This window comes from Catharus ustulatus, chromosome 8, assembly GCF_009819885.2.
Source record: "Catharus ustulatus isolate bCatUst1 chromosome 8, bCatUst1.pri.v2, whole genome shotgun sequence".
Classification (NCBI taxonomy): domain Eukaryota; kingdom Metazoa; phylum Chordata; class Aves; order Passeriformes; family Turdidae; genus Catharus; species Catharus ustulatus.
In genome coordinates, this window is record NC_046228.1 from 23,251,699 (window position 1) to 23,540,056 (window position 288,358).

The 288,358-nt window shown below is 39.6% G+C and overlaps 4 protein-coding genes across 11 annotated transcripts; 1 reads left to right on the forward strand and 3 right to left on the reverse strand.

Annotated features, from left to right (window-relative positions):
• Positions 1-235: 235 nt before the first annotated feature.
• DLG5 (discs large MAGUK scaffold protein 5) lies at positions 236-103,426 on the reverse strand. 5 transcript variants are annotated; one of them, XM_033065657.1, is made up of 34 exons: positions 103,088-103,426; positions 66,601-66,669; positions 54,194-54,359; positions 47,737-47,880; positions 46,094-46,277; positions 42,901-43,160; positions 41,520-41,832; positions 37,437-37,667; positions 36,212-36,396; positions 35,482-35,607; positions 34,725-34,857; positions 31,816-31,943; positions 30,016-30,191; positions 29,393-29,496; positions 28,666-28,758; positions 26,778-27,797; positions 23,622-23,760; positions 20,887-21,031; positions 20,273-20,394; positions 18,842-18,931; positions 17,495-17,663; positions 13,537-13,614; positions 12,716-12,878; positions 11,690-11,823; positions 10,956-11,120; positions 10,398-10,581; positions 9,331-9,479; positions 8,869-9,039; positions 8,348-8,544; positions 7,506-7,649; positions 7,191-7,318; positions 6,331-6,440; positions 4,453-4,562; positions 236-2,077 (listed from the first exon to the last, which is right to left on the reverse strand). In XM_033065657.1, the coding sequence occupies exons 1-34, from the start codon at positions 103,386-103,388 to the stop codon at positions 1,974-1,976; spliced, it is 6,135 nt and encodes a 2,044-aa protein (XP_032921548.1). In that variant the 5' UTR covers positions 103,389-103,426; the 3' UTR covers positions 236-1,973. The 5 variants fall into 5 exon arrangements, with proteins under 5 accessions (XP_032921548.1, XP_032921547.1, XP_032921550.1 ...); XM_033065656.1 differs by having other exon boundaries at positions 20,887-21,034; XM_033065659.1 differs by lacking the exon at positions 13,537-13,614.
• A 7,521-nt stretch (positions 103,427-110,947) lies between these two features.
• Positions 110,948-148,197, reverse strand: POLR3A (RNA polymerase III subunit A). Its single transcript, XM_033066814.2, has 32 exons — positions 148,090-148,197; positions 147,108-147,243; positions 146,444-146,581; positions 145,770-145,941; positions 144,350-144,504; positions 143,166-143,405; positions 142,090-142,252; positions 141,763-141,899; positions 141,126-141,229; positions 140,279-140,420; positions 139,642-139,782; positions 138,415-138,484; positions 137,612-137,739; positions 136,995-137,133; positions 135,631-135,795; positions 135,186-135,358; positions 134,472-134,583; positions 133,038-133,156; positions 131,605-131,742; positions 129,973-130,143; positions 129,084-129,197; positions 125,279-125,365; positions 125,122-125,204; positions 123,571-123,741; positions 122,911-123,004; positions 122,709-122,801; positions 122,132-122,296; positions 121,283-121,447; positions 120,812-120,943; positions 119,495-119,627; positions 117,295-117,480; positions 110,948-111,235 (listed from the first exon to the last, which is right to left on the reverse strand). The coding sequence occupies exons 1-31, from the start codon at positions 148,131-148,133 to the stop codon at positions 117,332-117,334; spliced, it is 4,173 nt and encodes a 1,390-aa protein (XP_032922705.1). The 5' UTR covers positions 148,134-148,197; the 3' UTR covers positions 110,948-111,235; positions 117,295-117,331.
• A 659-nt stretch (positions 148,198-148,856) lies between these two features.
• RPS24 (ribosomal protein S24) lies at positions 148,857-155,482 on the forward strand. Of its 4 annotated transcripts, XM_033066816.2 has the most exons (8): positions 148,857-148,908; positions 150,228-150,293; positions 150,842-151,051; positions 151,509-151,619; positions 151,741-151,743; positions 152,457-152,473; positions 154,493-154,529; positions 155,385-155,482. In XM_033066816.2, the coding sequence occupies exons 1-6, from the start codon at positions 148,906-148,908 to the stop codon at positions 152,460-152,462; spliced, it is 399 nt and encodes a 132-aa protein (XP_032922707.1). In that variant the 5' UTR covers positions 148,857-148,905; the 3' UTR covers positions 152,463-152,473; positions 154,493-154,529; positions 155,385-155,482. The 4 variants fall into 4 exon arrangements, with proteins under 4 accessions (XP_032922707.1, XP_032922709.1, XP_032922710.1 ...); XM_033066818.2 differs by lacking the exon at positions 152,457-152,473; XM_033066817.2 differs by lacking the exon at positions 151,741-151,743 and having other exon boundaries at positions 148,858-148,908.
• Positions 155,483-167,594: 12,112 nt separating this feature from the next.
• Positions 167,595-171,134, reverse strand: LOC116999793. The gene is made up of 2 exons (XM_033066769.1): positions 168,443-171,134; positions 167,595-167,964 (listed from the first exon to the last, which is right to left on the reverse strand). The coding sequence occupies exon 1, from the start codon at positions 170,967-170,969 to the stop codon at positions 169,713-169,715; it is 1,257 nt and encodes a 418-aa protein (XP_032922660.1). The 5' UTR covers positions 170,970-171,134; the 3' UTR covers positions 167,595-167,964; positions 168,443-169,712.
• Positions 171,135-288,358: the final 117,224 nt, after the last annotated feature.

Genomic DNA, 288,358 nt, shown 5'->3' on the forward strand with positions numbered 1-288,358 from the left:
TTAAAAATGTTAACACAAACCAACACCTAACTTTGTGCCCTGCAGCTTTTGAACATCTCTGGTATTTACACATCCAAGGATAGGCAAGAGCACAAAACCAACCTGTTCTTCTCAAGGTGGGTGTTTGAAACCAGCAGGTGGATACACCAATTTTAGTCAGAAATTCAAACCTTATATGAGGACTCAATTAGAGTCAAGAAGAGCATGAGCTTTATGCACCCATTACACACAAATTAAGTTACAGAAATTGACCTTTATTTAGTAATCAGTTTCTTTAACTTTTTTTTTTGATACAAAGTGACATTTTCATTTAGTACAGAAAAATCCATGTCAGAACAGTACCTGTCTGTTTCAGTTGTACCACTGGAGTCTACTCTGATCTCAAACTTTAAAAAACAAACAAAACAAACAAAAATTGAGATAAACAAAAAACAACTTCTGTCCCTCACCATGAGAAGAACTTTGACTACTAATTAGTCCATACCATTTTGTATTTATTAATTTATATATACAGTATTATAATAGTATGGTACAATACTATATAAAATACTATATATATTTTAGATTTTTTTATAGTTCAGAATACTGTATATAGTGTGCAACTACAGAAATACTATAAAAAGTATTTTGAACTATAAAATAGCAACTGTAAAACAGAATTTAAATTTAGGAACAGATCTTTCTTGAAGAACTGTGCAAGAAGAATCCCTTTTAATTATAAAAGCTGCAAACAGAGGCAAAATTCCAGCTTGTAGTGTAAAACTAGAAACCCTACATAATGAAATGTTAGAAACAGTGATTGAGAAGAAGGTCTACACAAATAATATTTTAAAAACAATTAAAATACAGTACCCAGGAAACATGGCACAAGAGACAGAAGAAACAGGTACAAAACCTGTGTTAGGAACACAGAGTCAGAAGTGCAAAAAACCAAAAAAGGGAACCGATATAATAGAGTTCAGTACAACAGGTAAATAAGTATTAAAACCAAAACTAAACGATCACTTATTTTTTGACAGTGAAAACACTAACAATTTAGTACCTTTCTAAAGGCTTTTAATCAAAGCCCTAAAACTGTGTCTGCTCTTAAATAAAAACAGTCTATGTGAATGCTACACACTGAAGTACAAAGCTTAAGAATTACCCTGCAAAATTGCACCAACATAAGCTTTCCATATTTACAGTATCTAAAAGTGACAGAACACAGCATGCTAGGCCTAGTTTATGACTACCCCACCAGTACTTAATCCAGGCCCAACAACCAAAAATTATTATTTTTCAACATGTTAAGTTTGGATTGCTTAGATACATTATGACATTTAAATATTAGCTTCATGCATAAAACAAGAAACGATATCTTTGACAGACAAGCATTGAAAGGATACAAACAGTGGTCTGCCCTGTGTAGGAGTGTACTTCCTTTTGAGCTTACTCCCAAGACGTACCGATTAGATCCCACATTATAATCAGGTTGTCAAGTCAGCAATGTGCTTAGAAATGGCCAAAATTGTAACTAAGAGCCACATTGCCCATAAACTGTCAGCTCATACTGAGTATTTCACCCCATTTTGGAGAGTTACCTCATTAAGTGAAAGGACACAGAGTTTAAAAAAGAACAAAACAAAACAAAAAGACATTCAAGTAAACAGCAAGAACCAAATACTTTGAAAAGGTTTTTGTAAACGTGTCGTTCTACAGGGTTTTGCAGCATTGTTAAATTCATTACTCATGGACAAGTACACACAGCTTTTGTGACAACTGTCATGTGTACACGTGTGATGTACGAGACAAGCTCAGTGATCTACCCCTTCCCACATGCCTCATCAGGTCCTCGTGTGCTCAGTGTTTTCATTCCCCTTCATGAAACAGAAATCACTTATGGGTATCTTTGTAAAGACAAATGAACAGAGTCCGTTGGATAGAAAGTTAGTTGGTTATTTACATCTGGAAAGTAGTTTCACAGCAAAAGAAATCTACAGTGGGCCAGCTGGGATCCACAGGACCTTGTTTTGCTCTTGGTCGACGGTTGTCATAATCTGAGTGCAAATGCTTGAAAGGGCTCCTCCCTGGACAATGCCTGAAGAAGAAGAAACCCCCCACACAAATGAGACTGGAACAAATAGTTATGAGCAATTAGCAAGAGCAGTCCTCTGCATTTATCTGCAAAGTGTTTATCAACAGATCAGAATTAAGCAACTCAGTATCTGAGAGATGCATGTCTCTGTAAAAAAAAATAAACAGGGCGAAGAGGTCAAGCACTCGATACACAGTTTATTCTCCTAGCTCCTAAAACAATCCAGGGAAGTCAAGGAACTGATGGCTATAATCAACCAAGACAACTGTTTTGTAAGTGGCCTCCATGTACTATTTTCAGAGGCATCAGGTGGCAAAGTTTAAGTCTAAAGATGGTCAGAACCTGCTATAATAAACCTTCTCTGTTCAACATGTGGTGTTAAGAGTTTTATATTTACAGGGTAATATACATAGAGACTATAGCTGTAGCAACTACACTATTTACAAATATTAGAAGTAAATTATGAGCAGCTCACAGATTGCTGAGCTAAATAAAACAGCAGCGGTTGCTACTCCAATTCTTATCGTCATCTACATTCAAGGAACAAAAAGCCAACAGCAAGCAACTCCCTGAAAATCAATTCACAAGATAAATGAATACCTTTTATTCTACCCTTGCTAAACATAAAAAGTAAAATGCCACCACTGACACATGAGAGGAGAACATATTGTCTTCAATACTTAAAAACTGAGGAACTTCATGACTTGAGAAATATGTCAGCCAGCAAAGCCTCTGGCTACAGCTACCACTGACGTTGAAAAAATATGGAGTCTTACACAGCTTAAGGCATAACTTTTCTTTTCGAAAAGAGAAAATATGATGTCAAATAAATATATAACATTTGGCTCTGCAATATATACTACAGTTAATGATGTCAGGTGACTGAATACGGAACACAGTAACTGAAAAGATTCATGAAAACTGAGAAATGGCAGGGAAGAAGTGATTCAGATTACACACTGTGTTCACAACTTGGTAGAGGAAACAAAGCCAACTAGAAAGTCATTAGTCAAAAGTGAATTCCATGAAGTAGTTAAAGGGCTCAGTAGTTAAGAGTGACCTCTAGCTCTATGACTAACCCACCAGGCACAACATGTTTGTATCTATCTACATGTTATCTACAGGTTTGTTTTATGTACAGTATTTTAACTTCAACAAGCTTCAATGTCTGTGCAATTTGAACACCACCCCTCTCTGCCAGCATCTGGAAGTGCTGGTGACAGCTGGAGCCCACTGCACACTGGCACCAACAGAAGGAGGCCGTTCCCACGGGGCACAGCAGAAATACACATAAGACTCTTGTGGACTGGGTGTCCCTTCCACTGCCAGGGTGACACTAAAATGCCACAAATGCCTTAATGAGAAGCAGATGATAACATGTGGCGATACACTCTGGCCCTGTGCATGTCAAGTTCTCTGTAGGTTTAGTGTGTACCACGTAAAAAACATTTGTATGGCTATTACATAACATTTTGTTGGGAACACATGGTTTCTCTCAGGATGCACCGAGAGAGCTCTAAACTAAACACATCCTTTTGTCTCTCTGCACTTGGCAGTTATGCCTCAATATATTTCTGTAAGCATCCCATTGTTCAGGGGATGAAAAGTTAGATTTTGGTTAGTTTAGGGTGTTTGTTCTTTTATTTAAATTTTATTGCCATGCACATGAAGATACATTCAAAAGACTGGGGATAAAATTCTAGGTATGTGGAACACATAGAAATATACTCTGAAATGCACAGACACAGTCTGTTCTGGGGTTTTTTTGTAGTATTTTTGTAGTAAAAATACTACAATCAAAGATTGTTTTCATAATTTAATGAAATTAAAAAGGCTTCTAAAGCTGAATTTAATTATTTCAAATTACAATGCCTGCTTAAGAACCCTTGTTCAAGTTTTTCTCCAGTGTTGAAAAATTTAAAGTATGTCTCACAAATCACAAAATCACACAGAATTACAGAAGGGTTGGAATGGACCTCTGGAAATAATCATTTGCTAGTTTAAACTACAAGGGGTTTCTGTTGTTTTGTTTGATTTCCACAATTAAAAAAACCCTTGTACTCTTTACAAGGTATAACACTGACAACCCTATGTCAAATCATCACATCTTGATCACACTTTCTATACTACTAGCTAGTAATAAAATTTTTCAGAACCTCTTTAAATCATAAGATTATAACATTCAGAACAAAGGAGATTTCTATCTTGACATTTCCTCAGTTGGTAAAATAAAATAACAGAATGGGAGTTTGTCAAAAGCGAAGGGAGAGTGAAAAAAACCCAAGGTGCTTATAGAAGGAACATTGATGTTTTGAATTAAAATGTAAATAGATTAAATTACCACTGTGTTCCTACTGCAAGTTTGATTAAATACTTACCTGTAAAGTACTTGCTATACTCTTGCTCTATTTTTTGAGCTGTCTCAAATTGTTCTTTGGAATGCTTTTGCGTAACTTTGTCCCTCAGGAAGATTGGGTCTTTTTGCTCTCTGGAAAAAAAAAATAAAAAACAAAAGAGGAAAAAAAAAAGAAACACCTTGTATAAGAGTAATTTTTTAATGGACTTGAAAAGAGTGCCTCTAGTTGGGTGAATAGAAAGGCTAATTCACATGCAAGCAGACTTCTAGGCCCAGAGTGCCATCTGCTGTGCTTCAGCAGTATCAGCAGAGTCATCAGCATCATTTCAGTGCTAACAAATTTATTTGCTCTCAGACCAAGAGAGTGGTTTTTTAAAGGTTCAGACACTGGGAGACAGTTGATGAAGAAAGAATTTTTTTTTTTTTCCAGTTCATATGAATTGATCATCATCTCATATACATGCCAGTACTCCTTACACAAAGCTGGGCACAAGTACCCCTCCTCTAAGGCCTTATAAAGTATCAAGCATCAAGCAAATACAGTATTTCCATGTTATCATATCTATGACACATTTCTAAGATGCCTCTTTTTCTATTATTCAAGTTCTTGAAAATAAAATATGAAAAAAAACAGATAAATACAAATGTTAAAATAATTATTGAAAAACATAATTACTAAACTAACCTATCATTTCTGTGGAGCATTTCAGAGAATGCCAACAGAACTTGTTCTATATCAGAAAGGGTGTTTGGACAAACTTTTGGTGCACACAAAAGGCAGACATAATGTGCTACTGCAACTTATACTGATGACTGCCAGAAATCCTTGCTTGTTTAGTTTGACCTTTGTCACTTTCCAAAAAAAAAAAAAAAAAAAAGAAAAAGCTGTAATGGTCACCATTTCATTTCCAAAGGGGGTCAAGATATGACAGCTCCATTTATCATTTAAGTGCACAATCCTATAGTGGTAATGAAGTACACCTCATTCCTCTATGTCCTGTTTCTACTTTAAAGTAGTGACACCTATCTTTTTTATTTAATAGATAGTAATCAAATTTACCTACAGATCAAGAATATAAGAAGTCTTCAACTTTAAATACAAAGATAGAACAAGACCTCTTAGCAAAAGTGTTTCTCAATATTCATGTTTGGACATTATGTGCCTTCCTGCCAAATCAATCTATCAAAATGTGTGAAGGCTTTCTCAAACATCAGGAGAGGGACTGGCATTTACATGACCAGTGTTCTGTTCCTGGCTATATTCAAACAGGAATTTCACAATTACTGGAAGAACACAGTCTGGGAAGACCACATGATATGCACTGTGTGGCAAAAGGGGACTTCCCTTGCTTTGTTTACCGGAGAATGAAGGTGGGAAAGCTGAGGGTATGAATCAATTGGCACTGCATCTATATCCTTGGCCCTTCTAAGAAGATGAAGAACAGCTCTCTGTCACGGTCAATGCTTAATCCTGCATGGATCTCACCCATATCAGTCTTAGAATGTACCACAAAGGCTAGCAGGAAAGATCCTCCTGGAGGACATTCAGTTAGTTCTCCATGGATTTCTTTTAAAGACTCACTTAATTGTCATGCGACCCAAATGAAGTTAAGACCATACACCTCACAGTGGTTTTATGAGGGTTAATTTGCCCATTTTACAGCATCACAGAATGTTCTGAGTTGGAAGGATCATTGAGTCCAGCTCTTCAATGAGTGGAGCACATAGAGATAGAACCCACACCCTTGGTGTTATTAGCACCAGGCTCTGACCAGTTGAGCCAATGTCAGTGGCTGTTTTAAGAGATTTAAGATAACTAGGATGAAATAAACAGTAAAGGTAAAACAGACTTATTTTAAACTAGAATAAACATCCTGAACTATACCCCTCACAGACTTACTTGATTTGTTTAGCATTTTTGTAGCGAATAAAAATTACAATAGGGTAGATATGAACACTGTGGAGCCGTTCGATGGCATGAGGAGCGATGTCAAGCAGACAATGACAATCCTAAGATCAAATGTAAATGCAAAATACTCATTCAGTTAAAGAGCACAAGCACACATGCAAATCCCCCATTTTTCCCCCTACTTAAATCATAGCAACCCAACAGAATTTTGCCATACATGTAGCATTTTGGGACTACTGAGCAATTTGTACCCAAAGGATTTATAACAAAAGACAAAAGATGAAAAACTGCAAGAAATTGCATTCATAGTACCAAAAGCATGCATTGATAGAAAAAAAAGTATTTGAAGAACTAATGAAATGAAAACTCAGATTGAAATATATGCAATACATTTTTTTCAAAGTTTAACTCTTCCTATTAATTTCTCTTCAGAAGTCATAAGCAAACACAAGTGTTAATAGGATTTTCCATGTGGTTTGATTGAAAAGTGTAAGCAATGAACAGGCTTTAGGTAACATCTGACTCCAGGATTATGATGATGTTTATATTCTATATGAATGCATTAAATGGAATAGGGAAAAAAAATCCTTTCATGGAGGGGGTAGAGGATAGAATTTAAGAAAATTTTTTCTAGCTTTGTTTAGTAATACTGCAGAAGAATATTAACATTTCTAGTTTCATTAAAGGTGAGTTCATTTTAAATAGTCACATCCAAAAATAAGGTAAAGTTTATTTTATTTAGCATTCTGGGGAACAGACTGTCTTAAAGGATGATACTGCTAACATAATTTTCATCCCCCAACATAGGTATATAAACTGTACAGAGAACTAAAGCATTAAAATTGACTGACCTTTTCTGTTATCTCTTTTATTGAAGCTACAGTTGTCACATCGAAATGTCCACTCCTCCGTTTGTAATCGATGAACAGACAATCCTTCACACCCCGCTCAATGGCTTGCTGGGAAGCTTTCATAACCTCTGTTGCACAGAAGAGATCCCCTTTCATTACTATCCCTTAGGCACAGAACAAGGCTAAGAAGACAGTATCTGCAAATTCAGATTCTTGGGGTGTTATCCATGTTTGTGTTGTCATTTAGTTAATTTATACAGATGTTACTATTATGTATTCTAAGCATTAATAAATTAGCTGTATTTGCACACTTACCAAGAGGACATCTGCAAAATTTTCCAGGGGATTCTTTGACCAGCATGTCTTTCACAGCATCAAGTAAAGGTCCTAGAATAAGGACAGGCCTAGGGGAGGTACAGTCCACTTTCTGGACACGCTGATAAGCCAAACTTGCAGAATCTACACACACAGAAGATACTGATTTGTATAAGCATGCATTTCCTGGCATTTCTCAAATAAGCAGAAGCATTTTTACAGGATTTATGAGAAGACCTCCTCTGCAAGGGCAAAGGGTCCTTGATAAATACAAAATATGGTCAATCACTATTGCAATTTTTCCACTTGACAGCTGCAACTAGTCATTTTTTCTAATTTAACCTATTGTTCAATTTAAAAAATTGAACTCCTCACCTTCCCCAATCATCCTTAAAAGATAAAAACCAATACACAATATTTGATATATCTCTGGTTTGATTTGTTGAGCTATTACAAGGAAGTAAGCATTGTAAACAACATGATTTTTCTAAAGGAGTGAAGAAATAAAAGTGAAGATTTCCAGTGGTGCACAGCATTTTTCTCTATACTAAGCAACCTGGACAGAAATTAAACAGTTGAAAAGAAGATCATCCATGCAACAAAAAGAATCTCCCTCTCCAAATCAAATAGTGATGCTAATAGGTCTAGGAAGAAATTATGAAAATATTATTTTGAAACACACTGGCTTGCAATTTAACACCAAAAAAAAATTGTTATTAGAGATAAAGATCACCATTTGTATTCAGAGCAATTAGAAATTAACATTATTTGTTGCACTGTGCTGATTCAAAATGAGAGAGAAGTAAAGGCAAAGCCCTCCCAAGTGTATCAAAGGTACTTGCCATCCAAGAAAGGAATTGAGTCTGTACTGATTGTATCTAGAGCCAATAAATCTTTTCCATCTTTGGAACCACTTCGCTTATGTTTATGCTTTCTTCTGAAGAACGACCTCCTTGCTGCTGCTGACAACGTCTTAGATGAACTGTTTTCATCTTTAGCCTCAGACATGCTATGTCTCCTGTAGAATTCCTGATCCATCCTAAAATAAACAGACAAAATGTCTGGTATTTAAAGTTACATTTTTTTAAATTTTTGACAGTATCACAGGTGGTGATGTTGTGCCTGATGCACCCCAGGACATTGTCATTTCTAGTTTACTATTTAGTAGCATTAAAACCAACTTGACAGAGCAATATATTTAATTCAATGTGTATTAAAATATGCCATCCCTAAAATGACATATCTAAGAATTACTATCTCCCAGAAAGAACAGAAGTAAACAAGTATTTTGTACTATGTCTCACTAGTCAGACTTTTAAAGACAAATATTTTTTAAAGATATACTGTAACTGAGGTCACTTACATATATTTACTGGGAATCTGTCCTCTTTCCAGCTTCTGAGCATTCTCATCTAGCTGCCAAGCCATCCAACAACCAAAATTTCCCTGTGGTAGAGTGTCATCCACATATAAAATATCATCTTTCTTAAAGCTTAAATCCTGTTCCATCTCTGCCACACGGTCATAAAGTGCTCTGGAAAGGAAGACAAACAGGGTCTGCAAGTGGGCTCCATTAACTCAAGGGAAGAACACATCTTTTCTGAACAAAGTTAACAGATTAGCGGCATTCTCTACACCTCAAGAATACAGGAATGAAAAGACTTGCTATACTAGACTATCAGAATATCAGACTGTCAGAATAGCTGGATAAATCAGTAAATTTCAAATTTAAAAAAACATGGCAAAATTCATGCTCTCTCTCATATGACGGTCAGCATTTTATCCTAACAGCCTTACACTGTCATTACCAGTCATGCTCAAATACCTGATGTAGAATCCATCTCCAGGAAGCTCCTTTATCTTATTAAACTCTTCTATTCTGTATTGAGTCTTTATTTTGATGTTTTCTCCAGGCTTCAACATTTCAAGATAAGCTTCCTCAGCTGTTTTATTTCGCATGTCAATAGACCCATACTGCAAAACACAAAAATAAACCTGTAGATGTGAAATTGTATTTTAACAAGCAATAGAACTAGGTGAGGTTGTAAAACATGCAAATGAGTTTGTTTTTCTCACTTGCAGTTCTATATATATCTTGTCATTTAACTCCAGTACAGTTTGCACCTTAAAATGTCTAGCAGGAAACCGAGACATTATAGTGGAAAACAAAACCCACAAGTGCAAACAGCAGACAGGTACTGTGAGAGAGAACTTCTTGAAAAAGTTTTCCAAGTGTAAGCTGAGAATCATAAAATTCACACTGAAAAAAAATTAATATTTTTAGGGATAGCAAGCAGTCTGAAGGAAGTCAAACATTATTACAAAGCAAAATCTGCATTCCAGAAGTTCAATGGGACAGTCTCAGGACTCACTTGTATCTGAAAATCTCACCAAGATGTGTGTTTATCACCCTAACAGTCTTGACAAGTAGATAAATATTCCGATTTCAGGTACAGAAAACAGAGTCAAAGACACAATATATGGTTTTCCCTAGGGTCTCTTTAGAATTTCATAGTGGTAAGATTAACATTGTTCTCTGTTTTACAATATCGTTCATATCCTTTCTCCTACACACAGTAACTGGATTTAAAGCTTCCCCTTTAGATGAAGGGAGCAGGTGTTAGTAATTACAGGTAGACATATGTGGGTCCTTCAAATTTTGGGACATCTTTTGCTATCAACAGTGATGGTTCTCAGGTTCACATCATCCAGCTCTCATGTGCTGCAGCCAAAATGCAAGTTTGCTTTCTGACAATTCTAACCTGGGTTTTGTGGCAGAAACAACACTCACAGAACATTGCACACTGTGGGACAGGACAGCACTTTGTACCTCCCTCTTTATGCCATCCCAACCATTTGTCAGTACACTGCAGACATTTCTAAAGTGCTTACCTCAAGTATCATGTCACCCAAGACTAGTCCATCAGGTCCTTTTGCTGGGCTGTCATCATCTACATCTGAGACAAATATCCCATACAGGTTTCCACCACATATCTGGATCCCAAGATCGACTTGGGATTTTTTAACAACAACAATTCTAGGTTCAGGGGTCCTTTTGTTTGTGTCCACAGGGCCCCTTTTGACAGAAAGAAATAACACACATACTAGAATAGAAAAACTTGCCATGTATAAAATCAACTTGCCATCTGAAGAATATATATTTATATAAATATTATTCAGAATAGGTCACCTACAGACAGAGTCTGAAAGGACAAACATCACCTTTCCAACTAAACCTACCTTGCAGAAAACTTTCTTTACTCCTTGCAGACCTCATGCTTCAAAAACAGTCTGAAAACATGTACATTTATATCCGGGGACCCACTCAACTTGTGTGCTGACTTATTTCAACCAGACACAACATTGACAGAAGTACACTTCCTTTTTTAATACCCTTCATATCCACCCTGACCATTTATTTCCCTTTAAGACAGAAGTTTCACTCTCTACCTTAAGGAATTCCGGGGACTTGTGGTTGGAGTGGTTTGTTTGGATGGGGGTGTCATTGTTCCTTCGTCCTGCTCGCTCACAGTGTCAATTACGGAATGATTGTCAGGCGTTGCAGCTCCGCTGCCTTGAGGGGTGGAATGATTACTCACAGGTTCTAAGCGAGAACTGGGACAGGGAAAAAAACAGAACAAAAGACTCATGGGTTAACGCCAAATATTTTCCACTCAAGATTTTTAATTTGGTTGTAAGTTAATTTTAAATAACGGAGATAAAACCCAAACCCTACAATTCAAATGAGCATGCCAAAAAACATATGTTCACTATAAGTCTAAGAGAAAGATAAAGTTCTGCTTTGAAGTGTGATCATGCATCAAAATAGGATGGACAATTTCACCAGGTCATATGCCTTCTCTAATTAATATTGGAAATTCAGATTATGGAAAAAGAAGTAAAAATTATTTGAAGTATTAAAATGTCATAATCCTAGGAACAAGTCATCTTGGATCTTGGTTTAGTAGATTTAGAGATTATGCCCAAAGAGAAAATATATTTACATGCATCAAGCATTATTCTTTTGACAAATACATATTCACATATTACTTTTCAAAGCAATCACATTTATCAGCACACATGTGCTCATGTTTGCAAATATATTAAGTGTACAGAAGTTAGCTACTAGCTAAATAATTGTGTGGACAGGACAGCTGTCTTCTTCCAGGTCTAGCCAGCCTTACCTTGACCTTGAGTGATTGCCAAGCTGATACATGTGTGGGTTATACTGAGCCAGAATAGTGATGGTGTCACACTGCTGCCCAATGATGAGTCGAGCCTGTTGCTCTGTAGCATTTCTCAAATTTATTCCATTAAACTACGGAAAAATTGCAGAAACCAGAATGTCAAGTTTTCAAATGGAAACTAGCAAGCTCATTCTTTCAGTGTCCTAATTAGTGTAATGTCTAAATATTCAATTATTCCCACTGGAGAAAACAGGAGAATGAAAATGTTGCTATACAGTGATTTCTAGGGTTTACTCCTTGGAAGCAATCATCACAACTTTCAAACGTTTTGAAACCTGACAAGGAGTTTAAGAATATTTTCACTGTTTAAAGACATATGTATTCTGAGCTGTGCTGATTTGATATCACTGATCAAATCCAAGTTGGTTCAGATCACCAATACAAGTAAATTCAGAATTAAAGATAAATTCAGATCTATTCAGGTCTATTTTAGTATCAGAAACACACTGTGAAACAGAAGGTGCTTTAACATGATGTTACAATTACAAAGCAGCTCTGCACTTTACAAAATGCTACTCCATGTGTTTATCTAACACAGCAGGCAGAAACACCATGGAGCCTACGTGAGTAATTTTTTAACCATCTTAGCTAAGAATATGGCACAACAACATCATGAAACTTGGTAAAAGTCAGCTGCTTGAAAATGTACCCCCTCACCAGGCAGAATATGGGATTGGGACTATTTTGTTTCAAGTACTGAAACTAAACTAGCTTAAAATTTAATTATATCTATGTAAGACAGGATGCAGATATACCATCAAAAGACTTTATTTTTATGGTATTTTTATGATAAAGTCTGAAAATGTCACCAACAATCATAATTATGGAATATTACAATAGAGAATACTCTGCTACATCTCAGTGCACAAGGTTTCACAGCATAGTCTTTTTGGGGAAGGCAGTTCTGGTTGCAGTCATACAAACTGGTTTATTAAATCTTAGCAATAGTAAGCAAACAATTACCTCCAGTAACTGATCACCATATTCAAGGCCAGCTTGATGGGCAATGCTCCCACCTGTTACTTTAGAAACAAATATTCCACCATTTTCTCCGCTCACAATGGAAATCCCAAGTGGCTCTGAGCCCTTCTGCACTTTAACATGGCGTGGCTCTTCCATGTAGGGCCTTTTAAGGAGATAGTTAAAACTGAGTTGGAAAAAATTGCACTTGAACCTCCACAATATCTAAGTTACATGCAATATTTATGCCTGTCCAAACAGTAACAATAAAATAGCTTTGAACAGTTACTTAAAAAACCCCACTAATTGTCAATGGTCTTAAATGCATTCCTTTAACACCATGCAATGTACAGTGGCAGAAGTAAATGTACACCAGGTACATGACTGCCCCAAAAATGATGGTAAATATGAATTAGAAATAGAATGGTCATGAAGTTGATAGGAAAGAAGCTTCCAGATGCATATTATATGAAAGGAATCGAATCACTGTATATAATATGTCATTGTCAAACCATATTCCAGAAGGGTATGTTACAAATACAAATGCTGGGAGTCTTCTCTGCCAGTGAAAATAAACATAATGAATACTAAGGTGGTAAACCAAAGGACAATAAAGCACAAATATAATATTTCATATTTGTTTGCTGGGAAACACAAATTAGTAATGAAAATTAAGCAGTTGCAAACTCAAGCCATTAAGACAGCAGTTTGCATGGTAGCATTACAATTACCATGCAAATTCTCCTCAGGGCAATTATCCAAACGTAAAAAAAGCACAAAGTGCGCAATACTGCTCGAGAAGGACAACCTTAGATCAGGCCAACCTCAAACTCCTTAGTGATGAGAACCTAGGCCTAGGAGCCACAGGGATTCTCAGAAAAGACCTATTACGGAACAGATATCTGAAAGATGTAGAAGATTTGAGAAGACAAGAACACTTAGAACAGGACAAACAGTAGTAAGACACTAGTAAGTATAACAAGAAAAAGGCTTATACAAAAAAAACCCCTGATACATTCCCCTTTCCTCCCCCCTTATTTGGGATGTATCCACCTGTACACACGGGGCTGGTCCATTCACGATGTGTATGAACAAACAGTAGCCTTCTAAATAGTCCTGTTTTTCACTACTATAAACTTAAGAATGTCTACACAGCAAGAAGCATCACCAGGCTTTAACAGTTGAGCTCACCATGAATGAAACAGCTTGGGTACCAGGTGTGGTGTATTTTTTATTTTAATGCCATTATACTGCATTTGACATGCATTAATTTAAATGTTTTCTTTCCTAACATTTCATTATACCATATAGATGTTCTCTAAACCACACCAACTCCTCAAACTATTTTATTGTGCTGTCCAGAGACCAGAAGGGTTAAATAGACTTCACTCACTACCACTGAAGTGAGCGAGGCTGAGGAAGTGCATTTTTTGCAAAAGTAGGATTTGGGAAGGGGACATTGTTTCATAACTATGCATATTGCCAGCCTTTGAAGGGATCCTTTTGGTAGCCTTCTGCAGCAGAGGCATAATAGTTTGACAGCTTATTAGTGCATATGAGAGAAAAACTGTCGGTTGCTGACATGAATGCAAGTCTGGAACTCAGTCACCTTACATCACTGCTGGAAGTAATGCCCTCAGCAATTGCTTACTAATGTAGTGAACTTATTACTGATGCTCATAATTTTTGCATGTGACCTACATTAACTAAATTCTGATAACTTGCAGAAAACTGATTTTTTTTTCATTAACTTAAGAGCATGTAAACAATACTATAGGAAGTTTCTTCATGTCACAAAATTTATCAAGGCATATTTCTTCACTGAAAATTAAAACTGCATTTTTCAGAGCTTTGTTTATTGTATCTTTCTGCTTTTTCATCTATCACACCCGTTTTTAATTTGTTTCAGATTGGAGTAAGGAAGACTCAAACTAGACAAAGCATACAGGATCCTATCTGAGAATTCTAGTAAGTACAGAATGACAGATGCCTGTATAGCAAATCAGTAATAAACTAAAAAAATTATAACATTAAAAAGGTGTTTTACTTGATAAGCAGTTTTATCAAGAGCAAGTGAAACACTTTTCTAAAATATTCAGACTGCCTGCCAGAATCACTAGACATGGAGTAGAGAAAAAGTCTTAATTGATAATACCTTTTCATTTTCATTTAAATTAAAAGCAACAGAACAAACAGTAACATTGAATTTTTTTTCATCTATATAATTATTAATTTTATCTGGGGAAAGACCAAGTGAATTATTTGTATTTTGTGGGAAATAGAAAGTTTACGGAACCCTCCAAAATTCAAACATTTCTTAGGATAGATTAAGTAGCTACTTTCCTAAACAGAGAACTGTTTAATAGCTTGTTTTGTTTTACAAACCCACCACCAAACCTTAGAATTATAGTCCTTTTAGAAAGTGAATTCAGACTATGATTCATACATAAGCACAGCAAGAGCAATGGGGCTGGAACCTGGATGTACTTCAATAATATGATCAACATTAACAAAAATTGTTATTTCCCAGAGATCAGAACATGTATCTTGTGCTCAAAGATACAAAGATACAGACTGCCAAAACGCCAGCTTGTTCAAATGAACACTCACATCATTAGTCATGGAAAGAGAAAAGACACTCTGACTTGGAATTTGCAAGTGACAATCAGAGGAACATTTATATGAGAACACAAGTTGAGTACATGTAGTACAAGTGTCACACTGAAGTAAGAGAGAATGTAAATTCACAAAAACCTCTTTACATTTCCTTTCAAAACAACACTGTTCTTTGTGTACAAGCCATTCTATAATTGCTACAATAACAGTCACAATTTCTTCAAACAGGACAAAAGTTTCATGTAACATTTTATGAATAATTTTTATTACTACTAGGAAAGTTAGAATACAGAATATCCTCATAATTTTATCATCCACATTTTTTATGGTCATTCTTTTTACATAAATTAAGCAAACAAAGGGGTCTTGAAGTCAACACAAATGTAATTACAGTAATTTCACGAATACAAGCCGCACCAATTTGACTAAGATTTTGCTCCTAAACCGGAAATGCGGCTAATAATCAGGAGCGGCTAATACAACCTCAGAAGTGCCTGCCAGAGTGCTGAGCCGAGCAGCTGCAAAGTCGGCATTTTGCGATTGTTACAAATCGCTACTTTGTTGCACCGCGGGTGGAGCCTGGCTCCCTGTAGGCAGCACGGGGGGCGGGGAGAGAGGCGGGAGAGCTCTCTTTCCTCCTCTGCCACAGCCCAGGGGAGAGATGGGGGGGGGCCCGGCGCCGCCATTGCCGCAGCCCGGGGAGGAGAGGGGGGACCCGGGCCGCCCCTACCGCGGCCCAGGGAGGGGGGGGGAAGCCCGCGCCGCCATTGCTGCGGCTCCGGGAGCCGACAGGAGCCCCGCGCAGCCATTGCCGCGGCTCGGGGAGCCGACGGGGTGCTTTGTCCCCGCCCGCCGCCGCCGCGGCGGCAGGAGCGGGGAAACTCCGTCCCTGCCCGCCGCCGGCGCCACGGGCGCGGGAAAGCTCCGTCCCCGCCCGCTGCCGCTGCCGTAGGAGCGGGGGAAGCTCCGTCCCTGCCTGCCACCGCGGGGCAGCGCCGACCCGGGGTGACCGAGCCCAGTGGCAGCGGCGGCCGGCCCCGAGCTGCAGCACCGTGCTGGCCCACCTGGCCCCGTCAGCGGCCCCTAGCGGGCTGAGCCTGCACAGCCTTAGCTCAGCCAGTAAACCCCGCCCTGCCACGGTTCTGTTACTAATTGCACGCAGGTCCTCGCTGCGAACGACAAAGCGGCTTATAGTCGGGTGCGGTTTATCTATGGACAAAAACCGAAACGTTTGCCAACACCCAGAGATGCGGCTTATACTCAGTGCGGCTTGTATTCGTGAATTTACTGTAATTTCAACATATCAGGGCTCCTTTACACTGCCAGAATGGCACTTAGCTGCCTTATTGGAAATAAAAGCGTGATTCAAATTTGTGTCTTACTGTTCTGTGCTTTGAATTTGTGTAAACCTTTTCATATATTCAGTCTAGTCAGATTATGATAAAATGAAAACAGATGTCCAAGACTGATACTATAAGCAGTGCATCTTTGAAATATTAATCAGCTATAAACTCATTAAACATGAAGCACATGTTTTTAAGAAAGATATCACGTTAGATTCAAATTTTCCAAGCAGTTACACATACAATGAATGTTATTACTAGCAGTGGTCCAGGTATAGCCAAAGGGGTCAGTCAGAGCAGTAAAATTGTATCTGTACATGTTCGGTACTGTTTGCAGTAAAATTGTATCTGCACTGCTCTTCCACAGTTATGTGCTTAATTTTTCTGGTTATCTGGTCATATGGAATAAAAGCTCAGTGGTTGGAGCACATATTCTGCAATGCTAAGGCACCTGATATTTAGCTATCAGATGTTACTAGGTCTTAATTTTGTTTAGATTTCCAGGCTATCATAAATAAGCATGTGAGGTAGTTGAGCTGAAAGGGTATATTCCAATTTACACTGTTCTTACTTGGTGTGACCATTAGTCTAACATGAAGAAACAAAACCTTTATGAAATCACTTATTCTTAAAATCCACAAAAAGATCTCTTACATACTTTCTAAAGAAAGAAACCATTCAATAACAGGACCTGAGATGCACCTCTGCACCTACATATTTTTCATTTAAATAAAATGTTCACATTCCTTCAGCTTAATGAAAAAAACACACAAAATTTCCTCAGACACATTTGATTTAAAAACAAAACATGTGGGGACCTTACCTATCTTTTCTACGTTCTCCGACAGATACGGGACTAATGGAAATCCTGGGTAATGTAGAGAGGGAGTTCTGAGACTGGCTGCTGGTGAAGGAAGACGTTTCCAAGTTAAGAGGTGACTGGGGAGGAGTTATCAAGCTGGGACTGCTACATTCTGAGTGTGACAAGGAGCCTAGGAAAAGCCAACAGTTGAGTTTTAGTATCCTGCATCTGTCATAGTTGGATCCACCCAGATACAGTGAAAGACACTACACACATCTGAGAAGAAAGAGGACTGACTGCTCACTATCTATAGGCCTGTAAGGGGCTTAGGAAGAGCAGGTAACTCATTTCAGACAGTGCAAACTTACTGTCCTTAATGACTGTTAAATCAATCCTCTCTAAGTGTGTAAACAACTACTGCCATTTTCAACAGGAGATAAGCTACACCATGAGCATGTCTGAAAAGCATGTTAAAGAAAAATAAAAGACAGGAAAGAAGCAGAATAAAAATCTAATATGTAGGTTTGTTTTCAAATAAAATATTTATGTGCAGCCCCTCCCTTTACATAGGAGGTATACCATGTAACACAGAAGCCAAGCATGAATCCTACACAGAGACAGGAAAGCCCTGAAATTTTAAACAAGCTTGACATGACTTAGTTTGAATCTTTACCCTGGTTGCACCCTTCCTAAGTAATCTACAGAACAGATGCCCTGACACAGTTTGCTCCTTTTGAAAAGCTAGAGAAAATAAACCTCAAATTATCAATCACAAATAAAACTATTTTTCAGAACTGTATTTGCCCAGTTAGGAAAAGCACTGCACACAAGACATTAAGGTTGCAGAACATTTGAGCGATGATGGCAGTGAAGATTTGCTGATTGCTGTCAGCAAACTCCCGATTCCACAGCACTCTAACTACTGTTGCTCTTTAAACATCTTCCACAAAGCCATTTTGAGTAAAGTACTGAAATATTTTTATGGCATTTCAAAGTATAATTTACAATCAGAGATACAACAGTAAGCAAATAATATACTCAAAGAATTAAAAGAAACGCATGTCAGCTCTCTGTTAAAATTTTCAAGGCATCATTCTAGAAGAAACAACTATAAAGCAGCAATGTTTAATCTTAGTTTTGTCTGCACTTTTACTCAGTGCACCAGTACTTAAATCAGGTATCTGAAAAATCAACTTTCACTACAAAGTTTATTTTCTTTTTAACATTTCTCTGGCAAAATGCAGATTTTGTAACCTTAAAAAAATTGTCCTGCTTAGACTGTGGCACAACCTGATTTAACAACTGCAAGGGCTTTGTTTTGGTAATCCCGGAAACAGTATGACTAAAATTACTTATTAAATAATTCACCTCTGTCAGAGCCCATCATGGACCGTGGATATCTGGGTGTTAAAGGAATCTTAATTCGCTCTGCTCTGTATTGCAAGTTACTTGAAGAACCTATTTTTAAAAAAAGTAAAAATTAAAAAGACAGAAGTAAAAGCAATTACAATTAACAAAAAAGTACATTTAGATTGTACTTCTTCAATGAGCATTAAGTGGCCTCTAAATGATCAAGGCAAAAGCTTTGATGACTATCCTCATAATAGTGAATACCATAATTACAGTAAATTATCTTGATTACGGAGTCAGTTTACAGAACACAGAACACAGTAGTATATATACACTGTTCATTCTTGTATGAAAATATATTTTCAGTATTTTCCTACGAAATTAAACTTTACTCCAAGTCAAGCAAGGATCTAACATCTCTGTTCATTAAGACTCCATGGGACTTTACAAAGGACATTTAAAACACTTTGATTACATCACCACTGATACTGGTTCCAAATTCTTATGCCCCTATAAAGCTACCATGCTTTGTTGTAACCCTGTACCCAAGATGTATTAAGAATGGTATGTCCCTTAATTCTTGTGACCCCTATAAATCTATGGACTGTCCCTGTATGCTCTCTGTTATCCTATTGGCAGGAAGCCAAGTTTCCTCTCCCCTTTTCCTGACCCTAGAAAAAACCTCAGATTTCGGGAAACTTCCTCTTTGCTGCCTGGAAGCCATGAAGAAATAAACCGAAGAAAACCCTGAAAGAAAGAACTTCTTTGTATCTTTTATCCTGTTCATGTTATCCATCCCAGGCTTGCCTTGCTACAGAATTGCTAGTGAGCAGGGGAGCCTCAAATTGAAGTAACAATGCTTTACTCAATTTTTGACAGAACACAGGAACACAACACATATAAAACCCCCACTTATCACATAATTTAAAATTTAAATAAATCTAAAATGTTAACATGTCACTGCTACAAAACATGCATTTGCTTTGGTATCATTAAGCTTGGCATATAAAAATATTTACATGTCAATCAACTAAATGGAAGTATAATTGATTTTCCAAGAATACAATTTACATTTGGCCATTAGTCATCCTTCGACTTTTTGTTCAGGGGGCTCTCTTCTTTTCTTTCTTTTCACCACCTCATTGAACCTCAACTTTGGCCCTACATCCCATCTCTCTAAGGATACTCTTAAAGAGTAACAGGCATGGAAAGGAGAATCCCTCACACAGAGACCATTTCAAAGAGACTGCAAAGAACAAATCAAACACAGCAACTTCCAGGGAACACCTTTAGTCCTAAACCACAAAAAAATGAAGCAAAAGAAGACCAGAAGCCTTTAGCTTTGCCTACCATGACAATCCTCTAACATGGGGACTTAAGGAGTTTCTAATTTATATTTTTCTCCAATATAGAGGAGGCCTCAGGAAATAAATCAGAAAAGCTGGTTACCAAGTCTGGCACTAGATGGCAAGGAATTTGAACCATGAGATGCTCTTGTACGTGAATTTTCAGAGTAGTCATTGGAGTGTTTATGACTTAGGTCCAAACTCAGGCGACCTTGATGCTGGGAACTATATCAAAAAAAAGTAGAATAAGGCAACAGTTAGAACTGGACAAATAATCTCAACAGAGACTGGCCAACAAAAAATTCTGGTTAGCCCATGTCCTGAATAAAATGAATGCTTCTCTCATTTCCACGTCCACATGGTCCCATCATTTAAGGAATTATATTAGAAGCCAGAAGAACAAAAGCTTTGAAGTATTACAAAAAATGAGAAAGCTTTGTTTTGGCAATGACAAGAAAAATATTAGAAATCAGTTAATTAAAAAAATTAATTTCTTTGTCAATATCAGTCAGTGGGGCAGAGTAAAACCTAATCAATTAGTTGCTGAAAGACGTGAAAGCAAGTGGCACATCATTTATATGCAATAATGGTTTTGAGACCCCAGAATCAAAATAACACACAACAGCAGTGTGTGTCACTCTGCACTCTACCAAACTACTAGAAGCAATTTTATCCTAATGAAAAGAAAATTTTAGAGAGATATAAGTTTTAAAACACCTGGGATGCAGATGCTGATGACATATTTGGCTGGCAACTGATGGGCAATTGCTGGTGTGAACTCTATGGCTCCAGGCAGTATAGATTGGATTTCTCATGACAGCAGTGACTGCAGGACATGGTGCTAAGCTTCTTGGTACTGTACCTGCTTCAAATGAGAAAAGCGTATTCTTATCAATATTATTAGCATATGAAGTCCAGATTTAACATATACATTAATATTTTATAATTAAGTATTTTAACATTTGCATGTATGATAAATAAAAATATGAGCATACAAATACATTATTAAGCACAATACAACACCTTTCTGATAATACATGCCTGTTGAAAGTCTTGTTTATAATTCTGTAATGAATCAGTAATAAAGTGGATTACATTACCAAAAATTAATCCATTCACAGCATACGATTTTAATGTAAGCAAGTAAATAAAAACTTTTGTCTTTTCAAGTACAGAAATTTTTTAACCAGGAATGAAAATTCTACATTTAGTCATTCAACCAGCATGCAAGATTTTATATGGCACTTAAACAGACTGCAGCTGTAATTATTCCGGTTCCTCTCTTTTGTTGTCTCAGAGTCTCACTTCTAGTGTGACTTTAAATTCTAATATTTGTTTCTGAAACTTATGACTCAAGCTGCTTTTGTAAATATATTAATCCTTCAGTACTAAACCAAAGTCTATCTTAATTTCCTCTTAAATGAGTTGGTAGCATAGAACACAGTAGCAAAAACTTGTTCTCATTTCAAGACACAGACTCACATTGTCCAATATTGTCTAAAGTACAGTAATTTCACGAATACAAGCCGCACGGACTATAAGCCGCATCTCTGGGTGTTGGCAAACATTTAGTTCTTTGTCCATAAATAAGCCGCACCTGAGTATAAGCCGCTCTATCATTCGCAGTAAGGACCCACGTGCAACAAAGTTGCCAAAGAGTAACAGAACCGCGGCAGGGCGGGGTTTACTGGCTCGACTCGGGTTGTGCAGGCTCGGCCCGCTAGGGGCTGCCGACGGGGTCAGGGGGCCCAGCTCGGTGGGGCCGCTCAGCGGGGCTGCTGGGGGCCAGCCGCCGCTGCCACTGGGCTCGCTCGCCCCGGCCCAGCACTGCCCCGTGGTGGCAGGCAGGGATGGAGCCCGCCGGCACCCGCGGTAGCGGGCGGGGACAGAGCCTGCCTGCTCCTGTCGTGGCAGGCGGGGGCAGGAGCCCCCCGTTTACCCCACGGGCCGCGGGGATGGCAGCATGGGCCCCCACCGTCTCTCCCCCGGGCTGCAGCAGAGGAGGGAAGGAGAGAGCTCTCCCGCCTCTCTCCCCGCCCCCCGTGCTGCCTGCAGGGAGCCAGGCTCCACCCACAGCGCAACAGAGTAACAATTTGTAACAATCGCAAAATGCCGGCTTTTACTGGCAGGTTGCTTGACTCAGCACCTCGGTTTCCACTTCTGGGGTTGGAAATGTCAGAAAATTATTCACATATTGGCCGCTCCTGAGTGTTAGCTGCATTTCCAGTGTGGGAGCAAAATTTTAGTCAAAATGGTGCGGCTTGTATTCGTGAAATTACTGTAGGTTTACTTGACTCGGTTATAGTGCAGGAGTATCATACTAAGATAAAAAAGTTAACTCCAAGGTTAGAAATAATACTTTTAATACTTTTTCTACTGCCATTAAGAGAGAAAGTGAGAAAAGAGTAAAAGAAATCAAAGAAGAACAAAAGCCTCTTGGTGTGAGCTGCTCTTGAGCGTGTCTTGTCAATTGATTGGGGCACCATTGCTTGAAGCTGCCCATTGCTCCAGATAGACAGATTTTACCTTAATTTTCTCCAATAAGAATAAAATCTTCCATAACTTCCAGAACTTACAGGAATTTGAGGTTTTTCAAGAAGAGAGGATAAACTCATAAAAATCAATATCATCTGATTCAAAATTTAATTTAATTGATATACAACTGCTGAAAACTGAAATCTAAAACTAGACACTAAGGACTGAGCAATCTGACAACACATTTAACCAAATGCTTCTTGACTATTTCAAAATATCTAGCATGCTATATCCTAATTACCTTAGGTCAATTTAGTCCAATTAGTGCCAACTCAAAACCTGCTAATATGAACTTCAATACCAAAAACTGTTCGATCAAATGAGACAAAATGCAGTTTTCTGTTCCACCTGACTATACTGATATATATTGAGCTTCTTGTGAGTCCTCTCTTCAGTATATTAATATCTAAAACACACTCATATTTAACCTGCCACTTAGATTAAGACCACAGATAGTTTGGGCACTCAGTGTCAGATACCCCAAATTTTTCCAACAGGTAGAATTTAATATGTTTCACTTTTTGGATATGAGACTTTTTCCCTTGGAAGAATTTCAGAAATGAAGCAGCTAAAGCCTGGGATACCTGCATTTACTTTCAGAAATACTGAAAATCTTACTTTTCCTCCTAAAGGACAGGCTACATCTTGTTCTGCACTAATGTATTGAGAACTTATCTGCACAGAAATTCATGAAATACAAATCCTTCAGCCAGAAGTTGCTCAGCTTCCTTAGAGATTCTTAAACAGGCTTCACTTCTTTACAGTCCAAAAGCTGAGCACACCATGTTCAGACTACAACAGACCATGGAAATAGGTTTTGTGAGTCATGTTTCTTCCATACTTAACACGACTAATCCCCCATGTGGACAAGGGCCTTGGGGCATTCCTAGAAAGCAGCTTGGAGTTCTGTCACTCACCTGCTGACATGTTGCCAGGGTATAAGGCAGCAGCCACAAAGCCATCACTGTGCCTAGCAGAACGTTTTGGGGAATATGGTGCCCATTCCTGAAGCTCTGGAGACAGATGCTCCTCACTAGCTGGAGCATATTTCTGCACCTACAGGAACACAGAATTTTGATTACAGGAAGTCGGAGATTCAAAAGAATAGAACAGCCAAACTGTGGAACAAAAAGCAACATCAAACTTTCAAGTATCTTTTCCAGAATGTGCCACCACAGTGCTTCTTATACATTTGTCTTTCAATTATGTCCTTCTATTCATTTTTCCTTCATCCTACTTTGTTACTATATTTTATTATTTTGTAATCTTCTTAAGTCAATATTTGAAATTTAACTGATACCTTTTGCATCAATGAAACACTCAGCATATAGTTACATTTCTCCTTTAAAACAACTCTTTCACAGGATATTTCAGCAGCTATTGTTGCAAGTGTTTGCTACAGAAAATCTGGCCAAAAAGCCAGAAAGCATTTTCCTCTAAGCCTGCATTTCCAGATACATGTGGAATAACCTCTCTTCAACAAGCAACTCAGGTTTTAGAACCTCTCAACTTCTGTTCTGTATATAACAAGTGTACACGGCTGAGTTAAGAACATATGAAAATAGCTCAGACATTGACAGTGATGCAGGAGAGCTATAAATGCAGGGCTCAACACATGGCATTTACACATTTGAAATGTACAACACAAAATACGCATGCAAAAAGTGAAAAAATAATTATTGAAAATGTATTTACAGTTTTTATGATAGCAGTGTTTTAATTAAACGAAGAGTTACTGAGAGCACAAAGACTCTAAAAGGCAGAGGTTGCCTTCTTAGAACCAGTACTTCATAATTTTCATGTCTGCACTATAATTGCTCCACCTGCTATTCAGGAATCAAGCACACCTAAATTTATCAGCTTATCAAAGTACACGAAATTAACTGTGTATATACACACAGCTAAATTAAATTACAACAGCCAATACAGATACAAATTAAACTACACTGTATTTTGTTATTACAAATACTACTTCAGGAGTGAATGCATGCAGACTGGGCACTACTGTCACAACAGCCTGATGTAGTTCCAACTGACAAGGGTAATTCCACCAGTAAAAAACAATTCAGAGTGACTATGCCCACATTTTGAGGCATAGTATCACTTCTGTCCTGCCAACAACTTCAGAGCTACAAAGCTCTGCCTATCTTCTGGGTGGACAGGAGAATGAAGAAAAATAAAAAAGAATAATAGAACCTAGTTTTAATGTAATCCTAGAAACAAAGAAAAAAACCTAAGACATAAAGCAACCTTAAAAAACAAGCAAAAAATCATTGTAATTCTATTCTATAATTTTCTTCTTTATCTGAAACCAACACCTACTTGCCACCTGCAACACAGCTTGGGCAGCACATTGACGCAACCACAATATGTCCCCATACATCCCTGGGTCACCAAAACCACCCACTCTGTTCCAGCTAAATAATCTCCTGGGCTAAGTCCCCGCCTACACATGTCCTTGTCACAGCTGGCAGCACTTTACTCACTCATTCCTCAGTATAGAAATATTACTACAATTATAACCAGGGCGGTGCATGTACTCATTGACAATGCACTACAACAAAGTATGGGACTATCAGTGCTAATGGAGCAACTTGACATTCTATATAAAGCAAACACCCCCTATTGAAATGTGTTCAGTATCTTGATCTTGTTCTGTTGTTACATACGTGCTAAAATAGGACATGGGAATATGCCTCTTTCACTTCTTGCAGGGCAGTTCTTGTGACCCTTCCCTTAGCCATACTGCTCCTCAGATCAAATCTGCTGCTTACAGTTACAAAATTAAACTCTTATTTTCTGTCATTTGTTGTGCTAGTTTTGGCTGGAACAGAGTTAAGGTTCTTCATAGTAGCTAGTATGGGCTATGGGTTTTTTATTTTATTGCACTGGAAGCACTGCTGATAACAACAGATGTGTTTTCATTTCATTAGGCACTGCTTACACAGAGGTCTAAAGCTTTCCATAACTATTTTTCCCTAAAAATGTTTGGGAATGCATAAGGAATGGAAGCAGACAAAACCAAATGGAAGCAGACCCAAAAAAAAGACATAAAAACCTGTCAATTGTTGTCTTACAACAGTATTTTTGCAGAATATGGCTCCAAGCCTGCACTGCTTCCAACTCAGTTCTCCCATCTGTATTGCTTCTAAAATTCTGTGAACAGGGTGGGATTACCCAGATATAAACAAGTAAGGGAAAAGAATATTAAATTCTAAATCATTATGATGTAAATTAAAAAAAAACAAAACCAAAACTACTCTTCTATAAACTTTGGCTTTCAGTTAAAAAATTAAAAAAAAAATCACTTATCTGCCAGATGAGCAATTCTGAGGCAGTGGACTTGAAATAATATTATTGATTATGTCACTTTATATAATGCATTCATCTAAATAGGTCCTTCACAGACCACAAAAAACTTTTCTTCCATCCACTCTATCAAGACACGACCCACCATCTTCTCAGCAGGGTTACTTATTCTAACAACTTATATGCTGATTTTGAACTTGCATCATATTCTAATAAATAGCTCACCTTTATAGTGTAATGGGTCTAACACCCTTTGAATTTCACATAAGATGTACAAAATTATTTTGACACATAGAAAGACTTACAAAAAACCCAACACTATAGGTAGTACACTTTCTTCCATTAAATTTTAGTTTTTTACAATTTTACAGACAACCAATCTGACTTTTTTAAAAGTTCAGAGACCCTATTTTCAGTTCTATAGCTGATGCTTTGTGTTCTTATTTATGTCTTTTCAGGCTGTCAAAAACACAGAAGAGCCCAGATGTTCCAACAAACAGCATGAAAACCTCAGGTATGGCAGCTAAGCAGAACACTAGCTTTCTGTTTGGTGGCCACCACTGCCTGTTAAATACTGGAACTCCACATACTGGTTTTGTATTCTGTGATAATGCCAAGTGCCACCTGAGCCTGAGTTCAGAGGACCTGAATTCTGAGGATGGGTTATGCTTCTCCTGCTCTGGTACAAAACTGGGCACCCAAAACCACACTGCTAACACACTTCAAGGTTTCTAGTTTTGCGCTTCAATATACCAAGCTTCTACCTGAAGTGCAGGATTAGGAATGGGCACAGGGGTCATTTTATGCCTCAGAGCAGGAGCCGATTTTGGCCGCGGTCTTTTAATCTCTGGCTCTTCAACTCTTTGAAAGCCAATGTCATCTTCACAGGACTTCCTTGAAGATAGGTGAGTGCAGTCCATTCCCTCCTCCCGATAATAATGCCCAGCATTCCTGCTGCGCCCCTTGAGAGTAGCAGAGTCCTGTTTAAGTGCCAAGGAAACTGGAGCCTGGGCAGTGGCTGGGCTGGTGGGTGGTGATCCTGTTGTTACCGTAGACTCTGATGCAGAGCTTGCCTGCTGTTTATGTTTAAATTTGATGGAGTCACTTCTCTTAGGAGGAGTTGGAGGAGTTGAAGCCACTTCAGCTTTTGATGGCTGAGGTGAATGGCCTGTCACCTGATTAGGGGAAAGGTACTCCAGTTTGGGAGGAGTTGGGGGCCTTTTGAACGTATCAGGGTCAAAGATAGATTTCCTTTGTTTTGGCTTTTTATACACAGAGAACTTTTCTGTTTCTGTTGCTGAGATATTAACCATGACTTTGGGCCAGGTACCACCACTATGCTTAGCTCCATGTCCTTTGTCAAATGCTGTCTCAACCATCATACAGCCAGCTCCTGTGGGTTCATAAGGCAGCCTTCTGTTGTCCAAGTCAACAGCTCCATAGCCTTGGTCCCCATATGTCTCTGGGTTGAAGGAGCTGAGACTGTGTTCTGAATTACTATGGCAGCTGTGCACTGTGTTCCTACGAGAGTCTACTCGCAATGTGTTACTTGGGAAAGGTTTGTGATCGCAAAATGAAGTGCTGCCCTGATCCCCCTGGTCCTTCTTGCCATCCATGATGTCTGGATTGAAAATGTCAGTCTGGGTTGAGCTGTTGAGTTTCAGATTTCTTTTATTTTGTGCTTGAATCTCTGATGCATGAACTCTACAGTTTGATATTTTTTCTGAATCCTTCAAATTCTCAAAAATATTTTGACCACTCCAAGATGAACTCTGAGGAAAAACCTAAAACAAAAACCACATGTGATCACCTTATTATTGTGGCTGATTTCTGTTTAGTATAAGTCATATCCCTAGCCTCCTTAATTTATCTATATCTGAATATACATTTAATAGTATCTTACAATTCAAAGCACAGAACATCAGATGAAATGAAGCTAGAAAATTTTTTGTAATAGTTTCAGAACAATTCCCAAAGGACAACTCGACATGGTGGTAAAAGTACTCAGCTGCAAGTAAAGAGACCTGCATTGTACTTCTGCCTCTGGTAAGTGATGCCAATAAGATAACTTTCATTGCCCATTTCCCTTCAAACATTTCATCTTCTTACCTTCTTAAAACCTAAAGCTCTCTAGATCTGAAATTATGACTCAAAATCCATGTGACAGGCCCAGAATAATGGGATTCTAAACTCAAAAAACCAAAACAGAATAAATATTTTGCAGAAATAAGCCTGAAGAACAAAGCCTTGTACTTAATCTTCATGATAGTAAGAGTTCAGTTTTCTGTACAGCTCCCTTCTGACTAAAAGCTAGCTTTCTTTAGACAGCAGCCAGTTTATCTTTCATGTACAAAAGTGCTGCACTCCGACGCAAAACCCAAGAAATCGCAAGAAATTGTAGTACTACTCATTTAATGTGACCAGCAAACAAATGGGAAAGAAGACAGTAAGTTAATCTCATTTCTAAATGGCACAAGAGCCTTACTTCGGAAATAACTGTTGAGGAAGTGTACCACCAGAGAAATGCATCCAGATGGTTGTCTTTTTCCCATTTTGATATACTAATTTTTTTCCACAGACTCTTCTTTGAGCAACTAGAATAATTCTGCATCAGTTCAACAGAATTCTGCAAGTTTAGCTTCTGCTACTCACCTTCATGAGTGATAGAGTAAGGGAATCCCTACAGTTTCGTAGCAGAGCTTCACATTCAGTAAGCGACTTGTTATCTAGTGCAATGCCATTGATCTGCAGACAAAAAAACCACAACAGACATCTGTAAATCAAAGGTAATAGGCAGAGAGGAGTTAAGGTGGAGTATCTCTGAGACAGGGAAAACACTAGTTTACACATGTATATGTAACTGAAGTCTGGTTGATGTTTGTGCATTTTCAAGAGTGGAGAATGGACAACTCCTGAGTCCAATCTGCTATTCCTGCAGAGACACAGGGTATCTCCACCAGCTCCTATGGTACCAGCATTTACAAGACAAGGAACCTCTCATTCAATGAAGGGATGCCTTTTTGGAACTGACCTTTCTTAGTCAATATAAGAATCACAGATATCATTACACACACATACACACACACACACATATAATATATCTGTAAAAAGATATATAAAAATCCAAGTGTGAAGAAGAAGCTAATGCTTCTGACAAAAATTCTCATATGAACTCAGGAAATAAGCTGCACATTGCATTCATCACTCAGCATACAAAAACATTAATTTAGAATAAATATTCAGTGAATTTACAGAAAGGACTTAATATTGCAAAAGTAAAATATTAATTGGAATATTTGGTATCCTAAAGAGTGGCATCAATGATAACACTTCAAAATAAATAAGAATTCTAAAAGGCAAATGCATTTTTAAGACTTACAGCAATTATTCTATCTCCCACAGCAAGGGAACCCTCTTTGGCAGCTGGGCTTCCGGGCACAACAGCAGCAACAAATACTCCATTTTCTAGACTGACCCCACTATCTGAAATACATTAAAAATAATTTGATTCTGCAATTCAAATATATTGCTCAAATGGCATGTCTGACCTGCCTGTGTAAGAAAGAAAATGACTAGCAATCCAGATGAATTTAAATTTCTGTAAACCTTTTCAAAGGAATAACAAGACACGGAAAACAAAGATTTTGAATATCCCAAACATTAATATAGTCGCACAAAAATGGGGTAACTGGGTTTAACAGACTTATTTACACTCCCATGAACATTCCAAACAGGGAGCTAACTAGAGACAAGTATTTTAAAAAAGAAGCAACTAAAACCCACCCAAGGACAAAACCAAAACTTGTACTTACAAAATGAAGCTATTGTCAATAACAGTATTCTTGGTTTGCTTTAAAAAAATTCATGAAAACTCCTCTCTAGGAGGTCATTTAGCATGGAAATGTGATTTAAGCAAAGGCTCAGAGAACATGTACCTTTATGTCAAGCCTTATTTGGCTGAACAAACATGTTCCATTTACATCCATCCTTTATAGTCATTACCTTTATGTCCAGAAACATTGATGTGAAGAGGTGTTATCACTCGCCCACCTAAAGACTTCCTTCTTCGAACCACCATATTAATAACACCTCCTCCATTTAGAACAGCTTTTATAACTTGTTTTTTATCCTTATTGGTAAGATCCACATCATTTATCTTCAGCAGCCAATCATTCACTCTGGTAGATATACAGAATTAGGCAGGTCAGTTATAAGCACACTTTGCTGGACAGAGCACATGAATAACGTTCCAGGAAAAGGCATGCAACAGAGCTGATCTCAATAAACTCATCCTTCATTATCTGGAGTTATCCATTCCTGAAAAAGCATTAAATAGCAGCTAAATGAAAACCAGGACTGCTAGTCTGCTCTTCACTATAGGAGGAGTATACCCTCAAATCACTAATGACTACTTCTTGTTTAAAATTAATGCTTTTAGAGAAGAGTTACTAAAAAGCTTCTATCCACATCAAGAATAGCAGATGGTTCCAAATGATCCCTTACTCTATTCTCCTGCTCTCTTGCCCTCCCTCAATAACTTACCCTCATGTCTTTACCAGAATTTAAATACAGTAAATTCACGAATACAAGCCGCACTGACTGTAAGCCGCATCTCTGGGTGTTGGCAAATATTTCGGTTTTTGTCCATAGATAAGCCGCACCCGAATATAAGCCGCTCTGTCGTTCGCAGCGAGGACCCGCGTGCAATTAGTAACAGAACCGCGGGAGGGCGGAGTTTACTGGCTGAGCTAAGGCTGTGCAGGCTCGGCCCGCTAGGGGCCGCTGACGGGGCCAGGTGGTCCAGCACGGTGCTGCCGCTCGGGGCCGGCTGCCGCTGCCCCTGGGCTCGGTCACCCCGGGTTGGCGCTGCCCTGCGGTGGCAGGCAGGGACGGAGCTTCCCCCGCTCCTGCCGCGGCGGCAGCGGGCGGGGACAAAGCACCCCGTCGGCTGCCCGAGCCGCGGCAATGGCTGCGCGGGGCTCCCGTCGGCTCCCTGGGCCACAGCAATGGCGGCGCGGGTTTCCCCCCCCTCCCCGGGCCGCAGCAATGGCGGCGCGGGCTTCCACCCCCCCTCCCCGGGCCGCAGCAATGGCTGCGCGGGGCTCCTGTCAGCTCCCCGGGCCGCAGCAATGGTGGTGCGGGCTTCCCCCCCCCTCCCCGGGCCGCGGTAGGGGCGGCCTGGGTCCCCCCTCTCCTCCCCGGGCCGCGGCAATGGCGGCGCCGGGCCCCCCCCCGTCTCTCCCCTGGGCTGTGGCAGAGGAGGAAAGAGAGTTCTCCCGCCTCTCTCCCCGCCCCCCGTGCTGCCTGCAGGGAGCCAGGCTCCACCCGCGGTGCAACAAAGTAGCGATTTGTAACAATCGCAAAATGCCGACTTTGCAGCTGCTCGGCTCAGCACTCTGGCAGGCACTTCTGAGGTTGTATTAGCCGCTCCTGATTATTAGCCGCATTTCCGGTTTAGGAGCAAAATCTTAGTCAAATTGGTGCGGCTTGTATTCGTGAAATTACTGTAAATATATCTAGGTTTGAGAAGATGATAATAACGGAGTAAAAAGGGCACAGTACAACAAAAGAACATTTCAAATTGTTTTGAGTTTTAAGTGCTGAGTCAAACAGTGTTTAATTCCTGTAATGCTTCTAGGCCTCAGTGTGATTTCCCAACCAACATTAATAATACACACACGGTAAATGATAAAGAAAAACGAAGTTCAAAATATGAAAATCATGAAGACAATTTGCAATATGCTCATATTTAGTTTATTGTGATCAAAAAACCAACAGGTGTTTTCCAAAGTTAGGTCCTACCTTAACCGACCATCAGCAATACTTCCTTTGTCAACTTTGGTAACGAAGATCCCGCAGTCTCCAGGGAGGTATGGCTCATTCACACCTTCTGCCACATCAAAACCAAGTGCTTTCAAGTCCATGTCATCCTAGTAAATATTAATGACAAGTGATTCCACTGCACTGACAGACAGTCTGTTACCAAGAGGCAATACTGCATGTTTGCACTATGCACTTATATTTCCAGGGTTCCTGCATCAGGTAAGTTTTTATTTTTTTGTTTGTAAATATATAACCTCCCATTTCCATTAGAATGATCCTCCTCTCTCAGATTAAGGTTTAAATAATACAAATGGGGAACTTCAACAAAGAGGAGCAGAAAAGCAGCTGAACATGTGAAAAAGTCCATTCAGACCCATATAACCTGTTTTAAGGTACAATGTAGGCTGTGTAATTACAAAACAAGGACATGTTTCCCAAGAATGGGAGAAAAAACAATTGCCAAGGTAAGGAAACAGCATTGTGTGTTAGTGGTGAAGTCAGGTAGACTTCTGCTGTGCTATGACTGGAGACCAGAAGCAAACAGGAAAAATGGCTCTAGCATTATGGGAGACCTTTTCTAAATACAGATTTAGAGGTGGTATTCTACCAAGACTGACCCAAACCAGATCATTCTTGATGTGAAAAGTGACAAAACATGGAAATTTTAATGTAGTGCTTGCTTTGGTAGATGATAAGGTCGCTGTAAGGAAAAAATTGATCCAAAAAAATAGTAAATTGGTATCAACTAACCACAAACTGATTTATTATTGCTATTTTCACTGTTCAATAACACATTTCTAAAAGTTAGAGAACTCTACTTGAAGCTGTGTGCTGGATCAACCATCTCAGCATACTGAAGGGTGATGATACTTGAAATTTAAAATCTAACATGAAAAAAAAAGTAGAGTCTAAAGCAGATGTGTAAATGTGGTTCAAGTCATCCCCTCAAAATCAGAAGGGCAAAATGTCTTCAGGGAGTACAAAAGATGTCTGATAAAAGCTGAAGATAAAGCATGCAAAAAGATTTACCAGAAAAGAAATTGAGCTAAAGCTGACAAAAATATATTAAAATCCTTAAGATTCTTCCAAATGTTCTATGTAAGACAAAAATTTCATAGGGAAGAACATGATGCTGCCATAAAATAAGGATCAAGTAGAGATAACAGTATCATTACACAGCATCAGAGTTGAACAGTGAGTATTATTTCTCTCAGATTTGCACTGAGTGATTGTGTATAACACAAGTTTAATCAGACAGGTGAAGTTTAAGCAAAAAAAAAGGGATTGAAATGTATTCAACTCTATAATCTCCATCCTGGAATTCAAATGCTGGTAGGTCAGCAAAGATTTTTATCCCTACATTTGATCAAGGTTGGCATGGTATTATTACTATAATTTGATAACAGCAAGTGTAATCCCTATGTTTAGAAAAGGGAAACACATTCAAATGACAAAGTGCAGATATTTGATCTCTGTGATGCAAACATGTAGAGTAATCTTTGAAGAGTAACTAAATAACTGTACATGAATGGAAAATTCATCAGGTTGCAATGTAAATCACAGGCACATCACATACTATAATTGCTAATTAATTTAACAGACAATGGAAAGGCAAAATTATTAGGTATCAGTTAAAACAGAGGAGATGACAAGGAACAAAACCAATGGAGCTAATCAGAAGTGCTGAAAAAGATTGATGAAAGGAAAATTATTACCCCAGAAAGAATTTACAGATGGTGATTCTGATGGATCAACACTGATATTCAGCTCATCTTATCTTTTCAATATGTATTTCAAAATATAACAATAATAAATAATATTTTTGTGTCAAAAAAGAAACATATTAGTGATTTTGTAGAGATGCACTGTCAGAACACAGCCAGATTTGAAGAGCATAAAAAATGACCCCTGAATATTGCAGTAAAATAGAAGGGATTTAATTTGACAGTATTTAATCACTAAAGTTTGTCATTCAGGAATGACAAAGAAATTCTGGTCTATACAGAAGCTGTTACAAATTAATCACAATCTGGAAGACTACCTGTGTATTTTATGTGTTCAAAAAAGTTACCATTAACAATGGGGTGTACCAACCAAACATTTCACATAGAAAAGCACACAAGAATTCCATACATTGCAGCAAATTAAAAGTTTTAGACTACAATGAAAAAAAGTGAAATTATAGGGAGAAAAATACTAGTAGGATAATGAGAGGAAGTAAGGTTATCTGAATTGCTAAAATTAAATACTTTACTTAATATGCCAAAATAGAAAAGGGATTTAATTTTCTCTTCAGAGAAGCAAGACATTAGCATCTCCTTTCATCCCAGATTTTCAAACTGGACAGTAATGTTGCCCTAAAATACACGTTCACCATGAATAAGTACTTTTAATACTTTAAAATTTCTAACCGCAGATCTGAGCAAAAGTAAGAGAAATAGTTCAGTGTAAAACATTAACTATTTTATGCATAGATTTTAAGTGTTATTGCCAGTAGAAGATTGGCCTCTAGTATCACCGTCTCCTTCACATCTAAAGTTTTGGCTGCCTTAGCACTGCCATGTTTGCAATGAATCACAAACTTAAACATCACTATCCTACATGAACCTGGGTACCCTGCAACTTTAGATGTGGGAACTATTTTTATTTATAACGCATATGAAGAAAATTACAAAGTTTGCATATAACAGCTTGGTTTTATCAACTACTTTTCTGTAGCTGTAACTGCACTTGCTGCCTCCATGTGCACCTATACAGTTTCCTTGCAAAACAATCAAGAACTAAAAAGACCAAAATCTTATTTTTAACCTTACCTAGTACTTAGAAGATTATAACTGGCTTCACAGCTATTTAGTACACAAGACAATGTAGTATATGATTTTACTTACTCTGTCTTTTTCAAATTCTACCACTTCTGTTTCCCATTCCAGAGAATCTGTATCTATGGCTGAATCATGGGAACTATGGGCCATCAATTGACGAAATCTGGCCTCCTTTTCCAATTGATTTTCCATCTTTTCCCTAGGCAAAGAAAATTATTACTTGCAGACACAAACAACATCATTTTAAATAAACTGAAAAATAATGTTGTGATAGATATTATATTTGATTTTCTAAATCAAAAATCCAAGCAGTGTCAAAAATTTCCTTCCGCTTCTGTCTTTCCAATATTCTTGGTCTGCTATCAAATTGACATTTCTCCATATTGTCTTAACGTACTCTTACATTTTTTGCAATTTTACATGACTATTCTCTCACATGTTCCAAAATGCATCTAATTTACTCTCAGATGAGCTCTATCAGTATGTAGGACATGATACACACCAGTGGCAAAACCTCTCCCACAAACCAGTGAGCAAACAGGTGAGAGTAACTAAGCTGCAATTAATATGACTTCAGTGAAAGGAACCCAACATTGTTTAAGTGTATCTCCACAGCATAAAGCTTACACTATCAGTTTCATTAATAAGATAAAACTGACACTGTCCTGCATAATAACTAAAAATATAGGTAATGCTTCCACACACAATAACATGAATGTCTGCTGCCTACAGCTGTAACAACATATGGTTCCGCTTAAGAGCAGATCTAACAAAAAGTTTTCATCACAAACTTTGATGCAGTTTGGTCATTTCTCTAACATACTTCAGTTCCTTCAGTTCACGAACAGCATCATTTTTCTGCTTTCTCATGTCATCCAGATTGCGAAGAGCTTCAGCCAAGTCACTCACAGCTCGGTCTCTCTCCCTCCTTAAGTTGTCACACAAAGTTCTTCAAAAGAAAAAGATTGCAATCTAGTTACTTAAAATCCTATTAAAGTAAACTGGTTTTACCACATTGTATAGTTAATGTAAAATTTCAAAATATCTGCAAAATAAAAAAGGACAAGGAAGAAAAAAATGACATATGCTAGGTCTTAATTCTTCATCCCTTCATCCTTTTCAAAACCTTATTTTTACTTATCTTCTTTAAACTAGCAAATAGAACCCTCACTTAAGTATTTCTCTTAGTTCCTTAGATATATTTAATAGCAAATATGTTGGATACTTTTTGTGCATGTCCCCACAAGCAAAGAATTATGTGCAGGACTAGAGCTCCAGCAGGATTATTAGTATAGCACGCCTAAAAGATTGCACGACTGGCTGTTCCCACACAGCAGTGCTGTTAGACTCAAGGGTATTTACTAGAGACATTTTGGTTATGAAAGCACAGAAAACAAAGATCTTTCAAGGTGCCCTCAACATATTTTTAAAAAACCACCATGTGACAGCTAAGGCAGAGGAAGTGCTGGCAAAACCCAGCCCAGAACTGGTGTGCTTCAGCTGCACACCAGGTGTTACAGAGATCACTCAGGTATCATCTAGCAGGTGTTTACCGTATGCTTTCCCTTTCTGCAACAATCTTATCCCGCTCTTGAAAGGCCCAATCCCTCCTACACTTGGCTACTTCTGCTTCCTGGACAGCTTCCTTTAGTTCTTGTGACATAGCCTCATATTGCTTCCGAAGCATTTCAATTTCTTTGTTTGCTCTTTCTATGTCTAGGGTAGCAGAATCTTGTATCTAGGAATTAAGAAACACAGGTAAGTATTTTAGGCACAATTTTTAGGTACATAAGCACAAACAGCTTTTACTATCTGTATGTTGCCTGATGCATTCAATTCTTATGATTTCAAGAAAAATACTCATTTATTTTAGCAGCAGCTTTGGGGAGAGGGTGGGAGAAAAGATAAAACCTGCTGTAATACATTTCATCCAGTAGCACACAAATTTATACAACTACGTGATGAAGAATCCTCACTTCAAAATAACACCAGTGAATGTTTCATATTTCAGAGATGACATTCTGTGCTTCAATCTTGTGCTGCTTAGCAGACAGAAAAAACCTGTGAGTATACTTAAAAATCAGATACACTACTATATGCAACTGCATATAGTATTTATAGTATATATATAAACTATATATAAACAACACATCTTTCCTGCAATAACACCTGTTATTTACCCTGAGACAACAATCCCACGACTTGGGATTCATACAGGTCCCTGAATTCCAAAGCAATGAAATTGAAGAGCAGTGGAATTGAAATAAAGTTTTCATTTAATGCTTCTTGGTTTAGATAAGAATTACTTCATTCTCAAGTTAACTTGTCCCTCCAAAATTCCCTATTTTGAACAAGAGAGATGGTGACAACAGTAAGACAAATACACAAAGAAAACTCCAAGCTTGCAGCACAATAACACAAGCCAACTACAACAGTACAGCCCACCAGAAGCTGTGGGCTTGCAAACAACCGCGTGTGGTTAATTTCAAGAATATAAATGAAACAAATGAATCTAGATTTATTGACTTACAATTTGGTTAAAATGCAAACTTTTTCTAGTTATATTTATAAATAGAATTTTAATATAAAGCACAACTGTGTTTCTTCCAAACAAGAATTTCTGTCAGTACATCTTGACGAACATACGTGCACATGTTTGTATTTTAGAATGACTTGAGGAAAAGAGGGAAGACTCCCAATGTGCCCAAACCTTTCATCTCTTGCAAGTTACTGACTTAACTAAGCTAAGAAAAAGGCATTAGTAAAAACTTTTAATACCTGACGGGCTTGATAATATTCCCTTAGCAGATGGTCTCTCTGGATGATAGCTTCTGTTCTCTCTTTCCTGGCAACATCTCTTTCTTCCTTCACTGTCTCTATATCCTTGCAAGCTTGATCAAGTTCCTTCTGGGCCTCAGCTTTGTCCTTCACTTCATGACAGTATTTTTCCAGTAACTCATTCCTCTCACAAATTGCTCGATCTCTTTCCACTAGAGCAGAGTTTAGTTCCTAAAACAAGACCCATTGTTTGCAGTCGGTTAAGTTCAGAAGGAAATAGTTCATCTTTCCAATTGAATACATGTCATGACACCTTAGAAGCCTAGAGAGTTCAACACTAATATTCTGAAAAATGGAGGCAGATCACATTACATACAAGTAAGTACTAGCAAAGAATATTAAATGTGGTATTAAAAAATATCACACCATCACATGAGCACACTGCTTCATGAAAAGTAAGTAAGATTCTGGGAGCACTGATAGCTTTGAGGAACCTAAATGAGAAAAGGTTATTAGCCAGATAGAATTGGTGTTTTTTTAAAAAAAAGTTGTTAAATGTGGCAAAGGGTAAGAATATATTGCAAACATTTTTAAACAACTGCTTCAATTTTACAGGACTGAAATAATGTAGACAACCCTGCTACATAAGCATCTTACAGTTCTCCATAAGTATTAAAGGAACATTAAAGTTATATGCCATTAAGATACCAATGTGCTACAGAATGTTGAAGATAAAACTACAGTATTCTATAAAGCAGAATGACAGTACATCTTAAGTGTGGAATTCAACTGAATTGTAATAAAAAAGGTACAGCAAATGCAGAAGTGTTCTAAAATAAAATCTGCCCTTCTAGAATTATTTAAATTAGACTTCCCATTAAAAGAATGGGTCACTGAAACAATCCAATTTCATGTCACTACATTTTCAGATGGCTCAGGTCTCTAGAAGCATTTAGCCAACGTCAACAGAGAAGTCCTCTTACACATAGGCACTCCTAGCTGGAAACTACTGATGTTTTGATTTCTAAAAGCTCACCAAAGACTGCTGACATCTCAAAAGCAAAAGAAAGAAAGAAAGGGTTGAAGTGTTTAAAGACAGAAACACATCATGTAATAAACTGATTTTCATTCTATTTACCTCTACAGTTTGCAAAGAATAAAACGGAGTATTTAAAGCACAGATGACAATTGCACTTTGCTGTACTAACAGAATTGTTTTTGAGATGTGCATCTAATTAGGGCTAGTCAGACTATTAACAGTAACATTAAGAGTGCCATTTTTGCTGTAGAGTAGCAGAGAAGTACTGAATTAATGACTCATTCTGTAAGTGAATCTCTATTACCATAACACCCAAGTGCTTTCAACACCACTAAGTCCTTCCTTGCTCAGTAACTCTGAAGATAGAAAAATCCCTGAACTGTCTGTTGGTGTAGACAAGTTTTAGTACTGAAAGCACCATTTTGCACAGTTTAACTACAGTTTGTAAAAAATGTGCATTCAAAAGTGTGTGTAAAACTTACACAAAAATATGAAGTCTTTTCCCTCAAGCAGCTGAGATGAAAGTCACCAGGGCAGAGGGAAAGTTCTCAGCAAGGCCTTCACTAAGCAAGAATTTACAGTCCTTTAAAGTGATTGGAAAAAATACACACTACACAGTTTAATCCAGCATACTCAACATAAACCATCTGAGTAAGAGTAGCCATTGCCTCCAGTGTCCAGTGGTAAAATGTCACCTCTTTTTCCTATGACATTTGCATAAATTACAACTACACAGCACAGGGGAATGCACCATTTGGCACTGACTAGAACAGCTTCTGTTTGAAAACAGTAGAGCAGTTGGAGTTGAATGATTCTGAATTTGTGAATTACTTTTATGTTTTAAGGAAGTTCACACATCTGAATATAACATAAGGACAAAATATAACAGATCTGTTAAACTGAGGGGAAAACCGACTATCACTGACACGAAACATAACATGATGAAACGTAAGTATTTGTCAGAGTAAGAGATCATGGGAAACAAAAAAACACCATTGGAAAAAGGAGAGAGGGAAATCTCTAACATCCAATCCCTTTGAGTGGGTGAGTTCATGAGAACTTAATCCAAAATTGTCCATTAGTGCACCAATAACAAGATTTCTTCTATCATTTACAAATTTCAGAAAATTAGTACATTTTAGATGTCTATTGAACCAATAAGTTTGGGTACGTGTGACTAAAAAAAGCTTAAATGTTTAACTTGGAAATTAATGTCTGACCTCATCAGTAGTTGCTTAGATATAATGCTTTAAAAAATTTTGGTTGCTTTACAATTTCTCCAGGATACCAAAGGCATACTAGCAAACACAAGCTTCAGGGAAGAAGCTACATTTAAAATTACCTAAATGGGTTAAAAAAATCAATGAGCAGTACATATTAGGGCACTTAAAGGTGCCATATATCACAAGAAAAGTGAAAACCACTAAGTTGCCTTTCCAGACAGAGCCAGAAAAATTACGCACTGAGAGGATAATACCATTTACAGAGGACATATTTCAGGATGCTGTTTCAAGTGAATTGATACATTGATCATACACGTTTTAAATGTTTCAAACATTTTCCTTACTCGATCTACAAAATCCCTTATGCAACAAGCTGCATATGCAGCTGCAGCAAGCCAGTACTATGTGCACAAGAACATACCTCTTTACAAGCAGAAAAGTCATAGCTACAGGAAAGAAAAAAAGGAACAAAAAGACAACTCAAGTATGGCTATTTTATGCCTTTTAGAACACCACAGCAGCAGTTATTTCTGCTTTCTGAAGGGCCAGTTCTGGGCATGAAGAAAAGCATGTGTCTGCCCTGCCAGCACCACTCCCCAGTCCTAGGCACTTGCTGATTCCTGTTCAAACACCACTTTAAGTCAATACCCATGTATTTAAAATTTTAATTCCCTGCCCCTTAAGGCACTTCGGCAAATTACTCATAGCGCCACAATGACAGATATAACAAACTGGAGCAGAATGACTAATTGTGGCTATTTCCATGAGCTTTCTTAACCTGATCCCGCTGAAATCAATAGACATTTTGATTGGCTTAAATACTTTGATGAACGTAGATGAGTTATGAAACATATTAAAACCTCACTCACTGTAGAGCTGAATTACTGAGCTGACAAATATTCAGGGTTGGACAATACGACTTCTTAAAACCAGAATTTAGTCATACTTAGAAGCTCTGATGCCATGTGTTACAGTACACATAAGTTCCTCTAAAATTGATGTTATTTATTTAAAAGAAAGCTCCACACTTATTTTTTTGCAGGAATATTTTGTTCAGAGGTAATGCTGCGAAAAGAATAAAATGAGATTTATAGGCAATGGAATATGTTTGCTTGTATCTATTTCATGCTGAATTAAGTATTTGTAAACCAAATAGTCAAGTGAATGCATGTCAGCGGAAATGAAAATGAGCAGCCAACTGTGTTCTACAAATCATACCAGCTTCATTCTGACATGGCTGTAATATAAGCATTTCAAGAACATATTGCTGAAAAATAGGAAGTTCTGGTTTCACATACTTTAAGGCATGCCTGAATTCTAAAGAAAAAAAATCTTCAAAATATCCTCTTTAACTTAGAGGCAGTAGAAGGGCAAATGAGTAAGAACATGCATATCAGCACAGGCTTTGCATAAGTATTTGAGATTACTTGATCATGTACTGTCTTAAGCCACTGCAGATAGTCTACCCCTATATAGCTATACTATATATAAACCACCACAGAGGTTAAAAGTTTAAAATCATGAATATTTAGAGTTATATTGTTATAGACAGCATTACTTAAGACGACATAAAAGACTTAAAGACTATAAAAGACAGAAAAGGAAAGGATTTATAATATTTAGGACAGAATTAACTACAGAGCAAATTTCAACTGGCAGGTACTCTGCTCAAACAGAAATTGACAGCAAAAAGGAAAAAGTCAGAACACAACTTCCTTTTCGCAGTGGATTCCTATTTACATTAATCAGTCACGCATTCCTGATTCCAGCATCAACAACATATACTCATTTTCCTTCCCCACTAAAACAATAGCTTAGTACCTGTCTTAAAGCTTCCATCTCTTCACTGGCCACTCGCTTCTCAGAAGAAGTGTTCTTCAGCTTGGACTCTGCAAGCTCCAGCTCTGTTTGGAGCTTATCCACCTCTTTGATTACTTGATCTCTCTCACTCATAATGAGGCGGTACTCATTGAAAACTGAATCCCTTTCTTCCTTGTACTTTTCTGCATCCTTGGTTGCTTTCAGCTGCATTGTTTTGAACCTTGTCACCTCTGACTGTAATCGCTCCATCTCTCTCTGCAACTCTTTGTTTTGTGCTGTGGCGTTGCTTAGTTCCTGCTGTACTGATTCAAACCTGAAAACAAGCAGAAACACTAGTAAGACACTTGTTACTCATCTTCATACATTAAGGATTTGGCTGGGTAACCAAATGTATCCATTGGTAAAACATAACCACTTGTTAGAAAATGTATTCTCTGTGCTGCAAATAACCATTGCTTCAGGAATGTTAGTGAACCTTAAGGAATATTGCAGAACTTCTTTAACCATAACTATAAGGAACCATTTATGAATGTGGAGAAAACCATTTTTTGGCTTTGTTCTGTGAGAGTTGTGTATCACCTCTAACAGTCAATGAAAACATTCTTAACACACCCATGGATGCTCTCTGCAGACCTTGTGCATGCTGATGTCCTTCCCACCTCGTATGTTTAACTGCATAGGTTTGGTAGGAGCAGAGAGGGGCTAAGTGTGCTGTGAGTGTCTGAGTCCTTCTATTTTAACACATGCAGCACTTGTAGCACCTTCTCAGTGAAGCAAGGCTTCACTGCAGCCAGAGAACTCTGCCACTAGCCCAAAGTCCTGCCTCATAGTCCCACACAGTCTGCAATTCTGATACCATGAAAAGTTAACTTAGGCTTGAGATGACCTTCATTTGGAAAACACCTTTAGAAATTATATTCTCTTATGGGTTTACTTTTAGTATTTAAATAAGGAGATATATACACAGGTTCACCATGAGTTAAAGAATTTGTTTGGAACAAAGTCTGAGGTTTAACAAAATTCTGGTTACATTTGACTCCTGTATCTACAACTAAAACATAGATTGAAAAGCAGAGTATCCCTTTCTCACACAAGCTAAACAATGGTAAAAAATTCCTCATACAATTCCAAAACCGTAAATGAGAAACCCTTTTCTAAAGAAAATGCTCCATTTCTCCAAATTAGTGTCCCCATCACACAATCTAGAACCTTCCAGAAAATTTTAGATAAATTCACATTCTTACTCATCACAGCAAAATTATATAACACTAGAGGAAAATTCTACAAAAAAATATTAGAAAGGTATTTGTGATTCTAGCACAATGGAAATAAGATGCTACATTAGAACTGGCAAATCAAAGGTACTAAAATTGGGCTATACCTCCTAAGAGAGGATGAATATTGCTGCTGGAAATGAATTGCTGTGTCCCTTTGCTTCATTAGCATGTCAATCTGCTTCTGAAGACGTCTGTTCTCCTCCTCAGCCTGCTCCAGGCGGCTCAGGTCTGTGTTGTGACTCGCGATCTTCTCATTGTACCGTTTCCTCAGGGCGTCGTAGTCCTTCTTCACACCCTCCAGCTTGTCCATGGCTGTGTCATAAAGCTTATTGAGTATCTCTGATGATCCATTTTGCTTCATAACCTTAAGAAAATGCCAGAAACTCTATCATTAACCTTTCCGGTAATCAGTTAAAGAAATTGGATTTAAAATACATACATAAGAAACAAAATTAGGATAAAAACATATTAACCAATTTTAGTAATCATTCTTTTTAATGACTAAGGAAAGACTGAACCTCTTTTAAGTGCCACTGTTACTCTAAGCATTATTTCATCTGCTTTCTGTTGAGTTAAAAGTCTGCTTTATCACAAGGGCACAAGTGTATGAAAATTTCTCTCTAATGGCAATTGTTATGAGCACCTATTAAACCCATGTGGTTTTTGAAGTACTTGCAGTATCAACAAGAGGTAATCACTACTTGATGACCAAGATGATAGTGGTAATTTAGGAGATGCCCACGAGGTGGCATTCACGATAGTTTGCCTGTATCCTCTGAATGAATTAAATAATTAAAAACGTTATGAGAATAAAATCTACCCGCAATATGCTATACATTCAGGCATATTATTTTAATATTCATACAATATTTCATCTGAGAACTTCCCACAGAGGTTTGTGTTTCAAAAAGCATACATAAAAGATGAACAGGAAGAGAAAAATCCATTTAAACATGAATAAAGCCTGACCTGAATGTTAGCTTCAAATTTACATCAACGTAGTAATCTTGCTGTAAATTGCAACACTGATGATATATGACCAGCAACAACATAAGAAAGCCCTAATGAGTGTCAGCCATTCTAGCTCTTGTTCATTCTCAAAAAGCAAAAACTGTGCCTAAAATAAAGCCTCTAAAGTATTTTTTCTATTTTTTTTTTTAATTCTATGCTCCTTTTTTTCTGGTTTTGTCTTTTAAATTGAAATCTGGCCCTGATGGAGCAGTGGGAAGAGACAGCACCTCTCTATATAGAGGTGTTGTTAATTTTATAACACTAGCATTAGTCTACAGAGGTGTGTCTCTAACTATCTGAAAACAAAAAGTATTAAAGAACTAGAAGGAAAACAGAAGAAAACACGAGCTCTATAAAAATCTGAAACTCAACATGCAGCAGCTACCCTGCACAAATTGGCTCCTCATTTTTGTATCTTATATCCAAGCAAGGACCAGTTCCTGAACATGGAGGAACCTGGATGCCTGTAGACCAGAACGGAAGGGGAGAGCAAGAGGCTTCCCACTCTTCATTGTCACTCAAGAAAGCCATTTTCCTGTAGACTACTTCCCACATGAGGTTATGAACAGGGTTGAGAATAAATTATTTAGGAATTCAAACAGAAATACCACTTTTCACTGTCTAAAGCATATATGCAATGTATTTATGTTGAAAACACACGAAATAATTAAAGAAAAGAAGGACTAATACACAAGAATTTGGATGGAATTCAGCATAAACTAGTTAAGACAGATTTGCCAGAGGAAGATGGACACACCAGTGCATTAAACGTCTCACATTCAAAATCCCAATGAAAGAAAGTAAATAGTCCCAGCTGGCCCAAGGAACACAGCCATGGCAACATGAAACTCCGTATGTGAGCAGCAGAAACTTAAGCTGGTCAGCTGCTACACAGCAAATCCATGACAATCCCACACAAAGGGTAATTTGATCAAAAGCTTTTGCTCTCTGAGGCCACCAAGACGTATTTTGTTATGGCCTGACAACGGAACACCACGTCAGAGGGATCAGCACAGAGTTAGACTAATTCATACGAGAAATTACAGGGACAAGATAAGACTTTTGGCACCCCTTCAAGACACCATGAATCACTCTGACAAGCTGAGAAATGGAGTTACACAATTTTCCCACTAAGTCACATACATCATTTTCTTTAAAGGTTTAATCATGATGTTGACATGAGACTGGATTTCTTTAAATCAATCCTTACAACGATGCTTCAGCCTCTTCTGTGCTTCCAGATAATTCCAAGTTTCAGGACAGAAGGGCAAAATGGAATAGCCTTCTCTCAGAGGTTTTGCATCCCTGCTTTGCAGACTGGGAAACTGAGGCACAGACCAATTAAGCTATTTGCCCAGGCTGACACAGCAAACCATTTCTGCTGTTTTCTGAACCAAGCCACTAAACAGTTTCACAGCAGAACTCATAAGGTAGAAAAATGGATAAAAAGGAAGAACAAATCTTCACTCTTCTTTGCATTATCTTCAAGCACCTCTTAAAGTACTCTTCAGCACAACCAGCTTGCTTTGACCTTTGCCCCTTCTACCCTAGCAAATAATTATTTTGGCTTGCATAGATTTTGCTTCTGAAGCCTAATGTTTGACTTGCAAGTTTGCCATGAGAATCAGCCTACACACAGTGAACCCAGATATTCTGTTTAACCATTCTACATGTCACTGTAACAATTCTAACTAAATGAACAGACAAGAGGTGAACAGCGGACCTGATGCAATCCGTTGCTCCTTAGCATTACTCTTTTCTGAATTTTCAGAATATGTGAATACCACTGACCAGGAGACAGCCTGTGATACAAAGTTCTGAAATTCCAGTCCTGAAAATTTTGTCTCTTTTTGTTTCAAGTTCAAAAACATTAATCATAATCAACCTTTTGTGATTCCTCCCAAAAATCAACAACAAACATATCATGCAAGTTTAAAGTAAGCCCTGTCCCATAAAATAGCCTAGGAAAACAGTCATCTTTTTAATCACTTTGCAATTTTAAGTTAGATTTCTGATGTCTTTCCATCCATTTTTTAAAAAATCATGCAAATACCATCTTCATGTACACTATTTCATCTCTACATTTAAATACTCCTTATTCTTTTTTTTCCAACTAGACAAAGAAAAGCAATTAGCAATCAAGATGTCATTGTCTTCCCTAATAGTGTACAAAGTAAGGAGGCTGTTTGGGACCCAGCAAGGCACTAAAGGCAGCACATTCAGATTTCTCCACAAAAGGAAGTAGCCCCGATGTGTTCCAGCACACACACTGCAGGCTGTGCTCACCTGCTGCTGCTGGCTGCGCAGGTCTGTTATCTCCTTCTGATCCTCATCGTGCAGCCTCTTCATCTCCTCGCAGGACTGCTGCAGGTGGTTGTGCTCCCTCACCAGCTGCGTGTTCTTCCTCTTCAGGGTGTCCATGTCCTCCTTCAGCTGTGACTGGTCGCTCAGCAGCCGGCTGTGCAACGTGCTGTCATGGCACACAAAAAACGTTCTTAGAGGCCAGCAAGGACAAAGTCCTGGAGTAATTCACTTCAAGTATGAGTTTCCTATCAAGGAAGCAGGCCAAACTAACTCAATTCTGTGCATTTGTGTATTCCAAGCAACAGGAAAACGAACAAAACCAGAAACAAACAAGGATGTAAGTATGAAAACACACGGACGTACACAGCACTCTTAAACCTGATGAGAAGAGATGATGGATTTACACCACCTGTCAATGCCATTTCACAGCCATTGAAAGCAGGAAAACACAAATAGCATCATATGATGATTCTTGAGATAAAAGGAATTATCCCACCAATCATTTCTACTTTCTCTTGAGCTTGTCAGCCAAGCAGCAGTTAAACAAAACACAGATGAAAATGACAAAAATCCCCTTGTGTGCTACTGCTTAAAAAAAAAAAAAAACTATCAAACTATCAAAAAAACTCCACAAACAACAAAAACACACTTTGAATGTTTCAATTACAGTCAAGATAAAAATTTCCTCCAAATGTCATTATGCCAGCTATAATTATTGAAAGAAATACACTGTCACTTAAACAACTGAGAGCCCAGGAGGAGGTTATAATTCAGAATAAAATTCAAACTGTAAGCCTAAAACTAGACTAAACTAATGCTGGAAAAGAGCAGATAAGTCAACTGAATGTGTTTTACTAGTGCAGATCAAAAAAGTAACTTTTGGATACTGCCAAGCATTTATACTGTTGAAACAGAACAATTCTACTTCAACTCTCATACTTGTTGGTAAATACTTAAATATATATTTAGAATGTAAATTCTTTTATACATGAGATATATTGTATTTCTCTCTTATGAAGTGAAATACCAACGTTTCATGTAAAGAATGACCAAAGCATTAAAAAAGTTTCCTTAAAATTAGAACAATCTGTTAAAAAGCATTTTCAGAAATTATATTCCCACAATTAAGCATATGCAATCCTTACATGTAGGTTATTAACCTGCTGTTATTCAGATTTCAGTGCAAATGATAAATTCTTTAGAAGGCCAACTTTTTTTTAAAAAAAGAACAAAGGGTTTTAATAACTACTGCAGGAGAAAGTAACAGTTGAATTAAACCAGAGTTAAATATATTAAAAGAGAGTAAGAAATTCCATTCTCTTGTATCATATTCTGCTCTCTAGTCTGACAATAAACTGTTAGATGGCAACTTCCAATCAGTCATCAGGCTTGTTTTTTGACCCCATGAAGACATTGGGGATTTCTAGCTCAAATTCCTACAAGTAAAACAGGCAGTCCTTGATCATTTCAAATGGGCCAGAAACGTTTTATCTGATGCAAGCATCAATCTTGCAATTTAATTGGAAAAACAGCATTAAAAAATTACTTGATTACCATATTCTAATACTTTTTGATCTAGTTCCGACTGGTAAACTCTTACCTTGTACAGCTTTACTAATACTTACTGATAAAAATCTGCCTCTTTTGCTGCTTCTTCACACCTTTTCAGTGTCTTGGTGTGTTGATTCTGCAGAGACTGTAGGTCTGACATGGCCTTCATACACTGAATCTTCAGCCTTTCATAATCATGATTTGGTTTTGGACTAGGCCTTGCATGGAAAAAGAATATGAGGTCAAACATCAGGTACTAAAGTACAGTAATTTCACGAATACAAGCCGCACCAATTTGACCAAAATTTTGGTGGAAACCCGGAAGTGCGGCTAATATTCCGGGGCGGCTAATCTATTAACAAAATTCTAAAAGCTGCCAACACGGAAGTGAGAGCCCGCGGCAGCCCCAAGCCAAGCTGGAGCCCGGCCGGCCCCGGCAGAGGTGGGAAAGCCTGGCAGAGGCGGGGCCAGCAGTGCGGGGGGCGGGCGGCAGAGCCTGAGCCAGCAGGGCGGGGCAGGGAGGGCGGCAGAGCCTGAGCCAGCATGGCGGGGGAGCCCGGGAGAACTGGGGCTAGCAGTGCAGGGGAGCGTGGCAGAAGCAGGAAGGCCGGCGGGTGGGGCTGCCTGGCAGCGGGGGAAGCCCAGCAGAATCGGGGCCAGCAGCGTGGGGGAGCCCGGCGGTGCGGGGGCCTGCAGTGCCGGCCAGGGCGAGGAAACGCGGCGGCGGTGCAGACGGGAGGGGGCGGCCGGCGAGCCTGGTGGCGGCGGCGGCAGCCCTGCTGGCGGGGCGAGCGAAAGCGGCGCTCGCGAAGCGCCGCCGCCGCTCGCGGAAGCGCCGCCGCTCGCGAAAGCGCCGCCGCCGCTGCTCGCGAAGCGCCGCCGCCGCTCGCGGAAGCGCCGCCGCTCGCGAAAGTGCCGCCGCCGCTGCTCGCGAAGCGCCGCCGCCGCTCGCGAAAGCGCCGCCGCTCGCGAAAGCGCCGCGGGGCGGGCGCGGCGCTCGCGAGGCGCGGCGCTCGCGAGGCGCGGCGCAGGGTGAGCGAACGCGGCGCGGGGCGAGCGAAAGCAGCAGCGGGGCGGGCGGCGAGCCCGGCGGCGGCAGCCCTGCCAGCCGGGCGAGCGAACGCGGCAGCGGGGCGGTGCTGACGGGAGAGGGGGGCCAGCGAGCCCGGTGGCGGCGGCAGCACCACCTGGCCAGCCCCGCCGAGCCGTGGCGCTGAGCTGGGCCACCCGGCCCCGTCGGCAACCATGAGCGGGCCGAGCCTTCCTGGCCCCGCCCCGAGCCAGTAAAGCCCGCTATGCCGCGATCCTGTTACTAATTGGCCAATTTGTGAAAACTGCGCACGGATTCTCGCGACGAACGAAAGTGCGGCTAATATTCGGGGTGCGGCTTATCTATTGACAAAGACAGCAACATTGTCGAGGCACCGGGGGTGCGGCTTATAATCCGTGCGGCTTGTATTCGTGAAACTACGGTAAATGAAAAGCCTGGGAAATTATCCAACAAAAAAAATGCCATCACACAACTGCATTAATTCAAATACTTGCCAGTTCCCATTAAGATGCAGCCACTAACAAGAAGTCACTGACTTGAACTTATGTCAGTTTTATATTGCAATGTAACATCTAATAATGGGATTATTTGGTCCAATTATCACTAACATGGCCAAAAACAGTACTGAAGCTGCATGTCCCTCTCTTGTGAGCAGCAGCACTACCACAGAACAGAAGTTCACTGATACAAGAATGAGTCCATCACAGCACACTCGAGTTGCCTGCGCCACCACACAGAACTTGCAGTGACAAAGGTCAGACCTGCAGGGAGGGCAGGGCTGGAAGAGGCTGCCCAAGCCAGCTGGGCATGCATGGAGACGTGGGCTGAACAAAGCTTCTCACAGGCAGCAGCTGGAGGACCTTGTCCGTAACTCCCTAAGAAAACAGGCTTAAGAGAAAGACTTCCAATGGGACATCCAACACACATCTGTGCTGGCAGAGTTTGACCTGTTAGACCAAGACATTGTGCTGAATTACACACCTGATTGTGCGCTACCATATTCTTTTAAGCTACTATAAATAATGAGAAAACATGTCAGAATCTACCTTGCATTTCCATTAGCTAATTATTTGAACAAAATTTGGGTTATTAGAAATCTCCAAAGCAATATAATCTCCAACAAGCATTTTGCAGTAAACTGAACAAAACAAAAGCCAAAATAAGTCAAAATACTTTTGTACTTAAATTTCTTTTGGATGATTGGTAGAAAAGTATTCTAAAATAATCTACATGGTCAAGAAATTCATCAGCATATATTATGTCCAGAATGTATGGTACTTGTACATGTATTTTTATTTGCAGATTAGAATTAATTAGATTTGTATATCATGGTAGAAACTAAATTAGCAGGATTATATTTTCTTGCTTTGTAGCACTAAGCTTCTAAAAGAGATTCTGAATTGAACTGTTCCTCCTCTCTACAGTCACAGGATTTTTGCACCATTGAATTTTCTAGTTTCAAAATGAAGCTTCTGACATCTGTCCCTGTATCATCTCCTGGGTCTCTTATAACCCCAGAGGCAAAAAGAAAAAAACCAAGCAAACCACCAAAAGAGAAAACTAATGCCTCCAAAAGAAAACAATTGCTTTCTAATTTAACTCTGCTTGTTCTCATATCAGACTTGCTCCATTGCTGCACAAATGACTCTTCTTCCCCCAAACCTTGAACTGCCCCAAATGGCTTCCCCGTAAGCACAGCCTGAAAAGCAATCAGAATTTTCTTTGCTTCATTAAAAAAATAGCAACATGGATTCTGGGACTGAAATGCAGCTGGAGATAGAATCAAAATGAAAATGGTTTTGCACTACTGCAGTGGTAGGAGTTGTTAAAAAATAGTAAAAAAACAAAACTTAAAAAAAAATGCCAGCCACATCTGGTTCACAGATTTTCAGGGGGTGTGTGTATGATATAAGGTACTTTTGGTAACTCATTTGCATCTGGGCTGCTGAATAGTGAGGCCTTCAACTGCAATTCCTCCTTTTCTCCTTTCTCAAGGGAAGTGCTTCTGGGGAAAAACAAAACAAAAACCCCCTTCCTTCATTAATAAACTTAATCAAAAATTAAGATCCAAAATCATGTAAAGTAACCAAATATTCAAGTCATGTCTACAGGGTGTCTTTTATGGTATTTTAAAACTCATTCTTTAGGGGTAGTAAACACAGTGTGTTACTCACACAGTATTATGGACTTCACCACAGCTAGTGAAGGGATTACTCTTTTAAAATACAGACATAGTTAGCATAAATTAAACTTGATTTTAAATGTTTACACCCTTGACAGAATCACTAAAACCCAAGTCATTGATTTAAATTAGACCTTAGGGTGAAATTATTGAAAGTAGATACCATCTGTCCACCACAGTCTTTAATGACAGCATTAATTGGAGTACAGTTTAATTCTCAGCTGTAACATTAAGCTTACTGAGACCTATTAACAGATGTTCACATTAAACTATTAGACCACTCTGAAAGCTATGGTCAAACTTGTTCTACAAGTCTAACATCCATCACATGTGTTTCATATATTGCTGAACTAACAAAAAAAAACAAACAAAAAACCACAAACAAAATCAACCAAGCAATCAAAACCCAAACCAACATTAAAAAAACCCAACCAACCACCTATAAACATATGGAGACCATGTAGGTAACTACACAAGTTAAACAACCTACAGAGTGAGGAAGGACCAACAATGCCACCAATACCATTCTGCTTTCTACCTCTTCTACATGAAATAAAAGCCACATGGATATCAAAGGCCACATGTTGCACACTACTGTTCCAAAGTTTTATGTCTCAGCAAGAAAAACAGGAATAAGAGAAGAAGGAATACTGGTCAGAAGCCAAAAATCAAAACTGCTGCAAGACAATAGTCCATTCAACTGCATATAGTGGCTGACTTTTGTTTAAGCAAGACCACCACAGTTTTATGCTAAAATGCCCCAGAAAATGCCAAAAATTATGATTTCAGTAAAGGAGAAATATCAGTTACTACTTTGGAAGCACTAGTTCAAATATTAATAAAATTTTAAATGCTAGTGTCAAAGGACCAACTGTTTTTCTGGTATTTGTATAAGAAGTTCAAAAATCCTTCATGGTAAAGTGGAATTACCCTGGCCATAAAACAAGGCCACAGCGAGACTGACATTTACATGTATCTGATGCTCACATAAAAGCTAATGCCAACCACAGGTCAAATTTTGTGGGCAATCCTATCCACCAGCTTCAAGGAGTTATTATTTACTATTGCAATTGCAACAACAATTATAGATTACACATGAAACAGTCTCTTATGAGAGACAATTTTCAGGGGGTTTATTTGTGTTGTGGTTCTCTTCTACTATTACTACAATGCGAGTAATAATAGCAGGTTTAAGTCTATAAAGTGCAATTTGAGCATGCTAGATTATTTGGTCAAATCTTCACTTAATCTCCAGCACACATGCACACATACAGTCACTGTCAATCCACAGGCACAGCATGAGCAATCCCACTCCTGTCCAGCAGGATGGCACATGCTGATCTGATTCAGCACATCACAACCCACGGCTGTGGCTCCTCTGCCACTGCTCTAGACTTAGTCAACATTTGCTTTGGAAAACAGCTCTCTGTTTTGCAACCTCCTTAGCCAGCACAGCCCAGACTGCAAATGTGCTGTGAGCTGTTGTGAAGCATCCAAGGTAATGTGTCAAGGTCTGCCTCTGCACCACCTGTGTTTGGTACAGCCACAGCTAGAGCAGCACACACAGCCAGGAAAATAAAGCCAGGGAGAGTACAAGTCACCATCCATATCATCACCCCCTCAGCTTTCACACTTCAGTATTAACAGTTTACCACGTCTGGGCTTTGACTTCTGGAAGGACAAAGATTAGCTTTATACGAGGAAAGAATTCAAAAAGTAAAACAAATACCAGTAAGATTTCAAAAACCATAAATGTGTATGCAGATGGGAGCAGTAGTTGCTTTTACACTGAAGGAAAAGAATGCCAATGAAAAATCTCCATTCATTTTCCACTCCTCAGATATTTGATTGTTTGGAAGCCAGCACTCTCCATCTAATATGTACTGCCCAGGGACTGCCCAAATAAAAGGTTTATTTTGGTGGGTTGTTCTTGAAGCTGTAAACATTCATGTTTTATACAACATAAAAATCCTACACTGAAAGCAAAGGATTGATTTGACAAAGAGAAAACTAGGACAGTCTAGAGGACAACTCATCAGAACTTTATTAATAGTATCCTGGATTATGCAGAAGATTATTGTGAGCTATAAAATCCTCTATGCCTAAGCTCTAGTAACTTCAAAGAAGAAATCCTTCTATTCAACTAAGTAACTGGAAGCTGTGCAAAAGATGTTGACATTTGACAATCTTTTCCTTTCCCATTCCCACACTGCTTTGAGACTACCACAGAGAACATGAAGCTCCTAAAGGAGCCCTCAGAACTCAAGGAGGGAGGAAGGGGGCATTAAGATGAGAAGCTACTTAGTTTATAAAATCTTCACATTCTCTCAATGCCAGCTCACTGGTTGAAATCTTAACCTTCTCATACAGACAAAAACTTTAATTAACCACCTGACCATATACAGACACAGCTGATTAAGTAACAAACAACAACAACAACAAAACATTACAGTTCAGAAAAGGTACACATGATGGCAACACCTCCCAGAAAATCTGTTCTTTGCTCTTATTTCAGATTCAGTGACACACAATTTTTTTCCAAGGTTCTATACATGTACAGGCAAAAAGTGTTCAGTGTACCCAGACACCTTTAAACATCAGCAGATCTTTAACACTTCAAAATATATAAAATAAATAATAAATAATTCTATTGCCTACCCTTATTTACAATTAAGTCATACTTGGAGTACTGTCATTCTCATAACAGCCCCCAAATTAGAATGAGCTAGACAAGCCTGCTGAGTGTTAAATGATTTAAAAAGCTTGTTTAGTGGAGGAGAATTCCTTATTCTTAACATATTTCTGCTACAAGTTCCCCAACATATGTATACCAGAAAGCTGATCTTCTAAAAAACACTCTACTCAGCAGAAATCCACACCTCTCTCTCCTTGCAGAAGCATAGGAATAGCTGAGATTTTTTTCCTCTCCTCATTTCTGTTCTCTAGCCAAGTATTCAGAGCTATTTCCCTTTCTTCTCTCTTATTTTCAAAACACCAAATACTTCATGCACTGTCTTCTTTCTCTTGCTACAACAAAGCCCAGGAAGCCTAAGCAACTTCTTAGCTTTCTTTTCTCAACACAGAGATGAAACCTTCTCCCCTCAGTCCCACAGAAAAATTGCTGGACAAAGTCGGGAAGCTCTGAAACATGGATGTGGCCACTTCAACAGGATGCAAGCAGATTACAAGCAACATATACATCTTGCAAGCTCCTTAATGCTTTCCAGGCAATCAGGTGTCGATACCTGAAAGCACTACTGAAGACCAAATGAAAATGCAACATTTCCTCTCTGTTTACCTGCAGTCATCGAAGGTTGAGCCAGGAGATGAAAGCGCGAGTTGCTTGCGCAGCTCATCCCTCTCTCGAGTCACCTGCCGGAGCTGATACAGAATCGTCTCCAGCTTCTCACTCATTTGTCTCGTGTCTATCACGGGTGGGGGAGATGATGCTTTGCCAGTCGTACCTGATGAAGAGATAAATACTTGGCAATGAGAGAATGCTTCAAAAGAACAATACAACTTCACCAAAGAAGTTAAGATTTATTTTGAAAACTCCTGTATTTCCGCCTGCAGAATCCTAATCAAAAATGAAGCAAATTCATGCACATTTTCATCAGTGAGTTGAAAGAAGACTACCTCCAGTCAGATCCCATGCCAGCAGAAAGGCCCTGTGTAGCAATGGGTAGGTCCCTTGCTTACTCAGGAACTTAGAAGCAGCATAAAAGGCAAGGCAAATCAGCAGTAACAATTGCAAAGACCTCAGACACTGACATACTGACAGAAGTCACAGGTAAAAAAAGTTTTTTTCAAATAAAGAACAATGTCCACACTTTTTTTTAAAAACAAAAAACAAGTAAAATTCACCCACATCAACTTATTTCAATGATAGTGAAGAAACTGCTACTGCACTGGGGTTCTTTTCCTTTTTCTGGCAGCACAGAAATACCATTCTGCCAAGGGCTACAGATAACATTTACTTCGAATGCAATTCTGTGCTTTCACATGTCACAATTTTTCAGTCTAGTATGTGAAGTTAAAGATTTCACTTAGCAACAAATCATGAAAACTGGGCTTCATGTTTAACAACACTGAATAACATAAGCACATTACAATCACTGCAACTGGACTACACATCAAATTTCCTCTAAGGGGCAGTCATACATTAAAGTAGTTTTGGGGACTTTTTAATTCTCAGCTTTCCTAACACCAGAGCTGAACAATGATGGCTACTATCCTCTCAGACACCTGTGAGAGCACAACAATATCTTCTTCCCAAGAGAAGAGAGTCTGGTATATCACTTCCTAACAACTGCTGACAAGCAATTCAACTCTAGTTTTAGTTCTACTCACTTAAAATTAAGTTGCAAATGCAGTTTTGCTCACGTGTCTCTCAGACACATGAGAGTACAGTAATTTCACGAATACAAGCCGCACCAATTTGACCAAAATTTTGGTGGAAACCCGGAAGTGCGGCTAATATTCCGGGGCAGCTAATCTATTAACAAAATTCTAAAAGCTGCCAACACGGAAGTGAGAGCCCGCGGCAGCCCCAAGCCAAGCTGGAGCCCGGCCGGCCCCGGCTGAGGTGGGAAAGCCTGGCAGAGGCGGGGCCTGCAGTGTGGGGGCGGGCGACAGAGCCTGAGCCAGCAGGGCGGGGCAGGGAGGGCGGCAGAGCCTGAGCCAGCATGGCGGGGGAGCCCGGGAGAACTGGGGCTAGCAGTGCAGGGGAGCATGGCATAAGCAGGAAGGCCGGCGGGTGGGGCTGCCTGGCAGCGGGGGAAGCCCAGCATAATCGGGGCCAGCAGCGTGGGAGAGCCCGGCGGTGCGGGGGCCTGCAGTGCCGGCCAGGGCGAGGAAACGCGGCGGCGGTGCAGACGGGAGGGGGCGGCCGGCGAGCCTGGTGGCGGCGGCGGCAGCCCTGCCGGCGGGGCGAGCGAAAGCGGCGCTCGCCAAAGCGCCGCCGCTCGCCAAAGCGCCGCCGCTCGCCGAGCCAAAGCGCCGCCGCTCGCCGCCAAAGCGCCGCCGCTCGCCGAGCGAAAGCGCCGCCGCTCGCCAAAGCGCCGCCGCTCGCCGCAAAAGCGCCGCCGCTCGCCAAAGCGCCGCCGCTCGCCGAGCGAAAGCGCCGCCGCTCGCCAAAGCGCCGCCGCTCGCCGAGCCAAAGCGCCGCCGCTCGCCAAAGCGCCGCCGCTCGCCGAGCCGAAGCGACGCCGCTCGCCAAAGCGCCGCCGCTCGCCGCGAAAGCGCCGCCGCTCGTCGCGAAAGCGCCGCGGGGCGGGGTGGGCGCGGCGCTCGAGAGGCGCGGCGCAGGGCGAGCGAAAGCGGCAGCAGGGTGAGCGAAAGCGGCAGCGGGGCGGGCGGCGAGCCCGGCGGCGGCAGCCCTGCCAGCCGGGCGAGCGAACGCGGCAGCGGGGCGGTGCTGACGGGAGAGGGGGGCCAGCGAGCCCAGCGGCGGCGGCAGCACCACCCGGCCAGCCCCGCCGAGCCGTGGCGCTGAGCTGGGCCACCCGGCCCCGTCGGCAACCATGAGCGGGCCGAGCCTTCCTGGCCCCGCCCCGAGCCAGTAAGCCCGCTATGCCGCGATCCTGTTACTAATTGGCCAATTTGTGAAAGCTGCGCACGGATTCTCGCGACGAACGAAAGTGCGGCTAATATTCGGGGTGCGGCTTATCTATTGACAAAGACAGCAACATTGTCGAGGCACCGGGGGTGCGGCTTATAATCCGTGCGGCTTGTATTCGTGAAACTACTGTAAACTAAAAGATATAGGTAAAGGTGTGAAAGTTAAAGGGTTAAATGTATACAGGTGATAATTTTCTACCCAAATGAGAAATTTTAGAAATAGTTTGCAAAATTATACAACTGAAACAAGTTGCTGACATAGGTATTAACTTGTTAGAATGTACCTTTATTAGGCCTTTTTTTAGTTAATTAAGCAACAAAATAATAGAAAAATAATGTTCTCCACTCATTGTCTTTTCAAAGAAAGAAACTTGAAATTATTCCACTGGATCAAATGCTAAAGAATTGCAAGGATTGTCTTTTTATCCCTAAACCCCATTCATGGAGGCATTGCAGAATGGAAAAAACCCCTCCAACTTTTCAGCAAAACTATTTGTGCTGTGAAGTTCCCACACCAAAATAATTGCAGTGTAAGGACTATCTTACGTACAGCATCTACAATAATAGGATCCCTGGTTTTATACCTTCCAGCTGCCACTGTAATGAGAATTTATGAGCATAGACTGTTCTTTTTAATCTAATTATTGCCTAATAATGTATGCAAATACTCTAATAGCAAACTGAAGAAATAAAAAAATCGCAGGAAGAATGGACATTCTGGAAAAAGACACAAACTCACTCTGAAGAATTCTCAATGGAGGCTGCTTTTCCTACTACTTTGTTTCACTCCTGCATCCAGACAAAGCCCCTTTATCCATAAGGACTAAGTATTTCATAGTTCCAAAATGGAGTGATCCTTTCTTTTAGATGAGAAATATTCCACATATTTTTACAGCAAGAAACCAGTAATATTACACATGATACAGGAGATATTGAGAATAAATGAAGGAAATTACTAAATAGATACAAAAAGAATATGTATTAATTTGAAAGAGCTTGGAGACATCAATGGAAAAGGAATTTCATAAACAAACTGAAAGGTAGAGACAGACAAATCAAATTCAGGTTCTGAGAAGTTGTATGGTCTTTGATAAATTCAGTGGCAACCTGCACATCATCCCATTTGAGCTGACACATCAGAGGATGTGTAACGTGGAAAAAATCCCCTTCTCATCCTTTCAGAGAGGTTCAAAAGCTTATGTCATCCTGGGGCTGCTTGCAAGCAAAACAGATGAACAGGATGCAAGAGGTCAAGAGGAAGGAGGAAATGAATCAGGAAGCCTGCTGTGCCTTAGAGGGAGGAAAGGGATGAACAGTGCCCATCACTACCACCACTGCTAACCCAGCAGAGTCCCACAGACAAGGTCTGCATCACAAGAGCTAGACAGGCACCCAACAGCTGCCCTGGGGATGATCTTTAAGCACAAGCCAGAGATCTACTCCTCTCTCTGCTCCTCAGCCTCCCCTGACAGCTTTAACAGCATCCAAGTGACAATCTTCTTCAGGCAAGAACATTTGTGTACAGTCTCAAAATTGTGCCAAGAAAGAAAAGTCTGCTTTAAATAAAAACAGGCTAATTAGCCTTAGGAAAGAAGTTTTTTCATGATTGTGAAACCATTTGTCTTAGTACCAAAAGGGGTTATTTTTTATTAACTTGTCAATTTTTACAAGTACATCAACACACACTTTCATCTCTAATGCAATGATATTTATGACACATAATATCAGTCACGAGATGTACACCTGTTAAGTGCTATCAATATAATCCAGTTCTTCCCACTCCTATCCTTAGAAGAAGATTGAAAATTTATGTCTGTTTGATTTCCTAACAGGTTTCGATTTTCAACAGTTGTGCAAAAGGTCTTATAAAGCTTAAATCAGATTTCTGAATGCTTAAAAAATAAGCACACACATTCAGTAAAATCCTTTTTCACCAGAAAGATTCCAGTCTTGGTTTCTTTTAAAGGAGCTTTTATAGCTGACTGCTAAAATCCTTTCATTGCATCTGACATCTTGATGCAGCAGAAGGAAAATGACCTGTGCTTCAAGCTTCATATTCTTTTTCCATCTGACTGCATATATTACACAAAAGTACTTCCTTTTTGTACTTCAACCAGTCAAACTGATCTTAAAATGCACAAGCCTGAAGGCTAAACCTCCATTATCCAAATTATGCCACCTTTCAGTAACTCACCTTCTTTCTCAGACAACCCAGATTTCTGAAAAGGCATTTACACTTGGCACCTCCTGCCAAGTATAACTCATTCATCTGCTTTGATAAGCCTCACAACTCATTTCTGATGTGAGTTGCACTTGGACTCTGAGGATTTGACCTCCTGGAAGTCCCTCCCTGGCCAGTGCCCAGGTGAGCAGCACTCACTGAGTCCTGGAGCAGCCGACAGCAGCGATGTGTTGTGTGGAGAGAACACACTTCACCTGAAATGCAGCACAGCCCCTAAGTCCTGAGTCTGCACTGACTTAAGCCAAAGGGAGATTTTGCAGGATTTCCATCACTAATGGTATAAAAGAACAGCTTTAAAAACAGAAGCTGGAGCAATGGTATCTTCCCTATTATAGCCCCAAATGCTGGACTTCACAGAAACCACAAAGATCCATTACTGTAGCACATACTGAATATCATTTCTGATGATTACTCTAATCAACAATGACTGAAGAGATAATATGTCCACACAGAAACTATGGCTTCAGGAGTTAACTTCAAATATGGGGAAGGGGTAGCATATTTTTTGAAGAATAACAGAACATTTTAACAGAAACAGGGCTGGAAAACTTATTAACCTCTCCAAAATGTACCATAATGCCAAATTAATATAATGGTGAGATAAGAAATTGAGTACCAATGCATAAATGGCCAATTTTATGAAATATCATTAATATATTTTGAGTTATAATAAACTCCTTGGTTTTTGAGAAATACAGTTGTATGATAGACTCAACTAATTCAGAAGGCACACTGTCACAAGCTAACAGAATGCCTTAATTTTACAATGATTTTTCTTAAACTCATAAATTTGTGCTCCTTCCTGCTTGAAAACAAACAGGAGACTACTCATTGTACATAGTAAAAAGCCTTTTCCATTGCTTTTTTTTCCTAAAAAAGAAAATCAAAAGACATATTCAGGACATTATTTCTTCATGGCCTCATAAATCATGACAGAAAATGTTAAAAAATACTTGCAAGATGTGTTGCAAAGCATGATCAACAGGGTTTTTCCCCAAGCTAGGGAAAGTGTGGAAAGTAAAGACTTATGCCTGGTGTAGGAAAATGCATTCTAAAATATTTACTTTCTTTCAATGATTTATGAAGAGGGTAACATTCTAAATTACATTCTAGTTATCATTTAGATACATTTCTTCAGATGTATTTTTTTAAGTGATCATGAAACAGCAGAGAGCACAGAACAGAATTGCATGCAGGTGAAATAAAACATTAAAAAAACCAAGCAGCAGTACACTGAGGAGAGAAAAGTGAAAGGTAGAATAATGAACAGTAGAAACAGTTTCATTTGACAGACAGAAAACCTTATACATTATGGAGGCGTGACAACCATGTAAGGACAAAAGAATGGATAGCATTTCAGTATATTGTTTTAATTCAGAATATAAAAACCTAATCAAAGCCAGCAACATCTAAAATAAACTTTCAACTTCAGTGTTTAAGGCTATAGAAAGAATTGAACAGTAGTTCTGGAAAGGTCAATGTGAAAAAAAATCTACAACCTTTTACTAAAAAACAGAGGAGATGGGGGGCAGCAGGGGAAAGGAAGCTCTTTCTCCATTTGAGAAGTCCTTGCAGAATTTTGATGAGCTGAAATACAACTGAGAGTAAAATCTGTTACCATGACCAAGGCATGTACAGCTGAAGCTTCTAGGTTTGAATTTACAGAAGTTCCCTGGCTCAAATCCTACCTTTATCAGGCTAAAACTGAATATATACATATATATACTGAAAACATAACCACATTGAAGTGTCTACACTGAATCCAAAGGGGACAGTGACTATGGTCACCAGCTGCACACCAACCAAGGGCATGAGGCTCCTCCAGCTCTCCATCCTCCACATCTTCTCCTGTAGCACTTGTGAGCAGACTCACCACATCAATTTCATAGCTCCAAAGAAAACCACTATCACCAAAAGGATTTCCTAAATGCCCAGACTGATAAAGGGTCTCAACGAGCCGTGACAGACACCATGCTCCAGAGGTGCTGTCTGGAGTGCAGGAGATGGGTATTCACATACACTACTTCCATTCAAATCCTTGCAGACCAAACAAACCTTCAGAAATTCATACATGGAGCTGCCAAATGCTAAGAAGATACTATAACAAGTAAAATACCATGAAGTGGTCAGCTCTTTTATTAGTGGTTCTCTGACCACAAAAACCCCACTGTCCCTTCTCCAAGACTGCATCATTATAAGTGAGCAAAGTTAACTTTTTTATTGTTATGTTGCTTTTTTTTGAAACAGGGCATGAGTTTACTCCAAACTTTCAAGTACCTTTGAAGAGAAAGAGGTTCAGAGAACCCTGAGCATGACTAACGTCAAACCATAGCTGCCTGAAAATAGACACCAAAGAAGACAGCAATAGCACACTAAAGCTATTCAGAAAGCTTAATACTTAAGAGATGTTTATTAACAGACTCACTGAAAATCACCAAGAGATTCAGGATCAATCCTAGAGACAATTACATCATTCACAGAGTAAAATCAGAGAGCAAAGGTTACCTTAAGTGTGTGAAAGAACATGTATTTCAAAGTTAAAAGTCTTGTTTTCAGCAAACTAAATGGGTAGTTTACTACGTAGGGGAAAAAAAATCTATATGAAGAGTTTTAATTCAATCGTTGAGACCAAATTCTACAAGAAAACTACTTCTGAATAGAAAAAGTGATTGGAGAGAAGGCAGAACATCGAAGGTAATTTCTGCTGTACAGAAAAGGACTGTGTTGTGGTATACTGGTGGTGTTCCTAGTACCCTCCCTTATTCATCCATGGCCTTTCAACAAGTGTAATATTGCCACTTTCTCCTTGGTGTTAACTTTTGAGGTGTCTTTAGCAAATATTAACTTTTTGTGTCAGTAAAAACAACAACAAAAAAAAAGGCAAGAAATACAATGAGAGACTGCTATAGGCTGTCAGGAAAAATAAATAACTCTTTCAGACAAGGATAGAGTATTTATTTTTTATTGAAAGACCATCATAAGCCACACCTGCAACTGAACAGCTCCTGTGAATAGTGAAAACAATTACTTTGTTACATCCAGCTGTAAAAAGTATGAAGCAATAAAGTGAAATCAAAACATGAAAGGACACTTGTGAAAATGGTCGACATGAAAATGAGGAGTGAAAGATTAATATTGTTGGGAAGGAATTGGATGGGAGGGTGGGAATGTTTGCTTTGGAATAAGAATTAAGGCTCTCAGATTAAGCAACTTGAAATGCAATTAGTGAGAAACTATCTGTAAACAGCCTGTCAGGCTGATAAGCTAAAAAAAGTTAAGCAAGGAAACAGCGTCAGTTGAAGTCAAAGTTGGACAAGTTGGTGGAGACAGATCTATGGCCACCTGATGGCTGCAAGGAAAGGCATAAAACTGTAGAGCCAGTGGTGGTGCTCATTACAGATTGCTGTCCATGGCATGGGGCTTCACAGATGATCTTTAATGTCCCTTCCAACCCAAACCAATCTATGATTCTATGTAAGATCCCACAGCAAAATGTAGCACAGTGATATGAGAGAAAAGAGTAAGAAGAAAACACTTTTGATGAAAAAGTGATACCATTTGCAAAGAACTGAACGGCTGGAAAAGTAAAAGTCTGTTAAAAGAGAAAGGTGCTGATATGCAATGTGGAATGAAGAGGCTACAAGCCTGACAGCTGTAACCAAAACAATGCAAAGAGGCCTGGCTGTGGAAAGAAATTTATACATGAAAAGATGGAAGGTCTTATCTATTCCAAAATTCATCTATTTAGGAACTCAGTATACTTTAAAAGAATGGAAGAGTATGCAATGCCTTTCTGTTAAAAACTCATAACAGAAACTATTATGGAGGATCTTTTCAGAGTCACAGCCTGCTGCCTGCATGTAACTTGCTGTGTTCCATTAAAAAACATTTCCTAAAACCAAACCCAACATCTGAACATCAAGGAGGGCAGGAAAAAACATTTTTTGAGCACTAAATAAAAACTCTGAAGTTTCATTATGAATAGGTTTTAAAATGGCTTGATTGTAAAAACTATAATCCTGTCATGGCATCAAATGTCAAATTATCAAGTGCACTATACAAACTGACATTTTTTAAAATAATTTTTAGAAAAGGGGTCTTGATTCTGTGTTCTATTCCTCTCTATTATCATGACTGGTCAAGTGGGAGACTTGCCAGGGACTGTCACATATAGCTGTGTTACTGGTTTCTATCCAATTCCTCAGTGACACTGTTCTGTGCTTGGCACAACAGGCACTGAATCTCCATAAATAATTGTTCTGGTATCAGACACAGGACTGTAGTTCTGTTCAGAGAGTTTGCTGGGCACAGAGAGCGGGCAGATGAAGGATGCTTTTATTTACACACAAAAGTCGTTGTCATTGGCCAACGGCAAAGAGAAAGGAAATACAGATAAAGACCTTGACAATTTAATGAGGATTTGTTCCTTTGAGGGGACAAAGCTGGGGCTGACAGATAGTGGTGGTATTTACACCATCATAGCAGTTTATATTGTACCTCGTTTGGAAATAAATTGTGAATATTTGCTCTTCATACCATCAAAACTACCTGTTATACATGCATAGTATGAATTTTATTATTAGATCAGAAAGAAATGGAGGCAAGTAAACAAGAGAAAAAAATTGCCATCTAAATTAATTTTGAGCAATGAGGAAAACACACAAGTAAAAGCTGGTGTCACTCTGCATTTTTATTTACATACAGATACAAATGAATAAAAAGGCAGAGTTTCTCCTCTAAGACTCCTAACTTGCCGTTATACAGGAAGGAAACTGGCTTCCACTCAATGCTTATGCTATCACATGCACATGAGGATGGAAGTTCATTCTTGCATCCCTCATGCTCTGCAAGCCCCAAGAGGCAGGGAAAGAAAAAAAGCTTGGATGACAGCACAGTACTCGGAATAGACTAGCCCTAAGCTCATCTCTGAGTCACATTATGCAAATTGCATCACTCCTTGCTCTGCTCTTATATTGACATCACTGAAGACTGAGAGAAGCCCAGAATATCCATTTGCTCCCCATACAGAAGCTGCTGCTTCATCTATGCTGCTGTTCTCCATGCTTGCTGCACTCTTGGCTTTCAGTGAGAGAATCAGAAATGTAAATACATCCAAGACTTGGGTACACCTTGGGTTTATATAATGATCAAATGATGTCCTATCTTTCTCTCTTCCTTTCAAAACCCTGACACTATGCTTTATTTATTAGACTGCGACTGAGCCCATGCTTTCTCAGAACTATCTTTTAACAACAATCTTAGTTCTATATAAGATTAGTTCCTATATCAGAGTATTTTTCTGGAGAACAAGCCTATTGTTATATACCTTAGCTTAACCAATTAACCCAAACCCAGGATAGCTGTAAAATGTATAGCAGCCTCTCCATTTCACAACTTCCTGACTTGGAAGTAGTTCAGAAAAAGATTATTTAATTAAAAATGCTGGCAGCAGAAACTATCTCTAACAATAGCTAGGGTAATTAAGGTTTGGGAAGAAAAGATGAAGCACATGGACACACGAGTCTCTATTTACATTTACGAACTGTGGAGTCTTAAGACCACATATGAAAGATGGCATAATCTCTCCTAATTAAATGATCCTAAGCCTAACTATCTGATGATTTATCTGGGCGTAATTAGTAGCCCCAAAACCTTTTGCATTTCCCCTAAAAAGTCAAATGTGCCAATCAGTTTCTGAGCTACTCAATACACAGAATCAAGGTATTAATTGTAAACCAGTGTTTTGAACACAGCTGTAATAAAATAGATCCTTTATCTTCCCTGTGAGGAAGGTCTATGTGAGCGGAGAAGTGAAAATACTCCTTTATATACATGTGTGTACACATATAACTATCAATGTCAAACTGAACATATTCAAAAGCTTGCACTGTCTCCAAACTAGAATTTATTTACCTTTTTTCACTGATGCATTCATTTCATAGGTTAAACTTACCATTTCTCCTGCACAGAATTACCCTTGTGAAAGTTATTTCAGTAAGATAGGAGAGTGGGGGGAAGATGCATATAAAATTCCTCAAATGCTACAGCACCTCAGTATTTGTTAGGATTCCATTCAAACAAGTCATATGAAGCCTTAAGGGAGCTGGTATGCAGGCAGATTTAGTTATGATGGTTTGCCATTCAATAAATCAGTCAGTATTAGAATAATCTTTGAAGCGACTTGCAAAGATGTCTATGAGTATATGTCAGTTATTAAGTAATTTTTCTATTGATATTAGATTACAAAAATACTGTCTCTTCTAGAACAAGGCGTGAGGGTGAGAAAACAGTTGGAGCAAAAATCAGACTCGTTAATAACAAGTCTATAATCACACCATAAAATAAACATGCCAGCTTCAAACAAGAATTCCCCTGGCTGTTAATCTCTTAAATATTAAATACTAAGCTCAAATGAATAATTTGAGTAAAACAAAATTATGGAGATATCAGATCAATATTTTTGTTTAATAGCAGGGTACTTAATTTTCAGGTCACAACTTTGATTACTGCGAACTCCAAAGATATAAATCAATTTTGATTTCAGCTTCTTATGTCAAGCGCACAAATTCAGTATGAACTTCAGCATTGTAAAATACGGAGAAAACATAGTTTGTGGGAAGGAATGTAAAAAAAAATTAAACAAAATTAAGATTTAAGTGTGCCACTCCTTTTAAAAATGAGGAATATAGAACTAGAAAAGACCATCTGCAATTCTCCTATCTCAGCCATTTCTTCATCCAATTATCCTACAAACTTACTGGATTTCATTTTAGAATAATTACCTTCTTTAGAAGGTGCCTTTCTGAGTCTGGTTGCCCTAAAAATTTGGGAACTATTTTCTTTCTATTTCCAGTCCCCAGTTTATTCGCAGCAAATTTAATCTACCCTTCCTTCAGGTAGCAGTATACAAGTGTGGTCTTGATTAAAATCAAACTAACATGTCACAGCTTCCAGTATTTCCAGTAAATAGTTCATTCAGGCCTAAAATCTTGTTCCAGCTTGCTGGAGTTAAAAGTTCAACTCAGTGACTGCAACAGATGTCTACCCACATCCTTAAAAAGACAACTGACTTGCCTGCTGCTGTCAGGGAAGTCTACAGATGCCTGACACAACACTGGAACTTTAAATATGCAAGAGCCTGCATTCCCTATCCAGGGCAAATGACTTTTACACGGATTTCACAATAGAAGGTATTTGTAAAAGTGAAGATGAGGAAAACTGACAGCTAATAGAACTGCTCCAAGATGGTCTTGTGGACAAAACACCTCTAATAATGTTTCTTCTAGCTCAATTTTTTTTCTAAGTATTTTGCCTTTCCCAATGATTTTAAAACAGAGAAAATGAAGCAATTAATAGAACACAGGAAAAAATACTAAAGCTTGCAGCCACCGTTTAAGGTTTAGAAGGCTATGGCCTTGGCTAACATTTGTAACTTCTATGATGCTTTTGACTCTGACCACAATTTCCACATCTACATAAATACATTCATACATATATACACAAGCTTATATATATTTTCATATGCCCAGAATTGTGTAAACACAATGTTGCCATTTTTATATCATTCTACTAAGTAACACGAAGTATAGTTACATCATTTAATATATCCAAATGTAACAGATTTTACATGCAGCAACTGCAGCCAGCCATGGAAAGGCTTAGCTTGCACTGCACAAAAGCACACTCATTCCTGATGAAGATGGATGGTTACATCTTATAGTTCAACTTCTTTGATTTTACAATCAGGATCCCTCTATCTTTTTCCCAGAGGCAACCTTAAAAACTTGCTCTCCCAGTTCCCAAAAGACAAACTCACCAAGTTGCAATATTAATACTTTACTCACCAATGCTGCTCAGAGAACTGCTGCTTTCAGAATCAGAAGGCATTATGGACAACACACTGTAAGTAGACCCTAGAATCAGGAAAATAAAAACAGTATTACTTTTTCTCCTCCTTTTCCTTTACCCAGATAAAGCTATGATTAATTTCCTTCATACTGTAGATGACAAATAAATTTACTAAAATTATTTAAATTACTAAATAAGACAGAACACACATCACTGAAACATAAAAATCTAACAGGCAAAGTATAATTTGTAAATGAACATTGCACCGTGCACTGGGTAGAAAACCATTTTGCATAACATGGCAAAAATGAGTTCAGCAAAATATTAAAGACACAATTTACTTCAGACAGACTGAAAATACAGAGATTTATGTCTATAATAGGAAGATCAGGAGTGATACCTGTGACAATAGTGGCAATCTATTTTGGTTGCTCACATCTTTACGTGTACCAACTCCTCATTCATTGTGTAACTGATTTGTGTTCTTATTCTCAAACTTCATTCAAACTTAGAAAATTCATTTACAGTAATTTTACGACTATAAGGCGCACCCTTTTGACTAAAATTTGGGTCTGAACCCAGAAGTGCGCCTTACAGTCCGGTGCGCCTTATATAATGTACAAAGTTGCGACATTTGCCAACTCCCGGAGGTGTACCTTATAATCCAGTGCACCTTATGGCCGTGAAATTACTGTAAATTTGTAAAGAAAATTTGCTTATCTCCATTTGCAACTTTGAGCATCTACTCTTAAAAGCAAGGACCCACAAAGCAGCAAATTTTCTCATGCATTAATAGATCAATAGACAGTGAAGCCTTTCATTTTAGCTATTTTAGAAGTATGCTAGATTTCATTTACCAGAAGAACTAGAAGGACAGGTCCTACTTCAAAACATGAACTAAACAGCTCCACCATCCCTCACAGACAGGTAAACACACCACATAAACAACAGGGAATGAGTATGTACAAAAGCCTAGACTATTTTCAGTACCCTCCAGAATGCAAGAGCTGTGCTCACAACAGCCAAGCTCTAAGACAGTTTCAATACTTTTAGGAGCTCGCTTTCCTATAGTCCCTCTTTCTTATCTTCCAATATTTCTTTCTTCTAGTTTCTTTAAGAAATAAAAGCTGAGAAGCAGCAGGAGTAACTGTACAGAATAGACTGAAGGAAGAACAGACTAGAAAATAAGAAATTCGTTTATGCTCATCTCCTCTGCTTCTTACTAGAGAAAAGCATGACATCTGTAACTACTATGGTGTTAGATGAATGAAAGGCAAGATGTGATAAAATAATTCTAATAACACAAGTAATAACAGAAAAATTAATTTAAAAAAAGAAAAAAAGAACTGGAAACAAGTGAGAAGAATTGCATCTTGAAGTAGACTTTCCTCTGACAAATCTCTATGAAAAACGATTTTAAATACATTGGTTGTAAATAATCCTATTCAATTGTAGGGGATGGAATTTTTTTGTTTTGTTCAAATTTTTAAACAAAACAATGAATATGTTATTGACACACTGTCACTGTCTGGTTTCAGAAAAAATCTGATGCACATTTTTGCTTCTATTTCAGACATTTTTAAATAATTTAAGTTCTATTCTTATTTAATTAAAGCTTACTAAAAGCAAAATAATTTCCACAGTAGTTATATTTAACCTCCTTGCATATTCTAAACTCATATGACTTGCAGTATTTCTCTCAGTCTGGACCTAGACTGATTAGAATCATAAGGAATGCTAAAAAAAACAAATCAATATATTAAAGAGAGTAGGACATCTTTATGACAGACAATGTGTACTGAGCCTGTATCAAAACTGTGTGGGACTCAGACACAACAAAATCTTCTGCCAGGAAGCGACACTTAATTATGCTCAGCAATTAAAGGCAAAATCACCCAGTTCCTCTAAAAGATTCCATACCTAAAGAAAATTTTAATGATTATTAGCTGCTTTTTGCTTTTAGAGTGAAGAAATAAAAGACTCAAAATCTCATAATCTTAACTGATCTTCATTTTATTTAACTTCAAGACACTGATCCTCTCTGTCTTCTTGTCCTGCATTACAAGCCAAAGACAAGACTTAAAATGACTTAAATTCTGCTCTCTGGGATGGACAGAAAGGTTTTGTGAACCGACTTCATCAATGGAGAAACATGACTCTCCAAAGCAATGTTCTTAAAACATTAGCTCATATTTGTAGACGCCAGATCCGGTATGCATGGCATGCTATCAAGAAAATCTACAATTGTGAAGAGGGGAGGAATCATCTGACCACTTCATGATTCCTCACTTCTAACAACAACAACAATCTAGTAATATTGTCTGGTGTGGTTTGGTTTTCAAAGCACACAGGGTACAAGTTCTTATCTGTAACAAGTGCAGTATTGCAGTATTCATCAGAAGCAGTATTGGTAAACATCAGAAACAACAACCAGAGGTTTCTACACAGCTGTCACAAAATTAAAATTCATCTTTAGATACTGTACTGACACATATCCTTGTATTAAATCCAGGCTAAAGTAGCATTGTGCTTGGCATATTTTGATTGATCAAACTAGCAATACATCATTGGTACCTACAAATGCTCCAAGAAATATTTCCCCATTCATTAAGACGCCTCCTCATATAAAAGAAACACTCAAAATCATCCCAACAGCAATTCAGATAGGGGTAGGAAAAAAAATACAAAAAACAAACAATCCAGAAAAGGCACAGGTCACTTCCTTTCTACAACCAAAGGCACTAGAACACCCTGTTTATTTATGAGTTGCACACCCATGTATTCTAATAATTTTTTTGAAAAAATACCCTCCCATAGAAGAATTTTCCACTTTATTTCCTATTCTTAATATTTTCTGGCTGTCCATCTTGTCAAATTGCACAAAAAGAGTCAGAACACTAAACTCAATAAGAAGCCATAAATACTTTCTTAGATAAATGTTGAAAGTGCATCACACTTTGTTCACATGCCTTTCACCACACTTTTCCAAATAGTTGACTTTAATATTTTTCTGCCAGTATTTACTTTTCATACTGAAATCTCCCAGTGGTAAAACTTGCTACATTTGATTTCAATTCACCAATTTATAACAATTGCTGACATGTTCCCAAAGTTCAAAATTACACCTTGAAATTACAGGATTCTGAGAAACACAGTAGAACCTACACCTACTTAAAAATAAAAATAAGAAAAAAAACCCAAACCCAACAACTACATGAACAAAAAACCCAAGCCAATCAAACAAGAAAAAAAAAAAAAAAAAAAGTACAAGCAAACCAAAAGCCAAACATATCTTTTACAGATACACATTCATACAGACAGGGAAAATACATAACCATCCTGACTTTACATGGCAGACTTGCTTTCTCTTTCGCTCATCCAGACATAAGCTTTGGATCAGTCCCCAGCTGCATTAAACAGCTTTGGCAGAGCACAAGGATTTAGAAACTGCTACAGTATATACTTGAGAACCTTAAGAATCTCATTTCCTTTTATTTTCAACAACTAGAGCAAGTCAAATTTCTTTAAGTTATTACTGTCTTCATTAATCAGATTATAGAAAGGCCACTTAAGAATTTGCAAATTAAGGAAAGGAACTTGTTTAAGTGTGGAAGTGACTTCCAGGGACAACAAAGAACTGTGTTCCAGTTTACCTTCATCTTTCACACAACTGCCACACAGAAAGAGTGACATGTATTTTCCTTGCTAAGGAAGACAATGGTGGAGGAAAGAGGGGAAAAAACCAAGAGTTACATGTCCTAGGAAGACAGGAACTGTCTAAACCAGCAATACCCTCACCAGCAGTACCAAATCAAGACTGGCAGAATTTAAAAAGTCACACAAAATTAAATCTCTTTTTCTCTCTTCTGTCTTTCTAACTTCTGAATTGTGAAACACCACAAAACACTGGACATCACCTGTTCTGCAAGGAGAAACTAAAAAAAGCCTAGTCAGCTAACCTCCAAACAATGTCTCTGAAACAAGCTTGCACTTGGCACCTTCTGTAAGGAAGTAGTACAAAGGACCAAATATGATATCTTCTGGGATATTATTGAATGATTTGTGAGAAAAAATACAGTGTTCAGATTAAGAGAGATAAGCTGTCAACTGCCAGTACTACACAGCAACTTCTCATCCTCCTCCATACAAATACAAATATGCAGGTTCTGCTCATAGCTCTAAAGCACAGTGTATCCAAGAGGGCTGGAGTGGCAAAAGAGATAGGGATCCACCTTCTCAAAATTCATTACACATATGCTTTCAATCCTCTAACTCTTTCTCCCCCCTCTTATCTATAATTCAACTCAAAGAAGGTTATTTCATCTTCCAAACTTCATTATATGAACTAAACTGTGTCACAATAGTTCCTCTCTCAGATAAACACTCTCAGCATAGGGCCAAAGAGACAAGTATACTGAACCTGCTCCAGTGCGTGAAAAACAAGGGGTTTATTCAAGGACCATGAGGTGTTTTACCCCACAAGATGGGGAGTGCTCAGATCTTGGCTGCACAGCTCTTGGTAGCTCATCCATCTTTAGGGACTGCATTTATATCTGCAGTATGGCTGACTCCTAAATTAAGCATGTTTTCTAACTAGGAACACTTAGCTTATTGTAGGACTGAGACTGGAAGGAGCCTTTGCCTGTGCAAATTTCTTTTGCTACCTCTCCGTGTTTAAGGATGAGGTTAAACAACCCTCTGTGCTCCTCAGCTGTAAATTTCCATTGTTAATTAAATTTTGCTCTTCCTCCCACCTCCCTTTGCAGTGCAGGGACCGCCAGCTGATTCAACTTATTGTCAGCAAATGATTTTTCTGATGGAAATCCAATGTACTGGATGAGAGGGCAGCATGACAAACATTGCTTTATCCACATCTCCATGCACCAAACCAAACTGATGTTGGCAGGAGTCCTACATGCTGGAGGGGAGCAGTTGTTTGACTACAACTGGAAACAACCCAAAATTCAATGTTCCCTTTGCCTTTATAACAACAAAACTGCCCAAGGAGCTCAAGACCACTTGGATCTGCCATGCTCTGTCTCTGAAGATACTCTTTCCATGGCAGCCTGTGCAGCCAGGTTTGTCACAAACCACAAGACATGGTCACTGCTTGTAAGTTGTGTGACATTCAGAAACTAAATTCTCATCTCACACAAAACTTTAAATTGTGTATTTGCTTCCATCTGTGTCACACTTATCACAGATGTTTCACAGTCATTTACCTTGAAGAACGTGAGCAACTCCAAGAACAAAGGTACAAACTCTTAAGGTCTAATAGAAGTAGATGCCATCTTGCCAAAAGTTTGCTATTTCTTCCCCATCTGCTTTTAAACACAGTTTAGTTATTTATTCTGTATATTTATTTTTAGGACACCAAGAAAACTAAATGAACATGAAATGGCTTTTAAAATAATTAAGCTGCTAAAAAAACCACACTTTTTCATGTCCCAGATAGCTCAGTCTCTAACAGTTTTACAGAAATAGTGAGGTCAAAAAGTTTATTTTCCTTTTCAATAGAAAAAAATTTTTATAACAAGCTACTAATGAAATATTTAGATATTAATATTAAAAGTGCCATTTTGGAAAATATAGATGCTTTATTGTTTAAGTCAATCTTGAATTCTAAGTGATTAAAAATACACTCTTTTTAAGGACAGAACACTCTACACATGAAAAAGGACTGGGGTACCTTTCTCTGAAACATTTATTAAAATGAATCTAAAATCAGATTTAAGTAATAATTACGATTTAATATGATAATTTATGTTAAGGCCTAGATTCAAAAAATTAAGTAACCTGCCAGAGGCCAGAGACATCAGTAAAGATGTCCTGAATTCATTCAGTTCCTAGTTGTCAGTTATTACAGCATTGCATCTTCAGTTATTAAAAACAATGCCAGACAAATACCCATAAAATTCCTATTTTCTTAGCAACATCTAACAAGAGAAATATTTACTTTTATAGGTTCATGTGCAATAGGCAGAGAAAAGAATAACTGATTATGGATTCTTCAACCTCAGTATTTAGTACAGATTGCATTTTAAAAAAAATGCATTTAAAATCAAGTTTTAGAAAAAATGCAGTGCAGGTAGGTGAAACACTGTCCCATATTTCAGCTCATGTGGATTGCACAGGTTACACAGCTCATTATCAAGGCAGTAGTGCCGTCTTCTGTTCTAAAACATGATATGTCATTACAGCTATCTTATCCAACAACTACAGATATTTTTATGAATTATTTTTAACACAGATGCTTTAGTAATTCCCAATAATGTATTCCAAGGAACCCATTCCACTTCACTGGTAAAAAAGCAAAGGTATCCATTTTTTCTTCCTTCTAGCTATCAGGAACATTTCAATTGTTTGCTGGACTATGTATGATAAGTCAAAGATAAAAAACAAAGAAAAAATGATAAAACATAATTTTAAAAAGGTTTTTTTTTGTCCTCTCTTGATACTATCTACCCTTTCTAAACTCACCTGAGTACCATTTACCTCTATAAAGCTATCTATCTTCTCTAAATACCCTGATATCTACAACCCTAGCACACTGACATGGGCCAAGCTGCTTTTCCTAACAAGAACCAGAACAAAGCAGTTGGAATGTTCCTCTCAGAAAGCAGCCCACTACAGCTGAGGAACCAAGACAGCAACTGATTGAAGAGGTTACTTACACAACAGCTCCTCATAGGAGCCTGCTGTTTCTAGTCTGGAATCCTCATCTTGCTACAAGTCACAAACCAGTTCACATCTACCACTCTCAGGACTGCAGATGTATCAACACAACCAGCCAAATCTGGACTATGTGGGAGTCGCTACTGAACGTGTCTCCTTTGAAATTAGAGTGATGTTGGGAGATTTGACTTTTCCAAATCATGCCTATCTCAAAAAAGTGGTTCATGTTCCTTGGTGTGAAATCTGGCATAATGCTCAAGAAACTTCCTTGCAACCTTGAAAGGAGAAATATACTCCCCAACTAAACCCTAAAGAAATGAACTCTCCTTATACTGCTCTTCACAGCATGCTTCAATATTAAACCCTCACTCAGAAAAAAACAAGGGGACAAAAATGTCCCAAGATGGTTTCATTAAAGTATGTTACAGAAGGTTTTTAAACTCAACTTTTTTGTGTCATTACAATGGAAAAAACACACTTTCATACAGAAGAGCATTCATACCCAAGCTCCTTTTGTCTCTGCAGCAGTTCTAACTTAAAATGGTAAGAGAAAATATATATCTAAGCTCAATAATTTAATTTAAATCTTCTTGTCACCTTGGCAAGTTAATTTTATTCTTCAACATTCGACTTCATTTAAGATAGCAAAAGTAAGGAAGAACAAAAAACTGCTGCTTTTCCCCCTCCTAGTGCTGTAGATCAAGAAAACCTACTGCCAGCAGCAATTCCATATTAAATACATATATATTTCTTCTGTAGAAACAGAGTACAAGATTCTGTTCAGTAAAAGAGATGTCAGTCCTTGCTACCCACAGACTTCAGGCCCATATCCTTTTCAGGACATCTGCTATTACAGGAAGGTCATCAGAACTGTGTGAATGCTACTTGCACACACCAAGCACCACAGACAAAGGAGATGTTGAATCCATGGCTAAGTGACCAAGACCCCTATCCAAACCCAGATTAAACAGATTGGAGCAATCATTCTGTTTGCATCTGTACAGGATCTTTCCAGAAATGTATCAGTTTTCACAAAGCTAACAGCTTAACCAGACAACTCTTGCAAGTTCCAAGCACTGCTATGACCTCAGAAGAAGGGGCAGAGAAAGCAACAAAATCAATTAAGAATATATTTGATCCAAAATACAGATACAGAAAAGAAACTGCACCTATGGTCTCATTCAAACAACACAATGAAGTATGTCCTTAATTGCTCTGCTGTACTGAGTGATTATTACAGGAGTCTATTACCTATGAACTATTTACAAAAATAGTTTGTTGCAGAAATCCCCCGGTGTGAATGTCATGCATCTTCTGGTTCCAGCTGCAGCACCCACAAGAACTTGTCACCCCTCACCAGAGGTAACCTGAGGCTGTGATGGGGCAGTAACAGCCCCATAACCTCATCCACTGGCACAGGCACCACCAGCTTGTGTGTGAGCAGAGCTCTCCCTGACACACACAGGGAATACACAGGAAAATAGTGCTTAAGCTTCCTAAAGGCAAAAGTAACACATGTAACTAAATAGAACAAAAAGTCATCTTCCCCCAAGTACCAGACCGCTCATGCATACAAATGCTCACTCTACCTGGGAGCTAAGAGCTGAGAGTGCTGGAAAAAAGGGAACTCATCTGGAAGAAATGATAGCTCAAATTCCCACTTTTTGCCTCTTCTCTGGAGGACACGAGGGCTGCTACTTTTCCTTCTCTCTCGGTCATGGTAGGACAGGAGGAGGCAATGTTCCCAGCCTCTGCTCTGGCTTGATAGAGCAGGGAGGAGCCACCCAGTGCTTTGTAAAGCCGACGGAGTTTCCTTGCTTAGACACAGAAATTCCTAGTGGCTTCTTCTTCTGGCTTCTTAATCACAAGGCCCTGTTTGGAGACTAAATCCATTTGAGTGTCTAGAGAGGATTTTTCCTACATAGCAGGGGTATCATCGTGCTAGATGGGCCTTTTAGCTTTTTTGCAGTTATTATTTTGGGAAGAAGCAACTGCCGCAAGTGTAGCAAGTCACCTAGTGGCCAATGACTTACTCAGGACCTTTTAAACCAACAGCTCCGGGTTACTAAGCAAGCAGTTGCAGAGCGCTTATAAGGAATAGGTGGGAACTTACAGGGAGTCCTAGTGACAGGCAGGAAGATCTTACTAAGGGGAGGATTTTTAGAATCCAAATTTTCACCATAAGAGCAACTGTAAGGGCACAGAGGGGAAAGGATGGGGCAATGTCTGCAATACAGGAAATATCAATTCTGCAAAAAGTTCTAAAGCTTAATGCACTGACAGTGTACTGATAAAAGCCTGAAATCACACTCTGATAGGAAGCAGTAGCATTAGCATTACATGACAGTACACACTGAGCTACGTGGAGTGCAGCTGACTTCTTGGAGTCTGTGGAAGAGACACAGGCTAAAAATTCAGCAAATGCACTTGATGTACAGCACTCTACTCCAAAGGCAAATATAATGCCCTAATTCACTAAGACAGTGACATAAGAGAAAAAGAAAGAAAGAAAACTGGACTACAACACAGAGGTAGAACATGGTGTATCGGACAGCAGAAGTCAGAGCTCTTGAGCGGAGAAAGAGTGGCCTCTCAGCCAAGAGGGGTGACTAAGACAATAAACAAGTCAAGGCCTGTGCTGACTGGGAAGTCACCTGCCTGTCAGAAAGGTCTGGTTTCTCCTTAACCATCTCTCATTTTCATTTTGGAGCAAAGGCGCGAATGAAGATGCTGCCTCCCCATCAGCACCACTTGTCAGGCATGCAGATTGAGTGGGGACAGTTTTAACATTCAGGTTCACCTGACACAGCACAAACATGTTCTAAATAAACACGCCAGATGGTTGGGCGTAGCAGACTGCAACACTTTGCAACCTTTTCATTTAACCAAACAAACATCCACATTTCACTGATTCCACAGCAGCAACAGTAGAGGCAGTAAATACTGTGTGTCCAAATGTAGCCATGAACAGGCTTTGCCATGCAGGCTTCATGGCTGGCTTCCACACCTCTTCTCTTCAGAATACTGGCTTGCTTCACATCTTTTTTCCTTGATCAAGTTCTGCAGATATTGGGGATTTTCCTAAAAGAGATGGTGTCAATAAAACCAGCTGCCATCAGGCTCAAGTGTTCCATTGTGCTTCCCATTTCAACAATAGCTATGAGAACAGTGATGTCAAGGGTGTGCAGACAAGAGAAAAAACATGAGGAGAATGGTAATGGGTTTAAGGAAAAAGAGGTAAACATCTATTGCATCCATTGTTTTTCCTCACATACAGTTTCCATCATGAAACACTGACATACAGTTAACCACTGAATAAATTATAATAAAAACCAAGTCCTATAAACTAAGAAAAGCTTTCCCCCTAAAAAAAAAAACCATCAAAAGCCTGAAGTGGGATGAATTACAGTGCTACTGCACTCATAACCACCAAATATTTCAAAGACATTACAATAAGGACCAAATTCAACTACTCTGTAACATGAAAAACTGCTTAGGAAATTACAATGAAGACAGGTTGAGAAAGATCACTGTTTACCACAGCATTAAAATCTCCCATCATGAATTACAACCATTTTTGATACTGCAACTCTTTTCTACAAGACATTTTCACCACGTTTTTCTTTATTCTCTCATAGTAGTGCTGCTGTAACAGAGATAGCCTTATTCTACATTGCCAATACATAAGTCAAGAATTTTCAAGATATTTAAATTACAAACAAGTAGATTACATTCAGTCACAATTTTTCCACGTCCATCTATTCTTAAGTTGATGCATGATTTTGTTGTTAAGAATACAAAGTAGGAAAAAAAAAAGGAAGTCTAATCGTGAAACTGAAGTATGTAAAAGCTAATAGATGACTGGAGCTCAGCTCAACACCTCCATCTTTCCTAAGAGTGCTATAAACCACAAATTCCTCATGGGAAATATTACATTTTCTCTCTGCTTGGATAATATCTTCCAAAAATCGACATTTTGAGTACATTAGAAGATATATCAAAAACAACTGCGAATATTAGTTTGGATCCATTAGAAAGTAGTCCACATTTCCAACTCCACAATGCAACAAATCCCAAGAGAGTTTTAATTTGTACAAAAGCATATAACTATCTCTTTTCTTTCACAAATAGCATCACAGGAAAACTTCAAAGAAAATTTAAATTCTTCAACCGAAAAGAGGATTAATAACATGCAGCTCTTTAAATAATTGCTTTCCCTTCCTGTGCTACCCTTTATCCTGATGGGAAAATAAATCCTGCAACTTTTCACTTAAGGGCTAAATTTGCTTTTTAATTAGAGATGCCTGCGCTGATTCTGTTTTATTTAAAATATAGAGATCCTTCCAGAAATACTTAATAAATCAGTGTTTTTAAAAAATTCGCAGAATTAAGATAATTTAAATAAATGAGGGAAAAGAAATCCAAGCCCCTGCAGAGATCCTGAAAGTAAAAAAAAAAAAAACCAAAAAACAAAAAACAAAACAAAAAAAGCCAAACACCCAACAACTTGTTTCCAGTCAGAGGAAACATTTAAACATTTACAACTTCAGACTTTCACAGAGATCCAGACTTTTTTGATAAAGAACAAATTCAAATTACCTACATGCTACTATCTTCAGTATGAGGACCATGAGATGAACAAGAAAGATTTACAGTAAATTCACGAATACAAGCCGCACGGAATATAAGCCGCACTGCTGGTGTGTTGGCAACATTGTTGCCTTTGTTAATAGATAAGCCGCACCCAGAACATTAGCCGCACTTTAGTTCCCAGCGAACTTTCACAAAATCGTCATTTAGTAACACAATCGCGGGATCGCTGGGGCTTACTGGCTTACTGCCGACCTCGGAAACATTGTTTCCAAGTGAAAAAAGACACACCCTTTATTTACAAGCCGAAAAAGACAGGAACAATAGTGTGGTCATTTTGCGAGCATTCCCAATGGATCCGCGTTGCCTTTAAACAGTTGCTCAGCTGCGCGGGCAGGCAGCTGAGCTCCGAGCGGAGCCACATCTCCGTGCTGGCACAGGAGCGGCCGTTTTAGCCCCCGCGGCCCGCGGGGGGAGCGCCGCTCTGGCCCTCGCAGCCCGCGGGGGAAGCGGCCCCGTTTTAGCCCCCGCGGCCCGCGGGGGGAGCGCCGCTCTGGCCCTCGCAGCCCCGCAGGGGCAGCGGCCCCGTTGTAGCCGTTGCGACTGCGGGGGGAGCGGCCGTTGTAGCCCTCTCCCTGCGGGCTGAGCAGCTCCCCCAGCCCTCTCCCTGCGAGCCGATTGCCTGCTTCATCCCTCTCCCTGCGGGGAGAGAGGCTCCCCCAGCCCTCTCCCTGCGAGCCCAGCCAGCCCCGCAGCCGCACAAGACTGAAAACACTTTAAAAAGTACAGAGAAATATCACACACTTTTATCGAACTGCCGAGGTAACTCACCCCGATAACAACCCCCGCCCCTCAGTAACGCCGCCATCCACAGGCAGGCAATAAGCTGTTCTCTGATTGGTTCATCGTCGGAACAACGGGAAACCATGGATTTCAGACTGTTTTGGCTCGGGACTGGACCAGCATGATACTAGGTAAGGGCAGATATCACATTTTTGTCCATAGATTAGCCGCACCGGAATATTGGCCGCATTTTCGGGTTTCCACCAAAATTTTAGTCTTCTTGCTGCGGCTTGTATTCGTGAAATTACTGTAATCCCAAGAGCATTCTTATTTTTTTGGCATGTTCTCTGTATGTATCCAGTTATGTAGCCTGACAGGTGAGAGTTTGAGGTTGGTTATATTTATTTATCTTTCAGCTTCATAAAGCATGCTTTTCTCCATTCTCTAGAAAGATTACTAGAGGGAAGGGTCTCAATGCACAAATGTACATTAACACTTGCCAAAACAAACAAATAAAACCCCACACAAACCCTCTTCACCCACCCAAATGGAGCTCCTGTCTCAGTCCCTGCACTATTAACGAGTCCAAGCATCTGAGTCCTAAGTGTAATAAGCAATACAATGAAGTTGTTATCTTCAGGTAGGCTAATAGGAAAAAAAATAAAGCTGGAGACTTGCCACCAGCTCCACATACACAAAACCTAGGAGCTGATCAATATTTGCAAGACACACTAGGCTGAAATACCCTTCCAGGCATACAAGGAAAGCTTTACAATACAAACCGAGCTCATTCAGTATGTAAGAACACCTGGAACCTGTTCATTCTACATCCAGAAGTTTGCCCGTCAAAAAGTACAACTTTGAGTGCTTTTTGGTGATGCCATCAGACAGCAATTATGACATGTAGAGAGAAGCCATCAGGAAAATTTTGAAAAATTAAACCCTGAATACCTGAGCTACCACGGCCCTTTGAAGAGATAAGAAACACCCCTTTACTAAAAACCTGTATCAGGGAAGTATATTGTTTTGAACAAGTCAGAACAAGCCCTGCCTGGTTACAGAACTTAACTCCCTCCTGCCACTTTTAGGCTGAACCCCTGTAATCATTCCTAGAAGTGCAAATACTAACCACTGCTATTAATCACTTGACATTTGGGCACAGTAGAACAGCATCATCTGGTTTTCAAGGCAGGATGATTCTAGTCACAACTTAAGTGTTTTTAAAATGTCACCTCCCCGGTTCCTCAGCTCAAGCACAAAAGGACAAGCATTTGCACAGAATAAGCGATCACTCACTGATTCATGCCTGCACGGCAAGTAGTGCTCTCTGGCCAGAATTCATCAAAAACAAAGTGTTGGTGGATTGGGAATTGGGATGCTTTGTCACATACAGAAACATAAATGCACATTTATCACCTACACAGATTAAGAGAAGATACAAATAAAAGCAATATCCAGCAAATAAATAGCAGTGATAATGGACAGCTAAAGAGAACACAAAATGATTCAAAGAAATTGTGGACATACACATTCAAACTGAAAGACTATACACACAACAACCATTATGTCTTACTGACACATCTGGTCAGGCACTGGAATTTGCTTTGTGTTTTCAAAAGTACAGTGGATCTTCCAAAGCATTCCCCTTCCATTGGATGGGGGGCAAAAAACAACTACTAGAACGAGTACAAACAGGATAAGGAAATAAATCCACACGGGCACCAGCAAAGTTATTCTTGATCCATTAAAGCAAAAACCACACTCCATGCTCTCCTTACTAGTAGAAATCAGAGCCCTAAGGAACCTGCTGACCCCTGTACTATTTTCATCCCTCCAAAGTGAAGCTGTATTGTCTCTCCTCCTTACATCTCACTGCAGAAACAGATACAGATCTCTCCTAGCTCTTCATCATCATTTTCAATGGCTTTCTGAGACACTGTTTATCTTCTTACTGAAGCTAACCTCTATAATTTTCCTGCTTTTAATTTTCAGCTTGTCTTAGCACAAAAAAAGTAAGAATTTTCATTATTATGGGGAGGGGAAGCTCTTATGATTTGTATTTTCGGAGAAGAGAAAGAAAAGCTGCATTTTGAAAGCAAACAGACAAACTTTTATAGGACTAGAAACACCCTGCCATGGCCTTGGCTCCAAACATACATAGAATCTTTGAAAACACCCAGCACTTCATCAATATTCCTGTTTCCTACACAGAAATCTGGTATTCTATTTTCAAAATATAAACCATGCCCATACCGTCTACTTTTCAAGAAATGAGGTAAGGTAAACACTTGCACACTTTTGTTTTGTTTAAAATATATAATATTGTATCTGGGAGATGTATGTTCATTAAGTAGAAAAACTGAAGTCTTAACTGGCAACAACAGGCAGCACAAAGACAGGTGGACTGCATATTTAATTCAATTTACCAAGGTAGTTTTTCTGTGTTATGAATTAAACAAACAGATGTCACTTGGAACAAATGACAACAATTTTCTGTTGCAAGCCCTGGCACTGAACCGTAAGGTGGTTTGATTAATTTATTTTAAACTAAATTTAAAAAATCATTGAGTGTCACTGTCACACTGAGTAAGATAAGCACTGGGTAATAAGCAAGATTATTTATGTTTGGGCTTACCCTCCCAAAATTATGAACTGTCAAAAAAAATGCCAACCTCTGTACCTGAGGTCAAGATCAACAATACCTTATGCCAATGCTGTGGCCTACATTTATAAGAGCATGAACACAAATCTAGTGATAACTGAAAGCATTATTACTAGTTTTAAAATTTCAGATTAGAATTTGTAAAAACACACTATGGTCATACACTACACATGCATTGTTCTTCCCACAAACAATGAAAAAAAAGAAGAAAGATAACAGATGGGTTTCGACAGCCAGAAGTTTTTAAGCAGCAATAATTCAACATGAAAAGAAGTCAACCTTAGCAACTGTTATATTACTTTGTATTTTCTCCAAAATTAATGAGAAGAAAGTTTTCTGAGAAACAAAATCACTCACATTAGCCCAGTCTGTTCTCTAGTGGCTATTCATAAACCACTGCATTTTAGTGAGTGACACAAGCACAGAAAAAGAGGATAAAAAAGAACAGGGAATAGGATGTTTGCAATACTACATGCTAATTAACAGCAGGAATAGGTCTGGAGAAAGTGCTGTGGTGTGAAAGGAAATGTTCACCTTTTGGGGAGTAATACCAGTGTTAACACATTCTTTAGTGTTTCACTCCCTATGCCAAACTTCCAGGGCATTGAAGGAACCTCCTGTGTCCCTGTGAACAGAAGGTCTGAGCACAGATGGCATGAAGTGAAAATAATGCAAAGAACAAGGGCAGGAGGGATAAGTAGGGAAGTTTACTCAACTGCACTCTGAACTGTGTTCTGGCACAAGAGCTCTCCTGCCACTGTCACCACTGATCTCATTGAGACAGCTCAGCCTGAAACACAACTCCCAACTTCACACATCCACAAGAAGCAGGTATAGCATAAGAAAAATCCAGAAATAAAATCACAGTCATGTAAGGAATGATAAACCTTTTTCATGTAGTTTGGTATTAAGCTAAATTATGTTAACACCTAGACAATAAAACACCAATTTGAAAACCAAAAATTAATGTTAGCACATCGACTTTTTTCTACTAAAAAACTTCCAGCAAGCTGAAAGCAAAAAATATCCTGGATAGAACAGCCTACAGTTGCAATGTAGCATGCATCTATAGCATGTTCTCTATAGGTCTAGTCAAGTAACATTAAAGCTCTTACAGCATGTTTTGAGAGAAGTAAGATTCGTGACCCAGAAGCCCTAAAGAACAAACCACAACTTTTGTTTTAAAAAGTCCTGTTGCCTCTGTGTTTAGTTGTTAACAGCAGAAAATGGCTTGTACACATAAAGAATGATACAACCCACTCTTGTTACCAAGACAGAAGCTCCAGTATGGCAGTATTGTGGTGGTTAAAAAGGCAGGTCAATAAAATTCTGCTTATTGTCTGAATTGAAATACTACAGAGGAATGCTGTAAATTTTATTAAGAAGGATATTTAAGAGTGCTTTTAAATTGCTGGACAAAGGGACGAAGTCAAAAACCTGGAGAAACCTGATCTCCAACTGGAGCCAATGTTCATTTCTCTCAATATTCCTGCTTCTGCTCAAACAACAAATGTTGTAATGTGAAAGATAGCAAAAGTAAAGTTTACTTCCCATATAAATTGTATGTCTCATGTAAATTAAGTTATATGTCAGTGAAGCAGACAGTAAAGGCACATTATCCCTGTCCTTGCATTTCCCTGCAGACTGAAAAAGTTGCTGACCTCAAATCTCAGTCTTCACACAAAGTGACAGAGATCCCCATTCTGTTTATTTTTCATCAAAACAGACAGAAGATCTATTTATAACTTCCAGGAGACACAGGCTCCTCAGAAGCTGAGCCTCAGCACAGCTCCAGCAGAAGACAACTGGACAACTGCTGAGCACTATCTAATACTTATTTTCATCCTTAGTGACCTTTTTTTGGTGTGGAATAAGAAGCTAATATGCAGGATGAAATGCTATTTCATGTTTCCAAAACTTTGAACCTTGTTAATTTATTGCAATTTGCTCATTTTGAAATCTGTTCTCACTACTGAAATACTACAGTAATTATTGCACCAGTTAAAGAACTGAGAACAGGTATTATTTTGGTTTCATACATCCACTAAAAGCATAATCTCCTTTATCTGAATGCCTCGCAGTGGTGTACATTACAGATGTGTATAGAAACCTGTGTCTGTATATACAGGTACAAAAAACCCTGGAAAATGTTTCAACATCAATTACACATCTCACATTTCTCATTTAAAGTATTCTTTTAAGTAAGTACAATTATGAATTAGAGTTTCATTAAAAAGCAACAGCTCTGAACTGCAGCCCCACTTACACCTTCAATACACCAGGTCTTCTAGAAGAGCCTGGCAAGCTTCAGAATTGATGATTTCAGCCATGCCCCACTTAACACACACTGTGTGTCAATTTATTGTGCCAATAAATTAATTTCCACAGCAAAGGCTATGCCACTCACTTCAGCCAAAATACAGGCTGTAGCATGTCCAAAACACAGCAACTTCCACCTGATTCTGCAGCTGCAAGCTCAAGACTTCCTTATACACCCTGCCAATACAAACTCTCTCACGGGATTTCAAGGAAAAGTTCCACAAGATTTTAAAACAAAGAATAAAATAACTGAGGGTGTGGGAATGATGATACAGAAATGGAAACACCATGTTTGAGGATAGTGACTTGTAAAAGCTCTGTTTACTTAGAAGTCACTGGCAGAAAACCCTGATGTCAATGCTTTAATTTTCCAGCCTCATCTGCTGCCCCTATACATGATTATAAATGGAGGAAGGCATAAACATAGATCACACTTGCACACTTGACTTCAGCATCACACTTAGAAGGATTCTTCCTTTCTATCAAATTCTATATGACACATATGCTGGCCAATGACATGCTTGAAATTTTTTTGACATGCCACTTTAGGTTATTGGCAACCTGTTACCAGAAATCACTTAGTTTCTCTCTAGAAAAGCTGACTGCCTGGGAACCCACCTAAGACCTGAAAAGCTATCCAACTGCTACAGATTCTATACAAAACTAAAAAGGCAATGTGGTTCAAGAAGAAATTACTTCACAGCACATATATGGCTACAGAACATATACTATGGGTTGGGATGGATACAAAAAAAACACAAATACTTGTCTTGGAAGGGAAAAAAAAGAATTCTCTTCCCCCACATTTTGCTTTTAATCAGTCTCCACACAAACACAGGAAGCCCAGGTTGGGACTTGAGCTGGAGAGTTTCTTATGCTGCTGAACACTGAAAGAGGGAAGTAGGTTATGGTATTACTACAATCAAACCACTACAAAACTCTGATTTTGGCCACAGAATGTTTCACTTCCTCATTCTGCACAATTCTTAGTATGAACTTTATAAAGTAAAGGCTGGATTGAACACTTGACTTTGATTTGCCAGTCAAAATGTTTTTACTTCTTTAAAGGAGCTTTGGTAATTTATTTCCATTAGTTTCTGACTGTAAACAGCAATTTGGTATATATTACAGCCAACTCAGTGCAAAGTATGGCTGAAATAAATCTCTCCACTGTTCATCTAACTGCAGATCAATGCTATGAAAAATCAAAACTCTCAGAAAAGGAGAAGAGTAACATAAAGGAATTACAAAAGAAAAAAAAGAAACAGTACTCCAAATTTTCCACAACCTTTAACCATTTCCTTTCCAAAACCAGGTAGAAAACCAGAGAACATTAACAAAGAACCTATAAATCAACACCAATGCAACCACTCAACTTTCCAATACCTTTCAGTGAAGCTTTACAGTAATCCATTTCTGCTTCAGCTCTCTTCCAACTCATCTTCTTTCTCAACTCTAAAGATTACAGGTTGATTGTACAGACAGTATCTCATATATGCTGCTCCCAAATCCTCCCAACCTGGCTAAGCTTTGTCATTATCACGTTGTTATTGTCTTCCTCATCAAGTCCGTGTTCCACAAACAGGCCTCTGATTAAAGACAGACAAGTTTGCTTAATAACCATAGTCATTATCACCTGGTTTCAGGTGCTGCCTGCATAACACTTCATTTTCCTTATTTCTACTATGTTATAGCTATAATTGTGTTTGTTGCCCTCTTCAGCATTGCTTTCGGGATGAATGAGATCAGCAAGCAAGTTCATAACAAGAAATAAGCCTTAAGCTGAAGTTAATGCAAGCTTGAAAACAAGCTGGAATAAGAAACTATCAAAAAAAGCACACAGGAAGTGTTATTACAAGCAACCATATTACTTTTGCCAAGCACTGTATATGTATCAACATATATTCTATGACTATGATCAAACAATTGAGCTCAGTCCCTGTGATTTAAAAATATAAGCTAATGCTGTGGTGTGGAGGGGCTAAAGAAATTATAGTTCTGTATGCTCAACAATCAGGTATTACTGGAACACTGCTACTCAAGCTGCAGAATGAACTTATATTAAAGTGGTAAGAAGTCATAAAATCAGCACTGACAATCCTAAGAGCAGTGTCTGAATAAATGAAACACAAATTCATGTCTTGCATACCAATCAGTTTACATACAGGTTCAAAATACTTCATGGGCTTCCTGGCATGGCAAAATTCCTCTAAAGCAACATCTCTGTAACCACCCAGATTTTTGGTTTCCAAATACTTGGAATCATAAGATGGAGTGCATTATCAACGTTTTTCTGTTTAAAATTTTATTTTCGATAACAGAACACTTATCAACACAGGTCTGGAGAAGAGATTCCAGTATCAGTTTCAACTATAAATGAGTAGAAGTCTTCGTCCAAGAATGGCTGAAGCAGTGAAAAAAAAACAAAACAAGACCAAAAAAAATTACAAACAAAAAACCCGCACAAAACCCTCTAAAGAAACAAACAAACAACAAACCCTCACCCGAACTAACCAACCAGACAAACCCAAAGCACTTCGTAGTAAGCGTTTACAAGAACCACCGCTGGTACAAACGCCAGCATAAGCTGATTTCCCGCAGTAACGCGGACTAAACTCGGCTGTGTCCCCAGCAGTGCTGCCATGTTTCAGGCCCCACAGAGCAGGAGCAGCCGCGCTCCCAGCCCGCGGCGCTGCCCGGACTTTGTGCCCTGCTGCGAAAGCGCCGCGCACGGCACGGCCCGGGCACAACAAAGGGCTCTTGTTCCGCGGCGGCAGCAGGCGGCAGCTGAACCAGTTGGCCCAGTACCCCACCGTGGTCTGTGGGACATCAAAGGCTGCCTGTGACCTAAGCAGACAATTAGGATGTGTGGGTGTAGAGTTACAGAGTTCCGAGAGGTCACTCACGGATGAATTTTAGCGCTGCAGTACAACCCCTACACAAAGCAGCATTACTGGCTTTGCGCAACCAGCCTTCGGGCTGACCCCGGATCCGGGCAAGTGACTGCAACTCTGCTTTAGTGCTTTTTCTGTAGGAAGTTTACAGCGAAATTAAAGTGCAAATCCTGAGATGAGCTCAGTAACTTAAACATATGTGTAACAATTTTACCTTGCAAAGGATAGATACTGAGTTACCTTCTCTCCAAGAACCATGTAACCACGTTTACCCAAGACGCAGACGAGGGGAGGAGGGAACAGCTGGAGAATAATTAGCAAGGACAACAATCACACCCTGTTGCCAGACACTCAAGCCACAGCAGTAAGGCACAACACACCAGCACAAAGCAAGGCTTGTCAGTTCCGTACATATGGTGTAAACAATTCAAAAGACACCTCCTTACAAAGAAGCCCAGCTGTGTTTTGTCCTCTGTTGAGAACACCTCCAACATCAACACCACACTGCACTGCCCTTCTCACCCGCTCAGTCCCAAGGTGCTGTCACAGGACTATTCCCTCTCTCAGTTCTGCTGCTGCCTGAGATACAACTCTCCTCATTCACCCACAGTTCCAAATATGCACGCCAAACTAATAAAGACAGACCTGAAGTAAGAAAAAATTGGGCCAAGATGACAACACCTCTATACCATACCAGTCATTTAATCACATAAAGATTAAAAGTTCTTAGATGATGCAGTAATAAAAATATCAGATTTTCTTTCTTCTTCACTCTTAGTATGGCCCTAGCAGTATGGCTAAAGATCACTTGCTAATCAGAGATTAGTTTGAGTCAGGTTGTCTGAACAGTTACACAGCCTTGTGGCAGACCTCCATGCAATCCTGTACTTGGGGATTCACGGGAGAACAAGCAGTATACAAATCTGCAGATTTTCATATTTTCAAAATGCATTATGTCTGGGGTAAAAAGCAATTAATTTTCCCAATTTTTAAAAGGATCTTAAAAAATTTTATCCCATGATTCAGATGCTTAACTAAAGTTTAAAATAAAAACACTGAAATCCTGAGGTTTGAAAAAATGTCTTCATGTTTTTGCTTCAGTTCAGCATCATTTAGGATGACTCCCCTGCAAGATATTCAACAGCAGCAAGGAATCACCAAGCCAGGGCATTTAAACTTCCCAATGCTGCCAAACTGGAATGCAACTGACACTATGAGAAAGCAAATTTTGTTTGCAAATTATCGTATCAGGAACTCAGGCACTGGTTTAACAACATTAGGGTCATACTTAATCATCTTAACTCATGCAAGCAGCAGTATCTGAATAGAACCCAGGAGACCAAGTGCTCTCTTGCTAAAGAGGAGCATATGTTTATGCACCTCGTTAAACTGAACAGAATCTTTCAAGTGATGCTGCTTGAGGAAGGTCTTTAGGACTTCTTCATTTTTTTCTTTTCCCCCCCTCTTTTTTTTTTTAAGACCGAAGAGGTTATCTTATTGAAATTCACTTCAGCTGAAGAAAAGTATCTAGGGACCAAACCACCGTTTTTACAAGTAGAAAAAAAAGCAAATAAAACAAACAAAGAAAAAAAATCCAACACCAAAGATACATTGTACCACTTGACATGAAATTCATCAAAATGAAACATAAGTATTTTTCTCCTTTTTCTCTTCTTACACAACTCATTGAAACAGACACAATTTCCTCTATCTGTTTTCACCAAAATTCATCCTGAGAGCTCCCAGAATGCTGTAATTGTTAATTTGTATACATTTAATAAAATACTTCCAAACCACAACTTTTAGGAACAGATCTATTTCAGTCAGGAACATCAGAGTTAAATGTAATAACCTTACCATGGATAGTTCAATTTCCATATGGTAGTTCAAAGACTGAACCATATATTTCTGAAAAACATTCTATTTAACAGAATAAAACTTAATTAATTTAACTAATTGGAATATTATACACCCAACTCAAAGGGATTTAGTATGTTCATGTCAGAGTTATGTTCAGCAGCAGTAAATCTCAAAACATAGAACACTATTTCTCATAGCATTCCATAACCTTTGAAATGTTACTGTGATCACAAAAGTAATTTCTACTGCTTTTAGCTTTAATTAAAAAGCCAAAGAGCAATAAGCAAGATGACAGAAGCCAAGAGTAAGATGAGAGAAATAAACCAGATGGCATGAGAATATATTTATATATACTTAAGTTATTCACAAATTATGAAAAAAAGAAATATCACAATCCTTTCATTTGCTCTATAATCAGCGTTCTTTTCTAAAAGAGTTTTCAGATATTTTTATGTAAAGAGGATTGTGAATTCTAATTAAGATATAGCTGTCAGCCAGGATCCTCCATCATACAATTAACCTTAAATCCAGCCTCTATCCGAGCAGGGGACAGATGGAGATAGACAGATGTAATTAAAAAGTCCATCCAGCACTAAGCCACTGGGAAAGGTTGCAGGCTTTCCTGTATTTCTACTTTGTATATGGTGGTAGGCTATTTTTATCAAAATACACCAGGAAGACACAGCTACTGGGATACAGTCACAACACTTTTATATGAGCTTGAGCTTGCACCTTATACTTTAAGGCACTAATTTTGAAAAAAAAACTACAGCTGCATTCTCATTTCTGCAGGCTGCCTCAGAGTACTGGAGTAGATATTGCATTCCCAGCTTCATTTCTGTCCTTCAGAATCAACTCCCCCCTTCTCTGCTTCAAACCTCTCCAACAGTACAACTCTATTTTACCACCATTCTGAACCTGTAAAATGAGATTAATTATTGAAAAAACATAATTTTGAACCTAAATTCTTAAAAAAAAAAAAAAGTTGAAGTTGTACCTTGGCACATAATTTCTGCTTTTGTAATAATGTTTGTAATGTTCTGCTCTGCCATGGTGTTTGCATGCATATCTTAGTTTCCTCCAAATGATGGAAACCTCTCCACAAGTTCTCAACTCATTAATGTCACTAAAAACCATGCATGCATGGAAATTCACAATTTTTGTCAATTTTGAGATAAGAGACAGTAATATCATGATCCACCTAAGAATCAACTTTTCTCATGAATTTTGTAATCCTACATCTAAACATGGTATAGCAACCAGAACTCAACTATCCTTCTATAATTTCTCATAGCAAGAGTATTGAAGAGGAATATCCAAAGCAAGGCATAAGACGTAGTTTGGCATTTTCCACTAACCACAAACCTAAGAACAGTTTCTGCTTAGTGTCTGAAAACAGTACTAAGATTGCACATTTTAAATGTTATTAAGTTTCCATTTAAGATCTGCAAGTAGCATTTAAGCATAGTAAAAAAAGAATATTTTATCTTCATATAATGCAGTCAATTCACATCCCACCATCATACATGAACCATTTGCTTATCTGAAAGCAGCAGCAAAGATTAAATTTGCATGAATCATTTTACCACAGTTATCCCATCCAAGCTGGGGAAATCAGCTACACCTCCCATGCACTGCAAAGGGCTTTCTTTATGGGTTTTACACAGGAACCGAGAAAGGAATCGTAAAATAGATGGATGTAATGGTAAAATGGTCAGACCCAAGCTCTTAACTCTAGGGTCATGAAGTGACAAATTTAAGAACAGAAAAATTAAGAGTACTCATGCACATTTTTGATTATGGATTACTGAGTATCAGACCATGCCGAAGACCTGGACCGCAAACATCCTGATCTTTATGTTCAAAATGGTATGTCAAAACCAGATGTACTTTAATACAGTACAGGGTAAGTAAAAAGCTTTTTTTAAACATTTGTTATGTGTGGTAAGTAATTCTTCGTGCAATCTCTAACTTTTAGGAAAATCTCAGCTATTTTAACTGACTTGGTATCAAAGCACCCAGGAAAAGCTCACAGCCACCATGGCAGAGGAAGTTCAACAAGTTTGCTCTCACTTCTCTCAGCCACCTTCTCCACATTTCAGCCCCACATCTCTGGAAAGATCACCACCACTCCACCCGTGCCACAAAGCTGAGAGACCCCGAGCCCAGGCTGGCTGGTGTGCTCTACTCTGACCGGAGCTCACAGAACACCCGATTTGCAAGGCAAGCTCAAAACACTTAAATCCCACCCCAGTCTGAGCCCCAGAAAGGTCACTTAGGTCTGCCAATGAATTTAGGGCTTAAGCACATATCATTTCCCATGATATATTTTTCCCTTAGAGAACTCCACCTGATTTTCATACAAAGGCAGTCCTTTCAATCAGTTGCCTCATACTCATTAACAATGCATTGTTCACACCCTGCTCTGAATACACACCTTTTCCTTCTTCTCCACGGCAGAGAAGCCCTTCAGAGATGATCATTCCATAAACAACATTCTCACACTTACCTCCATTATGTTTATTCCTTACTTTTGCACTAGGAGACTAAGGCAGAGCAATTACCATCAGCAATGCTGGATGTTCAGCTTAGACATCCATAAAATGGCTGAAAAAAAAACATCAGAAGGCAGCTGGCAAAGAAAGCTTCTCTCTGAAGTGCCATTTTCAAAGAGCATTGCTTGAAGCTGAAATTGGTTTTTATACTTATATGAAATGAGCATTTTTAGCTTAAGCATTAGCAGGTTCACTCTTAATGAAGCTCTTAATGAACACAGACCTAGAGCTGTTTGGAAGACTCAGAATGGCATAATTTCCCCATTTAGCCACTTCCAGACAAAAATGCAGATACACACTCCTTCTTGTAGAGTGTACAGAATGAAACTTCTTAAGACTCCGTGTTATTTTATTTAAATCCTAATCTTGATCTGAAAAAAATTTACAGGGAGAATTGTATATATTTCATTGTTTTCATTATGATAATTAGTCTGTGCTTACTGAAAACTAGTCTTCAGAATTCCTGTTTAGGAAGGCGTCTGTAAATTTCTCCAGGCTGATATAAATTTAAGACAAAAAAGCACCACAAAGCATTTTCTTTGAAGTGTTTTAAAAAAGAAGGAAAAAAAACCCTGTATGTTCAGCAAGATCTGTGATAGGAGTAAACACTTAGGCAAACCCAAATTTTACATTGAGAATGCTGCAGACATATATATTTAAGATGCACTTATTAAAATACCCATACAACACAAAAAACTGCTGGAGCAGAAAGACTAACTCCCATAATTCACTTCTGTTCTATAATAAGAGAACTCAAAGAGATTTTATTTCTTCAAGGAATTTCAAAAAACCTTTCAGGAAATTCCTAGCCCCTTGTGTACCCTGCAGTCCAGTCATCAGAGACAGGTTTTTTTTCTTCCTCTTCCCAACATTCCACTACCATTTATTACATTTATAAATGTTCAGAACAACTTCGTTAACCAAAAAAAGTTTGTAATATGAATATCAGAAATTTGTGTTTTATGTAATTTTCACAGATGAAAATTTATGTAATTTACAGAAAATTATAACTTCTGAGTCTCACTGAAGAAGCTGGGCTTCACATTATGATCTCTCTAATACAGTTATTTGTCCCATTAGGCTTTTTCTTACATGTTTATCTTCTACAAAGCATAAAGGTAACAGAGATAACAGGTCCTCTGCCACAACCATCATGAACAGACACCAAGTACTCAGTGGGAAAGCCAAGAAGCTGTCTTCACAATACACCACATGTGAACTGAAAAACACGAGTACAGCAGAAAATGAAGAACAGAGATTAGCCAGCCAAATGAGACTCCACTCCATGGGCTAACAATGTTCTGTTGAAATCAAACAAATGAAGCATACTTTTGGCTATTTTCTCAAACAGATCACATAAAATGCAGATACTATCTACATTAGACATTACTTAGAATTAAATCAAAGGCCTTGTGATCTAATCCATAAGGTCAGAAATCCTATAGCCTCAGTGACCCAAATTCACCTCCTCTCACTGTTGTAAGACCAGGGAATTATTCTGAACATTAATGATCTCTCAAAAGCCATTATTTCACCACAATGTGCAATAAAATGGTTTTAGCTATTGATGTGCATTTGCATGTTCCACAAATGTATGCAACCTTACTTCAGCAAAGCCTTAATTTAGGGTTTCACTGTAGGAACAAGTAAAAATATTTTGATAGGGGCAAAAACTAGTCTTTAAAAGTCCTATCTACTTTCAATATATACATTTTAAGTATTTCTCATTAAAAACAAAGCATGCATTAAAATTTTCCTGCCCAAATGTACATACACAATGCAATTGACGAGATGAATTCATAGAACTTTTAATGTAGATTTCCTCCATCAGCTGCTACAACCCTCAGATACGATCTGGCTCATGTGCCCATGAGAAAGTTAAACAGATACAGGACAAAACCAATAAACCTCACACTGTATTGTTACAATGAAGAGATGCAGAAGAAGAAAAAGAACTTTCCAGACATGCTGAGCAACGCGTGGTGTAGCACCCTGAAATTCCTTACAAGACAGCACAGTGCAACCAAGTGCTCACCACTGTAGCCAGGCAACAGCCACTGCAATCCTTCCAGTTCCACCACTCTGCCTTTACCTTCTGCTCATCGCTGGAACAGAAGAAATCATGGGCCTCAAAAGACAAGCTCAGTATCAAAACCATATTAACAAACCTGGCATTTTGCAGCACTTAAGAAATTTGCTATAGTTGGCTCTAAAATTAAATTGAGATTTGACATTCTAGACAATATAATGAGGTACTCCCTGACAAATGAAATTTTATGCAAGTCATGTATGCACAGCGTATCACTGAAGATCAACTCAGCCAGAGATAGAAAAACAGCTCAGCATTTACACTGCCTTTTCTTCCAGTCCAGCACACACTACACCCAGGTTTCAGCCAAACAGTGCTGTACAGAACAGGACTGCCACCAGCCTTGACAGACAAGTTTTTCTTGTATGTTTTTACTGATTTTCATATTAATAAAAATGCTCCTGACATCCTACCAAATCCTAAAATCCCAAGGCAGAAAGTAGCTCTGACCTCAGTATCTGAAACTACTACTCTGTGTTATCAAGGAATGTTCTGCTCAGCCAAAACACTGCTCTGACACTTGTAGCAGTGCAGCCCTCGAAATACTCCTGATTACCACAAAAAATAGGAAAATAGGACAGGTTCATGAACCACGATAACAAAGGAATATATCTGAAATACAGCATATCTTAAAGTGCTGGCCTACACATTTCCAAGGTCAGCAATTTAGAAAAATATCTCACTATATATATCTACCAAAGTTCATGTCTGCAGTCTATACCTAAGTCGGCCTTGGGTTGCTCAATAGGGAGGGAGGCAGTGTTAACCCATGGAGGCAAACTAATCAGACCCTTAACCAAAAGTAGTCAATTCATCTTATAAAAAGTGCTCTTTCCCAATACGCCCTATAGGCCTCAAAACTTTACATCTCCCCATCAAAAAACAAGTACTGTTAATGCACTGTCAGAGCAGCAAAGGAAAGCAGTGACAGCATATATAAATAGAGGGAAGGAAAACAAGCAGCCTGAGCACCCTAAGGTTGACTATTGCCACAGAAAGCAGAAAAGGGATTGAACAAGTTAGATTTGTAATACACCCCTCATTAAAAGAGAGGGGGAAAATACCAATACCTCAAGGTGAAAATAATAAAATTGAAAGTGAATGCCCTCTTGATAATACCTCTTTTATGATCTTGAGAGGGTTTAGTACTGCTTTTTGTGCTTTCATTATTACTAAAATTCAGGTACACCTACAGAGTTTGTTCAGAGTCCAGCCCCACATCAGAAGTGTATGACAGAACAATAACAAAACAGTTTATCAATTACAAAAGAAAGCCTACTCTTAAGACTTTTTGTTTGTTGGGGAGTTTTTTGTTTGCTTTGTTTTTCTTTAAGACCTTAGCATTTTATACTCTTTTTTAACCACACCTACTCAAGTCAAATGGCCTTTAAACTGAAAGAGCAAAAACACACCCTACATTCAATTAAAGCTTAAGCAAGCTCTCAAATAACATTGCTCTCTCTCATAAAAGTGTTCAGAAAAGAAAAACCAGACTGGAAATTCATGACTACTTTAAATATTGAGAAGTGAAGTTAATAACTGGGTATTTTTGTTGTGCTGATGCATTTAGCCTCAAATAAAACTTTTAGATAATCTGATTTCACCATTATTACACACACTTGCTCACCACCTGAAAAACATATCATCATAACCTAAATGCAAATTAGACCTTCTTAAAAATCACTGTAAGTGTTCACAAGATTATGCATGAAGTGTTTAAAAAAAGTTTAAAACTGAATATCAAGATTTCCTGAAAGAAGTCATTAAAACATCTGTCAATCTTCTGTCAACTTCTACTTGAAGAACTCCCAACAACACAATCAACCCTTCTTTTTGCAAGAGGATCATAACTGTGGAAGGCAAACTCAGATTATATAAGTGCTCCAAAAAGAACTAGATCATATAGCTACCCAAACCTCAAAATTCCCCCTACAGTGATTTTTCCACAAAACCATGCAACAGAAGAAAGCTATCCACAAGAAAACCAAATACAAACAAGGAACAGAAACTATGAAGATAAGTATAGTTTTATGCTTTTTTAAAAAATCCCATGAACATCTATGTAATAATTTAGGCAGTTTGGTAATTTTGATAAGGATATGTTCTATACCAGTTTCATTTCCTCAACCCAAAGTTCTGATTCTTCTACAGAAAACCATACTTACACTTGTCAGCTGGTCTGCCTCAGAAAAAGAGAACATAGTTGAAAAGGGATTTTGGTGCACCAACATCAAAAGAGCACAGTTCATTACACCAAAAGTGAGCTCTCAATTTCCACTACATTTTACATCCATCCTCAAAGAAAGTACCTTTCTTCCTACACCACATCTCTCTTCCCACACAAACTCCATTTTGAGCACTACTGAGCAGCAAACAACCATCACCCTCACTTTCTGAAGTACAAGAGGTACATTATTGATGACATTGTTCAACCCAGAGAGCTTAGTATGCAAGGCCTGGATTCTGCCAACATTTGCACAGGCCCAGTCTGACACATATAAATGGGGATTACTCACATGCTGGAAAGTAAGCACATGAATAATAAACATGATCGTGAATCAACAATTATGTGCAGGTAAAATAAAAAGCCAAAGTAAAAGGAGATTTTTAGGAAAATTAATTTTGAAGTAAGTTTAAAGAACATTGGCTTCGAAGGTTTGGAGCTGGGGAAGAAGAGTGTTTTGGTTTATCATCCAATAGATAATAAATTGTCAACTACATAAAAAGTTTGCAAAAAAAACCAACCCCTCAACTCTCCAGTTGACACAATGGTGTTACATTCTCATTTGCTTCTTCTCTCCAGCTGCAGGTCAGCAAATCTTAATCAGGGTGTTACAGCCTATTTAAAATACAATGCCTTCATCAGACAACTAGAAAAATAATTATGATTTTCTAAAATACAAAGAGCAGCTCTCCAGAATAAACATATTAATGCTGTGAACAAGCAAACTGCTGAGCAGCTCAACCCATGAACTGTGAAATTAGAGGTTTTGGAAGCTGGGAGGAAGACTAAGCTGGTGTTATAGATATGAAATAGGCTGCCTTTAACTTCCTCTGACACCAGTTAGGGTAAGAAGGGCCAAAGAAGAAAGAAAAAGCTGTAGTATGTTACTCTGTACTGCCCAACAATCATCCATTGTCAAGAAAAATATTGTTCAGTGTTCACCCCAAGTGGCCAAGTGCTTCCATCAGTTCTCGCTATCATCAGCTTCTGAAGTCTGGAAAGGATGCCCCATGGAGATCAGAGTCTCTTGCACAACGCTGATGACAGGAGTTCCCAGAGTTTACCTTATTTGTTAGCTACAACAGGAGCTAACATCATCACCAACACACCTCTAGTGCACCACAACCTGTGACAAGCATATATTGCACATCACACATTGTGCTCTGGCTATCTTGAATTGGTTTCTAAGTAATAGCACTATGGACCTCCTTCAATATCTTAGTGATTCTGTCTTCCATTGACAAGAATTATTATATCAGAGTATCAGCAAGAACTCCCAAAAATGGCCCTATTGGAAGAGCCAGATTCCAACATCTGACACAGACTAACACCGGTCTCTTGAGAGGACAGCATCCTTCTTGTCTGCCTCTATTAGAAAAGCATTGTTAGCCTCAAGCCAAAGCTCAGTCACTGCAAACTTGCCAGCTCCTACATCAGGATGATTCAGTTCTAAATTGCCACTGTTCACAAAAAAGCAGCCAACAATTTGCATCTTGAAGGTCACAAATAATGTTTCACCACAAACTATTCAATATAATTTGGTAGCCTAGATGTCTCAACTACATGACTACAGCTCTTGTCACAAAAAGTTATATCCACTAACATGTTTTTCTGTCTCCATCAATACTGTGAACAGTTTACATAAAGAAATGTTTTAGCATTACTATATGTACAACATTTTACAGTTCTTCTTACGAAAAGAACCCACAAGAGGAACTTATTGCTCCACACTAACACCCAATATGTGCTAGTGACTTATCATGGTTTAACCCCAGCCAGAACCAGGACAGCACTGAACAGATCTAAAAAACGCCTCTGTCCTTAGGGTTTTACAGCATAAAGAATCAGTACAAGCCAATTATCAAACTTACTGATATCTTTCTAATTACTGTAGTTTTGAATAAGGAATTTTAATGCTAGAAAATAATAATTAAAGGTACAATTAACAGGAGCAAGGAAAAGTAAGAAGTAAAAATAAAGAAATGAAAGTAAAAAAAACCTCAGAAAGTGGCAAATGCAAGTAGTAAATGGGAAAAAAAGAAAAAAGAAAGAATACTTGGCTCATATTACAGACTGCTGAGAGAACTGGAAAGCCCAAAGTCACTACCCATGTGGTGGCTTGGTTTTCACTACCTAGACAAGGGGTCCAAAAAAATCTGACAAACCAGGACTGGTTACAGCTGCAAGAGAACAGCGAGATTGAGAAGGGGAGTTAAAACAAGCTAAAGACCTCTGAGACAGGCAATCTTTAAGACCTAACAAGTAAGTAGCAAGTTACAAAAAGCTGTTGGTTTTCCTTAGTGATCATGTCTAATTTTGTAAGACACCAAGTCCTGCATGCATCCAAAGCAACTTGATAGCTGGATGCACCAACACCACAAAAATGGTGATTATTCCCTTTATTCTGGTGAAAACAATGGCCCCGGGAGCTTACTGTGGCTAGCTTTCTTTCCAGTCCCTCCCTGAGCACAGTAAAAATATAATTGAGAACTACCACCCTTGGGATTTATGAACTACTAAAACATGCATTTCCTTCTTAGGAATTGAGAGCCTACTTCCATGAACTTACTACTATTAGACATTTCATTGGGAATACCCATCCGGACACTTGCCAGGATCTTCCTGCATTTTTTCAGCCTGGCAATTCCACAGGATACCAAAAATCTGAGATCATCAGAAGACACAGGTACTGCCAAACTACCGCTGGGTATTTTATCAGTTTAATTACTGCTCAGTGCTGCTGAGGAGCTGCACTCCTCCAAAGATGACTTCTGAACGCTGCCTGCTTTTTCATCAACACCATTTAAGAAATCCTGCAACACGATTTGCGTAGCTACCCTGGGAACTAATAACAGGTCTGGAAAAACCCAAACACACTGCTCTACTTCTCCCACTCTTCAATTTTCAGTGACAGAAGGGAGTATAAATTGTACTTAATTGCAAAATTGTCAGTTCAGTCCTCGAGTCAGTAAATCATGTTTTTACAATTTCTCCTCATTCTCTCCTCTCTCCTTTCCCAGGGAACACACACTTACAGCACTAATTCTCATCTCCTTGGGAAGGGTGTCTTCCCCCCTTACCCCACCTCAGAGCCTCCTGAGCTCCCCTTTCTTCCCCCTTGCTCCTACAGGAGAGCACATCCTGCCTCCCCATCTCACACCCTTGCTCCAGAGTCTCTCAGCTCCTCACTAGCACAAATTCTCATTCCAGCTCCTTTAGCCAGCCACTGGCCAACGCTTTGTGGGGATCAGTCAAGACTTTGTGAGAGATGGGAAACAAGAAACAAAATATGGAGGTCCCAGTACCAGGTCCAAGCAGTCATGATTTCAGCTCTCCAAGGTCAACCCTGGAATTACTGCATTTTCTGTGGGTCTCCTGTGACACTGGCATAGAAGTGGGTCCCAGCTGCCTATCTCCTAAATTCATCTTTGTAGAGCTTGCCTTTTTTATTTGGTTTTAAATATGCTGAAAGACTTTCAAATATTTAAAGCTTTGTGATTTTAAATCCCGTATTGTCTGAAACAACTTGGTTCATTTTTTTTATATACAAAGCAGAGAGAGGAAGTTGAGACAATCTGTCTAAAAAGAGGAAAAACCTAGAGGTTTTTTCCCTACTCTTAAACATGCCCACATTTACTTTTTGACTGGGAATTAACACTTTATGTCTGAGTAAACACAGTTAGAAAAAATAAGTCTTAATAAATAATAGAAGAAAAATTTTCAAAGTCAGTCTACCATCTTCTTTCTTTTCTGCCCCTTTAAAGACCTTTTTAAACATGCAATCCATTTTGAGTTCTAAAACTTAAATTGTGATCTTGAAACTGGTAAAGAAAACACCTTTAGAGCCTAACAGATGCTCACTGACTACAGCTGGAGGGGCACAGAAGACCAACTACTAATACAAAAGGAAACTGTGAACCTAAAATTTTATTAAATGTGCAAGCTGTAATGAAGCCTTTCAGTTCAACCATCTACACAGTTTCAAGATAAAGTGCACCCCTGTAGCCCCACAAGTTCATCTCAAAAACAAATCCCAAGCTCAACAACAAAACCTGCCTTTTTCCCAGTTCTGTAGTATCACAAAAATGTAAGTACAAAGCTCTATGTTATCTGCAGCAATCTGAAGACTACATAGGTTCCTCAGACTTCTGTTCTGATCTTTTAGCTACATGTAAAGAAAATATTCATGTAAAGGAAAATATATATGTAAGGAATACATGTATAGGAAATATACATGTAATATACATGTAATATACATGTAATATATATGTAATATACATGTAAAGGAAATCTTCATAGCACTTGTCACAATGGAGTACCTTCTGCTGCATTATTGTCATGGACACTTTTTATGACACAAAATTCACACCTGAATGCTCAGAAGCAATTTATTTTCATATTAGAAAGGATACATAATCCCATCAGGATAAGGATTTCCCAGAGCATGATGGAGGTCATTTGCAAAAATCAAGTACTTAATGATAATATATAAGTTCACCCCCAAGTAAATAAACAAAAACACTTAGCACACTATTTAAAGAATTCATCCATGTGCAAAATACCAGCCAAGCAACGACTCTCACATGGGCAGAGTCAATTTCTCTCAAATATTTACAAAGAAGTGCAATGCAGCAATCAAAGGTTTTACTCAAGGAAGAACTAAGTCTCCAAACATGATTAAACGAAATAGAAAATCCCACTTGGTTTTATCTTCTGCTTTACAGAAGGTAATTTTCTGTTTGATTTTCCACTCTTTAACACTGTTGGGAACACCATGCTTTATTTCTAATTTGAGAAAACTTTAAAAACATACATTTTAGTGGAGAAAGTATACAGTTCTGGGTTTAGAATCAGCAATCAGAAGGCCCTATAGAAGACAAATGTATTTAAATGGTGACTGAACAGTGGGAAATCTTTTTATCTATATAGATAAAAAAGCTCTTTGTAAAGTAGAGACAGAGGGAAAAAATCTTTCAGCAGCTACCAGGACCCCAGTTATTTCCCTTGAGCAGTCTGCCCAGCTGTTTACTTCCCTCTGTGTGGCACAGATAAATACTTATAAAAGTGTCAGTTCTACATTGTCCAGCCAGTCACAAGAACTGCTGGTATAAATAACAACCTGAGTCCCCATCAGAGTTCACACATCGCCTTTCAAGCACAAAAGGAGGCAATATTTAAACTGAGAAGGAAGAAAGCACAAAGTAATGGTACATTTTGCATACACTAAAATGGATGAAGAAACACTCATCCTACTGTAGTGAGTGGTCTGTATGCTGATTTCTGAAACTTTGAACAAAATTATGTTGCTAAATTACCTTCTCATTTCCCTCACAACAGCAGCATATTGGAAAAAAAGAAATTAGTAAACATCACTACAAGACATTATTGATTATAAATAATTTTCCTCTCCAACGAAGCATCCAGGTGACATGCATTTTATTAGCCTCCTCTTCCAAACAGTATTATAATTATGTGTACCCTGTAAGCTATCATTTTTACAGACACTAATGGTAATATAAAAAACTTATTCCACTCTATAGGTTCAATCAAAGGGATGTTTAAGATATATATTTTTGCTTTTAAGAATAAAAGCATTTTACATAACATGGACTGTTTCACTTTGGTATTTTAAATATATAATCCAACACTTCTCACTGCCACATGCACGTCTTGCTTCTTGCCAAAAAACAAAAAGTGACTTGACTCATCCACCTACGGTATCTCCAGTGAAAAGGAGTAAAACTCCCAAATGGCACAAGAAGAGCAGAGGGTTGGTCAAACTTCCTACAGTGAGACACTAGAATAAAACAGTTTACAATATAATAGCCGAATACACGTTCAAACAAGAACCTTTCTATCACAGTTACCCTCAAACATCAACTCTTTGTAAAACACACTCAGGACAAACTCACACAAAGACCAGGAATTACCAGAGATTTTCAGTGGACACACAAGCAGTCCCATGACTAATTACCACAACACTTCTTCAAGGGGGTGTTGGAATATATACAACAGTATCTGAAGGCTCAGGTCCACTACCTTTCTATGGTTTGCTATTAATTAAGCCTGGTGCCAGCAATCTCCTGTGAACTAGTTTTTAAAAATGTTTATCACAAGGAAAACAAACCCATAACTCTCAAAGTTACCTATTACCACTGATAAATGAAAGCAATAACATTTTAAAACTCATTACATCAGAGAAACACCCTTCCTTTTCCATATAGATGTTAGTTTAACTCAGATTAAACCCCTTGAACACAGTCAAGTCAGAGGATACAGCTCACTTGGACAAACTACTTTTCCCTCAAAAACTGAGTGTTGTAAGACATTCTTCAATTCCAACTTGCATTTTAAAAATGAAGACTATTACTATGTCCAACATACACTTCTTTTTTTGCACCTTTCTTGTTCTACGCCTTTGATTTTAAGCCTGGGGAGCCCAGCACCATTAATCCATCTCCTGAACAAGACAAGAATAAGCTTTACTCTAACCATACAAAGCCATCGTGGGTGCCATTCTGGAAGGCTGTGAGTGCCCTCATCTCCCATTGATGTCAGACCACAATGTTTCAAGTATTGAGGTCTATTGTTCAGTCCATTTCTCCCCCATCTTGTGAGGTCCTGCCATACATTCATTAGAAAAGGCCATACACTACACTACACTGAAATAAAACAAAACCTAAGACCCCTAAGCATTTGTGTTTATGGAACTCTTACCATCCACAGCATAATTCAAGTAAGGCAGAGTACACAGTGCAACCACACATGTAAAGACTATTTTCCAGACTGAAGCAGTTCTTAGATGGCTTTATTTTCTGAAAGAAATGGTATAGCTTGTAAGAGTCAGGAAGCCATCCCAATGCATTTCCTTATGTAAATGCTGCCACTGTAAATCCTGAATCCAGTAACAACACCAAAGAATGACCCCACATTTCCAAATCAGTCAACATGGTTGCACTAGATAGCACCTACACATCACTATAATACAGAATTAGCATTTACTCCAATTTCTCATTTAGAAACAAAGTTGCACTTGCAAGGCCTTGTGTACTGTCACCTATTATTGTTTTAAAGCTTCGGTTTGTACACATATAAGTTAGCTGTGACTTATTTTGGAGGGAGGAGAATAGAGAAAGACCTGAGGACCAAAGCCCAACTTACTTAAGGAAGTGTTTTACACACAAAATCTTCTCATCTGGATTTGCAGTTAAATCAAGGTTCTAACGTGTTCTACTCAATGTTTTCCCCTGTTCTAACCACCAAGAAGACTTTCAACAGTATAGTCTCAAACAAACACAGGGCTGTCCCGAGGACAAGAGTTACAACATTTACTCAAAGGCACATCTGCTGGAGTCCTGCCAGCCGGCCAGCTCCGGCACAGCGGCTGCACGGGGAGTTTCAGTTTTGCCCGGCCGAGAAGCGGCTGTGTAACACGGCTGCAGTTGGTGCTCAAGGGAGAAAAGTCCCTTCGGGTTCGGTTTTCCCGAATCCCCAGGCGACACCTGACTTCGGGGAACGGCAGCAGCCGCAAGAGCCAGGCTAGGCTGGCCTCTCCAAAAGGCAAGGCGCAGCATCCGCGGCACCTCTCGGGGACCAGCACCAGCGCTCCCGCCAGGAGAGAAAGCGAAAGGGTCGGAAGCAGAAAACAATCATCGAGAGCCCAAAAGCAAACACGGGAGAGTTTTATTCTCCACCGGAAAAGGAGGACCCCCGCCCGCTGCCTTCCCACCTCGGGGCGGGGGGCCCGCGGGCCCGCGCTGCCCCGGCGGGGGTGGGCGGGGGCAGCCGCTGCCCTCCTCCTGCTCCCGCCCCGCGGCCCCGGCCCCACTCACCGGCCGTCTCGGCCGCGGCCGGCGTCCCCGCCACGCCGTTCAGGTAGAGGATGGAGAGCAGGTGGGGCTGCGTCTTCTCCAGGGCCACCCGCAGGTCCTGGAAGTGGTCCCGTTCCTTGCCCAGCAGCAGGGCGATGAGCAGCTCGGCCTTCCCGCCTCCCGCAGCCTCCAGGTCGCGCAGGTCGCGGGGGCCGAGGGCGCCGGCGGCCTCCAGCAGCTCCACCACCTTGTCCACCTCGGTCATGGCCTGCGCCAGGCTCTGCCGGCACTGGGCGAGCAGCTCCTTGTGCTTCGGCTCCATGGCCGCTGCAGGGCCGCCGCCGGCCAAACTTCGCCCGCCCCCGGCCCCGCCGCTCCGCCACCGCCGCCCCCGGGGAGGCGCGGGCCGAGGCGGGGCGGGCGCCGCCGGCCGCCCTCCTCCGGCACCCGGCGCCCCCGCAGCGGCCCCCGGCGAAACTTCGTCCGGAGAGCAGGAGCGGAGCTGGGACAGGAGCTGGGCCGAGGGCGGCTTTGCCTTCTCCTCTTCCTCCTCCTCCTCCAGCAGGCGGGGGGCGAGCCGCCGTCAGGGGCTGCTGCTCCTCTTCCTCCTCCGTCTGGCGCCCCGCTCGCCTCCTTTCCGCCGCCCCGGGCGGCGAAACAACTTCTCCTCCTCCTCCTCCTCTCGCCTGCCCGCGGGAGCGGACTGCCGGGAGCAGGAGCCGCGGGGAGCGCCGCCGCTTCCCGGCACCCCGCACCCCCGCGGGGCAGTCGGGATAACTTCTCTCAGCCGCTGGCCGCGGCCACACGGCCGGGAGGGGGTGCGGGGAGACGGGCTCAGCTCCAGGCGCCTCCTTTCATCGGCGGGCGCACGCAGCCATATTGGCTACACAAAGCTGCCGCCTGCGCCGAGACGGGGCTGCGGCATCGCACCGCCCGCCCCGCTCCGCGCCGCCCGCCCGCCGCAGCGGCCGCCGCTCCCCCGGCCCGCTCTGGCCCGGCCCGGCCCGGCCGCCGCCCGCCCCCCGGCCGTCAGTCAGCGGCGCCCGCCGGCCCCCGTGCGGCGCGGAGCGGGGCGGGCCGGGGGAAGGACCCGCGGCGCGGCCTGCGGGAGGTGCAGCCGCTCCTCCCTCCGGGGTCCGCCGGGCCAGGACGGGGTGCCCAGCCCGGGTGTCTCGGCGGCGAGACAAAGGCGGCGCTGCCGCGCTGGTGACGGGCCGGGCCCGCGCCGTGCGCTGCCTCTCCCGAAGGCGGGAGCCGCCGCCTGTTGAGGCTGCCGGCGTCTGCACCGGGCGGCAGCTTCAGGCGTCAAGATTTATTTCGTCCTAAACCGGGAAAAGCTAAACATCAAAAACGCTTACGGGCTTTGTCCATTAGAATTTGCAAAAACAAAAGTTTGCAAAGGAGAGCTAAACACTAGTAACAGCTGTTGGTTCATGTTCCTGTGAATTTCTTGAGCGTTTCACCAATGACTAGAGACCAGGTAATTTGCAAATAGATTTCAGATGTGTCCGTGCTCAGCCGCAGCAGGAGGACGCAACTGTTTAGCAAAGAAATAGGAGAGTAACAACTTTTCTGCCTGCAAGTACGTGGCCTGCCAACACCACTGGCACCAAATGTTACCTTAATTTGCAGACAGCAAGGCAAACAGACTGCAGAATGACCACAAGTAGTTCTCATCTTAAATTCACGTTTCACACTTCTCAATTACGCTGGAAGGGTTTTACTGGTAGTGGTGTTAACCCAATTACATCAAGAGGGAACTTCAATTATCTGACAGTCTCTGGTCCAACCAACCCCGTGGTTTATTTAGTGTCGAGAGACCTGGACTCTGAGGTAGAAGGGAAAGCCCTTTCTTCCCTACATTTTCCTTTTAACACATCCATTGGGAGAATTCAGGTCCTGAACTGAGTTTCAAGCCACTTTATGTAGCCCAGAAGATAATGGTTTCTCTCATGTGAAAATACTTTGGGTTGCATGCATAATTGTGCTATGCATTCAACTTCTGGTGAAGGCAAATAGAGAATAAGGGGAGTTAGGGATTATTCTCAACCTTAAGTTATTATTTACTACAATACTTGAAACAATGAAGTGATTTTGAAACAAGTATTTTCACATTTGGTCCATTTTTATTTAATGCTCTTATAGACTAACTTCTACCAATTTTGCATTCATGTTTTTTTCAACAACCTTTTTTGCTATACAAAATACACATAGATTACCTTTGTTGTTTAATGACTAATGTTAGAAATTCCTGCAGAGTATGTTAGTTCTGGTCTATTTGAATTTATCAGAAAGTCTGCCTCTTTCTCTCTAGTAAGTTGGGCAGTTTAGCTGGTCAAGTAACTGTACATTCCACAAGTACCAGTTAACCACTGTGCATTAATTGTTGGCGTCACAGCACAGGTAAGAAGTGAGAGGTGCCTGGTGTCACCTGCTGGAGCAGAGCTCCCTTGGTCAGTGCCAAGGCAGATCCCTCTGTGCCTGCCACAGGACACCAAGCTATGGAAAGCTTTTGGAAAGCACATGCACAGAAGACTGAAGAAAGATTGCACATTATTCAAATATGCCCTTTTTAAAAAGGCTTTCTAATCTCAGCTAATCTCCTTTAACAACATTGTTTTATTGTGTATGTGCTTAAATGGTTTCCTGTAAAGGAAAGGAAACATGCCATCAAATTTCATTACGAGGCATTATGTTAAGAGCTCAGCTTTAGGTCGATGCAGCAGTTCTCTGCTACTTGAAATAATAAAGACAATCTTCTGCCTGATTGGGCACTGAAGTGTACCTTTTACCAGGGGTCACACAGGAATGGCATCGTTCAGGCAGGGCAGAACTTGGCTGTCTTGAATCTCATTTCAAAATCTAGAGGGAAGTGTTGGCTCTGGGTACTGCTACTCCTGCCTTTCCCAGAAGTGTGTGTTAGTCCTTCGCCTTTTCTTCAAAATAAAATATTCATCTTCTTATCATGCCTTGCCTGCCCCACCTTCTCAGGCAAATCCCTGTTGTACCAAGTTTCTTTTTTCTTTCTGGCAATGCATTTTCTACCTTTTTGTCATATCTGAGTCTCTAACACTCCATTTGTCTTGCAAATGGCAAGTCTGCTCTCAGAAAAACTCAGATAAATTTCTTATTGCACAAAAGTCTCTTCCATGGGTGCAGCTGTAAGACCCTTGCCTGTCTAAGAGAGGGATCTTGCTGTTACCTTGGTTACTTAACTCACTGTAGACCTTCTCTAGCAAGTGCAGGGAAAGTCTTCATAAGACATAAATATACTTTAAAGGCTCAGATGCTGAAATGGATGCAAATTTATTATAGCAAAAGTTTATATAATGACCCAAATTCAGATCACTAGAGTACCCAGAATGTTGGTATTTTCTGATAAAACTAGGCTTTAAAACAGGCTCCTTATACCCATTTTAATGGAACTTTTCATTGGACAATAGTCTTCTGTGCAAAATTAGTTGTCACTCCTCAAATATTTGCTCCTCTACACCTGCCTGCTTACTGCTGCCCATGTCTCAGCAGCAGTTCTGCTGCTGTAGGGCTCCTGGTAAATCCCTCGTCAAAATCCTCAGTTTGTACCAATCACAGATTCTAATGGCCAAAAGTACAGAGTTCTTTTTTAAGATTAGAAGATTTAAAATTAATTTTAAATACATGGGAGACATTTCATTTGCAATTTGGTATTGGAGCCCTTAGTATTCAGGTCTTCAGGCAGTCAAGTATCCTAGAAATGGCTTTGTAACAAAAACTACACTTCTCGTGTAACCATATGATTCAAACAACCATGGTTTAGAGAAAAATATTGAGAGATTTACCATAAATTAATGGAAGGAAGGTTATGCAGTCTCCAAGACAGGCATATGAAAAATACAAGTAATCACCAAGTTAAGATTAGAGCTCTTTAGGTACAACGTAAACACCACAGAGACTTTGTCATGGGTGTAACACAAAACACTAGCAGCTCAGCAGTTCTCAACAGCAGCTTATTTTTTCACATTAATGTAACTGATAGATAATTAATTAGCACTGTGAAGATAGTAAGGTGCTGGTTTAATGTGCCAGCAGATGAAAGGACCTCATTTAGCCATTAAAAAAACCCCAAACCATAATGTGAGCAGTCTGGGCAGTGCCCAGGGAAGATATTTCACTTAGCAATATCATTTCCAGGAATGGGCTATGCCCATAAATTCTGAGATTCTCACAGCTCCTGCTGAAGCTGCAGACTGAGGGAGCTGCTGTTGGACACTCACAGAAGCACAAGGATCATTTATCTTCCTGAAAATGTGCAACTGTGAACTTCAGGAAATGGTTTAGCTCTTTCTTCACTGAAATTCTGTGACATGCCATATGAGGGAAAGCAGACCAGATATTGCCACTTTTTCCCCTTTTTATGGCTACCAGGAAAAAAAAACAAAAACAGCAAACAAACAAAAAAAAAAACCCCAAAAAAACCTGCAGTAGGCAGTTTTCAGATAAAAATTATTGTGGTTGTTTCCCACTCTGGGCAACTTAAAATGAAGAAGATGAGACAGTTACTTCAGTCAGCTTCAACAGAGAGAAAAGACTCTCTGCCCAAGTTTTTAGAATTTTCCCTGGCCTGTTCAAAAAGCAAATAAAAAGCTTGTTTTATTTAATCAACTTGTTAAAAGAGAAAGAAAAGGCATTCCTCAAGTGCAGAATAGCTGGCCAGAAGGGTGTTTGTTTGTTTGGGGTGAGGAGGGGGAGAAGAAATGGCTAGGTAAATCATCTCCTCCTGGAGCTGCAAATATAGAAAATCACTTATGTTTTTCAGTCAACTGCTTCTAAAAACAGGCAGCAAAAGAAAACCAGAAACCCTATGGAGGCACATTGGTGGCTATCCTGCAGGGGTGTAATAATTTCAGCTTTTGTAGGGAAGATACTCTGCCAGCAAATCCCAAGTACCCATCTTGGGTACAGACCCAAGAACAGACCAGGGGCATGATTTAATTTTCTTTGGGAGACTGGGCTGGCTTGTGATGTGGTTAACTTCTATAAGCAAGCAGATGTTAAACAGCCCCTTTCAAAGCTTTTGCCTGCAGTATGTTATTGGTTTAGTTTCTAGATCACTTTTCAAGTCAAGACAAGAGATTATTTATACCAATCATTTGCTTTTACTTCTTTTAGTACTAAAAGGGAGATAAAAGCAAAAGGGTGCCCTAAACATCCACGGGCAACTTCTATAAACAAGCCATGCACAAACTGGGAGCTTGTAAGAAGAAAACCCACATTGCAGTTGAAGGAGATAGTCAAATATAATAGTAAAGAGTCCAGAGAATACCACACCACATTTTCATCATTTTCATTGGTTTTCTTTCAGCAATGAGTATTTTCAACCTGCATTTGAAACTAAAGGCTCTTGAAGAAGCAAAGGTATTTCTTTATGTTCCATCTCTCAGCTCTGCTAAGAATGACATTTGTACTTTTAACAGCAAGCACTGACACGCAAGGGTTTAAGAGTTGAATCCATGCCAATACAAGGTAAGTTTTCCAGGGACTCCAGGGAGTTCTTTGATTGTGGCACAACTGAACTCAAACCAAATGGCTCCAGGAAAGTCAATATTCCTCGAAAATTCCAAGGTAGTCCAATTATCTCTAGTCCAAACCCAAAGAACTCCCTAAGGAAATCTGTGCAACACCTGTCTTTCCACACATGCCTGAAGAGCTCATCCATAGCTCATCTATTTTTCAATGCTTAAGCACTGGGATAAGCAATGGGATAACAGAGGCAGCTCATTTCCTAAAAAAGACCCAGAACCCAGCAGGATCCACATTTGAGAACAGACCAGTACTCAGATGTGGTTGGACTGCAAAAGCTTCTCATGAGTGGAAAAAGATAAAGAGGATTGTAGGGAGCTGGAGGGGATTATTATTTTCATAATAAATGCTCTAGCATTCTGAATTCATCTGGTTTATAATAGCATTTCTAGTGTACTTTCATAAATTTTGCAGTTTTACAAATGCCTGCAAAAATCAGACAAAGATAGATGGTCAAAACATTGAAAAATATGCTGGACTTGCAGCAAATCGTGTGTCACAGTCATAGCTAAGACTTGGACTGCTACTTGACAGTGATACATGGATTTGCGTTTACATAAATACTGCATAAATTCGATATTATTCTGATTTGAGAAGAAATTTTTAATATAGCAGGATATTCCTTGGGCAGGAGGGGAAATTATTTTTGTAGGAGGAAAAGACAACACTAGGATGACAGTAACAATAAAGATGTACAGCTTACTGTAGTCAATTTGCTCAGACAAAGCAGACCATGGACCAAGATGAAACTTATGACTGAAGGGTGTTTAAAATAGAAAAAAAACCTGGACTTAACTAAAATCAGTTCTGAAAACGGGAACGAATGTGAAATGAAGTAACTCCTAAATTACATTCTCATTTGAAAGGCAAAAGTCCTACAGTCTCTGCTTCAGCCTGCATGCCTTGGAGGGATGGGAAAGCCATCAGAGAGTTCCAGAATGAAATAATGTCTCAGCTTGGCACAGTGGCAGCTGCATTACCAGCTTCCACAAGGTTTGGTCACCCAGTTTAAAATGAACTACAGATCCTCATTTTTCTTCTTTATTTTTCCCCACATAACACAAACGTAAAAATTAATCATTCAACAGTTCAAGTTAGTATTTTTAAAAGAAAAATGGCACAAAAATAATTTAGAACTTAAATTATTACCAATACCAAGAATTGTCAGAATTGAACAACAAACCAACAACTCCCAAAACAAACAGAAAATTTCCACCTTGAAACTAAATGGAAAAGAGCATATCCAGCATAGCCCAGAATAAGGAGAAACATCTGAGACAGTCCTGAGTGGCATGGAAGCCTTAAAAAGGTTTTAGGTTAAATTTTTTTTTTTTAATTCTAAGTCTGCAGCAATGATATTTAGAGGAGTGTTGCTTGACTGTTTGAAACTCGTGAAGATGCATTAACTGGTGGGAGTTTGATGGATAGAAATATTAAATATAATGCATATATCAAAGCTCATCCAGTTCTGCTGAGTTCTCTAATTGGTTTCCAGGGGACTTGGATTAAGCCCCAGTTTGGTAATAAAAAGACTGTGCAAAAGAATAACCAAAATAAAAAGTGTCCAAATCTGTTAGGGATATTCCATGAAGGATAAATATACTTCATCAGCAAGGTAAGTCAAATATTATCCTTTTTACCATGAGCTATTTGTACTTTCAGAACTTTTTTCCCTTAACTCACCTTCCGAACTGCCACCCTCCCCTTCCAAGATCATTAATGGCAGCCAAGAGCTTCACTGCTTTGCCCTCTCCTTTTCCATCTAAAGTCAGTGTCTGTCTTGCACCTGGCTTCAAGAGCACCAACTACTAGCCTTTTTGAGTTTCTTTGGAAGATGAAAGAAAGAAAAGAACTATACAGCAGCTGCTAATCACATTCTTTAATCCCCACATCCTGGCAATGTTATGTACTAAGTACTCCTCATAACACGTGTGTTTTCACAAGCATAATCTCTTCACTCACCTTGATGATTCTATGATCTCCTCTCACAACCATATTGCTCAGGAGAGACTATTCAAAATTAATAGTCTTTAACAGACTGAATCTAACGTACAGAGGGTCTAAAGAATTCCCCAAGTCTTGTAAGTCTGTGGCAGCAACAGCTAACTGATTCTACATTTGCCAGCTACTTCCCAAGCTGCTGTGCTGCTCATCCTTCCCCACACTTTCAACAGAATACATAGAAACACAAGCAGGGGAGAATACATTTGTGCCAGCTAAGTAGGACAGCTGAAGAAGAAAGCAGAAATAGGCTGAAGACAAAAGTAAGTGGAGATCTAAATGCAGTTTTTAGTGCTTACAAAGAGCCATATGAAGCAAGGATGCCTTTTGTTTCAGTTTCAATTTATTACCTTATTATATAAGGTCTTTTTTTTTCAAAAGTTATTTGACCATTGCTGTAATTTTGATGGCAGTAGATTTCCACATCCAGATGTGCTGAGGAGACGTTTCTTCCTTGAGTGGTTTAATTATCCTCCAGGCAAGTCTTCACAGTAACCTTGCATGGCTGAGCTGAGCCCAGCCAGTGGCACAGTATGGTTGACATAGCACTGCTGCAGGGAAGCAGTGTCACCAGCAGTGACAGTCACTACAGGTCCAGAAGGGAGGAATCTGTGGGAGAAACAAGGACAAGGAGACTGAAATAAATGCAAAGAGAACTAGAAAATGCACAGCAGTAGCACAAGTCAGAAGAACTATATATCTTCTGAAAAATAAAAGTTTAAAGAAAGTCTCTGATGTAACTGGAAAATATCTGCAGGAGTGGAAAAGCTGGAAGAACAGCATATGGCAAAGAGAGCCAGTTACTGTGTGGGCTTGTCAAGGTACCTACACATACAGCAGACATTTTAGCATCACTGAATTGGAAAAGTGCAGGGATCAGTGCAGAGTAAGGGGTGTGTCCTTCCTTCCCATGAAAGAGATCCCCTACCCACTGTGCCCTACAGAAATGAGTCACACATTGCCCCTGCTTCAAACCTGCACCATGACATGGCCAGAGCCACCCTCACCACTCCAAACACCATCTGCAGTTTACCACGGGGATGCTGTCAATCTACCTGAGCCAAAAAATGCTCTGCCTGTGACACATCAGGATGAATCACACCACACTATTAAATTCCCAGAAACCAACAAACTCTGGAATAATAAATCAAGAAAAGTAATTTCAAAGTCTCACAACCAATTCTGACATTTCCTGGGACTCATAAAGTTTACCAGCAAAATTTCAAGACTGCTTTTGCATTTTCTTGGCAATTAATTTTATTTTGCTTTTAAAAATCTAGACAATTTAACATTTAAAAAGGATGCCCACTGAGAAAATTGTCATATATATCAAAAGATTAAGCAACCAACCTACACTTTCACAAAAATGAAAATAATATACCTGTGGTTAACCCAGGTACCTGCTGCTTTTGCAACAGCTTCATTTCTGGCCAACACTGTCTCCACCTGACAAAACACCTCTATCATGGAAGAGAAAGAACTTGCTATGAAATCTTGAGGGGTACTCTAGCTTTCTGTGGACCCTGAAAGCCACAATGAGGCACCTGCATGTCCTCCTTTATCCATGGACTATCTGCACTATCTGGTTCTGAAAACAACATAAAATGAAGACAGTTTGCAATGAATGTCTGCCACCACAGTGCTATGATCAACAGCAACAAAAAAAACCTATATACAGTAGTTTTCCTTCAGACTTCCTTGAATTACCTGTCTGCTCTTCATAGATGTTGTCACCTCTCTTGTAGGAAGAGACACAACAAAAGGAACATAATGGATAGAATTTCTGTCTCTTGTCCCAGTAGCATGACTTATATTATTAAAAACACCTCAGCTAAGGATTGTCTAGGTGTATTTCTGACCCAACTGCAGGTATCAACACATATTAAAAGATTCCTATTTGCCTGCTAATTATAGCTATGGTCTTCCACATGAGCTGCACCAGAACCCAACAGCAGTTTTTACACTTAACAGTAGCAATCACTGTAGTTCAGCAGCTGTAATTATGCCCAGTTGGTTGAAAAAGCTTTATAACTAAACAGATACGATACCTGAAGGAATTAATTCAGAGTTATTGTTCCTTATTAACAGTCATCTACAAAATGAATGATGTTTTAACTACCATTTGTCACAGCTACTAAGAGCAATCCCCAGGACAAATGACAAAATCTTAGTTCTCAGCAATGAGTGAATATCTGTCCTTTTCCCACCTATTTCCATTACTTCCTAGGACTCCTTAAAGAGATTATGAACATCTGTGTGTCACTTGACCCAGCTGCCATCTCTGTTTCTTCCCCAGGCAGATCTGAATTGCTACTCTGGTTCCATACACATTTGCTTATTTCTGCATTTCCTGTCTTTTCAGCTTTCTTCCCTCTATCCTCAACACCTGCAGAAACCACCATATTCCTGTACAGCACCAGTCCTGACTATTGTCCTTGCTTTCAAAAGGAGCATGCAGTTATTCCTGATCCTGAAGCCTTGGGCTCACAGGGCAGACTCTTGGGATGAAGAAACACCTTTTACCCTCTGATGCACACAGAAGTAGTGGTGGTGGTGAAGGCAGTGCAGTGTTGGAGCAGCTCAAGGCCCACAGAACCCCTAAGCACAGCCAGCCAATGCCAGGTTCTCACCACCGTGAATTGAGTCACAAATCTGACAGCAAGTAACAAACTAAGGCACCCCTGCAGCTTTCAGACATTCAAGGGGAAGTTATCTTTCATAAATCTTGCTGGTTTCAGCCGTCTATACACAGACAAGACCACCTGTTTCATACTATTTCCAGTCCTAGCCATTGGTCTCTTGCATCGATCAGCATCCCCTTCAGTGTTTTTCAGGCAGCCTTGCCTTGGAGTTGTGCAGCAGCTGAATGATGTGAGACACTCCTGAGCCAGCTGCCAGAACTTCACGCTTCAGAGCGGCTCTCAGAGTTGGATTTCAGCACTCGCTGGAGACTGAACGCAGATTGCAACAATCTCGGCTGCCTGGAAAACACTGCCACAAAAGACATGTCCCCACTCACTGCAGATTCACTGTTCTATCTCTTTCCAGGAGCAACTCACAACATGCTTTTAGCAATGACCCCAGAGTCTTCACTTAAGTACTGCTTCTGGTTTGTTTTTTAATCCAGATAGACAAAAGATATGCAAGTGAAAATTTTACTAATTAATAAAAAGCATATATGGACTCTGCTTTCTCCTTAAGAAAATACAGTCCCTTAATCTCCTTCCTCATACACATCATTTTAACAGGTTGGTTTCCCTCTCATGTATCAGTCCCGATATTGGAAAAACCCCATTTTTAATAGAAAAAAAAAATAAAGAAGCTACCCAATAATTCTTTTCTCAAAAGAAAATGCTGCTCTCTAGTGGAAAATGAGAATGTGATCTAATTCCATTAGAAGGAATGTTATAACATTTTTATTTTATCAGTTAGAAGAAACTTTGATTCATTTTCACAAGCACTGAAACACAAAAGTAGCAGGGCTGGTTTGTTTTGTGAGTCTCTCAAACTGGCCTATGAGATTCTGGTATTAATTCTTCAGGATAAACTTGCTATGCATTTGTATCACTAGCACAATCACATCCAAATGAACTGCCAAATTAAAATTAACATAACTTATAATTTGGTCCCTTTTAGTTTTTCTGTTCTTTGACAATACAATAATAGGCCAATTTTTCTTATTTTCCCCAAGGTATTTAATTATCAACAGACTTTCCCAGGACTGAATACAAAGCTTAGCCAACAACTTTGAAGACAGATGAGTTACCTGCACAGAATAATTTAGGCAAATATGCAAATAGAATGAAAATCTGTGTCCTGTTTGCTATGGGTTTCTGAAGACATTCCCATCTACAAGCACAGTGATACAAAATTGAGCAATTCCTGTTACAGTGGTTCCTTTAACTTGTACTGAAACAGTGACAAATGGTCAGATATCAAAGAGTATTTATCCTGAAACAGCCAAATTTTATCCCACTTGCAGTTTATTTGTAAAACAGCATTCATATGCTTTCCTTTTATTTTTTTTTCTTTAAGCATAGATAAGCAAAAAAGGGAATAGCTCTCTATGCTAAATTTCTTCAGGCTATGGACCAAAGCAGCACAATTCCAGGTTTACTTCCAGCCTTCCATAGTCATAACAGGAAACCTATATAGCACATGCAGCCGTTTTCTTATCTCTCTGCAGGTAAGAGACCTGTGTGAAGTAGTTTCCTGATAAGCACACCAAGAAAGTACTTCATTTAATGAGGAGTTTAAATCTGTTTTCAAATATCCATATCCTGCTTTATCATCTTCATTTTTTCCATCTGTTTTAAAACAAATTTCTTTCTTGAAAAATTACACTCCACTAATTTCAATTAGGGCATAAATTACAAAATAGGGGAAAATGTGAAAACTAGTATTTACTTTTAAAAAACAAAACCTAAAATTTTTGAAATATTAGAATTTGCATTTTTATTAAAGTTCCACTTCTTGACTGTTAAAACTGATGCCTAAAAAAAAGCTGCTTACAAGCAAAATCCAACAGCTAATTTGTTTACTGACTGTACAGACAGCTCAAACAATAATTACTAATTCAGAGTGCTCTTGTAAACAATCTATTTTTGGTTGAAACACTCATGAGGCTCAGAGCATGCTCTGAGGACAAGACATAGTGACTTTAAACAGGATAGGTTTTATATTATTTATTCATTTAGGTTGTAATACCTGAGATTTAAGCTTAATTTTCTACTGTCTTGCTAACTAAGCAAATAAAAGCAATAGAGGTTAGCTCATCTATAAATTAATTATGCAGCGATATGAAACAACCATAAATAAACACAAGGTTCACATATAGTTTACCTCTGCCTCTTTTTATTGTTCTATTTGAGACAATGATAAAAGATATTTTATTCCTAATTTTAGAACATACAAGAGAGTGAACCCACCATTCAAATAGCTCATTTTTCTATATTTACAAAAAACCAAAACCAAACAAAAAAGCCTCCCAAACCAACCAAACAATAAAACCTAAAACCAAGCAAATAAAAAACCCAACCAACCAAAAAAAGCTAAAAGGAACGATGTGGTTATTTGTTCCAATATAAACTCCACCCATTTAGATCTTGAGAAGAATCTTTATTCACTAAATTGTCAAACACTATCAGTAGAATTTCCCATGATAAAACAAAGTACTTAACCACAGGAAAGGTTTATGTACCTTCTCTCCATGAAATGCCTACCCATGTTAAATTTATATCTTGTAAAAGAAATAGACAAATGAATAAGTGGCAATCTCACTGAGATCACAAAGAAAACTTTAATTTATTCTGAAATTTCTATTGCTAAAACAGAGATAGCAAAAATGTAGCTACATAGCAAAATGTAGCTTTTAGAGCAGATAATAAATGCACTACATTCTCCATCTTCACCCTGCCAAAATCTAGGGAGATGTAGATCTTAGCATCGCACTGACAATACAAAGTAATTTGAGAATAGCCATGTTGAATTTCATATCAGATCTTGTCTGCATGGAGGATGAATTAAAAAACAGACACAGTGGTACCTCAAGACTTAAACCAATAGATACACAGTCTCTGAATGCAAACTTGTTCATTTTCAAACGCTAAAATACTCAGCAGCCTGGTTATACTTCATGAGGGCATGACTTCAGCTTCTTTCTCTACTTCATTTCTCTCCAACCTTGACGCATGTCATGAGCACACTGAGTATCCAAACACTGGTGACTAAACACTAAGATACTTTCCCTCCATAGCACCATAATAAACTTAAATCTACTACAATGAAACTGAGATCTGTATCCATTCTGGAAACTGCTTTAGTGGACTAAAGATGAAGATGTTTCCAAATTATTTCGTGGAAATGCATAAAACCAGCATCCCCTTCAATTTCTACTTCATATAATAAACTCAAAGTACGTTGCTCAGATGATCCTGCTTAATTAGGAAACCTTCCCAAACCTAAAAGACTGCTGTAAGTTACTGAATCCAGCAGTTAGACAGCTGCTGTCATATGAAAAGCCATCTGTAGTTGGCAATGTCCTAACAACAGTCTTCTCAGAATTTAGCAGCAACCACAATGTACAGCTTCTTGTAGATATGGTCCCAAAACAGAATCCTGGGGAGGAAAATAATTTACAGGATAATAACTTGGGATAAAGAAAAACCAATTAAAACTACCAAATGCAAAGAGGAAATATTTCAAACACTTGAACAGCACTCCTGAACTCATGATGAATTAATCACAGACTCAGTTGCAGTTTTCTGAAGTTCCTGTTATTAACAGCTGTATACTGACCTTTGCAGCTCCTGTTGAAAGGACATTTCCAAAAGCACTCTGGGCAAACTCACAGAATTCTCTTAAGATTTTCTTATTGTTTTTTACAAAATTCTGAATATATGTGTAATAAATACTGAGTTAATAACAGCTTGCACCCATTAACAGTGACAGAAAAAGCTAACACTATCACATGAAAAAATATCAGGTGAAATCCACTTTAAATTTATTTCCACTTTCTGGTGCACTCTCTCCTTTCAAGGGTCTGTACTAACCACAGGTGGTGAACATTTGGGTAATTCTTTTGATATTATTTCACTTACCAATTCACTTCTATTGAGACACATGGAACCAATAATACACTTTGCTTAATTTAAATTATGTTTGCTTACTATTTCTTGGTCTGCTATCTTGTTTTATGTTCAAGTTCTACGTAACAATGGGAATATGAAATTCATTATGATCAAATATCAGAGGCCGCCTGGGAGGGGTTGATTCCTTGTCCGCTTTGTGTAAGAGTTTAAAGAGTCCTGTTCCAATATTCATTGGAATTCCCATGATGATGCACTCAGAAACACCTAGGAAAAAAGCAAACAAGCACAATGAACATTTGAACAGTAAGGATTTACAAAACTATTTTCATCTGCCAAATCTGTTTTGTGTTGCCTACAAAGTGTTGAACTTCGCATGTAAGGACCAAGGCAAAGACGAAGTTAAATAATATACTGGTCTGATGACCATAAATAACATTTTAACAGTGTTAAATGCTACAGGAAAAACTCAACCTAACCTTAGCATCTTCTCCAGTAATGAAAACCCTTCAGAAGATTTGTTTTTAGAGAAGACGCCTTCCATGCAGTGCCCATAGCAGGAGATAGCATGCAAATTTACTTCATGTTCATTCTCTGACTCACTGCTAAGGCTTTAGTCAAACCTGGCAGGGTTCCCTTGAAACCTCCCCAAGTTGCCAGTGAGAAAAGCACAGAACTACTTGAGCTATAATGCTCCTGGCATTTTCACCACCCAAAAAGGGCTTATTTTAAAATGAAAGATTGAGTCTGTCCCAATGATTTTTTGATTGTTATAACATTTTCACTGCAATGTGCTGACACATTTATATTCCAGATCTACCAATGTGTACTTTTCCCAAGAATGTTCCACACTCAAACCAAGCCCCCAGATACCAGTGTCTCTCTCTCAGCATGCTGTTATGATCTAAATGAAATTTTTGCACATTCTCAGGAGTGTAACTAGATTGTCCTTCACATAAATGTTTAAGAAGGTAACAATAGCTGTACCTTTAAATGCACAAAGGATGAAGTAACTTTTCTTAAAATTCTGATTTGATTCACAACTTGTATGTATGTGAATGAAGATTCAGAAAACACTGTGCACAACACACTGTTTGAAACTAGCTACACTAAGACAACCTAGACATACACACAAACTAGTTAACTTTAACATAATACATGCATATTTCTGTATTTCAGTAGCACCCAGAAACTCCCAATGAGAAAAGCCAGCTCCAGGAGGATGGGCATTGCATAAACGATCTTGATAGGCATTGCATAGATCTTGAAAAGGGTGAAACTTGCCTTACTTCTTTTCTCCATTTAACCTATTAGGCAGACTTTTAAACAATTCAGTCCTAACATATATGTAGCTCAAAGAGAAAAAATCTGAAATGAATGGGGGCAAAAGCATTAAAAAAACCCAAAATTATTTCAATTCCAAATATTACAGCACACAGCAAAAATACAAAATAAAGAGACAAACAGAATGCCAGAACACACTTACTGGGTTTTCTGGTTGCCGTATGCATGTGGACATGCATACACTCGTGTATATGTAGCCATGTACTTTCAAAATTCACCAGATTCTTTAATGAACTCACTAAGATGATTCAGTGGCTGCTGCTAATGTACTTGAAACTCAGCAATAGATACATTTAAAAAGAAATTTCTGACAACAGGTATCTTGTCTGGTGTTAATGAACTGAATACTGATAAACAACACTTCTAATTAAAAAACAAAGGCCCACATTTTCATCTATTTAGATTAGATCTAACTGAAGAAGTGAGTAATTTGGACTGTTTATTTCTAGGTACAAGTGCCAAATGACCTAAGCAGTCAGGTAAAAGTATAATCTTCAGCCAGGCTGATGCACCTGTCTCACTACTTCTTAGCTGGAAGGAAAAATGAAACCTGAGGGAGGTACTAGACTTGTTCAACAGCTCTAGGTGTTGAAGATACACAAACTTTCACAAATGAAAAAACAGAATCATTGATAGTGGGACAAATCTCCTAGAATTTCACTGAGATGTAGGGTGAGAAGTAAAACCAAGTTACTCAAAGTCTACTTTAAGAAACATCCAACAAATATGCAACTGACTTCAACATTTCAGTCAGATTATAAGGAGAGAAACATCCAACAAACTTCTAGGACTTCCGGGATGAATTAGCCTCAGACCCGAAGTTTTTGACACACCAGCTGAACAGGAAGCTTAACAAAGAAAAAACTCCAGTGGTTTGAAGAGGTTTTACAGATTCTGGCTAAGGACCACAAACTGGAACACACTTTGCAATACCTACCACAAACAGAATCCTTCTGTCCAAAGTAGGCAGCGTCAAAGAGATGGTCTGCAGTCTTCTCAAAAGAAGCCAACATCAACACACTTTCCTTCATTTTTGCCAGTCCAAACCTGGTAATGCCCAGCACTTCACCCTTGATTAATGGAAAAACCCAGAGTAAGCCTGAGTAAATAAATATACTATCTGCAATGCATTATTGTCATAATACACTGATTCACAGTTGAACATCCTGAAGTTTAATAGCTGGTGAAGTCATTCCTCATATACAACATAAGCTGCTATAAATGGTTAATAAATCTTGACTATTGAACAGATCTTAAGTATTGAAAAAATTGAAAGAAACATGGCAATGACAAAAAGCCCCACAATTATAAACTAGCTGCTGAGCTACAAACTTCAGTGGGGTCTGAGAGCCCTACACAGAATCTACTGCCTATTATCTACAGATAAATCTAACCTCAGCTGCCAGGAGATTACAGAAGATGCTAAATCTTCTTTGTCACTCTCCAGAAAAAAAGGTATTTAGCTTTTTAAACTGACTTGACTTGTTTGTGCCTATGTTTGTTAGAAACATCCTGATTAAATCAGATTGCACACAGAAGCATAAGTCAAAAGTACAGGCAAAAGAATGCATGGTAGAAGCCCAACAAGTTGGAAACACAGCACTCTGATGCCCTTCTCTACTGCTTCACAAGGTCAGCCCTGGGGACTGCTGCAGCTCAGTACAAAGTCCTGCAGTTTTGGAACAAATTAGAACTTCATCCATTTCACCCAAATCAAACCTTTGCACTCTGGCAGGCTAATTGCAAAGTCTTACTTCACTAAGCATACTCAACTCTAAAAATCAGTAAAGAGTAGACATCATTCTGTACTAGCACATTGTGTAAGACAGTTCATGTCAGCTGATTCTGTGTGTCATGTCTGTAGCCTTTGCCTCTCACATATGGTGCAGCTGTTACAAACCACTCCCCATGGGGTTTTCTGCACAGCAAGCCTTAAACAGCATGCATGGCTACCCAAACAGTTGTTTTTCACACTATCATTTTTAGGATTCCTATTTTCAATATGACATTATTGTTCCCTACTCATTATATCAATTTGTTTTCAGTCAAAAGAGACCCCCCTCTCCCCCAAAGAACTAGAGTAATTAAGCATTTTGTGTAAAACACTAATAACAGTATCAGGTCAGTACAACTTAGAATTCTTTAAGCCCAGAATGAACTTGTATCTCCCAGGCTCACCCATCCCTCTCAAACACGACAAAATTAGTTTGTATTAACAAGCCTATATATAATTTAGAAAAAAAATAGTACAAACCTTGTAAGTCATTAGATCAGACAGTAACATAACATGTCTCCTGTCAATGCTCATGCCATGGTTCACCATCGTGTATTGAATCTCATTGATAATGGTTGTCCGAGCAGCTTCAATGCCCAGGGTTTTCTCTACCTACACAAGAGAATGTTACGTGATGGTTGCATGTTACATGAATGAAGAACCAAGTGCCTGGAGCAAGTACATTCCTGGAATAAATACCATCTGATAGCACACTGATATTCCATCTCTACAACTAGCCTTTTAAACTTCTCCACTTGAAAAATATTTATAGAAACAGCTTCTTTGAAGTGAACAGTGCTGCCAGTGAATTATTCTCTTGTGTTAATGCATTCTGACATGTATTAGTGAAATCAGGCTTCATTCTGTACCAACTGCTGCATCTGAGCACAAACAAGCACTTGTAATAGAAATGCTATGGGGAAAACTCCACAGCAGCAATGTAGACATTACCTCATAAGTGTTGTTAGAGGATGTTTTTGTTCCTTTCACTCCATGAGTAGCCATAACAGCTCGTAGATTATCACCTTCAACCAGAAGTTTGTATTTTTCCTTTCCACTTTGTTCATCAACGTGAATGACAGCTCGGGAAACCTCTGGTATGCCTTGCACTACAACCTTCACAAAACAAAAATCTCTTAGTAACTTTACCATATACAGTACCACAGTATTAAAGGGCAACACTTATCAGCATTCAAACCTCTTGAGAAGGTCTAGTATGTTGAGTAAAGGCCCACTCAAAACACATATGAGTAAGATTTTTTGCTCTTAAATACACTAGTGCGAAACTGACATTGACACTGTACTATAAACCTTACTCACTATCTACGTTTTATATTTTATGTCAATATTCCCACACTTGGGTTCGGGTGTCTGAACGGTGGCAGACTCATACAAATAAAAGGGCAAGCTGCTAACAATAAAGGTCCACTTAGCTCTGCTTTTAAAATCTAGAGTAGACAGTCTCCTCCTTCCAGAAAACTGGAAAAAATGCCAGATACTGTCATGTGGTTCAGTTACATCTGCTTCCAGCTGCATCTGGAATTATTTCATACAACTGCTGCACTCGGAATGCTTTCAGTTCTACGGGAAATATCAAACCTTCACTTTATTTACAAATATAAGTAAAGGATGGCTTAGTTTCAACAGCAAGGCAGTACCACCACAATCTAAGAGTTACTGACCCAGCCTATCTTCACTGTCAATACCAAAAAGAATTATTTCATCTTGCCACCATGGAACAAATTATTACAACTGATTACCTCCCACAAAAGCATGAGACAGCCTTTGCTTTTTTTTTACCTTTGGTAGTTCTTCCTTAAGGGACTGCAATACATAATACATGGAACTCTTGCTATTTTCACGAGGGGTCACACATACAACTGCTTCTCCATGGACAGCAACATCCCCAGGCTTCACTCTGAGTTTAGAGATGCAAATCGAGTAGCGCACAGTCTCCGCATTCACCTGTGGCAAAAGGCAACCAGCAAACATCAGGGCTATTGCAGCAGGTATCAACGTGCTCAAATAAATGGAGCATGGAAGGAACAACGTAGGGAAAAAAACCCCAAATATTCTCTTCTAAATTAGTCTTATAAATTGCATGAAATAGTATCCTATGCTGAGATTACCAGCCTGTACATTAACCAACGGACAGAAACAGTGTTTAGCAAGACAAATGTATGTTCTCATTTTCAAATAAAGGGGAAATGATCCACTTTGCAAGCAAAAGGGACCCTTCCAGATGTAAAGTAGCCACACAACAGATGTCATCCACTTCCTTTTTTCTAGTTTCCCCTAATGTGATTACTGACACAGTATTAAGAGACCCTTTGTAACGTACCGAAGGTATGAAGTGCGTAAGAACTGAAGAACTCACCTCTAATCTCAGAAGCCTAATGCGTTCTAAAGACAGCTTCACTAGGATGAAACAGTCATCTGGAAGAAACACTTCCTCAATATATTCAGAAATCTTTAAGAAACAAGGACAAAACAGTTAGCATGCAAAAATGGCCCAAATACCCCATGGCAATTGGCTAAGGCTTACATTTAAAGCATTAGCAATAATACAATTTTCTTACCTCTCCTAACAAAGTTTTCTCAATTCTTCCTTTAACCAGACGGGCAAAATCAGGATCATCATCTTTGTCCAACTGTGCTGTTATAATAGGGGTACTACAAGAATAAACACACACAGAAAAACCCAGCTAGGAAATTGCTCAGCAAGAGTACAGATGGTAACTTGAATTACAGCCTGTCTTACGGAATTCATCTCTTATCTAGAGTAGTATTTAGTAAGATAAAGAGAACTTCAGCTTCCTCAGGTGTATTTAAGAAAAATGACTGTTCAGGTACTTCAGGCTGGTTAAAAAAAGCAAACACAGAAGTACTAGTGACTGTTTTCATGGCATATGTTATTCTAGTATTACTTAAGCATGGCTTCATGCATACCTAGAAATAGGTATGCTTCAAGTACTGCTAAGCACCGGAGCACTTCACAGTAGATGAGACACCTAAGGAAATATTACACTCAACAAATAATCACTTGACTTGATTTTCTCTTTGGGTTTAAGTATCACAGTTGGCCAGACGTAAGATTTTTCTTGTTTGAGTATTTGCATTGAACCATGTCTAGTATATTGCTGAGGACAGGGAAATGCTATCATGTATTGCAGATGTATCCATCAGCTTTCACTTGGGCAAAGGAAAAAAACCCAAACAAATCAAAACAAGGTTAGTACCTAATAGCCTTTGATGCATTAATGATTTCTTTGATTCTTGGCACACCCAAAGTAATGTTCATTGAAGCAACACCAGCAAAATGAAAAGTCTTCAGAGTCATCTGTGTACCAGGCTCACCAATACTTTGGGCACAAAGAGCTCCTACTGCAGAACCAGGCTCCATCTGTGCCCTGATAAAAAAATACAGGAAGAGATATGGAACTGGATAAGGTATAAGATCCTAAGCAAACAATGACAGAAACTATTCTGATATATATATGAGAAGTTTTTTAACATAGTATTTTAGTGAACAAGTAAGAGAGAAGTTGAAAGGTCACCAATACTTTAAGACTGATCTCATGCAAAGCAAGAAGATGCCCTGTGATAAGTATTCGACAGATACAGTATAACTTCCGTAACAGATTACAAAATGTTTGTCCTATCCCTCCTAAGCATAAAGCACTAGATCCAGGATTCTCCCTTCAGGGAAATCCCACATGCTAACATTTACTTTTTACAGTAAAAATGGTAATTTATGTCTAAAAACACTTCAGATAAATGTAAACAAGTACTACTAATATGGGAAAGCAAAAAACTGGTAATTGCTTTAAAATAGTCAGGAACTTAACATGTACATGAATTTTTCTAGAAGAATAAACCTTTAGGAAACAATTGATGCAGGTAGGCCACAAAGGAGCGATCACCCATGGCTGCATGTCAATGTCCAAACCCAAGAAATTGAAATAAATCTCAATGGATAAAGAGATCAGAACAGCCATACTAGCATTATCTTGGTAGAAACCAAGAACAACAAACAAAAGGATGTGCATAACAGATCAAAGAACATTTTAGAACAAAGTGTGATATAACTCCTCAGACTGTGTAGATCAATAAGAGCTATCAAGATTCATATAAATTTGAAACTCAGCTATTTAGACTTTGTTCTGCATGGACTCATAGAAGATTTTTCAAAAATCTCCTGCAAGAGGGGGAGGAAGGAAACATGTCTGGCAGTGGGTGTAAGAATGTGAAGTGTTTAAACAATATACTCCCTTACTCTGACTCCTACCACTTTTGGCTTCTACCAGAATCTGCTGTCAAAACACAGTCTGAGGATATAAGTAATGAGTTTCTACAGGCTAAATCTGTGCTTGTTGGTATGATTACTACTACTTCAGAAGGAAGGTGCTTAAACACAAGCAGATAGTTTTGCATGCTCAAGAAATATAAAATGAAACAAAGCATTTTTCTACAATGAACAGGATACCAAAGTCTATTAATGAAAGCAACTGATTTTTACTCAAGACAAATGTGAAAAACCCACCTGTCAGACCTCTAGAAATTTTGTACAGACTCAACTCCACCTTAACAAGCCCATCTGTAGACAGTGATGCTTTTTTTTTTGCATCCTACCTTTGTCTTGCAATGTTTATGTCATCGGAGCCAATTGTTTCTAATTCTTTGTACTGCATTCACAAGAGAACCAATACTCATACAGTAAAAATAGCAAAATACACCCCTATGTTAGAACAAAACAGCAGCACTGAGAACACAGCAGGGTAAACACTCACCTCATGTATTTGTCTCTACAAGTCTCTAGAAACTTCTCTAGTTGTGTTGGAGTAATCCTATCCAACTGATATAAAACTCTTGGCTGAAAAGAGAATGGAATAGTTGGAAAAGCAACTACTTATGAAGATTGAAAAGAACACCACTGAAACTATTTACCTCTGTTGTGCCATTGTCATTAATTCCATACTTGTCTCTAGTTTTTTTAATCTTCTCAGAAACACCTTTGATGAATTTTTTAATCTCCTGAAATCACATTAAAACCACAGTAAGAAAAGACATGGTCTCCATACTGAAGCCTCCAACAGTAAGTTGAAAAAAAGCTTAAAGCTTAAAAACTTCAAGCTCCAAATATTTATAATAAATAATGCACAATATGAAGAGAGGAACATCAAAATTTAGACAAACACATAGATTAGAATTTAGCAAACCAGATCCACTTTGATGTAGCTACAAATCAGTAGCACATGAGGACTATGGTTCACGCTGAATAAAAGCATCCTTCCTGAGCACATGCTGAGAGGTGAAGATACCTGACTTGGGTTGATCCTCCCTTCCTACTCACCACTTACTTAAAGTCATTTAGAAACTTTAACAACTCCCAACTCAAAGTTATTATTTTTTGATGATACTGACACAAATACATTCTCACTCATTTCTCAATATTCAAAACAGACAAAATGGAAAGACTGGGGCAAGAGAGGAAACATATGAAGTATATCTCTGGATAGATTCCAGAGATTTGAGATGCACTTTATTTGTGAGAAAGTCTCAAAACTATTATATACACATCAGTCTTTACCTAATATAATTCAAATAACTTCTCTATGCTGTGGGAAGGTCTTGTAGATAATTGCATTTAACACATCATTGTACACAGACCTTTCACTCTGTTACCAGACTTACCCAAAAGAAGTTCTAATAGACTTTACTGGAACATAAACTGAAACAATACTGTTAGAAAAACAGCCAACATTTATTCTATAAAAGCTTATTTGTTCACTAAGCTTTGGATATAGACATGTACACTGGAAGTACTGAAATATGAAACCTGTGATTTAACTCTTCCACAAGTGCAAGTCATAACCATAACACAAGGTTATCAAAATAAAAATATAAACAAAAGGTGAGAGGAAATCCTTCCCATCTATTTCAACCATGATTTAGGAAAGCCTCCACATAGAAACAAATACTTGAATTTTTTAGAGTCCTTTTAAACCCTTTCTAGCCCATTATTCCTACCTAACAAACAGTGATTGTTACACTTCTCCACTGGGCCCTGGACTCGTTGCAAGCACCACAGTCAGCTGAGCACTGACAATAACTTGCAAAATTGAGTAAGCATCTGAGGGCCTGCCTTTTTTTTTTTCTTTCCACAGCCGAGTTCATAGAATCATTATGAAAACACTTGTATTACATTCTAACAGAATTCTCACTCTCAAAGTAGCATCACTCTTATTGGCATTCAAGGTACTTCCAGAGAATGTTATTTTCTGTGAATACCAGAACAGAGCTGAAAAGGAAGAACAGACAACAGAAGTGCTGCTGGAATGGATGCTTCAAAGTTGCTTCCCCACTTGGATGACAGGATGCATTCTTATGTTTCTGCCCCTTTTTTTGCCCTGCAGTAAGTAGCATTATTGACAAATAAAATATTTGGACATTTTAAAGGCTTTTGACCCCAAAATATTTGCAAATAATTGATAATATGTTTACTTTCTAAAATAATATTTAGGCAATAATATGGTACTAGAGAAGTTAATCTTTTCACTACAGGTACATGAAAAAAGGAATGTGGCAGGACCTGCAAAAGACTTTTCCTCTTTGACAGTGCCAGAGTTCCAAAGTGCTTAAAAAAAATCCAAACAACTCCAACATAATAAATCAATTATTATATATAATTCTGAATAAGGTACTCAAATTATATGTTATTTCCATACACCAGAGTCAGAAAAGATGCAAGATAAATCTGTGAAGAGTTACTTTTCATTGCCAATTTTTTATTCATGCAAAACAACCAAAAGAGGAAATTACTTATTTTGCTCAGCTTTCAGGTATCTCTTCGGCAGTTTATCCAAACCATGCATTAATTTTTGCTACAAATGGAATGAAAATGTAGCTCACTCTTTGTTGAGCCTATCTCTCCTCCTCTCTCAGGATTCATAATATTTAGCACAACACTGTACTCTATGAGCACAGCTATGTAACTACCAGAGAGGACTCAAAAAGCCATTGATTTTTTTCACAACTTCTAAATCCATGAAATCTTAGTCTGGAGCAGATGAACAAAAAGGCACCAAACAGTTCAGTAAGATGTGGCTCTTGTCAGCTCCTACAGAGCTGCTGCTCAGCCAAAAGGCCAGCCCAGGGTGCAAACCATGCTGTCCCGGAAGTCAGGGATAACATACACACCAGCAGCACTGCTTGCACTGCAATCCTTGCAGTGAAGAAGCCACTGGAATGCACAGCAGCACAGACAATACCACAGGATTCAGTCACAATCTGCTCCAGTTCAGGCAGACCCTGTAGGCCAGCTCTGCATGTGGCAGCACTGACTGGCTGCGTGCTGAGCTTTTTCTGTGTTTGCACCACATTCCCAACACACCTATACTATCATCTCAAAAAAAGCACAGAAAAATTGCTGTTTTACATTGTAAAGGTTTTCCCAATTCCAATCAGAAGAAAAAAAAATCCCCTTCACCTGTACCTTTGTATACTCAATTATATTAAAACATTAATATAATGAACTGTGCCAGCCAGCAATCTGCTTTCCCATCAGCTGAATTCCCTCCAGCAAGAGCAGAGTGCAGGAAGAAAGAATGCTGCCTACTCAGACGAGGCTATTTGGACATACTGCATTCTGGACTTGAGCCTCCTGCTAAAATAACAGCACTAAGAAGCACCTTTGTTCTGGAATGGAATAGTGGAGGAAGGGAAAGCAAAACACCAGAAAAAGATGCTCATATCCCTAGAGACTGAAAGAATGACTTTTAGAAAGAAGTGTCAAGTACTGAAAGAAAGCTTCCTCAAAATCCCCCAGTTTAGCAATGGGTATTAATTAACATGTTGCAGTTTTCACATTAAGAAAGTTAAATAATTGTGATGAACACCTATGTCATAACTGAACAAGCAGTAATGTATATATGCTAATCAATTACATTAGCACTATACACACATCTGTAGCTAAAAAGCACTAACATTAATGCTCACACAGTGCACACACATGCTAAGATTACCTCATTATATTTTTCATAACCTGTCTCAGTTAATGTCTTCAAGGATGAAGAGAAAAAAAAGGAAAGAAGAAAAAGTGACTATCTAAAACTTAAAAATCTTAAGCTAATTATCACTAAGGTTATGTAGCCATATCTGTGCTTCTGAAATTACAAATCAAACTTTCAGTATATGATTTAAAAGATGTAGATGTCAAATAACAGCTTTATCCCCAAAATCTGATAATTATAGTTGATTTCTTTTTCTTCAGACTTGCAGTTAAGGTTTACAGCATATTTCAAATATAGATATAATTATTTTTTCAACTCAACTCTATCAATGGAAGTGAAATTCAGGTTTACCTTGTGCCCTGAAACACTCTGATCCATTAAAAAGGTAGCCTTCAAACACAGGTCATTAAATTCATCTTGTTCTCATCACTGCCAGTATTTCAGAAAGTTCATTAAGGTAACAGCTTTATATGGATGTAAGGTTAACTCTACATGCAGGTTAATTCTACAGTTTTGATCAATGATTGTCAAGGAAGTGTTGAGAGTAGCTGCTCTCAAATATTGAAATTGCACAGTGGTCTTTCTAACAAATTGAATTTTACAATTCAATATGGAAGCAGTCATGTGAACCTTCACTCATCCTTAAAAGCCATGTAAGTAGTCACCACACAGGCTAAAGTCCTGTCCTCAATTCATAAGGAAAAGTTAATCACAGTGTGATAAGGAAGCGAGATAATTACCTGCAGAAAACTGTCTTGGCAGCAAAGAAATTCATTCTTCTTCATGATGGACTCGGATGTTAACACCAATTCATTTTTGCTAAGGGCTGGTTCACTTCGGCACGGATAGACAGCCTTCACAGGAAAAAATACAACTTCTTCACACACAGCACGCGCACAAAAACTCCATTGCAAAGACACAGAACACAGTTATGTAAAGCTGAGTAACAGCATTACTTGTGATTGTGTCTTTTTGTAGTTTGTTGGTTGGTTTTGGTTTACTATACTGTATTAGACTACCATGAAAAGAAGAGCCACATCCACTCCTACTTATTTCTGCAAATCTGAAGATATACACCCAGACACTTCTAGTTTTACCCATTCATTACACTCATTACAGAAAACTAAACAGTTATTTCAGCAAAAGGCTTTTCTTCAGCAGGAGTCACGACACAGCAACCAACCAACCACAAAACCAAAACTGAACAATACAGGCCTCAAACATCACAATATTATTGAACAACCACCAGCCAGTTCAACTCAAGGAACATCCACATCTTGATTTAACAGAGAATTAAACTGTGCAATGTACAGAACTAGTACTCAAATAAACCAGTAAAAATTTATCTAGTGAGTTGGATATAAGGCCCTAAAATTTTGGTCAAGCACAGGAAGAAATTTTACATTTCACAGCTTATACAGAGTTTGATCTCTGTACACAAACTGCTCCGTTCCACAGAAAAAAATACCTATTACTCTTAGAATACACATGCTGAAAGACTGACCAGCACCATTTAAAAAAAGCAATTTGAAAATAAATGCTTCCAGTGAAACAATTTTCCCCATCATCTTTCTTATCCATGCTTAGCAGCATTCTCACACTTTCAAAAAGGATTTCAGCAATGTTTACCCTGATATTGTCTAGAACTCGCTTGAATTCCAGTGGTTCATCCTTCCCTTCCATAGCTGCAGGATCCAAGCCATCTCCTCCATAAATAAACTGTATAATGTCACCAGTAGAACTTCTGACTGTTAAATCATACTGTGAGCAAAGATCTTCAAGGGATTTTACCAGACGTCTCTGAAAGGGGAAAAAAGTACAAGGAAATTAAAATGGATCTTTTAAAAAATAGCTGTTGATTTGCAATACACAAAGTACAGAAACTGCACTCAGGAAATAAATCTGACACAGTGATGAGCAGGCATGAAAACTCATTTAAAATCATATACTACCCCTCAGGCTTTACTGTACACTTCACAGAACATGTAAGTCAACAAAATTTCATGCAACAACACAATACTCCACCATCTAGAACTCCATTGAATAGAAAACCTAATGACCTAATGCTAAGCTGCAAAAACCTTTTGTAGTTTGAAGGATTTATTTATTTGGGTTTCTTTCTTTTTTTGACATAACACTCATATTCTTCCAAGTAGACTTATTTCTCAAGGGATATGACACTTTTTGTACATGAAAGCAGAACCTCTCAATGATTGCTTTCACTGAGAAAAAACAAAGAGGCCACCTGCCAAAGTAATTTCTCTGGGTTATCTGTTTCTCCTACATTAACTCCTTATATTGGGAAATCCCTTAACTACCATATTCCTACCAACAAAGAAAGCATGTTACAAAACATTTCTTTTTTTTAGGTTAAAAACGTTTTTACTTGAAAGATGGACTTCATTGCTCCATGAAATCAAATGACATCACCTAAACGAGACAATAAACTGTTACCTTTTTCTCACTAGTGAGAAAAAAGATAAGATAAATGTTAAGATTTTTTAAAAAAGAATTTCTAAGTCCAAGTGCTACAATTCAACAATATAGGAAGAAAGTTGAAGAGGAAAAATATTTTAGAGGTGGCTTATTTTATTTATATATATCTGTAAATACTTGCACACATTCCAAGACTATTCCATTACTTTTGGAGACAAATAGTCTAATTAGTCACCCACCTCAAAAAGTGAGTTTTTCTGTCTTTGTACAGTTACTTGTGTATTTTGGAATGTGTCCCCAGCCCCAAATTATCTTGGCTTTTCTACTGTCTGTTACAGTGGGAAGAGGGCTATAACTTAAATACTACTTAAGTGCTGGAACAGAACTCTTAAGACTGCACATAACAGCAAGAAGCTTTGTTGGAGGGACATTTATTTACAGCCAAAGACACCAAAATCTTACAGAACTAGTCTAAGTCTATACGGCCAAGGTGCCTGTTACCTGGAGAGAACACACACTGAAAGGGAGCTTTAGCTGCATTTCTGTCATCACTCACATCAGGTTTAGGAACACACTACACAGAAAGGAGTCCTCAACAATTGCACAGAACAAGGACTTTTACAACTTGTATCCAAGAGAAAACAGCTTAATACAAGCATGTTATTGTACCATTGGCTGAGGTCTCATTTACAAACTCCATCCACACCTCCTGGGGAACAGATCAAGCCATGTATTTCACAGTATAAATCACTCCGTTACATTAAAAACAAACAACGTTTGCTCTTCTTTCAAGACCAATAAAACCCTCACTCTGCTGACAGTTACCTGCATATATCCAGTTTCAGCTGTTTTCACAGCTGTATCAACCAGACCTTCTCGACCAGCCATTGTGTGGAAAAAAAATTCAGTGGGAGTCAACCCAGAATAGAAGCTGTTTGCAACAAAGCCTTTTGCTGCAGGGAGCTGCAGGGGAGAGTGGGAAAAACACAGTTAGAAGGCAATGTTCTGTATATTACAGAAAGACATGGTGCATACTATCAAAATTCCTTCTGAAAGTTAGCCAATACCCCCAGCAACACAGGACAAGGATCTCAGCCACGCTTAGCTCTCAAGTTCTGTATTTGCATTTTAGATCTGAATAAAGGTTCCAGAAACCCTTGCCAAGCTCTTCCAAACTAATTTTAACAGAGTTTCCACTTCCTCCTACAAACCCAGTCACACTTCCAGCTATTTCTTCCCAACACTAAACCAACACTTCCATTAAACAGGCAAAAATTGAATACACAATTAAGAATGTTCATTTTGCTATAGTAGTGCAAAGATATTTGCTGAAGACTAAGAATTCTAAGAAAAAATGACTAGAGATATACATAAAATTAGTTTTTTGGAATGGTTTGCCCTCACCCCTGAACAAAGTTCATGCCAATGAAATTTACACAGGCATCCCTTCAAGTCAAAAATCAACTTTTGTTGTTATTTAACAGGTAATGTTTCTAAATCAGACAAAAAGCTAGAGCTAAATTTTATCTTCTCATCCAAACCATTAAGTATTGTTGCTTTTTCTACTTATTCAGTACATTACAGAACTCAGAAGTTGAAATTTGGAATTCAGTCACATATGCAAGTGTCATAGCTACCATCTGACACAGCTAACACACTAACTAGACTATGGGCTTAGACCTAGAACCTTCATTAGTGCTCATTACATTTCAAATAACACTTTAAAAGAAATTCATCTCACTGAAGCTGTTCATATTAACAAATGCATAAGAGTCATTATTGCTTCATGTAGGACCAAACTGAGACATGAAACACTTAAAGTAATCCATGGTATCTATCCTGGTGGAAAAAGAGAAAAACCAAAATGGTTTATCTGGCACGTCTCAACTGTTTATAAAGATACCAAGACACATTCAGCAGTTTTCCTGTATTAGTGCAAACATAACACCACTGAGAAGCTTGAACAAATTATTTTTAAGTATCTCAAAAGAACCACAAAAGTATCATCACTTCACTTTAATTTTACTACATCAGAAAGGTCAAAGCAAGGCTTAGCTGTAAAATGTCAAGCTAACTAGACATTCTATGGCAGTTCAGAACACTGCTCACTCCCAAATGACACAAAACAATTTACATTGTTCATATTTGATCCCTTCCCTATATCATGACAACACATTTTATCATGCCTTCTTCTCAAAATGGCTTAAGGAAACTTGTTTCACTTTGCTTCACAGCCTGTTGTAAATGTCCAGAATTACCTTGGAATGCTTCTCAAAGTGAGGCAAGGACCTGTTCTCAAACCCATCAGGAACACGGGACCCACTGATAGCCTGCTGCCCTACACAAGCAATCATCTGGGATATGTTAATGAACGAGCCTGCAAAGACAGGAAAAGAAAGCCCCTCACTCACAAATGAGGAATATACTGCTTCCCTCAAGAGACAATCTTCACTTCCATAAAGGTCAATTATTCAGCCTCATAACTGCTCAACAAAACACAACTGCACGAGTTGGAGAATCTTTTCTGTTACTTGTCCTGTTCATTTCAGCATTTATGCAAAAGCTGGCTATTAACTCTATGATACAGCCAACAACTTTTTTTTCCTTTGGGTCATAGACATGATGCCATTATTTGGCTCCAGTCCTTATATCGTTCTGTGTTCTATTATGGATTGTGTTTTATGCAGCCCATGATCCTAACCTACATAGTTTACTTCACAGTTTCTTCAATAAACATACTTGAATATTTTTCATAAAGGGTTCAGTGTCTACCAGTGCTCTAGAACAAATTAAGTCCCAGAGAAGTAAGTCACAAACTCACAAGTTTTATTTGATGAATATGTTTGCAAACAACACCTCATCACCCCCACAAAAAATTATACACTTAATATAATCTTCATCTTAGATTTCAGTATTTCTTTAGAACACTACATGAAGTCATGAGGCTTTCCACAATTTATTAGACAGCTAAAAAAGGCAAAAGTGATTTTCTCAAATTCTTAAAGGAGACAAATGAAAGCTCAAGCAAGAATTTGAGAGACCCTATAGACCTTCCAGTACCTAAAGAGGGGTTACAAGAAAGGCAGAGAGGGACTTTACACAAGGGTATGTAGTGATAGAACAGGGGAAATTACTTCAAACTGTCAGAGGGCAGGTTTAGATTAGACATCAGGAAGAAACTCTTTATTATGAGGGTGGTGAGGCACTGGAACAAGTTGCTCAGACAAGCTGAGGATGCCCCATCCTGGTCTGGTAGGAGATGACCCAATGCATGGCAGGGGGGTTGGAACTAGATGATCTTTAAAGTCCCTTCCAAATAATTTCGCAATTCTAGGAGATGTTACTTCCAATTCTGAATGTAGCATTCACAGTTGATTTTTCTATGTGATAGAAATACCCGAGGTAGAAACACAACTGAAAACTTCTTACTGATTAATTAGTTGAAGTCCTAAGAACACCCAGAGTTCCAACAAGATGTTTTGCAACTTGTACTAAAAATTACAACACAAGAATATCAGAATATCAGCTTGATTTTAACTAACTATACCCAACCTGTACTTACTGAGCCATTTAAAACAGCTATGACACGAACTCACACGACAGTATAAAACAAGCTATATAAAGATGGAATAACTAAGTGTCACATAAGTGAAGGAGTGAGCAACCTGCATGCCAGGTTCAGCTGTCCCTACCTTTAGAACCACAGAGAGCCATGATCAGGGGACTGTTGCTCTTGTCCAGTTCTCTGAGACAGGCACTGCCAGCATGATCTCTGATAACAGACAGTTCTTTAAGGATTAAGGCCTGAAATTCAGTATATCAGAGGTTCAGAAATTGCAAAAAAATCACTTACACAAACAGAACTCTTATCACTCCCAGCAATACCTTCAGTAGTCAAAGGGAATTCAAAATACAGTAAAGACAAAGAAACCCAGTTGTTGCTTCAGGTAAAGCAATTTTAAATTTTAGTTTGCCTAATTTCCAGTTTGCTAAAGAAAATGTCCTTGTTGAGATAAGACAGGTGTATAAAGTAACATGACATTCTATTATCAGCATCAAAAACATGAGCTAAACTGAGCATTGCACTAAGCTCTACGTCACACTGTGCTATGGAAGATAATCACAAAAAATCTTAATGTATTCAACTCCATTCCAACTACTTGTGTAATTGTATTCTCTTGTATCAGCCCAACACACCCTGGAGGATTTCAGCTGTTCTGTGTTTAGCTAAGGTTTTTACATGCATACAAACATTTTAAGTCTGTATAGACTCAGCAAAAGTTACGTACAATGTATTTGTTTGTATTTTTAGGTTTCAGATGGCAACTTTAGACTTTACAATGTACAAGAACAGATCTGTGAAGCCTCTACTCCAAATGCATAGTCTATTAAATGAAACAATTTACCTCTAGTGTCTCTTCCGCAGTACAACCAGGCTGCTGCTGTAGCTTGCCAGTGTTCAGAGCTTCAATATACTCGTCACATTTCTTATAGCCAGCATTCAGGAGCTCATACTTAGCTTTTAACAGGCCCTGCCCAGGGGTTACATCACCAATTCCAATTGAAAAGCCACGATTAGCTATTATTAAAAGGAAAATAAATTATTTTGATAGTCCAAACTCATATAGAGAAAACAAATTAAACCCAGGAAATACTATTGTGAACTTTCAACTTTGCCTCCCATCATGTGACCATCACAAGCACTTCATAACTACAGTAAGTTGTTTTACTGTCTGCCAGCTTCCAAACAAGCTTACTTTTTAAAAGCACAGCATGTCATATTTAAAGCAAAAATCTTGCTTATTCTCTATTTCTGCATTAAAGTACTATTTTGAAAGGAAATGTACTTACAAAGATAGACTGGAGCAAGTCTGGCCAGACGTGACATGGCATCCGCAGCTTCCACCTGGCCCCAGTCTCTCAGCAAGATGTAGAAGATGTTGTTCTTGGATCCTGACCCCAGTGTTCCCTTGTCCATGCTGCCACTCATTAACTCACTGTTTTGAATTGTGACATCTAGAAATGAAAATGCAAAAAGAATACTGTAGTTTTCTAAAACATTCACTAACCACTAGTAAGCACCTATGGAGAGAATTTTTAAATGAAAGTTCTGACCATGCTCAATATTTTCAATGTGATGAATTTAGGTAACGTCTTCTTGAAGCACAAGTAACCGCTCTATCACTTATCACTATATCAAATCAAAACATGATACCAGGTTTTCTTGAGACTTTTGAGAATTTGAAGAGAACATGCTGAAGAGAGTTACTATGTCTTCAGAGACAATTTTTCAGAGAACTGAACACAGCCAACAACAAAATCTAAAAGTTTTCCACATCATGTGCTCTTGTTAAATTCAGAAAATGGAAACTCCTCCTGTATTTTCTAAAACTAATAACCTGTGAAATAAAGAAGATGTCTTATGTTCACAGGAATGTGAGCAGGATTGCTTTGTGCCCTTTTGTCCTACAATATTTAGAGGCTGAAAAACATTGTTCCACCATGTTTACAACCAACATCATAGCACAGAGTGCTCATCTACAGAAATCACTCAGTCATCTGTAGGGCAGACTTGAGTACCAACAGGGAAATTCTTTCTTGAGGCAATATTGCATGACAGAGTTAGTGTAAATCAACGGTTCCTCAACTTACACTTGTGAGCAGCAAGGAACCAGCCTAACCCCTGCCTGCTCAAGTTCCTTTCCAACAGTCACCACATTAATTAAGAAATTTAATTAATTCTAAGCAAAGTCTTGTTCACCTCCTCCCACTTTTTCAACCATGGCACTTGGAGTTCCACTGCCACTGATATCCCTAACTGGAAAGGTATGCATGGTTTGACATCCTAGGGATTTATCCTCCCTGCATAATCAAACTCTTTTCAGTGTTTGACTTCTAATCCCTGCATTACTGCCTCCCATCAAGAGGTTACAGTTTTGCATTTGTCCTCTGAACACCACCTCCTAAGCTTTGCTTTCCTCTCTCTCACCTTCAAACATTAAATTAGCATTGTGACAAGCCAAGCATCATACAAAAGATGTTTTAGTTTAAGGAAATGTATTTAGTATGACTTCGACTCAAGAAAAACTGCAAGAAGTTATTTATCATTTTAAGAACACTTATGTAAAGGACTGCTTCAATGCATACAGCAAGCTCAATCATTTCTATGATTTCTCTGAAGACTTCCAAAACATGGCTTTAGAAATGTCACTCACAAGAATCATTGTAACACAGGTCCTCCCCTCTGCCACAATACTGTTTGCCCTTTGTTCGTAGGTTGGCTTTTACAGGACAATCATCACTGGGTTTGAGAATGAGGCTGAAAACCTGTTTTCCTGTCCAGAGTGTCACAGGCTGAGAGAAATAGGAGAGAAATAAAGATTACAGGTTTATGCTACAACTACAGAAAAAGAGTAAGCAAGAATTTAATTGTAAAATTGCCTTATATACAGAACACGTTTAAAGAGAATCATACTTGTACAAATACATAGTAGCATTCATTTGAAAAACATTGTCCTCTTTCATATATTTAAATCCCCTGAGTGCTGAATGATTATCCTTTACAACAGGGTATGTGCATGCACTCAGAGAAACATGCTCTATTGCTCCCTCTTACTGCCACGTTCCCCTTTCTGACTAGAAAAGGGAAACAACCTCAAGGATGCTGCTGTCATTTAATTTCTCCAAGAGATTGCAACATTCATAATTACTTGTTTATAAAGTACCTTTGATTCAAAACTTTAGGAGTTTAACGACTCATGTAATATCACCATGGGTCAAGAACACACAACAGAGAAAGCCTTAGTAACGTGAAAAAAATAGTCTGACACACCTTCAGAATTGCTGGGGGTGGAAGACGCACTTTGATCTTTTCATCCTTGCCTACCAGGATAGAAGCAATAATTTGACAGGCTTTGGCTCGATCAAAAAAAGTATCTTTCAACGTAAGAAGATAGGCACCTGGAATGAAAAAAGTATTATGACAGACTAAATTTAGATTCAATTTAAAAGGAATTGCATGCTCAGTATCAATTATTTTATTCTAATACTAATCAGCTACTTACTTTGCAAAACAATAGTTTAGACAGCTTTAGTTACAAATCCTTTCCAGAATTTTTTTAATTGCTCCACACTACCTGTCTAAAAATTAGGAACAGTCTATTTCTATAACCTCTCTTGCTCTCAGACTCTATTTCATAAGTGAAATAAGGCCTTTGCATTTATTTTTGTATACTTTTTCTTACATTCACTTAACATTTTCCAAAGAATTAAATACATTGAAGGCACATATTGTAGGTTAAAGCTAATGTTTATTGAGTGAAATCAACTCCTCAACCATAATCATAAGCTTTTTACATTGTCTACTGAATGCAGACAAAAGATCTCAAACACTCACTTGCAGAAAAACAGCAAAATACAAAGGCAGTAATAACTGCAGCTAAAAAGGTAGACAGCATCAGAAATTACTCTGAGGCCATCATTATATTTCAGGAAAGCAAGGGCCTTATTTAAGAATGCCCCTTTGACTTGTGAAAGGAGAAATATTTTAATTAATATAGAAAACTCTGAAAAAGGGAAATTATTCTCAAGGAACAGTTGTCAGATCACACAGCTCTGAAATAAGTTTATACACACCTGTGAGAAAATCTTGAATAGCAGCAATAAGAGGTTCTCCATTTCTTGGTGTTACCAAGTTTGCTTTAGTCTGCATGACACAAAAAGATATTAAGCATTTGAAGACAGTGATATTCCATCTGCTATTCAAAATGGAGCCTACCATTTAATGCATCTATATCTATGGTGAAATGGTCATCATTTATTCTAAATCTTACTACAGCTTTCTTCAAAAAGAGAAAAAATAAGCAAGAAGTTTCAGTTCACTTCAGTTCACATCCATTGACAACTAAGGAATAGACTGAGAAAAGTTACTGGAATTTACATATTCTGTTTCCAAAGCAGAAAACACCTTGATGTGTTTTGGTAGGACAGGGAAGGGAAGATAAGCCAGCTTTGAGAAGAGGGGAAAAGACCAAGAGATGTTACATTCACTTGAGATTGACTGGAATACCTCAAGTTGTGTAGTCCCTTCTGATGGGTAACAATCAAGCCACCTCTAGCCCCATGATCTTTTACTCAAACCACTGCTCCAGTTAATCACACCCACCTAAGGAGCAGTTTTGCCTGAACCCATTCCCACACAGACCTACACACACTGGGGGTGTTCTTTTTAGGCTCACAAGTCAGTTCAGTGAGCTCCTAACAGGGTGCAGCCAACAACAGTATGGTTACATTTGAAGCAGGAGTGGCATTTGGCAACCCAAAAGGAACAATGGATTGGCAAACTCTCAGCTTGGTGCTACTGACTCTCACCACAGACCAAAGCTTGCAACCATGCCTGTTTATCTACCCTCCCTTCTCCCTTTTGACCCTGCCCTATGAGCCTCCTCTCTCCTGCCTCCTCTGTGAAGCTGCCTTCACAGTACAAACCTAGTATCACTGCCTCATTTCCAGCTGTTCTATCCGCAATTCCCAGGCTGTCAGACCAGAAGCAAATGATGGATTTGCTGGTAACAGAGCCACCTTAGCCCAGCAGCAATCTCTGAGGACAGTCAGTCAGAAACATACTGATGACATCTACAGCATTTTCCCCAGATGTTAAGCCTAAGGCTATTAGATTACCCAGGTGTAACAGTCCTAATTTATTCTGAAGTCCTTTTTGCAGGGTTTTCAGGCAGCTTCAAAGTTGTACATTACCCAGGAATCTCGACAGTATTGCAGATTTCATGTGCAAGTTCAGAACTAAAGGGTTCAGCCCATCTGTCACCAGCAAAATCCCAACATGAGCATTTTATATCTACCCACCCCCATTAAAACAAGTGCTTCTGCTTTTGCTTCTTCTGTTTGAGGAAGGTGAAGGTTCATCTCATCTCCATCAAAGTCTGCATTGTATGGTGTACAGACACATTCATTGAACCTGAATGTCCTATGAGGTTTCACTCTAGCCTGGAAAAGGAAAAAAAAAGATGCACACACAATTGGGCATGTCTAAAGAAAAACCCTATGCTTCCTTGCATTGTTACATTACAAATGAGTCAAAATTCCTGATTATAGGATTTAACTCCAATAGGATTAGCAGAAATTGTATTCGCATTATATTATAGAAATGTAGCTAATAATTTTCATTATGAAGAATTTATAAAAACCACAGAAGACAATGTACTTTGTAGAGATTACATCAACTCCACAAAACTGAAATGCTCACAAAAGAGGAGATAGCAAGGTCAATTATGGCTCTTGGCAGAAGTGTGCACACAGCATCCTGCCTGGGCACACATCAATTCCCATGGACAGGCACAACTGCACTGCATTCATCCCTGCTCCACACACTGTTTTCAGCAGGCGCTGTTGATTTTTGCTTGTGTGAGACAGAAGCAAGCAATAATGGTCAAGTGCCTAATATTCCAGGCTGCACTGTCTGTGCCAGCCTGTGTGCACTCACAATGTGAGCCATGATGCTCAGCTTGTGCAGAGAGGGCTGCCGGTTAAACAGGACAATGTCACCATCAATCAGATGTCGCTCCACAATATCACCAAACTTCAGCTCCTGGGCCATTTTCTCTCGGTTCCCGTATTTCAAAAATCTTCATAGGAAGAGATAAAAATGCAGTCAGAAGATACACAAACAGCAAGATAACTAAAAATTAATTCTTATTATGTGTTTATAATGCTAACTTGTCTATTAAATGCTGGAGTATTTGTATTACAATAGCTAGAAGACTTAACTGGCGTGGACTGGACATCAGTCACGACAATTTTAAGGGATTAATGTATTTTGTATTAATCAAAATGTATTAATGTATTAATCAAAAGCATCAGTGATTGGAACATTAAGACAAAATTCTATCTGTAAATGAACAGAATTTATTTCAATTGTATCAGAGTATAGGAAGTTTCACTCATGTATTACCCCTTGTTCCTACTTGAACTGACTGCAGATTAGCTCTCACATGAAAACAGCCCACACAACTTGCCCAAAGCCACCTGTTTTCACTTGTATCTGTACTACACACTACCTCAACTAGGATAGACTCGGTCATAAAAGAATATAAATCTAATTGCAGTTAAACATCATTAATATGTGCATTTCAATTTAAAAGCAAGAGACTGCTTTTAAAATATTGTACACTAAACCTGAGAACATAAAGACAATTCTTTTGCTACTGCCCTTTATGAAAGATTCTAAAAATAAAACTTAATCCCTGCAGACATCACTGCCTTCACACAGCAACAAGAACAATTTTGTGGGGAGAAATAAGAAACAGAATCTTTACAGATAAGCTTGATACCTTTTCATCTGGGTGTGCCTTTGCTGTATGAAGTTTGCTCCAGGATGAACATCAGGACCATTACAGACAAGTTTCCTCATAAAATTAATATTTGCTTTGTTCACCTGTTGCACAAAGACTTCAATCAGAAACAAACAAAAGATGTTTCAGGGGTTTTTTTAAATGGTGGCTTTTGAGTTCTCAAATTTTAGGCTCAACTGACAATCCCCTCCCCACAGCCTCCAGCTGCTGAGGGGAACTTGCAGAAAGGAATACAGGACAAAAACATCAGCCTATTTTTGATCAGAATATCAGAGGGAAATTAAATAAAAATCTGGAAGGAAAATGTGGAAATAAAAATACTTAACCACTCCTTCATACAAATCTATAAATGAGTTGAAAAAATACAAATCAATACTCTTAGTGCTAGAGATGTCACTCCTTACACCACATCTTGTCAGCACTTGCCTACATTCAGTACTACATATCTTCATTTGCCAGCAGCAACACAACTGGCAACGCATCACTGAATGGCATTTCAAACATAAGGTAATACATTCACTGCCTTTTAGAGTGAATAAAGAAACAAAACTGAGGTGTGGCTTGGGAAAAAAAGAAAAAAAGAATAGAACAAGTTTTTGATTCCTACACCACTTACCTTTTCAGGAAAGGTCAGTATTTTCGCAACATGAACAGGCACTGCTACTTCATCTATTCTTAAGTTAGGATCAGGTGAAATGACTGTTCTGCCAGAAAAATCCACTCTCTTTCCAGACAGATTGCCTCTAAACCGACCTAACAAAACAATTAAAACTCTTTAAATAAAAATAGTTTTCAAGATGGGATGTGTTAAGACAGATTAGAACATCTTTTAAGGTACAGCACTGAAGTGCAACACACAACAGTAGCAGAGATACACTTGCAATAGCAAAGATTTGTGGTTCAACTGTAAAAAAAAATAATTAAAGCAATTTTTTAGACATACCTTGCTTTCCCTTAAGTCTCTGAACAAAACCTCTGGTCCATTTTTTAGGTGCCATGTTGAGGGGTATTCCAGAGAGCTCACTATTAATGTACAGGGCACACTGCAGTTGAAGAAAATCCCAGTCTTCCATAATCATCTGTGTTTTGGCTCCTGATATCCTATGCTAAACAAAATAGTCATCCAATTCAGGAAATAAATATAACACACATTAAACTAGCCAAGAATTTTTCTGTAACAAGTACAACTCTTCCTTCACAAATAATCAGGAAACTTCCATTGATTGGAACGAAAAAGGGAAAATAACTAACAGGATGCATCTTTCTATAGCATAAGGCCCATCACAAGGGAATCTAGCAAAAAAAAAAAAATCTTTTGACTAACACGGGCTTTGAACAAATGCTCACAAAATTAGGGATTTGTTTAAATTACATTTTTCCCAATCCACTCAAGCTAATATAACTTAACAGACAGGAAAATCAGTAGTTAATGATTTTTCAATCATGGAGGAGTTAGTACTCAATTCATTTTGTCTGCCTGACAAAGGAACAGTTTTGAAGAGTGTGTAAAGTATTATTCTGGTAAGAAGTGCTCTTCTAAACCAATGATGCAATGTCAAATCATCTTTTATTCTCAATTTGATGACTATGCTAAATGAAACCTGACTTCTCAAGAACAGATGGTAGAATAAATAAAGCACAAAGATATAAAAAAAAAGGAAAGTCTATAAGAAAAAAAAAAACACAAATCAATAGTTGTAATCTTTTCATTGTAAGTCACTACTCAAAATGTGACAGTCATAGGAGAGGAGAAAAAGAAAAAAATAAGAAAGAGTTAACAGACCAGAGCTGAAATGGAAAACTATTTCCCATAAGAACCCCAGCAGAACTTGAGCAGTTCTTACACTGCAAGTAGCCAGTCAGCCAGCTCAAACTGAAGTGAACTTCGCCTATCTTTCAGTAAAATGCTCAATGACAGAGAAACACAGCACCTGACTGTAAGCACTGAACCCACTTGCCATATTCATGTCTACACAAATCTTCCTGAAGACAGCAGTCTCAGAGTGAAGGTTGACTCACCTTTTTTATTACATCATTGAGGAAAATGATCTCTGTCAGTTTCATTGTCAGATCGTCCTCATTGGTGCCAGACTTCAAATCACTCACAACAGAGGGTCTGATACACAGCGGAGGCACCAGCAGTCGTGTGAGGATCAAATCTGAAGGTTTACCTGCTTGTGGGTTCATTAGAAGTAGAGGGATGTCTTCAGCTGGGATTCTTTTAAAGAGGTTCAATACTACCAAAGGATTCAAGTTTTCCTACAAAAGGCATTGCAAAAAATCGGGAAAAGAAGCAATTACGTAAAGTTTCAATGCTTCCCTCCTCCCCTTATTTTACTGAGGTTCAGAAATAGCCTTTTTCAAAGGCAAATAACAAACTGTTAGTGCAAGCAAAACAATGGTTTTTTTTATTTATTCTGAACTAATGCTTTTAGCATCTCAAATGTTAACTTGCTAGATATTCTTTCCTTCCATTTTTCCCCATATATGAGTGCTGGTCTCTTGTCACAAGAATTAATGGAGAGTATTTCATCAACAGACAAAGCAACTCAATTAACATCCTACAAAAAACTTACAGTATATTGCATTCATCTTATTAGCAAAGATCACAGGATTACAACACTTCCTAGGTACTTTTCAAAACTTAATTTCTCTCATCTAAGTGCAGCTACTGCCATATTCACTACATTTTCCATCCAAGTATGTACCTGGACATCTTTCCAGTTTGCAAAGAGCAGAAGGAAACAAAACTGCATACAATGAAAAGCTAATGAAAAAAAAAGTTACTGAATCAAGCCTCCTCTCTCCTTCTCAACATTAAGAGCTTCTGAAGAAAAAAATGTGCATATTGGAATTAATAACAGAGTTACAGTGAATCTATATATAAATGTAAACTTCATATGGTTTTCTTCTGTATTTCTGTGTTTCTTTTTCTTTGTCTAGTTTATAGAAGCATAACACACCAAGAACATCCTTTTCTTCACAGACAGGTAATGGTGTATCAAAACATGCTAATAAATTAAATTTCTCATTTAGTAAAGTCACCATTATTGCACTGGATACAAACATTCTTCATGTAGTTTTTGATATACATACAAAATCCTTGGATCACCACAAGACATTAGCTGATACACTGCAAACCTTCAAGGAGTTTTTTTCAGGTACAAAAACTAGCAAAAAACTTAGATTATAATAAAATTCACCTGAGCTCTTCCCAGTAAGGGTTCTACTTCTTTGTTATATTCAATGGCAGTTTCAAAGGACTGAAGAAAAGTAGATACTATTGGATCTACAACTTTCTTATTTGTCTTGTACTTTTCATGTATTATTTTCAACAAACCACACTTCTTCACAGTTCCTGCAAGGAATTAAATTAAGGAATTAAATATGGATTAAATATGGAAGGAATTAAATTTTGCAAGGAATTAAATATGGATTATCTTGGGATTTTATTTCAAAACAATAAAAACACCAAACAAAACAAAACACCAGCAAATCTTAAGTTACAGTTCCAAATCAAGCTAAACCTTCAACGAACACAAGAACAAGCTAAAACTTTATCAGCTTTATTAACCAGTTTCCTGAACTCACAGAACAACAAAAGCACAAGCGAGTTACACCTTTTTATATGGATGGCTTGGTGTATCTACATGATGGTGCAGCCTCTGAGACTGAAAGTAGGTGGTTTAGCCTCCACTTTAATTCAGCTTCACCTTATTCACAGCAGATATTTCTAAAGCAGAAGTTCCCACACTAAAAACAGGACTAAGCGCCATTTATGTATCATACCAGTATCTTCTGAAGTAATTTCAGAAGTGAATTAACAGAAAAATCTGACAAATATCTTCATGTCATGCAGGCAATACTATTCATGAAATTTCCATAGACTAATCCAAATGCTCTGTTTTTGTTTTACTTAAGTATTGACCTATCAAGTAACTTTTCTAAATGCCTATGTTTATGCCCCCTATGTGTAGATAGGGCACTCATTATACAGAAGCTCTCCTATTATTGAGTTGTTGAACATTTCAACAAGGAACTCACAATTTTCATGATTTAAAAATTTTAAGTTATGGATTAACCATGTACTATGAACCTATAATACTCCAAGTCCTTAAACAGTAGTAACATGTGAGCAGTGTAGATGAAAAAAAAACAAGACATATTTTGAAAACCAGATACGAATTCTTACAAAAATACTCCGCCCTGAAGAAGGAATAACCTTAAGAGAGAATTTCACACAATTATGAAAAATGATGCTCACTCAAAATTACAAATGTTATCAAGGCTTTTACGTGAATGTATTGATCACTGCCAATAGCTCCCAATATTTTTAACAACATGTTAAAAGGGTTTTTTTGGCCATTATTCAAGCATCAAATATTGATTGAAACATGAAATTAAACAAGCAACTAGGAAAATGTCCATATCCACACAAATGAGATGTGAACAAGCATGTGTCCAACCCTAAAATGCAATTACCTGGTTCTTAACGAAGGTCAAAGAGAGCACCCATTAGCTGTGCAATGAATGAGCACATTCAAGATTTGGATCCTATCACAGCCATCAGGGTGAAAAACATCAGAGCAGGTAACATCACAAACTACTATCGTCAATACTCACCATTAAAGGCCCCACAGTAAGGGCAAGTGTTTTTCTTTCGGCACTTCTCAGACACTTTCTTTTTCAGCCCTCTCTTCTGAAGATATGTAAGGCCAGGTCGTTTTAGGTAATCTAAAAACTGCTTTCTTTCTTCCACTGACAGCATGATGCGGCAACAGGTTTTGCAGATCATCTGAAGTGTAAACATGTATAAACATAGTTGTTTGAGACACGTATTCAAACACGTCACCTCTTGAACTACAGCTTAAGTTCTTCAACACAGTGCATTTTTATAAATGAGATACTACTGTCTTGATTGAAAGACAAATTCACATATTGGAATATGCATTAATAAATACATGAGAAAAAGGAAAATACAGTCAAGGAGGCAAACCTTTAGCTAAGCTCTGCAGGGTGTTAAAAAAAATCACAGAAAGCAAACAGAGCTTTGATTTACTGGGATGGTTTAAAAGGCAAATTATCCTGCATGTATTTAATTCAAATTGCAGAAAAATAATAGATTCCATCCATTTATCAGTCTGAGATGACACAGAACTAATACATGTCTTTAAATACATGTATTTTGCAAAAGAAAACATTCAAAAGATAAATTCATAATGCAACCTTATTTTTGCCTTCTCAATTATTTTCAAGCAACATTTTTCCTGAAAAACTCTGTTTTAGATCATGTTTACCTGTAAGATGCCTATCACAGCTTTGAAGTACCCAACATGAAAACATGGCAGTTCTAAGTCAATGTACCCATAGTGCCCTAAACAATCAGCCAGACTTTTCCCACAGGTTTCACAGGGACGGTCTTTTTCACTGGTTCCCTTTGGGAGAAAGAGAACACACATGCAGGGAAAAAACAAGTTAGCTGTAATTGATGGGACAGATACAAAATACAACAGTTTATAATATAGTCATGAACACTAGTAGCAGAGCCACTCCTTTTCCACAGCATCATAAGCATGTCAGCAGCATTACAGTCACTCTGACCCTTAATAAAAATGTTTTTTACACACAGCCCCCGCTGACACCAGTGACCTGGACTCACACAACTCCCGCATGTGACCTGCAGCCCATCAATCTACATTGCAGCATTTTGATGACACGTCTCTGGGTAACCCAGCAGTTAGGCAGAAAATCAGCTTTCTTCCTGCCTCAAGAGAACACATTCCTGCCCTCCAAAAGCATGAAAAAAGTATCTGGCACTACAGCTAGTAGCCTATGAAATTCAAGCAAAGACTTATTCGAACTTACTTTGGACAAACACTATGTTTCAGTGACCCCGACTTGTTTTTAACCACTTGAGCAATTCCCCAGAAAGAGTTTGGAAAACAAAATGAAGGTTCTCACCATACGATGGTCCAGCACTCCATACTGCAGCGGAGAGTGATGGTTGTCCTGACTATACAAATTTTTGCTGACCACTTGAATGTGAGCTTGCTGGCGCATCTCTTCTGGAGATTTCATGCCAAAACAGATGTGGCTTCTAGAACAAGAAATTTCAGATGTATGGATGGGCATATACCTGCAAAATCACTTATAAGGACAACCATGCCTACATGCAAGTATCACAGAATCAATTAGGTTGAAAAAGACCTCAGAGACCACTGAACCCAACCTATGGCCAAAAACCATCTTGTCAATTAGACCACGGCATTGAGTGCCACATCCAGCCTTTCCTTAAACACCTCCAGGGATGGTGACTCCACCACCTCCCTGGGCAGACCATTCAATGCCTAACCACCCTTTCTGTGAAGAAATTCTCCCTGATGTCCAAACTAAGCCTTCCCTAGTGCAACTTAAGGCTGTCCCTTCTCATCCTGTCACTGTTTGCCTGGGAGAAGAAACCAGTTCCCAGCTGGTTACACCCTCCTTTCAGGCGGATGCAGAGTCATAAGGTCTCTCCAAGGTGAGCACCCCAGCTCCCTCAGATGCTGCCCCCAGGGCTTGTGTTCCAGACCCTCCACCAGCTTCGCTGTCCTTCTCAGGACTCCAAAGCACTCGAAAACAATGCAAAAGTGGCTAGGTGGATTCACAACATTACTGAAACAGGTTCTTTACAGATAACTAGAAAAACATAAAGCTGCTTTATTACGAGGTTGTGGTTTTTATCTGAGGGCTTTATCGACCTTCCTCGGCATCCCCACAGCTGGGCACCGGCACATGCACCCGTGTGGGAGCCCAGCCTGTGCCAGCGCTCCTAGAAGCGGAGCGGCCGTCCCAGGAACTGCCCACCGCGGCCCTCCACGCCAACACTCTCCTCCCAGCTCCAGCGGTTCTGTCCCCCGCAGTTCCCTGTCTCAGCCCGCGGGCACCGCACGGCCTCACTCACATTTTCTTGGCCACATCCGTCTCCCTGAACTGCTCCTTCACCATCGCGGCGGCGGGGCCCGCGCGCGTGCACGCGGGGACTGGGCCGGGCCGGGCCGGGGCGGTCAGCGCGGCCTCCGCCCGCAGCGCCTCCTGCCGGCACCGCCGCTCCGGGGCTCTCCCCGCTGAGGGAGCCGCGCAGCCCCTCTGGCACCCGCCCTATTCCCGGGGGCGGTCAGGGCACAGCAAGGAAAACGCTTCACATGTGCGAGGTGGAACTTCCGGGGCATGGCCCGCCCATCGCCCCCTGGGCTACTACCGGCACCACGGAGCTGAGCCCGGCTCCGTTCTGACACCCTTCCCTCTCTATGCACGCGAAAGGGATCCTGTCACAGTCGTGTCCTCTCGACGCTGAGGAGGCCCAACTCCCTGAGCCCTAAGCAGCTCCTCAGCCAGCGCTGCGCCGCCACGTTCAGTCCGTGGCTTTGCCTGTCCCCACAGCAGCCCCGGACCACCAGCGGCGGGGCTCCCAGGCCGCACGGCAGAGCCAACCCCACGGCAGCGCCAGCACACGGCACGGCTGAGCTCGGCCGAGATCGCCGCACGGCGCTCACGGAGCTGAGCCTTCCCCCAGCAGGACACGGAGCTAAATCCGCCCCAGCTCCCATCAGGCACACACAACCCCGCCTGCTGCTGCTTCCGGCGCAGGCCGGCTCTAAAAAGGGCAGCCCCACGCAAAGCCCCACCCCTGGGGGAAGGACCCCACGCCGCTTTATGATTGGCTGCAGGGAGGCGCCGATCCTTTTCTCTTCCGGTCGCAGGAGCTGCCGCTGCCGCCATGGTGAGTGCCCGGGCCGGGCCCCGCCATCCGCCCCGCGCTCCCGCCATCCCTGCCCCGCCGCGTCCCCGCACCGCCGCGACCCGCCCGCTCGGCCCGCCTGTACCCGTCCGCGGGGGTATGGGGGACACCGGGCCTGGGCTCCTGCGGCCGGCCCACCGCGCGTCAGTGCCCGCTGGTAGCAGCGAGCTGCGGGGTGAGGGCCGCGCCGTGTGTTCGCGTGCGCCGTATCCGTGCTCGGTCAGAGCAGCCCCGGGTTCGAATAGTGCGGCACCAGTGTGCTGCTGCTCTGGGGGTGCTAGGGGGCTGCCGTGGGTCACACCCGCGTTTGTCTCGGCTATTCCGGTCTGAAAGTCTTGTAGAAATAGTGGCGTGCAGAATTTTCAGAGAAACTTGCACATTGCCCTAGGAACAGCATGGCCAGCAGTTCAGGGGAGCTGATCTGCTCTTTTTCTCAGTACTGCTGAGGCTGTAGCTGGAGCGTAGTGTCCAGTTTTGGGCTCCTCAGTTCAGGACAGACATTGAGTTCCAGGAGGGTTCCAGTGAGGATGACTGGGGGTCTGAAGCGTTTTTCATTTAAGGAAAGGCTGAAAGAGCCTTTCAGTTCGAGAAGAGATTACAGAAAGGCGACCTTAATAGTGTCCATGGGTGTTTGAAGGGAAGTGTCAGAGGATGGAGCCAGACTCTGCTTATTGATGCCAGGCAGTAGTCGTCGAGGTAAAGGCAGAAACTGATGCACAGGAAATTTCACCTGAGCATTTTGAAGAGCTTTTATACTGTTGCAGTGCATGGTCACCCAGTCTCTTCTATATGCTCACTTCCCTTTTACCCTTGCTTTTACTTCCAACCCAATGCCGTGTCCTTACTCTGAGGTCAGGTGCTAACACACCAAGTACCATGCCAAGTGTCTAATTTACTGAAGAAACTTGGTGGGCTTTCGTGGACCCACTGACCTGTTTTCCTTTCAACCAGGACCATTCAGGAATCTTGGTGCTCCGTTCTCCTTAGGGGTGGGAAGCCGTAGCATTTGAGCATAGAAGGAAACTTCTCTTGTGTTGTTACAGTCCTTGGGATTGAGATCCGTGTCTTGATAAAAGCTGCTTCAGGTTTTCATAGGACAGTAGTGAAGGTGTGTGTGTTGTGGTGGTGTTAGGAAGCTGGGGATGATTTTGTCAGTTTCTTACGGTGTTACCTAAAGGTGTTATGAGCTCACTGCCAGTATCTGAGGCTCCTGCCTGTTGCCATACTGTGTGTTATTTATGCGTGCGTTAAGTTTCTGTTGCGTTTGTAGCTATTGTTTTATTTAATGTTTTGTTTTGCAGAATGACACAGTGACTATCAGAACCAGGAAGTTCATGACCAACAGACTTCTGCAGCGCAAGCAGATGGTAAAAGACTGCAGAAGATTGCCTTTATTTGTTTGGTGGTTCTGAGCTGGAAGAAGGTTTAGCCAATATTAATATGGGGCCCTCAAAATCTCTAGGGTTTTTAGATTAAGAATTGTAAGAGCCTAAGGGTTTAAATATTTTGATGTATGCTCAAGGTAAATCTTGATGGTGAAGTTGTACCACCTTGGGGAAAATTTCTGCGCCAAAGGATTATTAAGCATTGGAGTAGGCTGCCCTGGGAAGTTGTTAAGTTGTGCTCCGTGGAGGTGTTTGAAAGACATGTAGGTATACCACTTGAGAACATGGCTTAGTGGCATGGAGACACTTGACAGGATTGGATTTAGTGTTGGATTTAATGATTTTAAAGGTATTTTTCAGTCTAAATGACTCAGTGAAGCAAGAAATTTGGAATGCTTTTGTATCGAATAATAGTTTCTGCTGCTAAGGTGGGTTAGTTTAAGAGTTGAGCTCATGATGGGACTGTAGCACCTGGTGGGGCTGTGTACTGAATAGTGACCTCTTATCAACTTATTAATATTCTTTCTTAGGTGATTGATGTTCTTCATCCTGGGAAGGCCACAGTCCCCAAAACAGAAATCAGGGAAAAGCTGGCAAAAATGTACAAGACAACGCCTGATGTAATTTTCGTCTTTGGCTTCAGAACTCACTTTGGTGGTGGCAAGACAACTGGTTTTGGCATGATCTATGATTCCCTGGACTATGCAAAGAAAAATGAACCAAAGCACAGACTTGCCAGGGTATGTTGTTTTCTGGTATCCTGAAAGCAGGATAGGTTAGGAGTGTTCAGTTACTCAGGATTTGCATGTGTAAAAACTCAAGTTTTGTGAAGGAACAGTTGTATGAAGGTTTCTAAAATAGCACATGTTAACTTCTGCATTTACAAAATAGGCTAAGTGTGGTTTTTATTCTTTATTACAAGGGAATTGGGAAGGCAAAACTGATAATACCAGAGGTCCTTAGCAGTAACTTTTAACAAAACTAATAGAAGTCTAGAATAAGCATAAGAAAGGGGGCTGATCCATGTGCTATATCAGTGTTTATGTTATGTGTTGAATCATTGGTTAATGATCTTGCTATTTAGTTAATATCTGAAATTTAAACTGTATTTTAACATTTGAGAAATCATGAAACTTAAATTCAAGAGTTGTTAGTAGAGAAACAATGTTAAAAGCAACTTTCAACTGTTTTTAATAGCACGGCTTGTATGAAAAGAAAAAGACTTCCAGGAAGCAACGAAAAGAGCGTAAGAACAGAATGAAGAAAGTCAGGGGCACAGCCAAGGCAAATGTTGGTGCTGGCAAGAAGGTAGGATGAGACTATCTTTTAAGCTAGAGTGCACATATGCCTTTGAAATGTTGATTAGGAATTCTTCAACAGAATAACATTGTTTTTCTTCCATTTTTTCACCTGTTCTACCGGATAACAGAAGGTAAACTGTGTGTTGTATAGCTTGTCATCAGCTCAGTAGCTTAGTTTTGCTCCTCACTGCTGCCAGCCTAGCTGATACGACATGAAACAATGCTTCCTAAATTACTGTTTCCTATGTCACTTGAACTAAAGTTAAACTTCATAAATCTAACAATATTGCTCTAATCACATAACTCAGTCTCGCAATACACACATTATCTAATGTTAACACTGTCACTCAGGCTGCCTAAACCCCTAATGCTTTCTCCGCCAAGTTACTGTTGGTATGATGTTGATTACCAAGGTAAGTTTGGTAAGGATGTGCGCTGTAGGCAGTGAGCACTGTGTATAAATAGAAATAAGGTAGAATGCCTTGAGGTTTGAGGGACTGATGCCCACAGTAGTGCATTCTTTCTCTGGTGAGGCTGGAATGATGCAGCCCTCCTGGGCTGTGACTAGGACCTGATACAGGCAGGTTGGAGGGAGGCAGATTTCCTTCATCATGAAACAGAACCAAAGCTGAGGAATGGCTTGGGTGGGAAGCCAGTCACTTTCCTTCTGATAAATATTGAATAAGCTGTGCAGGCAAGTGGGGTTTTTTCAGATGTTTTAACAAGGTGAGAAAGGGTAATTGATTTAATGCTTAGTTCTGTAGCTGTGAAAATACCTTGATATCTTGAACTTTAGTAATCTTTGCTTTTGCTTTTTTCCTACTTTCTTGGAACTCTCCATCAGAAATGAAGTATCTGCAGGTACTGGAAATGAGCATGGTTTTGGTGCCTGAACTATGCATCACTGAAATGTGTCTATCATTTTAACTGAAGCACTGTACTGCCTTGTATGCATGTTTGGTTTAAACTTTAGAAGTGTCATGTGAGGGTTCACTTGATAACATAATGAATTTTATTCATGTGACTTGGAAGTAAAATTTGGCTAGTAGCAAATCAGACTTTTTGAAGCTAGTGAATCTACTTCAAAATAATTCCTAGTGAGAAGAAATCCAAGAAGCCCAATGTTGTTGACTTGAGGCATTGGTTCAGTCACTGCAGGGTCTGATTCAAAGTAGTACAGTGCAATTGCATGTGTACCTTGACTGTTGTGTGAAAGTGGTGTTGTACATGAAAGCTAAGTCACATCACACTTGCATTTGAGGTGGTGCTTGGAAATGGCACAGTTGTCACCACTGAAGTATATTTAACTATTGCCCTGCAAGTTATGATACAAATTACAGTAGTATTAGAAATCTCGGTGAAATGAGATATTGTAGTTAATGTGGAAGTGAAGTTCTTGTCATCCCTGGATGGAAAGGAACCAGTCGTACTGGCAGTTCCAGGGAACTACTCTGCTAGAAAACATGAGGAGCCTTCTTCCTCTGTGCTTTAATGCAGAATCATGAAGTCCTACAGTGGTAGGCACAAGATCAGCATTTCGTCTGGTAACAACACCTGATGTACACAGTTCTGTCAATGGCAAAAGAGTCATTTTGTGTTGCACCAATCCTCGTAGTATGGAGGAACGTCTTCCTTTTAAGACTTCTGCACCCGAAGGTGTCATAGAGTGTTAATGAAAAGTGATCAAATTACTCACTTGAATTATTAATGGTGTCCACTTCACAGAAGCTCTCTTAAAGCAGATCAACAGTTCAGAAACTGAAGGCAAGGATCATGCCCTGTGGTAATGATGTGGGAGATGTGACTTGTATATCAAGTTTTGTTAAACTAACGTGCAATCTTAGTAGTAGGTGAACTGTGTTTTCATTAGAGATATTTTGATGTCTTTTAAAATGATCTTTCAGTTGATAATTATGCATGGGTTAGATGTGACTTGCTTACCAGATTTGTTAATCTTTGTTAGTGTCGCTTAAGATGAATTATTTTGTGCATTTCCTGAACAACGTACTTGAGAAGAATTCTGTGCCGTGTTATAGAAAAACATTTGTGAAATATGCTAAGCTTTGTCTTCAGAAATGCATGTTCAGAGATCATGTTGTGGTATGGCTCATCATCCTTATCTCAGCTATGTGGAGGAATTTTTAATAGGAGCCTTGGAATACATTTTTGAGTCCACTTACAGAATTATTGTATCTTGTAAATGTATCAGTACTTGATTCTGAGAAATGTTCAGGCAAGTATATTATTGTAAAAGCTATGTATGATGTAGTCATGAAAAACTCAGACATAACTATGCTGATGTCTTGTTAATTTTCTTTGATGCTTTCACTTCTTACTCCTTTAGAATTCCCATTCTGTTGTCCCTGCAGTTTCAAGAGAAGTGTTTTAAAGGATTTTGTGTTATTTAATATATTCTGTGGCTCTAGAGCTTGGTGAGCTTGCTAAAATTTGCAACAGTGTATGTGGATGTGCCTCACCTGGTCTTTGAATTCAAAATCATGATACTGAAATACTAAAAAAACCTCCCACCCTCCCTTTTAATGTCACAACTGTAGCTGTGACAGCCTTTGACAGGTGAGGCTCTCCAACAGAAGTGTGCATAGATAAGCACTTTGAAGCCATTGTAGCCCGTAGGTCTAATTGAGCATGCAGTTGTGTTCTGAGCCTTAGTTAAGCTCTAAATAGCTGTTGAGTTTAAGGGAGTAAGTGAAATCTAAGTCTTCAGTCTCTGCAGCAGTCAGAACTTTGTGGTTTTCCTGTAACATTTCAGTATGGTTAATTGAAACAAGTACTTTGTCACTAAAATCCCTCAAAGCTCAATTTTCTGCAATAGTAGAATTTAGATAAAATTCTTACTAATTGATGCTTTCTCTTTTTCAGTAAATGAACTTTTCTTCAGGTGGAAAATGGATAACAGGTATGCCTTTGGAATGCTTTGTAAGGGCAGGCATTCAGCACTGCAGTCATTGTGATAACAAGTGTGATGTTGGTTCATGCAAAGACTGTGATACTTGTGCAGGTGTAGAACCCAGTGCAAGAGTTTAAGGCTAAGAATATTTACAAAGCCCTTTAGCACCTAGTACTGAGTTGGTAGCTTATGTGACTTTGACTTGCATGAAATACCTGATTAGTATAAATACTGAAATAATACATCAGGTGCTTCAGACTTATTGTTACTCAAATTGCTGATTGTTTAGTCTTACTGTAAACAAGGCTGATATTTTCATTTGTATGTATGCTAAAGAGAGGATGATGTTTGAGTTTGATTGTCTAAAATAGATTAAAGTAGCATGATACCTATTTTTGGAACAGATACATGTTGTTTTCTTACAGATACTCATTTCAAGTAAAATACTTAAAAACAGGATGCTCTTACAGACAAATCAGACTACATTTTTATATCTTTGGTGCAGAAATCTAAGTGTTGTGGTCAATAACTGCTCCAGAAAAAAGTCTGGTTTTGTTACAAATGGTCTGAGTGACTCAGTTGGAAGGAGCTTAAACAGTCTGGGAACTGATACAGTGAGTGTAATGTCTTAAACAGAAAGCTGTCAATGCAGTTGTAGCTTGTTGATCTTTCCTACATAATTGCTATAATTTAGGCTCATTTATTACCATGGCAGTGCTGGGAAATTTTGAACTTTATGCTCTTACAAGAAGAGCAGTGTGGTTCATCTGACTTGTTTGGGAAACAGCTTTTCAGGCTTTATAAAAGTACAAGTGCAAAAATTGTTTAAATCGTGTGTCAGTGATGTTATTTTTTTGTTTACAGGCAGCATCATTCTATGAAGAAGTATAGAATGAATTACTCTGGAAATCAGAAGCTGCTCATCTGACTTTAACATCAAATAAACTCTTGTCAATAAAATACTGGTTTGCCTTTTAATTTTGATTTGAAAGCTACCATTTTGTAAAGTTTGAGAAATTCAGTATAGGTGTACTGGATTAAAATCTTTTCATAATTAACCAAATGTTGTTTTGAGTATCAATTTGAAGTGATCCACAGCTTCCTACAGTAGTAGTAGTAGGAGCTAATTCCAAGCAGGCAATGTTGGAGGTAGATATACCTTTGTTCAAACTGTGGTTTGGAAAGTCCTTTTGTTTGGCTGCCTGTTTTATATAGACCTGTAGAACACAGCAGAAGGGAGAACAAAACATGCAGACCTGCCTAATTCCACAGTTAAGATTTTCACTAATGAAGGCATTGGGAATTATCTGTCTTTTGTTTGAGTTGTCAGGACAGGCTCTAGGGTCTGTCTCTAGCCTGCGAGCTGTTCAGGAGTATGGAAAGCAGAAATTCTGTACTGGAAATGAGGCTCTGACTTTTTTACCTAAATGCAGTGTTTTGAATGGCACTACCTTTGTACTGGGCAGCACATTGTAAGACAGGTAAGGCACTTTTAGTGTTTCAGGGAGAAAACCAGCATGCCACAGCTGAGAGTTGCTCGAGGGTTTGAAAAGGGATGATGTACAAGATCTGCAAAGTATAGATGAAGCACTTAAAGCCTCTTGTAGTACCTTCAGTCCAAGTCTTGAACTAGTGGGGCTGCTGCTGTCTCTGTACAGCAGCATCACACTGTTAGCTGCACAGCTTACAGCTGCAGTGCTGCAGTAAACCCTTCCCATATATAATGTTCACCATGAGAGGAGAGAGAAGTGGAATTGAACAATCACTAGGGGGTGGTCTGAACACAGCAATACAAATAAAAGGAAGACATGCAGTAATTTTTCATAGAATAGCTGAAAGGAGGCCAAATTGTCCCCTCCCAAGGAGGTCAATTTTTTTGAAATCATGCATTAAAAATAGTTGTGTGAAGGAGCTGAGACTTGAAGTGATATGCTTGTTTCACTCTTTGTTTGAATTCAATGGAAACCATCTGTTTCAGTGAAGACCATAGAGTTACTTTTTTCCAAATGTTTACTACTTGAATGCTGTTCAGTGCTGGCACAAATTCTAGTTGCTCTTTTCAGAAACCTCCTTACCTTAGTTCTATGCAATCACGAAAGAATCTATGAATAAGTGCTCACATGAAGGTATGTGGCATAAAGTGCTATGTGTAGGATTGATGTTTTGAGTTTGCATAGTAAACAGTACTGTTCCAGGGGCATCTGCCTCTAGAAGAAATTATTTCTGGAATTGGAGTACTGAATGTTTCTTTCTTCAGCTTTGTAATGTCTTAGATTATATTTAACACAGGTTTGTTTACGTGGGTAGTACAGTAACTGCAAAGCAGGTGGATTGAAATAGTTACAGCTTGATGCCATATTTTAGTATTTGATGCCCCATTTTGACTGAAGATTGACAGTAAAAAACGTGTAGTGAATCCATAGAGCAATTGACTCTTGTTGCATGGTTAGGTTATAACATCATATCCTTAAGCTGTCCTCTGGTCTTGCAATGTGAAGCAATAAGGCTGTTGGAGTTTTCCCCCCTATTCTGCAACATTCTGTGTAGACCAGGCTGTTGCCTTTTCTCCTGTGATTCTAACTAGAAAATGTCAAACAACCAAACAGCTATTTGTGCTTCAGCAGTTGGGAATTGTACACAGGTCTTCGTGTGAGGTTTGATCTGCCAGTGTTTTGCCTCTGCACTCCAGTCTAAGTGAGGTGTAGCAGGTGTTCTGTAATTCAGAGGTTTAATGCACGAGTCGTGCTGTGAACACTCTAGGTTAATCCCCTTTCCTGTGGGAGGTAAAACAATTAAGTGGAGCAGGAGTCTTCACTTTTTTCCCTACTGTGTACTGAAGGAACCCTTTTATTTCCTGCTGATCTTGGCACGTCCCATAATTTAAAGGTAGTAGTTTTGTCACTGTAGCCTGCTTGGCCTGACCCTCATATTTCAGTAGCTCAAGAATTTTATCTATTAATGACAGTCTGGAAACCAGATTAGAAGATGAAGGAATTTTCGAGAGCAATTTATGAATCTGGTGGCAATCCAATTTATATAAGTGGAAAGACTTGTATTAATCACCATGTACAATGGCTAGGGTTTGGAGTTGCACTTACAGAAAATATTGGTGTTTCCCTGTAGGAGGACTCAAAATTGTATAGCAGGCCTAGTAAGAGCACTGATGCAGAGTCTGGTGGGAGGAGCAGAGGTTACTGTCCTGGCTGCACAGAAGGAGAGAGCTTTGGTAAAGATGGCAAAATCTGGCACCACCTGGGTGCAATGAGGTCATTTGTCTAGGGACCAGCTTGTAAAAAGCTTGAGAACAAATATTGAGGGGAAGAAATGAAGCTGGTGCCAGCAGTGGCTTGAAATAAATGAGGCATAGAATGCTTTGAGAAGACTGCAGTGCCAGCAGCTGAATGGCCAATGTGGGTTCTTTCTGTTGATAGACAATGTGTCATTTAAGGATTGAAGTATGTAGGTCACTATCAAATGTGTTTGCAACAGGCAGAAGAAGTTACCTTGTTCATATTATTCTGGTTGGTTCCTATAAAAAGTTTTAATGCCATTGGGTTCTTACCAACGAGGAAATAGAACATTGTCCAGTAGCAGCTGTTGATGATATTTGATTAATATAGTAAGTTTGAAATTCCTGGTGTGAATGCTTCCTGCTCATGTGCTTCTATTTGGGCAAAACAAGATCAAGTGAGCTTTTTTGCATGGGTATTTTGATACTGCAAAGAGGCCAGATAAGAGTAGTTTTTTCTATGAATGCTGGCAAAATTTCATCTGAGCAGGTGGCAAAAATTTCTTACCAATGTCCCCAACAGAATAGCAGTAAGATTAAATTATTTCTGTGAACATCTTTGCTGCAATGCATCTAAGTTGTAAAAGGGAAAAGTTTAAGTAAACTTTCACAAATCACTGTCAGGAGCATGCACATCAAAGTACATTCATGGACACCTTAATTATAAAGGGATTAAAAGGAAACTTGGGTTTGTTGCTAACATTTTTGAATTCTAGTTATGTCTTAAAAATATTCCCTCTGGAATTTTGTCCACATATTGAATTCCGTAAGTTTCCTCTTAATTTATTCCTCTCTAAAGGCTGTGGCTGATGAAACAGCTGCACAAGTGGCTAAAAGACATCCTGTGTGCTAGAAGGTAACTGTGATTTCCAAGAGCTGGCCGTTGGCAACCACTCCTTCTGACAAAGCTGCATCTTCTCTCTCTGGCTGCTGTTCATACATGGAGATCTTGGGTAAAGTCAAGTAATGTGCTGGAGCTGAGGATTCAGAGCGCCTGTGCCTTCTGTTAACATGGGAGATGTTGTACAGCCAGCAAAAACAATGAGTGCAGTGCTTCACTGGGGTGGATGATAACGGTTTGTACTTGTGTTCACTGGGTTAAAATACAGCTGTTATTTAATGAAGCTGGCCAGGCTGCACACTGACCCCCATTAGGAGAAACATGCTTCACTGCCTTTCATGATGATCTGATTTGATTGTACTGGAGCTGCTACCCTGCTATCATTTTCTGTCAATTTTTGCTAGCCTGTTTGTTAAGCCAGGCATCATTTGTGTTGATTTGATAACAGGTTTCAATCACTGATAATAAAACTTTTCTGTGACAGATGACCTCAGATCCATATCTCCTGCACAGTGTTGGCTGTAAGTAGAAAATTGGGACTGACACTTGGCTTTTTCAGTTTTTTCTGTCTAATTTAACAGCCAATGCAAAAATAACAATCAAAACAGCTTAATATTTTTAAATTAAGAGTTGAATTTTTTAAATGTTAGTCAGTAGTTCTTGCATAGCTTGTTTCCCTTTTCTCTTCAAAGTGTGGTGCATCCTGTCACAGATGAGAGGTAAAATAAAGTTTGGGGGGTTTTTTTAAGTATTTATTTTAATTGATTAATTCTGGTTATTGTAAAGAGGTTGATTTAGGCCTTACTTCAGGGCTTTACAAAAGGAAAGAATAAGGATCTAGGACTGGGAGAAACTGCTTCCTATTCACTCACAAATATTAACTTGTATGTTTTTTGAGGAGTTAATTAAACTGAGAATATATTGTTCCTATCATTGAACTGCATAGTGCTTGTAAAAACAAGCACTGAAGGACTGTACTCGTACATAAACCACAGAAAACAGGGTGAAATGGAATTGTCCAGAGACTAAGAAATGCTGAAAAATAAACACGTGTCATTAAACACTAAGTGCAATATGCATCTTTCTTTTTTCATTTTTATTAAACATGAAACATTATCTTCATGTGTGTTAATATCTGTTAGTTGCCTTTTGTGACTCTGACTTGTGCTTTTGAAAAAAATAAATCTCTCCTCAGCGTGGTGAATGATTATTTTAAAATACTTTATTTTGGTTTAACAGTGTTTTGGCTCCTGGCAATACTTTGTTGGTATGAAGTGTCTGGTGACCTGGGTGAAAGCCTCAGTGCAGGACTAAAGAATACTTTTACAGAAGCTTTAACATGAGGTGCTGCACAGACTGACCTTGGGGAGCCTCCTTAGAAAATCCTGTCCTGCTGAAGACAAGTAAAGCGCTCCTGTGCTCCTGGCAACATGTCACTGGATGAGCTTACAATTCCCTGGACAGTGCCCTTCATACCTGCTTAAGGTCAGCCCTGACTCAGTCAGATCATTGGGCAAGATGATAATTGTAATTCCCTTCCAACTGAAATAGTTTATGCTATGTATTTGTACGGAAGTGTATTTGCACTTCAGCCTTTAAAACAGTGAGGTGCTTAAAAAATATCCTCCTACTTTATTCTTCTGTGCTTTATGTGTGAAGTGGGAGCACTGGAACATTCCAGATTTACTGTGTGGGGAATTAACTTTTGTCAGTGATGATAGATAAACATAATTTTGCACTGTTTTAGTCTCGCAACTCAGCTGTTCCCCTATCTGGCTGCCTAACTAGGAGCATTCTGCTCTGAGGTTTATAACTTGTAACCCCATGTTCATTAATGAAGTTCATTGGCCCATAGCATAAACACCGTGTGCTTTTAATACTTGGTGTGATTACTGCTGATTTGAATGTTTTAGAAGTGGCAGAAGCTAGTTAGTTCTTCAATCTTTGATCTTTTGCTGTCCTCTTAAAGACTCCTGAGGTTTCTTTAATCCACAAGCTTACTTAGCCAGGAGAATATCTTGTCTTTGTTCAAACTGCCTGTTGCATAAGGACCCAGTGGCTTTTTGTTTCTTTTATTTGTACTGCTTGCAGGTGCTTTTTCTATCTTTACATTCCCACAGGCAGTGTAAAAATGATAATAATCACAAAGCTCATATAAAGGAATTTATCACTCTCTTTCCTAGTGGTTCATCAATGCTCCACTGGGACCTCTGTGGGCACAAGTGCCAAAAAACCCAGCAGAAACATGAGGTTGCTGCCTGCAGGGTCAAGGGAAGTTTGTAAAGCACTTTGTATTGCTGTTATGTGGATGAAAGGAGACAGACTTCCCAGGTATATCAAGATAATACACCTCTTCAGTCCTACATTAACTGTATTATTTAGCAAAGACACAGAATGATTTCTATTGTAGTGAAGCTTCTCTTGCTTACCTGAGCTTAGTTCTTCCAGACTTTCTTCCCCCTTTTTCCCATTGTTTTACCACCTAAATAGTTATCTTGGGGTATGAAATGCAGGTGCATGTGCAAAACTTTTTCATGAGGCTTGCTGACTAATCAAAATGTTTTTATCTAGCCATTTTTAATCTACACAAACTTCAAGAGCAAATACCTTGTTTTTCAGTAAAGGCACATACAAGAAAACATCCTAGATTCTGAAAGAGGTTGTGCAAAGTAATCCTGTAGCCAGCAGGGGACTGTAGAACCATGCATCACACAGTTATGCAAAAATGTTCTGTCACAAAGGGTAGGGGAAAAACCCATGTACCAAACTATGTAGTCGAGATAGTCTCTTAAATATGGTAAAATACTGAAAAGGGAGGGCTCTTTTCATTGTTTCTTTCTCATTAAGGAATTTAATTTGCCTCAGGTTCCCCTTGTCGATGAAAATCTATGGGAATTTTGTTTACATTTTGAAGCACATTGCCAAGAACAGTACTTCATATGGTAAATATACTGAACCTTTTGGGGGAATGACAACACTACAGAAATGGTGGCGCATTCCCTAAAGGAAAACATACTTCATTTGTAATGAACATTATGTCTGCAGAAACTAATGGCGCAACCTCGTATTCAGCTTATGTAAAATAAAACAGGCCCATATGTTGCTGCTTTTAGGGTTTGGGTGTTTAAATTAAATGTTGTTTAATGAATATTCAAGTCCATTTGCTCAGAAGCTGTGCACAGCGGAGCATCTTCTTCTCTGTCTTTGGTCTTACCTAGAGTATTAAGCCATTACAAGAGGGTGCTAAAGCTGAGGCATCTGTTTCTAACTAAAACTCGGGTATATAAAACACCAGAGCAGATGAGAGGGTAAAAGAAAGACATACAGTAAGAGGATCATATTATTTTTTGTTTTGTAATTAAGACTGAGGATGGTTTGATATACATGGCATCCTCTAAGAAATGGGAACATTCACTGTGCTATTACAGCAGCTGCAGTTTGGGTATGTTATTGTGGCTTATTTCTCTCCACTCCCGCTTCCTACTGGAGCTCATTCAACTTGTGTACGTGTGAGCAGATACCTGAGCTGTGCTGGGATGCCTCAGCAAACTGCTTTCCAGGGATATTTGTTTCTGTGTGGGGCTTTAGGGCTCGGGGTCTCCATGCCTGGAGTGGGCACGGTGACTAGAGGCACTCCATAAAAGATGGAGCTCCCATACTGGCACTAACAAGGTCTCACCTTTGATCATCTATCCCCTGCTCAAAGTCAAGTAGAAATACTAGTAGTCTGGCAGAATTCCTCTGGAAGGCAGATCTGTCCTTTTGACTGCCCTGAAATGCATCAGGCATTTATTAAAGGTGAGGACTTACAGTAATTTCACGATTATAAGCCGCACTGAGTATAAGCCGCACTTCCGGGTGTTGGCAACTTTTCCTTCTTTGTCCATACGTAAGCCCCACCTGATTATAAGCCCCACGTTACAATACAGAGTGTGATAAAAGGTATCTAGCCTATCACCATCTGTTGAGGGTGGGGGCAGTGATCCTTATCTCAACGGCAGATATTCTGCTAATGGGCCAGCCATTGAAACCAGGCAGGGCATTGTTCTTTATCTTTTCACACCCCATCCTTCCTCCAGAGAGTCATTTTCTGCTAATGGCCATTGAGTCCCACTGTGTGACTGATAAAATTACTGCATCCCATTGAAAGTTGCTCCAGCCAGGGGGAAGAGCCCAACATTTCTTGCCAAGATAAAAACAGAGGTTTTGGGACACTAAGGGAGCCCCTTTCTCCACTGGACTCCAGAGGAAAACCGGATTTTTCCACATCACCACTGGACCTTTAGAGGGAAACTGCACCTTGTACAGGAGCACTGCTCCAACTGAACCACATCTGTCACTGCAGGAGGATGCAGCCACCATGGAATGGGACTGCTGCCAACACCCTGCCTGACGGGGTGTCAGGTTGTACTCTGACTTTGTCAGGGTTTGGAGTTTGTTTCTTTGTAGTACTGTATTTCTATTTTAATTTCCCTAGAAAAGAACTGTTATTCCTAATTCCCATATCTTTGGCTGAAAACCCCTTGATTTCAAAATTATAATAATTAATTATTATAGATAATGCATTATGGGTAGGGGCAGGGGCTGCAATGCATTATGGGTAGGGGCGGGGGCCGCAATGCATTATGGGATTGGGCATGGCCGCAATGGATTATGGTAGGGGCAGGGCCGCAGTGAATTATGGGTGGGGGCCGCAGTGCATTATGGGTGGGGGTGGGGCCGCAATGCATTATGGGTAGGGGCGGGGCCGCAATGCATTATGGAATTGGGACTGTGGATTTTTTGGGGGGGGGGGGGGGTGGGGAGGGATCGGGGTGAATATTTGGCGGGGCTCTGAGGGCGTCCCCACTCAGATTTTGTGCACTTTTGTGCACGAGGGACGTTTTTAAGGTGCCACCGCACGCAAGTAATTATCGCTAATGAGCCCACGTTAATCAGTGGTGCTGCCCCGCCCCCCAGTCCTCCCCCCATGGCGCCGAGGTCAAAGGCTCCGCCCTTTCTTCTTCTTCCCTCCCTCCCCCACCGCTCCTCCTCCTTCTCCTGTCCCAGTGAGACCCCTCCTAGGGCAGCCCCAAAACCGCCGCGTTGTACCCCAAAACTGCCCGCCTGGCCGAGGGGATCCCCGTGTGGGGAGGGGTCCCGTTTTTGGAAGGTCCCGTTTTTTGGGAGAAGTCCCTATTTTTGGGGAGGGGTCCCAGCCTTGTCCAAGCCCCTCAGGCACTTCACGCACACCCTGGTGCGGGCGCTGCCCCACCCCGCGGGGGAATCTGGAGGGGGCTTGGGGGGTGGGGTCAGCAGAGGGATGGCACTGCTGACCTTGCTGGGACCCCCCTGCAGCGAGGAGGAACTGGGTGAAATGGGGAGGAGGCTTGGGGGGCGTTTGGGTGGTGGTATTATCGGGGGGGTATCACCAGGGGGGCAAGGGGAGGGAGTTTGGGGGCATGGGACCACCGGGGAAACACCGGGTGGGGTTGGAATACTGGGGGGACGGGGGGTGGTTCCTGGAGCTGCTTTGGGACCCCGAGGATGGGGAGGGGGGTTAGAATTTGGGGGGCGTTATTTTGGGGGTCCTGAGTGCTGGGGGGGGCGTTCTGACATCCCCTGAGCCCCGCCCCTTCCCCCATCCCCCCTATTTTTGGATCCCACATTTCAGGGGTGGTTGGGCTGCACTGGGGGGCTCTGGGGGGTCTCTGTGGGTTCTGGGGGGGGGGTCGTGCCCGGTGTCCCCCCCCATGACCCTCTGTCCCCATCCCCAGCTCAGGGAGCTCTGTGGGTCTGGGGGTCTCTGTGGATTCGTGCCCACTGTCCCCCCCACTGTGACGCCCTCGTGACCCCTCTGTCCCCCTCCCCAGCTCGGGGGGCTCTGGAGGATCTCTGTGTGTTCTGGGGGGTTGTGCCCACTGTCCCCCTCCGTGACCCCCCCCCATGTCCCCTCCTTGACCCCCCCGTCACCCCCTGCCCCCCCTGAACTCGGGGGGCTCCGGGAGGTGCTGGAGCAGCTCCAGCTCCGGGCGCTGTCAGTGACGGACGAGGAGGCGGCACTGGACCAGTGCTGGACCGGGACACGTTCTGTTCACCGGTGAGTCTGGGACCCCCGGGAACCCCCCCTGACCCTCCAGGGGGTCCCAACCGCCCCCTGCCGTCCCCAGGCCGGGAATTTTTTGTGGGAATCTCGCCCTGGACCAACCCACGAGGGGCTGAGTTGAGGGGCTGAGGCCGTGGCCAACGCCTTCAGGGTGAGACCCCCGGGGAGGTTTAGGGTGAGATCCCCTGGGGGGGTTGGGGGGGCTCTGGGTGGGGTTTGGAGGGAATTTTGGAGGGAATTTGGGGGTTCAGACCTGCAGTGGGTTTGGGGGAATCTTGGGGGAAATTCAAGGGGCTTTGGAGAATTTTGGGGGCAATTTGGGGGTAATTTGGGGGGGTTTGGGGGCAGTTTTCGGGGGCTCTGGGTGGTTCAGACACCCAAGAAATTTTGGGGTTCAGAGCCCTGGGGGGTTTGGGGCAATTTGGGGGGGCTTTGGGGGAATTTGGGGGGGCTTTGGGGGAAAAATTTGGGGCACTTCGGGAGGAATTTGGGGGCACTTTGGGAGGGCTTTGGGGGAAAAATTTGGGGCACTTTGTGGGGAATTTTGGGGGGCTTTGGGGAAAAATTTTGGGGGGCTTTGGGGAAAATTTTGGGGGGGCTTTGTAAGGGAGTCTTTTTTGGTTTTTTGGGGTTTTTTTTTTGGGGGGGGGTGTTTCCTCGGTGTCTGCAGCAGTTCCAGGAGGGTTTCTGGGGGTCCTGACCCCCCCACACGCCCCCTCCCCAGGACTTCACGGTGTCCAGGGTGCCCGTGGAGGGCGGGGGGCACCTCAAGGGCTCCCTGAGCATGGCTGACCCCCAGACCATCGCCCACGGCTGCAGTCACGGTGCCCAGTGGGCCCTCAGTGTGGGGAGGGGCTTCGGGGGGAGGGGGGGAATCCCAGTTTGGGGAGGGGGCTCCCGGAATTTGGGGAGGGGTCAGCTGGGAGCTGCACATGGCGAACCACAGAGCCGCGGATGAAGCGGGTCTTGACCGACAGCTAGGCAGGGGGAGACCCCACCCAAGGGGGCCCCAAAAAACCCAGTGAGACCCCAAAAATCCGGGTGAGACCCCCTCCCCAAAAGTCTGCTGAGACCCCTAAAAATCTGCTGGGATACCCAAAACCACAATGAGACCCCCAAATTCCCCCCAAAATCCCACTGAGACACCCCCAAAAACCCCCTGAGACCCCCGAACGGCCCCCAAAAACTCACTGAAACCCTCTGAGAACCTCAAAAACCCCCCTGAGCCCCCCATCCCGCACCATGTGCGGGTATTCTCGGGGTCCATGACGCTGATGTCCATCAATTTGATGTTCAGGTACTGGGGAGAGAGCAAGGGGCGGGTCAGAGGGGTCTGAAAACCCCCATTGACCCCCCCGGGACCCCCCACTCACCTGATCCACCGAGTGCAGCGTCCCACAGATGCTGGGGAGAGACACGGGGGCATTTGAGGAGGGGTCTCAGAGGGGCCCTCACAGAGACCCCGCCTGCCCAGCAATCACCGCACAGAGATCCTGACCAATCCCCGGCACTCCCAAAATCCCCCCTGACAATTCCAGACCCAGAGACTCATTCCCATCCCCACTGTGGGTTGAACCCCTGCACTTATCTGTCAGAGATCAAGGTATTAGAATCCAGGTCAGGTGAGAAGAGCTGTTCCACTCTCTGGGAAACTCCTGCCATCACTGGGTTGTTGTCTCTTAGCCAACTACAATAAAGAAAACCAGGCATCAGTGCATTCTCTCAGTAGCGTACAAGCCAAACCCTGATAATTTCACCACTCACCATCTCCCAAGAATGCCCGGAGCCTCAGGTCACATCCTTCAGCTGCTCTCAGAGGCTGACACTGTCCTAGCAGGGTAGGCCTGGCTTAAGAAGAGACGAGGTGATGTGGCATGGCTGAAACTTGGCTGGATCTACGCTTGTTCTCCCAAACTCCCGGACACCTCCTTTGTCCATGGACCATTACGAGCTGGGTGCGGCCCGAGGAGCTTTCTTTAGCATGATAATGGGAAGAAATGCTACAGCGAGAAAGAGTAGGGGAACAAAGCCCCCAACCCCCAAAACCAGGGCAGCACCAGAAAACAACGTGGGAAAGGCAAAATGAGTGTGTTTTCTGCCAGAAAATGAGTAATAATATTAATCAGAACTTCTGGAGAAATTTAGGAACATCACTTTCATGTGATAAATACAGGCCATGCCCGTCCTTCCAGCCCAGGTGAAAACAGGAAGGAAAACTACAGCAAAAGCAGAGGCTCTTATTTGGATGTATTTCCTAAAGGCTCTGTACTGTACCCTGCCCAGCTCAGGAGCTGAACTGCTCTCGCAGGACACAGTGTCTGAAGGAACGCTGCAGCTGTGACATTAAAGCCACCAAAACCAATGACTAAATAGAAACAGATCCTTACCTGGTTCGATGCCCCCATCTCTGGCTCGTGCTCACGGGGGTTCCCTGCTCCAGCACACAGCCCCTGAGACCTGGACTAAGGCGTTGCCCTACCAAGCAGAAGACAAGGGTTTAACAAAGCTTTGGACACATTCTGTCGTCAGAGTGGTTTGACAAAACATCCATCAATGTGGATCTTTAATAAGGACAGCTTGTACCTAGGCTTGCAATGGACTTTTGTATGTTATTACTGCAAAGTCTGTTTGAACTTATTTTGATATTGAAAGTGTTTAAACAAGACTTACCGTGAGCTCTGCACCCTGCCCTGCTCCAAGGCCTAAGGGACAGCTGGATATCCTCACACCCATCCAGGCTGAGGCAGCTCTCACATAGGCAGAGTGGTTTGTTGCTTCTCGCAACCGAGTTCTAACACCGGAGGGCTTCGGTCAAGGACATCCCGTCCCAGGGGCAATGAAGCACAGGCACCAACGTGGTGGATGCAACAAAAGCCAATTTATTATTAGTGCATTAGTCTTATATACTATAGATGCTTATGCTTATTTTTAGACAGTACATATAAGGTAATATGTTCTATGATTGGTTACGTGTGTTTTGCTGACCGCTGCCTCGCCTTGCACTTTTTAGTGCTTATGTTTGCACTTTTTCCCTATCGCGAGCTTTCCGTAACAACGCGAGATCTTCCGAGCGCCGATCCCTACATCTCCCCCTCCCCATGACTTAAGATGTCGTGATAGGCAGGAAGCGGTGCTCAGTTTGATGCAGTTGTTGTTGAAGTGTTTCACGCTGTTGTTGGACGCCGGATGAGGCAGCTGAGACGCGGACACTTAAGGCAGACTGTAATCGCTGCAACGATAAATGCTACAGTTACTGTAATAAACTCCTTCTAATTTAACTATGTTATAAATTCTTATATGGAACTAGTAAGCTCTCTAAATATTTTGCTTCTGCTTTGCACAGTTATTTGTCTGATATTGTTCAGAAGCTTGATTACAAGGGCGTTTCCTGCTTTACATTATATAATTTCTCACGCTTCTGTTAGCTGCTAGCATGGCTGGTTTTTGGTTATCAAACATAGAGATAATCATACGCTGTAGGCAACTGATTATACAAGGCAGTAAGAGCATTGCTACTAAAACTACAATTAAAACGATTATTCCACCTTTCATGATGTCTCTCAGCCAAGGGCCTATGCCTAAGTTCTTAAGCCATCCGTCCAACCCTAGACTATCATCTATTTGCAATTGTTGAGTGAGCTGACTTAAGGTTTGCAACTGCTTATGTATGGATACAGAATGATCGGACAAATTCATACAACACATACCTTCAAATTCTTCACAACCATGGCCTTGGGCTAATAAGAGAAAATCAATGGCAGCTCTATTTTGAAGAGTGGCATGTCTTACAGAATCTACATCAATTAACAAATCACTTATAGCTCGCGACATGGCATTAGTTTGTTTAGCTAACCAACAACCTAGCTTGTTAAGCTGTGCCAGCGCTCCGGCTGATGCAACGCCTGGAGCTAAAAAGGAGGCTGCAATAATTTCTCCTGGTGACCAAAACTTTACATTATCCTGGCATTTGCTAATAAAACTGTGTACACTGCGTCCCATTCGCCTACTGGAGTAATACCTGGACATGTTTAGAATCATGGATGTGTTGGGTGTCAATAAGGACAATCTACCTATCGAGCAAGGACCTCCTCTAAGTTTTGAGGGAATACCTGGCCAAGCTCGATCACCACAAATCAAAAATAGGCCGCTAGGCAAAGAGAAAGGATGATCAGAGGATCGTGAGTGTTGCTTGGCAGTATATTGGCACCACTCAGATGCATTCCTATAAACTGGAAGGCTTGAATTCACAACTGTTGCACTAATGTTCTTTACCTTTTCATTGGTCCACTTAAAGTATAAACAACTGTCCATTTTTACAGATCCTAACAGTTCTAATTCTTGAGGCTCGGCAGGAGCAACGGGGAGATATGGCACCCAAAAATCCCATAGCTCAACTACTCTATTTGGCTTATTAGCATTGCATGCGGGAGTGCTGTTTGAACAATACGGTTTGTCGCCATGAAGAACACAAAAGTACGGCAGGAGTGGACAAGGCCAGACATCTGTCGGCAAACCTACAAGGCATGTGGAGAAGGGGTTACCAGGTGACGAAAGAGCAAGGCAAATGGATTCCTGATTTGTAAGATTAGCTAGAGTAACCCAAATGTTAGTCTTAGGTTGAGGTGGAACATATATAGCTACGATAGTCATTATGCTCACGAAATATAAGCTTCTAAACAGATTAAGATACATTTTTGCTGGTGCGGCAGGCTAATAGAGATAAAGCAATTCCTTTTCCTGCAGTGCGTAATTAGCTAGGCATTAGTATTTACACAGCAACACCTTGTCTTTTTGGCAAGGCAATATTCACCATACAGACAACAAAGTAGCTACAGCCGGTGATCCACTGTGCTTCTTCACACGTCCTGTTGCTGGTCGTCTGCTTCTTTCACTACTTCGGTACCTGTGGAAATATTGATCTGAGACAAATCAGGTTTAATCCACTTTACTGGGACCCATTTGATGGGCCCTCCCTCTTCAAGTTCCACGGCTGCATACCCACGTCCCTGTGTAATCAAAACCCATCCTTTTTGCCATACCCTCGTTGCCGCAGCCGAAACAGGTCAGAGGCTGTGCCCTAGCGAGCAAAGCTGCGGTTTGTGTCAAGTCCTCATGGCGTTGGACATTAGCAACATGTTTTACGAGATCTGCTACCCCCGCCTCCCGTGGTGCTGTTGCTAGGATTCGCCTAGTGGGCGCATTTGCTTGCTGTTTCATGCAATCTATTAGGATAGCAGTCTTTGAGGCAGCAGGCAGATTAGCGGCATTTTCGACCGCTACACTTAATCGGTCCACAAAGTTAGTAAAGGTCTCAGTAGGACCTTGCTGGATGCGCGTCCATGGCGCAGTGGGTTCTACCTCTGCAGTTATTTCATTAACTAATTGCTGTAACTGCTGCAGGTTCATCTGCACTTTGTGGTCATTAACTTGCGCCTTCCCGGCCCGAGAGGTCCCCCCAAGCCGACCAGGCTCCCGACCCGGTTTCCGGCTTCCGACCGCTGCCGCGTCTCCCCCCTCTTCTGTCCCCCACGCAGCCGCAAGCTGCTCGGAGAGCTCCTCAACCTCCTCTGCAATGTCAGGATGCTTATCAGGGGCCCGCCACTGGTTCCCCTTTCCTGGGCGCAGCACTTCCCTCTCGCGCCATCTTTGCCTATCTGCTCCTCGTCCAGCTTCCGGACTGGCTATTTCTGCTGCCATCTCCAACGGATCCTCCGGGGCTTTCATTGCTAGCCCAGGCAACCATTCCTCTGGGTCCACAAACTGTGGTGGCGCGGATGGCAACGGAGCTGGCGAGGGAGCAGGCTGCGTGGACCGTGCTTTACGCTCTGCCTCCCGCAAATCGTCCCAGGGGTACTGCGGAGGGTTCAACCTCTTTCCAGTTACCGGATATGCTTTCTTTATACATCCCAGACACGACCCTTCAGACATTGGTTTCATAATCCCACAAGTCAAGCACACACGAGCCATTATCTCTTCCTGCACTTGCTTTTCTTCCCCTTTTTCCTCTTGTGCTGTCAGAATTTCAGAGTCCGAGCCTTCCTGTTTTGGCTCTATTTCTAATTCACCTTTTTCTACTTGCGTTTCCTGCTCCTCAGTGAACGGGAGGCGACCTTGGCAGTCCAACCCCAGTGCCTTGCGTGCCGCCCACATAGTCTCCTTTTCCTCCATACCCCGCTTCAGCAGCTGCAAGATTGTGCCCCACACTTTCAGATGTTTGGCTGATTTGGTAGCCATCGCATGCTCCGCCAGCGCTTGCGTGCATGCCCCCCATCCTTCCGGGCCAAAAATATCCCGCGGATGGGTTATCGCTCCATCTTTCAGGAGCCACTCGAGACACCCTTGTATATCTTTCGCTTTCACTGAAAGCTTTCCGTCTCGAGCCAACCGGATGAGAATCTGACTCACCCCTTCCATGGATCCGGATCCCCCCTCGACCGCCCGCGGTCCACCGATAGCTGCTCCGGTTCTCGGCCGGCATACGCCTCCTCACACGGGGCACCACTTGTTGCTTCTCGCAACCGAGTTCTAACACCGGAGGGCTTCGGTCAAGGACATCCCGTCCCAGGGGCAATGAAGCACAGGCACCAACGTGGTGGATGCAACAAAAGCCAATTTATTATTAGTGCATTAGTCTTATATACTATAGATGCTTATGCTTATTTTTAGACAGTACATATAAGGTAATATGTTCTATGATTGGTTACGTGTGTTTCGCTGACCGCTGCCTCGCCTTGCACTTTTTAGTGCTTATGTTTGCACTTTTTCCCTATCGCGAGCTTTCCGTAACAACGCGAGATCTTCCGAGCGCCGATCCCTACAGTGGTTATAAAAGCATCCCCAGATTCATCAACTGAAAATCAGATTTTCTGACAATTAAAATCAGCTTTAAGCAAAAGAATTGAGTTATATCTATGACTATATACGAGCAAAGATGCAACGTCTTTTATCCTACAGGCACTTTACAGCTGAGAGTTTCTAACACAGTATGACAAATACCTTGTAGCTTCAAGAGAACTGAAACAAGCCTTCAGCAGCTGTGTGGTACAGCTTCTTAAAGCAGCCTGTAGAACATTAAAATATGGCCGTGGCAGTTATTGCTTTTTGCAGCCTTTTTAAAGGACTGAAAGTTTTCAGATTCAGTGAGGCTAACCAGCAGTTGCAGAAATAAGTCTGTGGAATATGAGCAGGAGCTTCTGTTCAAGGTTTGTTATAAAATCAATTATTCAGGTAACATAGGAACCTCTTCACAGCCCAGACACAAACGTGTATTTCCCATTATGGTAAAAATCAATGTACTATGCTGGCAATGCTGTGTTCTGCAACTATGTTCTCACACACACTTGGAAACACCTCAGCACACACAGACACAGCCGGACACGTGCACACTCAAAAACCTCAGACACACTCATGCACACTCGGACACTCAGAAACAGACACACGTGGACAGAATAAATATAAAAAGTGATATACGGCTCACCCTATATATAATAGGTGATATAAAATATGCCCCCCTATGTAATAAGTGAAATATCACATGTCTCCAATGGAAAAAGTCATATTTCTAGGGCTTCAGCCAATTGTTTAATAACCTTTGAGGTGAAATATGTTCCTTGGTCTGAGTCTATATAGTTGATTATACCATACCAGGGGATGATTTCCTCCAGAAGGAATTTAGATACTGTCCGGGCTGCAGCCCTCAAGCCTGGGTAAGCTTTAACCCAATGAGTTAATTTGTCTACTAGTACCAGCAAGAATTTATACCTCCAACCTTTGGTAATTCAGTGAAATCCGCTTGGATTCTTTCAAATAGACGATAGGCTATAGGGCAACTACCCCAAATTACCTGTCGTGTCCTGGCTTTGTGAACCTTTTAGCATATCAGGCACCCCTGCACTTCCTGTTTAGCTAATTCATAAATCCCCTTACGCCAGAAGAATTTCAGAAATTGTTCTGCCAGAGCCTGTGATCCCCAATGTGTTTGCAAATGTAGTCTCTAGAATTTTTCTGGTAAAATCTTAGATATTAATTCCCTCTCATCTGGTAATTTCTACTTTCCTTCTTCTAATGCACCTCCTATCTTTTTTTTTTTTCCCCTTCAATCTCTTTTTGGGAGGGACAAGGGGGATATCCCTGAGTCCCGCCTTCTCCGAGTTCTGTAGTGCTGTATTTTTTGTTTCTTTATCTGCTAAATTGTTTCTTCTAATCCGAAATTGTATTCCTGTTTGATGTCTCTTCACATGCACGACCGAGATTGCTAAAGGTTCTGGGGGTGTCCTGAGGGGGTTCAAGGGGGCTCAGAGGGATCCTGGGGGGACTCTGATGGGGTTCAGGGGAGCTCTGGGGGGGTCCTGAGGGGGTTCAGAAGGATTTTGGGGGGCCCTGAGGGGTCCTGAGGAGGTTCAGAGGGGTCTGGGGGGGGCCTCTCCTCATTTACACAGGTGAGGGTTTCTCCCTGGCTGAGCTCAATTTTGGCTCCAAGCATGGCATTTACACTGCTGGGAATAATATCCAAGAAGTCACGACTGACAGGAAACTTCTAATTGGCTGTGATGTGATTCATTGGGAGGCTCACACTCTCTGAGTTAAAACAGCATCACAAAAAAAAAAAAAAAGAAATCACTGAAACCCCCAGGCTGTCTGGCAATCCATTGCCCCAGGAGCCTTGATGTGCTGCTGTGATAACCATGGAAATACATTGTGTCATCTCATTTTGTCACAGAAGGGAATAAATTCCTGAGCTCCACCCCAGGCTGGTGGGGGGGGAATCCCGCTTTTCCATCTCCCTCTCCGGCAGGGCAGGGTGGAGATGTCACAACACCACACTGGGCACCCCTGGGAGCATCCTGGGAGTGGGGTCAGGGACCACAGAGCCCCTGCTCAACTCTTCTTCCCAGGGGATGAACCTGAGGCAAAACAGGTGCTTGACCCACAGCAACATCAGGGCGACAAAGCTTGCCCTGCTATTTCCCAGTGTATTGGTTTTGGGTTTTTAATACCCCTTTGAAAGCGGTGCAGCCAGCTCAGCTCTGCCCCTTGGATGCTGGCAGGCTGCCAGGCTCTAATTAAGCCTGCTGTTATGTCTAATGCTGGTGGCAGTGTTTCAGGGCACCAGCACAGAGGCTGTGGGAGTGGGAGCAGGAGATGAGGTGGCTGCAGAGCTGTGTGGTGACTTGGATGTTCTGGCTAACACACCAAAGAGTGTTGATTTTATCCTCCTCTCTTGTCAGATCAGCTCGTGAGCACAGATCCAGCCAGGCTGTATAAAAACTCCTTTTCCTGCAGGGAAGAGGACAGCTGAGAGCAGAGAGCATTGGTTTGAAACCCTACTCCTCACTTCGTGGCACAAAAGTGCTACCAGAGAGCTCTGAGATTCCTTGGCACCCAGGTGAGTGCCCACAGCACAGAGCCAGATCTGCAGGCTCACACTGCATTCACCCACAGCCTATGCCAGGGGCAGCCTGCACCTGGGAATGGGCCTGAGCTGGGCTCCAGCCAGGGGACAGGAGCAGGGACTGAGGAGGGGACAGCTTCAGCATCTCTCCCTGTGCTCAGGTCACACTGCAGGTCAAATCTGGGTAATTTTCCCTCCGCTTCTGAATTTGAGTAGCTCAAATTCACATCATCCCCCATCATGTGCATCCACAGAGTTGTGGCCAGGTACATCTCACTGCTACAGAGCCTCTTTTGCTGCAAGTCATGACTTGATTTCAGTGCATTCTTCAGCCTCACTCCTCCTCACACAACTACTCCCAAGAGCACAGCTCTGTTCCTCTCCTCTCCACGCAGCTGCTGCCATTGTGCAACCCCAGGACTGAATTGCAGTGCCACTGTGCAATGCCCGTGCACAGGACAGGATAGCGAGGCACAGCCAGGAAATCCAATCCCAAATCCAGGTTCCTGCAGCTCCCTGTCCCCCCAGCCAGCTGTGGATGCTTTGGAAAATCAGCCTCACAGTGCAGAATATGTTGGGATGCTAGCTGGGATGTGGGACTCTGCCACCAACAAGTGTTCAGTAGAAAAAAGAGAGAACAGCATTTGTTTAATCCCAGACTGGTGCCCTGTGATTTGTATTCTGCCTCTTGGTCCAGCAGCTGTGCCCTGCTGCCCCTCCTGATCTCCATCAGAGCAGTTCATCTCTCCCTCAGCCCCACAAGGCTGAGCTGATCTGCTCTGCTTGCAGATAATGCCATGGACAGAGCCATGTTGCAATTAAATACTCTCCTGGTTCTATGCTAATGGGAAGCAGGATCAGAACGCACAATGGCAGATAATTACAGGTGAGCAATTACAGACACAATCTTCCCTCTTCCTTGTCCTTGTTTGTTGGTTTTTTTTTCCCACCATTCCACACTTGCTGAGAGCCTGACACAGTGCCCAGAGCTCTGAAGGTGATGAGCAGAGTAATAAAAAAGCCCTTTGAAGCACATCCCTGAAGCTCCCCGAGCCCTGATCATCCTTCATGCCATGTTTCTGCAGCCCTGCTGGCCAGGGTGGTGAGCAGGAGCTCCACTTCAGGTGGTCTGAGCTGCTAAAAGTCGTGTCATTAAAAAACCCCAACTTAACAATGACAATTGAATTGAAGGAATATTGCGGAATATTTCCTGTTTGTTTTCAAGAGGGTTTGTAACTTGCTAAAACTTTTTGAAATCCAGCTGCTGTAAATAGCAACTCCTGTGCTTTCCCAGTCACTTACCTTTCTTGCTCAATACCGAGTATCTATTTAGGAACTGTTTTTCAAAACATTGTGCACTTTGCACAATTATTTTGGGGAAGTCTGTGGTGTGTCCCAATGCTCAAGAAAAGTGCTCTGAAAAACTGAGGAGATCACACGTGCAAAGTCAACCTATAGAAACAAATAAGCACATTTTCATACATGCAATCTTTGGCAGGATTGCTTAGAAATCATGAAGTGTTTTAAAACAATGCCATAATATTCTTAAATGCCAAATGTCACATGAAATATAATTCAGAATCACTTCTCTCTCCTTCCCAACCTACCTGCAAACAAGTGGGATCTGCACAGCTTGGCTGTGGGTGCTGGGAACAGCATCAGCTGTGAGTGGAGCATTATTAACAACTGGAATTATTAACTCTGTTTCAGAAAGCTGTTCTGTGCCTCTACACACGGTCGTTTGGAAGATCTTTTGGAAAATTCATCTTGCACCTGATCCCTCCCTTTTTTAATGAACCACATCATGCAGTCAGACAATGCTGATGGACAGCATAAAGCAAGGAGAAAGGGAAATAGCACCTGAAATGACAGGCAGGGCCAAAACTTTCAGCCACCAGGAAGATTCTGATGGTACCTGGCTCCAGTTTGGTCCCCTCCTCTATTGCCAACCTTCATCAGATAATACTCCCTGCAAAATTTTAATACTGCAAAATTTAAATGCCTGCAAAATTTTAAGCCAGGGATTTTTGTGTGGTTGACATTCATTTTCAAGCTTCACAGTGTCTTGTAGATCCTGTGAAAGAAAGAGAAGAGAGATGTGGGAGTGATTTCATGCTTCCCCTGCCCTGCTGGGGTGATGTTTCTCAGTCTCCACAGGGAGGAGATGTGTGTGAAGCAAAAGGGTAAGAGGAGTTAATTATAATAATTTGGAGGGAGGGGGTTTACATTCTCCATTTCAAAGAGAAGTTCCTGTCTTTCTCAGCAGACACCTGTCCTCCAAAATAAAACAGCAACTTTTCCTTCTTTGTCCATATATAAGCCACACCTGATTTAAGCCGCACTTTGGGTTCGGACCAAAATTTTAGTCAAAATGGTGCGGCTTATAATCGGCTATAAATGGATGGTTGAATTCACTCTCATTGTGCATTTACTGGCTTCAATTTAATCGATTTTTTAATTCATGAAGGCACTCCTGGATATGGTTAAATTAATATCTTTTCAGGAAAATTTCTCAATAAGAAAATGTGATATAGATACTTAAATGTTTTTATGAACTTTATCTCTGAGTCCAGAATTTGACAGCGCTATCCTCTGTTTTTAATGGCATGGAAAAAAATCTCATTAGAAGACAGCTGGAATGTAAACACAAATCACAATAATTGGCTTTTATGTATTTTCATGAGGGTTCTTCAGATGCTTGTTTTTACTGCACAAGTGCAATATTGTAAATATACAGTGAAGTCCTCTTCAGAGAATAATTGATACATGGATAAAATACTTAAAAACATTCCCTAATGCTGTAAATCTAAATGAAGGCTGATTACATGAGAAAAACAGATACACAACTCTCATATTCTTTAAAATTCTGTTATTTGCTACATCTTCCCTGGACTAAGGAATTATAAGGTCTCTTTTGAGCTGGGTTGTTAAGCATTAGTAAAAAAGAAAACAAGAAATTTCCTGTCCAAGGAGGTGTCACCTGAAGATAGTTAACCTGTACTGGGCTTGTTTATACAAAAAAATTCACCACTTATCTATCTCTTGTAGAGTATTTGTTAGGGATCTCCAATTAGAAAAAGAAATCTCTACACAGATGAAAAAAAAATTGAGTTAACAATACCATCACCTGCAATGTGAATTTCTGAGATGAACCATACTTTAATCTCTATTTAATTTCTAATTTGAACAGGAAATTACTCTGTTCTGGCTACTGCACAGTAAGCAGTGAGACACAGTTCTACCTTGAAATACTAATTTTATTTTGCATCTCAATTCTGAACTCTTTAAGCTTGAAGTACATAGAAAAATACCTTTTTCTTTTAAAAACTTGATATGGTAAGAAAAGCCTTAGTAGGATAAGTACTTATTTTTAAAATGTATCTATATGTTAAATATTTTTCTTATACAGTCTTTCTATGTATATTCAGTGAGTACATTGAGTCACTGTAATGAACGAGTTCTTTTTGATTTTAGCAGTTGTTATGTCTTTGGAGCCAACCCAGGACCACAAAGTGGAAATGAACTGTCCCAAGTTTGTCATTGGTGGGACTGTTCAGTGGTTGCCATCAGCTACTATCTTCTAAACCCTCTGTGTGCACAGGGATAACCAAAAAAATCCCCAGAATGCTGGGATGGTTTTTGTTCCAAACTGCACTGCAGGCCAGTATATGTGTGTATGCTGAAATTTCAGGTAATCTGCTCCTTTTAGCTGTAAGATAAATACAGTCTGGGCCATTTCATATTGTTTTGATAGGATCATGAAGTACACATGGCCTGGAATCACTTGCAAACAGCTTTCCAAGTTGCCAGTGTCTGTTTGACTTCAAGTTTCTAGACCCCCCCTACCCTACATCATCCTGGTGAATTCAGAATTTAACTGACAATTCCCATTTTGTTTTCCTATGTTCCTTCTCTTGAATGACTCCCACCCTTCCTCAGTTGCAAGCTGTTTAAATTGCAGAGCAAAATATTCTCCAAACACCAGGAAAACATGAAAGGCTTGCCTTTTTTTTTTCCCTTCTCCTATCATGCTTTAAAACAGACTAGCTCTTTCTTCCTCACCTTTCTTCTTGTCAGCTATAGCAAACACAAACTGTCCCTAAGGAGAAAACAAACACTTGCTGTGGTATGCAAACACTCCGTGACTTCATGACATCAGTGCTAACATGGCTTGTTTCAGCACCAATTTAAAACTCATTCTCCTGCACCTTATGCCATCTCTTCCTGCTATCTACCCAGCTTCTTTCAGGTTTGTCATATTAATCTGGCACCCACCCCTTTGAATGCTGAAATGCGTTATCCCCCCTTTCTGAAGTAGTCTGCATGTTAAAACACTGAAATGTTTCTGCATCCTCCTTTGCGCTCTATAGGAAAGATGAAAGAGGCCGTGGAGAACAATTGTACATCATGGATCTAGCCCTCAGGATAGGAATGGTACTGATGACAACCTGTCAAAATCCTGAACTTGTGTTGTTGTTTGGATGAAAGAGAGAATGCAAATGAGGGATAAGGAGAAAATAAAAGCTTCAGGATAGGCAAGGGGATTTTCCAGCAACAGAATAGCAAACACTGTCAGAGAACTTGTGATTACAAGTCACAAAGCTCTCCACAGTTGGGACCCAGAAATGTCTCCTCATTTACACTTCTTCCCAAACACTTTGTAATGCCTGAAAGAAAATAAATCTAGACAGATTCCACAAGCTACAGAAGGAAGATTTGCTTTTAAAAGTCTTAGAAAAGATTCTTGGACCCTGTTGTGTACTACCTACCAGGAGCCCTCTGGTGTAGACTATGAAAGTTTATGAATTTCCAAGACATTTTGGGTTTGTATATATGACAAATTCACATTATTGAAAAAATTAATAAATTGGTAAAGAGATATAACACCTTCATGTTGGTGGTCTCGCTTTCAGATAAATGTCTAACAAGTTATCTTAGCTAGATTAGACAGTTAAATCAACACTGTTTTCTGTAATAACCATGACCTTTAGGAACAGAACTGACAGTAGTAGAAGTAAGGCTGCAGTTGACCTCTTTGGGAGATGAAAGATGTAATAATGCCTGAATTTGTTACATGTATTTTCATGCTTTTCTGTAGACAGGAACAAATATACTGTAAAACCTATAATGTTTTCTGAAATACTGTCAGTAATTATGCTATGTATGAAGAAACCCATTCCCTCAGATCACATGGGTGCTTTTAGGCAGGGAAGAATTCTGTTTTCTACCCAGCTTTTAGGCATCACAGAGCAAATACAATCAAAAAAAGGTAATCAGCTCTAGGTAGAATCACTACTAAGAGAAAATCAGATTCTCTCCAGCCCTATCTTTTTTTGTGCTATTTCTCCCCATTGCCTTGCAGGTAGGACATTAAAAGAAGCTGTATACAAGGAACTGAGAATAATCAGAGTACAGCAGTCTTTCTTGATTTATTACTTCATTCATTAATCTATATATAAAAAGCAATCTAGGACAAGGTTCAGAAATCCTCACTCCTGACAGGTTCTCACATATTTGATAAATGATTTTGCTGTAAGAGACTTGTAGGGCATCTGCAATAACTTCTGCTGAGATCTATTTCTCAAAACATTTTTACAGTTTCATATCAAATTAGAGGATATCAATTCAATGGGTGATTGAATTTCTATCACTTGGATAAAGGTGGAGGAGTATAAACAGCCAGCACCATAAGAAACCCTCAGCTTCAGGACAGTCCATTTGAAAATGATCATTGGAATAGTTTCTTGTTTCCTTTCAGCCCAAAGCAGTTAAGTGCTATTGAGAGGTATGAAGGCATTGATATAAACATTATTTTCTCAAACTGTTCTAAGGGAAGAAAATTGTTCAAAAGGAAGAAGCTCTGTGATGTATGCATTCTATTTGAGTTATTCCAGGCAGAACGTGGATTCCTAATTTCAATTTGAGAGAGCTGAATCTAACTTTTGTGGCAGCCACAGAATCTCACAGGAACAAGTTGCTTAAAGAAGCTGTGGATGCCCCATCACTGGAAGTGTTCAAGGCCACGTTGGGTGGGGATTTATGCAACCTGGTCTAATGGAAGGTGTCCCTCCCCATGGCAGGGGTGTTGGAACAAGATGATGCTTAAGATTCCTTCCAACCCAAATTATTCTATGATTATTCTAAAATCTGAACTTTAAAAAAAGGTGTTACATTCATCTTTTAAGTATATAAGACCCAGAAGCTCAATTTTTTCTCATTTTTTTGGATTGTGTTGTTGAGGCAGTAACAGTTAAATTAGACAATTCTGTTTCTCTAAAAAATTATTCTAAAATGTCTTCCTGAAGATGAGATGTAAATTCAGGGATGCTGGTTTCTAATACAAGCTTCTCTGCAACAGCACCTCTACCTCTGCAGTGAACATGATGTGCTGTAGATCTCAATCGTGTTTAAATTCTCTCTGGATATACAGATTATTGCTGCTGTGCAGAGGAAATCTTTTTACTCCCCTTGAGTAATATCGCCCAGCCTTATGCAGCCAGGCAGTATTTATCAGAAAATCATTACAGCTGTTTTGTTTGCATATAGCTTTCATTCCTCATATTTTAATGCCTGGACAGTATTAGCTCAATTAGTCTAATGAACAAGTAGGTCTTCTGATATTTACTATCTAATTAGTTTATTGGCCTAGATGCAACATACTAGGTCTATGTGTCTAGCCAAGTCTCTTCTGATGAACTTTTCTATTTTGGCTCAGCACTTTTTGCAAAATAATGAATGGGCTACATTCTGCATCTATTTTCCTAAAGGATGTCAAAGCAATAAAATCCCCTAGCAAAGATGATACTCTTATTCTTCTAAACTCCCAACCAGACAACTCTGAATCCCTTCTATGTAGGGCAATCTGCATGTGTTGGATTGCACCTGGGAGAGAAACTTAAATAAAGAGCCATTTTTTGATTTCCAGGTGATACATAGCATGCAACAACAGAAGTGGAGGACAACACCATCAAATACATAGCAAGGATCATAAAATGCTTTACTACATACTCCTCTTTCTCCAAATGGAAAAGAAGAATTAATGCTTAATAGATATTAGTAGTATCGCTTATTATCTACCTGAAAGTGCTGAGATCTTAGCAAGAGACGCTCATATCAAGACACATGCACTGTGTAAGGAAACAATTAGAAAAAGTGTGATATGAAACTAGACTACCTCATACTGTCTTTTAACAAGCAGAGAAACAAATTCAGGTATTTTATCAAAAGCCTCCTCTTCCTAGGGGACTGAAGAGCTCACAGGTTGGCCAGTATTAGCCCTAAGGAGAAGGGTGGTAACTCCAGCAGGGGCAGGTGCAGGGGCAGGGGCAGGGGCAGGGGCAGGGGCAGGGGCAGGGGCAGGGGCAGGGGCAGGGGCAGGGGCAGGGGCAGGGGCAGGGGCAGGGGCAGGGGCAGGGGCAGGGGCTGGTTCTGTGCCAGGCCCAGCTGATGCCCATTCCCTGTGCCCCAGGGTTAGCAGGGTGGTGATGCAGCACAGCTGCTTTTCATCAGAGCCAGGTGAGGCAGGGAGCTTCTCTTGCTGCCAGGAAGGGGGCCTGGCTTTCCTGCCCCGATGGTTGCTCAGACCCTGCAAGGCCAAAGAAAAGAGGAGCAGGAGTGGGTGGCTGAACGTTCACTGCTTCACTTCTCCTGCATAAGAAGGTGGAAGAGTGGCTGCTTAACTAAGATATTTCTGAATGCTCTGGGGATTAATTGCTTATGCTGAAATTCAAGGAGAGCAGCCCTAAGGAGTCCTGAGCACAGATAAAGGTAGGAAAACTCCAGGATTTCTGTTTAAGACTGTAGGAGCTTCATTGCTTTTATTCAGAAGTTGGAAATACTTAAAGGCAAGAGCAAAAAGTTAAAGGTGTGAGTGTGATAGTGTCTCTCCTTTTAATTTAAAAGAGGCAATTTGTCTTGCCTCTAAACTTGAAGTTGTCCTTTGCAATGTCAGAAGTGAATAAATAGCAGGTAGTAAAGTGGAAAGGACAGAATGTTCAATAGGGAAGTAAATATATTAGGAAAAAATATTTACAAGTAAGGCTGCTTTTTGTCATTATTTCTTGTTATTCACCCCATAGTTTTTGACCCAAGTAGTTGCTTTATAAAAAGGATTTGTTTGGATTTGTTTGGTTCAATAAGTATTGAAAGCTAAAGTTGTTTTATTTGGTGGTGTGCTGCACAGCTTCTGGGTGGAAAGTGAAGGCGTGTATTGCTGGTTCTTTCCCCCTTTTTGGTTTTTTTTTTTTTTTTTTTTTTTTTTTGGTTGTTGTTGGAATTTGCCTTGAAGAAAATTTCCATTGCCTTCTGGTCCTGGTTTATTCAAATAATGAAAGCTATCAAGGCTTTTGAAGGTAGACATTGGGTATTCTTGTCAGTGAGGTATTGTGGCCATAGAGACAAAAGTTATGGTTAGGCCCTGTAATAAGTATGCACCTTGGAAGTGTTGTCTGAAAGGTGTTCTGAGCAAGGGATGTACTTCATATTTTCTTATTGAAGTAGTTGCTGGAGCAATTCAGTAACCCACCCATAAGAGGACATGGGTATAATGGGCTATTTCAGCCTTGGGGCTTTTTTCTGCTCTGCAGCAGCATCACTGCTAGTGATGCTGAATGAGCCATCCCAAACAACTGGCTACTGGAAGCTGAAGCAATTTGTGAAGTTTCTCAGAAATGTTTGTGGAAACCTTGGGTAGATGTGCAAATAGATATGAGGAAAAAAGATGCATCCTCTTATTATTTAATATATTATTTACATTCCTAGTATATGAATTTGATCAGTGTGGTGTCATAGTTACTTGTTTGTGCCACATTCATGAAATGAAAAATGCATAACTGAAGTGCAAAGATGGGAGAGAGTCCTTGGGTTACTGTTGCTTCCTGGCTTTTGGGAGGCTATTCATATTTGGGCAGGAGACTGGAGAGAGACCTGGCCTTTCATATTACCAAGTCTAAGAAGTTTTGACATTAATTATAAGTCAGGTCTCTGATTCACTAAATTAATTTTATTTCACAAAAATGCATAATATGTGCTGAATGCCTCAGCTGTTAGGGGTAGGAATATGGTACTGTTATGGGTGTTCAAATGATCATTGCTGTGTTTCAGGATTAGCATGTCATAGTAAGTGGTTAGAAAAACAACAAACCACTGCTTAAACTTTCCTTGTAATATTTCAGGGAACTAATTCTGTCATTATACACAGCTGAATACAAAGTTCAATCAGTGAACTGAACCTGTGTAAACAGATGGATGGTTAAGTTTTATCTGATGATAAAATTTTGTGAAGTTGTATGGTGGCCTGAAGAGGACAGTCTGTGTTCTTAGGCACTTCTGATGTACTTTAAAATCTGGTGCTGTTTCATTCTTGTATAAGTATTCCGTTTTATGGTATGCCAGCATGTCAGTGTGTTGGAAAGCTGTTCTGCCTGCTGCACTGGTAGTATTGACTGACTGGGATCAATAATGGTACAATCAAATATAGTACAAGCCCTGCTTACCCTTCAGCTTTGTCTCTGGCTTTGGCAAAATGGGAGCATTTCCCTTTCTGAAATTTTCACTTTCAGAGCCTTTCATTCTCAGCTAATGCTGCTTCTGTTTTCCTCTGGGTGGTCTATATCAGCTATGATGATACACCTCTAAACCAAGCCTGAATCCTGCTTTGTGAACATTTATAGATGTTTATAAATTTACCCCAACATTTCTTGTTGTCTCTGTGTGTTAATAGAGTAATTTCTGATTCCTTCTACTTCATCAATATACACTCACATAAATTCATGTGGCAGTTTAGAACCAATTAAAATTTATAAGCCACAAATAGTGAGTGAAATTCTGAGGATTAATTTACTCAGTGAAGTATTAATCTGTGTAATGTAGTAGGTTATCCTTCAGTAAACCTGGTTATATGGAGATAGGGAGATAGATTTCCTTGCATGTTTTACTGTAAATGCAGTAATTGGTCCCACTGGGCTGTTGCGCTTGAATGGTTGCAGCCAGCAGTACCACTGCAGCCTTGGTAAGAACTGCAGGAACAAGAACCAGGTTGTGTTTGCCTAGCAGCATCCATCTTGCTCTTTCATTCCTTGAAATTCTCAGACTTGGAGATCAGGAAAGAAAAAAAAAATAGTTAAACTTGAAAACAAATGAAATCTTTGATGTGAATATCAGGAAGTACTACCTGCACAAATCTCTGCTTTTAAAGAAGCAGTGGAGAAGGGATTGAAAAAGGGCAGCAGTGATCAAAAATTGTATAATATATTTGGCAGAAGCAACTTCCTCCACAAGGCTTGTGAGTTAGGATCCTTTTGCACTTAGAAAACCTAATTGATCAAGCCTAGCAAATCTGACTTTAGTTAATGGGTTTTTAACTATCATTTATTCAGCTAATGATCTTCCTGATAGGGAGCAGGGACAGAAAGAGATTGTAGCTTATGAAGGCTCACAGGAAAAGCTGGTGTCTGATCCAATGGTTTAATTTAGATCCTGTCCTTTCTGCTTCAAGATGTGCTTCCTCTCATCAACTTCTGTCTTCTTCCTGAGTTATTAACTGTGAGCTTGCAATGGTAAACCCACTGGAACTCATGTGTGTTTAAAAAAAGTAAGTTGGGGAAAAAAATGTGACAAGGGAGTCTGGAATGATAATTTTTTTTTTCTTCTGGAAAGACCCAGTAGGGAAAGCAAATTAATAAATAAATATGCTGTAGGAACTTGTATTTTGGGAGCCCTGAGGTTTCAGGATTGAGCTGCAGTAAAAGTTCCCCTCATAAAAGAGGATAAACCTGGTGTCCAGCCCTGCCTTCATTGCTGTTTCTGGCTGTGATTTGGAAAGCCAGCACCTCTGTTGTCTCACTTCATTGGGTTTACCTGCCATATTCCCTCTGATAGGGATGATGCTGGAAGACCAAAATCTGCTGAATTGCCTTTATCTGGATGACATGTTAATTATTTCGGTCCAATCCCACAGTTCTAATTTTGGTGTGTGTCAGTTTGTGTGGAGCAGAAATACAGGTGTAGAAAAAGGTAAAATTACTTTCTGCAGGCAACTCCATGCCAGCTGGGAACAGATCATAAGTTCTTGGTGAGCCCTGCCTGTTTCCTAAGCTGTGCCTCCTTCCAAATCCTCCTTTCCTAGGCCCTAAGTGTCAGATTCTTGGGCAACTCTGTCCCTTCAACAACTTGAGTCTCAAGGCAAAAATCACAGTCTGAGTACTGGGCTTACCAGTGCCTCACTGTCAGATGAAAAAGCCTTCTTAATCAAGGAAGTGGGGGAGAACTTGTTGGTTTGATGTCTTTTCAGGACCCATGCTGGAACACAGCCCAGAATAAAGTTGTAGAATCTAAAGGGGTTTGTTTAACTGAAAATCATTACACTGAACTCTCGCTGGAAGACCCTTGATGGAAAGATTCAACTCTAAAAAGTTTAAAGATTATGAAAATAGGGTCTTATGAGGGGGGGGGGGGAAAAAACCCAGCAGCTTGAAAAGAATCCACTGTTAGGAATGGAAGTTACCTATCCAGTTTCACATATATATGGTAGAATTGGTAACTTCTGTGCTACTCAGGTTCTGGCTTTTAACAATACTTTGTTTTGTGCTTTTGTTTGTATTTCGTTTGTTTTGTGGGTTGACCTGGCTGAATGCCAAGTGCCCTCCAAAGCTGCTCTATCCTCTCCTCTGCTGGACAGGAGTGAAAATACCACAAATTCATGGGTTGAGAGAATCGCTCACTAATTATTGTCATGGAGAAAACAGACCCAGCTTGAGGAAAACTGGTTAATTTACAGTCAAATCAGAGTAGGATAATGAGAAAATATTACCTAAATATTCAAATGCCTTCCCTCACCCATGTCATCTTCCAAGGTCCAGTATTACTTCTAATTGTCTCTGCCTCTAAAGTGAATTGGTTTTTTCAGATACTCTCACTCCTCTCTCTAGCTGCCTTGTCCATTTCCCCAATTTTGGATATGCTAACTCAGATGCTACCTGGTGCTGTCTTGGAGCTGCCTGGCCTTGGCTCTGTCACACCTGGGACGCTTCTCACAGAAACCACCTCTGGAGTCCCTGTGTGACCAAAGCTCTGCCACACAAACATGATATTGAGGTACATTTTCAAGAAATTTGGGGAAGAAAACGACCTTGTTTCATACCACGTTATTTCGAAGTTGTTCATAGTAATTTTCTCCCACCTTCTTTGTCTCCAGTTACTGAAGCTTGTACATATCATATTGTTGTGTGCGCTGCTTTCTAATTATCTGCTATAAGGTATTACTGTTATATTCCTACAGAGAATAATAGAAGTTGGTAGAGATTTATAAAATGCATTTTAAAACCCTCTAATGAATGTGTGACTGAGGGGAGAACAGTGTATTTTCTTGTTTTAGCTTTTTAGGTGTCTACCTCCATTCAAATAGTGGCGTTCAGGAGGAGGGGATTTGGTTAGCGTAGTTCTGTACCATGCATTGCTTTCATGGGAGACAGTCTGCTAACAGTTGTCTCCTCCAAAGGCCCCATCATAAACACTAATGCTTGTTCTGACAGTTCTTGGTAATTTCTTTGTAATTGTTGTTGTTTTTCTGGTTTTGTTACTCAAATTGAGTCATTTGTATAGATTTTTATATTGAGTATCAAAAAAGGATCCTTCCTTGGTGGAAATAAAAATGGAAGGAAGTTGCAGGTATGCAAAAGCAATTGTAAATACTGTGGACTTATTTTACTCTTGCAATTATTTACTACAGTCACCTTGTATTTGAATGAATAATTTTTTTCTTGATGATCTGAGCTGAAATATTCTCTTGCCAAGGACTCTCCAAGACTTATTATGAAGTAACCTGTGAAACAAATATTCTTGCACTTCTAACATTGAGCCTGAGCAGTTGGTTGGATTCTTCGTTGGTGAATAACTTTCTTTTTATTTGGTTTAGATTTTCACTCAAATGTAGCAGGGGAAAGGGACCATGACTCTGGAAGCCTTGGCTGGCCTTAAAGGTATTTGCTGTGGATTAAGATGCAGGAAGAGCTGGCTGATATCGCTCTTGGCAAACATTGCTCTAGTTGCCAGGATGGGGACCACATGGAATAATGAGCTTTAATCCTTGTTAATAATACAAATGAAAGATGCAGGTCAGCCAGCCTCGCTTGCTAGAAGAGCCTGATTAATCAAGCCTTACCTTTTTTGGAAGCAGGTGTTGAAGCTGATTATCGTGTTTTCTCCACTGATGTTTGATACCTGTTTATTTTGTCTCGACCTTAGTTCCCCCTGAGCTTTGTTTCATGTTAGCAGATGTCCATGTGGTCTTTTGCATGTCAGAGAAGTGTCAGTATTTCTTGTTTTTAGGTTGTGGTTCCTGTTTGGCCCCAGCACCAGGTTTGTGTAAGGAGGCATTTATTGCAGGTGTTGTTCTGTGTGTGTCCCTGTTCTGGGGAGTTGGCACAACTGGTGCCCACAGTGTGAGCTGTGTGCTCTTCACACCTGGAATTCTCTGGGACAGTGGGGTTTGCCTCTATTGGTCAGTGGGAGCTGATATTCCATGCTTCCTTCTACAGCCCTGGCTGGGCTGCACAACACAGGTCCTAACTTGGAAATTCCTTATGTGCTTTCTCTTTGATCAGAGAAATGCTGCAGATCATGTGGGCCCCTTCACCTTGCCCCAGGCCCCATTCCAGCTGGCTGGTGCCTCCCAGCTGCAGGCTGGAGCTGAAGTGGTGGGAGCAGAACACACCAATGCCTGAAGCTGTGGCAGTCAATTATCATCATGATGCTTTTGCTGCTGTGTCCTTTGCTCTCCTGGGATGGAGAGGATGGTGCATTAACCAGCTGTTTGAGGCTCCTCTGCTGTCCCTTGGCTCTGCCTCGCTCAGCTGCTGCTCACAGGTTTGATGTGAGGAGTGAGAGAAACCCCTCACAGCACTGTCAGGCTCTGTGTGCTTCTGTGCTCCTGCAGTTTGGCTCCTCTGCCATCTGCTGCAGGACACAAACGAAGATCATACAGTACTTTGTACTGTGATAACAAATGTCTTCCAGTATTTCACATCTACCAAAGAAACTTAAGTGTGTGCTCATGGGAAAATGTATTTTATTTGAGCTTCCCAGGCAGTATCCATATAATTATCTTAATAAAAAGTCTTTCTAAAGGTTTTATAACGAAATTTTTATAATATTTTCAAAATATTCCAGCACAGTAGTCTTGATCTTTTGCAAATGGAGTTCATAAAACAATATACTCTGGTACCAGGCTTGTAGTGAAGGGGAGGAATGACCAGGTTTGTTTTTCAAGCTGGAGCTGTTTCTATTTACAGCCACCACAGAGTTTAAAGGTAGGCTTATTTTACAGGCTGGGTCGCGAGCTGCTGTGCTAGATAGACCCAGAGCTGCTGCTGTTGGTGATATTCCCTATGTCCTTTTCCTGTTATCATAGGGATCTAACCATCTTGACCCTTTCCCTAATTGTCTAGGTGACTTCTGGGAGAAAAGAAAAAAACAACAATCAAAAACTCTAAACCAAAACCCAAAAAACCTAACAAAACAAGCCCCAATGTAAAGCTGGTTTGGGAGAAAGAAACAATGAACTCCTAAAGCTTTTGTTCTTGATGAATGATAATTGAATTGCATATTTAATGTGAACAAATGACTTGGATTTGCTACTTTAAGTCTGCATGCAGGGATGAAATGAATATATTGTGGTGGGATTACTGCAAAAGTTTTGCTTGAACAAAACCCAACTTGTATGTACCAATGAGTATAGTGTAACTTCTACCACAAGGCCTTTCAAAATCATTGTTAAATTGAGCTAGGTTCTGGTTTTTTAGTTCAATTCTGTATTGCATGTAAAGTACAAATACAAATGACTGCTGTAGAATGGTAGGATACTTTGTCTTCTGTAGGGACTTCTGTATTTAGCCACTGTCAGCTTATATCACTCTTCTCAGAAAGTGGTACAATAAAAGGTCTGGCACCTGAGTAAGTGCACAATTCCCTACATTTGAGCCTTGGGCTGCTAGTAGCCTCAGGCTCAAATGTCTTGCAATTGTAACAGTTTATAGATTTATTTGTTTTGGTAAGGGTAAAAGAGAGCTAATTTACTTTTGACTTTTAAATAAGATGCTGGAGAGGCCCAATAACAAAATAGGGAAAAGCTTTTTTTTTTCCGTGGAAAGCAAGGCATGGGTGTGGGCCTTTCAAGACTCCTTGTGAAGGCAAACTCTGATAATGACCCTGGTTGACAGCAGCTAGGAACTCTAACTGGCCAGTGGGCTGCTGGCACATCTGTGCTGTAGGCTGCATGCTCCAGCAAGTCCTAGCAATGCCAGCTCTGTCATCCAGTTGGCTCAGGGGAAATCATGTCTTGAGTATGAAAAGTGTATATGGGTGGGTTCTGGAGGGACCACAGCACAGTGAAGTCCTAGGAACAGTTTAAGCTGCTGGTTTTCAGTGGGATTGAAGCATTATCAGTAAGTAGCTTCTATATTTGAGTAACTATTTCTGTATATGAATTAACATCATTGCACTTGATCAGGTATTATGAATATGCATGAGTGATAGTGGTTGGCAAGGCATGAAGGGATGCAGAACTTCGCACAGATCAGGCTCATGCTCTTGACACATCCTTCATAAATAGAAATGCATCTGGGTAATGTGTAAAACTGTCTTGTTCATTGCTTGCTCCACGGGACCTTCAAGGATTCAGCCAGATGTGCAACACAGGAGAGCTGTACCACTCTGAGTCCTTGCAAATGAACTCCATGCTGAGCAAAGGTCCCAGGGATGCTCTGGCACCCAGCTTTCTGTGACCCTTTAAACACTGCAAGTTGAAGCTCTACCCACCAAAGCTAGAGTCCACTGTGCATTGCCTTTCTGGTGAATCTTGGGTGCAGTTTGACAAGTGAGATGTCTTTTCCTGTGCTGCCTGTGGCATGTCCCAGTGCTAGTCATGATTTCTTAGCTAAATCCTCTGTGGAGAGACTCACTCCCCCATCTGTTCTTCAAGCTGTTTATTTTTATGTTCATGCTGCACTTGGGCCTCTTCCCCTTCAGCAGGACCAAACTCTGCCTCTGTGACAGACTTAAAACATGCATGGCAGTACTGGTTCACACCAGGCAATGGCGGCATTGCTCTTTCCCCGACTGCTCAGGGTGTGCTCATGGCCCGAAACTCCACCTTGCTCAGACAAAATAAATGCATGCTCACATGGAAATCATGCTGAATACGTTTTTGTCCTTATTCAGGGAAACCCAGATTGATACCAGTCAGAAAGATTTAGGTTTTTAACTTTTTTACGCCCTCTGTTTTGAACAGACCTAAGTGGACAACTTTCAGTCTACTAGAAAATGAATTAATATCTTTTCATTCTTGATATAGCGGCAATCACAGGACCGTATTTTTCTGCCTTCTTATTTCACTTTTTAAACAGTAACATGGTATACTCAACCTTTACAGCATGTTACATAAGAAAAATGTCTTGTAATCATAAGAATTCATCATCTTTAGGTTTCAAATGATTGTCCAGTCTCTATCTCTCTGGGTATACATTAAAAATATAGAAAATTCTCCTAGTCATACTTCTTGGATTCGTTATTGTTTTGACATTATTGTAGAGGGGCTAATTCACTTTTTGGAACAACCTTAAGGAGACTGTGATGTAAATGTTAATTGTTGTTAACTCCCCATTACATGATTTGGTAAAATTAATATTTAATGGAGTCAAAAGATTAATGCCAGTGTTTATTTCTAAAAAGACAGAGATGCTGCAGCACACCCTTTAACTTTGCTACTTCAGAAAATATTACCAAGGAAAATATTCATGCATACAAATATTCCTTTCCTTTCCCTTGCCTCTCCTGAAATCTTTCTATTCTCTCATTCCTTATTCCTAAAAATAAGCCATAGGGCTCTAATAGAGACACTGATTAAATATGCTGCTCTGTAATTTATGCAAAAGTGAATCCCAACAGGAATCAGGGACTCTGAAAATCTGTTGTGAAATAATTATCCTGAATGACATTGTAGAAATGGTCCATGAAGATGTTGTCAATAATGCATTACATAAAATTTGTTTGAAATAAACCTTGAAAATTACATGATATTCATAGGAACCTGAAAGAATTACCAGTAAACAAATTTAATCAGCCTGATGTTATGCATACCACTCAACTTCTTATTATCTGATCATCTAGGTTTTAGAATACTATGGGGAATTGAATGACAATTAATACTGAGAGCTGTAGGAACTCATGTGGTGGTTGCAGGACTACTTTTTTCTCCACTTTTGCTCATCTCTGTTTATCTGCATTAATTTCTTGCTGCCACAGTTTTCAGTGATGCCCACTGATAGTGTCCTGGCTGCTGTTGCACCTGTTCTTCTAACAAGAAGGCACTTGTAAACAGAGAATGAATCCACTTGACAAAGAAATTCTAATTTTTCCCACTTATGCAGAAGTGTTTATAGCGATGTCTAGACACTTCTAGTTGTGATATCCAAACTGCATTGTGAAAATGTAACTCAAGCTCTCAAGTCAAGTACAGGATAAACTATGCACTAGATGATGTAGAGGCTTCTTGATGCTTCTTTTAGAAAAAGGCAGGACCGTGATCAACTCCATTGCATGTCAGATCAGAAGAGGTGATGTTCACTTCTGCTTGCTGAAGTCAATAGGGATTTTGCCACTGACTTCACAAGGAGAAATAGGACTAGAATTGAGTTCACCTGAACTCGATTCCATCAGGCTATTGCTTCTATCTAGCAAGTTTTCTGTAAGGCAAAACAACATGCAAGGCGGCTTGTTAGGAGCTTCAAATCTTGCTTTCAGTAAATGGGACAACAGTGCAGAATTCCTTAGCTTGTCTTTCTAAAAGATTATTGACTACACACGTGCTAGCCTCTAGGACAGTGCTGTAGTATCCACTTTCAGTTTTGTGTGTGCATTGCTTAAAGGAATCTTTTGTTCTGTGAATGTGTTTGGATGAAATAGTTTTGTATAGAACTGTGCAATGATGTACACAATGATGTGCAAAAGTACTGTTTCACTTAATCCATGAAGTTGGAATATGCAGGTGAGAATGCTGCTAAGGAAAGCAGCATCCTTTGACAGAGAGAAGCCCTAAGACTTTAATGAGACATTCCTTCAGACTGCTTTATGTCAACATGGCAGAAATGCAACCAGATCCAGTTGTAAAAGAGCTTGAAGATCAGCAGTAGGCAAATCAGATATTGTGCAAATATTATTTCTAGTTTTACCCAAAGAATCTGTCTAATGTTTAGGCAAGTCACAATAGAAATGACTTCTGCAACTTTAAATTATGAACTTCTGATTTCTGATATATACTTTACTATTGATATTAGCAAGATGTGTTCTAGTAATTCTTTTGGGTCTTGAAACATGTTATGGGTCATTAAGATCACCACAAAGTGCACAGACTGTCTTGTGTTTAGAAGTTGTCATATGATCATTTGAAATAGTTTTTCTTGATGGTAGGGTTGTGAAGGAACTTAGAATGGAAAGAGAAATACCTTTATCTGTGATGCTTAGCTTGCTGAAGCAGGACAGTACGTTAAATCTGGCACCTGTCCATATTTCATTTCAATGTGTAATAATCTGGATGAATATTGGTAAAAAAAATCTGCTTCACAGAATCTTTTATTTCAGGTCCTGTATTAGCTTCTGTCTTTCTTTTCCATGTTCAAAAGTTTTACTTTTGTATCACCTTAGCTGACCCGTGGTAACTTTAATTAAAGTTAAATACTCAAGGAAAATACCTATTTTCCTGTTCTTAGAACACTGAAAAAATTAATGATGTTATATTAATTTTAGCAATCACATTACTTTGAGCCTGAAATCAATTAAATTGTGAGGGACAAGATAACATTTATTAGCCAGATAAAAATGTCTTACCCTGTCTCTCTGAGAGATGATGACAGAGGCCAACCAGCTGGCATCAGGAGATGTGATTTAGGTCTAGTGTAACTATCTATTTCAAGTGGTGTCTTTGCTTAACTGGCACAGATTAATATTAACTGAGATAATATTTAGTGCAGTTCACTTCCAGCTTTTGCTAATATAACCTTTGTGTTAGTAAGAAGGGAGAGATAGGATGGGACTGAACGCATTTAGAACTAGGTTACTCATTTGCTATCACCAGAATGCCTTGCTAGGCCTTAACAGATCCTTTTGAGTTTTATTATTTAAGTGTGGAGAAGAGAGTTAAAATGCATTTAGACTCAAGAATGCTAGATGTCACCCAAGATGGATAAACTTAACTTTGAACAAGAGAAAAACTGTGGTTTCAATTACAAGGCTTTTATTATATATATATATGTGTGTGTGTGTGTATATATATCTGTACCAAAGTCAAACAGCAAATTAGTGCTGGGTTGTTGTGATTCCAAGCTATGGGTCATCCACATGCTTGGAGTTCAAAGATTTTTGTTGGCTTTTACCAGGAGTATCAGTTAGTTTGCTGGTATCCTTGCTAGTTTTCTTCTGTCAATGCATGGATTGAAATAGTAAGGAAATCTCTAATAACTCCCTTTATTCATGTGCTTTAATAAAACAATTGGTCCAACTCCTTCTATGATAATTGGGGTTGATAGGTCAGTACTTTGCAGATAATGACCAGAATTTTCAAGTCATTTGTATGACTTAAAATGTCTACCATTCTTGTCTTCCCAGCTGAACTGAAGTGCTGTCGACAGAAATAATGTGAAATGGGATGCTCCTATCTTGCTGCCTTTCATTTTTTTTTGTGGTGTGCTGTTAAAATTGGTTCCCTTGCTGGAAAAATAACTATGCTAAACTGCTTAATTAACTATGCTCTCATATGTACCAAAATTTGAAAAAAAATATTCTTGACTGTGAATATAGAGAGGTGAGTTTCCTTTCTTTTTCCACATGAGAAGGAGAAACTGTGATTTTAATCCCAAATAAGTTTTGGGGCAGGCCATTTAACTAAGCTGTTCCATGTAAAGTGCTCAAAATTAAAACTTCACCCATTAGGGGCCATTTAGAAATATCTTGTCTGGTGATTAACCTTTGAATTGTCCAGTACTGTTAGAGATCACAAGTCTTAGACTGGGTACCACACTCCCCTCACCCTGAAAGTACTTTGCTTGTCTCTGGCAAGCAATTTATTACCTCGTTAGCTTCATGGCATTAATAAGACTTGGCTGCTCTGGCACAATGCTGAATGAGAAGAACCTGCTATCAAGGTCATAGTTCACTATTGCATGAAATCTGAACAAGACATCCTATTGCAGTGTGTATTAGACATAACTGAAATGTTTGGTTTTGATATGGGAGGGATGTGGAAATACTGTCCTGAGCAGAATAGTGTCATCTTCCTGTTTTAAATATTAAGTTTTCATGTCTTGATTTTTTTTTCCTTTTTTCCCCTCTTTCTTAGCAATGCCACCTTCATCAAATTTTATGCATGCTTCCTACATATGCATTTTGCCAGACGTCAAAAGGGAACAGAAGAATTTCAGATACTGGCAGGCATTCAGGTATTCTGTTCTTCAGTTTTTCTAGACTTGACTCAACTCTTTTGTGTTCCAGTCTTTGATGCCACTGTCAGTTGGCCTTCTTGTTCCATTACCTTCTATTTGAAATCCTGAAGCTTCTTCCCTCCTTCAAACTGTCATTAGCCTTTCCTGCAATTTCTCTGTGACCTTCCCTTTGGGAAATAACTGAATCCAGCAAAATGTCTTCAGAGTGAATATGTCAGTTTTTCAAGGCATACCTGTCATTACCTTCAGTATCATTCAAGTACAAGGCCTTCGGTCATCTTGGTTTTTTGTTTGTCTCCTGTAATTGTTCTAATTACCATTGTCAGGACTGGCCTCAGTTGAAGAACCAGGAGCCAGGTTTTGCGTGTTGTAGCCTCAGAAGAGCTGTTATCTTGGTGTGCTCTGCCCATCAGTTGCCAGCCTGTGAAACTCCCCATGAACAAGCTCTGCTCGCCCTCGGATCTGAGAGCTCACCCACACACCAGGCTGGGTTCTGATTCATGGGCTCTAGAGGGCAAGCTGCTGTGATGGCTGAGGCCAGATTGCAAGCCCAGGGGATCTGGGATAAGTGAATCTACCTTTTCAAAAGTCAAACTTTCAGACTTTGAGGTAGTGCCATCACTTGGGGATGTGATGAGAGCTTGTCCAGTTATGCAGATTTACTTGTTGCTTATCTAGTTCTGTTTGTCCATATGTGTTTGTTCTTGGAATTGGTTTCATGCTTTACGTCTTTATCAGACCTATTTGTACACATCTTCCAGTGATCAACTGAAACTTAGTGCATTCACCATGACAGAGTCAGGGAAAGCATTGTCATTTTCATGCAATGTATTGGAGAGCCCACAGTAAACTATTCAGGCAGTCATAGCTGAGGCACTCCAGGAAAGCTGTGATGATCAAACTCTTCAGCAATTCTTTTTATTAGGAGATCTCTGAACACAATAAACCAAAATGTATATAAATTCACTGAAAAGCTATCCATGATTACTCAACCATTTGTACTCAGTCTGTAATATTTCTCCAGCAACTGAGTTTTTTCTTCTGTTCTCTGACCCAAATAGTTTAAGTCATGGTATTGTCTCTCTTTAAAAAACTACTGCCGTCAGCTGTGAGGTGACTAGTTCTGAGCAGTGGGTAGAATAAGTGCTTTATATGTCTATACTGAATATTAGTGTTAAATTTATATGTCTGAATGACAGACTACACCCACACACATTTAGGTAATAGCTATAAATATGCAAAATTGGACATACTGACATGAAACCTAGTCCTGTAAGGACTTTCTAATGCTTCTGTTTGTCTGTGAAATTAATGTAGGTTAAATCTCATAGTAGTAAAAAACCTGACTCTTTTATGGAGGCTTGCAACATCTGTCCATGAGTTTTGAGGAAATGCTCCATGCTCTTGAGAGATGACTGTGCTGAACAAGGGAAGTTAATGCAGCCAGTGGTAAGAAGTGCCACATTTGGCTATTGTCACCATTATCACTGAAACAAGGTTTTGTACCTCTCACATGTGTATATCCAAATAAAAGTAGCCATAGATAAGAACAAGCATCTCATTGCTTCCACTTGAGTTTGTCATGATTGCAGTTTGACTCGAAAGTAAATGCCATGACCATTGATGTAATCTGAACTTGTGGACTGCAAGCAGAAATACTTGTAGCAGAGGTGGCATGTTTTACTCTGGGTTCACTTTTGGTTCTTGCTTATGTGTCACTTGTATCGTTCTACATTTTAATAAGAGATGGCTACAACATCTGAGTGCTTTAACCAAATACATAAGTCCTTGAGGATTTTCCTACTGGCACTGGTAGTAACTGAGAGAGCTTTGGGGATGAGAGTTGTGCTCTCAGTCAAAACTAGGCTACTGTACATGGACTTGTAGTCCTGTGTAAGAATTGAATCTTTGGGAAAACAGAAATTTGCTAGTGGGCTCAAGTGTCACTTCAAGAAAACGTGATAGTATTCTATGTGGAAATATCATGGTATTTTTTTTTGTCAATTGAATTTCAAACTGGTGGGGGTGTATGAAGCCTCAGTCATGAGATTGTGTTGTTCTAATGCCAACTGCCAACATAAAGCTTTCTCCTTATGCCACACAATGTGTACCTTTGGAAAAATGATGGAATAGTGGAGGTACAGCACACTGTGCTCCTGTTTTTTGACACATGCTGTCATTGTGGAGTTTGTGATACAAACACTTGCATTTGCAAAAGCTCACAAGGTGTGTTGTTTCCTGATCCTTGTGATGTATTGCATCACAAGGATAAGCAATATGTACTTACTGAGTTTTTTTTTGCTTGAAAATGTTTGTGAAACCTGATACACATGCAAAAATGTGTCCATAACCCTTCTGAGTTATTTGCTCTGGTAAATAATAGAATAATTTAGTTTGGAAAGACCTTTACGATCAAACCTAAAGCACAACCCCATATTCCTGAGTGCCACAGCTACATGTTTTCCCCTTCAGGAATGGTGATTCTACCACTTCCCTGGAGGGCCTGTTCCAATGCTTGCTAACTCTTCTGGTGAAGAAATGTTCCCTAATATCCAACCTAAACCTCCCCTGATGCAACTTGAGGCAATCTCCTCTTGTTCTGTCTCTTGCTGAATGAATGATATAAAACAATCCTACTAGTGTGAGGATTTTATAAGTGATTGTGGAACTTCTTGGAAAGGTTTGGCTGGTTACCAGGTTAGGTAATTGTATTAGTATTATTTATGATCACTTTATTTATGGCTATAGTTTTTAGTACCTAAGAAACCTGCTACCAACTGAATCTCTGGTAATGTTTCTCCCTTGATGGGTAGTACTTGGTTTCCCTACCAGATGGAGGATGCTCAAGCTATAAACAGCATACTTGTTAAGTGCAACAAGACAAATTGGAAAAAGGTGCAACAGCCAAGAAAGTGGATGCAGACACACAACATATCTTGCCTCTAATTTCTGATCCCACCAGTGAGGGAGTTCAACCTAATTTGAATGCTTACTGTAAACAGCACTTGTGTAAGATCAGTTTTATTGGGGCACTATGAAAACAAGTTAGTCTTCTAGAAATCTGTGGTTTGGGGTGAAATAAATGTGCTAGGGAAGAATAAAAACCCTGTTAGTGTAGTTTGAGATATTTTAGATCAGAATCAGACTGATAGTCAGTTCTTAAATGACTAGTCTGCAAATCCTCTTTCAGATTTGCTTTTCAAAAGCATGGGACAGGTTGTGTGTAGTCTCTATTAAATCCCAAAAGCTGAGGGTCCCATATCTCATTGTGGTATTGATGAAATCTGTGCCTTATCCATGTTCTTATAGGAGGAAGGAGAAACTTAGTTATGTACCTGGGAAAGACAGGTAAGGAAAAAATGACAAACATCCTCTGAAATGTAGTGACTCAAGTGCTTTAGAGATGGTATGTGATTGAATGGTGTTTTTATTGTCCAGCTTACTGTTCTGTGTGAATTTTTCTGCATATAATGTGTATTACATACTCAAATATACTTAGGTACACATCTGAACAGATATTTATATGAATTCATTTGAGCTGGTAGTGATAGTAGCTATATTTTAAATTTAATTAAACCCAGTCTGTATAATTAGTGGAGGACTTATCACAAGATGATGTCAGGATTGAGAAATACTGAAGGTGAAACATGCCTAAAGATGTAAATTTTTCTTTGAATTCCCATATCATATATCCTCTCCAGGCAGTCTTTCAAACATGAACCGTAATTGTATTCCTTGGCTGTGCCTTTTGGAGGAAGCAATACATTAGATTAATGGTACTTTTTAAACTAGAGTACATCAGGAGCAACTCTGAAGACTTTCAAATGCAACACCCTTCAGTGAAAACAGAGGTTGTGTGGCAGAGCAACTAGATTGCTGGTGTGTGTTTTCTCATCTCTTTCTACTTGAATGGTAATTCCACTGGTCTGTTTTGTTCCTTTTCCCCCTCTCTCAAATAGCACTAAGTAGGTGTTTTTATTTATTTCAAGAAGCAGTTGAGAGACTGAAAGTCCTATATATTCAGTCACAAGCCCTGCAGGAAAATAATCCACTACCAAGTTAAAGCAAGTGGAGATGAAAGTTTCATAAAGTGAGGTAAAGTTAGCATGTTAAAACTGGGAAACAGAATGGAGTGTGAACCATTATCAACAACAAACACAACCTAATGAAGAATATAGGAACTGCAGGAAAAAATATCAAGAAAAAGAGAGAAAATTAGTTATAAATGAGGATTTATGGTGGGTGGGGTGTTAGAATATAAAAATGCCTAAATTACTGGATTTATTTTCTGTTAATAAATTCAAAGTAATTGAATTAATTGGTGTGTGTGTAGGATGGTAGAAAAATAAAAATAGCAAGTGTTGTCTGAGTTCCAATCAGTGTTTCCTATTTTGACTATTTCCCACAGGCCATTACACAGCTGCTAAAAATAGTTTGAAATTTCTTCTGTTTCTCACTATGTATAAGAGGTAACCACTTTTACCTTCAGAATTGCTTAAGGACTTCTCTGGAAGTGAATCTCCACTTCTCAGGACTGGCTCTGGAGGAAAGTTATTTATGAATCTAACATTGCTTTGGGAATTGTGTGGGCCCCAGCACGGTGTGTACACGTTACCATGGACTTCATGATCTCACAGAATTCTGCAGGACAGCAAGAGAGTTCTGATGATTAAAACTCTGTATTTCAGTATCTCATTCAGCATCTTGCTGACCTGGCATCCTGGTTCATTCCTGCAAGTTGTTTTGACTCACTAAGCAAAGAAAATTAGAAGGTGAATAGCAGAGCCAAGTAAATAGTGGTCTCACATCTTGGTGTTGTCATCGTATACAACAAAGCTGCAGGAGGAATTAATCCTTTGTGAAAAGGATATTAGTAATTCTAAAGGTCCAGAAGTTTATAATGCCTGAGAAAATTAATTGCTTAAATAGGAAATGACAAAATAGTTGGTAGTTGCAGTTCACTCTTGCCTCTGAAATGTCAGGTTTGATGCTTACTGCTACCAACTGTTCTGGCTTTATTTTGTGATAAAAAAAGCTGTGAGTCTGAACCTTTTAGGTAAACATAAGCTCTCAGAGTCTAACATTTTGTAATAAAAGTACAGAAAAATGTGCATCTTTAAAGCTGAAATGTAAGCTGACAAATTGAACCACAATATTGTCAAAATCAGTCTTGGGAATCTTTGATCTTGATCTGGATTGATGGTTTTGAAATGTGGGATCTTCCAATCAAACCTAACAGAGAAATCTTTTTATGCACCTGTGGCTCACTTAACAAATAAGAACCTTTTCAGTGAAATATGCTATTTCTGATGCCTCTTTTCAATAGAATTGCAATGAGAATGTAACTGAGAATGGCCCCTCTTGATCCCCTTTCCCATTTAGGCCACTGCTCTGGGTTGGAGGTTCAAGCTCTGCTCTGTCCTTGATTCAAATTATTGGAAGCCTGAGGGTGTTTTTTTGTCAGTCTCAATTGTTTTAAGTAATTATATAATTGAAGAAAAGCTGAAAGACTTGTATAGTGGTTAAGACCTTGCCTGGCACATAGGGAGAACATGAATTCAACTTCAGAACTGGTGTAAATATACTGTGTCTTCATGGAAAGCTAGCTGTTGATCTGCTTGTTTTCTGCAGATGCTTATGTCTGTCCCTGTTTCTATCTGTAAAAACATTTCAAAAGGTCCTGGAGCTGATCAAAGACTGAAGAAACCAAGAGAAAGGGGCCCAGAATTTTTGGGAAAATGCACATTTATCACAGTTAGCCCTTCTGGCAATACTGGTTTTCCAGGTTTAAACCATGCTGGACTTGTTCTTCCCATCACTGCAGATAAATGCCTTGTTCCTCAGGGCCAGCAGCTTGCAATCTCTCGTGATTATTGCATTCTCTACTGAGTTTTCAGAGATGATTTAGATATGCATACTAATTCTAATAAGTCATTAATCTATGTACTTGCATTCTAATGTAGATTTTCTACATGAACATTTACTGTGAAGCTGTGAAGTTAAGAATCATTCTCTTGTCTCTGCTGTGAAATTGCTGTGAGAACTCAGATGATGTATGGATTTAAATAAAAAGAGGAAAAGTGTCAATATGTTGCAATAGTGCACAACAAGTTGATTTCCTCTATTTTGCAGCAGTCCTGTCACAGAGGTTGGTTCAGTACTGCTGCCCAGAAGCTGTGTGGGATGGGGGCTGTAGTTGAGCTGCCAGACTAATCTATTCTCTCAGGGCAAGTCTCAGACTTGTTTGCAGTCTTGAAACTGGTACTTGACAGTGCTCAAACCCTTCTAGTCACTTCCAGACAGTGCCTTGGATCCAAGATGCACCTAAGTGGAGCTTAATGTTGAGTTTCACTGTAGTTCAGTCTGTCCTGGGGAAGAATTTTGTGCCTCGCGTAGTGGAAGGCCAGTCTGTTTTTCTGTGAAATGTAGAGGTTTTTGCCACTTGGTATATAGCAAGTGAAATGGTAAAACTTGGGGGAGGGTATTAAGATAAAGAGAGAAAGAGCTTCCAAGAGCTCTTGACAGATGGTGCTTGAAAATGAGTATCTCTTTGGCACCATGAATGCTCCCTGAGGGGTTCTTCATTCTCCAATCCTTTCCCCTTTCTTTTTTCCCTTCGCTTGCTCCCTGACACTTCCCTTCATTTGCTGTAATTTAAATGAAAGTGCAGAAAAGGCATATTTGGTTTTAATATGTAAAGAGCTACTCCTGGGTTTGAAGCAGCCATTTAACATGCAGGTTGAGTGAGAAGAGAAATGGAGGCTGGCGCTGCTGGCTGTCAGTTCCTGCCACAGCAGTCGCTGCCATTGCTTGGCTGCTATCAAAGATTCATCAGGGGGGAAGTCTCTGCTTTGCAGACAAAAATAACAGATGGTCGCTCGTGTTTGCCTTACTCCGGGGGCCTCGCCACAATACACGAGGTCCAAGAGAATTTGAATTACTGGGGGTGGCTGCTTTCTCTGTGTGTGTTCATGCATATTTGAACAGATTTTTTGTTTTTGGATTTTATAAACTTGCTAATGAATTTAATGATGAACCTATAGATTTCCTGAGATGCTTACACGATGTGTTGGTTTTGAAGTGAGTTTTAATTAAATTTTCCAGCACTCATCCACAATTTAGCAGTGTTCTGTTGCAAAACAAGCCTCTTGCCACAGGTGGCAGGGCATGGATGTGACTCAGAAAAAAAGCTCTCCCTGCTGCCAACCCAAATAAACATGGTTCATTTTGGAAAAATACCGATCACATTTGTCTCTAGCAATCTGAATACTGTATATTGTTTCAGAATAAGGTAAGTAGAACAGAATAGGATAATTAAGTTTTGAAATATCTTATTTTTATGTCTTTAAACTTGGATTTTTTTCCTTGAAGCTAACTGGCCTAATCTTTACAGGGAAGTTCGGTTATATAAAATTTAACATCAAATTCCTCAAATACTGTGTACGTCCAAGGAATGTGTCCTTTAACCTTTTTGTATTAAGCTTTTCCAACATTATTTCTTCCAATTGAGTTACTTATTTGGTATTCAGACTTAGGTTAAAAAATTTATTAGAGCATATATGTGAGTGAGCAGTGTGTTTATGTTGATCAAATACCAAGTTCATGAATTGCGGGAGCACTGATGAGAAGACAACCCCAGACCTAGACCCAGCCTATTGCTTGGTTCCAGAAGGATTCTGAGACTCAAATACCATCTATGTGTTTAGGCAACTTGTGTGCACCATGCTGGCAGTTGATGTTTGGTTCCCCCCACACCGATGGGTGTGGGACACCTCTCATGAGGTGCTGTGTGACAAGGCAGTGTTTTTCCTCAATTTAATGCCTAAAGAACACTGAGCAATGGCTGGTAATCACAGAATATGCGGAGTTGCAAGGGACCTACAAGGATCAAGTTCAGCTGGTGGCCCTACACAGGACCACGCCCAAGAGTCACATTCATGTGCCTGGGAGTGTTGTCCAAACACTCCTTGAACTCTGTCAGGCTTGGTTAAAACCCCGTACTAAAAAATTCAGTTTGTTACCAAACAAGAGCAAAAAGGCCAGGTAGCCTGTTTGGGTTCTGTGGGTCCTGACTCCATTTGTCTGCTTTTGCAGTCACCTGGCTCTGGGACTTATACAGAGAGAGTTGCATGAGCAAGTCCACTATGTAGCATACTGCATGCTTGTGAGATGATGTTTTCTTCTGTCCAATGGCCACCCCACTTGCTTTCTTCATGGCAGAAGAAGAGATAGATGCTTAGATAACTAGGTGGTGGTTGGCTTGCTTGATTTTTAGGAGTGAATTTTATGTTCATGTAGTGGCTATTCAAGCATGACTGAAAATGCATATAATTTGGCTTAGATTCTTTATTATGGTTGACTGATTCTCAAGTGAATTTTGCTAGATGAACTGTGTAATCAAGTTGTACTATACTATGAGATGTGTACTCTGTGTATAGATGCTTGGTAAATGAAAGTTATTACAGTAATAATTTTGAACTCTGTAGACCTTTTAATGTCAGAAGGCAGAATAAACTGGTTCTGTGGTGGTGGTTGTAATGATGGCCAAGGTAATGTATCAACAAACGTCTTTGGGTTTTAATTGTAGATTTGCAGAAGCAAGCATGGCTGAGTGGTGATATGTTTGTTTTGTTAGTCAAGCTTTTTGAAATCTGTGAACAGATAAATTAGAAGACAACACAAAATAGCAAAGTTTAAGGCTTGTTTGCCCAGTGATGAAATTACATACCCATCATCACAATGCTGATATAGAGTTTTCTCAGTAATCCTGCTCTAAATCTTGTTTCTGGCTCACACACAATGATGACCAAATGGAAAAATATGATTAATAATCAGACTGATACTTTGTAGCAGTTAAAAAGTTTAATATTTCAACAAATATTTTCTGGCAAAACACTACTTTTTCTTTTTAGATGACGACTTAGAAACTTTTCAAACTCTTATGCTGATTGGAAAAAAAATACTAACATCCTGAATCACAGGCAAATTCAGGTAACCTTGAGTGTCAGTACTCATTTGATCCAAATATGAAGACAAAACACTCCACAGCAGGTAAGAATGTTGGTACAGTTTAGAGTTTAGACACTGGAATTTCATCCCTCCCTTCAAATAAGACCAATTCACTTTGTGTGTGTAGAAACATTTCAAGGAAATGTCTGGATTTTAGTTATTTTTTTCCCTATAAAATAGTGATTTTTATTTCTCTCCAGTTGGAAGATATACTAAAACCATCTGCATACAGATGATGATTCTTCATGCATTTCATCATCCTTATCAAAACAGTGTTGGCTGTCTTAATATTTAAATGCTTGTTGAGTATTTTGTGACCCTGAGATGAGAGGATTTTAAGAGTAGTTTAGAGTAACTTGGCCGCTTATGCTGTGGTTGGAGATAAGTGCTTGAGAGATCCTCCAAGAGTCTACAACCATCTCTGGTTTGCTATTTAAATTTCTTCTTATCCTACTTAGAGCATAACAAACATAACAAAATCCCAACACAGTAAGTTGATCTGGTCACAGAACTCAAATCAGACACGAAGTGTTTGGGGGTAGGACAACTCTTTATAGTTTGCGTTTTCATCTGCCAGCCCTACAATTTCTGCCTTTTGAGAACCTTATAGGAGGTGTTTGTGTATTGGTGACAGACTGCTCTGGGTTCAAGTGCCAATGAAGAGTATTCATTGATCTGTTATTTGGAGATGGTATTTGACACAGGATATTTTGAGAAGATCAGTTTATAATGTTTGACCTAAATGCATGGTGGTGAAAGGTCTGGCAGAAATAGTTAAAGGCTTTAAGTTCCTCTCTCTAGACCACCAGATAATTTCCAGTCTGCTAACAAGAATGGGTAGATTAGCAGGTGGTTCATGCAGGAAAGCTAATGAGATTCATTGGCAATTGGGGCTATGAAACAGCAGGGAGAAGTTAGGAGAGGCTGGGGTCTGGACAAGACTGATGGTGGGGTTTCTGGTGCAATAAGACTGCCTGATCCATGCCACACCTGCCTCTTTTGTTCTATAATAATAGAATATTATCTATATTTTACTGGTATGCCACTGCTGACACATACAGTTCTTTCTCCTTGCTTGTTTCTATATTGGTTTCTAAGAATTGATTGCTTGGTCATCTCTGGATTGCAGTTCTCATCGTTTAAATGAAGGTTTGTGTACTAGTATTGCATGTGTTTGTTTTTATGTACTCTGTGAGCAGCTGAAATTGTGTCCTGAACTATCAATGACTCACCTTAGTGGGGTGGGCTTCAGGTGGTGCAACTTTCTCTTCCAAAGTTTCTCTCCTCTAGCTGGGCTGTCAGGGAGAGTTAAACAGAATCATTTGGTCAGTGCAGCCAGGGTGATTGTGATGGTACCAAAGTAGACCAAAGGAAATACCTCTGCCAAATCCCTAACTGTTCAGGATCTGCCCATCCTCTCCCTCAAGAAACACAAGTTTTAAACCCTCTTACTTTTCCAAGGTTTTCTGGAGTCAAGTGAAATTGATGTTGCTCTCTTCCCCACCCATGTAACAGCAGTTCTTGAAAAGCATTTTGTAGATGTAGCAGCTTTACTTGGACACAGTAAGAAAATGAAAGTCCTGAGAGTCATAAGATGTACTAGTCTATCAAGGTGACTTACAAATATCTGACATGGATAGAGCTGTATTGTCTGCCTGGTTTCTAGAATGTGTGGTGTATTTGCATTTGTTTAGATTACAAGGCATATTTTCTTGAAAGTTTTCAGAAACATCTGGTATGTAGCAGAGTATATTTTCAAATACAATGGTAATAAAGAGGCAACATTTCTCTTCTAATTCAACCATAAATATTGTTCTTAGTCCCAACCTGCCATACTGGAACCAAGTCAATTATTTGACTTAGCTTTCCTCCTTTTAAAACCAATTATGTTAAGCCACATGTATGAAAGTGGTCCTGTTTGTTTACAAACCAATGGACCTTTATTGAATTTTGGGGGGGTTTAGAAAATAGGCAAGAATAAATTATCATTGCTAAAAGATGAAGAAAAACAGTGGTAGGTAAACCCAAGAACAGGACTTGCAATGGCTTTGTCCGCAAAACACTTTGTGGTGTAGTTCTCTACTGTGTGTGAATATATATCCCCCCTGACGAGAAACCTGTCACTCCCCCACCAGTGGGACTGGGGAGAGAATTGGGAGGGTAAAACCCAGAAAACTCATGGGTTGAGATCAAGACAGTTTGACAGGGAAAGCAAAACCACAAGCCAAATAAATTCTGCTCTTCCCATGGGCCAGCAGGTGCTCAGCCATCTCTGGGAGAGCAGAGCCCCATCGCACTGAAGTTGTGAATACAAACACCATCATTCCACATATTCCCCCCTCCACACTTCTTCCATCCACTTTATCTACAGAACATGATCTTGCATGGTCTGAATATCCCTTTGGTCACTTTGGGTCACCTGTCCCAACTGTGTCTCCTCCCAGACTCCTCACCAGTGTGTCAGTGTGAAAAGCAGAAAGGCCTTGGGTCTGTGCAAGCCCTGTTCAGCAACAACAAAAACATCACTGTATTATCAACTCTGTGTTCTGCACAAAGCCATAACACAGCCCCATAGCAGACACTGAAGAAAATTAACTGTACTCAGCTGAAACCAGCAAAGATATCTTTCAGGAAAAATGTGTTACTCAAATTGGGCTATTCAAACATTATTATATTATATAATGTTCAAATTGGGTTTCTCAGATCCAGGTCTAGCCGTGTGAAGTCTTTGTGGTTATTGTTGAACTACATAAGGTCCCTGGGTTAGTCTGAAGCCTTGTTGGATTTTTAGGGTGTTCTGGAATGGGCAGAGTTATCTAGGCTAGCATTTAAAACACCTATCTGCTTCTGGGCCAGAGTTTGTTGTGTGGTTCAGATTGCTGAGATGACCCAAAAGGATGGGAGTTAGCAATGTGGAGGAAATAAAGATGATGTATGTGACCCATCTGGTTCAAGTGACTGGTACCTCTGTGCTGCATGACCTGAATATAGTAACTGTGTAGACATAAATGCTTGATGATGTTAATGAAAAGTGTCAGTTCCACATCTCTAGTGCCAAGTGTGTTATTGAATAATTCAGTCCCATGTACTGTACATTTCAATTCGTTTCCCTTGTAAAGGGATTTATTATTTGGCATGATAATTCTGCTGCTGTCCTTGTCACAGTTTGGCCATAGGAATGCAGTAAGGTGTGCATGGAAACAAGAAAGATTTATAGGAGATTAAAACTACTCGGTTCTCATCTATTGTAGACTTTGATAGATCCTTGGAGCTAGTCTAGTTTATAGCTGAGAAGGGAAACAGTGAGAATGCCTATTCAAATGAACACCTCACACAGTACTTCTTAATGCATGTTACTCAGGTTATGAATTCTTGTAAGGACAAGTTCTTTAGAGTGTGAAAAATTCTTTCCCCAGGAGATGTTCTTGGTATTGAATGTGAAATCAAATTTCCACCTACCCAACTCTTCCTGTTATCTTCAGGGTTTGCAGTATTTAGGATGAGAAATTTAGGATGAGAACCCAGGTGTCTGAATGCAAAAATAATCTAACAGTTCTTTTGGAGCACAAAAATCTTACTGGATTCCAACTTGGGAAAAGGCACAGTTGATCCCATAGTTGAAAAAGTCATGCAGGAACTTTCAAGACCTATCAGGTGCCTCTTCCAAGTGCTGAACACCTGTTGGAAATACACTGTTGTTTTTCTCTTCAACGCAACTTAGTGACATCCTTTTGTATTAGGGAGGAAAGTAACACTTGTGTTCAAGGTCGTGGCTTTAATTTTCATCCTTCATTGGCCACGGACTTAAATGCAGCAGATCATGGGATCTTTTTTGTACTGTCTTGAGCTTCACAGAGGGCTTTTGCAAGGAACATGTTCGTTTAAATGCATTATAAAAGTACAGGTATTGCTTTAGATGGTGTTGGTGCATTGATGTTTTGCACAGTAAGCTCAAATGATAGCTGGAATTGGTGGAAGGATGTCTAGGTAAACAGCGCAAGGTGCTTGTGACTATAGTGCTGAGAAAATACTGTCCTGCAGTAATTCTTAGGTTTTAACAAAAGTTAATCAACTTATGGTAATATTTTGATACTTCAGCACTTGTGAATAGTGGAGAAGTGTTCTTTCTTTTTGTTTATCAATAGTGGCAGGCTGTTACATGCCTTTGGTGCTGCTAATGGCAGTGTTTTACCTATAAGTATATAGGTTTCTACAATTAGTTTGACCATATTAACATCACAATTTCCCTCTTTTTTTTTCTATTAATGCCTTTTCAGCTGGCTCCATATATCCAACTTTGAGGTTGTATCTCTATGGCTTTGTTTAGTAAACAAGTGAGGAGATTAATTTGAGTTATCCAGAGTGGCATTCAGCCATCTGTTCAATGGGATCCCTGGCTTGCAGAGCTCCTCTTTGATTACTAGTGGTTTGTTTATAGATTATTTTTTTGATAACAGGGAGCATTTTACAGTAGGCAGTCTCATGTTTTTCCTAATATTACCGAATTTGTAGGGAAGTGTATGCCAATAAATATAAGGGAGTCAAGACAGCACATGAAATGGCTCTAGGAACTTATGAGGTGTACAGGACGCCTGTGGAAAACGGGACAGGGTTTCCTCAGAGGTAGATGGAAAATAACTAAGGACTGGAGAGGAGGGCTATATTGTTCAACTACAACCCTCAGCTGGACTTCCTAGGGCCAGGATCAGAGTAGTACCTCTTACATGGGAAAGAACTTTAAATCTTACCATGTTCAATTGCTGCTGGGGAGAGCAGAGGTAACCTGCTAGTTTTGAATGAATGAGCTCGGGTATTGCAAGCAATTGAAGCAAGAAGCCCAGAGCATCAGACCTTGGAAGAGCAACCTTTGTTCTGGTACTAAACTGAAATACAGCTTCTTGAATGCAAGTTAATGTGTTGACCCACTCAAGGACATATTGTAGTTTCAACTAATACTCAAGCACATGCTTCATTATCTAGCTACATAAGGGATAAGTGGCATAATGAAGAACCAAGAAAGGAAAGCATTCAAGAGTAGTGGACATAGTGCTGACCCACACCTGTTCAAATAACTGGCTTTTTATGCTGCTGGCAAAGTCAGATAGTGAGGGTGAGTTTAACCCATGGTTAGTGAACTGGGAGCTGTATCCTGTATAGTGGTGATTCTGTGGACACTGAATTGAGAGCTGTGTTCTGTACAACACTGGTTCTGTGAATTGGGAGCTATATCCTGTACAGCAGTGATTCTGTGGCCTTGGTAATGGATTAGTGACTTGGTATGAGCTCCAAGTGCTGCAGTGCAAGATGTCCAATCTGAACCTCTAACAGGTGAAAAAGGAAGAACATCAATTGAGGATGACCCCATATCTTTGTGCACAGTTTGCCACTACTGGAATGCTTTGCACTCAATGCAAATTTGCAATATACCAAGGGGATAAAGGAGAAACAAAAGATGATTTGAAGTCTATTCTTCAGTGATTGATTTAAGGATATGTTTGGGTGGTTAGAAGGATTAAGCAGTATCTTGGTGGCTATGTTGTGGTACCTTTCCTTGAAGGAAGATATTCTAGAAAAATACTTATTTCGTCTAAATAAGCATAGATGTCTGGAAGCTGAACCCAGAATAATTCAAATTAAATGGGAAATTTTTGCTAGGTGAAGTTGATTAACTGTTGAATTGAGGTGTCAAGAGAACTGTGGAGTCTGTTTGCCTTCATTCCCTTAGGTAGAGACTGGAAAGTATAATTTGATCAAACAAGTCTCTGGCTTAAACACACAGGCAATTGGTTAACATTTTAAGTGCTATCTCAAGCAGGAAATTATATTACTCTGTAATGGCATTCTTTGGTTTTAATATGTCTGATCAGCTGGTGGAAAAAAGAACTGAACATTTTTCTCTGTCACTGAAAAATTAAAATTCATTAGAATTTGATCTAGAGAATAAAATTATTTTTGTAGCTTTTCATCTAACGTTTTGTTGAAGAAAAACAGACTTTCTGTATTTCTGCTATGACAGTTCTATTTCATCAAAAACTCCTGTCCAAGTACAAGTATCTTGTGTGTGCATGCATACTCTGTATTTTGAAAATGCATTTCAAGAAATGATATTGTAACAGTGGATTGTTGCATACCTGATAGCTAAAGATGAGGAAGAGATGACTGAAGCTCCTTGGTGAAAGGTGTATGGTGTTTGTTTACCGCCTACTGCTGTTCTTTTGAAACACATCTGTGAGCAGAATATTCTCAAGGGATGTTTACAAAATAAGCCAGGAGCCTGTCAGCCACTCAGCCTTTTCTCTGTGTTCTGGTGAATAACTTAAATTCCCTTTGTGTTTTCCTATCCCTCTTGTAACATGAAAATAATCTGAAATCCATAGCAATGCAGACAGCTGGGAACATGGCAGCCCAAGTATTCTTTTAGGAAGAAAATTGGGCCTGGAAAAAATCTTCTCATGCTGAAAAACGGTACTGTCTTCCTGAAGTGCTGGGAGCCTCTTGCAGTGCTTTCACATGCAACTCCTAGATAACATCTGTGTATTGCTAGAGAGTCCTTCCTTAATTTCTCAGCTTTGTGCAGAGTTTTTTTTTTTTTTGTAACATGCTGGCCGGAGAGGTTTTCATTTTTTCATTGACTCTGTATTTATTGAAGCATACAATGAGTAAACTACTTCTGCTTATGTGTGATTGATTCTTTGCTAGTGCTGCTTAAAGGAGCTTTTCTGCTCCTGCTTCAGGAATAGTCCCTGTCTTGAAGATCAACATTTTTTCTTTGGAAAAGAAAAAGCTGTTTCTTAAAAAGGAAATAAAATATCAAACAATAATCTGATACCTTTTGTGGTGCCAGTTTTAATGGCACCTCTTGCCTGATTAAAATAACATTAATTATGGGCATTTAAGTTTAAAAATACCAGTCTGGAGATCACTTTTCTGCTCTGGACTTAGTTACAAGTAGGCTCTATGTAGTATGTAATTTGAATTTTGTTTTGTTAGTAGATTTCTGCTTGAAAATTCTAAATTACTCAATTAAAAGCATTCTATTGTCTCAACTTCTGATTTACTCCAGATTTAAACACAGATTGTCTGCTTTAAAACCTTTATTATTGAAAGGTGGTAACAAAAGAATTGTTTCCTTCACTCTAAATAAAATGGACGTAGGTGTAATAATTTTCATGTAGTGTTCTCTTAGGCAAATAATAAATTTTATTTACCCATATCAGTCCTTTGTAACTTGCTGACTATTTTCTGCATCAAGCGTCTAAAGAAGGCAAAACAAAAAGCCACAAGAACCACACAAAAAAAACTGCAAAACCCTTATCCACAACAAAAAAGCAAAATTTCTGAAAACCTTAATCTAGACTAGAAACATGGAACTTACAAAAGTGCTGTGAGAAGTGGAAGATACAAACAGGGAGGAGTGCAATTTCAGCTGTTTGATGTCTTAAGTCAGTGCAGGGGTATGGTTTGGAAAAAAAAAACAAACCCAAAACATCCCAAACAAACCAGCGAACGCTGTGAAATAAGCCCCAAACAAGCACAGAAAATGCCCAGCAGAACAGAAGCACCAGCTGGCTCCACACCAGTGTCTGTCAGGCACTGTGTGCTGCTGTACTCTGATCCTCTGCGCTCCTGTGTCCTGCTCCAGCCCAGGGAAATTCCCTGCGGCCAGGGCTCTGGTCAGGGTCCAGTGGGGCCTGGCCAGGGCATGGGGGGTGTGCCAGCCTGGGCCATGCCAGGATGGAAAAGGGCAGAGATGAGCAGTGCAGGGTCGGTGAGGTGAGGGTCCCTCCTCCACACAGCGCTTGGGTGGGTTGCGGCCTGGAGCAGGGTTACGGCCTTGGAGCAGGCTGACTGGCACAGACTGGGCCTGTGTGCGCCCACAAGGGTGCTGGTGGTCTCAGGGCTGGGTGAACATCTGCTGGTAAAAGTTGGCTGAGCTGCTGTGAAGAAATGAAATGGGGACCACATGTGGTGTCCCCGTGAGCTGGGTGGGCTAGGGCTACCTGGTGCTGGTCTGTGCTGTGGCAGAGCCCTGCCTGGCCTCACCTGTGCCCTGTGGACGGGGGCTGGAGCAGTCCCTGGGTTTCCACTGACTCTTGTGCTGTAAACAGGAACATCAAGCAGACTTATCTTTGGCTGTGTAACTAAGTTGGATCACACTTTTTGTAATGTATAGTCCTGTGATAGGATGTCCTGCGTGCCACTTGAGTCTTCCAGTCATCTGGGAAAGGATGAAGGCAGCATGTTCAAATCCTTCATATATGTGTATTGGAAATGTCGTTGTTTGCCTGACCTTGTTAGCACAGCCACGGTTCATGAATCGGCACATGTAAAGCTAGTTTTTGTCAGAAAAACAAGGCAAATAGGGTTATTAACACTATTGTACAGAGTGTAGTGCTTTTAATTAACTTCTAATCATTTCTGTGTGGATTTTTTGCAAAGGTTAGGGGGCATTCTGTCTTGTGGCAACTGTTGTGTCAAACTTCATCCTAAAGTTGTCCATGTGAATGTATGTTGCACCTAGTGCCGTGAGTCCCAACTAGGTATTTACTGGACAATGAACACTACCAGCACTCACTGGGATGTCCCACTTCATAAAGCAACTATTTATTGCATTGGTGTCAGTTTCACTCAATTTCTTTTGTGATATCACATAAGCAGCCACTCAAATGAAATTTCCAAACTCTCAAGTTCTACAGAAGTTCTGAGGCAAAAGCATAGTGATGTTATTGTCTTCATCCCATCACAAAAAAAAAAGTAGAGTATTAAATATTTAACATTTTGAAGGATAGAATGAGATGTGACTGCATGAAAAAATTTATCAGAGACCTTTTACAGGAAATGTTGGGTGCAGTAACACTATCAGTGGCCTTAGACTTCTCTGCATCTCAGTTCTTTCTAATTTATTCACCCAGAACTTTGATTTTGTGCAACTAAAGAATTTCAGGACTGTGTTAAGGTGGCGTATCTAAGCTACAGATTGAGCATGACCTTCAGGATTTTTTTTGCAGGTATGCAAAGACTGAAGGGAGTTATACAATTTTACAAAGGTTCACTTAGAAGGAAGCAGTCCATCAGCCCCAGGTTTGCTGGCTTAGCTGATGCTTCCTTGCAGGTATGAACCACTTTGCTGTATGCTGACCCCTGTTAGGGTAGAAAACTGCAACTTTTATCATTGGAATATGGAAAACATTATTTTTGGGACCTTAAAAAGGTTTATACTAGTGGTACCGACCTGGAACAATGAGAATCTGGTTTGTGTTCTATGTATGTATCTACTATTCCTATTTGTGTACAGAAAAACTCCAAACAGAAATTGCATGGGCAATGTACAGATAGTGATTTGTAAGAGAACTCCAGTTCACAGATTTTCCAGGAGAGAATTTGATCACAAAATTAATAATTGACTTAGTATTAGGAGATGCTTGATGTGTAGCAATAAAAGGAAGGTTTGGTTTTGTAGAAGTGAAAGAGTATATGGTATTTTTTCCTTAGGAAGATGCTGCCTGAACTGATGAATGAACTCTGTTGCATTGTCTGTTCACCATTCTTTGAAAAGGTACTATGATGTTTCAAAATATTTTAGTGACTCATTTTGCATGGATTAATCACTGTTTCAGTATGCAGTTGTTGCCTATTATGGTGCTGCAGTTTAAGAATACTTTAGATGAAACTAAATATTTAAAGTTACAGCTCATAGCAAATTGTTTTCTTTTGGTTTGAATGCTTTGTAGAAGGACTTTTATGTGGTTTTATTTGGTGTAAAAAATTCTTTCACTGTAGAGGAAAAATTATATCAAACCAGAAAAAAAAAATTACGAGAACACAAACTCTTTCAGGAGTTGATTTTGATGAACACTGAAGTTTTTCTCCCTGTGATTTTGACCATAATATTTCTGAATTGTTGGCAGTTAAGTATAATGGTCTTCATAAAGTTTAAGACTGATATTTCTTTTCCTGTAAATCATCTATCCACTGAGGATGCAGTGTACTGGAAAAAGGTGGTCTTCATCTTCAATAAACAGTGATTTTTTTTTTTTAAGTAGTGAGTGGAAATACTATTGCTCCTTGGACAATAGTGCCTGGATCTAATGGCAGAATTAGCCTGGCATAACCAAGAAACAGCTGTGAGAGAAGACATGGCAGCAAAAGCTCCCAGTACTTTAAGTCCTTCAATTCCAAAACAAGTGCAGCGGCAGTCTGGATCCCAGTGTGTTAACAAAAAGGAAAAATGGATCTGCCTGCCCTGAGCTGATGCCTGCCATCCTACTCTTGGCTACTAAGAGCATCGTAGTTGCAGACACACCTTCCTCCAATCCCAAAAGGATTTCAACGGTTCATTTCTATTACATTTTTCCCACTGTATTTAATCTGTAATTTCCATCCACTTGTCATTGCTTTTTCACATACAAGGCCATTCAAAGTATGTCTGTGACTTCAATTTCTTTATTAAAGAAATATTTTATTCAAAGTACCTGGTAGTATTTGTTAACTTTGAGCTGCTGCCATAGTCAGCAGGGGATGGTGTAAATCTTGTGTCTTTGGAGAAAAATGTTGATGTGTTAACTACTAAATATTCCAAACCATTCTTTGATCAGAGAGGAAATAACATGTGGATTTCAAAAGGTGGTATTTCATCTTTCCTGTGGGGCCTACATCTTTACCTCTCCTGGTCACAGCAAAGTCATTCCATCAGCTCTGAGGTTATTGTTTGCTGGCAGATAATGATGTTCAAACCAAGTATATGAAATGGCTTTGTGAATCAGTGAGCAGACGTTCTTTCTTGGAATTGTTGCTCCTGCACACAATGGCATTTCCTGGGGCTCTCTAGAGCAGGACCTCCTCCATATGCTCTTGCTGGCTGCAGGAGCCATCCTTGCAGTGAGGAGGCTGTGCTTCTGACCGGAGACCCAGATGGAGGGCTGAGGCAGAAGTTGCAGTCCATGTCAGATGGAAAGAATTTGGATCAATGACTTTACCTGTTTTGAGATGACTCCAGCCAATCATGTTGTAAACTCCAGCTCTCAACATCTTGAGAATATACATTTTGGCATAACAGACGTGGGGTGGAAGAGAGAGGTAGGCAGTCTGCTCCTAATTGAAGGACCTTGATCCAAAGGCTGTGGTATTGCAGTGCTGTTTTGACAGCTTCTTTGGCTTAAGGAAGTGTGAATCAGTCTTTAATTTGCCTCTGGCTGGAGAAGTGCTCCTGTTGAGTATAGCTAAGTTGGGAGCTGGTTCCAAGAGGTGCAACTAGGGAGCTGAGGTTACTCCCTATGTCACAGACTCTGAGATAAAGGTGTATTTCTGCATACCTGAATCAGGGCAACTTCTGACCAACTTAGCATATAAAAAACACCCCCCACACCCCTTTTTCCTCCCCTGACTTGGCAGCATTCCTTACTGCTTATAACATACAGTTGAGACTGTGTGAGTGAATTAAAACAAGAAAAGCTCCTTGGGGAGGTCTCTTCACCTGCTTCCCCTGCTCCAGTGTGAGATCCCTCCTATGTGAGAGTTCTTTCAGGAGCTTCTTGAGCGTGGGTCCTTCCCACAAGCTGCAGCTCTTCACAGACTGCTCTAAGTCCTACCAGCAAGCCCACTCCAGTGAGGGCTTCTCTCTCCACATAGCTTCAGCAGATCAAGTATGTTATGTCAAAGTCCTCAAGCATGTAGGTTTCAAGTAGAATAATAGTCTTACCCTGTGTAAAGGGAACCTTATGTCTGAAGATGAGAGTCTGATTTCTTTTACTTGTTTTCTGTGGATAAACTTCGATTTTATGGCTTGAAAGGGTCAAATCTGCTGTCACTGCCTGTTGTGTATGCTTGTTGGTAAGATGCTCTGCAATTTCTTTGGCCTCCCATCTTAGAAATGGAAAATGGTGAGGTACCTTTCTCAGTTTACTGGAGTGGTGGAGGATCATCTATAATCAGTGGACTCAGACATAAGTTTTAAAAACCCCTTGCTCTCTGTTAAAAGAAAGCTTTTCCTTTTGAGGAGGAGAAATTTTTCCGGAAGCCTTGTATAGAGTTAGCAAAGTAAATAGGTGTCAAATGTATTTTCTATAGAAGGGTAGTCATGGTAGGTGATGTTTTCATATACTGTACTGAGGAAGCCTTTGGAAACAGGAAAACACCATCCTTTATTCTCAGACCCTATTTAATTCCTGGTGGGCCTCAAGGCTAGTTGCTTGGCCAGAAGGATTCATGCTATATATTCCCTGATATTAGTGCCTGTCCTCCAGTGTCCATGCTAGGTATTTTGCTGTGGTTCATGTATGCTTGCTTAGTGGAAGGTTTTATAGTTTCAGTTCAAGTTTGTGACTTTTCACTTTAAGGGGGAAAAAATGGTTTCTTCCTATAGAGGTCTGTTGTTCATCCTGACCTTATGAGATGTAAACACTTGTTTCCCATGCAGCTGCTGTGTTGGGTGATTCCTGTTTGAAGACTGGTGAATCAAATGCGTTAAAGAGCAGTAGCAGTAGTGTTGCTGTGGTTGCTTTGGGAATGTATTTTCTCTTCATATCTTCAAACTGATGTGGTTATCTGTGTAGGGGCTGCATCTCACTAGCTGGGAAGGAAAAGTTTCTGGTGTAGGTGAGGGTGACAATGAAAACGTTTATTTCACTTCTACTGATTTCCTTCTTTTTTTCTGCCTACTTTTTTTATCAAATTCAACTCAGTTTTTCCTGGTTGAAAGCAATAAAGACAAAAGCCACAAAGGAGTCATCTCTCAGGTTAATAAAAAATTTACTTGTTTCTAAACCACCAATGCCTGCATTTAATCCCAAATTGTGGGAGAAATCAGGGCAAAATAAAGTTAAATGGGATAAGAGAATTTAAAACAATGCCTTCTCCTGTTACTTGTATTTCTCTTCCAGTATTTGAGGTTGCTGCTGCTTCAATATATTGTCCTACTGAGCGTATTCAAGAAGTACATCATGTGAGAATTGTTCTGTGGCACTAACACTTGTGTTGGGATGCTAGGACCATAAAACTAGTATGTAGGCTTAGGATTTAATATCTTCAAAGATTAATTGTTTATTCTGTGACTTGTCACACTTGTACATAATTTATCAAGATTTTTATGTTTATGTAACCCGAAAAACAAGAAATGTCTGCTTAACATAATAGAAGTTAGTTTTTTATCAGTAATCAGTTTAAGTGTTTTTTATAAACCTTTTCTTTAAATTCAGTGCTAGTTTTCACATGGTGGCAATGACAAGAAAACACACCACTTTCAGTGAGAAGTAGTGCCATGGTACTGAAAACGCAGTAGCAACTCAGTGATTAAATAGTGTTTGTTCCTACAACTCCCGCTTTGCAGCCCTCTTTCATTTATTCATTTCATGTGTCACACAATGTCATTGCTCAGCTAGAGGCTAAGAGGGAATGTAGGTAGACTGCATGCCTGCAAGAGAAGCAAGAGGCCTGGAATGCTCTATCTGGGAAACAGTATTTGTAATACAAAGGCAGGATCCCTAGTCTTGTGGCCCTGGTGTCCTTGTGTTTGCGTCGAGGCATCAGCATGGATCAGCTCACTGCAGCAGCAGTCCAGCTGATGTGACTTGCATTATTATCAGATACCTGATTGCAGTCTCTGGATGGATGGAGGGGGGTACGTGAGGAGCATGACAATGTGTGTGCTGCTGCTGCTGCTGCCGTGTGATAGCAATCTGTGATGAGGACAGAGGCTCACTCAGTACTGCAGAAAAGTTTATAAGGACATGATGAAACTGCTTTGTGAAATTTTGACTGTTATTGGGATTTTAAACTCCAGTGTCCTGCCAGCTTGTCCAGAAGGTGTTTTGACAAACACGTTTAGGCTGTGCAGAACCAGGAATGTACAGGGCTGCAGTTCTGAAATTCAAGATTTCTTTCAACAGATACTTTGAGACAAATTTTGGGATTCTAAGACTAAAGTAGTTGAAATGTTGGATTCCAATGTGGTATTTTTATTTTAAAAACCTTTAAAATTTCTTGCATAATTGTGTCAATAAAGTTTTCTGATAACACTTCTGACTTTTTGTATGCTGTGGTAAATTGCTTAGACTTAGGATCTTGATTTTCTGTTTATTGATCACAGATCTCTGTGGTCTTACTGTTTTCAGTAGAGTAATTCCTGTCCTGTATTGGTTGCAGACTGTGCAGTGTGGTATTCAGAAAAATACTTTTCTAAACTGAATGCAATTGTCAAAACATATTTTTGAACCCTTCTTAGGGGTTAGTGGAAGAAGAATCTTGACATAAGGTATTTGCCTTGATATTCCTTTTGGAAATGAAGACAACTGGATAAATAAAGAAAACTAACAAAAAGAGAAGGAAAAGAGAGGACAATATGTCATGGCCTTTATATCCAGAGCAGAAGAAACTTTTCAGATATGTACAGCAGCAGAGCAATTCCTCAAACTCCGACGTACAGAAGTCCTCACTATATTGGAGTGCTGCACGTACTCTATTGGCCTGGGGGAGCCAGTCAGTGAAGGATATTGCTGGCTTCTAAATTGGTCCCTCAAACACCTATCTGAATCAGGAATAACTCACTGAGCAGAGGGAGGGGAAAAGAAAAACACCTTGTAGTTGCAAAACCACTTGAAAAATTCCTGAGCTGCTACATTTGCATTGCAAATCCCCTTGTATCTCTTGTGCGGGCTGATACAAGAAATTATATTAGATATTCAGAACGTGGAACAGTCATCTGGTAGGAGGAAATAAACTTTTTAATGTTTTGTTTTACTGTCTTAGACTTCTCTAAATTATTAAAATGCATCTTCTGTAATGATATGCTCTAAGACAGTTTTATTGCTGTTAGAAGACAGTAGAATATAGGTGGCAAGTTTTCATCCTCTTACCATCCTCTTTTGGTACAACTCTTTTTTATGTTAGATTAAAGTTCTGTCTGGGCCTGTGTACCCAAGAGCAGTGTCTTACCTGCTAGACTGAAAATGTCAAGGACAAACAGAATTACTTGTAAGGACAATATGCAACAAATGGCATGGATCATGAGTTAGGACATTGTCAAAGACAGTAAGTGTTGAAGATGACATGTGCCAATGAGCAAGACTTAGTCATAGCTCTTACACAGAGATGAAAACACTGGAATGGGACTATGAAGTTATAGCAGTCATACTACAAGTGTTTCTTGTTGGGCTTATAATCAATTTATTCTTGTTATTCTAAGCAAGACTTTTTCTTTTTTTCCCCCCCTCATTTGCCCTTGGGTGTTTTTAATTCTATTATTTTCATGAAGACTTCGTAGTTGCCACTTGATGACCATGACAGTGTTTTGCCTGCGTTGTCACAAGAAAAAGAGGAAGCAGTCATGTCAAGATGTTTCTGTCATGATCACTAAATTACTGCTGTGGTCTGCAGTATAGTTTGCAGGTCCATTTAATAGTATGTATTAACTGAAGGTTTGGGGTTTTTTTTCCCTCTGATAAAACTGGACTTTTCACATTTGCAGGGGGAGCAGAAGAGAGCTTATCCATAGGCTCTAGGAAAGAGTTTTTTCTCTAAGAATTAGTGTTTTGTCTTTTGCCGCTTCCTTTTTTTTTCTTCTCCCCAGAATTGCAGTGGCTGTAGATTTGAGTCTGAACAAATCTTTGCTTAATTTCAGAGAAACTAATTTTCAGGTCTATCTTCAAGTGCAAGTTCCATAAGACTACAATGGCTTGTATTCATCAGTAGTATTTTTGAATTCATCCAGTTATTGATTATACTGTATTTTGAGTAATTTGTAGAAAACACCATGTTCCTTTGAACAGGTGCAGAACTCGTACACCTTATCAATTTGTACAAGTATACCGCATCACAGTGAGCTCCCTGGATCATCCCTTCTCTAAACTGTCCTTTGTGAGCTGCTCTCTAGTTCTTTGCTGAATTATTTATATCTTGATTTCAGCATCCCCCTTAGACAAGGCACTGTAAACTCCAGGACTTCTGTTGTCACAGTCATAGTTAAAAAGTGCAGGATAAAACCAAGTGAAGCTTTCATAGTAAAATGTCAATTTGCATTCCAGTAAAAGAAAGATAAATATCATTGTATTAGGGGTATGAAGAAGAAAACCCCATTCAATGGAAGAAATTTTGAATTTTTCTGTGTTGTACAATACCCTATTTTTTTTCTAAAAATGATCTAATTTGGGACAATAGTGTTTCAGCAGAATGTCTTTTGCAAAAGCAGGATGAGGCATTCAGACATTCTTCCTAGTGCTTACTCTTTCTCAGTTTTTACCTAGTAAATTATTTGTGCTAGCTGTCAATGCTTCTGTCTATGCTGATGAGGCAGCATTTAAAAATAAGCTAATGAATGTCCTTGAATGGGATGAAAATACATCCAGGTCTAGTGAAGTTTTCAAAATAGATAGTCCCAAGCATAGGCACAGACTTAACCTTAGCTATAAATAAAACTGGTAATCAATAGATATATCAGGCTGATAGCTGATGAGAGACCAGGTGGAATTGATTGTTTTCTTTGTCAGTGTAGACTTAACATCCTTACATGCAAAGGCAATCTGTACTAAGAGTAAAGTTCTGATATGTCAAAAATTCAATACTATACTTGATCAGTGTTAAATACTTCTGAGCATGGTACTCCTAATGTTATAATATCAGTGTTATTTACAGAGTGTTTGGAGAGTATGTTAAGTTCCTACATTAAAAAAAGTTACTGATTAGCACAATTGGATAAATTCCTATATATTTAGCTAGCATGATAAGTATCTTTCTGCAAGTCACTACTTCAACTGACAGGCAGAAAGCAAGAATTTACCAACTAACTCAAACATTTTTCAGTTGCAAAGTAATTTTTAATGAGGTACATTTTGTCTGCTAGGAAGAGGAGTGAGGAAGGGAAAATAACACAAAAGGATCTTTGTGTTTCTAATACGGGCTGACACGAGAAGCTTGCAAAACAAAACCAAATCTTTTGCAATGGAAATGAAGTGCATGTACAAAGAAGAGACCAAGGGTGAAATGGAAAGCAAATGAAGTCGGTCATGTAGTTTCATTTGTACCTGCTAAAAATGAATCCTTTTACTTGCGAGTTAGTAACAAGTTGTATGCTTCAAGAATTACAACTAAACTGATGTGGTCTGTTCACATTGGGAAAGCAAAGAGTAGAAAAGCCATCTCCTCAGCAGTACTCTTTTTCAAATCTGGATGTTAGTTGGGATCTCGGGGAATTGGTTCTTCAGGAGGGCAAGCCAAGTTGCAGAACAAGGAACAAAGACTAGTAGAACTGGCTCCTTGCAGGGGTTAGAACAGATTTGTCTGCTATCACACTGCAGATACTCTGTAAAGAGCAGTAACTTTGCTAAATTGAGGATAGTTCTCCAGCGTCTTCATGGTGTTCCTAACATAGCAATTGTACAGAAAAGCACGCTGAGGAAAGCCAGCCATAAAGGAGACAGAGTCCTTCAACTTTATTCCAATAAAGGGAGAGAGACTGGGGCATATTCCTGCAGGGTTTTCTCACTTGAGATTTTGGAGGGCACAGCCTCCATTTCTCTTAAACTCCCAGCTGCATGCTGCCCTCTTCCTTTCCCCTTTGGCTGATGTGCCAGAAAGGTACAACCTTCCTGAATAACATATTCCCCCTTCAACCTGTCATTTTACCCCAAAGTTCTGAAATTCAGGCTTGTGCAGACTTGTCTGCTTCAGGAGTCAACCTGCTGCTTGAAGTTAATAGAGACATTAAACTCCATTTCAAAGAGGTTTACACCCATACCTGCACCCATGGAATTGTTTTTAAAGACATTATCACACATCTTCCCTATCACAGTGAACAAGGGCTGTTTACTGGTTTACTGCTTTGCTGTTTCTTTGACTGTGAGACAGATATGAAGCTCTGTTTTGTTTGGAAAAATAGTTTGAAATTTCTGCAAAAAGAGGCTGTGTAAGTTCTTGGTTCATATTGCTTTTAGACAGCATACTGGAGAGACACTAGTAACAAGTGTGGTCTTGTCTTTTCCCTAGAATTGAGCAGTGCTTTGTGCAGTCCTAATTTTTGGGAAGACATTCAGTCTTTGTGTGCATATGTAGAGTTCATGCTTGATTTGGGCTTTTAAATTATGCTAGTCTTGACAGCAAATTAATGTGACAGATAGACATTCTGGTTTATGAAGAAATAAACCTGTTAAATTTGGCTGTAGTAGATTTTTAGAGCTTGTTAATTTCTTCTGGACAAAAAAAAAGTAATTGGGTCAACTGAAATGTAGCTTAGATGTGTGTTTTTTCAAGTGCAAAGCTTTTTATTAACACAAGGTAAGATTTTTTGAAGCAACCGCAGTAATTCAGTCAAGCAGTATCCACATCATCTGTTTTAGTAGTTTCAGGTCTTTTGTGACCCAGTTTTCTTGCATAAAAATTCCAGGAGTACTGATGGAACTCAGTTCTTATTTTGGCACAGTTGTACCTTCTTGAAATTGCTCTTTTTATCTCTATGTAGTAATGGCATGGCTGTTTGTGTGGTATATCTGGACTGGTCTGCACTGTCTCTGTTTTGAACAGTTTCACTTTTGGTGTGCTGTGCTTTTGCATGCTGCAGCTGCTGGCCTTTCCTTAAGTTCTGCATTTTAATTTCTCTGTCACATGATGACCCCTAATGCAGCTGCCAGTAGGTTCTTTAGCCAATTTGAAAGAATGAACAGGTTCTTTGAACAATTTGTCCTGTATACTTATCAGAAATTATGTCATTGCCTTTTCTGTTTCTTGTTTGGCACTTGTGCTTCAGTGTGCTGTGCTTTTCTGCTGGGGGGTTCATTTTGGTTTGGCTTTCGGTTTTTTTGCTCTCAAACCTATTCTATTGGGCAATGTCTACCATCCTAAATGAGGGCTAAAGTTGGATCGTCTCTTGTATTTCCTGTATTTGTAAGTGAATAATTTTTGCAAATGGTTTTGCTGAAAGAACACCAGCTGACTCCTGTGTCTCAGAATATTAGTTTCTGACTGCTGAGTTCAGATTCATTGAATAGAAATATTAAAGCTTTGTGCAGCTGGCTTTGAACTGGGAGTTTAACTTTGTAGATGAGAGTTTAGTAGGAATCCCAGAGGGTAAGGTTTATTTCTAAAGCATGTTTGAGAACAATGAAAACAATCAGATAATGAATTTAAAATATTTCCTTCAAGATATCAGTGTATTACATGAGGATATTCCATGATATGAATTACTACTCAAAAAGTAATTTCTTTTTTCTATAAGCTACTTCCATTCCTGTGCTCTAGGCCCAGGCTACTCTTCACAGTGTTGTTGCACAGCGTTTTGAGGCCCACTTGCTGACCAAGCTCTTAAACCCCATGCCTCATATTGTAACTGAGATTTCCTGGGCTGCTAGTAGGTACTCTAGAAGCACTTTTTGTGTCACCTTACAACAGGATACGTAGATCTGATTCTGTCATAACTAGTCAGTTAAGAAAAAATGGTTGTAGTACTCTACTTTAAAAAGCCTTAGATCGCTGAAATTAGTTTTGGAGAGTGAGTTTAATAGGGTGCTGAAAACTCTGAAGCTTTCTGATTTAAAACTTGCTATCAACTGTGTCTGTTTAATTCTAGACTGCTACATTTAGTTTGTTGGTTTGTTTTTGTATTTTTTAAATTGCAAACAACAGATTGTTTGCTTGGACAGGAGATTTCATGGCAAGTAGAGCTGATGTCTCCAGGAGAAATGAGCTAAACAAGTGTGGTAGATACTTGTTTACTTGTGGTTGTGAATGCATGAAAATAAATAACCAACACAGTGAGAGACAATCTTGGAAAGTATTAAAGACATCGTAAGATGCAATAACTTAAAAAAGGAATAGTTTCTAGTTGTATTAAGAAGCATTGTTTATACTGCATAAAGGCATTTGAAGAAACTGCCACCAAATCTTTCCAACAAACATCTTGCTGAGGTTTTCCTGAATTGAATAGAGATGATTTTTAGTGCTTTTATTTTCAAAGAGAAATGTCTTCATGGTGGATAGAACTTTTTTCTGAGACTATGGCACCTTACAGTAGATCATAGGCTTGCCTTGAATCAGAAGTAAATAACTCTAAATAGAGGATATAAAACATTAAATTGTTGAGTGTCAGTCCTTCACCACAAGAACACAAAAATTCATCTTGCATGCTGCAGATAAAACAGTGAAGCAATAAGCTGAGCTTTTTTAGACATGTACACACCAGACTGAACTGGAAATAAAGAATACTTTGGAGTTGTTTTATCGTTTATCTTGGGGACCAAATAATTCACTGCAGAGGAGAATGAACTTCAGATAAGAGCCCTGACAATGATGTAGTATGATATAGTATATTACGACTTTATTTTATAGCATCTTTGGTGAAAATGATATCTCAAAGTCTTTGTGTGGTTAGATAATACAGATATCAAGTTAAATGGTATCAAGGAGAGAGAAATTAAGACTTTTAAGGAAAGGGAGGGAAATCAGTTTCCAGACAGCATTTAGAAGATAGGTGGTATATCAGTACAGCAGAGGCTCTTTTAAAGGAAATGTTTTTATAGATGTGGCAGGTAGAACAGGAAAACATCTATTTAAACAATGGTAGGCAGCGATGGGCAAGTGTAGATGGACTGCTGAAGTTTGCTCTTGTGTTCCAGGACCCACTTGGTAGGGCACAAGCTGACTTTGCAAGTTATTTACATAGCTTTCTTCCCTTAGATCTGAATTCACTGAGTTATATTTGTGCAGTTACATAATTCCTGAATTGTGCTGGTTTAAGTGAAGGAGATTGTTTTATCTATGTGCCTCATCCTTCACAGTGAGTTTTAGCTTTTGCTTCCTTTCCTCAGCTTTTTGGTGATTTTTCCCTACAGGACTGTCCTGGGCAAAACAGTCTTGTCTTGGAAATTATGATATGATATTTTTTTGTTTGTTTATTTTTTGCTTTTTTTTTTTTTTTTTTTCCTCAGTTGTTGCTGGTTAACATGATAGACAGACTATTGTGTTCTTGACCTGGAAGGTTTTTCAGCATACATAGCAAAGGCAGCAGTGAACATGATAATAGTCTTTCAAGCTGTGCAAATGTGTGAAGTAAATGCAAGTGTGTATGGTCAGGATGTGTACAGTATTGCCTTCTGTGGTGTGTGATCAGCTGGTCTGTGGCTGCAGCTGCCCACAGGTACGGTGCACACTTAGCAGCAGTTTAGGTCATGTGAAATACCCTCAGTATTGTATGTCCATTTCCCTGTTTTGTGCTGAGTAGGTGATTCCCTGCTTCTATCCATAAACTTCCACCTGGAAGACTTGTCCTGGGATGGGTTCTTTCACCCAGTGCACAAGAGGCCAATTCCCACACAGAGACTAGCCCAGCTTCGCTTATGAGGTATTAGCATCTTTGTGCACCTGCTCGCATGAGCTGCAGCCTTTCTGTTAACATAAGTCTTTGGAATGGATGCTTACTCGAAAAAAAATTTCAAGAGAAGTTTTTCTTCTCTGTACCTTAATGTCCCAGCTGCTCACTGCAATGTTTCATGGGAAAGTCAGGACTCTGCACTTGAACACCATGAAGAATTCTCATGTGATTTACTGGTAGGAAGAGTGAAGCCCAGAGCCAGGGTGTATGAAAGAAAATTATTGTCTCTGCTATTTTAAGCAGCAGAAGTATGATATTGTGCTATTTCAAAGCTGTAAATAATTGGTAAATATCCATGGACACATGTTACTTAATGTGCAGCTGTTCACTGATCACTGAAGGATCAATGTTGATAATTTGGTGTCACAAGTTGTTGATGCAGAAATTCAGTTCCTAAAATAAGATTGCAGTGTTACGGCCGCTTCCCAATGTTCTAATGCCTTAATAATGCAAAGGATATAGCTAATATTGTTTGTTCCTTTTCCTGTGTAGACTCAATCAATTTCCTGCTGAACCTCTGGAAACTTACTAACATGTCAGTCTTGGCATAAAAACTTAGTCAGCAGGTTCTATTTGAATATGAATATCCTATTCACTCAAAATCAGTAATAGTACTGTTGCTGCTTCAAAATGAATCCCTGGAGCTAGACTAGCAAAGGATACCTGGGAGGCATGAACGCATGGTTTAAGTCTGGCTGATGTCATCACATCTGTACTCTTTGACTGACATCCTAGTCCCACAGCCCATGTTCAGCCCTGACAAGAGGGTGAGCATGGCACACGTTTCATGGAGGTGATTAAATCAAACCCTTTGATGACAGTCTTGACAAACTAATAATGTGAGAAAAAGTCTTTTTCCTTTTACCTCTTATCTTAGTTTATAATAAGGCTCTCTAGATTTGAAAAGCAGAATGGCGTTTAAAAATTATTACTAAAATATTTTTCCTGAAATTTCTTTCCAAGAATAAAAACTTAGGATGGAGTTGAGCATAATCTTTAATGACAAATGGATAGAAATGACACCACAATCTTCTTATAACTAAAGGATATCTATCTAGTCTTTAGCTATAAAGCTTCAGTGCTCGTAGGGTTTTTTTAGGAAATCAGCTGTTAATCTATGTAAACATTAGCATTCCAGTGATGGCTGGACAGAGGGGAGCCAAGTCTCTGAGAAACCATTAATGAAAGATAACAGTAGCAAATTGCTGTGTATATTCTGTTGAATATATATGTGATTTGAATAACACGAGACAGGGTTTGAGTGCTTTACCAAAATGAGTTAACATTTGAAGGGATAGAACTTTTTGTTGGTAGTGCCTGATGAATATGCTTTGAATATGTGGTTCTTTTTATACCCTTTATATATTAGTACCGTTCATATAATGCAGTCTGGATCATGTAGAGAACTTTCACATAATCTGTCACTGTTGCAGTAGCCCTGCTGATGCTTGGATTGGTATGAGAAGTGAATGTGTTAGCTGTTGGCACACAAACTATTGTGCTTTTTAGAGCCATTTCTAAGCTTCAGTGGGGCACTGGAATTATCTTAACTCATGACCACTTCTTTTTGGACTCTGCTGTTGTACCAATAAGGCTAGTACAACCTCAGGATGTTTTTCTACAAATATCAGGGTTAAGCATGTGTTATTCCACGTGGAATACATTAAAGGATGCTTTTTGCAAGTTCTGCCCACAGGGGAGTTCACTGCTCTTAGTAGAAATAGAAATTATCTAATTAATATAGAAAAAACTCTTAATACTTCAGAGATAAGTTTCTAAAGAAGATATAAATACCTCCATGCGCTTTCAAACATTTAATTTGACTATTTTTAAAGCTTGTGCAAACAGAAAAACTCTTGATGTCCTGTTAGTCCTTTGCACTAAGTGCCTAGATGTAATACTCTTAACTTGAGAAAATGTACCTCTCTTTGCCAAGTTCTCATAAGAATGATGGAAGCTTATCCCAAATTATTGGGGCTTTGTATCTGAAATGTTAAATAAGGCTATCTGAGCATGGTATATAAACATAGGCTGCTTCTAAATGTCTATTATAATAACAAAGCTATGTTGAAGTTGTCTGAAATGATGGAGGTCTGACTTGACAGCTGTGTGTCTAATGTGATGACACCTGTACTCTGAAGAACAGTCAAAACAATGAGGATGTTGTTGGTATCCTTGTGCAGGGCTTATTCTGTTGTTAAACTGTTCTTGGGGCTGGTTTTAGTCTGCTGATAAATGACTTCAGATGTCAAAGGAGGATCCATAGCAGAAAGTAATGGCTGAGCAGTCTCATTCTAGATCACTCTGAAATATCAGAGTATGATAATTGAAAAATAACCTCAGCTTGGTGTATATACTGAAATGCAGCATTATTAATTGTCAGTGAGAATGGTTCATGTGTATTTGTAAATTTATTTAGCACTTTTATTTCTCTTCCTAAGTGTTGAGTGTGACTATCCTGTCTATAAATTCAAAGGATGCTCAAGGCAAGAGTTCAAGTGTGCAATTGATGAGGATAGTTGGACAGGTAGTGAAATTTAGGTTACTTAATGTGCATGTTCCTGTGCATCATTTGGAAGGGTCTTTCTCTGGTTCCCTAAAAATGGAAATATATAGGTAGCACAATAATTATTTTCAATAATTTTTTGTAATGCACAGATTTAACTGGCATCTTCATTCACAATGTTAAAAAAATAAGATATAGGTACTGCAAACAGTGCTTCATCCAGCTTCCTGAACCATTAGGAGATCCCTTGAATTAGTATTTTTATGGTGTTCACTTAACTGGTGACAAATCCCAGAAGCAGATATGTGATCTACACAGAGAAGCAGCTTGCAATGTTGGGAAGAATACAAAGTCTACTTCCAAGTCTTGCATTAGGGTTATCTTCATTCTCCTTTTCAAGTTGTTATTGTTCCTGGATCTCATGCAGGCAAATGAATCAAGATTCTAAAGTCTGGAAAATGATAACATTCTTCAAGGATGCATGCAGAGAGGAAAAGAAAAGGAATGGTTGAGGGGGACCACCTCGGAGTGGAATGCAGAGGGAGTGTTATTAGGGGAAAAGAATGACAAGTTTTGATCCCAGAAATGATAAATACAAACGAGAAAAACATTTTAAGTGAGCCCAGAGGGAAAGATGGACTTCTAGTATAGAGGTACTGAGTAGAGCAGGTTTGCCTAGAAGTTGATAGGACATTGTCAGAATAGCTTCTTAATACATTATTCCAAACATATAATTCACTATTTTCCCTAATAAATTAGGTTAATAATACTTGGCTGACATAAACCTTGTAGGTGTAAAACTCAAGATTCCCCCTTAACAGGCAGATGAGGGACTCAGAAACAGCATGTAGCCCATCTTCATTTTTGACCTTGTGCTTAAACAAAGACCAGCTAAAAGGAGGAGGAGAGTAGGCACTTTGGGACACTAATTCAACTTAATTCTGAGTATGATTGAAGCTGTCACTGTTGGCAGCAAACTATATTCTCCATAAGGTCTAGGAATAATGTTGTAAATTCATTTAATTTTCATCTTAAAAGCTCGCTCAAAGGTAGCATTACTAGAAGCACTTCAAGTCTAGTGTGGATCGTGGGTCTGGATTATTTTTTAACTTACAGACTCATCATGCAGTAGTTATTCAATTAGAGCTCTGGCTTTAAATTTATAACAACCTGGGTACAGATTGTGTTACTAATGTGGAATCAACCAGAACAGAAAGCACATTAATTATTTCAGTGGTGCATAATTTTCCTTTGTAATAAGTTTGAGTTAAACCCCTCCCCCCAATTAAAAAAAAAAATATATATATGTAGTCCTGTGCACTTACATTTCTTTAGAGTGGAGTCTAAGTTCTACCCATACAATGGGTGTGTAGAAAAATGAAATGTAACCCATTGTCATAGCAGGCATGAGCTTGCAACCTATGTGATTACCTATCTCTAGCCAGGCTGAAAAAAAATCTGTAGCCTCAGAGTGAACTCTAACCCTGGACCTCTACACTAAGAGTAGAGAAATGCCATGCTCCAGCAGTCACTTAGATGAAACACAACATAAGAATATACTCTCATACGCTGATTTCCTCCTGAAGGCATGGACACTGCTTCTTAGCTTATATTGGAAATGTCATTTTCTACAGATTAATTTTCTCAATGGGTTCCTCTAGGCTTTAGAGGTTATTATTATGCTATTTTTAAAAAAACACTGAGGTATAATTTGCTATTAAAGGCAATTATGATCACTGCTGTTTCAGAATTGTCATTCTTGGAGCCTACCAGCACATTAGATATTGCTGCTAATGCTGCATTTCCACTATCAGAACTCACTCATCCTATTTGTGCTGCATCTCAGTCTGTGTGTGTCCCTCTATGCTGTTTGATACAGATACTATAAATTTTTTGCTATCAACTTAGCTTCGGTTTTGAGTAGATCTTTGTGCATCTTGTTTCTGTACCAGAGTCCAGTGCTCTTTGACTAGTGACAAAATCCATTTTACCCATCCAGTGATCAAACTTCTCTGTGCAGTGTTTTCAAGGTGTGAAAGAGTTAAGATGTGGCAGTAAATATTTATTTGGATTTTCTTACACTATCAGGTGTGTGACCAGGCATGTTTGCCTCCAGCAGTGGCCTCAGCTATGTAGAGAAATTTGGGTAGCCTCAACAAAAAGGGAGACAGCTGTCCACCGCCCACCAGGGACAGATTTCTTAGAACCTTCTCTGTGCAAGCCATAATGGTGGGGAGCCTGTGGTTCTGCTTTTATCAGTTCTTGGTAGTTTAACTGGGTGTTTGCCCAAGAGATGGCATGGAACCCTCAAATTTAAGGGTATAGAGATTTGGGATGGCTCCTCCTGGGCTCTACCTGCCTTTTGATTTTATTTGTGAACCACCTTTGCTTGCACTCAGGGAAATGCAAATATCTGATGGATTCCATGGTCTTTATGTAACAGTGTTGTGAAGCAATATTGAGTTAATTTTTTTCAAGTAATAATAGAATATAATGAGAAAGTATTTATTATTTGCCTGGTTTACTCCTGATTAGGCTTTTAATTAGCACTTATAGGGTATTTTTTCGACAGGTATTCTTAGAACAAAAAGCATTGCGTGGGTTTACACACAGGCTGTTTGCATTCAATCTGATGTACAGCTGTGATTGTAGTTAATTGTCAACTCTGTTAAAAAGAGTGAGCTATATAGGCCAAAGTTTTATGACAGATAAATGCTGAAAGTTAGAATCAGCAGGAAATTCATGTACATGCGACAGCTCACTGTACCTACCATTGAGAGGAGTAGTGATAACTTAGATTAAGTACGTATATATGCTTATATACTCTGCCAAACATCCAAAGGGATGGGTATGTCACAATGAAAGTATATTATGGTGGCATATAAAGCTTTTTGTTCAGGAAGGACCAGGTGGCAGCTTTCTTTCAAATGCAGGAGACTCTGCAGTAAGGAAAGTTATCTGAATATAGTTCAATAGTTCTTTTACTTCTAGCACCAATCCCTGTTATAAATGCACTGCTGGGATGTAGAAGGTTAGATTTTTTTGTTTATAAGGCTTTAATTAAAATATTGTTTTATGTTAGGATTTTGATGATGATGTACATTGGTAGATCTTTAATGTGTTCCAGCTGCCAGAAAATTTTGCATTCATTAGCAGTTACAATTTAAAAACTGGCAAGAATAAGTTCTGTTAGTCTCTTAAACAAAACCACTGCATCTTCAAGAGCTTGGAAAAGTATTCAGACCAATCTGGCATTTAAATAGGAGCTATGCACCTATGCAGTTTCATTAGCCTGCCCCCTGCCAGACAAACACAGTGCATTGGCTGCTGCCTGCAAAAGGCACCTGCCACCCATGGAGAGAGAAGCAGTAATCATAGATAGCTGGGGAGGGGCAGTTGGTGTACGTGTCGTTCTGTGCCAAGAAGTGGTTCTGTTTTTCATTGAAAACTCTTTTGAGATCTGCAAGTGGCTCTTCTTTTGCAAAAAGACCAAAAAATCTTCTGTTATACAAGTTTAACCTAACAGCAACCCATTGACCACACCTACTTTGTCCTAAAAGTCATAATTGTGTGACTGGTTACTGGAAATATTTTTGAATATGTTTTGTTTCTTGAGTAGAAAATCCTTGTTTCTCTGTTTAAAATAGCAGTCCCTACTGAGGCCTAACAACTCCGTAATGAGCAAGTCTTTTTTTTTGTCCTGTCTGAATAACTGTGAAGAATAAGTACAACTTCACCATTCCACAGCATGTCTTTGATAGAAGTGACTCAGCAGGGATGTTCAGTTCTTTGACCTCTGACAATCCCTTAAACTTGTGTAAAAGAAGAAAAATTTCCAAATACGAAAGTTCTCGTGGTGGATTTTTATAGCTCCTACTCTACATGTTTCAAAATGGTAACTTCAGTTCTTAATTCTAAGAAGAGGATCAAGTGACAAGAGAAGTGAACTCTGTACTTAACTTGCAGCTACCTTCTGGAATAGTTTTTCCACAGCTTGACATTTCCCTTATTGTAAAATATATCACTCCTCATGCATTAGGCTCTTTTAATTTCAGAAGCCTGCTGGGATTGATGTTTCCTAAATCCATCTACATGTGTAATCCTTTCCTATTACTTGGATAAATACTTTGACTTTCCTGCTCCAAATCAGAGAACTAGAAAAAAATGGATCAGTTCTTTCATAGGAAAGGAACAAGTCTCTCTACAGACAGAATCAGTCATCTCTTTCTAATCTTTTAAAACTATACAACTGAGTAATATGTTTGGGTTTGTTGGATTTTTATTTTTTTTTTAGCAGAACTGAGACAGAATTGGGAAATTATTTCTTGGAAAACCTCCTGCCTATCAAGTTACAGGGTATTTTGCTCCATCTTCAAGGGATTTTAGATCTGTAGTGCAATTTTAATATGCAGACATCCTTGTCTAGTCATTCCATTGTTGCTACAGGGTGCTTTATGCTTTCATTAGAAGACTCGCATCTCATACACCTGCCTGAGCTCGTACATTTGAATTTGAGTGACTTTGGGGGTAGCGATATGTACCAGAGCTGTAGTAAATAGTCTTCTCTGGAAACGCTCACTAATTTGTCCTTATGTAAATGTGAACTGAAAGCAGACCCATAGTTGATGGAGTATAATTTGCAAGACCATTTTTTTCACAGATATTGTAATACAGTGTGCTCTAAAAATCCTGTCCTCAGTACTGTTTTCTACAGAACATGTTTGTGAAACCTACCCTGGATAAAAAGTGCCAGAGACAAAGCCCAATACTCAATCACCTTCTTAATATGTTTATGTAATTAGAATTTGTCCTCAAATTATTAAGGTTAGTGGGGATTAAAAGTGTATTTTCTGTTTGTGCCATTTTTGTTTCAAGGCTTGTCTGTCCATTCATGAACAGATCGGGTTTATCCCAGGAAAACTTATATTATTAGTTGCATACTAGTCTATATTCAGCTGGAGCCTCTCTTTGCTAGGCTCTAGACAAACCTATATTAGAAGAGAATTGGTGCCACATCTCATCAACCCATCATCAACCTCATTTTTTCAAGTAAAAGGCTGATGTGGCCCCTTTATCCTTGTTGGGTGGCACCAATACTTCCTGTACTTGTAGTGTGATGTGTAGAATGCTACCTGGGGAGAACTACAGGAATACTAGAGGCCAGCTAATGTAGAACTTTCCAGAGAGCACTAAAATGTCAAGGATCTTATTGCAGGACATGTTTCAGATACGCTTATGTAAACCACATAAAAGGCAGAGGAAATGGGGGCATTATTCTAAACACTCATGGAAAAGGGGGTCATGTTTATCCCAGTTGCCACCGTGTAGTGTCTGATACACTTGAACTACATGGTGTGTCTACAAGTTGATTATGTGCTGGCTTATATGCAGCTCTGAAGAGGGATTTTATTGTTCTGGAGTCTAATTTTCACCTGTCTTAATGTCTGGGCTGGTTTTGTCTGCGGTAGGATTAATTTTCTTCGTAGCTGTTAGTATGGGCTGTATTTTGGATTTATGCTGGAAATGGTATTGATAGTATAAGAACGTTTTTTGTTATTGCTGAACAGCAATTTTTCAGAGTACAGTAATTTCACGAATACAAGCCACAGCAATTTGACAAAAATTTTGGTGGAAACCCGGAAGTGCGGCTAATAGTCGGGGACGGCTAATATGTGAATAATTTTCTGACATTTACAACCCCAGATGTGCCAGCCAGGGCGCCGAGCCAAGCACCTGCTAGTAAAAGCTGGCATTTCGTGATTGTTACAGTGTTACCGTGTTGCCCTGGCTCCCTGCAGGCAGCACGGGGGGCGGGGAGAGAGACGGGAGAGCTCTCTTTTTCCCTCCTCTGCCGCAGCCCAGGGGAGCACGGGTGGGGGGGTGCGCCGCCATTGCTGCAGCCTGGGGAGAACGGGGGGGGGGGGGGGGGTACCGCCATTGCCGCGGCTCCGGGAGCCGACGGGAGCCCCGCGCAGCCATTGCCGCGGCCCGGGGAGGGCGGGGGGGTGCTTTGTCGGCGCCACGGGCGCGGGAAAGCTCCGTCCCCGCCCGCCGCCACTGCCGTGGGAGCAGGGGGGGCTCTGTCCCTGCCTGCTACCGCGGGGCAGCGCCGACCCGGGGTGACCAAGCCCAGTGGCAGCGGCGGCCGGCCCCGAGCGGCAGCACCGGGCTGGGCCACCTGACCCCGTCAGCAGCCCCTAGCGGGCCGAGCCTGCACAGCCTTAGCTCAGCCAGTAAACCCCGCCCTCCCGCGGTTCTGTTACTAATTGCACGCGGGTTGTTGCGAACGACAGAGCGGCTTATATTCGGGTGCGGCTTATCTATGGACAAAAACCGAAATATTTGCCAACACCCAGAGATGCGGCTTATACTCAGTGCGGCTTGTATTTGTGAATTTACTGTACTTTCCTGCTTCTCACCTCACCAGAAAGGAAACTGGAGGTGCACAATAAGTTGTGAGGCCACAACATCTGACCCCACTTGATCAAAGGAGCATTCCATACTATATAGTGTTGTGCTCAACATATGAAGCTGAGGGGAGAGGAAGAAGGAGAGATATTCAGAGTGGAGTTTGTTTTCCCAAGTCCTCACTGTGTGTGAAGGAGCCCTGCTTTCAGTGGATGGCTGAACATCTGCCTGTCCATGGAAAGTGGTGAATAAATTCCTTGTTCTGCTTTGCTTACACATGTGACTGTTGCTTTACTTTTTATTGAGCTTGCTTTATCTCTACTCACAAGTTTTTTTCACTTTTACTCTTTTGATTTTTCTCTTTGTCCCATTGTGTAAGGGCGTAGATGAGTGAGTGGGTGGTGTTTAGTGTCCTGCTGGGGTTATACCACTATAGCATTTTATGAAACAAAAACCACTAAACATTAATAGTTAGAGGAAGGATGCAATGTTTTGCTAAAGGATGATATGTTCAATTTATTCTTAGGAGATGTTATAAATCAAAGAAAATGCAAGATGAATGAAGATATACTTTTTATATTTATTGTGTACAACATTCTTGCCAAAAGGTGCCGCTTCTCTAGTCAATCTTCTATGCCTCAAACTGACAGTAATTAGGATTACTGTAATAAAGGGGACCCTGAAGAATATTAAAATGAAGCTTGTGCTAAAACATACCTAAGCTTTATAGATCAGACCCAGCTAGCACTTTGAATATCCTTTTGGCATGAGAAGAGTCCTGTAATATATAAAGCATCAGTTTAAAAATTGCCTTCTGGGGAAAGAATAAGCTTGGATGTTTTGGTTTTGATTTTGATTACTGTAAGGCAAAGTGCTATGGGCGAATATGGAATCTGAAATGCTGCTCTGGGAGATAACACTATACTATTTTTTCAGAAATTGGTTTTGCATTTTCATCTGTTGTGTCCACACTCCACAACCCCCTGCCCTTTGCATATGGAGTTTGGTGAGAATGTTCCCCCTGAATTTATGAAATTGGAGTAAAGATTTCAAAATCAATATGTGGCTTTATGACAGAAGAATTATTCATCTTAAGGTTGCAGATATTTTTCCCTTGCAAACAAAGAGTTAAACTTCGTACAAGTTTGGCTGTGAATTTGGATGCTGTAGTCTAATTGGATTTCATTTCATGTGCCCATTAACATAAGCTGTAAGTGGGTCTGAAGCAGTCTAGCTGATGGATGGCTTTTCTTCTGAAGGTGGCACATTGCCACTGGTGCCAGAGATTCCTTAATGCACTAGAGGAGATGTAGCAGCTGCAATATTCTTGCTAAAGGCTTGGAATATCTGCTCTGTCTGGCTGAAAAAGAATAGATGTGTCCATGTTGTGTCCTGTGACAGTTATGTTTTTTAAATATGACATAAAAAATACAATTTTTTACCAGGTACTGAATTTTCCTCTCAAGTACACCTAATAGCTGAAACTACTTATTCCTCTGTAGATTTTTATTTGCTGTCAACATTTTCCACTTGGCTGGTTTAGTCACAAAACAGGTAGACAGAATAATGCCAGAAAATGGTAGCCAAATTGGCAATATCCTGAATCCACTGCCTGCATCTTTTACATCTGCCTTGAGCTTTCATGGCATCAAAAGTTGTATGTGTGCTTTCTGAAAAATTATGCCCTTTTTAAAGAGAGAAAAAAAGGATCAAAAACCTCCTGGAGTTTATTGGAAGGCATGTGCTTCTAAAAGGTCCTAGGACATGGCTTGGTACCATTGCAGCTTGAAAACAAAACCACAAACACACTCTCCTTCCCCAAAACAAACACCAACTGGAAAAATACCCTCCCCTCAACCCCCACCCCCAACCCCCAATTATTTTTCTTTGCTAATTTAGACATATTCATATGGCATCAGTTGCCAGTTTGCAGTATTTTTAGGAGTAGGCAGACAAAACTGTAATTGTCACTAATACCACTATTAGAGGCAAATTTCAACTTACCATCACTCTTGGCTGTTTCTAGTACTAGTTGCTGATCACTGAATTTCCACTTCTGGTAATTTACTCAAGCTACTTAGTAATGCTAAACCAGTGAGTCCCTAGATTTATTCATCCATTGATGTAAACCCTCATCCAAACACAGAAAACAGAATGTAATGCTAACTTTTCCATCCTATTCTATAGTGTGTATAAGGTTAACATAATTTTCCTTATTGCTAACTATCGAGCAGAGAAGGACAATACCAGAGATGTGGTTAAGTGTTCAAAACTAATATAGGTGTATTACAGTTACAACTTGTAATCTGAGTACCTGTGTGCTTCTGGCTAAAAGACGTGCCAGTTTTTATTTCAAGGAATGGGTGTGGGTGTTTGGGTTTTTTGTGTATGTCCATTAACGGTACAATGGTGAAGAGCTCTGCCTGTTTGCTGATGATTTGGACCTGAGACTTATGATGTCCCTATGTATTTTCTGGGTCTTTTGGCTGAACAGAGGATCCTTATGTGGATTGCTACCTTCAGAGGACACACAAAGCTCATTGCTTGGAAAATAGGAAGAAAACGGACTTGGCATGGTTAGGAAGAAGAGAATGGGTGAATGAACCGAGATAGAGGTTAAGAGTTTGGTAAAGGCGAACGGTGAGAAAAAATTGAAAGGGGAAGAGTCAAAAAAAGAGAAGAATTGAGATAAGTTTACCTAAGGGACAAGGACGATTGACAAGAAATAGAAGTGTTTGTGCCCAGTACTCTGGGCACAGTCTCAGTACCAGTCTCTGCCCCAGGCAGAGAGAAGGCAACAGTGTGCTGATATAAGTTAAGCCTTATACTTCTCTGGTACAGGAATGGATCACCCCATATGCTGTTTCTTAAAATTTTAATATCCATAGTCTTAAAACACACAGTAAGTGGTCAGAATGTGCTTTTTAGAACTCACTTTGGAGTGATGTTGTTTCTGTTCATAATCCTCCAGGTTGTTTCCCAAGTAGTTTGAAGAAGCATAGAGCCTTGGGAAGGATACACAAACCCTTGTGTTCTTAATTTTTTTTTTTTTTTTTTTTAGAAGGGACAATTGCTGCTTCATTCTTTTTCCTTTTACCCATTCCTTTTGAGAAAGCAGCTGTTGAAGTGTGTATTCTTAAACTGCTTTGTCAAGAGCCAGGAATCAAAGTAGTTCCTTTTGACATGCATAAAAGCATTCGTGAGTGTTCAGTAATTGCCACTGTTGTAACAGAAAAGTAAAAATTAACAGTTTGTTTGTGATTTTAAGACCATAATCTGAGATACTCATTTATAGCAACTGAATATAAGTTTGCAATTAAAATCAACTACTCTAACACTGTTTATATCAGTAAATATATATTTGTATTTGTTAATAAACTGATTTCTTTGAACTGCTATTTGCAGTCAAGATGAACATTTTAAACAACCGTAGTACAAATCATAAACGTGTGAATAGTGGCTTACATGGTAGTTTACTGCAGTTGGAGATGCCCCTTGGCTGCCAATTACCCAACTGCAAACTCACAGGATTTTAAATTTATTTTTCACGTAGTGCCTCATCAGTGAGAGAAAGAAGCTTAGCCACAAACAAATCAAATGGGCTGATCTTGAGCAAATATTGTACTTTTTTTTTCTGCAAGAAATCTGGAGGTAGTTCACCAACTGAAGGCAGAAACTATTTCAGTTTGCTTCTTGTTTTGGAAGTTACCTGCCAGGTGATTTCCCTACTAGACCATGGACCTCTTGTAGAACTGAGTGCACAAAAACCACCGTGCTCCAGAACCACTCTCTTCTTCAGTAGACAGTGACTATTGAATAAATAAGCAAGATTAGGGAAGAACTTTTAGAATGACTCACCAAACAGCTACCTGATAATGCCAAGTACAGTAATTTCACGACTATAAGGCACATCTCTGGGAGTCAGCAAATTTCACAACTTTGTACATTATATAAGGCACACCGGACTATAAGGCGCACTTTTTTTTGCAGGGAGGATCTGCACTGCACGCAACAAAGTAACGAATTAGTAACGGAATCGCGATCGTGGGGTTTACTGACAGGTACTCAATTTGCAAACATTTTTTGCAGATGTGTGTAACCTTTAAACGCAACCCCAAGCACACTTCCTGTATGCGGGCCCCGGCACTTCCGCCCACCCCTAGTGCTGGCTGGCGGCTGCGGCTTGGGACTGCCATGGCTCGCAGTGGTTTGGGGTAGCTCTGGCCTGCCTCAGTTTCACGGTGGCTCAGGGCTGCCCCCGGCTGCCCGTGGCTCGGACCTGCCGTGGCACGACCTTGGCTTGCATTTCCGGGTTGGCTCGGTGTGGCTGCGGCTCGCAGCTTCTGCAACCGCCCAGTCCCTCCCTCCTTTCGCCACCCCCGCACTCTGGGAACCCTGTGCTGCTCTGGGAGCCCTGCACTGCCCCGGCACCATGGGAGTCCTGGCCACCCCGAGCCAATCCAGCAGTAGGAGCCGTGGCCACCCCGAGCCAACCCAGAAGTGGGAGCCACGGCTGCTCTGGGAGCCCTGTGCCACCCTGGCACCGTGAGAGCCCCAACCACCCCAAACCAACCCGGAATTAGGAACCCCAGCCACCCCGAGCCATCCCAGAAGTGGGAGCCATGGCTGCCCCGGTGCCATGGCTCAGGCTCCCGTGCCTCCTGGGGTACCATGACTCAGGGTTGCCACGACTCCCACTTCCGGGTTGGCAAATTTCTCAACTTTGTCCATCTATAAGGTGCATCCGGATTATAAGGTGCACTTCTGGGTTTGGACCAAAATTTTAGTCAAAAGGGTGCGCCTTATAGTAATGAAATTACTGTAATTTTAAAGTGGACATCTTATTGAGAGGAATCAATAGACTATTTTTGCATGCCTAGATACCTACATACACATAAATATCTGTATATAATGCATAGTTTCCATATGATAAAACAGTAAGAAATATTGTATCAAGACTTAAAATATGTCTGTGTATGTAAGGCAATAGAAGGGCAATAGCAAACATCAATGATCCTGTAGTGACAATGAGTTTCTATGGGTTTATTAATTTAGTTGCTAGATGATTGTTTGTATTGTAGCACTAAAAAAATAAGAACCTAAAAAAGGAACAATCAACAACAAACAAACCACAAAAATCCTCAGCACCAAAGCCCCAAAGTGCAAATGAGCTCTGGAAATATAACATTGACAAAGAATATTATAGATAGAATGGTCTAGATAAATTAAATTTTACCTGTAAGAGGAATATGTTACTGTCATGAAAAGAATCAATCAGTACCCAAATTCTTTAATGAACTGCATGCAGTTTCCACTTGTTCACAGGAAGTGGTTTTCTTCCTCTTTTATTCTTTTATGTAGAATGGAAGGTGTGCCAACTGTGGGAAAAGTGTAATCTCTCTAGGTTTCTGTAGGTAGCCATTACTGTCCTGATGTAGGGGATTCATAGGTGCAATGGTAATGAAAAAGAAACAATCTAGTTGCATTTTAGATGCTCTCTTTCAGAGGCCACATCAGATAAATTTGGATGGAAATACAAAGATTGTTTTTGTGTTCAGTTTAAAAGCAGTGTTAGATTTCTTGTGCTAGCTACTCTTAAAGTCCGCTCTTGCAGGACTAGTTGGGATAATGTTCATGACTAAAGCAAAGCCATTTGATCTGTAATCTGTTTTAAGTGGTTTTTATCCCTCCTTGATATGTATATTATGGAATCAGATATTCTTTGTCAGCATTTCTTTTTCTAGCAAAATAAAGCTGTTCACTCTTAACTACTCTTTGCTGACACTCCCTTTTCCTTAATCACTGTAATAGGTCCTCTTTGAATTTGTTCCAATTAATATCAGGGGTTTTTGTGCATAAATGTGACAAAAGCTATGTACTATTTTAAGTGACATCTTATTGTAGATGTATAAAATAGTGTTCACTGGATAGGTCCTGAAGTCAGAGTATCAACATGCCTATCTCAGAGCTAGCTTTATTCCTAGGCTGCAAATGAATACAGTAATTTCACGAATACAAGCCGCACCAATTTGACCAAAAGTTTGGTGGAAACCCGGAAGTGCGGCCAATATTCTGGGGCGGCTAATACATTAACAAAATTCTAAAAGCTGCCAACACGGAAGTGAGAGCCCGCAGCAGCCCCAAGCCAAGCTGGAGCCCGGCCGGCCCCGGCTGAGGTGGGAAAACCTGGCAGAGGCGGGGCCAGCAGTGCGGGGTGGGGGGCGGGCGGCTGAGACTGAGCCAGCAGGGCGGGGCAGGGGGGGCGGCAGAGCCTGAGCCAGCAGGGCGGGGGAGCCCGGGAGAATTGGGGCTAGCAGTGCAGGGGAGCATGGCAGAAGCAGTAAGGCCGGTGGGTGGGGCTGCCTGGCAGCGGGGGAAGCCCAGCAGAATCGGGGCCAGCAGCGTGGGGGTGCCCGGCGGTGCGGGGGCCTGCAGTGCCGGCCAGAGCGAGGAAACGCGGCGGCGGTGCAGACGGGAGGGGGCGGCCGGCGAGCCTGGCAGCGGCGGCGGCGGCTGACCCGCCAGCAGGGCGAGTAAACGCAGCAGCAGGGCGGCCAGCGTGCCTCACAGTGGCGGCGGCGGCCGGCCCGCCGGCAGGGCGAGTAAACGCAGCAGCAGGGCGGCCGGCGTGCCTCGCAGCGGCGGCTGGCCCGCCGGCAGGACGAGCAAACGCGGCAGCGGGACGGTGCTGACGGGAGAGGGGGGCCAGTGAGCCCGGCGGCGGCTGCAGCACCACCCGGCCGGCCCTGTCGGCAACCATGAGCGGGCCGAGCCTTCCTGGCCCCGCCCCGAGCCAGTAAAGCCCGCTATGCCGCGATCCTGTTACTAATTGGCCAATTTGTGAAAGCTGCGCACAGATTCTCGCGACGAACGAAAGTGCGGCTAATATTCGGGGTGCGGCTTATCTATTGACAAAGACAGCAACATTGTCGAGGCACCGGGGGTGCGGCTTATAGTCCATGCGGCTTGTATTCGTGAAACTACTGTACATGTACTTTAAGATTTGATCCTAGGTAGCATTCAAGAATCTGTTGTATTTAACTGTTGAATACAAATGTATATTTTTCCAAGTGGTGTAGAGATGGTGGCAATGTGGATTATATGCAGTTGTATAGCTTTAGGTTTCTATTCTCTCTGCTGGGAAAGAAGTTGAGTGTGGCTTATGCTACTATGAGTCGTAACTTAGTGAAAATATTCAGAAATTTTTCATGTTCTTAGTCTTGGAATGTATCTGTTACATCTATATTAAAAAGAGGTCAGTCTTTCAGTTGTTCTTTCAACTTTGGGGGCATATAACACCCAGAAAAAAAGTCTGCTACTTATGCCAGTAGTAAATTTGTTTGAATGGATGTCCCAAAATTATTGCCATTTGAAACTTCTTCCTTGAAATCCATTTGTTTTGAATAGTAAGAATTAATATACTTACATTGCAACTTGCAGGTTTTTTTCTCCTTAGTTTTTCTAAGTAACACTATTTTCAACACACCCGTACAATTTCATTCCCTTGTACACGCCACAGAAATCAGCCTTTTCTATAAATACTCTTGAAGTTTTTTGCTTTTTTCTAGGTGGCTGAGTGAAGGTGATTTTAGTGTGACAATGAAGGCACCACTAAACTTTTATATATAGGGCGAGACCCTCAGTAAATGTTTTAAGCATGACTTTTTATTTGTTCTGTCAAGCTGGGGTAAGGAAGGGTTTAGGTACCCATGTCTGTTCCAGTCCTGCTGGCACACGCACTAAGCAGGAGGAAAATGCTCCAAGTTTCTCTGCTGGGTTTGTACACACATACTAATACAGGTATATGTAATAATGTATGCTTATATGAAATTAGTGGTCTACCTTGGACCGTTTCATTAATTGCATTAAATTAGACTTTAGCGTTCCTGAATATGAGAGGCTGTGGTAATTACCAAGTGAGTCCTCTTTGGCTACGGCATTGTGTGATTCTTGAATCACTACTGCAGTCAAAAATAGAAACAAAACAACTTGATGTTTGTTATTTCAAGATAACCTGAAAGCTAGAATTATGGAATTGTATTCTTTGACTGTCTTTTATGACTTCTTTCATTTCACTGATGATTCAGACAGAATGTTCAAATAGTGTCTTTTAATTGGGGATTTGTAACAACACTGGATTTAGGAGCTTTCACCACATTTTGTTCTGTAAGGCCAAGTGTTCAGTTCCTCTTTAAATGCAGCTATTCCCTCAAATGCATGAATTAGGATTTGTACTCTTGGTGTTACCTAAGGTTAAGGATGCTGCCATTAATGTTCCGATGCCTCATCAGTTCATCCATCTGTATTAAGATGTTAGAACTTTCATATTTTAGAAGTTTTAATTCCTTTAATGTCTACAAAATACTTCCATAATTTTATATGAAGGAGATAATCAGTGCCAAGTGTTAACAAGCCCAAGCAAATACTTCTGAAACTGTCTTGTACTGAACTTGAAGTACGAAAAATGCATTCTTTTTATCATGTTTCCAAGGAAATAGTTTATCTGGAATTTCAGTATGTTGGGATTTTTTTAGTGTTAGTGGAAAGGCTAATTTCTGTGCAAACGCTAACTTTTGAATTGTAACAAGTTTTATACTTGGTCACAGAAATAGGGCTTGAAAGAGTGCAGAGACATGGAAAGCCTGAAGGCTTAGATCTCACCTAGTGAAAAGATATGAGAGCTTAGAGCTTAGTTATTCAGAATATGAATAACTGTGCAGGGGATATTGTAGCAACCTTCAGTTTGGTATCTACCTGATTTAGAGCTCCTTTGCAGTGAGCCAACGAGAAGGGCTCCTTAGGGATATATGAAAATCTGACCCTCCAGTATTTTCAGCTGATCTATCTTTTTGAGTGAAGTCAGTTCACAAAATGGAAAAACAGTGCCTTAAAATAAAAAAAAAGGGAGTAAAAAAATGAAAAAAATTACATGATAAATGTACAAGTAATTAATGGATCCTTTTTCATTACTGTCATTACTGCTGTGCCTTTTCACAGATTTTACCTGTGACATGACACTTTGAACTGCAATTTCATCATGATTTAGAAAAAGCAAATCAATCAACACTTAATCTTGTTTTACAAAATCAAAAGTCATCTAGAGATGTACTTCAAAATTAGTGATAGGAATAGCACAGAAATATCCTTGGTTCTAATAACAATTTACACTTATGCAGCATTTTCCATTCATTTTCACTAATTTCATTCACATTGCATTTTGTAAACTGCTAGGTTGCCTTGCTTGTATTGAGCAACTTGATTCACCTCTGAGGCAGAGGTGGTGATCAAATGGCTTACAGCAATTGCAGAGCTTGGCAGAGGTGGAACTTTTGGCCCAGGTAAAGGATCCAAAGGGTGAAAGAAAGTGCTGAGGACTACTCTGTTGTGATTAGATGGGATATCAGCCTGATCCTTTTGGTCAGCTTCAAGTCTAAGACCCTAAGAAAAGATGAAAAGCTCATTCTATCCAGATGTGGGGTGGATAAGTTTTTTCAACATATTTAGCTCACTTGACTTAGGGAGGATTTTTATCATTATTGACACGAAGAAGCGTAACTTTTGTTTTTGGCTCTGGGTGTGAATTCAACTACACCAGTTCATCTTTCTCTGTGTGAACTGCTATGCTTATTTCTCAGGATCCTGTGGAAATTGTAGGAACACTACCTTAAAAATATCCTGTGTCTCTCATCTGAACTGTGGCTATTTTAGGAATTAATCATATTGTCTTTTGGATATGCTGTAGGTATCTCCTGAACATATTTTGAAACATTTTGACTAATTATTTGTCTCATTTTCATCACCACAAAATATAAATGCCCAGGTTAAGGTTTCCTATCACCCTGACTGTCTCATAATTTACAGTGGAATTTTATCTTAATTGTTTTTAAAAACTGTAGAAGCATCTTGGGAATTTTGCTGTAGATTTCTGTGACATGCAGGCTGTGGCAGGGCAGTTTGTTCTGTTTCTTCAAATGCAAACCCATCAATCTGGAACCTGTAGGAGGTTCTTGTTCGAATCTCAGTAGTAACATATCACACTCATTAATGAGCTGTTTATGAATTAAGCTCCTAAAGGCATTCACATCTGAGCCTATCAGTATCAGCCTAAAAGGATCAGTGTTTGTATGAGGATTTTTTGTGCAGATTGCTGTTTATTCACTGATCTGGCTGACACTACAAAAGCAGATAGGCACTAGAACAAGAGACTATTTATATCACTCTGAATCCAACAGAGCACTGTAAAATTATGTTTGTTTGTTTCTTTGTTCCTTTCTCTCTATAGCTCTTTAGTCTCTCCTTTGAATGAAGGTGTTAGGCTGTGCAATACTTGATTTTGGGATATGGAGAACAGGGCTGTTGGCTGGCACTGTTGGGCAGGTTACAGCAGGTGGCACTATTTGGTGACTTTTGCTTAACACCAGTAATTATTTCAGTGCACATGTGTATGTTGATATATGATCATTTTTTCAATTGGATTTTTATGGAAACATTAAATAAGGTAGCCAGTCTGAAGAAGCAGGTACATATGTCCTTTCTTCTAAGGAATAGTAACAACTCCCATATATTTCGGTGTATATTGAATGTGTTCCATGTTAGATTTTTAATAAAGAAAAAGAAAGACTTATGGAACTAATTTGTAGGCTGATGCTTGCATTAGGTGCGCTGGACTCTTGTGAAAAATTCTGGAGGCGTAATCATGTTTAACTTCTATGTATTAAGGGTTAATTATTTTTAAAGGGCTTAGACATCTCTGCAAAAACAAACAAGCCCCCTTATTTTCTACCACAAAGCTTTGGTTTTGTGTTCATTTTAATTTTGTTATCATGTCATGAGAGGCAAAGCAAAACCTGGTCTTGCCAAGAAGATATCTCTGTTAACAATGGAGGGGAGAGGTTTTGTTGCATTGCTTTTCCAGTGTGGTAACTCACACAAATGCATATTCTTATTAAATACACAGATGAAAAATTGTGTCTAGGTGTGTGCACATATGTATTAATTTTTAAAGTCACTCTACCCTTACTAGTTTTGCAGCTGGGAGATTTCTTTCAACCACTTGACTAACAGGGGTGTCAGTAAAAGCAGAATTCATCTGATTAGATTTACAAGGAAAAAATAAATACAGTTTTCAGCTTATTTCATATTAAGTATGGCCATTTAACAGCTGTGTTAAATGTGTCTGAAAAACTACAGATAAATTGTTTCTATCAAAAATAAAAAATGGTGTCTCTAGGGGGGAGAAAGCAGCTTGCCAGCAAGCACTGGTTTCTGCCACTGCTCTTTTTCTAATGTAACAGAGTTATTTTTAGCACCAGAAAGTGCAAAACATGTTTAAGAGAAATAGGCTGGAAAATGTGACATTGCACAACCCATCTTTGTGGGTGGATGAGGTTTCTCTGTCTGGGTTGTGCTGTTTGCTCTCATTTGCATCCTCTCACTGAGTGTTATGCTCTTATGAATTACATATGTGTTTGTGGCTTAGAAGCCCTGTGCAAGCATATTGATATGACTGGAAAATATATTTAAATGGTATAACATACAAGCCAGTGATCATCTTACAATCAATTTTGTAAGAAATAATTCCTCATGTTTTGACTCAATAGTTATGTTTTGTTTATCAACCTTACACTAATAGCAGAGTTAGACTGAGAAGGATGCATTTAACATGGTATTAGAATAACTTTGCATTTAGCAGGAGTGGGAAAAAGTACTTTGTGTTTATTTCTAAGGATGAACAGAATGATTCAGAACAGGGAAAGGGGGACTGGAGATGTGTATTTCCTTACTGCCTCTCTTCTCAGTTGTGCTGCTGACCTCTTGGGATAAGTGTTTTCATTTCTGTATGAGTTGCATGCCTTAACCTTTAAAATGGGAATAGTGATTATGAAATTTTTGTTTGCCCACTTGTACAAGTTCGGATAAAAAGCAATGTGTAATTGTTTATTAATTCTCATATGTTTTGCTTCTGCCATCTGCCTATTTGCTGGCCTGCTTATTCAAATGGAAGGACCTAGGGTACACCCTGAATTTTTTCATCTTCTCTTCAGTGTGTCCAAAATAGAGCTTGGATGATGCTGATGGACTTGTGATTGGGTAATTTAATCTTAAGCAGAAGAAAGCAGTTTTTCTAAGGAATATGTATGTAGGTAGTGGGCAGAAGACTGTGGAGAACACAGAAGGACTCTACTTCTCGAGACACACAGTAAAGATGAAGTTGAGAGGGAAGTTTTTTGTGTGTATTGCATCTGCAGCTCCTATATCTTCTGGTCAGAAAGGCAGAATTTGCCTCCCAATTGCTTCCCTCATTTACTGATTCACATCCAATTAACTTACATGTCTTCCAGCTTATTCTTATGGTTATTCTTACCAGGTAGAAAATGGAATCCTAGTTTGAGCAAGATGCTGTCAGTAGTTTTCCTGTCATGCTGCCAGTCACTGTGATAACTGTAGTTCATTTTGCTTCCCTTCCCTGTCCCCAAGAATTCCCCAATTAAAGATATTTGAACTCAGTAACCTTAGCTATATTTGACCACAGTAGTGAGCTATTAAATGCTTCTAGTCCTATGCCATCACCATCAGATGTTTTCTATTCAGTTGTTGTGAAAGTATAGTACAGAGAGTTTGTAAAACTTCGTAAAATAAGATTTTACTTTCCTCCCTCTCTGTTTTTTATCTACACACACTTTTCCTTTTCAAAGCTCTTTTGTAGGGAGGAGGGAAGGAGTAGTAATCTCTCTACAGAGAAAAGAATCAATGTAGCTAAATTCATTTTTTCCTTAAGAGAGTTCACAAATAGTCAAGTGACCTTTGAAAGTGAGCTTTGGTTTCCTTGATCAGGAATATAGCTGATTTACTATAACAGTATTAAAAAAGACCTAAACAATACCCAGACATAAACACATGCAAGACACTTATCAATTGAAATTATTTGCTTAGGCTGTCTTCATGCCCTGATTGGTAAATGCAGGGATTCACAAAATTTCTCCACCAGGAACCTGTTGTTATTTTGCTTTTTAGCTCAAATGAAGGTCAAACTAGAATATGAAGAGACAGAGAAAACGTAAGTCATTGGTTCCTGTCCTATATCATCCCACTGGACTAAGTACTCAAGATAAAAACATACCCTAGCTTTGTGTGTATTTGGTTCTTCCTGGGCTGTACCAGAAGAAAAGCAGGCTGCTATTGGTGTTGATTTAGTGATTTAGACAATAGAGAACTAATTCAAAAGGTTTTTCAGTAGAGAAAATCCTTAGTTAATAGTGATTTTGGACAATATTAGGAGTTTTTTTCTCTCTTTTTTTTTTTTTATTTTGGAAGCCTAATCTTCAGAGTTAAGAAGAATAATGAAATAATTACCACTACTCACATTAAAGATGTTTCATAAACAGTTCTCCTTAAAAAGGGATTGGAGAAAAAAATCACCTGCTTTATTGGCTTTTTAGTCTGTGTGGCATTTTGAAGCCAAATTTGCCTGTTAACCAATGCAAGAACATAAATGTGTAAGTATCCTGTTGGACTCAAACTCACACAATCACATAAGCTTAATCTAATATAGCTGTGCAAGTGCAATTTTTAGTACTGAACTGTTAAACGAATTAAGATTTTTAATTTCAATATGATTACAGGGTATGCACAGAAGGAAAAATAATCTCAGTTCTGCGTGTAGAATAATTCAGATTATCTGAACCTTATTTCAAAATTTGTCCAAGTGTTAACTGTGCTGAAGCCATCCTTGAGTATCTGAAATCTATTATCTAAACGTGTTTGTTGGTTCCCATGACTGAGATAATCAAGGTTGTAACCTCCATGTAAGTTAGACACCTGGCATTCAGGGTAATTCCGTGTGATATCTTGAGGTTTTCGCATAAAGTCTTCAGGGTTTTGCAAGAGGCTCTGACCACAGAACCTTGATTAACAAGACTCAGGTTTCAAATGTGCAACTTGACAAAGCTATCTGAAAAGGTAAAGGTCTCTGGAGGAGGAGTGTGTTTTCCAGGCTGAATGGGTGCCCTCATCATCTGTTCACATCTGGGGGAAGTGATGTTTTTGTTGCCTTTCCATTAAACGATGTTGTCCAGAGGCTACCTTACATTTAGTGTGGTTAGCTAAAATCAGAATGGGGCTGTCTGTGGAGGAAGTGGGCAAATAAAGGTAAAATAGAAAACAAATTCCGAACCTCAGAAAATATTTTTTTTTTGTGTTTAAATTCATACCATGTTTCTTTTTTTAACATGCAGAATGTTTTTTCTTAAGTATTTTGTTTTGTCAGCTTTGGATGCCTTAATAACCACCTTTGCTATTTTCTCAAGGACAGATGTTTAGATCTTACTGCAAAATTAGAGTCTCCAGTTGGGTGCTCAGATGTGCTTTTAAATGCATAGGCCATATAACATTGCTCATTGTCCATTATTCAGTTTGCTATTTTCACAGCTTGTATGAGAATATAAATGATTAAAACTCAAAAGAATAAACTGACAGAGGTTTTTTTTATCTTAGAGCCATTTATAAAACAACCACTTTGAGATGCTTTATGGTTTACACAGCATTGTGAATACTAGTGTGAATTTCTCTCTGCTTCTGCAGGTGCTGGTTTGCAGAGACAAATATAACCTCCAATTCCCAGCACACTGATCTGTCTAAACACAATTTGACATGCATTGCTATTAGCTTAGCACCTTATCAAATAATGTGCCCTGATAGAGATAAAAGGTTTTACAACCTTACCGCCTTTGTTTCTGTGTGCGTTCACCCACAGAGACAGCTCTGCAGCAGCTAATAATTAACACAAAAGACAAAGACAAATCTATATGGCTCAGTGTTGGAGGGTCCAATGTGCATGTTAAGTAGCTTGGGAAGCGAAATCTACAGCAAGAGGGTCTAAAATGGGATCTTCAAATGAGGTTTTAAGATGAATTGAAGTTTGGCTTTGTAAAGTCTCATTTTTACATGATGGAGCCAGTGTCAAAGTGATGTCTGGAAATTAGCACGGTTCTGTGTGTCAGAGCATTTACTCAAGTCTTCAGAGAGGCTCTCCCTGCTCTGTTAGCTGTAACTCTGTGTTGCTTTGCATTCCAAGTGTAAGCAAAGTAGCTGAGGAAGGAATTAAGTGTGCTGAAAAAATCACCAGGGTGATGTAAAATGTTCATTGTACTGAACCTTTACTTCCTTGCTAACTTTTGCGTCTTTGTGGGTATACGCAGTTTTAAGCGGTAGCTTGGGGGACTAAACACAAAGCCATGCTGGCTTTTTCTGACCAGTTTCCATTCAGAGGCCAGTGAGGGCCCCTCTCATTTTTTTGAGTCATACAGCATCTTTAACCTAGGTCTCAAAATGAGAACTGTTTTGACATGAACAACAAGGTAGCTAGTCCAGCATTATACAGGACGGTGAATCCATTTGGTTCCCCTCTCCTCCCAAAATCTAGTCAAATACTTCAAAAGTAAGCATCTTATTCGTGACTGCTGAAGCTCTATTTCATTGTCTGAGTAAATCTCCAGCCCCAATTAACTGAGAACAATGGAGGTTTTAATAGTTTTAACTATCAGATCAAAATTCTATCTACATGTAAATATTGTTTTGGTATTCAGAAAATCAAGCCGGATTTTTAGAGATATTTGACAACCCAAGTACAAATAGATGCCAGGAGGGATTTTCAGAACTGTGTGCCTTCAGGTGCTTTTGAAACTGAATAGCCATCCATCTATGTTTTAATGCTGATGAATGTCTCTGCAGTATGAATCTGGGTTCAATTCAAAATTTGCTTAACTATGAATTCAGAGGCATGTTATTCTTGTTCCTATTAAATGTGAGCTATCAAAGAAAATGATCCATAAGTGTTGAAAGAATAATGCTGAAGTGAAAATATTTAGGAAAAAGAGAAACATGGAAATATGTGACCTTTTCCCTAACAAAATGATTAGAAGAAATTTATTATCAATTTTACTGCTACTGAGTTTTAATTTATCACCCTATCAAAATAATAAAATGAAGCCAGAAGATCCAAATGAGTTCAAGTTCCAAGTAGCCACAGAGAGAGTAGGGAAGAGAGCAAAGAGTAATACTGGAAGAATATCTATAGAATGGATGTTTCACTTGCAAACATAGTGTCATGCTGATCTCAACATCCAAATCAGATTTGCTTCATTATGATTTGTCTGAAATTTTTATAGGAAACCTATGGCATTTTGGTATCCATTTACCACTGAGTTTCAGTAAGACTTTGTAGTCCTTTGGCAGTCTTATTTGTGCTGGTTTTGAATTCAAATTTTCCTGTAACACATCTCTGATCATCTTGTTAAGGTAAATTTGCATGCTGACATAGCTTCCCAAAGGGATGTTTTCCCCTGGTATTTAGTGTTTGATGTCTGAGGAAGCTGCTTAGACATGTCTCATCTTATGTCCTAACTTGACTGGCAGTGGTGACAGTTGGTTTTAATTTTGTGAACCAGCACAATTTCAAGCACATTTTGTGTGCTGTAGATGTGTAATGGTAGGGCCCAATCCTAATTTCTGTGGATCTGACAAATGTGCAGTGGAAGCAGACTGTACAACTGCTCATGGCATGATTAAAACTGATTTTTATTGTGTGTGTATGTGAAAGCCTTAGTAGTACAACAAATGTGCCAAGCCTTATAAATTGCTATAAATTCCCTATCCCACCAAGTGCAATGGTCTGTGTTTATCAGCAAGACTAGGCAAAATGGTAAAAAAGTCCTTCTTACCAAGTTCTTTTTATCTGTCTGAAATACAGCAGTTTTCTCTCTGTTTGCTTTCTAAACCATTAAACAAGGTTCAAAAGATTATCCAGCTACCAAAGCCTACATATTTATCTTGCCTGAGTTGAGAAGGAAAATGGTGGAAGACTATATGGGCCTGAGTAGGTGCTTCCCTGTGATTTGTGTGTTCAGCAGCTGTCTCTTCCTAAGCACTGAAGTTACAGTGCAAACATGTCAGGGAAGGGAGATCCCCTCATAAAGTCAAGGTATATAACACAATCTGTGCCCCCGCTCTTTGAGCATGCTGGTAAAAATAAGTGAGGGAAGAGGCTAAAGAACGGGAAGAGATCTGCAAGAGTAGTGTTGGACTGGGCTGATGACAGGCTGCTGCCCTGCACCTTCTCTAAATTTCTTAGCTTCAACAGCCACTAAAATTTTCCCAACTGTACAGCAGTGAACAGAGGCCAAATGTCTGAAGCCTCAACTGTTATTATTCTTAGCCAGTTTTTTTTTGCAAATAGAAAACTTATAGACTAATAAAATTTTTAAAAATAATTTAATTAATATTCATTATCAAGACAGTTATACACCTAAATTAATATTTGATTAATATAATTTGTGTTTTAATATTTTTCTGTTCTATTAGCTGGTGAAAAGCAGAGATTTACTATTTCTGTCATGACCAACCTGAGAAACTCCTCATCTTTCTTCCTGATTTATAGCTCACAGAACAAGGACAGATAAGTCACTGAGTTGTGATAGCTCCTCTGCCTGACCCTGCTCTGGCAACTAACCTTTGTTTCAGGGCTTTTGTGTGTGAAGCTTTTTGGGAAGGCTGCTAGCATGATGTACCATGACATTCTTCTAACTCGAGGTCCTGTCATGTGGTTTCACACTACCAAGAAAGCTGTGCATTGGAAGCCTTCAGTTCTGAGATTAACATTAGCTTTGATTTTTATTTGCATTGTAACAACTTAGAATTGTAGTTTAAGTGCAGGAGCCCTTTTGTGAATGGCACATATCTAATAGAAGAGTAACTCCAGCATCTGATGATATATTTAGGCCATAGTAGGTGAGTGCAAAGTGCTGGAAGAGAAATGCTGCATAAACCAGAGGTGATAAAAAGAAGTGTAAACAGCAAGGCAGAGTGAATCTTGTTGCCTGAAAGGGAGCAAGCAGTAAGAACAAAAATACAGCCTTAAGACCCTCCTTGGAAACTGCAAAGTGAAATCTGAAGCAACAGTTGTATTACTGTCTCTCATGGAAAGTACAGATGAGGACTGATGCGGGGGGACATCATGAATCTTTTAACATTGTTTTTCTTGGCAAACAGCCAGATCAAATACATACAGCTCTGAGTCCCGAGTTGTTCAGGCTCCTCTGTGATCTTGAAAACCTCCCTGGGGATTTTGGGATATTTCTTACTTTGAAGAACTAAGGGAGAAAATTGCACACACTAAAGCTTTCTTCTTCTTTGGTCACTCATGTTTTGTTTTTCATTGAGGAATTATTATAATTTTTATTTTGTGAGATTTTGGGTGGATACCCAATGCCATTTTGAGCAGTGAACTTATGGCTGTTAAAAGTAATTGCATTGAGGTAGCAAACAAGCAGAGGGTAGAGTAAGAGGAATTAATGGTAACTCTTACCTGGATGTTCCTGCTGAGTTTTAAAAACTATTATGTTGAGAAAGGAAGCTTTTGATTAAATTATGGAAGACATGATCTCTGTGCAAATTTTATGATTTGTTGCTTTTCAAATCAAGTTAATTCATTCCTATGAATGCTTCTCCCTTCAGTGTCTTGGAGTTTCAGACATAGTTTTGTGACCATTTGCATAATTATCTAAATGGGCAACTCTTTGTCCTCCATCATACTTCCCCCCTCAGGATTTTTTTTTCTTTTTCTTTTTTCTTTTTTTTTTCTTTTTCTGCAGTCTTTTGAAGTCCAGCCCAGGACTTCAGGGGTGTAGGTATTGGCTTGATTAACTTCAAAGCGACACACCGCTGACTATCACATTAACTTGTCACTTGGCCTCCAGCAGACACTGCAATTGTGAATGGAATTGATTAGCTTTATTGGAGCTATATTTTCTTTTTTTTTCTTCCAGAGCAATGGGAAAATAAATATCAAAGTTCAACAATGTCACTAGAATATATGTTCATGTGTTACCTAATAGTATCTGCTAGAATTTTAAATGTAACGAGTTATATGATGCTAAAATATTTTTTTGTCTCATGTTTACTCTTTTGCTGCCCCAAGAAAAACCCAGAAGAATGTGGTAATTTGGTAGAATTGTAATAAAATCCCTTTCCCAGGACTTGAGGGTTTGAAATAGCATGAGATGCAGATTTATTTTTTAAATTTTTAAATTTTGTTTTGGTAAACTAAACTTTGATTGACATCTAATAAACAGCTGTGTTCTTGTTTTCTGTGCAGTACTCAAGATCCAAAGGTCAATGCAATGTATCTTGTTATGATCAAACTGTAAAACATCAGTTGCATAAAATCATTTTTATAAACGACATCCTCCTAATGTCAGCTATATGATACAATTAAATTTCTTTCTGTACTAGTTTCCCTACCCTATTGTTGTAATTAGATATCTCAAGATATCATCTGGCCCTGGTAATAGATCTAATGATTAAATAATTGTGGTAATCTGTGGGATAGGAAAAATTTTCCTGAAATGTTGACAAAATAACTGCGAGTTTTTAGGGAGTGGAGACATTTTCTTGGTAGAGAATATCTCAGTATGTTTTGGGATGATCTGGCTGCATCATACTTTTCGTAAGAACCCCCTATTCTGTCTTTAATTTCTGTGTGCAAATGAAAGGTATCCAAATGCAAGCTCATTTAAACATGACTAGGTTGAAAGTCAAAATGGCACTGTAAGAAAGGTTTGTTCTTCTGAGATCCAAAGCAGACTTGCTAGTGAGCAGCATTAGATTTAATTATTCTCTGTAATGTGAACTATATAAAGACAATAAGGGAAAACATTTATATATAGAGTTCCATGAAACTGAATACGTATTGTGCTTGTTTGGATGGTTAATGCAGAAACCTTGAGAAGTACTATATATGTTGGACAAAAGAACATGCACAGGTACTCTCAGAAGGGTTTATTTTGTGGGCAATTAGAAATGAATGGAATCTAAATTAAGATCATTTGTGACCTATTATTCTATGATATGAGAATTTGACCAATGAGTTTTTATAGGGCACTTGAGGTATTTAGGTGATACAGATACACCCTTACTGCCTCTTTGTCAGCTTGTCACTCGATATATTTATCTTATTTTAGAAAGGCTCTCTTGCAATGCAGTTCCATGCCCTCCATAGTTAGTGGTTTTCTGTACAAATGAAAGTGTCCATGTTATGCAATAAAGCCTTGTAACTGACATCTGTAATGAAAGGGAAATGAGAAATTAAGAATTCAATCCTGGGAAAGCACTTGCATGTGTCATGCCAGAAACCAGGGCTAACATAAAACATTCCAATTAATACTGAATTCTGCATATTATTTGATTACAATTCAGAAAACTTTTTTTGGTAGGACACAGTAGGGTAGCTTGATTTGAATCACCAATTTGAATCATGATTTAAGTCAGCAGGCAGGGGCCATGTATTTGGATAATTAATTTTAATCTGTACTTAATTATTTTCCTAAAGAAATTTGTCCTGTTGATAGGTATAAACAATTAAAACACACTGATTTGCAAACGGATGCAATCTTATGGTAATAATTGGTACTATATTTTGGTAATAGAGAAGGTATATTAAATACATATGTGAGTAATTACATCACTTAATATACATTTATTCCTACAATTTAAAGATTTTATGCTATTAGAGAATCGTGAATTATTTTTGTTGTCTTCTTTGAGGATACTTTCTTACCTATGGTTTTTCAAGAAACCATACCTTGGTTAATGAAATGTAAATTAAATGATTGGTAAAGTTACTCAAGGAAAAAACATATAAGGACATGGATACATGATTTTGAAAGTACAGTAATTTCACAACTCTAAGGCACACCAGATTATAAGGTGCGCCTCTGGGAGTCGGCAAATTTTGCAACTTTGTACATTATATAAGGTGCACCGGACTGTAAGGCGCACTTTTTTTTTTTTTTTTAGTGAGGATCTGTGCCGCGGGCAACAAAGTAACGAAATAGTAACGGAATCTGTGGCTGCTGGGGCTGCCCCCCTCCCCGCGCGGTACCCGGCTGTCAGGGCCGCCCGTGGCTGCTGGTCCCCTCCCTCCCCACGCGGCTCCCAGCTGCCGGGGCTGCCTGCGACCGTCTGCTCCCACCCCACCTCGCGACTTGGCGCTCCTGCGGCACCACCCCCTCATTGCGGCTCACACTTCCAGGTTGGAAAATTTCACAACTTTGTCCATATATAAGGCGCACCGGACAATAAGGCGCACTTCCGGGTTCGAGACAAAATTTTTGTCAAAAGGGTGAGTTTATAGTCGTGAAATTACTGTCTATACTAATGAAGCATGACTTGGTTATCTTGTTCAGTAACTATTGAAAATACATTAACTGTAGTGAATATCTATGCTCAGTCCACTATATTTTCAAAAGTTTAGACACCAAAAAAATCCGCCAATCTATCTTTAGATGTCTAAACAACTTTCGGTGTCTTTCCCCATATATTTCACAATTTTAGTTTCCAGTTTTGTAGTCTTTTGTATAATTTTTTTAAATTTACAGATGAAAGAGAATGCTATCTCTTTTGAAAGTAAAATTGACTCAATGTATTTAACTCAGTGAAGAAAACATTATTGCCATTTTTAGTAGATGTTGAGTAAATATTAATTTAAGTGAAAATATGGCTTTAATATGCCTGATAAAGTTGAAATTATTTAATCTTGCTCTTTAAAAAAAAAAAAAAAAATCATTAAGAAAACTGTGTGTTTTTGCAAGAACAAAACAAAAAACCCCCAAAGGTTCCTTCAAGAAAACAGCTCTTCTACAGTTGTTTCTCATGGCAGTAACCAAATGGATACAGTAAAAATGTTTCTAAGGGGAGCTTACACCATGTTAGATCAACAATCTATGAAATAAAGATTCCTGTTTGTGAGACAGTGGCACCTAAAACATTGTCATGAATAGACTGGTTTAATTATGTACTTGGCAGAAATACTGTGATTGTACTTTAATGGAGAAAGAATACACTCTCTGAAGTCTTTTAAATGCATTTATTACATGTGTAATTAAGAAAATTTAAAAATATGTATAATATACTGTAGAAAGTTTTAAACAAAATACTCTATGCTTATCTAATAGCCAATGTTAGATTAGCACCACTAAAGCAAGAAAATGAAATAGATTTTAAACCCAAGTTTTGCTGTAAATCACAACTTTGAAGAAAAGTAATGGGAGAGTCTGTTACAGAGATCAGTGGTGCAAGGAAATGCTTTTTTGATCTTTTTAGATGACATCAAAAGAAATAATTTCTTATTGCATTGATCTTAACAAGAGAACAGTAATTGAGTTCCTTTCTAGATACACAGATGCTCTAGCTCCTAGAGAGGGCTACTCTGAGGTGGTGCTGAGTTTCCAGTAGTTGTATGCTTTCTCTGCAGCAATTGACTGCAAGAGTTCTTCCTACCTGAGCCCAGGAGGAAGGGCTTGCATCAGGGCTCACTGCTGTCACCCATCATGTCTGCATCTTTCACCTTATCAGCTCTGCAGTCCTGAGTGGAATGGAAACAGATCCATGACACATCTCTAACCCTTCAAGTATCACTCCTGCTCAGTTTTATCACTGTTACGTGCTAAACTGGACTGCCGGCGGTTCTGGGCAAAGCTGTGCATCTTCACAGTAAGGGAACCTTTCTTTTGGCTGGTGGTATTTACCATCCCAAAGGAATTAGACCTTTTCCATGAAGCAATGTACTTGAAGGGGATGGGGTGGGAATATTTTCATCCTTCTTTCCTATGAGTATGACTTCATGGGAAGCCAGACCAACTGGTGCTGATTCGAACAGTCCTGTGAGGTGGGGAGGAAGGCAAATCTGCATTCCCTGCACTAAGACCCAGGGAATGATCTTAACTGTCATGTCAGATGAAAATTCATGAGTCTATTCTGTCACAATGTGAGGCAGCATAATAGAATACGGCCATTCGTAAAAAATTCTGTTTTCTTCCCCTGCCACTTGTCTTTTTAGCTATTAAACAGGGTTAAGGGTCCTCTTGTCACTTTTATTAATACAGAGCATCTACATCAAGGAGATTTTTTGCCCTTCTATTCCTTGGAATTCTTCCCTCAATGCCAGAATTAGATGTGAAGATGAAAGCAGAAAAAAATGGACATTGAGAAAAGGGTAGATACTCAGCAGCTCTTTTTCAGGAGAGAAAACTCAATGGAGATTATATATGTTATCAGATAGTTTAGAGATACTTCTTTCCTGCTGATTTAAGAGAAAGAAGTGAGATGTAAATAATAGATCAGTGGCCTCACCATGGAGAATGTTAGAATAAACTACAGCCTAAATCCTTATCAAATGATCTTGAATATTAGGAACTTGTTGATTTCAGTAGCTAAATGATTGCAGTTACTACAGGGATTTGCTCTTTAGATTTCCTACCTCAGAGAGCTGAACTTTCCCTTCAGGAGGATTACCACTAGGTCTATAGGACATAATCAGCATAAACCTTCAGCCCAGCAGGCAGGTGTCACAGTAGCTGTTCGTTTGCAAGGTAAGTAGGTACAAGATGTGAGAAGTTCAGAATTAGTAATGCAAGTCTTCTGTCATTTTTATCATTGGACCCTGCAGGGAGGATCTGATTAAATGGATATTCACCTCTTTGCATTAATGTGAACCCAATTTTAATTTGCATATAATTAACAGCACAAAAAAGTATAATTTTATTATTTGCTGTTGAAAGCAGATCTGTGGTAGCAAGGAGCTACACATACGGTAGCTGAAGTGTGATATAAATTACTTTATCTCATGCCTCTTATTTCTTTCTATTTCTGCTACCTGCAGCATATTAATTTCAACTTGTGTTTTGTTTGCTATGGAATGTGACATTCAGATTTTTCTTGAACTAAGTTACTTCACATGTTTCTTTGTTTTCTAGGTCCTCCATGTAAAAGCAACAATGCCATAGACCTGGCACTCTACAAAATGCCCTGTGTAGTTTCACAGAGATGTGTTTCAAGTTTGGTGGTATAAAACATAGCCAAGCAATCTGATTTGGATTTCAGAGGGCATTAATTCTGTCCACAACTTCAGACATGCATTTGGGAAGCGACAAGTGATAGGGAGCAAATCAGTTCACCTCACTGTACCTTGGTTTCCTGTCTCACTGTGGCCTAGCTGGTCCATTTTGACTCTTCATAGCAGGATTGGAATAAGAAATGAAGAATAGCTCCACTTATATGTTCACTAGGTGGACCTCTGGTTCTCATTGGGCATACCTGCAGTAATTGAGAATTCAATTTTCTTCTAAAAGGGTCATTAAATGAACCAATAAGTTACATTTTAATCTAAATGTGAAATATGCCATTATATATTTTTTTATTTTTTAGTTTTTGCAATGCACACTCCACTGTCTGCACTGGATAAGATAGAGCTTTATTTTGATCTAGTATGGCAGTTTTCATAATATTTTATTAATATCTATAGGTCCTTCTACTTGTCTTCTTTGTGGGCATGACCTTTCTCTCAAAAATCATGCTCCAGAAATCCACACGGTCAAGATTTCTTTAATGGACAGCTGTAGTAGTGCTATGAGAAGTTCTGTGCTTTGCTCTACCAGTGGTTGGAAATGCTGCATATCATCAGATAGCTGAAATGAAATGTTACAATGTAAAATCATTTGGTATATGCTGACTAGATGTGAAAAATAACGTGTCACATGTACTGATATACGCATTTACATATATGTTGAACCAACAAATGAACCAATATTTAGCACTGGTTCAGAGAACTGGATGTGCTATGAATCAAAATCTTACTAGACTGGACATATTATAGAGCAACTTTAACTTGGACTAATTGACTTTTCTAGAAGAAAACTTGCACCAAAGTTCATTGGAACTGATTAACACCAGAAATTTAGTCAAAGGTTTACATATTGAGTGTTGTGTCCACCGAGATTCAGTAAAATGCAGCACAAGAAGTCTGTGAGATTGTGTTCATGTGAACCATCTGGGGAGTGAAATACACCAATACATGGAATAAATGTTAATTGATGAACTGCACAACTATGAGTTCAAACTTACGCTTTTCTTAATCCCTAATTTGAACAATGCTCATGGATGTGCCTTTCCCTTGCATTTACTTTAAAGTCATGTGGAAGGGAGTAGATTCTGGCCCAGTAATTAGCACTTAAAATAGCATTTGGAGTCTAGGATCTGGTGATCCAGTGTTCTTTTTAGCTGACTCTGGATAAAAATATAAGTACATAGTGCCTCTTTACTTAGCTCCATTCTTTTGTGACTATTTTCCTAACAGAGTAAGATAGATACAAACCATCAGCCATTTGAACGTTTTGCTATGAGACTGGAATGCTTAAGTTGGCAAAACATAAGTTTTGCAGCCTCTTAGAAGCTGAAAAGCCTTAAGCCATCCACTTTCTCCACTTTCTAGGCAGTTAGAAGTCAAGAAACTCCTTGGAAGGCTCAGGGGTTAGCTCAGCAGCTGTTACTTATGTAATTGTACCAGGATGCTGAAGCTAATTATGGCACTGTGATGTGAAACTGTTCTAATCTGGTTGCATTGAATATTTTAAGAAACATCTGTAACACTATAAAGAATTTTTAAAAATTTTTGAAGCACTTGCAGTTTTAATTTGTGCTGTCTCTACCCAGTTTGGGTACCCAGTACATCTTTGATCTATTAGCATATGGTCTTTTTATCCTTGTTTAGTGTATCTTTCCTGTGGGTGCCGGGCTCTAAGCACAAGCAGCAGATCACTGCTGGAAAGGAATTACAGTAATTGACTTGTGAGGTCACAAACAGTTAACTCTGCAGGAGAGGTGTTAATGCTAAATGATGCTATAATGGCATTTCTGCTCAAATAAAAGATACCAGCGTAGGAAGGTTTAGAAGTGGTTTCCAAATGACCCTGAAATGTCAGTAAGCAAGTCAAACTGAAACATACATTCTCTTAGCAACAAAAAAAGCAGTGTCATGTACAGTGGGGCTTCAGCACTGAGCAAAGGGTATAGCTGGATTTAGGAGGAATGCAAGTTTCAGGCTTACTGAGAAGGGACACGAGGAAAAAGAATTCAGGGGCTTCTCTCAATATGTAGGTTGAAAGCAGAAGAGAGGACTATTGGGTGTGCAGTGTCTTTCAAATAGATTGATCCTGTTACAGGCAACAAAGGGTGACACTGGTTAGACTGACATTAAACTGTTCCTCTGATGGCTTTTTCCAGCAGGTACATTCCTCATCCAGGTTCTGAGTGCCTCTCGTTATTGGTATAATATTATATATTCTAGACAGTGTTGGCTCTATGTGTCTCATAATCTGATATACGTATGTGCTTCATATCCATTGGTGCAGAGCACAATGAGGTTCTCTCCCATGGAAGGGAATGGGGCACAATTGGAGCATTTTTCTTGTGTGGATGTTTGTGGACACTGCACATTTTCATCCAAGCAATTGACATGTACATCTATAAACTAAACAAAGATTTCCAGTTCTGTGCACTGCTGCTCCTGGGTTGCAGCTCTGTACAAAACTGAAGGTGGAAGAGGTAGAGATTTGTAATTGCCTGTTGTCTTCACTACCTCATTACTTTGATGTGACTGGAATCAAACCATAACTGGAGGTGCTAGACATGACAACCTTTTCTTTGCCTAGTTTTGGTAGGATACTGGCAAATTCATGTACCCAAGACTTGTCTGGTTCATGACTTATTAGCCATAATTTGAACCTAAGTGTTTAATAGTCAGTAGCAATTAGCATATTAGATTAGTATTCAGAAAGTATTTCTTTCCTGAGGCACATAGAAAGCTTTAGAATGTAATGAACACAAACTGTAATATAATAAAAAGATAACTGTCCTATCCTTTTGTCCAAGAAGTATTTGGGCTGGGCTGAATGTTCATACTAATATACTGTTTTAATGTATTTCTGAACAAGTTGGTAACTAAATAATGTAAGATTATAATAATAAAAGCAAGATCATAATGAGTAATACACCATTCTAAGAATATGATACAAATTGGTAGGTGTACTTTGAGAGATTAATTGTACAGTTTCATTCTCCTGTAGGAACTGGGAAACCTGTGGGATCCCAGGAAGATATGACTTATGAATAGGACTTTATTGGCTTGGCCTCTATGCATTGTGCAGTAACTGGGAATGCTGTATTCCTCAGCAATGCCTGATCAAATATTCACTGTGTCCTTGAGGTTTCTTGGTCTCCTCCTCTGGCACACTGAGCTGTGACTCTTGGTCTTTTGTAACCAATCAAAAATTTATTAGCTTTTTGGAAGTATTTTGTGTCTCACATTGTAGTACACGTGATAAGAATGTTCTTTGCTAGCAAAAAAAGGAACAGGTTTGTTTGTGTCAAAGGATGGCCTGGGCAAATTGTCCCAGGCATATATTCTTTAGCTCTATGTGACACAGGACTTTGATAAACAGAAAAGTAATTTGGGAACATGGAAATCCTTTTGTTGAAGCTGTGTTTCTTGGAACACAGGAACTCTTTGGAAATGCTGTTTGTAATGGTTGGTAATATATTTTTCTTAATAACAGCTTCTTATGTGTAGCTTTATTTTTAAAAGCTATTTATTAAACCCTACAAAAATACTCGTTTTCTGTATATTTGCTGGATGTAGAATATCTGCAGCTGCAGATGGTGGTAAATTGAGTCCATTCAAATATATCTGCAGCTTTATTTGAATAAGAAACCAAATGTATTGAATTTTGAAATCAATATAAGCCAAATCCTACAACAGTTCTATCTATTAGAAATTTGAAGGTATAAGGGATAAAGCAGGTGTAGTTTAACTGCAAAAAGTCTAAGACTCTGAAAAATCTACAAATGAAATATAATAACTTACTTTCAAGATCTGAGAGAGAAAAAAACATTTTCTCCAATAGTCACTATTCTAATTTAGTAGAAGGAAGCTTTTACAAGGTTGTTGTTGCCAAGGTAACCACTTTGTTCACATCCATGTGTTCAGCATATGTGTATCACTTTATCTCAGCTCTCAGAGGCAGTATCATGGCACTGCATTTGGGAAATGATTTTTTTAAAAAAGCGTATAAAACCTCTTAACATCCAGAAGATTCATTAAATGTTCTCACTCAACTCAGACTTAAATTACTCTTTTGGGGTTCTTTTATGCTAAAGTTCTGAATGCAACTGAGTCTTGTTATATCTTCAAACTCCACACAGATGAAATTTTAAAAGTAAACAAGTTGTCAGTACTTCATTTCAAAAGCATATGCACAATGATTCGTGGATTATTTGTACACACAGGCATCTATATATATGTATGAATTGTGTTTATATTTGTATGCAGGAAGGACTGACAAAAAACAACCTAAAGAAATCTCGCCATCTAAATCTTTCTTATGGTTGATATATGATAGAGTTAAATTTTATTAACTGTGCAACCACCTGGACCCACTTGAGACTGAGTCACTCAGGCCATTGATATCTAACAGAAATATTCATGACATGAGTAATTGTGCTACTGTAGTGATTTTAGGGAAACTATTTAAGATTTGTTAATGTGTAGGTTGTATCCTGACCAGCAAAGAATGAGTGCTTTTGCAAATTTCAGTATTTGCTCGTCATCTTCAAAGTGCCTGGCAAGAGAGTTCATGTAAAAGTTAAAAAACCAAAACGAGGGTGGTGGGAGCTGAAAGACTGAAAAATATGGTCTAGACAGGTGTATTGTGTGCCTCATTTGAAAGAACCTTTTTTGTCAAGTTGAGTACCATCATTTCCTAGATATCTAGTAGATGTCCCCTTGCTACTGTGTAATATACTGAGGAAACGATGCCCAAAGGGAATGTAAATTTGCTGTGTGATACTGCTGGTGGTTTTTACTGCTATTCAATACTGAAGCCATGTCAATTTTTGCATTACTAAAAACACTTAAGTGGAAGCTTTGACTCAGGTTTAGCTTTTAACTAAATTTCCCACCCTTAAGAGTTTTTATTTTTTTAGTAAAGACAACTATGTTGTACCATCTTTGAAAGTGGTCAAGGTGGCCACTGGGCTTATAGTTGGGTTTATTGCATGGGGAAGCTCTCTATGGTCAGTCACTTTTTGCAGAAGGACAAGGAAGGCAGTAGAGGGTGACAGTGTTAAACCAACTTGAGGTAGTTTTGCTGGAAGATGTCTGCCTCAAATTTTCGTTACTTATCTTAAAGACCAGAAGAGGAATAGGACTTTAGTCTTTGCTAGAGCCTAGGAATGTTGGTAAAACATTCAGAAATGCTTCTGATGAGCACAAACTCAGATATTGGTAAATTGCACAAAGTGGGCTGTTTTTTTATCCCTGCTGTTGTTTTGAGATTTGGACAAAAAGAAAGCCTATTCTGGACAGGTCTTCTTGCTAAACAACAAGACAACGTAGGGAAATAAGTTGTTTTTTTCCTGTAAATACTATTTCTAAATGTATTTCAATAACCTTTTTATATGTGGAATCTGTGCCATCAGAACTGTCCTTTAACTCTGAAGATATCAGCTGGAAGGAAGTTTGCATGGCATAAGGAAAGACTAAATATAAAGGGAAAACTATGAAAGCTTTTATTTCAGAAGTATCTTGTTGCTATCTTTAGTTTAAAACCAACAGTGGTATTCATAATTATGCCAATATAGAAATAAACAACCACTTTTTGTAACAGCTACTGCTTAGTAGCAGAGAGCCACTGTTTGGTGCTCTCAGTCAATTCCAGACCAGCTTTCCCCCAGTTTCCCTATTCAGCAGGTGCTTGATAACTTGTTGAATTGCATGGCTGCCATTCAGAAATCTCAGCAGTTCTTATTCTGCCACCACCACCCAGCTCATACTCAGTGTGCCCTCTGAAGTTACCGGCGTTCTTTCCAATCTTATGTGACCACGTGGGCTTGTGTCCACAATGTTCAGTACTTGGTCTGAGGTTTATTTGCACATGAAAGAGGATGAGATCCCTGTTCCACCAACAGATCCTTTAATAAAGGGAATACTCACAGGGAAGGCAGTGTAGTCTCTAATGGAAGTGAGAATAAGACATCCTGGTATAAAGCAAGATTGCACTGATGTAACTTCAGCTACACGGGGACAATGGCTGGAGTGAAATAATTCAGAGACTTTGGTACAGGAACTGTGTCCAGACAACAATTATGGACCCAGATCTCAATGCAATGATCTAAGTGCAGTCATATGAATGGGGGTTTTCCACTGGCTTGTACAGATTTGGGCTTGAGAACTTGTCCAAAGCTCTAGGCATACAAACACACACAAAAAAATTGCCAAGATCAAACAAATGTTTATTTTTAAACGAAGCTGAAGACGACCATCTGCTTGGGGGTTTATTGGTTTTCTTTTTTAATGATGATGCTCTTTGGAGTTGCACATTCTCCAAAGCTGCCTCAGCATTGTAAATCATTGCATATAGATGATTCTGTTCTTTTGTTTGTTTTTCTTTTATATTTCAAGATTTCTAGAGCACACTCTATAAGAACAAAAATCCCTCTACTGGGTAATCCCAGACTTATGTTCTAATAGAGTTAGCTAAATAACTCATGATGTTTCTATTGTTTTAATTACCTAAGATAATACGTGATTATTAGCTTAAAACTAATACCACCTGGGATAAAGAACTTGAAAATGGGGATCCTTAAGGCCAATATGTAAATACATAACCCTTAGTCCCCAGTCATATCTCCCTACCTGCCACTTCATCACAGAAAAGTCCTCAAAGGATCTCAAAACAGCTATAACCAGGCATCTGCACAGTTCTACCTACAGTACAAAGGGTGGTAACCAAGGTTAGGAAAACAGTTCGGAAGTAACTTAGTGAATGCATTTCCCTTCCCTCACTCCTTTTCCTCCTTCTTTTATGGCTTCTTTAATAACAGGAGATTTCCATAGCATTTTATATTTAAGAAAATTCTGTGGAGCAGGTTTAGGGTACAGTTCAAGACAAACTATTTGTATTGAGTATTCATTTGAATATTTTTGTTTTAACTGGCAATTTAACATTTTGGATGGAAAATCTACTACATTGGATGACAGTGGAAGTCCCTGATCTAATTTTCTCTTACCACTTGATAAACAGGAGACTTGTAGTGGTTCCTCACTAGTAGAATAATGGGAAAAAATAATTTAACTTCAGACTTGAGAAGGACATTTCAAGATAGCTATAAATCTCCTTGTGCAGTGATTCTCTGCAAATAATCAAACTTGAGGCTTCTACCAATGATATCGAAAATAAAACAGGTGTATTGAGATAACTGAGTAGAATGAGATGGAGATAGTGAAGATGCTCTGATTTTCATGGTGATCTGCTGGGGCAGGGAAATTTTTCACTGACAAATGAAGCTTTCCAAAAAACAACTTTTCCTAAGATATAATTATAGAGCTAAATAGCCATTAAGAGTGTTCCATATTTGGATTGTTATAAGTATTTGTGTCTTGACTTATTTGTTCAGAAAGGATGCATTAGTTTTTAAAAAGTAATGGCAGGCTGTGTTTGCCGAAGCTGTATGGAAATGGTAAAGTTTTAGTACAAATAGGTTCTACATTTGATAAACACTGATATATGTGGGTTTGGAAGAAATAACATGGTCTCAGCAACAAAAATACTGACCACTGAATGTTAGTCTTTTTTCTTTTTTGCTTAACAGTTTTCCTTTGAATTTTAGCTTAGTCTAAGAATCTCATGCATTAATTGAAGAGGTTAGGTTTGTACCTGCTCACTTCATTAACAGCTGTTACTAATTAGTTGAGCTTAGTCATTAAGGAACCTGCTGGGGTTTGAGGAGAACAATTTATATTTTTTCATGGCATTTAAGCACACAATATGCTTGTGAGTGGAAAAGTTTCATTTGGGAGCACTCAGTTTTAGCAGCATTACTGTATCTGTGGTGGGCTAGACTTGAGCTAATATCCCCAGGCAGGGGGCATGGAAGACCCCCACTACTCACGTAGGTGCTCCAGGAGGGGCTCAGAGCAGCCTCTTGGGCTGTAGCTGTGCCTGTGGCAGGAGGAGTCATGGGGCCTGTGCTGTTGGTGCATGGTGAGTGAAGCTGCATCATTCATTGCAAGCTTTAGCCTCAAGCAACCTTTGAACAACATTTTTCATTAAACTTCTGTATATGGACAACATGATTTCTCATAAGAGCATGGGCAAAGAGAATTGTCTCTACATGGGTTGTTTGGGGTATGGCAGGCTGGGAACACATGCTGTAATCCATTAGGAAGGTGTAGGCTGATTTCCCTAATTAATTATTTTTGTTTTGTGAAGCGGAACCATTTTCTCCCCTACCTTAATCTAGCCCCTGCTTCCCATAGGTAGTGGTATGCTTTGTGTCTGCTTCCAGAGCCTGTTTTGTTAATAAATCCCAGTATTAATTCCAGGAGCTTGGAGATTTCTTGTGTATGTTGCTGTCATGCTTTTCTGTACAAGTTCTGGTGTGAATTACCCTGTGAAGTGTGAGGACAGCAGTTTTGATTAGTTTCTCTGCTGGGGAGAGATGAAAGAGGAAGACTTCCTGCTCCATCCTCCCCTTGAGCAGCTGTGTAGGACAAGCCCCCCACTACTGGGCTGATGTCAAGATTAATGTTTTGCTCTTATGAGGTCTCTCTAATTGCGCCTTTAATGTACTAGATTACATTCCTGGGTCAGTCTTCAAGCTTTTGCTGATGGACTTCCATAGCTACCTGGCTACATTGGATTTAAACTTTAAACACATTCCTAGTGTATGCCGTTGCATATCTTCACTGATGGTATGCATGTAATGAGTTGGTTGTGTTTTTCCTTGTACAATTTTTTTAATTAGAAGCTGCCTATAGTTCTATTGAAACATTGAAACTCCATGTAATATAAATGCACTGCAGTTAGGTGCAGCTCCTAGGTGAATACTGACATTCTCTCTGGGTAGAGGCAGTATTCATATACCCAGCTGCCTAGTTATACTTTAAACTACTAATTAAAAAAAAAAATAAAAAATCAAAATAACTAGAGTTGAGCTTGTGATTGAACACACCTATTAAGAAAAAAGTAATTGGAAGAACGAATTAACATTTTTCGTGACTGTGCCTCTACTACTAATAGCAAATGACCCCAGTGTTTTTCTCTGCCCCAGCTTGCAGACTAATCTCTTCCAGGCTAAGTCTCTGCAGTGTGAGGCCATGTGTGTGTTGTGAGAAGTGACAGCTTGCTGCTGTTTCTTGGCTCACATAAGGGCTGCTGGAGGTCACAACAAGAAGATAAGTCCAGTGCCATCTCATAAGCTGCAGGAGGGTAAAGCTGGACAGTAGAGAGCATTTCTGTTTAAAGAAGCATTTAAAAGCTAACTGAAAATAAAAGGTTGTTGTTAACTAAAGATTTGACCTATTTCAATCTGGAATATGTCAAAATATTTTGACAGCATGGGAAAATCCCCTTCTCCCCTCTCAGCAATGTGTTCCAAGAAAAGCCCTTCTGACTAAAGGGAATAAATTTTACCAATTATTTCAGTTTTTATAGGAAACCACTAAGGCTATTGAAGTTTCTGAAACTGGCTCTTCTGGGAACTAAGTTGGGGCAGTGGAGCAAAAGGATAATAGGATTTACAAACGGTGAGGAGAAAATAGGTGTCTGTCCTCATTTCTGAGTGCCACATGAACTCCCAGCCTCTTGTCTCCAACCATGCAGCTGCCGCTCGGGTCAGGTCCAGGAGTGACAGGTAATTTCTTTGCTGAGAGTAGGGCCTGAGGACTTACTTTCTGTAATTATCCTCTCTTGCATGTCCTTATGGGCTACCTCATGTGTCTTGTAGAGGACCTCGGCTGTCAGGAGTTTCAGATTTGTTACAAACTGCATGCTGTCATGTTGATAGGGGTGCCTTGGCCTGAGCCTTTTCTTTGGGCATTAAACTCTCTTGATCAAGGACTGAATTGGTTTCATTGGCTGTTAAACCTGGCTGTCAGATTGTTTTACAAATGGAATATGGAAAGGAACTGTATTTCTCCATGCCATTTTATATTGCTGAGTCTCTAGGACTGTTTGGCTCTCACATTTTGCATCTTTGAGGGAAAGTTAGAGAAAAACATTGGTGCTTTCTACAGTAAGCAAAACAATTCCTGCTTTGTTAAGATATAGTTAAAATCTCAAGTTATTAGTAAGAATGAACACCTGATCTTATGGAAATCCTTGGAAATTTTGTCTTTAAGGGCAGACTTTCCCAGTAAGCGTTTCTTCTTAAATAATGTTTGGTACTCAGTTATCTCTGGAGGACTGTGCAAGTTTGCAAAGCACAATTCCCATATATTAAAAAAAAAACCCCACAAACAAAAAAACCTGAGGAAAACCCAAACCCTTTCATAAGAACTATCAACAAAAACTCAAGCATGAATTCTTAACTGAAGCAGTAGTACTTGCCCTTGTCTTTGTAGACTCACTGACAACCTAGCAGCAGCTCAAGTTAACCTTGTGGATAAGAACGATGTGCTTAGAGACGAGAGGTTCTTCACATGCTGTATAGCACTTTAAAATGCTAAGTACTTCCATATTTGGAAGTACTTATCTTTTATTTTCTACAATATCTTAATTTTTTTTAAATGCCACAGAAATAATATTAGGTTCTCATAAGTGTTTGCTTTTATATTAATAAATCTTCAGAAAAACATATAATTTTTCTGTTTGATTTTATAATTTGACACCTGCATCTTATGAATTTATTGTAAATATCTAAAAACAGTACTAAACTATCTCTTTCATTTATGCTACCATGTGACAGTAACAGATAACCACTACCTGCCAGTAATTCCATTAACATCTCAAGTTAAAAAATGTAAGGACACATCCTTTATAACAGGACATTTTTTTCTGGTGTTTTCTTACTTTCCCTTTTAAGGGTACTCTAAAAGTAACTTATAATTTATATTGTTGCTAATCTTCCTTTTATGGGGGTGAACTTCCTCCTCAGGACTTCAAAAAGGAAACGACAGCTGATGAAATGTGCAATAGCCACAGAAATGTAAAGAAAACACTGGATGACAGAACAGGCAAATCAGAGGCATCAGAAGTACAGAATTCACTTTTAACCCTGGCAAATTTGCCTTGGTCTGATCTGATGGGGAAAAGGAGGTAGCTGAGCCTCCCCTCGGTTCAGGCTCTTGGCTCTTGGAAGCTGACAGTACAGAAATTATCTCACAGCAGATTTGACAGAGCTTTTTGTGTGCAGTGTGACTTGTGCTCAATTCACTCCAAGTCCTACACCAAGAGCCTCCAGAGTTCCTCAATCTTTGTAATCCAAAATAGTCATAAATCTTAGAGCTGGTTCTTTGTAGCTAAGTAATGGTAGAGTAATACTTCATTTCACTGAATAGACATCAGTACATTGAGGTTTCAGAATTAACAGATATATGATACTGAACTTGGAAAAACAGTTGAACAGTCAAAATTTCCTTTAACAGACTGAGTGGGTATACTCAAGTACATGCCTGTCACAATTCTGTTCTGGAATCAACTGAGACCTGCTGGCAACTTAAGTACTCTGTGAGTTCACACATAGTCATATAGGTATGAGGATTTAAAATGTATGAATCTGGTTTGAATCAGCTGAGACTGATTTGGTTGGTTTTTTTAACTTTAAAATGAGCCAAGTTCATTAAATTCTGATTTTGAGCACTGCTTTTCCTAGACCCTGCATTTCATGCTATCTTTACACAAATTTTTTTTGAGCAATATCTTGCAAAAGAAAAATGTAAATTCTACACCTGTTTTTCTTTATATTTCAGAGTTGCAAATTACTTTGGGATATTTAAGGTAAAAAAGTCGCCTTAAATATGCACTAAACGTAACTGTGACAGAAAAATGCACCTGCCTTATTGATGTGTCACTGCAATTAGCATGTAGGAAAAGCCAACAAGAAAAGCAGTTTAGTGCAATGCAGTTGTTCTATTAATTAATTGGACAAAGACTTGGTTTAAAAATATATTTTTATGAGAAATTTAGGTCAAAGTGTGCAGTATTCTAAAATCTTATTTACCAAATGTAAATGAACTGTTGAGTGGTGTGGGGAGAAAAAGAAAAAACACAGGTGCAGTCAAATTTCATGCCAAATGATTGTCTTCAAAATGAATTTTATCAAGTGTTTATTCTGTTTCACTGTGATAAAAATATCCTTAACAATCATAGCTCAGCAAATGCACATCTATTCCAGCAGACCTGCAGATTTTTCTGACTTCACTCTTGAAACACTTAATCTGAAAGGATTTTCTTTAAGTGGTGCACTGCTCCCCAGGTTTCCATATCTTTGAAGATTACTGGTATATTTTCTAGTTTAAAAAAGGAAAAAAAAAAAAGGCTTCTGGATTTAGCTGAACAGTGATCACATCTAATTAATCCATTTAAAGGGAGTGAGATAATTCTGAGTTCAGACCAGTGTTTTGATTGTAAATAACCTGGACAGTGGTGTTTAACTGAGTTGAAATTACTTTTTGAGGGAAAATTCCTTACTTTTGTGCTTGACAAAGTAATATTTAAGAAATACTCTAAAATAGGTAATTGTAATAGAAATAAATATTCTTTGAACATGAAGGTTTTTAAATGATTTTATAAGTTTACAAATGAAGGTCTTTTAGAGATTTGTAATGAGGTACTACATCAGCTTACCACGTGATGCTATTCAGGTCCTGCTCTTTCTACCTTTACTTTTAGTCCCATCGAAATTCTTTAAATGTAAGTGGTAGCAGTGTACTGGGATTATCACTCATCCCCTTGGAAAAACCCTGTGGTATCCCAGCAGAGCCAAGCATGAAGAGGAACCATAAAATGCTTCCTCTGACACAAATAATTAAAGAGTCCTTAGAGATGGTTCCACACGTGCTCACTTATCTGGGTTTTCATTTCTGAGGCATTTACTGAAATAAGCTAAGAATGAAATAGCACCTGTTCTGACCAGATGGTAAATTTGTGGGATTTTATCAGATGCTGAAGCTGCGTGAGTGTTTTGTACAAACAGAGATGGAGATGATCACTTTTACTCCCAGTCTCACTCCTTCAGCATAAATATTGCATAGGGTTGAGGAGCTTATTAAGCATATGCATAGCATGTTACTGAGTTTTTTTCACTCACTCTAGTCAGTTACATGTCAGGATTGCTGTAAGTCTATGTGATCTGGTCTCTGTGTTTGACTTATTTTGTAAGATTCATGGGTAAGGGGATGGAATTGTAATTAGATGCATTAACACAACTTTAGAACCTGGTACTGTGTTTGACTAGTGGGAGTGTTTATGCAGCCAGCCTGTCTCATCTCTGCCAGTGGCCAAAAGTGCATGCCCTGGGATGAGTAAGAATGTGACAAGTGGATGTCATACGTGAGAGGTACTTTTGATCTTTCAACTTGTTCAGATGTTTGGGTGTTCATTTTCTATTGGTACTTGGGTGCTTTTTTCCTCTCTGAAGTTGTGTAGTTCTCCCCTGAGCTGGATCTCCATGGTTCCTCTTGGTCTAGGAGTCACATTTGCTACTGGCTAGTCTTCAACTGTTATAACAGTTTTAAGCAAAACTGTTAGTTGTTGCTGTTAATGATTAAACCTCCGTTCTGAGTTCTTTTTGAATCCTTGACTGAGTATAACCTAGTCCTGGGAATTTGACAGAGTCAAGTTTTTCCTTATTTTCTTTAGAAGCATTTTCATTTTAGAGAGACTCTTGGAATTCCTCCAAAGTTAAGAACCATGGCAGGGGAATCTCTCTCATCTTTTTCAAGATCAGCACTGATTAAAATGACTTTTTTTTTGCTGCACCTTTGAAACCTTCATATGCATTACGATCATCACCTGACCTTCAGATCATCTGTTATTATTTTTGTTCCTACAGTTTCTCTCATGTTCCTTATGTATGTGCAGAATAATTTATTTGCAGTTATGAGTCATCCTGATCTTTGAATTTGTTTTTGGTACACTTTGGGTGGTTTAGTTTTACTATTTCTTTTACAGTAATTTCAGGACCATAAGGTGCACCGGACTATATGGCACACCCCCCGGGAGTCAGCAAATTTAGCAACTTTGTAGATCATATAAGGCGCACCGGACTATAAAGCGCACTTTTTTTTTTTGCAGTGAGGAGCCGCGCGGTGCGCAACAAAGTAACAAATTACTGACAGGTGCTCAATTTGCAAACATTTTTCAAAGATCAGTGAAGCCTTTAAATGCAGCCCCAGGCGCCCTCCCTGTGCAGCGGGCGCTTCTTACGACTTCTCGCTGCCTTCCCGCGGCGGCGGCAGTGGCCGCGCCGCTTTTGGCCACTTTCCCATGGCCACGCCGCTTGTGGCTGCTTCCCCACGGTGGCGATGCTTCTCGCTGCTTTCTGGTGGCGGCGGCCGTGCCGCTTCTCCCCGCTTCCCCACTGCTGCGCCACTTGTCGCCACTTCACCACGGCAGTGACTGCACCACTTATCCCCCCTTTCCCGCGGCTGCACTGCTTGTCGCCGCTTTCCTGCGTTCGGTGGTGCCGCCGCTTCCCCCCGATTCTCCCGCCGCGTCCCAGTGTCCCCCCCATCTGGCAGCCGCGGCTCCCGTGGTTCTCAACTCGGCTCGCAGCTCGCACTTCCGGGTTTGCAAATTTTGCGACTTTGTCCATATATAAGGCGCACCGGACTATAAGGCGCACTTCCAGGTTCTGACCAAAATTTTAGTCAAAAGGGTGCGCCTTATAGTTGTGAAATTACTGTAATCCTGCAAGGGTTTTTTAAACTGATGATAGCCCCAGTTTTCTGGATGATATCTTAATCCAAAGAGGCTTCCTTACTCTTCTGGTGAGCTGTGCTGTGTTCATTCTGTCATTTTTATTTGCTGATAGTGAGATTCTTCATTGATGAGATTTTGAACCACACTAAGCCTTTTGAGGTTGCTATAACATGAGGTTTGCAACTCTGATTTTTGGGAGACTTCTATCTAGCAGGTCCATGAAATATTCCTTTATAAGGTTTAAATTTTATCTCTGAATTCTATCCCAATGGCTCATTTTCCTGATGTATTTTCCTGTTTACCACAAAATGGATCAGTAGTATTCCAAGGGCAAAGGAATTTGATTCTCTGTAATTCCTTTAGAATGCAGCAAAACATTGGAAAGATATGTAGGAGGCAGTTAGCAATAAATTTTCCCTCCTGTTTTAGAACTCTGATTCTCAGCTTCAGTTTCCAGTTTCATGAGAAAAACATGATGCATTTGGTTGGAGATGAGCTCCACTACACGTACCTCCTGAGATTTATAGGATGCAGCCTTCTTTGGTGTTCAGGTTTCTTTTTGCAGTGTCTTAGGTGCAGAGCTTTGGGACAATCAGTCTCCTGATATGCTCAGTTCCACATTTCCTGTTATTCCTGTACAGAGGAAGAAAAATTACCTAAGAAGACATGTAGTTGCAACACATAAAAGTACTCATAATTTAGATAGGGATAAATTGCCTGCCAGATGGTTACCCTACTATTCTTGTATGATTTTATAAATAAAAGATAACTTTAATATTTTTACTGGAATGCTTACAAGGATATATAATTCATTTTGTACCCTTTCAAGACATGATGTTCTTCCTCTCTTCATCCTTAAGAAATTTTATAAACCCTCAAAACTAGAAGTAAAATTACCTCATGGTGATCTCATTTTTTTTTTTCTAGGCATGAAGTTATGAAGTTGCTAATCCAGTCTTTTATCTTGAATTCACCATTATAATGTCAAGATTGAATAATCTGCCTTTATCTCCAGGGTGACAGCTATGTAAAAACTTCAAAAGGGATAGTTTTGCCAACATCTAAAGACTCTTGTTAATTACTACATCTTGAAGTAAAGTGAAATAAAGGAAGATGAAGAATTATATTTCTCTTTGACAACCTTGTAAAAATATCAGTGTTGAAGCAGTACATTATGAGTACTTTAAGAATGCATTTACTGAGATCAAGACCATTCTGATCATGATTTAGGTTAATGTCTACAAGATACATTATAGGAAGATGCATGTGTCACTGGTGGTTTAGAAAACTCTTAACTGGAAATTAAATATTTTGCCTCTATTTTCTTATTTAAATTGATTGAGATGATTTAGTAATGGTGTTGCTTTACATCTGTCAGAAAGGTTTGTATTGTTGTGTCTTCCCAGTGGAAACAAAGTTGCTCTTCCCAGCTTTACCCTTGTTTTCACTGCTGCTGGCCTTACATGACCTTATTATGTAAAGCCAAATGAGTGTAAATATTATGACCTGTGGCAAGCACTGTGTTAGCAGCAGAGAATGCTAATAGTGAACTAACTATATCTGTTTTCAGGAGGGGAATTGGAGGTGTTCTGCATTGTGTCAGCTTGTCTACACCCTTGTTCTGGGGATTGGGGCTGAGTGGAGCTGTGTGGGTGAGTCAGTGGAGGGATATTTACTCCACAGGAAAGAAGTCCACAAATCAAACCTGTAGGCCAGGCAGGAAAAGTTGTGAATCAGTTCTTTTCTTCGAAAGGGGTTATACTAGTTGTCTCTAAAAATCTGGGGAAAGTTCATGCAAATAAGTCAATTAATCCCTTGTTAGTACCAAGTTGTAAGTAACTTCATATAGACTTATGAGAAATAAAATCAGGCTCAGGTTTTCAGAAAATTTTTAGTGGTTTTTTTACATGGTTTAGTATGTAACAATTTATATCACAAAATACTTAGTATAAACCACTGTGGATAACTAAGTTGGCCGAGTGGATGGTGCTAGAATACTGCTTGTTTCATTAATTTTAACTACTTGAGGAACTGTAGTGCTGTGAATTTAATACTGCATCAACAATGGCTTTGAGTGATACTCCGATAACTGTTACACCAGATTGCTGGTTGTCAATCCAATGGCCTTGCATTACTGGTAGCCACTAGATGATGTTTCTAAGGAAGAAAAATCTTACCAGTAGTGTAAAGGCTTAAGTAATTCTCGAGGCTTTGGCTGGGTAAGGAGATTGGACCCCCCCTCTTTGGTCACCACAGTTCACATTCTAAAAATATTTTTCTTGAAGGAACTATAAAGCAATATGAGAATCCTCTTTGTATTAGGTGGTCATTCCTGCTAAGATTTGATTTCAGCAGTGCTATTTGCCATGAGTATTTACCTACTTGTGCTGTAATCATTCACTGTGACATTATTAAAATAAAAAATGAGAAATAAAGGAAACTATTCAAGTTTATCAAGAGATAATAATCCTTCTTTGCAATGCAAAGCAAACAAATGTGATGTTCCTTTTGTTAGCATAAGCTTCCAGTGGTCTCATCCATAAAAAACTGCAGCTATAAAATCCCTAATCCAGGCTTTCAGTCTGGATCTCTCCCTGCGTACCAGAAGGGAATGCAGTGTGTGTGGCTTTGTCCTTGTGTATTGATTTCCTTATTCCTTTTACTTGTGTAAGAGACAGACATCTAAAGTGGAAGTTCAGTAACTGGATAATTGTGGCTAAACGAGTGGCCCGAGGGTTTTAGGACTGGTTTTAATGAATTACCATGGTGACATCAAGAAATCTGTGTGGTTAAAATGAGCCCAATGTGGTAACAGGGACATGGCAGCATTTGCACATTTCAAAAAGGAAAGCTGTCCATTAGTGTGGATGTTGTAATATATAAAGTAGGATTTCATGTCAAATACAATGTGATCTGTGGGATATGTTTCAATAGTATCTAAAACTGAGAATCTTGGTTATTGCTTTAGGCTGACATGAAGTTACTGTTTACTTTGTTGTTATCAGCTTCTCTTTTAAAAATACCAGGAAGTTAGAATGAGGTGCTAAAGCCCAGGGGGTTTTAAGGTAGTTCTAGTACCTGAACAGCTTTCAAAAGTGCAAGTTTGTAACTCCAGGACATCAGCTTTGTAATGCAAGCATTCCTTTTGAAAGTACATGTGGAAAATTAAATTATTTGACTTATCCACAGTGGTGTCATCATGAGGAGAATCTTGTAAAGCTAGTCCTGGGACTAAGCTGTATGAAGTCAGCATGAACATATCTTTGCTAACCTGCAGCAAAAGTGGTGCCTGCAGTATTTCCAACAATATTTATGGTTGGAAACATTTTAAGATTTCTGTTATTACAAAAATTGTCATAATATACCAGTAACATATCTAAAAAGTATTGTTACTATGTCTTCAACTAGTTTAACATTTTAAATGCTGGATATCCTGTACTTTCCTCAACCAAAACACAGTGCAGTCACTGCTGAACACTACACTGTATTACTGGTGTAAAAATTACAGTAGTGCCTTAAACAAATTTCTCTACAGCCACCTTTTCTGTGACTTTTCAAGCTAGTTTATCTCATTCTAGGGAGAAGAAAAAAATGTTCTATTATCTTTTATGAAATTTCATTTAGCTCTTAAATTAATGAGCAGAATATAAGCTTATTTCTGAACAGAAGTTTGGGAGGGGTAGTGAGTGAAGCATGAAAAACAATCAAATAATATGAATGGAAGCAATTCCCAGTGTATGTATTAATAATTAATAATACTGCATTTTGAGAAAAATCTGTGGGTTTTCAGTTGCTGTACTTTTGGTGCAGATGAAACAGGAGGCTGGTAACAGCACCGCATTTTCACTCAACAGTGCCTCCGGGTCTGAAGTGGTCCAGCTAAAGATTTTAGGGAGGAATTTGCTTTTTGTGTGGTCCTGTGTAAAATTATACCTGCTGTAAATATCCAGGCACCTAATAAATCCAAAGAGTGAGACTGTTCTTTATTTTTTTCTCTTCTATTCCTTTGTATGAATTGATTCATAGTTTAATTAATCTCCTTTTTTCATTAAAATACTCTTTTGAAAAAACCAAGGTATAAATATTTACAAGATGCTTTTTTTGCTGGGGTACATCCTTTGGTTTCCAAAATTTTCCCTATATATATACATTTCCTCTAGAAATGTTTTAGCTCATTGAGAATTTCTAAATATAAAATTACCAAGAGAGACTGTTTCTGAACTATTGGGTGAGGGGTATGCTCTGTATAGTCAAGTATTTTCTTTCAAAACCGGTCTCCCTTTCTTTTTGTGCATCTTGGGAGATCTGTGTAGACAGCTCTATGTATTTCAGACTCCAAATGCATGGTAAAAAAATTTTATCTCAGTTCTGCTCATCTGCTATCAGAAAATCTATTGCAGGCTTATTTTTTCTCTTGAATGGTTCAGCAAAAACTATTGTAATTGTCAAATCCTAGCCTGAATATTTAAATGCTGAAATGTTTATTTTAGTAATTAACACACAGTAATTAGATGAGTTCAACAGTGCTGGCTATATACAAATTTAGTCCATGGATACTCAAATCCAACACAACAGCTCCATGTGATCCCATTGAAGTCAATGAAATTGAAGTTACATACACCCTTTAGTGCTTTTTTGGATTAGGGCCTGAATATTTTTTATTATGAAAGAAAATGCTGTCCAGCTTCTAGATCTTAGATATTCCTGCTCATAAAAATAAAAGTTGCAAGCTAAATTAGTAAATAATAGTGAGGTCACTACTCCCAGCTATTTTTAAGATGACTCCAGATGGGTTCTGTGGGAGAACAGCCTGCTTTACTTGACAGAAAGAGAAGTTACAGATCAAATGTGTGCACGTGAGTTTTAGGTAAATATATAATTTTAGAGTAACTTGTATTTTGTCTTTCTTTTACGTCTGATCCCTTGTTGCAGTTAAGAATCAGAAAGTCTTTATTTTAAATGCTGACTTTCCTGCAGGAAAATGCTTCCAATTTGGTCATGAACAACTATTCTAGAAATTGAAATGGAATGAAAAATAGGGAATTAAGCACCCTTCGCTCTTGAAAATAATACTGTGGATGTGATGCTATCACATCTAGGGGTGAGTGGAATTACTCTGGAAAGGGGTTCCTGAATAAGGAAAGCACTGCAAAGGACATTAGCTGAGGATAGAATGCTGTGTGGATTACAGGGCTTAGACAGCAGAGAAATGAGATGTCTTTCCTGTTTTTACAGGCTTATTCTTGATATTTTTCTCTTTCTCCTCCTAACCCTCTCCTTTTTAATGTATATGACACAAGAATTTCATGTGAATTCCAAAAAGAAAGTGCTTTGTAACTCTGGAAATTTACTTTTAGACCTTTAAATTCTAGTTGTAGATACAAGTGCCTCTAACTAGATTGTTGTTACTGTAGATCACAGTATCTTGCAGAAATGTTAAAACAGAAGGAAAGACAAATATAATAAATGTAGTTAATGGTCTCCAAGATGTATTTTACCTCAAGCATTTTGTATTCAATTCATTAAAAGTAGCTGCTTTGCCTGCAGGACACTCTATTCAGCATTCATGTCCTGTTCCCTCTATCTTATTCAAAATATTTTTCTTTCTTTGGTTAAAACCAGAAGTATTTTCTGTTTACAGAAGTTTCTATTACACATTTCTGTTGGTCTGCCAGGTTTTTTCCTGTCTTTTCTTTCATCTTTTCATCTTGCACAAGCAGCTTTATCACCAAGCACTTCTGTACAGCTACCACTACTACATCCTACATTTCACAGTCAGTATCCAAGGTGCTTCAAGGACAGGGATTTTGTCATCTGTGATATTGTTTTTTTTCTGAGTAGCATCCCTGAAAATTCCCAGGTGTAGAAATAGGAACGCTACAATTTTCTGATAAAATTTAAGATGAAACATAATGCAAAGCTCTTGACATTGAGGAAGGGCTAGCATGACTAAATCCAGATTTAAGAGCATTCTGTAGCAGCACCGGAATCACAGCTAATGACTGTACTCAGCTTGGATGGGAGGCACGGTGCTGTCAGTGTGTTAGTCCCATATTCATGACTCAAATAGCAAAGCCTACCTATCCTAAAGAGCTGGCACTGCTGGATCTGTGGCAGCTGTTGTAATGCATAATTAATGCAGCCCTGGGATACAGTTTCAAACACTCCGTGTCAGTGCACGCAGGAAGCCTGCAAAACGGGCACTACTTTCAACAGTCAAATATTTATTTTTAACTAACTTTATATTGGCATACATACTTATGCAAAATTGGGTGAAAAGAGGAAGGGTTCCCAAGTAGCCCATGATTGAGAGATTCCAGTGGAAATTAATGCTCTTTTCATTCTCTACAGAGAGCAAGGAAAAGATGAATTAGCATTTGCTTATTCAGTTTTGGGTAAAATACAACACAAACACTAAAATGAGTACAGAAAGAAACTTGTAGTTTGTTATTTTAGATCTAAGTAGGTAAAAAAATATACTGGATGAAGCAAAAATTGTATCAATGTTTGGGTAGTTTGATCAGGGATTTTTTTTTGAAGCAAGCTGGTATGAGATGGTATTTGGAGGAAACACTTTAGTCAGCACGGTAATTTTGGTATTGACAAGTCCTTTTTTGGAAGGTTGACAAAAACAAAAATGGCTCTTTATAACAGCATTTCCTTCTCTCACGCTGCAAGCCTTTGCCATTTGATGGAAGAGAGTCTTGTCCTTTAGCTGTGGCTGACTCCCCAGGCTGAGGATGGCACTGGGGCGAGCGCTTGCAGGTTGTGCTCTCACCTGAGCACCTTGGATCAGCTGGAAACAAGCTGCCACAATAAGGAGTTCTGCAGGGAAAGGTTTTGGAAAGAAGTTGTATAAACCTGATCTAAGTATGTATTGTGCTTGTTGTGCTGTGCATTTGAGTATCTTGTGCAGTACTATATAGCAGTAGCAGAGAATCTCTGGGCGGGATAGTAATTCCACTGTGTATACTTCCTTCAGGTTTGATGTGCCTAGGAAAATACAAACCACTGCTCTATGAAAGATCCTAAGGTAAAAATCTAATATCTCTGACCTTAAACTTCATTCCCTCACTGCATGTGTTTTCACCACACCATCCCTTGTTGCATGTGAATTATGTAAATTACTTGAATTATGTTCCCAATGCCCAAAGTGGAAAACCTGCTTCATGTGTGAAATTTAACAGATGAGAAGTAGAAATTGATTTTGAAATTTTGATCCTACTCCACCAGCTTTAGCACTTTGATTCAATTAGTGAAGTCCTATGAATTTCAAGTAGCTGAAAAATTACAGCTTATGTCTTATATGTCTTATAGATAAAGACATATAAATGTACTTTTTAGTACAATGTAATTTCAGGATATGATTCCTGAAATTATTTTAATTTAATTCAAATATGAAAACAAAACCTGAAAAAAAAGATTGTGTCTAAAATACATAAGATTTTTTTTTTATAAATTAGAGGTCTTTGAGAGATGTAAAGGTCATTAGGATTTATTTAATTCTTTCTTTAGAACATAAAAGAGCATGACTAGGGACAGCAGCCCAACCTTAAGTTAAATGCCTTTCCACAAAAGATCCTCCACTTAACAGCACTAATAGGGGACAATTTTTCCTCAATTTGCTATGTGCTACCTTACCTTTAAAATACCAAGACATTGTATGTGAAAACTTGTGATAGCCATAGCAAGAAATCAGCTGAGAGAACTAGTGTGCACCTTCTAGTGAACTTGGGTTCTTCCTGATGCTGATGATTCCTTTCTGCACCTGTGTAATTAAATGGTTGGTTTCTCCAAAGACACTCAGCCCAGTTCTGAAAGACTCTCTTTTACACAGGTATTTGTAACTAGTAAAATTAGTAACCAGGTCTGTCAGAGAACTGTTTAGCTCTGAAAGATCTGGTACAGTGAACTATAAAAGCTGACTATTCTAGTAGATACCTTTAAAAATAATGGTTATAAAAAACCTACAGAAATGTTATGAGGCCTACAAAGGCTCTGGTAAATACATTCCCCTTCTGTAAGGGAATGATGGTTAATGGACTTGCATTGAAATGGATATTCTGTATCTGGCTAATGGTTACTGCCTCTGGATCGTGAAACAAAGAAATCATGCATCAAATGGAATAGCTGCAATTTTGCCACACAAAAAAGCAAATTGTATAATAGATGTCTGCTCTAACTAATTTATGTATACATATCTAATTTGTTCCTTAGCAGATTGTGAGATATTTAAACAAGAGCTAATTTGATACAGAAAAAATTCTGAAGGGAGACAGACTGTATTTAAAGGACAACCATTGCTTCAAAAAAGCCAAAACCAAAAAGAGGGAAGACCTCTATTAAAGTAATTTTTTAATGAGTTTTAGAAGACCTTTTTTGTGTTAATTCTTTATTCTTTTCCATAACTCTTGCAGGCAAGTGTATGATTCCCTTGCTTAGAGAGTGCACACAGTTGAGCAATATCTGCCCCATTTATATGAATAGGCTTGTTTTAATTGATTATACTTGAGCTGGATAACATAACTTGGAGGGAAAAGAGGAAATTGTTTTCCTGCAGAGAATAATCCCTAGTTAATAGATGGGATTTTATTAATAGTTATGAGGGAATAGCAAGATGCAGTTTTTCAGCCACAAATAAACATGACCTGACCTGAGAGTCACTTAAAATAGGTAGAGCAGTCCCCACCAAAGAGGAAAATTAAGGGTCTCATGCCATGTTACGGTCCTGGGTGATGGTTAAATGAGCCAGAACAAAGAATCTATCTGGAAAGAAGTTACATCAGGATTTGGTCCAGTTACTTCATTTGTGTTCCTTTTGCTGTCAACCATAGAAGGCGATCCCATAATGGGTGGCCCTGTCAGCGACCATTTAGGTATAACAGAGTCTCCTAGTAGAAATGCGAGTAAATTTTTCATCTACCAGCAACAATGAGCTGAAATGCTTGAAGGGAGGAAAACCAGACTCGTTTATTTCATTTATTTATTTATTTTGTCTGAAAGGCTTGGAACAATTCTGCAGTGCAGCTCTGACCTTTTCATACACAGAACTAAGTGGTAAGGGAAGCTAGGCTTCCTGTCAGCCCTTGCAAGCTGCTATTTCTCTCCTTTTTCTTGTGGTCAATACTTGGCTTTTCTTTAAAGCCTTGCTTGACTGTTATTTCAGTTAGACCATAAAGACCCTCACCTGCCACTGCCAACATGTTTCCTAGCAGAAATAGATTATCTCAAATGACAGAATCCAAGCAAAAGTTCAACTTTAATGTCGGATGCCTTATAGAAAACTAGCAGAGTGCAACACATGATTTAGCTGCACTGCACCATCAATATGTGCTTTATTCAAGATGTGCTTCACCTTTCCTTAGAAATAATTTTAAATGCAGAGGTAAAATAGAACCTGTTTTGTGTAAGGAAATACATTTCTGACTTGATTCAGGTTGAGATGACAGGAAAGGGCAGAATAAAAGTATGTGAGGATGACATATAAAAGATCAGAAATGAAAAGGATCAACTCAGTGTAATAATCTGACTTGTGAAATGTATGAAATTAGGCCAATTTCAATGCTAAAAGGGAAAGTTATGTATTGAGACTGACTTGGGGGAGCTCAGATAATGAGTAAACTCGTGTGAAGCCTTTTTTAAACTAGTAAAATTTTTCACATGTAAAATTTCAAATGAGAGGTTCGTCAAAAATTTTGAGGAAAAGGGACTCTGTTCTGTAAAATGCTTTATGGGTCTAGTGGTCATTACTTGGAGTGAAAATAAGGACTTAATTTGAAAATGGTGTTATAAAATTGTTGTAATAAAGCAACATGAATATATACACAAAGAGGAATCATTGAAAGTACTGGTGGGTTCTGTGACTTGTAATATGCAGCTCTCTCTCTGTATCTGTGACATTGTGACCAAGGAAAATTATTTGCCAAGGCGAGGCCTTGTTAAGACTGATTCTGGTAATAAAAGCAGCTGAAATGGTTAGTCTTCCATACTTTGAGCTTTTCTATGGAAAACCTTATGGAAGATAAACAACAAAAGCAAAGATTGATTTATTGGAGTCTGAAGTGTCAGGCTGTCAAAGGACTTCCCATGAAGAACAGATAAAGAATTCTGGAATAATTTGAAAAAAAAAAAAAAAAAATCGAATTTTTGGGACTGAAGTCTGATTACTTTTCCTCTGACATCCTGTTTCGTGAGAAATATAGCATTTTATTATTTCTGGAAAATGTGCTTTAGGGAATACCTACTTTGGGAGCATGGACTTTGGCAAAGGTTCTATGAAGATAAATAGTGAAAAAATTTCTTTCTTGTAGATCACATTCATCCCATAGATTAATGACAAAAAGGATAAGAGATTGCATTAAGATAGGTGACAGTGTAAAAACTGCTGCAGTGTATTACTCTATGCAAAACTGCTATACTCAGATGGTACCCCATGCCATCCCAAGTGCTCCGGACGAGTAAACTGATGCAGCGAATGTGATTCTGATGTTTAAAATGTGTGTGTTTAAACATGTGTATCTGTACACTTTTGATACAGATCTATAAAAATCAGGAGCCCAAATGAAAGGGATTACAGTCTCTTAGGCAACCTGTCAGGCACAGCTTTGGATTCGAAACAGAAACTCCACACAGCCAAAATGTGACAGGCAAGTGGCTGGGAAGATTCAGAGCAATGGAAATTTTAGGACCTCTTATGTTTAAGAGGCTTTTTGGTAGGGGGGGATCAGAGAAACTGCTCAATTTCAAATACAGGCCCTTTTTGTCTGGTCAGGACTGGCTGGTGATTTGAGCATGTTTACTCTCCCTATAGTTTTCTTTTTGCACTGCTAGTAGTCATTATTCACTGACAATATCCTGCAGGCTTGGGGAATCACTGGAAGGCCAGGTCAAGGATACGGACAGCAGATACTCCACTGAGAAGTCAGGACAAAGCAGCTGAAAAGACCTGAGCAGTGAGTGTGAAAAGATACTGCAATGGAAAGTGATGTAGCAGAAAAGCACTCTGTAGTGAGCTTCATTTAAAAGTACAGGCACAGCTTTGTGTTGTCCTACACAAATTCTTCCAGGCCTTACTGAATGACTTGACTGCTTTTTACAGCTTGAACTGTCCTTGTGAAGAAAATGTTTCAAGAGAGAAGGTTTGAATTAGTGTGTCTCTTAGACCAAAGGATGTGCAAAAGAAGTGGTACTCAGTGTCTTCTTTGCTTTAGTCTTTACTGGCAAAGCTAATGCTCAGGATGCAGGTCCTTCAATCCAGTCAGAAAGTCTGGAGGAAGGCAGAATTTCCCAAGAATGGAAGAGGAGCATGTTATGGAACTCATAAATTAACAGGATATCCATAAATCCATGGGACTTGATGGGATACAGCCCCAGCTGGTGAGGAAGCTGGATGCTGTCATTGCAAAACTATTCTTGACTGAGGCCGTGGAATGCTTGGACTAAACAACACTCAAAGGTTTTTCTCTAACCTCAGACACTCTGATTTGATAATATGGAGCCTTTACCGAAGGTGAATGAAACTGCTTGTACCACACCAGTATCTGAAGTCTCACTGTTGGAGGAATGTATGAAGTAAGGTGTTACTGGATTGATAAGGCTCTTGCTGACAAGGACATAAAGCATTTTGTTTGGAAACTTGTCTACAGGGCTGCTTCTTAGACGACATAGATATGAGATGCTCTGTGGCTTATCCTGTACTTCATAAAATAGTGATTAAATTTCCACTGGGAATAGGATGTAACTGTTGAGCATGGGGAGGGCTACAATATCGTAAATGTAGTTGCTGTCCTCTCAGAAGTGCCTCAGGGAACAGGGTATTTAAAGTGAAAATCTGTCTCCTGCTTGCCCTCTGTCTTGTAGCTCCTCCTGAAAGCTGCTAACTTTGCTGGTCCTTGGGGTGGCAGCTGCTGAAATTGCAGTGGAATGCCCACAGAAAAGAGATGCTGTCATGACAGAAAAGTATTCAAATTCCTACTTTTTTTTTCAGTGAGGGACTCACTTACATAGGGATACCTTGTGCTCTCTGCTAGATATTCCACTCATGTTGTTCTGTGTTCACGATGTCTAAATAGATTTTTTTTTTTCCAATTTCACTTGTTCTGGTACAGATATTAAAAAAATCCTTACAGCCTTATTGTGTTGAAGATGTCTCCCTGACCTCCTGCTTGTCTAGCTTATTTTAATGATAGGGTATTGAAGTGACTTTCTTCTGTATGTTTGAGGGTTCCTACAAACCAGGTTGTCTCTACATCCTGATGCAAGAATAAAGGAAGAACATGAAAAGTTAAATGATACTTGTTAGCATATGATGCTTCCATAATATGTGATTGGGTGAAATGCTGGGGAGTAGCAGCCAATCATTCTACTGTGCTGCAGACAATTTTTCTGTTATTTAAACTACACTTCCATAAGCTGATTGCTGTCTGCTTCTTCATCCTGGCCTACATTTTACCTCATACACAAAATAGTTTGTACTGTCTCTGACAAAAAGGGTACTGGGAATGGAGCAAGGATTTTTCAGGGAAGTAAAAATCAGTGAGATGGAATTGTTTTTTAAACTAGAATTTTGTAGAAGGTTGTGTTATTAATTTTTTTAATACCTATAAAGGTGATAGCTATGAATATGTACATTGCTGAGTGTGTTTGGTCAGAAAAATGTGCTGTTATTATTCATTTTGATTTTCCCCTCATTTTCAAGTGTTTAGTTGTGGAAAAATGACAGAATTGTTTTGATGTTACAGCAACACTAAGTTGATATTAGAAGATTTTTTAACAAGGCAGTACTTGGCACGTTATATTCTTGAATAGTTGTCAGAGAGGAATTCTTTTGCAATCTTGTCTCTAGGCAGGAGGAGTTCTCAAAGCAGACATCACATTCATGCTTAGACCTTGTTTACAGTTCCTAATGAGAATGAATGTTTGTATTTTTCTGTTTAGTCACTTTGCTTATCCTTAATTTGTTTATGAAGAAGGACTGAATGTTCTGCAGCATGTGTGAAATATTAACAATTACTTCGCAATTACATCACTGCTAAACAGAACACGGGCTGTATTGCTGAGATATTGTGCATCTTTGAAGAAAGGGAAAGTTGTTTTTTTCTCAGATTTTTTTTTAATAAAGACTAGTTTAATATTCTTAGCTAAGTTTTAAACAATTGCTTTATCCTTTGCAAATCTCAAGTGCACAGCCTCATGCTTGAATTAGCCAGAAGTGAACAGGATGAGTGCAAAGAGTGACTGAGAAGATTCATTTGGCTGAAAACTTGAGAGCAGCCCACCTGCTAAATTTTGTATTTGACATAAAGGGGTCAGGTTGTTACCATGTAGTCTCATGCTGGCTACCTGAGGAGTACAGGAAATCAATGGTGACTTACAGATGCTAGTAGTGGGTACAAATTGCTGCTTTTCTCATTCATTGCTCTAAGATGAAAGAAACGTGTGACAGTTTTTCTGCTAGTATAAAATCGCCTTCTCTGTGTGTCACTTCTGAGGCTTGATTTAGCTTATAATGGACCAAACAAACTTGCTTTTGCCCCAGAAAACTTCCCATACCCCACATGCCTCCAAAGAGTGGCATGTGACAATTTAGTGATGGTTTCTTTTCCCATACAGTAAATTCATGAATACAAGCTGCACTGAGTATAAGCCGCATCGCTGGGTGTTGGCAAACATTTTGTTTTTTGTCCATAAATAAGCCGCACCCGAGTATAAGCCGCTCTGTGTTCGCAGCGAGGACCCGCGTGCAACAAAGTTGCCAATTAGTAACAGAATCGCGGCAGGGCGGGGTTTACTGGCTTGGCTTGGGCCATGAGGGCTCGGGGCTGCCAACAGGGCTGGGTGGCCCAGCTCGGCAGGGCCGCTCGGGGCCGGCCGCCGCCACCGCTGGGCTCGGTGACCCCGGCCCGGCGCTGCCCCGCGGTGGCAGGGGGGGCACAGAGCTCGCCGGCACCTGCAGCGGCCATGGGAGCCGAGGATGTAGCCTGCCTGCTCCTGCCGCGGCGGCACGCGGGGACGGGAGCCTCCCGAGCCGCGGGGCCAAGCGGAGAGAGCTGCCCCGCCTTCCCCCGAGCGGCGGGGCCAAGCGGAGAGAGCTACCCCTGCCTCCTCCGAGCTGCGGGACCAGCAGGAGAGAGCTGCCCCTGCTTCACCCGGGCCGCGGGGCCCGCAGGAGGGAGCTGCCCCGCCTTCCCCACCCCCTGTGCTGCCTGCCCAGAGCAGCTCCACCCGCCGCGCAACAGAGTAACAGTTTGTAACAACCGCGTAAATGCAGGGTTTTACTGGCAGGAGCTTGACTTTGCAGTTTGCACTCCCAGGGTTGAAAATGTCAGAAAATTATTCACATATTGGCCGCACCTGAATATTAGCTGCATTCCTGGTATGGGAGCAAAATTTTCGTCAAAACAGTGCGGCTTGTATTCATGAAATTACTGTAGTTTTTGTACAGAAAGCAAACTTGAATTGATTGAAGGTTTGATGTAGCCAAGATCAAGACTGTAAATAAAACCGTAAACTTACTTTTGGAGAAGCACTGGCCCTAGCAGGCTAATTTGCAGCATAAAACATCTGACAGTGCAGCTAAGATGGACTTAAGCAAGTGGGTAACCAAAATGATACCAAGAGATACAGCTCTGAAAGAGAAGTTTTGTGTGTAATTTTGCCAGGAACAAACTTTGATAAAATTAGGTTCTCCTAATTAAGGACTCCTAATGTCATTGTCTGCAGTGAAATGTGCAAGTTGTCTTCATTACTTGGTTGACAGTTCAATATAGAAGTAAATATTGTGGCTTACAGAATCAAGAGATCAGTTTGGTGGTTTGTTGTTTGTGGTGAGTTGTTTTTGTTTTTTTTTTTCCTGAGACACTGAAGCATCCACATTGTTTGGAAAATAAACCCTCCTAAGCCTTAGACTTGGCATTCTATTACTAGAAATACAGATATATAGATTAATTTGCTATTACATGTGTGTGAAACAGTGAGTCTTGGGCAATGAATGCATCAAGACTTTGATTGTCAAAATTGCTTTTGCTTTGGGGTTTTTCTCCTGGGATTTGGGGCTTTTTGCCAGTTGCTGGTTTCAACACAGTGAAGGACGAATCACAGAGATTTTGTAGTAAGTTTCTCCTCTTTATTTTCTGCTTATAGAGATTTTACTATTGCTGAGAGTTTGAGCTGGAAATGGCAGGGTTAGAGCAAGACTTGCATGTTATTCAGTCAGTCCATGACAGAGTCAGCTGGAGGAGGAAAAGAACACAGTCCAAGAGTTTGGGAAATAAAGGATATCCACTTGACACTGAATGATGTTATTAGTTTAGTATTGCAACATAATGCCAGGCTTCACAGGGTACAAGTTTGTTCATCCACGTTCCAGAAAGATGAACTCAAACTCTAACAGGTAGACAGAATTACTATAAGCTTAATGAAAAGCCTTTGTGAGAAGAGACTGAAAAGAAATTGCTCATTTAACTTTAGACAATGAAGCTGACTGGACATCAAAGTGGAGGTAGTTTCAACAGAGAGGGAAAAGAGATGAGCTGCTTAATGTTAAGGACAGGCACAGGAACAAATGGTTATAAAGTAGTCAGTCATGAATAAATTTTAGGTTGGAAATGGAAGAAGGGTCCTTGCCATGGAAAGAGTCAGACTTTGAAGTATCCTTTTAATTAAAGTAGCAAGGCCAACAAATTACCAAGGAGTTTATATTAAATGGGGCTGCTGATAGGGAACTGGTATCGATCATAAAGAGATCCATTTCAGGCGCACTTCCTACATGCTTTGTGTTCTTTTCTGGGAAGGTAAATAGAAGCTAGTTTCCCTTTCAAAAGACAAAAGTAAAAACCATGGTGGAGCAAGATCTTATGGGTTTGAGGCCTACCATAGAGAGCAG

Bases quoted from the DNA above. Each gene is read 5' to 3' on its own strand.
- DLG5 (XM_033065656.1), bottom strand. From the start codon at position 103,388: ATGGAGCCGAAGCACAAGGAGCTGCTCGCCCAGTGCCGGCAGAGCCTG. The intron at 37,668-41,519 runs GTACTAAGCTAT...GTCTTGTTTTAG, and splicing joins AGATGGAAGCTTTAAGACAG to GAACTAAACTCTGCTCTAGT. The intron at 7,319-7,505 runs GTAAGTGTGCAA...TCTGTGCAACAG, and splicing joins ATTTTGCAGATGTCCTCTTG to AGGTTATGAAAGCTTCCCAG.
- POLR3A (XM_033066814.2), bottom strand. From the start codon at position 148,133: ATGGTGAAGGAGCAGTTCAGGGAGACGGATGTGGCCAAGAAAAT. The intron at 143,406-144,349 runs GTGAATTTTATT...TGCCTTTTGTAG, and splicing joins CCTTACTGGGAAGAGCTCAG to GAAAACTTGAATCCTTTGGT. The intron at 121,448-122,131 runs GTAAAAAAAAAG...TGTTTTGTGAAG, and splicing joins TTAAGGAAGAACTACCAAAG to GTTGTAGTGCAAGGCATACC.
- RPS24 (XM_033066816.2), top strand. The intron at 150,294-150,841 runs GTAAAAGACTGC...ATTCTTTCTTAG, and splicing joins TTCTGCAGCGCAAGCAGATG to GTGATTGATGTTCTTCATCC. The intron at 151,052-151,508 runs GTATGTTGTTTT...TGTTTTTAATAG, and splicing joins CAAAGCACAGACTTGCCAGG to CACGGCTTGTATGAAAAGAA.
- LOC116999793 (XM_033066769.1), bottom strand. From the start codon at position 170,969: ATGGCTACCAAATCAGCCAAACATCTGAAAGTGTGGGGCACAATCTTG.